This window comes from Mustela lutreola, chromosome 8 (assembly GCF_030435805.1).
Source record: "Mustela lutreola isolate mMusLut2 chromosome 8, mMusLut2.pri, whole genome shotgun sequence".
NCBI classification, from domain to species: Eukaryota; Metazoa; Chordata; class Mammalia; order Carnivora; family Mustelidae; genus Mustela; species Mustela lutreola.
The window spans coordinates 93,250,117-93,522,296 of record NC_081297.1 but is presented as its reverse complement, the minus strand read 5'-3'; the positions used below and the strand labels follow the sequence as shown (position 1 = coordinate 93,522,296).

At 39.5% G+C, this 272,180-nt stretch overlaps 7 protein-coding genes and 1 non-coding gene across 14 annotated transcripts; 2 read left to right on the top strand and 6 right to left on the bottom strand.

Moving 5' to 3' along the window:
* Positions 1 to 42,739: 42,739 nt before the first annotated feature.
* GUCY2C (guanylate cyclase 2C) lies at positions 42,740 to 173,448 on the bottom strand. 4 transcript variants are annotated; one of them, XM_059185991.1, is made up of 29 exons: positions 173,324 to 173,448; positions 166,787 to 166,872; positions 123,376 to 123,519; positions 106,207 to 106,319; positions 104,338 to 104,402; positions 101,210 to 101,425; positions 100,013 to 100,134; positions 97,854 to 97,950; positions 95,325 to 95,442; positions 93,559 to 93,694; positions 89,908 to 89,993; positions 87,477 to 87,588; positions 77,575 to 77,656; positions 74,607 to 74,712; positions 71,562 to 71,624; positions 70,941 to 71,012; positions 70,362 to 70,466; positions 65,590 to 65,676; positions 64,357 to 64,489; positions 61,821 to 61,958; positions 60,967 to 61,055; positions 59,286 to 59,377; positions 56,148 to 56,306; positions 52,930 to 53,122; positions 51,284 to 51,458; positions 48,514 to 48,612; positions 46,559 to 46,653; positions 44,606 to 44,682; positions 42,740 to 43,346 (listed from the first exon to the last, which is right to left on the bottom strand). In XM_059185991.1, the coding sequence occupies exons 3-29, from the start codon at positions 123,407 to 123,409 to the stop codon at positions 43,169 to 43,171; spliced, it is 3,042 nt and encodes a 1,013-aa protein (XP_059041974.1). In that variant the 5' UTR covers positions 123,410 to 123,519; positions 166,787 to 166,872; positions 173,324 to 173,448; the 3' UTR covers positions 42,740 to 43,168. The 4 variants fall into 4 exon arrangements, with proteins under 4 accessions (XP_059041974.1, XP_059041975.1, XP_059041976.1 ...); XM_059185992.1 differs by having other exon boundaries at positions 166,787 to 166,928; positions 173,324 to 173,395; XM_059185993.1 differs by lacking the exon at positions 166,787 to 166,872 and having other exon boundaries at positions 173,324 to 173,444.
* A 271-nt stretch (positions 173,449 to 173,719) lies between these two features.
* LOC131839011 (histone H4) lies at positions 173,720 to 174,137 on the bottom strand. Its single transcript, XM_059185996.1, has one exon. The coding sequence runs from the start codon at positions 174,079 to 174,081 to the stop codon at positions 173,770 to 173,772; it is 312 nt and encodes a 103-aa protein (XP_059041979.1). The 5' UTR covers positions 174,082 to 174,137; the 3' UTR covers positions 173,720 to 173,769.
* Positions 174,138 to 177,330: 3,193 nt separating this feature from the next.
* Positions 177,331 to 177,998, top strand: LOC131839010 (histone H2A.J). The gene has a single exon (XM_059185994.1). The coding sequence runs from the start codon at positions 177,437 to 177,439 to the stop codon at positions 177,824 to 177,826; it is 390 nt and encodes a 129-aa protein (XP_059041977.1). The 5' UTR covers positions 177,331 to 177,436; the 3' UTR covers positions 177,827 to 177,998.
* Positions 177,999 to 191,239: 13,241 nt separating this feature from the next.
* WBP11 (WW domain binding protein 11) lies at positions 191,240 to 207,308 on the bottom strand. The gene is made up of 12 exons (XM_059185983.1): positions 207,154 to 207,308; positions 205,493 to 205,608; positions 204,785 to 204,816; positions 203,850 to 203,943; positions 201,230 to 201,426; positions 199,716 to 199,849; positions 199,301 to 199,500; positions 198,699 to 198,890; positions 195,881 to 195,982; positions 195,164 to 195,457; positions 194,010 to 194,192; positions 191,240 to 192,678 (listed from the first exon to the last, which is right to left on the bottom strand). The coding sequence occupies exons 2-12, from the start codon at positions 205,554 to 205,556 to the stop codon at positions 192,245 to 192,247; spliced, it is 1,926 nt and encodes a 641-aa protein (XP_059041966.1). The 5' UTR covers positions 205,557 to 205,608; positions 207,154 to 207,308; the 3' UTR covers positions 191,240 to 192,244.
* Positions 207,309 to 208,026: 718 nt separating this feature from the next.
* On the top strand, positions 208,027 to 222,629 carry C8H12orf60 (chromosome 8 C12orf60 homolog). 4 transcript variants are annotated; one of them, XM_059185984.1, is made up of 4 exons: positions 208,027 to 208,120; positions 212,338 to 212,424; positions 220,732 to 220,823; positions 221,347 to 222,629. In XM_059185984.1, the coding sequence occupies exon 4, from the start codon at positions 221,371 to 221,373 to the stop codon at positions 222,085 to 222,087; it is 717 nt and encodes a 238-aa protein (XP_059041967.1). In that variant the 5' UTR covers positions 208,027 to 208,120; positions 212,338 to 212,424; positions 220,732 to 220,823; positions 221,347 to 221,370; the 3' UTR covers positions 222,088 to 222,629. The 4 variants fall into 4 exon arrangements, with proteins under 4 accessions (XP_059041967.1, XP_059041969.1, XP_059041970.1 ...); XM_059185986.1 differs by lacking the exon at positions 220,732 to 220,823; XM_059185987.1 differs by lacking the exon at positions 212,338 to 212,424 and having other exon boundaries at positions 208,036 to 208,120.
* On the bottom strand, positions 209,472 to 218,662 carry SMCO3 (single-pass membrane protein with coiled-coil domains 3). The gene is made up of 2 exons (XM_059185989.1): positions 218,310 to 218,662; positions 209,472 to 210,662 (listed from the first exon to the last, which is right to left on the bottom strand). Exon 2 carries the CDS (start codon positions 210,644 to 210,646, stop codon positions 209,969 to 209,971), a length of 678 nt encoding a protein of 225 aa, XP_059041972.1. The 5' UTR covers positions 210,647 to 210,662; positions 218,310 to 218,662; the 3' UTR covers positions 209,472 to 209,968.
* A 12,369-nt stretch (positions 222,630 to 234,998) lies between the features above and the next one.
* On the bottom strand, positions 234,999 to 247,617 carry ART4 (ADP-ribosyltransferase 4 (inactive) (Dombrock blood group); the record flags this gene model as incomplete). Its single annotated transcript, XM_059185982.1, has 3 exons — positions 234,999 to 235,716; positions 243,700 to 244,408; positions 247,378 to 247,617. Coding segments are annotated over 3 exons (1,041 nt in total), but the record flags the coding sequence as incomplete, so codon positions are not given.
* A 10,143-nt stretch (positions 247,618 to 257,760) lies between these two features.
* Positions 257,761 to 257,863, bottom strand: LOC131840047 (U6 spliceosomal RNA). The gene has a single exon (XR_009357162.1). It is a non-coding gene; the product is annotated as a U6 spliceosomal RNA (small nuclear RNA).
* Positions 257,864 to 272,180: the final 14,317 nt, after the last annotated feature.

The window sequence follows — 272,180 nt, the reverse complement described above, 5'->3', positions numbered from 1 at the left end:
AAGCTTAACTGAGGTGTCGAGGGAAGATGGGAAGGGAGGCAGAGAAACACTTTTCCTAGAGGGGAAATAGACTTATAACTGTTAGAAATAAATCTAGAACAATTATATCAAATCTCTGTGCAAATTATTGAACACAAGTCCCAAGTCATCATCTTGTTTGGTGACAGCACCTAGTACAGTGTCCAGATGATAATATCACTTAATGAATGAAGAAATTGAGGACACTGTAAAGACTGCACATTTTCCCTCGTTAGAAAATTAAAGCGAAGGAAAATTATGAGCATTCTCGTTGTGCCATGCTGGGAAGAGAGCTACCTTAGGATATTCAAAGAAGTTGTACCACCCCAGATGTTTAAGTCATGCTACCTTCTACCACTACTAACCCTTCCAACTCAAGGAGCCAAGTTTTTGGATATGAGCATGTATCTAAAAATACCTGATGTGAGCTATGAGGCACCTACTCATCTCTTATGTGGTCATCAAATGTTTGTTCACTTCCACATTCCAGACATAGAGTAATAAACAAGACAGACAGAGCCCCTGCTCTCACAAAGCTTGCATTCTAGAGGGGGAAGCAAATTATACAAATAAACTAATTCGATCAGGGTTTCTCACTCTCAGCATTGTAACATTTTGGATCATACAATTTTTTGTTGTTGGTTGGGGGGGGGGGGTTTCTGGGTATCCCCTGCCCAGTAGCCACTAAATGTCAGTTATCACTCCTCCCTCCAAGTTGTAACTATTTCAAATGACTTCAGACACTACCAAATGTTTCCTTAAGGGACAAAATTGTCCTCAGTTGAGAATCACCATATTGGATGATGATAAATCTCACCTTCTTTAAATTGGTGGGGTTTACATATCTGGGAGGGAAATGAACAGCAAAACTCACATCAAAGCTTAGGGGAGGAGGACCCCAGAAGATGTGGACTGTGGAATGGTTTTATCACTTTTCCAGCAGACGTGTGCTTTGGGGCTACTTACCATCCATTCATTACCTTAATCCTGGTACTACTTTTTCATGGATCTGGACTCCAGTGGTTTAGAAGTTTCCGTGAGCAAGGGAAGAGGCATGTTTCCGTCAAGAGACCTAATGATAGTTTCACTGAACTGGCATTTGAAGTTGCTGCCTGGTCTGCACTGGACTTCTTTGGGGAAATAAAAGGGCGGGGAGCAGAATGAATGGGATTATAGTGCTGGTTAGAGGGATTGAGCCTGACAATGAAATGGAAATGCAGCTACCCAGTAATAGGGGGGAGGGGAAGAAGGAGCCCAGGGGATTTCCTGGTCTCTCACCAAGTCCTACTGAAATGATTAATGAATTTGCTGTCCCCTCACCTAGGCAGCACTGCCAGGGACTAAGGCTCTTCACCCCAAAAGAAACACAACCCCTACCAGCTGAGATGTTGACCCCAGGCGATAGCTGAGCGACCAGTTATAGAAACAGAGACAGTAGCGTCTGTATTTCTTTCCTTGCTGTAACATATATATGACGGATTCAAAATGTTACAGTTTCAGAATGAAATGTATTTACTGGGTTGCCTGGGTGGCTCAATGGGTTGGGCCTCTGCCTTCAGCTCAGGTCGTGATCCCAGGGGCCTGGGATCGAGTCCCACATTGGGCTCTCTGCTCAGGAGGGAGCCTGCTTCTCCTCATCTCTCTGTCTGTCTCTCTACCTATTTGTGATCTCTCTCTCTGTCAAATAAATAAATAAAATATTAAAAAAAAAAAAAAGAAATGTATTTACTATAAATTTATTTCTTTTTCAAAAGGTATACTTAGCATTCACTTATCCACTAATGGTAGAGATTTTAGGATGTCAAATTTTAGGTTCCTCAGCCTCATTTGGGCTAAGTCCTTAGTATCCTTCCTCCATTTTCTTGACATGGATTTTGGTTTCAGGGGGTTTATGTATTGACCTGGTACTGGATGAGAGGCATCTACTATGTGAGTCATCCTCTTGGCCTGGTGGCTTCCCTTGAGATTTATCTCTTCTGGTCCTTTATCTGTGTTTTTTGGCCTTGGGTCTAGATTCTTAAATACTTCATGAATTAGTTAGGGTAATACTAGCTACTATTACAAATAAACCCCAAAAGTTCAATGGGTTAATGCAACAGAAGTTTATGTCTGGCTCACATCCCTGTTCAGTGTGGGAGTTCTTAATATGTTTGTGGCTTTCTTTCATTTAGAGATTTAGAAACCCTGCTTCCTTTTATCTTGTGGTTCCATGATTCCCTCAGGTAGAGGTTCCCAAACTTTCTTGGTTCACAGTGTCCTCGGAGTCTCAGTAATACATTCTTGGAGCTGCAGACCAAAAGAAATATCTAATGGTTCCTTTTATTTAATAGTTAGGGCCAAACAATGTAATAATAGTAGTTTGCCCAATGTACTGGGACAACACTATGTTTTCTTCAAAAATCTATGATATCCCAAATACACCCTTCAAAGTTCATTATGATGTGTTCTACTGATATTACTATTTCCTGTGAACATTTAATATAGTCTAGGTATGCCTTGTGATTTCATTATGGTTGGCAAACTGGATGCAGAAACCAGGACCTTAGGACCTTGGAGACTTGTCTTCTAGCCAAAAGAAGGGGGAAATTGTATGAGGAACGTACTCCGGCCTTTTAATCACTTTTGCTCATTATCCATCGGCAATATCTAGACATACTGCCATACCTAAATGCCAGAGACGCTGGGAAATGAGGCCATCACCGCTCCATAGTGAAGCAAGAATTTTAGTAGGTAGCTAGCTGTTTCTGATACCATTGGCAACCTCCCCATCCAGACTTGGATTCCATTGGGTCTTCTGGTTCATTCTCAGGTCTCTCCGATCCCTGGGGTGTGGCAGTAGGGACTCACAGATACGCTAGTCTAGTGTGTCAATCCGTGAGCCTATCGGTGGTTGACCTCCCCCATTCGCTGCCAGTACTACTCAGGTCTGAGTGGGAGACACATAACTCCATTACAAAGTTTGCAAGATCAGGAGCTACATTCTGGAAAACTTAAACATCATCTCCTCTGCTCTGGTAATTCTAGACCTGACTTAAGTTTCTATTACCAAGTATTTCCACACCCCACCCTACCCATCAACTAGGCGACTCACGCCCTGGGGGAGCGGAGGTGTTGGCCCTTGCATTCAGCGACTAGGCATTTCTCTTATCAGCTCTTCAGACTTTTTACTTCTTCCGTAGGAGCTAATTCAACATTATTACAATTCTTATTCCAATTTGTTGTTCTTGAATAAGCCATTTTATTTCAGTCTGTGTCTTTCAATTTTCCAAGCCAAGTTTTTGAATATTTTAAAGTATTTTCCTCTCCCAGACGCATAGAGCTTATAATCTTATGGCTTTGAAGATTATGGCCTATGTCTGCTCCAGACCTCAAAAGTCACACATTTTACTCTTTGATATTTCAATATTTTCATTTTCCCTCCCTTGAGCTATACACTGTAGATTCTTGGAATGAATAGAGTGATGGAAGATTTACTATATTAAACAGTTCTCAGAAGAAATATGTGTAAGGTAATGTTTTAGATTGCTATCCAACTATTCCATACACTTATGTCTGTAGCTGAATTTTCTTTGCTTTGGTATTCTTTCCCTCCATCATTGTGTGTAGTTTGTGTTGGTAGTTAAACTTACCATTTGATCTATAGGTGTTGGAATAGAGAGTTTAAATCGCTATAGAACCAAAGGAAAGGTGGATATTCTCTCAGAAATCCTGGGCTTGGGCTTGATGTCTGTAGCGTTCATTTTCATTGCTTAGAACACAGTTCTGTACCGTTCACCCATCCTTCCTTCTGCTTATTTGCCTGCCCTTTATATAAGTTGCCACCCATTGTCATTTCCAGACTGCAAATGTCTTGTAAATTGGATACACAAAAGAAGGGCTATCCCCAGACAGTGACTGTAAGCTCATGCACATGTCTTAGCTCCAGAGTCACGGCATGAGGATGAGATGGACATCTGGAGATGAGAGATAAGAGAGAAGTTTCTGGACAAGTTGAATACTGATTCAGTGGTTTTTTTTTTTTTTTTTTTCCACAGATGACAAACATGAACTTTTTGTCCAGCTGATAGACATTTTATCCCTATTTTTCCCTCCAAAGAGGCCGAAAAAGTCACTCCCCAATACTTTCAGGGGGCAGAGCATTTCCTGCATTGTTTAAGGATGTAATTTGGTGCCTGAAAGCTCTTTTTTTCAAAGTGTTTCTAAACCTCTTTTTCTGTCTCTTTCCTAAATTCAGTGGCTATATACCAGAGTAGCTACCACTGGCTTCTTCTATTTATTTTTTTTCTCTACTCTTAATATTTTACCATCATCTTCATTCTGAAGATAGAAGTACAAATGCCAAATAAAAGCAATTGCAGACAGAACCATTACTTGGTGGCACCTAACCTTGACTGTAGATGGGAACTATTCCTATGATAATTGTCCCTGCTTTTCTGTCAGGTTATAAGAAAGAATTGAAACCTGATGGGTAGGTAACAATGAGTAGATGAAAAATGCTTGATAACTGTTTGATAAATCTGGCTACTACTGATATTTTTAAACAAAGACAATAAGAAGAAAATTTTATGTAGCTAAAGCAGCTAGGAATTAATATTATTAACCCGGGTCAAAACTCCAGAAAAATGTTAGCAGGGAAAGATCCTATTTCAGTTTAGTTGAGTAAACTAGATGAGCATCTCCTGGACATAGGAAATTGAATTATAAGTTGTACATATTAATTTTCCCGACAATCGTAGGCTGAGAAGGGAATTTTGAAGGAGTGGTGCCAAGAGAGATTTGAACACTCTCTCTGTAGAGAAACACATACTGTCTGTTGTTTGTCGGCTTCTTTTAAATAATTCAACTAAGTAAATTTAAAGATAAAACTGGCTTTATTCAACAATTCATGAATCGAGCAGCATTCCCTCTAGCAAACAGAAAAGAGATCCACTGAGCTGTAGAAAAGGAAAGGTTTTTAAAGGCAGAAAGGGGTTGGGGAAAAAAAGTTATTCCTGTATAGAATGCATTGTTTCAGGAAAGGTTGTCCTCCGGAGGGGAGGAGAAGTGGGGAATGCCTAACCAGTACTGACTTGGTAATTCCAGGTTGACTGGTTAAAAATCACTGGAGAAACCACAGTTACGTTAGATATTAAGCTGTGGTTTACTGATGTGGGGCTTAGCACAAGTGACTCCATTGTGAGCCTGTTGTCTGTCTTTCTCTCTTTTTGAAACACTTTTTAGCTGGTTTACATCTTTGGAGTCTTCTTTTCCATGCTGCCTCCAATACCTAAACTCTTCGTCCCCCCTTCCCTGCCCTCTCTTAGCAGCCAGCAGATTCCTTCTCTTAAAACAGATTCTCTCAAGCCTCAATCCATCAGTCTACTGCCCTTGAGGCTAGACCACATTTCAGGCTTATCAGAGTTCTCTCTTAAAAAGAGTGATTCTCCCCTGGGGGTAACTGGATACCACCTACTAAGAAAATAGTAGGTTCTGAATTGGTACAGAAACAAAAACAAAACCAAAAACTGAACAGTGGACATTCTGTGGGGGTGGGGGGAGGGGGTGTTTCCTACAGAGCATTAAAAATCAGGTTAACTTTGCCACTGGAGAATCATCTACATGCTTTTGAAAAGAGAAAAAGGTTGTGACCATAAAATTTTACACTGTGTTAATGTTAGTTCACGTATTAAGGTAATGCATTTTCAAGGACTCAGAAAATAGAACTTTAGAAAAATAACCCATTTATTTATTTATTTATTTGTTTGTCAGAAAGAGAGAGTGCACACAGGCAGGGGGAGCAGCAGGCAGAGGGAGAAGCAGGACCCTGCTGAGCAAGGAGCCTGATGTGGGACTCGATCCCAGGATCCTGGGATCATGGCTTGAGCCGAAAGCAGACCCTTAACCAACTGAGCCACCCAGGTGTCCCAGAAAATAGAACTATCATCAATCATTTTTGAAAAAAAAATGACTTTGATAGACTTCAACTGACTGACAAGTTAAGATGAAGACCTGAAGAATGGGGGAAGACATAAACATGGAGAGGGACTTCTTTCACCCAGTTTCGTAATCCAAGACCCCAAATTCAGGATTCAAACTGCCTGTGTTCTCAGTTGGATTCAGCAACAAAGGGACAGTTTGGCCTCAGTACTTCCGACAGGCAGGCCTGTATCTTCTCAGGTGGGGAACAAAGGCAAAAGAGATGTAGAAAAACTATTAAAGCTCCTTTGCAGCCCATGGACAAGTGCTTAAGACAGGCAGGGTAATCTTCCTCCAGGAACGCAACTGCCTCGATTGTTAATACTTCTCTAAGGGCAAAAGGCAACCTTAACTTGACATTAGTCCAAGCTCCAGGATCCTGTACATCTTCTTTAACATATAAAAATCCCCCTTAAAAAAAAGAGATTTTATTTATTTATTTGACAGAGAGAGACACAGCAAGAGAGGGAATATAAGCAGGGGGAGTGGGAGAGGGAGAAGCAGACCTTCTGCTGAGCAGGGAGCCTGATGCGGGGCTCCATCCCAGGACCCTGGAATCATGACCTGAGCCAAAGACAGATCCTTAATGACTGAGCCACCCAGGCGCCCCTAAAAATTCCTTTTTCTTTCTTTCTTTCTTTTTTTTTTTTTTAAACACAGAAGATACGTGTTAGCCTTCATCCTCCAAGCATATGGCCCACTGATACATATCTAAAGGGTCTCATGACTCATGGCTTACTAGATGGTAGTTAGTGATCTTGTCCAAACAACAGCTAACCCCTCAAGGTACTGGAAACCTTGCTTCTAAATTCTCGAGAGACTAACGCTATCCATCACCTCCTCCTAACTTGAAAGTCTAGAATCAGTCACTCTTCACAAATCCAGAGTGGTTCTTTCTGCCCACTGGTCCTCCCCCCGTGCTTTAATAAAACCACCTTTTTTTGCACTGAATATGTCTCAAGAATTCTTGCTTGACCATTTGCTCCCGAGCCCCAACATTTCACACTATTTTCTTTCTGCTTCCTCTTCTTGCCCCATGACATGGCTGCATTTCTCAAGCTACATGCTTCATAGCACGGGGCAGATTGACTCCTTGCTGTGGCTGATAACCATTTAAAGCACTTGTAGCTGCTTTTCTGCTCAGTACTCACTACCCAGCAACTTGGTTGGAACACTATGTCAACAAGAATTACATAGCAGAAGCAAAGTTGCATAAAAACCATAATGGCCATCTGCATTGCCAAATAAATTGAGCAATGATTTTCTACATCCTGATAATTCCTCTTGGATAATGAGTCATGCTTTTAAAAATTGGCTATGAAAAACAAGTGACTCAGGGGCAATCTATTAACAGTCCCAGAACCCATCCTCTTATTGTTTCTCTCCTAGGGAATGATCTTCCTAACTATGCTTAGGTAGTGTGAGATGTTTGGCTGAGCTAAACCAGAATTCGTGTTTGGATGTGTCTGATGCATGCATGGGCCTGCATGTTGCCATCTACCTGAGTTGGTTTGTACTGAGGAAGGAAGCTGGAGAAGTAGGTTTGAGTGTGGGCACTGGGGGGAAAGCAGTGTGGGTGGGGAGAAGGAAGAAGGGAGAGGGAGAGAAGCATGGTAACTCTGTCACAACTTGCCTGCTTTGTTAACTTGAACTGAGCTCTTGGAAGAGAAGGGGCTTTAGACAGAGGCAGGATTTCAAGGAGTTTGTGAGACTTGGGGTCCTTAGATCATTGTTTTGATGCCCCGATAACAGCAGGAGCCACGGAGACAGGAAGAGAACGATGTCCTTGTCAGCATGGCCTCCACTCATTACTAAGCAAAAATGACATAGAGGGCCAAACCGCGTTGACGCTGTGAAGATAAAATCTCCTATGGTAAAAATGGTAAAAATTCTTGGGTGGTAAAACCCCACGACCAGGGTGCTATGAACAGAGTCCAAAAATGAAATAGTTTAATACAAGGACATGCTTTTGCGAGTTTAATGAAACGGACGTGTGGTTGGGAGAAGGATGAGCCTCAGTTGCCAGTTGTGTCGAAACTGAATTTGTTTCACTGCATGTGTATTTGTATGTAAGTTGTTATAAGTCCTTATGGATACAACTTGTAAAGGTGGTGGGGAAGGGGAAGCCCGCTGAATGAAGGAAACAAGTATGCTGAGTGTATTAGAATGGATGTTTCTGTATTGTAGGATTTAGGTTGATTTTTTTCCCCATGTTGGTATTTTCAAAAATTTTTATCACCAAAATACAGTCGTTTTCTTGGCTAAAAATTTTATTTTTATTTTAAAATATACATATGAAATCCATTTTATATAAAAAAACGAAAATATTTGAAGGTGTCCTCACTGAACAAATCCTTTATTTTTTAAAAAATTTTATTTATTTATTGACTTATTTATTTATTTGCCAGAGAGAGAGAGAGAGAGCACACAAGCAGGTAGAGGGACAGGGAGAGGTGGAGAGAGAAGCAGGATTCAATGCCAGGACCCTGGGATCATGAACTGAGCTACCCAGGCATTCCTGAGCAAAGCCTTTAAAGAGACTATAACTAGAATCCAGAGTTTTAAATCAGCTATTGTATACTTGGAAGCATAAAGTATATTTTAGATCAGGCTTTCTCCCTTTAAATGAACATATTAACAGTTCCATTCATGTTATTTTTGGACCCACTGTTGCTCTTTTTACCAAAGACTCTTCAGTGCCAAAAGCAACAGTTGGGTGTATAAATCATCCAGGAAGCATTTTCAAAATGCCCATTGTTGTTTCACGGCCCCCTCCCCCCACATCAATCTGACTGTCTCTGGACTGGGATTTTGAAAATTTCCCAGAAGATTCAAGTTCCCCTACCCTGTGCTGTTGAAAGCCAGCAGTCTATGTTAGAAAGTTACAGTTTCATAGATTGATCTTCACAGTATGACTCCATGCCCTTCTGTCTCATTTCATCCCTCCTGGGTGAACCCTCTTCTGGTCTACAATGGGTCTGAAATATCTCACCCTTTCTCTCTGTTTTCGATAAGCTTGTTCTCCTAACTTATTCCTTTCTCCCCTTCCTGTCCAAACAAATCTGTCATTTAAGGCTCAACCCTATACCCAAATCGGCTATGTTTAACAAACACTTTGGAGAGCTTAGCAAAAAAATAAGTCACCGTGCTAGATACTGTCAAAACCTCAATTAGAAGGCTTGTAGCTATGGCCCCCAGAAGAGAGCTCACTATCAGGTAGTGGGATTTGGGTAAGTACACAAATCACTGCAATGGGCAAGCCAGATTACTACTAAGAGCCACACAGGCAAAAGTTGTATGAGGTTCAAAGAGGGAAGAATGAGCTCTATCCCAGAGCTGCTTTGAGCCATGTTGACCTTTCCTTGGGAAATTGTTCTTTGTAGCACTAATTTTGTCCCTTATTTTCTATTTTATGAGTATTTTATGTGTGTGTAGTCTCCTTAAATAACCTTGAAATCAAAAGCAAGTATGCTTTTTTTTTTTTTTTTAAGATTTTATTTACTTATTTGACAGAGAGAGAGAGATCACAAGTAGGTGGAGAGGCAGGCAGAGAGAGAAGAGGAAGCAGGCTCCTTGCTGAGCAGAGAGCCTGATCTGGGGCTCGATCCCATGACCCTGAGATCATGACCTGAGTTGAAGGCAAAGGCTTAACCCATTGAGCCACCCAGGTGCCCCCAAAGCAAGTCTTGAACGAATTTTGTTTTCCCTCAGAGTAGCCCCAAATAGTGGGTTGCATGGAATTGAATTCCAGGGTGGGCGGATTCCCTGACAGTGCGTGTAAGGGCCTGCTTAGCCAGAGGAAGCCATTTTGTTGTTTATGCAGTAAACTTAGATTGACCCTGCCGGCCCATCTCCCACCCGAGGAACTTACTTAGAAACAAGTCTGGGAAACCAGAAAAATATGACTGACCAGCCCCTGATAACAGAGCCCATATACCAGGATGTGTCAGGTCAGGGGAGGTAACAGAGCCCAGAATACAAGGATGAGTCAAGCCAGGTGGAGACATCCAATCAGGAAAGCACCTCCCTAACCACCCAAGAATGTGGGTCCTGCCTATTAGGCGCCAATTCTGACCAGAGTGATAGGCTAGTTCAAATAACTACTATAGGGTGAATTGTAATTCAATTGGCCACCTGTGTGTGGCCAGGCTCAACCATATGGACTTTACTCTATAAAAGTTAGTCTGTGAGGCTGGGAGGGGTCGCTTCTTTGCAAGAGATGGCCCTGGCTGGGTCAGTTTGATTCTCGATGCTTGGTGCAAAATAAATCTTTGCTTGCCCTTCACTTTCTATCAGTCTTGCTCCTTTGACCATGGACCCAGCATGCGCATGATGGAGGTTTGATGGCTCCAGCAGGAGAGTGCTAAAAAAGAGACTTCAGGAAACCTTGCCAAGTAAACAGCTAAGTAAAAGCAGAAAGATGGCTCTTTAATCTCCAAAACTGGTCCCCGGGTCTTCCTTTCAACCAGATTGCTTCCTTAGTTTCACATGGAGAATATCTGATGCTCTTAAGAGAACCAGTTAGCCTTTCTCTCTGTCATGCCTTCCACACAGCATTGCTTATTAACCCGGGAATGGATGGCCTTGGACTTCACTTGTGTTCACTTCCCATCTTACCTCCCTTGTCCTGGTCAGTGAAACATAGTGATCAAGGTATGTGGCTTCTAGAAGCAAATCATATGGCTTCAAATCTTCACTTTGCCACTACCTACCTACCTTCACTTTGCAAGTACGTTCATCTCTGGGCCCGTGTTTCCTCATTTGTATTATGGGAATAAAAATGCTACTACCTACCTCCTAGGTGTTCTATGAGTTCAAAGGGCTAAAGTAATCTGACGATATCCGTGTAATATTTCACGATTCTATTGATCCAGTTTTGAAACCAGAGCTAAAAAGTCTTCATTCCTCTTGCCAGTAGATTGCTAAGCCCCCACCCCGATTACTTTCCCTGTCAGGCTCTAGCACCCCTGGTTTCCAGTATCCAGGACCCAAATCCTAGAGGCCCCCAGATACCTAATGCCCAGGAACAGTCCGTTCTTCTTTGGGTCCTTGGAATTAGTCAAAATACCCAACCCCTAGGAAGTCACAAAACCCAGCTGATACCAGCCTACCCACCATAAAATCGCCCTCCCAGCTCCGCTTGCTGACCTTGTCCTCGGCACAACCAGCTGTGTGGCCTTGTGTGGCCGCCTTCTCTAGTCGGGAGTTCTGCCTATTGTCCGAGTGTCACCATGATCATCACTCCTCGTGTCACATGATTAGGGAATAAACTGGTACAGGTGAAACACTGAGTAAGTGTTACCTTTATATATATATATATATATATATATATATATATATATATATATATATATAGGAAGGGCTTTTCTATTCCCAATTCCTGTAAAATTCTGTGTACACAAATGTTGCAAGACATTTTTTTAAAGAATTCAAACTATTTAACCTTTAGATGGGAGCTAATCTCAGTAGTAAAATACATTTTTGGTTTTGATTTAGTTCTCTTCCTTTATTGTATTCCAATTTACAGACCGAAATATATTGAAGGAAGCCAGAATGTTACCCCAAAATAGGCTTCTTTGAGATAAAAATTGTTTTGAGCTGAAGGCAATTAGGAAGCCATAAACAAAGAAAAAAAGGGCCTTTTTTTCTGCGTGAAGGCAGGAAAGAAATCTTTTTTACTGGCGACAGACTTTTATTGGCCCAGAGAACACCAGAAGAATCTGCAAAAAAAGCCTTGTTAAACTAACTCTTGCGTAGGGAAGATAAGGACACCCACTCCCAGCCTCGAACTCCTTCCTCTTGTCAACGCTTTACAGCTTCATTGTTCTTTACCAATAGGTATAAAAGCTTCCTATTCTGATCCCTTCTTTGGGTTTTCATTCTCTTGTGAAGGCTTACCTGGACATATCCAACACAATTGGTGTGCTTTTCTCCTGTTCATCGGTCTTTCTCAGTTAAATTTTCAGACCCAGGCAGGGACCTCAGAAGGTCAAGGAAAAGTTTTTCCTCCTCTACAATATCATCATGGAAAATACAATTTCTACATCTAAAATGAAGCTTGGGGGGCGCCTGGGTGGTTCGGTCAGGTTAGCGAATGGCTCTTGGTTTTAGCTCAAGTCAGGATCTCTGGGTCCTGAGATTAAGCATTGTGTGAGGCTTCACGCTCAGCCTGGAGTCTGCTTGGGATTCTCTCTCTACTCTCCCTCTGTTCCAACCCCTGTTCATGCTCTCCCTCTCTTAAATAAATAAAATCTAAAAAAAAAAAAAAAAAAAAAAAAAAGTGGCAAGAGAGGGCATCCTTGTGTTGTTCCTGACCTTAGAGGAAGAGTTTGTTTTTCATTGTTGAGTATGATATTAGCTATGAGTTTTTGTATAGAGCCTTTGCTATGTAATTTCCTTCTATTTCTGCTTTGTTGCAAGTTTTTAATCGTGCGAGCATGTTGAATTTGGTCAAATGACTTTTCTGCACCTATTGCGACGACCGGGTATTTTTTTCCCTTTACCCTGTTAATGTGATGTTATCACACTGATTCTTACATTCAACTGAACTTGCATCCTAGGAAAAATTCCCACTTGGTCATGGATATGATCCTTTTAATACGCTATTGAATTTAGTTTGCTCATATTTTGTTCCGAATCTTTTCCATCCCTTCCTTTCAGCCTCTATGTGTCCTTAAATCTAAAGTGAGTTTCTTATAGATAGCATATAGTTGGGTCTTAAAAACATTTTTTTTTTTTTTTTGGTCCTTTCAACTGCTCTATGTATTTTGATGGGGGAGTTTAATGTAGTTACATTTAAGGTAATTATTGATAGAGAAGGTCTTCCCATTGTCATTTTATTGTTTGATATCTGTCTGGTAGCTCTCTGTCTCTTCCTTTCTCTCTTGCTGTCTTCCTTTGTGCTTCATTGATTTTTATTATTATTATTATTATTATTATTATTTTAGTAGCATGGTTTCATTGCTTTCTCATTTTCTCACTTTCTATTGTGTCTTTCTTTTTAGAGAGAGAAAGTGTGTGTAAGGAGGGGGAGAGGCAGAGGCTGAAGAAGAGAGAGAACCCTAAGCAGGATCCACATCCGATTTGGAGCCTGACCCAAGGCTTGATCCTACTACCTGAGCTGAAAGAATCAGATGCTCCATTGACTGAGCCATCCAGGCAACCCTCTTTGGTGTATTTTCTGTATTTTCTTTGTAATTACCATGGGGCTTACATAAAACATCTTACACCTTTAACAATTTTTTTTCTTTTTAAAGATTTTATTTATTAACTTGACAGAGAGAGACACAGCGAGAGAGGAAACACAAGCAAGGGGAGAGGGAGAGGCAAGCTTCCTGCTGAGCGGGGAGCCTGATGCTGGACTTGATCCCAGGACCCTGGGATCATGACCTGAGCTGAAGGCAGAGGCTTAACGACTGAGCCACCCAGGCACCACTTTAATGCTGTTTTAAGTTAAAAACTTAACTTCAGTCACAAGACTCTTTACTTTTATGTCTCTCCCCCAAACACTTTTATGTTATTGATGTCAGATTTTACACCTCTTTTTAGGGTGTATTCATTTCATGTGTTTTTATATTTTTTATAATTATATATTTTTATACTTTTGTATTTTAACTTCTACACTTGAATTAAAAGTGATTTATATGCCACCATTACAGTCTCATAGCATTCTGCATTTCTCTCCATATTTACCTTTACCAGCAAGTTTTATGGTTCATATGCTTTTGTGTTGCTGTTTAGAATCCCTTGGTTTCAAGTTGAAGAACTCCTTTTAGCATTTCTTTTAAGTCTGCTGTAGAAATTTTCTCTTTGTCTTTAGCTTTTGACAGTTTGATTATAATGTGTGTCAGTGTGGACTTCTTTAAATTCATCCTTTTGGGGGAGATTTTGGGCTTCTTGAAACTGGATGTCCATTTCCTTCCCTAAATGAAAGTTTTTGAACATTAGTTTTTTGTTTTTTTAAGATTTTATTCATGTACACAGAGCGCTCACGTGCGTGCACAAGAGGGGAAGGTGTGGGGGTGGAGCAGAGGCAGAGGGAGAAGCAGGCTCCTCCCTGAGCAGGGAGCTCCATGAAGGACTTGATCCCAGGACCCTGGGATCACGACCTGAACCGAAGGCAGATGCGTGACCGACTGAGCCAGCCAGGCCGTCCCCACTACAGTTTCCAATGTATGCGCATTTCGATTGTTCCCAATATTTTGCACTTACAAACAACTCTGCAATGTGCATAGATATTTTCATATTGTTGGGGGTGTATCTTCAAGGTAAATTCCTAGAAGTGGGATTGCTGGGTCAAAACGTCTTTACATTCACACTTTTGTTACACTAACTTGTTTGCTAAATCCTCCTCCAAAAGGGTGTACCAGTTTGTGTTTCCACCACCAAATAAGAGAATGCCTGCTTCCACAATATCTTACCAACAAAACAGGGGTCAATTGGATAGCATTTTTTTTGGCCGTACACGATTTTTTTATCTTCGCATCGTCACATTTATAAATAGTTCCTTTATTGTCTCTGGATTTTGATAATTTAATAATTTTTATAATTTCAAATCTTATCCCTATGCTAATGTTAAAGAAGAGTTCACTTGTGTTTTATTCTAGTCTTTGTATAGTTTCTTTTTTTACTTTTACTTTCCTGATGCATTTGAAGTTTACTCTGATATACAACATTAGTCATGGTATAATTTTATATTTTTCTCAAATGGCCAAGCAGTTGTCCCAGCATCATTGATTACAAAAGTCCATCTTCCTTCCAAATTATTGGAGATGCCATCTTCATCATATACTAATTTCCATGTCTGCTTGGGTTTGTTCTATTCCATTTGCCCATCTATCTATTTATGTTCTAGTCACCACACTGTTTTTGTTTTTGTTTTTAGATTATTTATTTATTTTACAGAGAGCTACACAACGAGAAAGGGATCACAAGCAGGGCGACGAGGGGAGGAAGAAGCGGGCTTCCCGCAGAGCAGGGAGTCCCATGCGGGCCTCAAACCGGGGACCACGATCCAAGCCGAAGGCAGACACTTAAACAATGAGCCACCCAGGTGCTCCGTAAAGTATTATTCTTATCACACCATGTCAACTGTACCCCATGTAAGATATACAGGTTTCCCCCACTATCCAAAAGTAGAACATCCCTATGAAGCCTTTGGTAAGCTGAAATGGCAGAAAGCTTAGAAGCAATTGCCATTTATTAGATGGAAAAATTTTGAGCATTCCCAGATCCAAAAATACCACCTCTCTTAGGCTTTTCTGGTACCTTAGTAGGCGTCTTGCTAATGTATGGACAAAATAAACCAAGATGAAGCACACACGGTTGGAAGCCCTGGTGGCTGGAGGCTGAGATGCTGAGGGTAGTTTCAGGACAGGGGACACGAGGTGCCTCTCTCGCTGGTCTCCAGTTACCACACTGTTTTAATGAGAGAGGCTTTACAATATATTTTAGTATTTGGTTGAGCTAGTCCCCTTTGTTTTTCTTTCTTTTTGTGTTTTCCTATTTCTTGCATGTTTATTTTTTTATAGGAACTTTAGTAAAAACTTGCCTAACTCCATACAGCTTTTGTTGCTCTTTTGTTGAAATTGTGTTAATTTCATGTTAGTTTGGGGAGAACTACTATCCTTGTGATGTTGAGTCTCTTATCCAAGACCATGGTTTCCAAGAATACTTTTTACCATCTCAGTAGCAAGCCATATTGAAACTATCATTTGCTCAACACTTTCTGTACATTTAACACATGTAAGGTACTGTGCTGGGCATTGGAGATGTGGACAGCAAAATAGTTTTAGATTTCACATAAATGCATAAATGAAAGTGCACATGTGTCTCCATTAGAGTTACACTATATGTGTCAAAGTAGCTAAGTCTTTAGATCTATGATGTTAAATCTGATGAGGATTTGCTATGGTTCTATTTTATTTCCCACTTTTGTAAACTAACCTCTTTGCTGTGTAAGGGTGTGCTTTGAAAAGGACCAAAGTGACATCATTGGGTAACTGAAGTTTCAACAGGACCACCTTGCCTCACAGTGGACCTTCTTAGGCATCCTCCCCGCCCCCCCTGCCCCATTTATGATTTGAGAGAGAGTGATAGTGACAGACATAGGGAGAGAGAGCATGAGCAGGGAGCCAGATGCGGGGCTCGATCCTAGGAGCCTAGGATCATGACCTGAGCTGAAGGCAGACGCTCAACCACTGAGCCACCCAGGCGCCCCCTACTTGGGCATTCTTAACAGCATCGCAGTTACCAGTTCAACCCAGTTGACTAAATGCCAGCACGAATCCATCTGTCTATTTGGTCTGTGCCTCCACTCCACCAGCTGGGCTCTGAAGGAGAAAACCCATCAGGAGAAAAGTTTGGTGCCATTAGGCATTCATAAATCTCAACCTGGAATGGCCCCTCAACCTGCCTAGGCATGTTATTGTCTCTTTGGTCATTTTGCTTTCTCCCTTCCACAAAGACTACTTCAAACTGTCTTCACTCTCTTCACATTTCTTGTATAATTTTCCTTGTTCTGAGCAGGTGACCCCCCTCCTACTGAGAGAGAGAGTAAAAGTCATAAAGTGGGAACTCTCTTGTCTTACCTCTGGATTTCCCATCTCCTTTCCAGCCTGTTCTGGTAAGGGAAGAGCACTTCCTCTCATTATCTAAGGTCAATCTCTCCAACATGTCTGATCCTCCTGTCGTCTTTCCCCCTTTCACTCCTATTTTGCTATCAACTCTTTATTCTCTCTTCTCTCTCTTTAGTCTTTCATTTTTGCAAAACATGTAAACCTGCTGAAATCTATCATTAAAAACAAACCCAACAAAACCCGTCATCCTTTTTTTCCCTTCTAGCAATGGCCATATGTCTCCCCACTCCTTCATAACCTAATTTCTTAAGTCATTTGATTTTGTAAGGCTAACTAGAGACACTCCTCATGGACACAGATGTGTCCAGTCACTGAGAAGTGGAAGAGCTTGGAGAAAATATGGAGATGACTAGATCACCATAGCGTGTGTGGGTTTTGTGGGTTTGTGGTTTTGTGGATTAGCTTTTAATCCAAGGGGCAGGGGCCATAGGTGACACCTGAGATTGGCTGGCCTGTGGTGAACAGGGAAATATGAGCAATACGGCATAAGTGTGGGTCTGGAATCAGTTTCTTTATTTGAGAATTTTTTTTATTATTATTTTTAAAGATTTTATTTATTTATTTGACTGAAAGTGAGATCACAAGTAGACAGAGAGACAGGCAGAGAGAGAAGAGGAAGCAGGCTCCCTGCCGAGCAGAAAGCCTGATGCAGGGCTCGATTCCAGGACCCTGAGATCACGACTCCAGTTGAAGGCAGAGGTTTTAACCCACTGAGCCACCCAGGCACCCCTATTTGAGAATTTTAAATGACAACGCTTACTGTGCAACATTGTTCTGGGGATTAAATGACCTAATGGGTGTAAAGCTGCTTGTCACGGTACATGACCAATAAATTTTACCTATTATTATTTTTGCAATTGTAATTATGTTGTCAGATGGGCAGATCTGCTCAATCAAATACGAAAGCATACATATTCAACACAGAAACAAATATAAAGTAATACAATAGTCTTTGAACTACATGTTGGCTGGTGCTTTAGAAATTCATTCATTCATCATTCATTTGTCATGAAATGTGTATCAGAAACTTTGCTAGGGATTAGGGATTACAAAGAAGAGTAAGACAAAATCTGCTGTCAATGACCTCTCAGTTTAGGGCAGTCAAGGCATAAGCACGTAATTATAATCTAGCATGCTGAGTGCAGTGTTTGATCAACCCAATGTATTTTAGGAGTTCAAAGAAGGAAGTGCACAGCTTGGGCTCAAGTACATCCTAGAGCTGATTCTTAAAGTGAGTCGACAGATGTTAGCAGAAGAAAGAGAGGAGACAGGCAGGGAAAAGATTTTAAAGTTCCTTTATCCATGCAGTTCAACTCAAAGACTCTGAAATCTCATGCTTTGTTTAATTTTTTAAAATGGTACTAGTAAAAAAGTTATTTGAAACTCATTGGCCTATTTGAATGATACCCAAAGAACAGAGCATTGCATGATAATAGAAGGGTGAGTCAAGACTTTGTTGCATTGGGCGTGGAGCATACCAGGAAAGGCTGTAGGCAGAGTGACACAATGTATTTGAAGGAACCCTCTGGCTGGGAGCCCAGAGAAGCTACTACAACTGATGAAACCACCTGGGTGATGTCACCATGGTTCTCAGCATTAATGGTGCGGGACGTCGACCATCAGTGACCAATCCCTTGAGGACTGGTTCAGTGGAAAAATTAGAGATACATTTACAAGCTACCAGGCATTCACTAATAATCAGAACTGTGAAATTTGTACAAATTCAGGCACTCACCCTGGCATGATTGGTACATTTGCTCCAAACCGGGCATGCTAAATACTAAATACTTGTCTCTTGAGATGCTGAAATCAGAACAAAAGAAGTTCGCCAGAGAGGGCAGCTCCCTCTGGTTCACGCAAGGGGCTGAACAACATGGTCTCAGTTTCCTGTTCTGATTCTTCAAAAACTTCGTAATGTTTGATTTCACAGATTCACACATTCTTATTGCTGAGGTTATTTGGAAGATAAGATCTGGAGACGGGGCAGGCCTTGGACTGATAAGTATCAATGGCTCCTGCTGAGCCAGCATCCTGAGCTGAAGTCCCTGTAAGACTTCAGGGGAAAGAAATTTGCATGGGAGCATATACCTGCCAAATGATTAGGGCCGTATTGGCTGTGAGAGTGGAGTATCTCTGAATCTATGAGAGTGAGGTAAATTATATTCCCGTAAACTCAGTTCTTATTTGTATTATCCATTTATGTAAAATAATTATTTGTCGATGCATAGGAAAAAGGTAGGGAAGTACATAAAAAACATAATGAGGGGTTTTCCTATATAAAAAAATATGGAAACATGAGTATTCTTTATTTTCTTTTTGCTTTATCTGTGATTTCAAAATTTTCTAAAGATGGGCTATTTATGCAAAAAAGAATCATAAGTTAGAAAAAATTATCATAAGAGAAAAAAGACCGAGTGTCTTCCACACTCTCTGGAACAACTATTATTAACGTAGCATGGAGACACCAACAAGTGAAGACCACGAGAAACACTGTGGAGGAGAAGAGAACTATAGGAGGGGTAAGGGGCGACAGAGAAAGGGATTTCTTTTCAGCTGGGTAAAAAACTGGAAGAGACTATTTGTAATAGAGGAATTTGAAATGCTTCCCCCATTGGCACAGCCAGCACCAAAAATGTTTCTCTTGCACAGTGTAATAATAATGAGGGCATGCACGATCAGAGCAGCAAGTGCCGGTATCATCCATTTGCCTAACTCTCACAGGTCGGGAGCTCCAGTGGATGGTCCTAGACTCCTTTGGCAGTTGCTGTGGGTAGAACACAGGAACCGCCTTAACCAACTCGCTGAATGTCAAGGGCACTCCAGCCGCCGTGGCAATATGGCATCCCACCCAGGTGCAATGGGGGCCACTCCTTGTGCGCACCTGGTAGGCTGTATCTACTGAAGGCTCCGCAGCTAGGGCTCTCTGGGCATAAATCGGGTTTCTGTGACCTTCCAGAGCTAGGACCAAACCTCAAGGAGCACCTTTTCCCGTTGTCCCTGTCACAGTGTCTGACCCATCCCTTCTGGAGTCACAAACACACCTAACTCAAATGCTAGCCCTACTTGGGAAATGCCCAGAGCTTTTATCTACTTCATTAGTACTTTCCCTCACCCCTGATGCGTCCTTTCTTTACTCAGCAGGATAAGGGATGGAGAGACTATGCCAGGTGGGAAATAAAAGTCCTCCAAATCGCCAAATTCCTACAAAGGCTTGCCCCTCTTTCACATTCCTAGGGGTTGAAAAGGTTTGCAATGTATCAATCTCAGGTTCTCGGACAACTTGTTTCTTACCTGGCAGGATGATTTCCAATACCTTATGGTGGTGCTGGGCCTTGGATTTTCTGTGGTCTCACTGCCCATGTTCTCCCTCACAAGTGTCCCAGCAAAGCCTGCAAGGTGTCCTGCCACAGAGGCAAATCTTCACATGTCAGCAGCATATCGTCAATGTAATGGGCCCATTGTACTGATACGGGGAAAGACAACAGGAACAGATCTTGGGCTGCCATCCCATGACGTATGGTGGGGCTGTGCAGATTGCCCTGGGGAAGCCCTTGAAATGTCCATTGTTGTCCATTGTTTCCATGTGAAAGCAAATTGATCTTATGACTCGGGTGTCAAGGCTTTTCTGATAAAGGCCTTTGCTAAGTCCACACTCCTAGGACTCTGGCCAAGGGATCCAAGATGGCAGCAATGTTGGGCATAGCTGCATGGGTGGAGGATACTACCTTGTTCAGTTCTCAGCTGTGCACTGTCATCTGCCACAAGGCTTAATTCCAGGCCATAGTGGGATATGGAAAACACTCTGAGCAGAGAGTACAATACCCACTCAGGAGAGTTCTTGCATAGTTTGTCCTACCTCCTTCTGTCCCCTGGAATTTATCATTGTTTGACAGTTACACCTCTCGTGGGAGCGGCAGGCTTACTGGCTGGTGTTTCCTCTCAGCACTGGTTTGATTACTCTAACCTAGAGGTACAATTCACCAGTACAGGTTTGCAGAGTTTGACTTTGGAGGATATCAATGCCTAATATGTTCTCTGGTATTGGAGAGATGAGAGTCTCATGTTCTTGGGCAGGACTGGGGAACGCCGAATTTGCAGAGTTTCTGACCATAACTATTTATTTGCCCTCCATAATCATTGATGATGCTGAGGAGGGCCAGGAAGCTTCTGAGAGCTACCATGTAGCAGAGTACCTTGGGCTCCAGCATCTACCAGAGCCGTCATCCTTTGCTTATTTCTGGAGAACGAATGAAGAGTAACTCTGCATGAGGCTTTGGTCACCTTCAGTGGCCCTCACTGGGAGCTAATTGTGGCTTGCATCCTATCCCTGGGGCATGGGAGACACTCACCCTAAATGAGACTGTATCCTTGAGGTCTGTGCTGGAGTACGTGGGGCATCATGATGGTAGAAGAAAATGGGGCTGGTCTGAACTGCTGTCTGGGCTTTAAGCTTTTCTACAGGACAGCCAACACAGCGTTGGGTTGTTGGTCTGAATGTTCAGATGGGATCTGCCCACCAATGATGTCAAACCATCTTATTTCAAGGTTACTTTCATTGGATCTTTTGGGGCCTTTTGGCTTTTCCAGATCCCTCTTTGTCTTGGGTCTTTTATAAAGCCCATATTCATTCTTGGGATCAGTCAGTCTCCCCCAGATCAGCAGGGGATCCACCAACAGCATCAATGTCTGTCTCCAGACTGGGCTTCACAGGGATATTAGCGTCCACCACCAGATTCTGGGGTGGGGAATCTCAATTTTCATTCCTACAGTGAATGTGGCCCGATCTGGGCCTTCAGAGAGTGGGGCGTGGATGGTCTGTGTCACTTCCAACTCCCTAAGAGTTTCCTTGTCCTTTTCTTTTCGTTTTTTGATAGATCCTGCTTCGGGTTTATCGGTACAAATAACCCAGGAGGACAGCGGCCCCCTGCAGATAGAAGCCCAGGCGTCCAGTCCTTCTGTCCTCACAGCAGCAGATAGAAGCCTCTACAGTGAGCCTTCTCTGGGGCCAGGGCACCTTTGGGATCCAGAGCCACAACAGCAGCCTGGGCCTTGGTTTGAGCCTTGGCCTTGGGATTTTGCCACCAGAGCCTCTGACCCTTGGCGTTATGGGCACAAGCCCATTTCCAGAGCAGAGGGTAAGCGATGTAAGCAAGTTGGCTGAGCTCACGGCCGGTGCCCTTTGGGATCACGGCTTTATCAGGACCTTAGCAGCCTTGGCACATTCACTTGTGGCCTTGGCGTTGTTGGCCTCCATCTACTTTAGGCCCTTCTTGGTGTGCTTTTTGGCAAAATGCAGGTTCCTCGGGAACCTGCGATTCATATTTTTGTGAAGTGGTTTCTTGATGTCATTTCTGTGCCATCTTCGGGACTAGTTGTGGGTGCTGTGGTTCTTGAATTGGGCAGTGTCAGCACTGAAGCCCTGGGCTCCCAGAGTGCCTGGGGCCGGAAAAGAAAGACAAAGCTCTGAGAACTTCTTGTGCCTCCTCTCAAGATGTCCAGGCTCCCGGTGTCCAAAGAGGTCCTTCTTATTGGGCTAAGGCTAGAATTCTGCAGGCTAGAATAGTCTGATCGGTAAGGGAGTGAGGCCCTCAAACCTCCAGGTGCCAGGCAGGCGCTGCCTGGGGGCAGTGTGTATGGCTGATTTGTTCATTTTCCCTGCCTCCTGCTTGCTCAGAGAGACACCGTGGCCCCTGCCTCTCCCAGCTATGCCAACCACACCTGGACAGTTTTCTGGGCCTTTGGTGGGAACTTGGCAGCTGTATTGATAAGCTCCGTTCCCTGAATTGGGGCCTCCCCACTGTTGCTGGGCTTGGGCTTCCCTCTGTGTTTCAGTTGGGAGGGCAGGGGTGTCCCACCGGTGGCACACTCTCTCGTCACTCTGCTTACCTTCACGCTTACCTAGCAGGCTGGGTGCAGGTTCTCCAACAGGTGTGGTAAAGCAGCCAGCGTTTTCGGGTTGTCCCCATACTCACAGAGGCCTCTAGCCTATGGGACCCCCCTCCCTGCAAGGAAGGGATTCCCCCTCCCCCATGCAGATGCCTCTTTTCCAAGGCCCATTTCTTCAGTCTCCTGCCTGGCCCAACCATTGTTGGTTTATAAGCCCCTCGGGAGCATCCCAGGTGAAATCTGAAAGTGGCCTGGCCAGCACAAAGCAAGGAGAGCTGGAAGAAAGAGGCAGGCCGCTGCAGGCTGGTAGGCACAGACTTAATAAATGGAGGGAACTTAAAAATGAAGCTTGTCGTGAGGGACAAGTGATCCCTGCCCTGGCCCGCCAAATCTTGGGTTTATATGGAGGCACCACACAGCAGAGGTGCCATGATCACCCCAGACCTGAAGGAGTGAGAGGAGAAAGCTGTGTGGAGAGGAGACAGGAGCCGCAGTCTTGGCACTCCAAACTCCTCTAGGCTTGCCTACATATTTTCGGGACTTGATACAAAGTGAAAATTCAGGGCTACTAAACCCACAATGGGATTGTATTTAGAAACAGAGCTTTTAAAGAGGAAATTAAGGTTAAATGAGGTCATAAGCTTTTAAAGTTTAGAGATCAAACTGATGGTTTCCAGAGGGAAGGTGGGTGGGAGGGATGGTTAAACAGGTGATGGTGATTAAGGAGGGCACTTGTTTCGATGAGCATGGGGTGTTGTCTGTAAGTGTCAAATCACTAAATTCCACACCTGAAACTAATATTACGCTGTATGTTAACTAGCTGGAATTCAAATAAAAACTTGAAAAGAAAAGAAAAGAAAATTCAGGGCTCCTTTTTCAAAAATTATTAAAGATTTTAAGCCAGTGATAGTAGAACATTAAGCCAAGCATGAGACTCTGGTAACAGGGGACCCTGTGTGATAACACAGATTACATGGCCATGAAGTTGCCTCTACTCCTCTCCCTCCTTCCAATTTCCCATTGGCCAAATCCAACTCCAAATCCAGAATGCAAAGAAGCGTATTTGCTGAATGCCGGATTCCTGGGGACACAGAGCTGAGTAAAGAAGGGTGAAATTTGGATCTGGGAAGCAGGAAAAAGATATCTAGCCCAGATAAGTATAGAAAATATGTACCTCTATAACCTTCTATGTCTGAGTGACAGAGGCTGAAGAAGGTAAAAGACACTTTGGGATTAGTCAAGGATGATTACATATAGGCACATTTCCAGTATGACTAAGGAATAAATACAAATACCAAATAAATACAAATACCAAATAAATATAAATACCAAATAAGGAAAGTACGTAATAACCCCAAGGTTTCAATTGCATCATTGGCTTTGGGGTCTGGACAACCTCTGTCCCAATACTGGCCTTGACTTTTAGTAATTATATAATCATAAGAAAAGTCTCTCATTTTTATTGCTCCAGGGTCTGTAAGTCAGAGCTGACTATTACTTCAGAATTTATTATGGACTAAATTAAAGGAGATCCCCAGCATCCAGTAGGTGTTCAGTAAATGTCAGAGAATAGAAGAAAGCTGGGGTCACAGACAGAAATGGATGAGTTGGGAAAAGGTCTTTCTAGTTCTGTGGATTTCTGCAAAAAGGGAAAAGTTTGAGAACTCTGGGTTAGGAGGTTTCCTGTAAAGACATCATAGATGGCCACTTTTGCCGAGTATAGCCATTTTTCAGAGAATGCAGTTTGATTTCCCTGCTGGGCTTGACCAAAAGGATAGAGACTTTGCAGGCAGGCAGATGTGATTTCAAATCCTGTCTCCACCAATGAGCAGTGCCAAGTTGTGTTAAGTCCTCTGAGCGAGAGGTTTCTGTTACAAAATGAAGTATCACTATAAAGATTTATGAGATGATGTTGATAGCGTGCCAAATAAATGCTCAAATTTCTATCTGGTCTGCCACTCTTTTTTAGTTGAACTGGACTTAGGAATCAATTTCTTTTGCCTTTTTCCTCTAGAGCTTAAGCAGTCCCCATCTCCAGGAGCCAGCTCTGTGGTCTTTTCTGTGGGCTTCACCCTTGTTCGCTGGGCCTTCCTGGTCACAGAAGTCTCAGCGGGAGAGTGGAGAGAGGAAGAAAAGAACAAGAATCTGCATTCACTTCTGTAGGAAAACTCTAGTTCCTCATTGGTTTTCACTCAGACTTGTGTTGAAACTTCTCTGCCCTGGGAATGAAGAGAGCAAAAGAGGAAGCTTTGTGCCTCCCTTCAGAGACTGTAAGAACTGAGCGGAAGATGTCTGCAGTAGGTTGAACACTGCCCTCCCCCACTGTCCTCCCTGCAAGATATCCCCATGGCCTGCCATTGTGACCTTATTTGGCAAATGAACCTTTTCAGATATAATTAAATTAAAGATCTCTAGGTGAGATCATTCTAGATACTTTGGGTGATCCCTAAATCCAATAGCAAGTGTCTTTATAAGAGACACAGAAGGGACAGACATACAGAGAGGAGAAGGCCATGGACATATGGAGGCAGGGATTGAAGGCATGGAGTCCATCCACGGCTAGAAGAGATAGGAAGGATTTGAAGGAGGCATGACCAGACACCACCTTGATTTCATACTTCTGGATTCCAGAACTCCAAGAGAACAGATTTCTATTGTGTTAAGCCATTGAGTTTGTGGAGATTTGTTACAAGCAGCTCTAGGAATCAATACCGTATCCAATCAACACCAATCATAATGAGTACACATACTGCTAACAATAGCTGCTCTGTATTGAGCATGAATGGAAGTTTCTGGAAGCTGCAAGTGAGAAGCTGGCTTCTCATGCTATTCCTAGCCTGTCCACCTTCAGCAAGCCTGACTGTGGTATGATTTAAAAATCTATTTTGTGGGGCACCTGGGTGGCTCAGTGGGTTAAAGCCTCTGCCTTCAGCTCAGGTCATGATCCCAGGGTCCTGGGATCGAGCCCCACATTGGGCTCTCTGCTCTTCGGGGAGCCTGCTTTCTCCTCTCTCTCTGCCTGCCTCTCTGCCTACTTGTGATATCTGTCTGTCAAATAAAAAAATAAAATCTTTAAAAAAAAAAATCTATTTTGTCTTTGGCCCTGTTCCTGGCTGAGACTTTCCTGAGGAAACCCTGAGAATTTCCTGAGTGGTAAGAGTGGTGTTTTTTTGTATGCACATGAGTTGGCCTCTGACTAGTGTTCAGATGAGAGCCAGATCTTACTGCTGAGAGATTAGTCTAATGGCTAAGGATTTGGTCAACCATGTCTACATAATGGAACCTCCACAAAAATCCCTAAACAAGGTGGGGGGCGGTTTGAGAGTTTCTGAGTGAAACTGAACCCATCAAAGTGCTGTGAGGTGGCCCATCTGGAGAGCTGGGGAAGCTCTGCACCCACCCCCCACCTTGCTTTATGCCTCTCTTCATGGACCGTTCTTGAGTTGTTGCCTGTATAGTAAACTGGTAATCATTCAGTAAAACATCTTCCTGAGTTCTGTGAGTTATTCTAGCAAATTATGGAAACTAAGGAAGGGGCTGTTGGGAGCCCTGATTTATGGTGTGTCTGTCAGAAGGATGAGTGGTCCTCTGGGACATGTGACTGGTGCCCAGAGTGGGGACAATCCTGTGTGGACTGAGCTTTTACCCCATCAGGTCCGTGCTGACCTTGGGTAGGTAGAGTCAGAAGGGAATTGAGTTGTTGGTCACCTAGTTGGTGTCAGAGGATTGGTTGTTGGGGTTAGAGAAAACATCATATATCTGGTGTGGGGAAGACAAAACTCCCATGTTGACTTTTGTTTTATTTTTCTTTTTTGCTTTTAACAAAAGTGCTATGACAATTTTTCCAGGGTATGGATAACTAATAGGTCATAGTTTTATTGGTCTTCTTTGATTTACTAGAAAACTGGGCATTCCTGCTTCACTTGAGCTGATCCCCAGGTTAGGATCCTTCTCTTAGGAACTTGTCACGGGAGGCATGTCAGCTCTCTGTGCCTCCCTTGGAAAACCCAGCATCGATGCCCCTTCTAGTTCATTGTTTCTGCGTTTGGCTTTTAATATTGTGGAGGTCGGCTCCTGGTGAATCCTCTGTGTGTGCTTTTCTTCAGGTCTGCCCAGAGGCCATTACAAAGGCTCAGGGGAATGCTGCCCTCTCTACGCCAACCTGGGTGCCCGACCCGTGCACTGCATCTCTGGAGGGAGGTGGAGGCAAGGACCGGGTTGTCCTGTTCTTTGCCTACTATCATTCCTAGCCTTGACTTCATTTCCAGGTGTCTTGATCTGAGGCCTTGGCCAGAAGTCCTTCTCCAATGCCTCTGGGGAGGCCTCCTTACCTGCAGGAGGAGGAGAAAGAAGTCCTTAAGGTACTTTCCTCCACTCTAATTCAGTCCCCAGTACTTTTCCACTCCTGGCCCTTCTCCCTCACCTCTGCTTGACCTTAAGTCTGTAGAAATGGCCAGAGCCTTTTTTCCTGGGGCTCCTCAGCAGTGAGAAATCCCACATCTGTGGGGATCCACTGACCCTCAACTGGTAGGCTGTTCCATGGGTGAAAATGGACAGGTGGGGAGGCAGAGTTTTCTCTGGTTTAGGACTCATGCTCATACCATCACTGGAAGTGGTCAGAGCTTTAATTCCTTCACTTTGGGCTTGTTGCTCTAATCCATCACCCTGGAAACAGGCAACTCAGCTGTCTTTTTCAGCCCAGCCCAATTCCGGAGAAACCTCAAGTCACTGTAAGCCAAATGATAGTTAAAAATTAAATCTACTGGGGCACCTGGGTGGCTCAGTGGGTTGAGCCGCTGCCTTCGGCTCAGGTCATGATCTCAGGGTCCTGGGATCGAGTCCCGCATTTGTTCTTCTGCTCAGCGGGGAGCCTGCTTCCCTCTCCCACTCTCTGCCTGCCTCTCTGCCTACTTGAGATCTCTCTCTGTCAAATAAATAAATAAAATCTTTAAAAAAAAAATCTACTAAACCACGGTTTCCTTTCCTCAAACATATGTGAAGTGCCTACTGTTTTCCAGGCACTGTGCTAGGCTCTGTGATGCAGCGATGACTGGACCATAGTCCCTGCCTTTGAGGAGGATTTCATGGTCCAAAGGGGCCTAGAAGATAAACAGTTCATCTCAATAGTGTGCTAAGTGCTTTAGGGAAACAGAGCATGGCAGGCCGATGTCGGCAGCGGGGACAATTTCCACCTATCCCTAGTAATTAAAAGGACACAAATCAGGTGAATAGGAGAAAAAAACAAGTTTCATTTAATTTTGTATGTATGGGGCCTCAAAGATATGATATTCAAGGTGTTTATATGCCTTTTAGACAGAGAAACACTAAATTTGTTAAGTTGGTCAGACAAAGATCAACATCATACGATTTCACTCATATGTAGAATTTAAGAAACAAAACAGATGAACATGGGGAAGGGAGGGAAAAATAAAAAAAGATGAGATCAGAGAGGGAGACAAACCATAAGAGACTCTCAAGCATAGGAAACAAACTGGGGGCTGCTGGAGGGGAGAGGGTTGGGGATAGGGTCACTGGGGGATGGGCATTAAGGAGGGCACGTGATGTGATGAGCCCTGGGGGTTATATGCAACTGATGAATCACTAAATTCTACACCTGAAACTAATAATACGCTGTATGTTAGCTAACTTGAATTTAAGTTAAAGAGGAAAAAAGAAAAAGAAAAAATTACCAGTAGATTTGTGGAGAACTATAAGACAAAAACCTCGGCTTGGGCAATAATGAAGAAACTAAGCAGATACTGTTTACACACCCTTTTCCGCTCCAAATTCCCTATCTCTGGTGATAAAATGTTTCTCTCTACCTCCCAGGGTAGCGAGGCTACCTTTCTCAGGACACACTTATTTCCTGCTTTAAGGGGGACAGCGGGGGAGTCAGAGTGTCCTTGCACTGGCTGTTTCTCTATAATTTTCATTCGAAAGAACCAATTTGCCCAACTGGCATATTCGGGGGTGGCCCGCCCTGAACCCCAAAACACGGAAGGGAACGGGAGGTGTCATAGAGCCCTGTTAGAGGAGGTCGTACATGAGGTGAATCTCAAAGGATAAGTGAAGAATGTGAGAGAGATGTGAAAACAGAAGACCCCGCTAATTAGACAACAATGGCTAACAGACCAGAGGGGTGCCCTCCTGTCAAGAAAGAAAAAGCAAAATTTTAATCGGGCTGAATGATTGTGGGGACCGAAACCAGTTCGCACAGCTTGAGATGACAAATGTCGCAAAATTCCTGGAAGGACCCCCTACAACACACATCTTATCATGCTCCCTGTGGCTACCACATCTGAGATCGCCCCCAGAAATAGCAGGCTGCGTCCTCCTTGTCACTGTGCTGCTCAAGTCTGGCATGTGAGTCTGACCAACGTCATTAAATGGCACAAGACTTTGTTGGTTTTGCTGTTTAATTCTGAGCCCAAACCTTCCCCTGTGGAGAGTACCTTTTTTTTTTTTTAAGATTTTATTTATTTATTTGACAGAGAGAGAGAGACAAGGAGAGAGGGAACACAAGCAGGGGGAATGGGACAGGGAGAAGCAGGTTTCCCTCAGAGCTAGGAGCTGGATGTAGGGCTCAATCCCAGGACCGTAGGATCATAACCCCAGCTGAAAGCAGACTCTTAGGACTGAGCCACGCACGTGCCCCCTGTATACCTTTCGGTTTGCAGCTGAGGGCTGTGTCTTTCCACATTTGCAAACTCTATGGCAATAAAACTTGCCCTCGCTTCTGACCAAATCTGCATTTCAGGGAGTTTTGTTGGCAGATCCCTGGGCGGTGGAATCAGCATAAGCAAAATCATTATCAGCAATGAAATCACCAACCTGTGTTACTGATTGCCTCCTATGAATCATTCATGGATGGGTTTTCTCTCTGGGTTTAGTTTTTCGTTTTTCTTGGAACACCATAGCTTCCTCCTCACTGGGACGCTCACAGCCCAGTGAGTGGTAATGTAGGGCACACACACAGGAAAATGAAACGGATAATCTTGGAGAACTTGGAGCAGTGTGAAGAGGCAGCCATGTTTAGGGAGATCATCCTTCTGAGGTGCCCACGACAGAGGCCTCTGGTCTGTCAGGGTGACTGGAATAGGGCTACTGGCAAACACTCCTTAATGGCATAGGCCCAGCAACCTGGCACTGTGGTGTTTTGCTGAAACAGGACTCTGTTGTGATAGTCCGGGTATCATTCTGCAGTCTCCTAGTTTGTGGCCTGGAAGCCCACTTCCTGTGCTCTTCCAGAGATGGGAGAAGTCCATCACGTGAGGAACCCTGCTCTCTATCCCTTTTGTTCCCAAGCTGAGTGGGTGACGGGAGTCTAGGATCTCTCTAGAAGCTGCAAAAGGTTTTCATGCAATCCTACTCTTACAAAACATCCCTTTTTCCACAAACCACAAGATCTGATTTATTCGTTTTCAAAGAAATACAGAACTCACAGTGATAACTCATGTTTTTGGTAATAAATGTAAATTGTGAAGTCATGCATTGGCCCAACAAGAGGCCGTGAGCTCTAGCTACCTTGGCGTTGGGTTAATCCACCAAACAATACGATATTGGAATAATCTCCATAAGGTTAATTTGCAAATATTTATAGGAACAGGATAAAATGTATTTTCACTGGGATAGGATTGTATGGTATAAGTGTAAGCACGTGTATAAAGCCTTATATTCTATAGAAATACAGAAAAAAGGTCATGGCATCCTTAGCAAACGTGAAAACAACATGCCATGTAGATACAAAGTCATTCTCCATGAATTCTAGACTGGAAATTCTTATCTTTCTGGAATGGTTAACTTATCACCACGTAATGGAACAAGGTCATTTTTAGACCACATCATCCAATAACCGACTTATCTGCTGGCTGAATAAAAATGCATAGGATTCAACAAAAAGGCTCAATTTCCCACATTAGTTTTGTAATTGTTTTTCTTTTCAGTTAACCCAAACAAAAGCTCTATGGTCATTAAGAAATGCTCTCAGACAGGAATGTATTAGTACAATAACAGCTTTTTTCATAAAAGTGAAAATCCTTTTTGAATGTCCTTTGGTTGGCAAAAACAGGTGCAGATATAGGAAGTCTTTAGTGAAAGCAAATGGCATTAGCTTGAACTTTCAGAAAGCTGAGGATCCCTATACTCTTGTTTCTTGTTTTCAACTCAGACATTATCTGACTTCCTACTAAGAGATGGAAAGCTAGTTCGCCTACAAAACTGTCTTGTTCTCTTGCCTCCTTCTGTTATCAATGGGATCGGGGCCTTGGTCACCACTGTAACTTCCAATATATATCATTTCTGAGTCCTCCAACCTAAGAAAATTTCTTATAAGCTAATTTTCTTAGGGTTTCCCTCTTCCCTCTGACTTTTTTCCTAGAATTGATGAAATATTTTGTAGAATGTCCCCCCATTTGATTTTCTCTAATGTTTTCTCATTATTAGCTTGAGTTTATATTTTAGGGAAGGATATCACAAGCGTGATGGGACCCTCTCAATGTATCATAGCAGGGACATATGATGTTAATGTGTCTTAGTGCTGGTGAAGTTAGTCGTAATCATCTGGTTGAGGTGGTATCTGAGGCTTTTCTGCTTTAGATCCTAGTTTTTCCTTTGTACTAAATATTTGAGGGGAGATACCTTGCAACTATGCAAATATTGTTTTTCTTTAAATTTGCACCCATCAATTTTAGCAGTAATTGGTAGCTGTTGCCTGAAACAATTATTACTCTGGTGTTCTAGTCATTCTCCTTTTTCTTTGTTTCTTCTACATTTATTAATTGGATTCTCCTCTAAGGAAAGATTGTCTCTTCTGCATAGTTTATTTAAACACCTATTTATAGCAGTATGGAAACATGGATATTTACCTTATTCTTTAAGTTATAATCAAAACTTCTAATTTTTTAATTGTTAAATTTCTTCCAAGTTCGGCTATTGTGAGTTCCTTCAGGTTGGTTGCTGTTTCGTTTTGAGATGCCCACAACTACTTCTCCTCCCTCTTCTCCTCCTCCTCCTTCTTTTTTGTCCTCCAAGCCCTTCATTACTTTCTGGCAACACAAAATCCTCCAGGCTTATTTTGTAGTTTTCCTGCCCTTGCCGTGAAATCAATCACTTCTCCTAGGATCCCTGACCGCTTTTTCGAATGGGGTATACAATCTGTAATCTGGACATTAGTTATGTTCATTTCTGTCGGGACATCACCACTTCTAGGTCCCAGCAGTGGATCAGTATACAGACACACATCTATATCTATCGTGGTCTCTCTGTCTTAAAAATCAACATGATTATTCATAGTGATACCTCTGATCTAATATAACTCCTTAAGGTTACCTCTTTATTTGTAACTTCTTTATCTGAATGTGGAACCTGTTGTTCTTGTGTAAAATATATTTCCTTATTTATCCAACTTTAATATCTGTTCAAAGGAGCTTCAAAATTTCTAACCCATGCTTTTCTAAGAAACAAACTGATCAACTAGACCACAATGTTTTGTACAGTTGTTTTGTTTTTAGTCTTACAACATCCATTTGCAATGCTGTTTTCCAAATTTACTTCTGTCAGCATCTTTCTTTACCACCTTCTTTAGTGAGATTTTGCCATTCTTTAGAACACATTTGTTTGTCACTGTCTGCATTCCATCTTGGGTTCAATCTGCATCTGGTTGCATTTTTTAAAAAATTGCTCACAATGAAAGTCTTTCCTTTGTACAATATAGTCCTAGCATTTTGATAAATGCACAGAATCAGGTATTTACAACAGGACAGTTATATCACTCCCTCCAAACCCCCCGGCACACCCCAGTTCATTTGTTCTATCCTTTTGTAGTCACATCTCCCCTCCACACAGTTGATAATCATTTTCTCTTTACCAGAATAGCATATGAATAAAATCTTATAATATAGAGTCTTTGGGGTCTGGCTTCTTTCACTAGGGAAGTTGCATTTAAGATTCATCCATGTTGTCATGTGAAATAGTAGTTCATTATTTTTTTATTGCTGGGTAGTATTTCACTGAGTAGCTTTCTTGATCTGTCCACCTATTGAAAAAATCTCAGTTGTTTCCAGTTTTGGTGCTTATGAATAAAGTTAATATAAACATTCAGAAACATGTATTTATGTGAATGTAGTTTTCATTTCATTTGTATAATTACAAATCAGGAGTGGGATTGTTGGACCCTATGGTAAATGTTTAACTTTATAAAACCCACCAAACTATTTTCAAATGTTTCTGTACCATTTTATGTTGTTGCCAACAATGTGTTCTGCATCCTTGTCAGCACTTGATATTGTCAGATTTTTAATTTTAGCTATTTAAATAGTGTGTTGTATTATCTCATTGTGACTTTAATTATCTTTTACTAATGACTAATGATGTTTTACATCTTTTCATATACTTTTTGCATTTATATATCTCCTTTGGTGCAAAGTCAAAAAGCAAATCAAAATAAAGCTATAATTTTTCTAAATCTACACTGTACAACAGGAAACTGAAAACATGAAGGTAAACACAAAAATGGTTTTAAGACTATTAAAAATAGGAAAAAAAAATTGACTTTTTTATATTGCATTTCCAGTATTCTTCATTTCTTTTTAAAAGTCCAAATTTCTATCTGATACCATATGCATTTAACATGCATTGTAGAGTAGGTCTACTGGCGAATAAATTCTCATGTTCTTTTTCTGAGAGAGTCTCTATTTTTTATTCAGGTTTTTTTGTTTTTTTGGCTGGGTATAAAATTCTATTTTTCTTTCTTCAGCCCTTTAAATATGTCATTTTGTTATCTTTTAGTTTGCATAGTTTTAGAAGAGAAGTTGGCTATAATTTTTAACTTTGTTATTTTGTGTGTAATGTGTGTCTCCCTCCTCACCCCCTCATGCCCTCACCAATCCCAGACTAACTTTACAATTTTTTCTTCATTCTTAGCAGTTTGAATATACAGATAGATTAGGGCATTTATTCTATTTGGTGTTCTTTGTGATTTTTGGATCTGTTATTTGGTGTCTTGCCATTACATTTGGTCCATTTTCAATCATTATTTTTTCAAATGTTTCTTCTGTATTATTCTATATTTAGGATTCCATTTACATACCTGAGGCCATTTAATATTATCTCACAGTTCTTAGTAGTTCTGTTGTGTTTATTTTTTCTCTTTGGCTAGTTTGCAGAATTTCTTTAGTGCTACCTTCAAGTACAACTATTCTTTCCTCAGCAAGTCTAGTAGCGTCATTAAAGACATTCTTTCTCTTTGTCACTATGCTTATTTGTAGTATTTCCATTTGATTCTTTCCTATTGCTTCCAACTGTGTGCTGAATTGCCCATCTGAACTTACATGTTGCCCATGTTTTCAGAGTTTTTAACGTACTAATTATAGCTGTCTAAAATTCCCCATTAGATAGTTTCGACTCCAATGTCATGTGTATTTCTGGGTGTCTCTTGAGAGAGTGAATGGACTCTCTTGCTCTCTCACTTAATCTATAATTTCTTTTCCCTGAAAAACAATGTCCCCCAGGTTTTGGCATTCTAAAGTGATGCTATCGAATTAGTAATGACCAGTGATTCGTGACTCTTAAGCACTCTAAAAGTCACTAGTGTGAATTGAGATTTTCTGTAACAGTAAAATATACGCAAAGGCTTACCACAAAAAATGAAAAATATTTAATAATTTTATATTGATTTCATGCAGAAATGGTAACACTTTAAATATACTGGTTTAATTAAATATATTATTAACATAGGTTACGTGTTTCTTTTTAAAAATGTGGCCATTAGAACATTTAAATTGCATATGTAAAAGGAGATATAAATAAATGGCAGGACATACCATATTCATAAATTGGAAGACTCAACATAGCCAAGACGTCAGTTCTCCCCAAACTGACATACTGGTTTGATACAAATGATATCAAAACCCTAGCAAGTTTTATTAGAGCTGTATATAAGCTTATTCTAAAACTTACATGGAAAGGCAAAAAAAAAAAATAAATAAACTATAATAGCTGGAACAATTTTGCAAAAGAAGGATAAAGTGGGATGAAGCACTTCACCTGATTTTAAGATTCAGCTATAATATCAAGACTATGTGGCATGGAAGGAGGGATAAATGTGTAGGTTCATGGCATAACATAGAAAACCCAGAAACAGAATCACCCAAGTATATACAGCTGATTTTAATAAAGTTGTAAAGCAGTTTTCTTTTTTTTATGTTTTTTTTTTTTTGTTTTGTTTTTTTTAAAGATTTTATTTATTTATTTATTTTTTTTTTAATTTTTTATTTTTTATAAACATATATTTTTTATATACATATATTTTTATCCCCAGGTCTGTGAATCACCAGGTTTACACACTTCACAGCACTCACCAAATCACATACCCTCCCCAATGTCCATAATCCCACCCCCTTCTCCCCAACCCTCTCCCCCCGGCAACCCTCAGTTTGTTTTGTGAGATTAAGAGTCACTTATGGTTTGTCTCCCTCCCAATCCCATCTTGTTTCATTTATTCTTCTTCTACCCACTTAAGCCTCCATGTTGTATCACCACTTCCTCATATCAGGGAGATCATATGATAGTTGTCTTTCTCTGCTTGACTTATTTCGCTAAGCATGATACGCTCTAGTTCCATCCATGTTGTTGCAAATGGCAAGATTTCATTTCTTTTGATGGCTGCATAGTATTCCATTGTGTATATATACCACATCTTCTTGATCCATTCATCTGTTGATGGACATCTAGGTTCTTTCCATAGTTTGGCTATTGTGGACATTGCTGCTATAAACATTCGGGTGCATGTGTCCCTTTGGATCACTACATTTGTATCTTTAGGGTAAATACCCAATAGTGCAATTGCTGGGTCATAGGGCAGTTCTATTTTCAACATTTTGAGGAACCTCCATGCTGTTTTCCAGAGTGGCTGCACCAGCTTGCATTCCCACCAACAGTGGAGGAGGGTTCCCCTTTCTCCGCATCCTCGCCAGCATCTGTCATTTCCTGACTTGTTGATTTTAGCCATTCTGACTGGTGTGAGGTGATATCTCATTGTGGTTTTGATTTGTATTTCCCTGATGCCGAGTGATATGGAGCACTTTTTCATGTGTCTGTTCGCCATCTGGATGTCTTCTTTGCAGAAATGTCTGTTCATGTCTTCTGCCCATTTCTTGATTGGATTATTTGTTCTTTGGGTGTTGAGTTTGCTAAGTTCTTTATAGATTCTGGACACTAGTCCTTTATCTGATATGTCGTTCGCAAATATCTTCTCCCATTCTGTCAGTTGTCTTTTGATTTTGTTAACTGTTTCCTTTGCTGTGCAAAAGCTTTTGATCTTGATGAAATCCCAGTAGTTCATTTTTTCCCTTGCTTCCCTTGCCTTTTGCGTTGTTCCTAGGAAGATGTTGCTGCGGCAGAGGTCGAAGAGGTTGCTGCCCGTGTTCTCCTCAAGGATTTTGATGGATTCCTTTCGTACATTGAGGTCCTTCATCCATTTTGAGTCTATTTTTGTGTGTGGTGTAAGGAAATGGTCCAATTTCATTTTTCTGCATGTGGCTGTCCAATTTTCCCAGCACCATTTATTGAAAAGGCTGTCTTTTTTCCATTGGACATTCTTTCCTGCTTTGTCGAAGATTAGTTGACCATAGAGTTGAGGGTCTATTTCTGGGCTCTCTATTCTGTTCCATTGATCTATGTGTCTGTTTTTGTGCCAGTACCATGCTGTCTTGATGATGACAGCTTTGTAATAGAGCTTGAAGTCCGGAATTGTGATGCCACCAACGTTGGCTTTCTTTTTCAATATCCCTTTGGCTATTCGAGGTCTTTTCTGGTTCCATATAAATTTTAGAATTATTTGTTCCATTTCTTTGAAAAAGATGGATGGTACTTTGATAGGAATTGCATTAAATGTGTAGATTGCTTTAGGTAGCATAGACATTTTCACAATATTTATTCTTCCAATCCAGGAGCATGGAACATTTTTCCATTTCTTTGTGTCTTCCTCAATTTCTTTCATGAGTACTTTATAGTTTTCTGAGTATAGATTCTGTGTCTCTTTGGTTAGGTTTATTCCTAGGTATCTTATGGTTTTGGATGCAATTGTAAATGGGATTGACTCCTTAATATCTCTTTCTTCTGTCTTGCTGTTGGTGTAGAGAAATGCAACTGATTTCTGTGCATTGATTTTATATCCTGACACTTTACTGAATTCCTGTATAAGTTCTAGCAGTTTTGGAGTGGAGTCTTTTGGGTTTTCCACATATAGTATCATATCATCTGCGAAGAGTGATAATTTGACTTCTTCTTTGCCGATTTGGATGCCTTTAATTTCCTTTTGTTGTCTGATTGCTGAGGCTAGGACCTCTAGTACGATGTTGAATAGCAGTGGTGATAATGGACATCCCTGCCGTGTTCCTGACCTTAGCGGAAAAGCTTTCAGTTTTTCTCCATTGAGAATGATATTTGCGGTGGGTTTTTCATAGATGGCTTTGATGATATTGAGGTATGTGCCCTCTATCCCTACACTTTGAAGAGTTTTGATCAGGAAGGGATGTTGTACTTTGTCAAATGCTTTTTCAGCATCTATTGAGAGTATCATATGGTTCTTGTTCTTACTTTTATTGATGTGTTGTATCACATTGACTGATTTGCGGATGTTGAACCAACCTTGCAGCCCTGGAATAAATCCCACTTGGTCGTGGTGAATAATCTTTTTAATGTACTGTTGAATCCGATTGGCTAGTATTTTGTTGAGTATTTTCGCATCTGTGTTCATCAAGGATATCGGTCTATAGCTCTCTTTTTTGGTGGGATCCTTGTCTGGTTTTGGGATCAAGGTGATGCTGGCCTCATAAAATGAGTTTGGAAGTTTTCCTTCCATTTCTATTTTTTGGAACAGTTTCAGGAGAATAGGAATTAGTTCTTCTTTAAATGTTTGGTAGAATTCCCCCGGGAAGCCGTCTGGCCCTGGGCTTTTGTTTGTTTGGAGATTTTTAATGACTGTTTCAATCTCCTTACTGCTTATGGGTCTGTTCAGGCTTTCTATTTCTTCATGGTTCAGTTGTGGTAGTTTATATGTTTCTAGGAATGCATCCATTTCTTCCAGATTGTCAAATTTGTTGGAGTAGAGTTGCTCATAGTATGTTCTTATAATAGTTTGTATTTCCTTGGTGTTAGTTGTGATCTCTCCTCTTTCATTCATGATTTTATTTATTTGGGTCCTTTCTCTTTTCTTTTTGATAAGTCGGGCCAGGGGTTTATCAATTTTATTAATTCTTTCAAAGAACCAGCTCCTAGTTTCGTTGATTTGTTCTATTGTTTTTTTGGTTTCTATTTCATTGATTTCTGCTCTGATCTTTATGATTTCTCTTCTCCTGCTGGGCTTAGGGTTTCTTTCTTGTTCTTTCTCCAGCTCCTTTAGGTGTAGGGTTAGGTTGTGTACCTGAGACCTTTCTTGTTTCTTGAGAAAGGCTTGTACCGCTATATATTTTCCTCTCAGGACTGCCTTTGTTGTGTCCCACAGATTTTGAACCGTTGTATTTTCATTATCATTTGTTTCCATGATATTTTTCAATTCTTCTTTAATTTCCCGGTTGACCCATTCATTCTTTAGAAGGATACTGTTTAGTCTCCATGTATTTGGGTTCTTTCCAAACTTCCTTTTGTGGTTGAGTTCTAGCTTTAGAGCATTGTGGTCTGAAAATATGCAGGGAATGATCCCAATCTTTTGATACCGGTTGAGTCCTGATTTAGGACCGAGGATGTGATCTATTCTGGAGAATGTTCCATGTGCACTAGAGAAGAATGTGTATTCTGTTGCTTTGGGATGAAATATTCTGAATATATCTGTGATGTCCATCTGGTCCAGTGTGTCATTTAAGGCCTTTATTTCCTTGCTGATCTTTTGCTTGGATGACCTGTCCATTTCAGTGAGGGGAATGTTAAAGTCCCCTACTATTATTGTATTGTTGTTTATGTGTTTCTTTGATTTTGTTATTAATTGGTTTATATAGTTGGCTGCTCCCACGTTGGGGGCATAGATATTTAAAATTGTTAAATCTTCTTGTTGGACAGACCCTTTGAGTATGATATAGTGTCCTTCCTCATCTCTTATTACAGTCTTTGGCTTAAAATCTAATTGATCTGATATAAGGATTGCCACTCCTGCTTTCTTCTGATGTCCATTAGCATGGTAAATTCTTTTCCACCCCCTCACTTTAAATCTGGAGGTGTCTTCGGGCTTAAAATGTGTTTCTTGGAGGCAACATATAGATGGGTTTTGTTTTTTTATCCATTCTGATACCCTGTGTCTTTTGACAGGGGCATTTAGCCCATTCACATTCAGGGTAACTATTGAGAAATATGAATTTAGTGCCATTGTATTGCCTGTAAGGTGACTGTTACTGTATATGGTCTCTGTTCCTTTCTGATCTACCACTTGTAGGCTCTCTCTTTGCTTAGAGGACCCCTTTCAATATTTCCTGTAGAGCTGGTTTGGTATTTGCAAATTCTTTCAGTTGTTGTTTGTCCTGGAAGCTTTTAATCTCTCCTTCTATTTTCAATGATAGCCTAGCTGGATATAGTATTCTTGGCTGCATGTTTTTCTCGTTTAGTGCTCTGAAAATATCATGCCAGCTCTTTCTGGCCTGCCAGGTCTCTGTGGATAAGTCAGCTGCCAATCTAATATTTTTACCATTGTATGTTACAGACTTCTTTTCCCGGGCTGCTTTCAGGATTTTCTCTTTGTCATTGAGACTTGTAAATTTTACTATTATGTGACGGGGTGTGGGCCTATTCTTATTTATTTTGAGGGGCATTCTCTGAACCTCCTGAATTTTGATGCTTGTTCCCTTTGCCATATTGGGGAAATTCTCCCCAATAATTCTCTCCAGTATACCTTCTGCTCCCCTCTCACTTTCTTCTTCTTCTGGAATCCCAATTATTCTAATGTTGTTTCGTCTTATGGTGTCACTTATTTCTCGAATTCTCCCCTCGTGGTCCAGTAGCTGTTTGTCCCTCTTTTGATCAGCTTCTTTATTCTCTGTCATTTGGTCTTCTATATCACTAATTCTTTCTTCTGCCTCATTTATCCTAGCAGTGAGAGCCTCCATTTTTGATTGCACCTCATTAATAGCTTTTTTGATTTCAACTTGGTTAGATTTTAGTTCTTTTATTTCTCCAGAAAGGGCTTTTATATCTCTCGAGAGGGTTTCTCTAATATCTTCCATGCCTTTTTCGAGCCCGGCTAGAACCTTGAGAATTGTCATTCTGAACTCTAGATCTGACATATTACCGATGTCTGTATTGATTAGGTCCCTAGCCTTCGGTACTGCCTCTTGTTCTTTTTTTTGTGGTGAATTTTTACGTCTTGTCATTTTGTCCAGAGAAGAGTAAATGAAGGGGCAAGTAAAATACTAAAAGGGTGGCAACAACCCCAGGAAAATATGCTTTAGCCAAATTAGAAGAGATCCAAAATCGTGAGTGGGGAGAAAGGGGATAAAAAGAGGTTCAAAAAGGAAGAAAGAAAAAAGAAAAAAAAAAAAAAAAAAAGAAAAGAATTTTTTTTAAAAAAGAAAACACCTTTCAGAAAGTGGTTGTTTTTCTGTTTCCAGAATTGCTGTTCTTCTTCTCTTCGATCTGCCGATGGATTTTCAGGTGTTTGCAATCTTTAGATAAGCTATCTAGCTGATCTCCGGCTAGCTGAAGCAGTCTCAGCTTGCTACTTCTCCGCCATCTTGACTCCTCCGTAAAGCAGTTTTCTTGACTGGTTAAAAGTTGAAAAATGGGGGCGCCTGGGTGGCTCAGTTGGTTGGACGACTGCCTTCGGCTCAGGTCATGATCCTGGAGTCTCGGGATCGAGTCCCACATCGGGCTCCCAGCTCCATGGGGAGTCTGCTTCTCCCTCTGACCTTCTCCTCGCTCATGTTCTCTCTCACTGTCTCTCAAATAAATAAATAAAATCTTTAAAAAAAAAAAGTTGAAAAATGCTGGGTCTGACTTGCCTTCTTTTGTAGAGTGGAGGGGAGTAAGAGACTATGTTGCAATGTTGTTCTGTAGGCCTTGGGGTCCCTAACAAGTCTGTTTTCCTCTTCCCATGCTCTTTTGTTCTCCTTTGCTTGTGTTTGGCATTGTATCACGGACTTACAGTTGTACCGAGAGGGGCAGATCAGGGAGAAATGAGTCTATGCCATCTTGTCTGGACCAGAGGCCCTCCTGTACTATTCTTGTAACTTCCTATGACTTTATTATTTTTTCAAAATAAAAAGCTAATAAATGTCCATATGAGGCTGACATAGTTCTGTTGGGCTGCACTGAGTGGGTTCCATTGAATGATTAATGTAGCTCCCAGCTGAGTCCTTTAAAACTGCTATGGAAATTATTGTCTTCTCTCCCTCCTTTCTCTGCTCTACTTCTGGCATCTTCTTCCAGTGGGATATTATGTTAAAGACCTTATGTCGACATAGTTTCTATTTTCTATTTCTATTTTCTCTGCCACTCTGAGGATTTCAAAATATTTACAAAGTCATTTCTTGCTTGATCATGGCCTAGATCTATCTGGTCACCTAACCTATAGATCAGCAGATTTATAGATCAGCCTTTTATGATGTGAGATTAACTTTGAGGGAGATCTCTTTCCTGCTTGAGGTCTGAGGAAGTAAGAACTGTTCAAGTTTTTTCCTTTATTTTTATCCCAGATATCAGTTTTTGAACAGTTATGCATATATATATATATGTATATATATATTTAAAAGATTTATTTGACAGAGATCAAATAAGGCAGAGAGGCAGGCAGAGGCATGGGGGTGGGGGGTAGCAGGCTCCCTGATGAGCAGAGAGCCCCATGCGGGGCTCGACCCCAGGATCCTGAGATCATGACCTGAGCCAAAGGCAGAGGCTTAACCCACTGAGCCACCCAGGCACCCTGCATCTATATTTTATATATTTAAAAATCACTCATCTTTAATTTAAATTGAAGTTTAAAATCTTGAGTATTTGCTTCTTTAGTTGTCTCCTCTATAATTTGTTATGTTCACTGTTTTCTAGGGGATTATAAAAAAGGAAAATAAGGTAAAATTGCCTTTTTCATTTAAATCATAATTCCTTTCTTGATACTGGATATTTGGCACTAAACAGAAAAAACACACAGCTATTAATTTAGTTTATTATTACTTCAATATATTTTTTTAAATTTTATTTATTTATTTGACAGAGGTCACAAGTAGGCAGAGAGGCAGGCAGAGAGAGAGGGAAGCAGGCTTCCCACTGATCAGAGATCTCGATGTGGGGCTCCATCCCAAGACCCTGGGATCAAGACCCGAGCTGAAAGCAGAGGCTTTAACCCACTGAGCCACCCAGGTACCCCTACTTCAATATTTTTAAGTCAGATCTTGCATGTCTCAAGAGGAGTATATATCAAAGGTATAAAAAATTGATTCTAGGATTTCCTGTATTCCTCTTGAATTTAGTTCTTGTTTCTACCCAGTACTTCCCCTTGTACTTTTTTCACATGGAATTTTTGGGTCACAAACTTTCTGAGCTATCTTGCATGTATGCAAACAATTCTTGCTTTATAAGCCTATTTCTTTGGAATTGTGAAGCCATTGCAGAGACGCCAAGGCAGAAATTATAAACTTCCAGTTTCCAGGTAAGGACTCTTGCCACATATGAAGGGCTAACCCTATACCTCAGGAGATAATTTATTATTTTTGATTTTACCCTTTTCCAGGTGAAGGAGAAAATATTGCGTGTTTCCTGATCTCTGGTGTGGTTTTTGTGGTAGAGGCGGGGCAAGAGTTATGTGATCAAAACAGTTTCCTTCAGATGAGCAACAGAAGTGTTACATTCTTGCCTTTCTGATTCTAATCTACTTCACACCAGCTGCCCTTTGCCATTCTTCCTGAGATTTCAAGCAAATGAGTCAGGCCGGGATGCCAGAAGAAGGGGGCGCAGAAGATGGCCTCTGGATGGCAGGAAGGGGATATTTGCAGAGTTTCAAGTATTTGTCTTTTCTAGTAAATAAGATTTGACCTTTATCTCAGATTGGAGACAGATGTAGGCCCTGCCTCCCATGGTAGAAGGCTAGACATAAAATCCTCTTGTGTGTAGCGGGCAATACTGAACATCCAGGTTCTTAGCACTGAACGACACTGCTAGCTTTGCCTCGCCTCTGCGCTGGGGGCTGTCATCCGTTGTCCAGTGAGCACAAGTGGTGGCCGGCGAAGATGGAAAATGGCTGGGGTTGCTGGAAACACACACAGACTCGGTACCTTTTTAACTTTTATTCTTGCCTACCATAGAGCATATTTTCTGCAAAAATTATGAGTTAAATATAATTTAATGGAGATAGGGTACTTAAAATATAATCGTGACAATTTAAAAACGCTCATGAATACAGAAGGAAAAAGAGCCAGCCAGTAAACCAAACCCAAACAAATGGAATAAGAATACAATCTCTTCAGCTTCCAGACAGTCCATCTATTCTTCTTCTTTCCCAGGGGGCAGCTCCGTGGAGCCACTGTTGAGATCAGACTCCAGAGTAAAAGGTAATTTTTGCACAGCGTGTGCACATCTGATTCACAGAAGCCAGTCTGTGTTCCCGCCCTGGCAGCCACGGCCAAGCAGAGCGCATCAAAGTCTGCCGCTGCTTGGAGGTCTCTGGGACACTTGAGGCCGCTGCCTTAGTGCAGCTGTGCTTAATTCGCTTGGCTGCTCTCCTTGTCGGTCGTGTTCAGCTGCAAGTACTCCAGAGTGCCCCGTTTGTAGCTGGCCACCCGTGTGGGTTTTCGGCTTCTTATCCCCGCCGCCTGCCTTTTCTGTAAAGAGTTCGCGATCATGTCAGAAAATTCGGCTTGCAAGCGCTGCTGATTCTCCCTGGGAAGAGAGGGGGGAGGGAAAACGGAACTTCTCAGCAATTCGTACAGACTATTTCGTAGCTCCAGAACAATCAGTTCCGTTTACCAAATACTTATTTGAGTGCTTAGTCCGTGCTAACCACGGGAAGCCCAGAGAATAGAGAAAGAGCCTTGCTTTTGATGGGCTTATAAGAGCTATCATCCCTGCTCTGTGCATTTGTGGAAAAAGCAGGATACATTTCAAACAGAAGATTCTATTTCACCTTAGGTGAGCCTGGTGATGGGTACTAAGGAGAGCACGTACTGCATGGAGCACTGGGTGTGGTGCGTAAACAGTGAATCTTAGAACATTGAAAAAAATTAAATTATTTAATTTAATTAATTAGTCTATTTCAATTTCAAAGTGGAATGACAGGTGCTCGGCTTTGGAAGAGTGGTTACGTTTCCATATGCCACTGCAGGGAGGGCAAACAACGCCAGGACAGTAGCGGTGGGGCCCTGCACCAACCCTGAGGACTTGCTCCCACACCTTCTGGGGTGTGGATCTTGTCTGGAGAGGCCTCTGAAGCGATGGAGGGTTTTAGGAGTTTGGAGTGGACCTGGGGGCTCCAATAAGGGGCCAGCTCTGCTGTGGCCCCGGGGAAGATCTGGCTTGTTTCGGCTTTCCTAGAGGCTTGCCACATCTGGGTCCAGCATCTGAGAATCTGCAAGCCAGGGTCTCTTGACCATATCAAAAGCCACCCCAACAGCCATGTGACTGACTGCAGCAACCAAATGTGCAATGGGGTGACCCTCTTGGTCACCATGAAGAGAACTGAAACCTGTTCGTTAGACCTGAAACTTGGTCTTCCACACTTGGTCTTCCTCATCTGTGGGAGAACATAGCTTCTATGTGATAACCCAGAACCACAGGCCTGGGGGGAGAGGCGGGGGAGGGGAGGTCCTGTTTCCATCAGGCAGCCTAGCAGAAAGCTGCCTGCTGGGGTCCAGTTGCAGAGTGCCTCTTGGCCGCCAGAACGCCCTCCTCTGGTCTGAACCAGATCTGCGGGAGGTGAGCTCTCCGCTCTCCTCCATTCTGAGCGTGCCTGGAACACCCAACTTCTGGCAGCCAGAGAAGGGAGGTTTCTAGACTTCTCATGTAGGTAGTCCCTGGCCGTGTATTCAATGTATCATTGCCACAGGCAGAGCACTTGCCAACAGTTATGGCTGTACACAGCAGGAATGATAAAGCCAAGACTTCCGCAGCCCTGTCCCGCCCCACCACACCCAGCAGCTTACACAGTAGGAGGGGTCGGCAGGTTGTACTCCTGGCCCTTCACCCCTGTTAGCCAGTAGGTCGTCTCAGTTCCTCTTCCCTGGGGAGACAAGAAAGGTGGGCACCATGGAGGTCAGTGAGACAGGTCTGTTCTAGCCCACCGCGCTGACAAACATCCATTTCCAAGAGACCCCTCACTTCCATGTTTCTCATGAGTGTCCACACTTTAGCGGAACCCAGGTTCTGATGGAATTTGCATTCCCTCCAGACACATCTTTCTTTCCAAGTGTCTTTTTAAAAATACATCTCTCGTTCCCCAGATGTATTTTTTTTTCAAAGTACAGTTCTCTTTTTTCCCCCAAAGATATTTCAAAGTGTTGTTATAGCAACATCAAAAGAACTCTCAATGAAAAAAGAAGAAAATTTGTGTCCAATCCTGCTTCACTAAGACATCCAACTGGTTTTCGTCACCCACTTTTTCTTCGAGCCCTTTTTGCCACAAGATTTCATCACAAACCTGCCAGTTTCCCCACCTGAAGCATGTAAATTACAAACACGTGTTCATCCTAAGACATGCTTATTGAGTGACATTTGCTGGACCCATCTGGAGACTATAAAATGAATGGAAATGTATTGGAAATCCTGTTTTCGCTAAAGCTTATATTTGAAAAGGAGATGGGAAGGCTATATATTTAAAAAATTACTCTTCTTTAAAGGTTTATTTATTTGAGAGAGAACGAGAGTGCATGCACGGTAGGGAGAGAGAGAGAAAGAATCCCAAGCAGACTTCAGTGTGGAGTCTGATGCGGAAATTGATCTCATGACTCTGAGATCATGACCTATGCCTAAATCAAGAGTCAGACACTCAACTGATTGAGCCACTCTGGTGCCCCTAAAAATCATTCATCTTTAAAACCGGTAGTTGGCTGGCTGGGTTTGCACTCCAGTCATGCACACACCACTCTTATGTTGGGGGGAATGCTCTGTGCAGAATTGTACGGATAGTGAGTGTGATATTAGGGCATGTCTACACGAAAAGAGGCTTTTCCAAGTTGTAGTCACATTGTAAAGGCCAGAAGCACTGTGGCTTCTGGAGACAGATCATCGTAACGATCAGTAGTTGTCTTCAGACCATTTGTGAAAGGACTCGAACGACATTGGAAAAGCAGTCCAAGAGCCAACTAGAGACACTTGGAGAGCAACAGCCTGGGGAAGAGAGACTGGTGATTCTCCATCCTTGGCATGCTTCCTGATCACCTTGAATACTCACTAAAAATCCAGATTCCTGATCTACACCCACAGAGGGTCTTTCTCAGCAAGCCTGGAGCCGCAGGTGGCAATCACAGGTCCAGAGCTCCCGAATGGTAAAGCAACCCCGGGAGAGGTGGTTTTTGAGAGAAGCAGCAGTGAGAGTAAGGGAGGGAGGCATGGGGGCTTTGGCTTAAGTTAAATAAATCCCAGGGCACCTAAGCGGCGCAGTGGGTTGAGCGTCCGACTCTTGGTTTCACCTCAGGTCATGATCTCAGGTTGTGGGATCGAGCCCTGTGTTGGGCTCTGTGCTCAATATGGAGTCTACTCGAGTTTCTCTCTCCCCCTCCTTCTGCTCCTCACCCACCTCCCCAGGCTCGCTCTCTCCCAAATAAATAAATAAATAAATAAATAAGTGCCATCCCAGACCTTAGCTCTCGGCTTTGTGGGAAGATGTGGAAGCAAAACCTGGAGGTATGTGGAAGAAATGGTGGTAGCATTTTATAACATATCAGTCTTAGTTCAAAATATGAAAAAAGCTCTGAGTTTGCATTCCTCTGGCAGTGGCTTCTTCTACAGGGGGTAATGGGCGATCACCGTGGAGAGTACAGAAAAGGATTCTTCATCTCTTTGCTCCTTGACATTATTGACCATGGGATGTCCCGTCTCCAAGGAGATGACCCACAAGTGAGTGCTTTTTCTGGGTCCCCTCCCTGTGGACCCCTTACCTTTAAGTATGTTTCCCCTCTCACTTCGTACAGGAACTGGCATTCGGTTCTCTTCAGGATGGCTATTGTGGATCCGCTCACATGAATTCTCAAGGCTGGAAATGCAAAACAGTCAATGAAAATCTCCATTTTGAAGTCTATTCTAGGAACACGTTTGTTTCCACTTGATTCAGGACACTTGTTACAGGAGTTCTTGACAACTGAGATATTTTGGTGAAAGGGCCCTTAAAAATATGACCTGTGAGGGGTGCCTGGCTGGCTCAGTGGGTTAGGCCGCTGCCTTCGGCTTGGGTCATGATCTCAGGGTCCTGGGATCAAGTCCTGCATCGGGCTCTCTGCTAAGCAGGGAGCCTGCTTCCCTCTCTCTCTCTCTCTGCCTGCCTCTCCATCTACTTGTGATTCCTCTCTGTCAAATAAATAAATAAAATCTTAAAAAAAAAATACGACCTGTGAGACAAATACTATCACACATGGAATGAAAGAGGACCTGGCATTGCTTTTTGGCACTCCTTCTGAGTGAAGGGGCTCCCTAGGTGTGCTCAAAAGATTCTCCCTCCTGCTCAGAGAGGTGCCTCCTGTATCTTGGTTTGGATTTAGTTTGTGGTGCTGAGCTTGACAGCTGCAATTTGGTTTTGGGTCCCTGTTGTGAAAGTTCTAATTAGCAGCTTAAGTGTTGGCAGCAAGGTGGCGATTCAGGAGAGAGTGATAGGGTCATGACTTTCTTAGGTGTTACTCTTTTGGGGTACTGTCATCCTCCTGACAAGCAGTTGGTGAAGTCACTGACATTCATGGTCCACCATTGGTATACCACTGTTCCCACCATGGGGGCCACAGACAATGACAATAGTAAGGATAATGGCAGTCCTATATTATACACCTGCCATGTATCCGAGGATTACTAAATGTTTAACATACATCATGTCAACTCCTTCTGGAGACCCTTCCAGCAAGACTGGTATCCCATCCTCTATTTATTCCTTCTACCTTCTGATGCCTAGAAAGATGAGGTAACTGCCCCCCACCCCCGGCTTATACAGAGAGTGATCTGTACAGTTACAATGGTAACCCAAATCTGTCCTTTCCTTTATACCATGACTTTCCTGTACAAACCAGTAAGTTTGTCAGTAGACTGCCAAGATACCACTCTGCACCTGTGTTTTTGTCAGCCCCACCTACCAAAGCTTGCTTTCTCTCTTATCTAGATTTCTGTTTCATGGTCCCCAATATTTATTGAGCATTGGGGCACGTGGGTGGCTCAGTGGGTTAAGCCTCTGTCTTCTGCTCAGGTCATGATCCCAGAGTCCTGGGATTGAGCTCCACATTGGGCTCCTTTCCCCTTTTCCCCTCTCTCTCTGCCTGCCTCTCTGCTCGCCTGTGATCTCTGTTAAATAAATATATAAATAAATAAAATCTTTAAAAAAAAATTTATTGAGCATCTACTACACGGAGCTCATGGTGCCTCCACCCTTTCAGGTGAATGCAATATAGGCTTCCGCATATAATAAATACTTATATTTTCCTTTACTAAAGCCAATTTTCAGGAAAACAAAAGAGGAATAGGAAAGCGAGCCAGTGTATGTTCCATATCTAACCCACTGAATTTTTTTTTTAACTTACATGGATTTATGCTAAATTTTATGACTATTCCAAATAGAGCATGCCTGAATGCATTGCAAATGAACCAAAACGAACAGAAATAGTCTACTAATGAGCTAAAAAGGAAGAACACAGAAATTCTCAGGCAGTGGCAACAATGAAAGCAAATGCTGCAAGAACTGGACTGACTGCGGCCCATGTCCAGTTCATGTGGAAGGTGACTCTTCATCTCACTAGTTCTTTGTAGCTCCTTATTGTGCATTTTATGTTACAGTTCCCCTCTCCTACAGTACACAATCGTTACAGTTCCCCTCTCCTGCAGTACACAATCCTCTATGAAAAGCGATCTCCTTTCTTACGGAGGCCGGTGGATTCCATCCTCGAGGCTGTGTTGACGGTGTCTCCAAATAGGCAATAACGAGGCATCTTGATCCCCACGACTCCAGCAGCGCAGGGACCTGAAATGCACAGAAGCAGGAAGTGGCAGCAGAAGCAATCACGGTGTGGAGTTAAGGTGGGGAAGCCTTTTCTCAGCGTCACAGTGCTGAATCCTTCATTCTATGGAGCTGTGAGAAGTGAGCTGTGACTTTTTTTAAATGGATATAATCAATGAGGAAAGCACTGTTACAGCCAGACAAGCTTCTAGAAGATATTTTGCTACAGATAGCACAGAAAAGTACATTTGCACAAAATAGGAAGGCATCCAGAGCTCCAGGCTGCTAAGGTGGGAAGTCCTTCTTAATATGTTTAATAGGAGGTTATTGGGGAGGATGAAAACTCTCCCGCGACTGGCCTACTGTGCCAGGCCACACAGCTCTGAGCTCTTAAAGGCTGGAGGCCATGCTTCACTCAAAGGCTCAGGGGCCACATTTTGTTTAATTTACTCAGACTAGCATTCTCAGACTGGCGACACAATGATGGGAGACCCAGAAGACAAGGACTTGCATGATTGTCCCCGGGCACTTCCTGTGCCGCTGCGTGAATGCAGACGGACTGCGGAGCCTGCGGCACAAGGGCATTCTTACAAGAACCCAGAAACCAAGGAGAGACCAGGCCCAGCAGCATACTGGGGAAGGAAGGAGGGTGGTTACCCAAGTATTTGTGTGGAGTGACCTAATGTGAGGAGTGACGGATTTTAGACGTTAAAGAGTAACTCAGAAATTGCAAAACCGGTTTTGGATAAAGGGAACTTGATTTTCTAGTTGGCTTATTGGGTTTTGACCTACATAAGTTTCTTTGTAGGTTTATCCTATAGATTCTCTGTGATTATGAACACTGAAAAAAAAAAAATCAAAATACCGGATCTTCCTTCGAGTGCCGAGCCCTTTGTTAGGTTCAGTGTAAAACATAAAACAACCAAACAACAGCAACAAGAAACAAAAGCAGCAGAAGCCTACGGAAGGGCAGGAGCAGGAGAGGCAGCTACTGATTCAGATCTCTGATCTGTGCCCGAGGTCCGCTAGGTCCAATTACGTTGCCTCTTTAACACGGGAGTGAAGCTGGGAAGGGCCAAGTGGCAGAAGATCCCTGCAGAAGTCTTGCCTTCAACTATCAATAATTTAACTGCCACTTCTTAATTTCTGAGGGCTAGCCCCCTCCAGGTATGTGTGCCTAATATCTCTGCTCACTCCAGCCCAGTGTGGTGAACTCGGGGCACTGGTGGTCGCCTCAGGTTTGCGTTGGTCACAGTGGGAAAGAGATGGGGCTGGAACCCAGAGCTCCGTCCTCCCTGACTCGGCTCAGTCACTGTGCTGCTGGCCCTCCGTCCAGGCCTGGCAATCTGTGATAAGTCAGAAAAGGGATAGCCTGCTGCTGCTGGCTGGGAAACGACCCAGAAGTCCCCTCATGTATATATGGAAACATCTCGGATAGAGAGCTGTGGACATGATTGTGGCAGAAATTTTTTTTTTTTTTTTTTTTTTTTTAAAGATTTATTTATTTATTTGACAGAGATTACAAGTAGGCAGAGAGGCAGGCAGAGAGAGAGAGAGGAGGAAGCAGGCTCCCTGCTGAGCAGAGAGCCCGATGCGGGACTCGATCCCAGGACCCTGAGATCATGACCCGAGCCGAAGGCAGCGGCTTAACCCACTGAGCCACCCAGGCGCCCCTGTGGCAGAAATTTTTAACTTCTATTTACTTTTACTTTGAAAATCTCCTGGATCATTATCAAATCAGTAAGTGTTTACTGCCAGGCTCTCTGCCAGGCATTGTGGACAGAGAATGACTTTTGCAATGCAGTTGTCTGGTCCTCACCACACAGCCTGGAGTGATCTTGGGCTTTCTGTATTTTGAGTCTTCTGTGAGCCAGGGAAGACAGAAAAAAGTAATGACAGAAAGTGTAGGGAGATGTGATTTAATTTAAGACAAGGAAAGGCTGTCTAATAATTATCACTAGTAATGGAGTGAGTTGACTTTGGAAACAGTGAGTTTTCAGGGAATCCTGGGATTATTCCAAAGGTAGCTATAGTATTACTTGTCTTGGAACCTCTAAAAATAAGTTGTGCCCCATAAAGGATTATTCTAGATGACTCCTGAGTTCCTTTCCAACTTCATTTTTCTATAACGTTTGTAGCTCATTTTCTCAAATCTCTACATTCTAGGGTGAGTATCTTTCTTGGTCTTTGAAGTGATCCATTTATTTTCTATACCATAGACGGGGAAGGGGAAGACATAAATGCCCTTGCATTGTAGGATTTTACCAGCTTTTTCCTCCCTGTACATAATCCAATCCGTGAAAGATATTATATTAGTGTAATGGGGAAAACAAAATAAAACAACAATAACAGATGTTGGGGGCAGGGGAGAGGGAAGGAATGGGGAGGAAATAAATGAAATAGTAAATATAGGGACTCAAATAGGAGGAAGTCTGGAGGCTGTCATTTTAGTCTGTGGTTGGTGTTTATCATTCCAGGAGCGAAAGGTTGCTACAGAAGGTGTTGTTCCCTAGAACTCAGGAAGGAGGTTCGACTTATGTCAGGCTGTGTAATGGGATGTCATATTTGGCAGGCAGATTCAAGAGGAAACTTCATGGGAAAATCGATCCCATCTGGAGACCCTTTATCCTTTCTGATTTAGTTGGTGCACAGAGATTCATACAGTTCCCATTTGGTACCCTGCTTAACTCCGTACCAGAGTGAACTCCAATGCGAATCCATATGGGGAGGCCGGGAAGATGCTCCAGCTCGAAGGTCCCCATGAAGCTGAGGATGTCCAAGGCCATCTTGGCAATGTCGATTGCATGCCTGTTGCCATTCCTTTTGGGTAAACCACTGGCCACCATGTAGGCATCACCAATGGTTTCCACCTGTGGAAATAGCTGCTTGTTAGTGGTCCTACCCCTTCAAAAGGCAGAAGAAATAAAAAACAAGCAGTTGATGGCATATCAAAACAAAAGCTTTTGAGAACTCAGTGTGAACATAGCCCCATACTACTTTTCCTGAGACTAGCTCAAGAGCAGGTCTCTGCTAATTTCTTTATGGTTTTATAGTCTATTTAAATGAATGGTAAAGCAGCTATAAAATATTTTGACCTATAAAAGTACTTCATAATAATATAAACCACCTAGATGTGGTGACACTTTTATAATGTTTACATAGTCTGAATGGTTGTATATAATTTCAGGAACATTTGTAATTACCAGAAAAGTCACCTTTAACACTGAACATTTTTTCTCATGTCCTATTTGACAAAAAATAATTGTAGGCTCCTTCAAGATGTAATGTACATTATTATAGTATAGCAATTTCAAACCCTTTTCACAGTAAGTAAAATTGTATCAACAGTATCCTATAAACATAATTCTTTGATAAATGACCTCTCTTAATTTTATTTTCATAACCATATAGTTCATGTTTGTTGGCTGTCAACTTCTCTTTGCCAACCATCTCTAAAATACATAACCATTTCCTATCCAACAAGAACTATATGCCTTTCTGACCTACCACATAGGGTGAAGACAGTGCTAAGACAAACCCTAAAAGGGACATCTCCTCTGTGGGTAACAGGCATTATGACAGACTATTACACGAGTGACATCTAAGTTTTGCTTGAGCAGATAGTATTTCAGGCATATTGTTTATCTCAGTAGCTTTCACAGTAACCTGCTGAGTTCGGTGTTATGATCATCCCATTCTACAGATAGGGAAACTTTAACTTGCCAAAGTTAAATGTACTTTATAAGGTCACACAGGTAGGGCCAGTTGGGATTTGAACAAATAGCTCTAAGTTATGTGCTCCATAAGCTCTGCTGCTTTCCCAACATGAAAATGTGGGAATTCAATCAATTCTCCTTTACTCTTCTCAGACATTATGAGCCCAAAATGTGTCTGCACTCCAGTCAGAGTACTGAACTTACAGAATGTTCTCCCTGTTCTTTAGTCTTCTATGAATGCTGCTTGCTATTTCAACAACAGATTCCTATTCTTCTTTATAGCTCCAGTGTCTTCTCTGCTTCCTTGGCAATCAGTCTACACACTGCCCATTTTTTTAAAAAAGATGATTTGAGAGAATGCCATCTTCTCTCAGTTTAGTACCCAAAGTTCATTCCTGATGAACTTTATGTTGTTTCTTTCAAACTGCTTCTTAAAATTACAAGGGCATTCCGACTTCTGACCCTTGTTACTCTTTTACTTCCCTGCATCTTTAGCTTCAGATTCAACCATGAATTCATGAAATCTTAAATTAGGACAAGATCTGAATAATAATAGGAACCAACCAACTTTGGCTGCTGGCCAGGGGTAGTACAACCATTTCAGCCTGTTAGGTGAAGTGGTTACCTTGTACACATCATGGTGATCAAGAATGTGGTCAAAACTCTTGTAGATGTCATTGAGCATGTCCACCACTTCCATGGGGGTGCTGTATTTGCAGATGGTGGTGAAACCTACAATGTCACTGAAGTAGATTGTCACTTCCTCATACAATTCAGGCTCCACAATTCCCTTTTCCTTCAGAGACTTTACCACTAGCCTAGATGAGAAAGGGGAAAAAATGACTTCAACTTCAGTAATTTTTTTTAATCTTGCATAAATTTTTGAGACAGTAGTAACAACACACAAGGAATTCTAGAATTTGGGTGGGGGTGACCAGGAAGCAAAGACTGGTTGCACATACTGACTGTTGCAATATATTACTTACACACACATTTGAACTCAGAGGAATATACACAGGTTTAGCATCAACTTGATACTTGATTATTAACTCTAATAAGCATGTTAATATAACTCTAGCACAAATATAACCCTCATATGTATACACACTTGCCCACTTTTTGCCACTCTATTGACATTCATCTTTTTCTAGATGCTGACTGTCAGAAGCTGAGGACAGTGTATCATTAATGTAAGAGTTTGAATCACTGCAGCTGTCAGACCTGACTTTTTTTTTTTTTAATTTTTAAAAAGATTTTATTTATTTGAGAGAGTGAGTGAGACAGAGCATTAATGGGTTGAAGTTCAGAGGGAGAAGCAGACTCCCCATGGGGCTGGGAGCACGATGCAGGACTTGATCCCGAGACTCTGGGATCATGACCTGAGCCAAAGGCAGTCGCTCAACCAACTGAGCCACCTCGGCGCCCCAGACCTGACTTTTTTCATTAGAGCCAAGTTTTGCCTCCCAGGCATATTTTACACGGTACTGTTTAATATCACCATAAAAGAATAATGCATTTAAAAATTAAGTTTGATATATTCTGAGCAAGAACTTATTTGATATATTTTTTGAGGTAGATTTGGTCCTTTAAAAAGCAAAGTCAGTCACTATGTAAACAAGTTAAAATTATGGTAAAACGGCAGAGGTCAGATAAAAACAACTTAGAATATCTTTGTTGCAGAAATCAAAGGAGTAGTATATCAGACTCAGAATTCAGAGAGAACCACAAAGAAGGAACTCCACACCATACTTTCTTGACATGCCAAGTTGTCCTTTCATTGAAAAATGGGTGGGGCCAACATGAGACTTGCTGCTCCCTGTCTGCCCTTAGGATCTCTCTGTAAAGGATCCAAGTATGGAACCACTAGAATCAGAACATGGCTGCTGGGAAGTGCCATGGAGGTCACTGAGATCACTGAGGCTTAAAAATAAAGTATGATGCTCACAAGGCCCCACAGCCACTAAGGGCAGATCCAGTACTCAGTAACATCTGCCTTTCGGTTTTTTACTGCAGGGCATCTCCTCCACAACCCAGACCTTGGGTATTCATGGAGACAAGGAAGATCTGGAGGTAAGCTGATTGTATCGCAGGAGGTATGTCTGCCATTCTCTCAGAAAACAGTTCATTAACTACAAGGACATGCAACACTCGTGGTGAGAACCTCCAAAGCATCGAGGGAAGGCTTTTCAATTGGTGCAATGATAAAGCCTGGGACTTTTGAGAAACATCCCGGTGATGTGGTTGGTTCGATTCTCAGGGCTCTTCTGGGGTGGTTGTTCTTGACCTGCTCAGTATAAGGGTGCAAATTTTTTGAAGGCTACAAAAATGTAATGATAAAATTGGACATTTCACCATCTTTACCCTTCCTATTACTGCTTATATCTGAAAAGTCATATGGCTTGGAAACTAGTACATTACCCAGAGAGAGAAACTAATGTTGTAGGATAAATGAAGAGCGGTGACTCAACCTGGCGAGCTTTGGTACAGGCTGTTGCTGACGCAAACAGATTAACGAACACAGTGGATGTCTTGGAGAGGCCCCCCGACAAGAAAAAAAAAAACTTCTATTTTACTGTCTCAAAAGTCAAGGGGCTCTGTTTAAATAAGTTAAATAAGTGTTTAAATAGTATCTGGTTCCTACATCCTGTCTTTGTTTATTTGCAATTTTGCCAATAAATATTTCTTTTTGATTCTTGTAGTTACTGTTGGTGTATGTTTTAGTTTTCTTGTACAAATATACATGCTTTTTTACATGTACATTTTTTAAAAGTGACGTGCACTGGAGGCACAGCGTGTTGCAGGTGTTGATGAGAACCGTGTTATGTCAACTTTGACAATCCAATGAAAACATCTACCCACGGAGATGAAAAGTAGAACACAGGGAATACAGTCAGTACTGTGGTAATACTGTTACATGATGACAGATGGTAATTAAACTTACTGCAGTGAGCACTGAGAAATGTATAGAATCATCAAATTACTATGTTGTACATCTGAAACTAATAAAACACTGTCAACTGTACTCAATAATTAAAACAAATAAAACATCTACTGTCTAGTAGTCAAAGGGGCACATTACACCAGGAGTAAGATTAAAAGTCTGAGGTGGCGAGCCAGCTATTACGAATCCTCTGAGTATCCTTTTGGTTAAGACTACTGAGGAGGACACCCTGGGAAGGCAGCCAGATGATCTGGATGTTGTTTTTTGTCACCACTCAGCATGAAGGGCCAGGCAAGGAATTCTGCATCATACAACTAGCATTTATGAAGCTCTGATAGAAACGGCCATCTCTGATGGGAATATTAAGGGCTCCAGCCTATGCTCGGGGTAGCACTCCCAGCCTGCTCCTTGGCACTCTGGGGACACAAGGATTCTGCAGTAGGCTCCCTTAGGGCACGCGTGACTGAACAAAGCATGTGTGTGTCTCCTACTTCTTCACTCAGGTTTGCCAAAAAGAAACTGTCTCTTTATTTAAAAGACAGTTCCCATGGACTCAAAATCATTCCTTTCATAACGCAGAGTTGATATTCCAAATGAAGCATGGGTTCAGAATAAAATAATAATTAACACAAGTTAAATATAAAAGTCAGACATCTCACCAACTGAGCCACCCAGGTATCCCTCTTCTAGATATTTAGAGTACAAACCAGACCAAGTTTTAACAAAGTATTTTTTTTAAACTCAGTAATTTGCTGAAAAATGTGTAAAAGGGAATGATCCTATATACATATAAAGGAAAAAACAATATTAGACAAAGATGCTGATGCTTTCTTTCTGCTTGAGGGAATAAGGCAGACCTGTGGAATCCTGTGAAACTTACCAGGCAGGAGGACTTGCCTTACCTTGGGAGCAACATAAAATTAAGTCTGTCGGCTCTGTCCCTCTCTGCCTTGTACAGCTGGGTCCTTTCCTCCACCAAGTGTTCCAGATTCCGAGAATAGAGCTGCAGACGTCGGATTAAAGTGTCCATATAACTTTCACTTTTCTGGTCGTGAAATAGGCTGTATGTGGTAATAGATAAAGAGCATAAACATCCAGTAACACAGTGGGAAAATATGATACGACAGTTAATGGAAGAAAAAAAATAAAAATGGCCAACACACATTTAACAAAATCAACCTCTGGAAAAATCAAATAGAAATAGATGTAAGGTTTTTCTTTTTTTCTTTTCTTTTTTCTTTTTTTTTTTTTTTTTAAAGAAAACCAAATGTTAGAACAATGGTAATCAATGGAGGTAAGGAGGTAAAACATACACTATGACCTTTCTGGAGGGACGGACTGGCAAAATGTGTCATGAACTTAAAATGGACACACACTGATCAGTCCACCAGTGCTACTTCTAGGAACTATCCAAAGGAAGCAACAGGAATGTGCTGAGAATTAACTACATGAGAAGCCGCAGCATTCTTTACAATAACAAACATATTAAGGAAAAATGGCAAAATGGCAAAAATGATTGTTTTTAACTTCTGAAAACCAGTGGTCATCTACTGACAAATGGGTAATGTTTCTTCTTTCTTGTTTGCTTAAACCTGTTTTCTGAAATTTTAATAATTTACAGTACAGGGAGAACTTTTTTTTTTTTTTTTGAAGATTCTAGCAGTGGTAAATGCAACGATAAGAGAAGGATCAAGAAAAGCAAAGCCGAGGGGTGCCTGTGTGGCTCAGTCAGTTAAGCATCTGCCTTCAGCTCGGGTTGTGATACTGGGGTCCTTGCATCGAGCCCTGCATTGGGCTCCCTGCCTCACTGGAAGCCTTCTCTCTCTCTCTCTCCTTCTGCTGTTCTTCCTGCTTATGCGCTCTCTCCCTCTCTTTCTCTCTCCTTCTGTCAAGTAAGTAGATAAAATATTTAGAAACAACAACAACTCTGAGCCTTCTATTACCTCCTTAGAACAGAGAGCTGGGCTCCCATAGCAAAAAACCCAACTTGAATGATTTGTTAGGCCAAGGAGACTTAGACCAGATGCTAGCTTTTGGCAACGCCAGGCAGGTCTTGGCGCAGGGCTTGTCGGGATGTACACTGAGTGCCCGCAGGGTTGTTCAGGATCGAGATAATGTTTATAACATAAATGGTGCCATTGAATGGGCGGAATAAACCCTACCACTTACTATTACAGCAACAATTCTAAGTTACTACTTCTAAGCTCAAGGAGAAGATGGCCTCCGTCATAATCCCCTGGGTGGGGAGGGGTGTTTGTTAAAAATTCGATAGGTTTCTGAGCCCTACCACAGACCTAAATGACTGGAAACCACTAAGCTTGGGATTGTGAAATGGTGTTTTTTAACAAGTTCCCCAGGGGTCCTTCCTTGAGGCTGGTATAGCATCTAGTCTGGTAAGGGAGCAGGTGTAAAGGATGAAGATAGATTACCATCCTTCGTGATGAATTGATTCAATTAAAACAGTTTTCTCAACCTTGACTGCATATTTTAATCACTGGAGAAGCTATTAATCCTCCCGATGCCAGCCTGCTCCCTAGAGCAATGACATCAGACTCTCTGGGGCAGGACTCTGGCACTGGTTTTTTTAACCCCCACCCCACCCCACCCCAGGCCATCTCGGTGTGCAGCCAACTTTGAGAACCACCCTATTCAAGGCCAAGTACTGGGGGCCCAGTTTATCTTCGTGAGTTTACATTTCATCTGTCACACATACAGTCTCATTTGATCTCAGTAAAAGGTCTGCGAAAGAATGAAAAATGGGCAAGAATTACATCGTTTATTACTTTCTGCTCCTTTCACACAAATGAAAGATTAGATGTACCAATCAATGACCACCCTTCCATGATTTCACTCGACCTCATCTCAGATCTGGGCTTTTCGGCTCATTAAGTATCTGAATCTTTGACTTAATGACAACTATGGAGAATTAGAGCTGGAAGGAATTGCCAAAATCGTCCTATTCAAATACGGTTTTACTAATAAGAAAACTGACATCCAGTTAGGGTAAGCATTTTGCTCAATGTCCCACAGTAAGCTACTATTAGATCCTAGTCTAGAAATCAGAACTAATGTTACTTCACGGTTATTTTTCTCACTCTGCACTGTATATAACTGAAACATGGAAAATCTAGAATTGAACTTTACTGGGTAATTGTGTGCTTTTTTGTTTTTGTTTTTGTTTTGGATCCTGAATTATAATCTGATTCAGGGCATAAGTCTTAAGTATCAAAGGTCAAAGTTGCTGATTTTAACATCTTAAGAAACTTCTTGAGCTTAAGAATTATTCAATGGCTTTGCAGATTCATAGGACTCATGCCGGTCTTCTAAATACCAATTACCTGAAGAAGGGTCAGGGAACTTATTTACATTTAAAGATTTTACTTATTTATGAGAGAGAGCATGAGCACACGAGTAGGGGGGAGGCAAAGGGAGAAGCAGACACATTTCTGAGCACAGAGCCAGACAGGTTGCGGGGAGGGGAGGGCTTTATCCCAGGACCCTGGGATAAAGACCTGAGCCAAAGGCAGATGCCTAACCAACTGAGCCACCCAGGTGCCCCAGGGAACTATATTTTTAACAGATATATTTATGATCAGTCAGAATTTATTTTTTAATCAGGCAAGAGCTGCTCTCGAGTATTTAACTTTTCAAGTGATTATTCCATGAGAAAATGGTTTGTCCCCATCTCCTTGTATTTTTTTTTTTTTTTTAAAGATTTTGTTATTTATTTCACAGAGAGAGAGAGACAGCAAAAGAGGGAACACAAGCAGGGGGAGTGAGATAGGGGGAAGCAGGCTCCCTGCAGAGCAGGGAGCACAATGTGGGACTCAATCCCAGGACTCTGGGATCATGACCTGAGCCGAAGGCAGACACTTAATGACTGAGCCACTCAGGTGCCATCCTTGTAATTTTTTTGAGACCGGTGTTGTGGCCTGAGACTTTTCATTAAAACAGGCATTCCAATCTAAGGTGCCACTGAATGCCAACTCTTATTAGAAAAATCTGAAATTAGTAAGGAAATTTGAAAGTTTCGATAATACCCAAATATCTTGGCCAGTGTAGACTCAATTTTCTTGAAATCTGGTCTCTTCTCTGGATCTTCCTCCCAGCAGTTTTTTACGAGTAGATAGACCTGAAAGAAAGAAGGGGTGGTCTGGCTTAGGGGGCAGCATCCAATCCTACTGCCTTCCCTCCATGGGAGTAGTTGACGCAGGGAATATTTGCAAAATAATTCAGCTCTGACAATGAGGATGAGATTTCTGAGTTCCCCTGAGTCTGTCTCAGTTCCCCTGAGTCTGTCCACCTTGCCTCACTGTTCTAATAGAACGAATGGAAGGAGGCATTTCCCCCCTGAAAGGACATGTGACAAAAACTACAGATCTCTCAGTAAGAACTACAAAATGGCTGTTTTCCCACTAGAGTGGTCTAGTTCAGGTGTTAAACATACACACATCCTAAATTAATGAAAAATGTGATTTGGACCAGGCTAGATTATTGGGAGAGACAAAATGCTTTACATTTGCAAGGTTTCTGTTGCCAAGGACAATAAATTGTTGGGGTTAGTGGGTACGTGGCAGTGATTCTTATAGGAGGCTCTTCCACAAGGGTTTATATGGGGAATCATGTAGGAAGGTTTCCAGTTTCTTATGCCCAGACCCTGCCTCAGAAGATTCTGATTTCCAGTAGTTCTTCTGTGTCTGAGTCAACCACGGTCCGGAATCAGATGACCCTCTTTCTGACCTACCAGCAGGGTCAATAGTAACCTAATAATACCTCACTATGTCTGTGTCATTCACTTCACTCTGTCTCATCATGTGTCACTTTATCATCTCACGTCAACACAAGAAGGATGAGTACGGTATAAAAGAATATTTTTGAGAGAGAGAGACCATAGTCACATACCTTCTGTTTCACTATATTGTTACAATTGTTCTATCATTACTGTTGTTGATCTCTTACTCTGCTTGATTTATAAACTAAACTTTACCATAGGTATGTATTTGTAGGGGAAAAAAAGAACAGTATTTATAGGACTCAGTGTTATCCGTGGCTTCAGGCATCCACTGGGGGTCTTGGAATGTATCCTGTTTCTAGATGCTAACATATCCATTTGTAAATCAGTAGGTAGGATTTACAAGCCTAATAAGGGTGTCACACGGATATCTTGATCTTTTAGGTCCTAAAAATTGAGAATGTGATACAGGTTTCAGGAGCCAGCTCTTTCTTGAGTTGGGAGAGGTGAGAAAGGACGGGGAGTGTGGCAGGCTGATAATGGTACCCAAAGGGAATGTCCCAGATCTGGCCTCTGGAGCCTGTGAATATCACCTTATTTGGAACAAGGATTTTTGAAGATGTGATGAAGTAATGGGCCTTGAGATGGGAACCTTACTGTGGAGTATCTTGGGAGGTACCTGCAATCCCATGAATCCTTGTCCACGGGGGAAGTGGAGGGAGATGAGACCAAAGAAGAGATAAGATTGTAACCATGGAGGCAGAGATTGGAGTGTTGGGGCCACAGACCAAGGAATGTCAGTAGCCCCCAGAAGCTCCTGAAAGAAGAAAGGAATGGAATCTCCTCCAGAGCTTCTGGAGGAAGTATGACCCATTTCAGACCTCCGGCCTCCAGAACTATTAGGCAATAAATCTCAGTTGTTTTAACCCACCGAGTTGCTGGCAATTTGTTAGAGCAGCCCAGAAACTCGTGTAGGGGGAGGCACTCACTTCGAGTTCTTTTTCCTCTGCCGTTTCTAGGAACAGATCTGGGCGGAAGGGCTTTACTCCGTAGGCATTCTCCACTCTGAAAATCTTCTCTGATGGGATGAGAATAATTGAAATTACAAGAAAGAATGCAGCGTGAAACACAGTAGCAGCAGCCAGACTGAGTTGGTCCCCGCCCCGCCCCACAGCCATGGGTGCCCAGGGTGAAGGTCACAGAGCCAAGGCCAGCATTCCAAAGGATGACTGCGCCACCAGGTAAAGGGGTCCGATGCCCACTTATACCTGGGAGGTTAGCTTAAGTTAAGGTTACTAAGCCTTTAAAATGTAACTCAGATACCACCTTTAGCAGTTTCCCCTGAGACCCTAGCCCTACCTCTCTCCATCCCTTAGACACCCACCCTCCAGAGAGTCAAGACCCGGGACGTAAGTGCTCAGTGAGTAAGCAAGGACTAGATGAAAGCGAGGAAGCATTTGCCCCCGCGCTGAAAGGACATGTACAAAAACTATAGATCTCCTCTCAGTAGGAACTGCAACACTTATGTCCCACTAGAGTGATCTAGTTCAGGTGTTAAACAGACACATGTCTTTTGTTAGACTCAGAAGGGAAGGGGGCGGGGACTATAAAGAGCGTCTTTAACTGACAATAATAATACTGCCAGTGACAACACCTGGCATGTTACACTCTTCCGAGCGCTCTAACATTCACACTGTTGACCCCTCCGAGGCCCTGTGCTACATGCAGGGCAGATATGCCGTCAATTCTGCAGATGAGGGGACTGAGCTGTGGTCACAAAGAGGTGAGGTCAGCCTGGAATGCAGGCTCCCTGAGAGCGCAGATGAATGAGTTCGACTCCTACCGTTCTGGTCCCGGCAGCTCAACGTGTAGAAGGTTTCTCTACGCAGGATGATCTCCTGGGCAATGATCCCGTAGCTGTACACGTCTCCTTTTTGGGAGATGTTGGCTTGGCGGAGGTGCTCCGGGGCTGTCCACAGGTCTGTGCATTCAGCATTGAGATTGCAAAGTCAAGGGAGATGAGTGGCCCATGGGTCTCCAACCCACTTTTGTTCTTTACGTCTCTGTAACATGTACCCTGAATCCGAGTGGCCTTGAATTTATATGTCCCAAACTTTGGGGGAGTTTATGCTAATGCTGGTGACAGTGGTGGGGCGGGGGGACACACACCCTTGCCTTTTAAGTGGACTATGAAATGTCAGGATTTGGGTGAGGTCACCTAGCAATGTCTTCCACAAAACTTCTGGGATCAAAGTGCCGAAAACCCTCCAGCCTACCTAGAGCAGCTCCTGGGGTACAGGAAGTGCTCGGGAAATATAGGTAGAACGAGAGTGGTAGAATATGAGCAGCTGAGGATTTAATAGCTTTTGGGGCATACATCTATGAAAACCTTCATAAATAAAAAATATATAAATTTATATGTTTTTATTGTAAAATATAAAATGCATTTATATATTTTGTGTCGTAAAAATATTATATTTAATATATATGAATGCATGTTTAAACACATTTAAATATAGAGCCTATCACTGATCTTTTGCAGATGGGACCTATTGGCAGCCTCTAAATCCACCATTGCTCACAGATGTGTTTTCCTGGATTCCCAAGGTATCCTTTAAAAAATAATTCATGCAATTTGGATGCCTGGGTGGCTCAGTTGGTTAAGTGTTTGCCTTTGGCTCAGGTTATGATCCCAGCGTTTGGGGATCGAGACCCGAGTCAGGCTCCCCGTTCTGCCAAGAGTCTGCTTCTCCCTCTGACCCCCACCCCACTCGTGCTCTCTCTTTTTCTCATAAAAAAAAAATAATAATGCAAACGATTTTCTCACATTTTGTGCCTGCTACTTCTGAACACTTCCCATGTAGTTCACTTTACACCAGTGAAGCGCTTCTGTGTTCCATGCTTGGTTCCTACAGACACTTGGGTTTTGAACCCTATTACATAGCTTATTTAGTAACAATAAGGGCATACCATTAACTTTCCTCCATCCCATGTAAATTTTCTAGGATCACCTAGCTAGCTCCTTCTAAACTTCTTGCGATTCCTGTCTTCAGCGGTTTCAATGAAAAGAACCTATGGACCCATGTTGTGAGGTGCAGCGGCACGCCTGAGCTGAAGCAGGTTTTCCTCATTTGGTTTGCCATCTAAATGTTCACTACCTTTTTGAATTTATGTCTCCTTAATTTAGGTGACTTGTGATTCCTATACGATTGATCCTAATGGTTTCGGGTCATAGGAAAGGCAAGTAGATCTACATGTTAACATTTCAGGTAACCAACAGCACAGACAGGTAGGTATAACTGGCTGGTGTTCAAGAGAAGAGCATCTGACCAGCAATCCATCTGATTTTGTGTTGTGGTGAGTCCCTAATGAAGGAGATTTGTTCCTCCACATGTAGATACTTATGAAGGATTTACTGGAGTGAGTCCAATGTCATGCTCGATGTGACTGAAGAACTAAGAGAATTGTAATTTTTCTTTCACTTATTTGTTTTTAAAAATTAATTTATTTTCATTTATTTATTTTAAGTGGGCTCCATGCCCAATGTGGGGCCCAGTGTGGGGCTTGAACTCCTGACCCTGAGATAAAGAACCGAGCTGAGTTCAAGAGTTGTACGCTTAACCAACTGAGCCGCCCAGGTGCCCCATGATTTTTCTTTTATGAAGGGAAAACTGAAGGATTGCCAAAGAAAATTAGAAACAGAATTTAAGTTTTGGATCTAGGTGGTATTTTAAGGCATTATATATGAGTGCTAGATTTCTGAGGCTGTTTGACCCTGAGTTATAGTAAAAACTGGATAAATATTCAACATGAAAGACCCTATAAACACTGCAAATCACTTTGCTTTGTGTTACTTTTTTTGATGCTTATTACAACCCAGAAAGGGATAGGTAAGAATAATTTTACTAGTAAGAGGGTTTTTCCCCCTTATCATTATAATTTCTTATCATTATCACAGATAAATGAATGAGAGTTTGGAAATAGGTCTTCAGCCTTGAATTCTATCTTCCTGGGCAAATATCTTGGGCTCTTGGAGCTTCAATTCTGTCTCCTACAAAGGAAGAGGTTGATTTCTATGTCTCTTAAGACTCTAACCTTGTCTATTTTTTCACCCAGTTCTGCTTCCACAGCCAGTAATTTCTTGGTGATTTCCTCCCTGATAATCAAGAACCACACAGATGAAGGAAACCCACAGAGAGGGTTTGCTCCACTCAAGAAGGACTTGTTGGAAACAGACAAGGGTGAAGTGTTGGAGGACCAGCCAGCTCTTTCCTCCTGTGGCTCCAGGTCTTTATTTTCTGACCAGCATCAACACCCCTTACATGGACTTGTGAGAATTTTTTTCAGGGAAACTAGTAAAAATGTCATTCATTACAGACCTTTTTTGGGAGGCAAAATGGAATTGCAGCCAAAATCAGTGATCTTCACCACCATTCTACTGTCTACCACACAGTTGGTGGACTTCAGGCGGCCATGGACTTCGGTCTTACTAGAGTGCAGGTATGACATACCCTGTAATTTTTCGGATAACAGGGAGACAGATAGGACACTCTTCAGCTTCTTGATTATTTAAAGAAAGAAGTGACATTCTGAAACCATTTCAGCATGCCGATAGAATCACATGACCAGATTTTAAATTTAGTTCCATTAATTTTACTTTAAAAATACTAATGCCTTCCTATTTGCCTCAGCATTGCATCTTAAGAGGCCATTGTCTAAAGACTGTGGTTAAATGGTTACATCTAATATGAAACAAAGTGTTGATCCTAATTTTTTTTTTAAGCATTTCTGCTGACCACTTATTCCATCTGTGATCTTGGGTGTATCTCTGGTCTTCTACTTCAGTTAAAAAAATATGAATAATACATCCTTGCCTTTCTGAAAGGATGAGCTAGGCTTGTTATGTTTTAAAATATATTTGGTCTCTTTCTATTTTGAGAGAGTCTGTTTCTTTCAGTTATGAAAGGGGAAGTCCTCCCCTTCACCCCACCCTAGGTTTTCCGGCTGCGGTGTTTCCCTCTGGTGGCCAGATGTGTCCTTGCAGAAATTGGTTTTCAGCCTGGATCTCAGGAATGAAAAGTGGCAAAGAGGGTGGGGATTCTATAATGTTTTAAAAAATGGATTCTGATCCTAGATGACTTTAAGGCGATTTAAGACTGTATCGAACAGCTCAATCTTGGGACGGATTTTTCTTCATTCTTGAATGAGGTCCTGGTCACTGCTATCCACTTCCTTTTTCATATCTTATCTGGGAATATTCACGTTCAAAGTCATTATTGCCTTGTGCAAGAGGGTTGCCTGCCCTTAACAGAGTCTTGTAAAAAGTTGAATATTGATTTTGCTTTCTAGGAAGTCTAAGAAAATGAGTGCCCCAAACTCAGAGAAGAAAAAATATGAACATAAAAAGTAGAGCTTGTGTATAGAACATTTACTTGTACTAAGCATCATACGAAGCACATGCATTATTTACAAAATCCTCACAACAACCCTCTGACATAGGTTCTATTTTTATTATCATTTTACAGGTTAAGAAACCAATGCTCAGGTTGAAAGCCTGCTAGATCTGTTTTCCTTTTTCATTTTCATAAACTTCATGTTTGCAGGTCTCTTACCTTAGCAATATCATACAAGACCGAGATCTTAAACTCCCAATCCATGAATGTACCATCGGGGTAGGAGATGGTGTCATTTAAAACTTCCTGAATGACAGAAAAAGAAAAGAAGTTGTCGCAAGGAGGGATACTGTGGAGAGACGGTTAGAGGTTAATAATGATCTAATCACGGGGACCTGGGGCTCAGAAACAAACTGAAAAAACTCTGTCACCCTGGGTTTCTTAAAATGTATTTCTTTTCTTCCCTATGAAACATCGGGCGGCTCTCACAGCAATGAAATGAGCAGGAGATACCCCGAGTACCCCAAATCCTGGTTCTTCTACCTGCCAGGGATAAAGGAATGAGCAGACACGGCCTGGAACGTGGGTTGTTGGTCCAATTCGCAGGTGGCTGGGCTGCAGGGTCTTGCTCACTGAAATCCCACTAGGGTGTTTTAACCAGGAATTGGTATTCAGGAATCCCTTCCTTAGGCTTATGTTCTATGACCAGTTGCATCCATTAGCTTACAGCCCTAAGTTTTCTTTACGTTTACCAGGTCTCCTGTCAATAAGAGTGAGATCTTGTATTTCGCATGCATTGTTTCACCTAGAATTTTGCACTCACCATTTTAATACAACGATGGTTCTATCAAGATACAGGGTTTTAGCAAAGATAGTAATTATTCTTCACAGTAAAACTCGAACAGCCAAACAATAGCTCCATCTGACCTTTAGTTTTAACTCAGACACTGCACCAATAATTTCCAAAGAAGGGGCCAAAGTCATTAATCATTTCAGATAAGGCTGCCTTGGCTGTGGGTTCCAGGCCAGGCTAAGGGAGGGAAATTAGGAGAAGACAGACTCTAAAGTAATTCTTTCCCTTAGCACCTGACATATTTTGTATTTTTATTTATGATCTTTTCTTCCTATGAAAATGTAAACTCTGTGATAATCTTTGCTCTGTATCTGCAATATCTAGACCAACGTCTGGCATGAATAGATGGCTCATAACTATGTGTTGCCTAGATGAATCAATTGTTCCTAATAAGGTTAGCCAACGCGTTGTTGTATATTTATGAGACGGGAAGCATATTGTCTTTATCTAGGGAGAGACTGGTCCATTTGTTTTCTCATAAAAGTAGTTTCGGATGGGATTTGCCATGGATGGAAGCCTAAAGGGATTATGTTAGGGAAGGAACTATAAAATTTGCATCGGCACAGCCTTTGCTATGAGATTCAAGACACAAAGGAGTGACTTCCTGGAGAAGGGTCTGCTGTCTGCTCCCAACATGAGTTAGCAATGCCACAAGGGGGCCTAGGACCGCTCAGGTAATAGTCTCTTCCTACTTTAGGGTAGAGCGCCGAAAAAGGCTACCTAAATATTGACTGGGCATTTTAGGGATTAAAAGGCCAAATGAAACCCTTGACTAAGCCCTGTGAATTGGTATTCTAAAATTTCATCTCACAGAAATCAAATGAATCAGTTTTGTTCTAGCCCTCCTATGAATAACATTTCTATAGATGGTCCCTGACTTACAATGGTTCAACTTACAATTCTTCTACTTCGTAACAGTGGTGTAAAAGTGGTATGTATCCAGTAGAGACCATACTCCAGATTTCGAATCTGGATCATTTCCCCTGGGCTGGCAATTCATGATGCTGGGCAGTGCGCCAGCCACTTGATCATGGGGTAAATAACTAATACACTTGCAACCGTTCTCTGCTCATAAAGCCCTCCCGTTTCTCATTTTCAGTACAGTGTTCAGTACATTACATGAGATATTCAACTCTATCATGAACAGGCTTTGTATTCGAAGACTTTGCCCAGCTATAGGCTAATAATGTAAGCATTCTGAACACATTTAAGGTTGGCCAGGCTAAGCTACACTGTTTGGTTGTTCAGATGTATTAAGTGCATTTTTGACTTGAGATATTTTCAACTTAAGATGGTTTTATGGGATGTAACCCATTGTAAATCAAGGAAGCTCTATAATTTTGAAAGACCTGAAGCTGTTATTATTAGGAATGTATATTTATTTTATATCAGCATCAGTTTAAATAATAATTTTCAGCACTGATTAAAATGATCATATGAGTTTTCCATGACCTTTTGATAATGATGTATTATATTAATATTTTTTCTTTCATAGAATTAACCATATCTGACAATATTATGCTTTTTATACACAACTGGCTTAGAGTTACTAGTATTTTATTTATAACTTTTCCACCTAATTTCATAAATGTGGTTAGTCTTTAATCATATTTTACCATCAAGTTTATGTTAGCCTTGTTGAATATTAAATGAATTTAGAAGATGTTCATTTTTCATTTAACATTAGAATAGTATTTATGTGGACAACAAGAATTATTTTTTGAAGTTTTAAAGAATTAAGTTGAATCTGGTATTATCTATAATGGAAATTATAATTTCTTATATCTTTTTTTTTTTTTTGGTTAAAGAAAGGTAGACTGTCATGTGCAGCGCCTCATTTGTTGGGCGGTTCTACCCGGGGAGTGCAGCTATTTGTAAACCCTTGACTGAAGGATGGTCCTCTCCTTTATCAGGGAAGGTTGTTGTCCTCTCTGATGGAGCGTGCAGCTTTGGGAGGGATGCACATGGAATGGTAAGGAAGGAAGGGGACACCTGTCTAGCCAGCCAGATCAGCTGAATCAACCCTGGTGATCAATGGGGTGACAGATGTCACAACCAGATGGCCCTCACATCCTCTTGTAATATTATTGTCCTAAAGTTTTTAGTTTTTGAGTCAAATTTCCATGATTATTTATATTGCTTCTGAAATTTTTCTTTTTTTTTAAGATTTCATAATTTAGATAGTCATGAAGTAATCTTTCACAACTGAAAATACCTTCTTTTCATAGTTTTATTTTTTATTCCCATTTTCACGTATTTTTGTTTAAAAATTTTAATTAGAAGTGGGAGAGGCTTTTATGGGCTTTTTTTCAGTCAAAGTTCTTATTTAAATTCTAATTAGTTAACAAACAGTGTAATATTAGTTTCAGGTATAGAATTTAGTGATTCAACATTTACATATAACACCCAGTGCTCATCAAAACTCCTTAATCCACATCACCCATTTAACCCATCCCCACCCACCTCCCATCTGGTAACCATCAGTTGATTCTCTACAAAGTCTTATTTTAAAAATCCTCTATTTTAAAACTGGATTATTAGGTTTTTGGGTGTTGAGTTTTAGAAGTTCTTTATAGATTTTGGATACTAGCCCTTTATCAGAGATGTCATTTGTAAATATCTTCTCCCATTCCATAGGTTGCCTTTAATTTTGCTGCTTGTTTCCTTCACTGTGCAGAAGCTTTTTATTTTGATGAAGTCCCAATAGTTTATTTTTGCTTTTGATTCCCTTGCCTCAGGAGACGTGTCTATTAAGAAGTTGTTGGGGCCAATGTCAAAGCTTTTATGTTTTATATTTAAAAAACCTCATGAAAGTAATTTAAAATTCTTTTTAATAATAATTAAACTTTGTAAGTTGCCTTTCCTTAGGCCATAGTTATTCTTCTAAATTTTGCATTGAATAGATTATTTTTTAAAGAGAAAATAGCACTTAGGGCTATTATTTTTTTCCTTTAGGGTAGTTTTGAGTTTATGCCACACATTTTGAAAGCTACTCTACTTTTTTTGTAAATTGAATCAAAGCTTATTTAAAAAAATTCTAAGTAATTAATTTTAAAAATTTATTATTTAAAAATTATATTGTATTGTGACTATTTGGACCTCTTTGAAGTTGCTGCTGCCCCGATTCTTAGTATTATGGCTTTGTTATAGGGCAGACAATGAAGTTATTTTTAAGACAATTAAGAAATGTCTGAATGTAGCCCAAAGGCAGTGACCACACATCCTTGCTTGCTTGGATCCCGTTACAGTTTTTATCTGCTGTTCCAACATAATTGCTATAGTATCCCTTTCCTTCTCAAAGCATTCTGATAAACTATATGGTCACTCTACTCAAAGGTATTTAGAAGACTGAAAGCTCTTGTAACATACGCCTAGAAGGTGCTCAAGGTGACGTGCAAATATTTCCATGCTCTTTGATCCAATTATCCTGGATTCCTTCCTGCTCCTGCCCATTTCCCCATTCCAGTCCTGTTTCTCCTTGAAACCTGACTTCGTTTCTTGTATGTAAATGGTTCTCATGTATGCTTTCTTGTATGTAAATGGTTCTCATGTATGCCTGCCCTTCCGAACTACCCAGCGATTTGATATTCCTAGCTTGAAGCTTTGTTCTTCCCAAGAACTTGGTTCAGCCCTGTCTTACTTGTTCTTTCTGCTTTGGACTTGCTCAACCAGAACACCTGACCACATCTGCCAACTGCTGGGCCACCCTTAATCCCTCCCAAAGGAGAGAAAGGTGGGAATTTAGCCTGTAGCAGAACCAGGACTTATGGACAAGTCTCCGGTGCTTATCTGATGCTATCATAATGACTATCCATTTTTCTCTTAATACAAAAGCAAGTTTGTAAGTATAATAAAATGAATTTAGAGGTACTCACTCACTTTCCCACATCTGTTCTCTGGCTTTTCAATCTACACTCCTATTTTTGGCTTGGTTTTTGTGTTTTGTATTTTGGTAAAGATGTAATAAGACTGGTTGAGAGAGTCTAAGTGATCTAATTGGAAAGCATATGGACCTACCAATTTTCCTAATAATTCTCTGATATTCTTTCACTGGGTAAACAATTTAACATTTCTACTCAATACTGTTTTTCCCATATGGCTGGCCAGTTAGGAAACTGGAAATGATCACGGTTCTTACCCGGAGGGATCCTCTCTCGCAGTATTCGATCACCCCGTAGATCATGGTATCAAGCTTCACTGTGCCGTAGAACTTGGTGAGGTTGTAATAGTCAATCTGAAGCAACTAAGATAATGTGTTTAATTATAAAGCAAGTCAGTCAGAGACCAGGGCCACTGTAAGAATTAATACGCTAATAAGACATGCCCGCCGTCTTGGGAAGACGTACTGTTCCTGGTATATTGGAATGTCAGCACATTCCTCATGGACACTACGTCTTCCTCAACAGTTTTTCTTTTATCAGCAAGGAGACTGGAAGATGAACCTTTGACAATGCTCTAATAATATCAGGGCCATTTTCAAGGACATGCTAGTAGATTTCTAATATGTTTTACACCAGTAAACACCACTCTTCAACTTCTGTTGGCAGAATTTTCGACAAGGAGAAGTAGAGTCTCTCCCATTTCTTGGTCTGAGGGTTTTTTTTTTTTTTTTTCCTCCATCCCCCATAAGCATCTGTATTCACCGGGGACTTGAGTGCTCGGGAAAGATGGAGTGAAGCTATTTCTCACTTAAGAATTTCAAGTAAGGGACACATACCTTGTTCAATTCTATCTTCTGTTTCTCGGTGAAATTGCCATCGTTGTGCTTGAAATCCTTTAGAATGACACGCTGCAAAGATCATTTGAATTAAGGAGATAATGTTGTAGCATGACCACTATGTGCATATTATAATAATTTGCTGTGTGTCTATCTTCCCCGCATACTTCAAGCTCTGGAGAGCAGTGACGCGATTTTATTGATATTCACATCCTGGGTGCCTAGCCCCTGGCATAGGCTCAGGTCTGCATGTTTCTTTAAGAACGGTTAAATGAAGAGGGAGGGTCCAGGGAGGAAGGAAGATACAAAACCCCCTTACAGGATTATATCCCCACTGTAGCGGAGCCACGGTGTCATCCTAGGGTGGTTTGGGCAGCTCTCTTTTTCCTTCCTACTCTCTACCCCCCTTAAAAATTTTATTTGTCCTTCAGTTTGTTCAGGACTGTGAGTTTTCTAACTGTGAAGCAGAGCCCTGCCCATCCCTGTGAAAAGCTCCAGAAACAACCCGGTGGGTCAACCCGCACCATTACACGGTCAACGTCAGGGACCAGGGCAACAATGAGCAGAAGGCCTGGAACACAGCCTGACTGAGAGTTCAGAGAAGCAGAGGAGACTAGTCACCTTTTTGTCGTATTTGCACTGTCGGAGTCTCTGAATTGTATCTCGTCTCTTGTCATCATCAATCTGGCACAAGAAAAGACTGATTATTATAGAAACTTTCTATCTTGTCCCATCTACTGCAAAGGCAGAGAAAGACGCTCTGTTTGGTGGGTTGTTGGTTCACAGTATGCTTGGCAGGCTCCCAGCAACACTGTGACAATTGCCTTGTTTCCCTGTCACTACGCACCTTCCCTCCCCACCAGGGTCTTCCCTCCAGATATCTACCTCTCCTGGCCCGTTCTGCTGGGAATCATAGTCTGTGGCTACAGACAGGTGCTCCCAGAGGAGCCTGTTGAGCCCTTGAGTTTCAAACTCACACCTCAGGGCCCAATTAGCAATGCAAGTGAGGACACTGGGTGGGGTGCCTCAGGGGGCAGCCATCAGCTCTGGGTTTAGCCTCGAGTTGCCAGATCACCTGATTTGTCAAAAGAAGCTGGTAATATGGATTTTCCTATGCCATTTCCCAAATTTTTATATTTGGCAATTAATTTTAAAAGATGTTAAATAGTGAATGAAACAAGATACAGACACACACACACACACACACACACACATACCACTGCAGGCTAGATATGGCTCTTGGTCTGCCAGACTTCTGGTGTCAAGGCAGAAAAAAAGATTGAGAACTACAGCATCTTTTAATTTGGTTCTCATAGAAACCTGTGATGTATAATGATACTGGTTCAAACTTACCCCACAGGACCTTTTGAAATGGGAGCAAGATAAACTCTATCAAATTCCAAGCATGATGCCTGGCACAGTGCCGATTCATAAATGTCAGATGTCTTCTCTTCCTCTTCTCATTTTACTAGTGCGCCATATGCGGGTTAAATGACACTAAGTGTCACATACGGGCACGTTAAAATCCGAGCTCGCTGCCTTGTCTCATATTCTTTTTTCTGGGCCCTCGATTAGGTTATTTAAACCATTTGAACCTCAGTACTTTCTCTGAAAGAAATTCTAACTGACACAGGTATTGGGCATCAAACATAACAACGTTTGTGAATTTTTTTTTTTTTTTTTGCAAATTTAGGTATTTTATCCTCAAATGAGTTATTTTCATCATTGATTTCATCTGTCACTCTTCCCTTTGACCTTTCTCACTTCTCTCCGTGTCTGGCTGCTATGGTTTTCTGTCCCTTTCTGAACTCGTACAGGGATGTAGTCTTTCTCATCCCATTCCTTGGTCTTGTTTCCTTCTCTCTGCCTTCAGCGTGCACCGGGCACTTGAACCACTTCCTGTCTGGTGGTGTGGCATTTCCCCTCTAGCTGACCTTCTTGGGCTTTCTCCCTGTTCCACCTGACTCACAGCACTGGAAAACCTCTCCTGACAGCTCGTCCTAGTCCACATGCTTCCCAGCTTGCCTGAAACAGCGTGACCTGACTCCCCATGCCCCGAATCACCTCTCAGGTCCTAAGCTTATTGTCCCAAAGACTCTCTTAGGCAGGTGACTGGCTAATCTGATGAATTAGTGCATAAAAGTTCTGTAATGTCTGATGAGGGATGGATGGGTTCTATGTCTAGGAATATCTATATTTGAAGAAAACAGACACACAGTATTTTAGGCTTCACTGAAAAGAACAATTATGAAATGTGGGCTTTGAGGCAGCAGGGGAGGCTCATGAGGAGGGGAGGCACAGCTGGATGTATGCGGAGGTGGGCCACCTGGTGGGAGCCCATCCTGGTCCCATACCAGAGATGGAGGAGCACGCACTTCTTCTAGAGGTCTCCTTCCTGCTTCCGGGGGTACTGCCAGTTCATCACTTAGGTCTAGAAATTCTCCCTCGGGGAGTCCAATAATGTTACGGTCATTTGCACCTTTCTATGAATTACTGCAGGATGGATTTTATCCTGATGCTTGCCTGAGGTAAAGTGGTCTTTGCAAATAGGAGTTTTATGTGTGAGGTTCCCAGCGCCACAGAGGGTCATTCAGAACAGAGCATTATTGGCGACAAGGGAGACCTAGTCCTGGTACAGCATGAGGGGCTCCTAGTTCTTAGAGGATGACCTGTAGGGGACGGATGGAGTGCCAGGAGCTATGCACACACCCTACCCAGGCTGCAGTTTTTCTTTTGCTGATTTTAGGCAGGGAGGCAACTCAAGTCACACTCTCCTGTTGACTTGGCCCTGGGCTGGGGAACCCCGCTATGCCCTTCATGTGGAGGTGCTGGGTCTCCTTCTTCTCTTAGTGTGCTTTGGTATAAAAACTCTGTAAGAATATGGTGAATGGTAGGTTTTAGGATCTTAGACTTCACAGTGAGACACACTAGGTTCAAACTATGACCACGTTCTCCAGGTTCTAACCCTGTTACCTCACAGGGCTTGGGGGAAGACAAAACGGGTCTAAGAAGGGTTCAGTAAGTGTCCACTCTTATTATTTGCAGTAATCCTGTTCATCCTGCACTGCTTTCTAACCCCACATCCTTTGGTTTCCTCATCAGCAAAGTCGTGATAAAATGTAATTCGTGAATTCCTTGTGGTAAGCACCACAGATGGGACCACTGGGCTCCAGCACTGGCTGCCCTGAAGGCAAGTGATTACTCCTGGCTGCTGTTGCATGTCCTGGCCGAGGGAGATGCAGGCAAATGTCAGCAGAGGCCTTTTTCTTCCACGGCCAGCAAGATAAGCCATACATCCTTAGCATGGGCAGAGTCGCAGCCAAGGCTTAGGGGAGCACAAAAGCTCTGTCCGTTTCTACATTGCTTCCATGACAAATGCACACCATATGCATTTCCCTTCTGCATCAGAGGCAAAGAGGAAGTAACACACCAAATCTCGGCTTCCATGAAGGGTTCATTGGATCCACCAGCTGACATTTAGGGCACTGGAGGATCAAAGGGAAGACGGGAAGCTAAGAATCAGAAAATGTCTAAGTCTTAGATTCCTAAGCAATTCCAAGCAAATGATCCCTGCTTGGCCCATTTCTTACTGTGCTACCAGTCTTGTCAAATACCTGGCAAGTTGCACCAGCCCTAGGATTCCTCAACAGGTGAGGTTTGCCTTACCTTCAGGCTAATTTGGTTGGTCTCATTGGTCTCCAGAGGAAAGATGTTTTCAGGAGGAATGTGGGACCATTTTTTCTGACGAAGTTCATATTCTTTTTTATATTTTCTGTGAGAGGAACAGAACCAGTCAATAGGTATTTATTAACATTCATGTCATTTAGCTTCTGGACACTAAGAGAAATTTACAACCCTGATTTTCTCAGGTAGATATGTGGTGAGAGTTGTTAGCCCAATGGTATGACTCCGTGTTCTCCAAACTGGTGAATGCTGACCATTAGGTCAGCTGTAAGGATTTCTGATGATGGTTTATTTTTTTCTTCCTTCCTTCCTTTCTTTTATTTCTTTTCTTTCCATTTCATTTCATTGTCTCCGTCCTTCACTAAGGCAGCCCTTCACTATTACAAAGAATCAGAACAGATGATATGGAAAAAGTAAGGACAAAACAGACACAATTCAAGACTGGTAAGCTTGAAAAGCAAATATGTTAATTTTTAAGCCACCAGAGAATACACTAAATTCCTAAACAATCCTGTTCTTTTTATGCATTTATGCCTTTAAGAAACAAGTATATAAAGAAAATAGAAAAGCACAGAGAAAATGTAACATGTATTTAAGCATTCAAAATGTCACTATTTTACGTGTTTCCCCAGATGGTACAGATAAAGCAGAATTCTTGGGTTATAAGAAACACTTACAACTTTGCAGATATGGTCAAACTGTTTCCCAAAGTGGTTATACCACTTCCAGCCTTCCAACATGAGAATTCCCATTTCTTCCAGATTCTTAACATTTGGTATTATCAAACTACTTTTTTTTTTTTTTTACCATTATGATGTATGTGAGATGGTGTTTATTGTTTTGTGTTTCATTTTTTTTTTATTATAGAGAGATTCAATATATTTTCAAATACTTTTAAGCTATTTTATAGAATAGTTATATAAATTCATTCAAAATTTTGCCCATATGTCATAATTTCATGAGTTCCCTATATATTCTACAAAACAGATCTTTAGTCCTTTAGAGTTGCAAGTATTTTCTTCTTGTTTATTGCTCATTTTAACTTTATTGTATAGAACATTTAGTTTTTATTGTGGCTACATTTATTTTGTTTCTTTTATGACTTTTCTTTTTTATCTTAACTGAGAAATATTTTCCCACTTGAGATCATAAAGTCTTTTTCTATTAATGTCCTCTTAGTTTTGAAGTTTGAATTTCACCTTTAAGTCTTTATTCCATTTATAATCCATATGGAGTGAATTCTATATTTGTGTGTGGTTTCAGGTAGGATTTTAATTTCATTTTTTCCATGTTGCAAGCTTACTATACCAACATCATTTCCCAATTGACTTGTAATGTCACCCCTAGCATATTCCAAATTCTCTTGCTTGCTATGTCTGCTTCTGGAATCTGAATTGGCCTCTTTGTCTTTGAGTTTATCTTTGCTTGTTTGCTTATCGTTATTTCACAAACTTCTACCTACGCACCTTCTTAGGTCATTCATGATGCCCTTCTTAATGGATTCTAAGCAGAAATGACTATTTTCTTCCTATGCTTCCATCTAACTCTGAGTATTCCTCTATTAATCACATATAAAGCAGCATATCATTGATCAATGATTATGATCCTGGAGCCAAGAAAGCTTTTGGCCTTAAAGGCTCTCATCTCTTCATTCCAAGAGAATCTACATTCCAAGAGCCATGTGTCATTCATTTGAAACAGAGGTTGCCATAAATCATTCACTACTTTCCATATATAAGCAGTTGTCATGGAAAACTCTAAGGATAACATGTATCTACCAGATCTCCTTGTGGACACACCATTGGGAAGACCTGTCTCTGCCTGTTTCCATCTGTTACTGTCTCTCACCTTTGATTTCCCCTCTACCTTAACCTGACACTCATTTGGACTTGGTTTCTGAAGGAACAGCTGCCTCTCTGACTTTGCTCTTGACTGGCTTTATTCTCCTCAAATTTTGGTTTCTGGTTATCTTCAACTAAATGGTCATCATACACAGTATATGTGTATTTACAGCTCAAATTTGGGGTAAGCAGTTACAGCAGTCAAGTTCTGCCTTCAGACTGAACAGAACAATTGACTTCCTTTCTTGGAGAAACCATTACCTGACATATAATAGACTGGACTCTCTCGTGAGACAGTACAGTGCTATACAGATCAAAGTGTGTGACACGAAGAGAAAAATTATTGTCCGGTTCAGTTAGGAAATGGAGGTGATCCTGACAATATAATGGTATGGAAAGTTTTATGTATTTAACATACACAGATTAGTGTAGTGTGGCATTCACCCATTCATTTATATGTTCAACAAATATTTCTGAGTATACACTGTGCCTCTAATACTGTGCCGGGCATTTCCTCTGTCCAAATTGAGTAGAACAACCATGAAATTGAGGGTCAGAAGGCTTGAGTGCTAGTTTCGGTCCTACAGCTACCTGGTGATGTGACACCAGACAAGCCATTGGGTTTTCTGGGTCTCTTTCCCCATGCTACAATGGGAGGTTTGAGGCAGGTGATTTCTGGACTTTTCCAGCCTGAACACTATATAATATAGAGATTTAAATTTCCCACAAAATACCAATAAGACAGCAAAAGAGCTATTTTCACATATAGGATGCCTATTGTATGGTGGTCACTATCCACAGCTTATTTCAAGTTCTCACAACAGTTCGGATGAGGATAGTAACGTGTAATAATACACTAAAACCCCACAACTAGTAAGTCACAGAACTGAGACAGATATGAGTTCAGGAGTCTCAAACTGATCCATTCAATACTATTCTGCCCTTGGTGTAGTCTTTGATGCAGAATGCCTTCATGATCTTAGATCTGTCTAGACACCTTCTTATGAATATACATTATCCTTGAATGACATCAGAATTACCCATCTCCCCGCCCTCCCCCACCCCAACCCACTCTGTGGACACAGCAAGACAAAGCAGGTGGTGGGTACCTCAGCACCAGAAGAGCAATGAGCAGGAGCAGAACCACAGCTCCTGTGAGAGTGAAGACTGCAATCAACAGGACTTGAGGGCCTGTGGCAGAAAAGACAGTGAAAAATGCATTAGTAAGGAAACACATTGAAAGGAATAAGGAAACACATAAGGAAACACTTGAAAAACATTTCAAAGATTCTAGATGTATAATCTAATTTGAAGAAGGGAGAAGGAAAGAACTTTGAAAAAAAAAACCCTCATCTTTTATGAATCTCTTAATTGGTAATATAGGTCCTGTATCTGTGGTCTCTGAGGAAAACTACCTGGATTATGCTAGGGGAAGTGGTTTAATGTCGGCGGTCCTTAGAGTCTGTACCCTGTGTCTCTTATGGGAATCCCCAAAGGTTACAAGAACATGATATAGTTTCCAGTATGTAAATAGTTTTGGTGGAAACCCACCTGATGTCCTTGAAACCAATATACCTAAGAAGAATTCACAGAGGAAGAAAGAGTCAACTATTTTTTTTAAAAGATTTTATATATTTATTTGAGAGAGAGGGAGAGAGAGAGAAAGAAAGAGGAAGAGAGAGACTCCGCAAGCGGTGGGAGGGAGAAAGACAAGCAGACTCCACTTGCTGAGCGTGGAGACTGATGCAGGGCTTGATCTCACAATCCTGAATCATGACCTGAGCCGAAATCAAGAGTCGGACACTTAACTGACTGAGTCACCCGAGGCCCCAGAGTCAACTATTTTTTTTAATACCAAGCACAATCAGAGGAAAAGACAATCATTGTGGAGTATTAAAAGTCAGTGTTGCCTGCTGGTTCTTCCCAAGGGCTCCTGGGTCATTGACAGAAGTCAATGAAGGATGTAAGTGATTTAATTTATTGGAGCACACGTATGCAGGTGGAGTTGTAAAGATGAAGGAATTTAAGAGACTGACAGAAAGGCAAGTGGAATTCAGGAAAATGGGGATCCAACCCAAGGAAGCATTGAAGCAGAAACTGAAAACGCAGATGAACAGGCCTAAACTGAGAAGGACAACAAGAATAAAACTGTACAAGAAAGTCATGGTTCATATATGCTACAATGGACTCTGGTTAGAATAGGAAGTTAGTGAGTCCAAGAAGGAAAAATGGAATGGACTCTAAGCAATAGAGGCTTATTTCGCTTTATATAAATAATAATGATGAAAATGTTACTAATTTTCAACTTACAGAATCAACTTATAGGTAAATGACAGAGAGTTTATATGGCTACCAAATAGATATTATCAGCTATGACAAATTAAAAATACAGGAGAATCTGGGAGGTAGGAAGGAGGTAGTAGGAAGGATAGAGATAGTAATATCTTCCTCTTACCAAGCTGGGAAGCAAGAAGCTTTTATTTTATTTTATTTTTTTAAGATTTTGTTTATTTATGCGAGGGAGAACAAGTGGAGGGAGAAGGAGAGGGAGAGGAACAAGCAGATTCCCCATTGAGCAGGGAGCCCAACATGGGGCTTGGTCCCAGGGCCCTGGGATCATAACCTGAGCTGAAGGCAGATGCTTAACTGACTGAGCCACCCAGGAGCTCCATGAAGTTTTTTATATAGTTTGGTAGAACAATACTAGAAGCTTATGCATATTAACTAAAATTACAAAGGTACCCAATAAATGTACTGACAAATATAACTATATTGAGAAAAGGTTAGAAAAGAAGTAGGGCTGGTGAAGATGAACTAAATCTTTCATCAATACAAGAAATAAACAGATAAGATCCAAAGCTTATGAATAATGAATATATGCATATTATTTAGAAATATGCAATTATGAATATATGCATACTATTATACATATAAATTGTGAATATTTGCATATTATTTGGAAATATGCAATAAACTAAAGGCAGAAGTGACTCAGAGACCAGATCTGACAAAGGAGGGACCAGGCACACTCACATTCCATTATGAACATTTTTACTATTGAATTTTAACAGCATGTGCATGAATTTTTTTCACTAAAAATGTCTCCATGCTTTCTATAACGGGTGACTTGGAAGGATTTATGCTTTGCTAACTAACATACCCCTTGGCCTCTGCTTCTTATCTTGTTTTCTGCTAAAAGGAATTTTTTTTATTATTATGTTATGTTGGTCACTATACCAGTACATCATTAGTTTTTTTATTTTTTAAAGATTTTATTTATTTATTTGACAGACAGAGATCACAAGTAGGCAGAGAGGCAGGCAGAGAGAGAGAGAGAAAGAGAGGAAGGGAAGCAGGCTCCCTGCTGAGCAGAGAGCCCTATGCGGGGCTCAATCCCAGGACCTGGAGACCATGACCTGAGCCGAAAGCAGAGGCTTTAACCCACTGAGCCACCCCGACGCCCCACATTGTTAGTTTTTGATGTAGTATTCCAAGATTCATTGTTTACATATAACAACCAGGGCTCCATTCAATATGTGTCCTCCTTAATACCCCAAACCAGGGTCACCCATCTCCTCACCTACCTCCCCTGTAAAACCCTCAGTTTGTTTCTTGGAGTCCACAGTCTCTCATGGTTTATCTCCCCCTCCGATCCCCCCTCCTCCACTTTTCCCTTCCTTCTCCTAATGTCTTTCATGCTATTTCTTATGTTCCACATTTAAGTGGAACCATATGATAATTGACTTTCTCTGCTTGACTTATTTCACTCAGCATAATCTCCTCTAGTCCCGTCCATGTTGATACAGAAGTTGGGTATTCTTCCTTTCTGATGGAGGCATAATATTCCACGGTATATATGGATCATATCTTCTTTATCCATTCACCTGTTAAAGAGCATCTTAGCTCTTCCCACAGTTTGGCTATTGTGGACATTGCTGCTATGAACATTGGGGTGCATGTAGCCCTTCTTTTTACTACATCTGTATCTTTGGGGTAAATGCCCAATAGTGCAATTCCCAGGTCATAGAGTAGATCTATTTTTAATTTTTTGAGGAATCTCCACACTGTTTTCTGAAGTGGCTATACTAACTTGCACTCCCACCAACGGTGTAAGAGGGTTAAGGGGGAAATTTTTAACAGTGAAGATGTGAGCTCTGGATTTATCTCTCATCATGGCAGAAACAGATTAGTATTTTGGATTTGGATGAGCATATCTGATGGTGCGAATTCTGATTATCACTGTAATCATCACTCCTATCACTCCCCGCCACCAATGCTATTACCACCACTCTCAAAGTTGGTGCGAGAAATAAATTTCTAGGTATCAGCGATTCTACTCATCAGTCTACTGAAATGACACATCCCCTAGACTACAGCGTGAATTGGTGGAACTGGAGGACTTCTGTCTGCTGGGTCCTCCTGCATCTCAATTCCTATCTACCCCTGACAGCACACACATCTTGTCAAACTAAAAATACTTATGATATTTAAATATACTGTATACTATTTAAATATAATAGTTGTTAATTCAACATATTTTTCAGTTTTGCTTGAATTAGTCAAGTCACAGTGGGACATTAGTTCAAAAATTAAGCTCTAGCTGCCTTCTGGTGGCTGCTATGGTTATTACAGTCTATTTAATTAGATTGACAGTGATGGTAAAATGAGTTTATAAAACCAAGTCATACAATCTGATAGTTGGAAAGAATCTTGGAATCAGTTAACAAATCTCCTGATCTGAAGAAGGAAGAAACTCACACTTAGTAAATTGACTAAAATTAATACAGTGTGGCTATGTGTTGAGTAGAAACTCAGGTTTATAGTTATTGTCCTTCCTTCCTTTGTTCCTTTGAAGGCACTTTGTTGGGCAGATGTGAATAAAGAATAGACCCAAAACCACAATGAGATACCACTTCACACCAGTTAGAATGGCTAAAATTAACCAGTCAGGAACAACAAATATTGGTGAGGATGTGCAGACAGGGGAAACCTCCTACACTGTTGGTGGCAAGCAAACAGTATGGAAGTTCCCCAAGAAGTTAAAAATAGAGCTACCCTACGACCCAGCAATTGTACTACTAGGCATTTATCCCAAAGATACAAATGTAGTGATCTGAAGGGGTACCTACACCACAATGTTTATAGAAGAAATTTCCACAATAGCTAAACTATGGGAAGAGCCGAGATGCTCATCAACAGGTGAATGGATAAAGAAGATGTGGTATATATACACAATGGAATATTACTCAGCCATCAAAAAAGAATGAACTCTTACCATTTACATTGACATGGATGGGATTGGACGGTATTATGCTGAGTAAAATAAGTCAATCATAGGAAGAGAATTATATCATTTCACTCATATGCAGAATTTAAAAAAATTCATAGGGGAAGAGAGGAAAAACAGAATGGGAAGAAATCAGAGAGAGAGACAAACCATGAGAGACTCTTAATCATAGGAAACAAACTGAGGGTTGTTGTAGGGGAGGTGGGTGAGCGTATGGGGTAACTGGGTAATGGGCATTAAGGAGGGCACGTGATGTGAAGAGCACTGGGTGTTACATGCAACTGATGAATCACTAAACTCTACAACTGAAACTAATGATGTTCTATATGTAGGCTAAGTGAATTTAAATTAAAAAAAAATTAGTCCCTAAATTTAAACAGTGTATGGTTTAAAAAATGTGTAAACAAGTAAGTATGATATAAATCCTATGTTAGAAGTCTGGTGGGATGTAAGCAAGATCAATAGCCTCCTGGGATGCTAAGAAGCTTACACAAATGAAATTTAAGTTAAATGTTGAAGATGAGAAGCTTCTCATCTTTAGGGGGAGTGATACATTTTAATCAGAGAGATTAGTATCACTAAGGACACGGGCATAAAGTTGCAAGACTCGTCACCCTCCCTTTTTTTTTCTCTCCCTCTTTTTTTTTTTAAAGATTTTATTTATTTATTTGTCAGAGAGAATAAGAGAGAGAGAGAAAGCGAGAGTGCACAAGCAAGCAGAGGCAGAGGCAGAGAGAGAAGCAGGCTCCCCGCCGAGCAAGGAGCCCAATGAGGGACTCGATCCCAGGATCTTGGGATCATGACCTGAGCCGATCATGACCAGCAGCTTAACCGACTGAGCCACCCAGGTGTCCCTCACCCTTCCTTTTTTTAAAGAAGTAGGTAAAAATTGAAGGAATGGGAAAGGGATTTCAGGTAAGAAGAAAGATAAAGTTGGAGAAGAGGGAAAATTAATGGACATTTTGTGCTCTAATAAGTCACTTGGACTTTATGGTGAAAGGGGAGCTGCCAATTGAGTGTTAGCAAAATATAACGATATGATTGGATCCACGCTTTCATTCTGGTGGCAATGTTGTTTGGATGGAAGGTAGACTGGAAGCTGAACTGAAGCAGGAAGTCAGGTGGATGTTATTGTAACCCAGGAGGCAGATGATGATGGTGTGGATGAGGAACAGAAACAAATGCGCCTTGTCCATTGCTGTGTCCCAGGTGCTTCGAACACTGCCTGGCACTAGTAAATCTTTGTAGAATGAATGAAATGACAGTGATGGTGTTATCTCAGATGAAACATTTGGTTACTTAGGGGGCTGTTGTGTACCCAGATAAAAGACCAGAGGAATATCTTATTGGTATACTATTTGAAAGATTGAGTTACTTTATTTTTAAAGTTTAAAATTAAATGTAGGAACAGCTGAGTAATGAAAAGCTCCGGCTAACTGAATTTTCTGGTTAAATGAGGATGAAGTGAAGTTGCTCAGACTGATACAATGTCCCTGTAATAAGAATAATATAACATGAATATTTAATGTGATCTCTTTGGGGTAAATAAGGAGAGCTCTCTCAAAAACTGCTTTTTGAGGGGTGTCTGGGTGGCTCAGTTGGTTAAGTGTCTACCTTTGGCTCAGGTCATGATCCCGGGGTCGTGGGATGGAGCCTCACCTCGGGCTCCCTGCTCAGTGGGGAGTTTGCTTCTTCCTCTCCACAGCTACCCACTCATGTTCTCTCTTGCTCAAATAAATACATAAAATATTTTTTAAAATTTCTTTTTGAGAAGTAGAGCATTTTACAAAAACAGATCATTCTACTGAGTAAAAAATACCTAAAAACTCTTTTTTTTTTTTAAGATTTTTATTTATTTATTTGACAGACAGAGATCACAGGTAAGCAGAGAGGCAGGCAGAGAGAGGAAGAAGCAGGCTCCCTGCTGAGCAGAGAGCCCAATGTGGGGCTGGATCCCAAGACCCTGAGGATCATGACCTGAGCCGAAGGCAGAGGCTTTAACCCACTGAGCCACCCAGGTGCCCCAAAACTCTTAAAGAAATACATTAAAAATATAAACTAATATTGTCACTATAATTAAGGGAACATAAAAAATAAAAAAATAAAAATAAAAATATATAAAATAGCAAAAAAAAAAAAGAAAGAAAAAGTCCCAACCAACCAACCAATGAACCAAACAAGAAATACAAGAAAATAAGAAATATAAATAAGAAAAAATAATTGTAATTCAAAAAGCTACAAAAGAAAAAAGCAGAGAGTTGCAGAAACCCATGTAAGTTTGGTTTAAACCTACAAATCTTGAAGTTGGTTCTAGAGATAATTAAGAAAAAAAGCTTGTTAATGAAAAAAAATCAACTTTAAAAGGCAATGTTAGTTTTGCTTTTCTTTTTCAAGATTGCTTTGGATATTGGGAGTCTTTTGTGGGCCCATACAAATTTTAAGATTGGTCTAGCTCTGGAAAAATGCTGTTTGTATTTTGATAGGGATTGACTTAAATGTGTAGATTGCTTCGGGTAGTATGGACACTTTAACAATATTTGTTCTTCCAATACATAACCATGGGATGTCTTTTCATTTCTTTGTGTCATCTTCAATTTCATCAGTGTTTTACAGTTTTCAGAGTACAGGTCTTTCACCTCTTTGGTTAGGTTTATTCCTAGGTATCTTATTATTTGGAATAGGATTAAAGACCTAAAGATGAGACCTGAAACCACAAAAGTCCCAGAAGAGAGCAGAGATGGTTACTTCTTTGATATCAGTCATAGCAATTTCTTTCTAGGTATGTCTCCTCAGGCAAGGGAAACAAAAGCAAAAGCAAACTCTTGGGACTACATAAAAATAAAAGTCTCTGCAGAGCGAAGCAAACAATCAACAAAACTAAAGGCAATCTACAGAATGGGAGAAGATATTTGCCAATGACATATCCAATAAAATGTTAGGATCCAAAATACATTGAGACCTTATAAAACACTGAAACGACAATCCAATTAAAAATGGGCAGAAGTGGCACCTGGGCAGCTCAGTGGGTTAAGCCTCTGCCTTCAGCTCAGGTTGTGGTCTTAGGGTCCTGGGATGGAGCCCTGCATCAGGCTCTCTGCTCAGCGGGGAGCCTGCTTCCCCGTCTCTCTCTGCCTGCCTCTCTGCCTATTTGTGATGTCTCTCTCTGTGAAATAAATAAATAAAATTATTTAAAAAATATTTTAAAATGGGCAGAAGACATGAACAGACATATATTATTGTAATTATTATATGTAATATATATTTTATATAGAAATTTATATATGTATATTATATATTATGTGTATATATGTATATGTATAGATATATATAAATTATATAATATTTAAAAATTCATATATAAATATATAACAGTATAGTATATGGTTAACATAATTATAAAATATAATTAATAAATATATATTTATATGTCACATCTTTATATGAAATGGAATATCAGTCAACCATAAAAAAGAATGAAATCTTGCCATTGGCAATGACATGGATGGAGTTAGAGTAGAGAGAGTTAGAGTTAGAGAGGATAATGCTAAGCGAAAGAAGAGAAAAAGAAATACTATATTATTTCACTCATATGTGGAATTTAAGAAACAAAGTCAACAAGCCAAGGGGACAGAGAGAAAGAGAGAGACAGAAAGCAAGAAAGAAACTCTTAATTATAGAGAACAATCTTATGGTTACCAGAGGAGAGGGAGGTGCGGGCATGGGTGAAATAGGTGATGGGGATGAAGGAGGACAGTTGCTGTGATGAGCACAGGGGGATGTATGGAAGTACTGAATCACTATTCTGGACACCTCCAACTAAATAACACTGTATGTTAGCTAACCGGGCGCCTGGGTGGCTCAGTGGGTTAAGCCTCTGCCTCCGGCTCAGGTCATGATCCCAGAGTCCTGGGATCAAGCCCTGCATCCTGCTCTCTGCTCCGCAGGGAGCCTGCTTCCCTCTCTCTCTCTCTGCCTGCCTCTCTATCTACTTGTAATCTCTCTCTGTCAAATAAATAAGCAAAACAAAACAAAAAACTTGAAAAATGGTAACAGTAAACCTGAAATCAGCTCAGGATTGCTTATTGTTTAGAAGAGTGGGAACCTCACTTTCCGCCTCTCTCCTTGCTTCTTTGCTTTAGCCAACTGCTCATGGCTACTGAATAAAAATAAAAGAATCATTTTTAACCATATTTGACTCATGGGATGCAAGAGGACTGAAAACATACGAAGTGTGTCAAACACATTAACACAATCAAGTGCATCAAACCAGAACTTTTCTCTTTATATCGTATCAGCTTCAGTTTCTGGCTACAGACCAGGACTGGGAGAGAAATAGTTCTAGTTTTTTTTTTAATATTTAAAAATGGTAAATTAATATACTCATTATGGAAAAATTTGGAAAATTAAGAAAAACATAAAATAGCAAAAAAAGAAAAGAAAAGAAAAAGTCCCAAACTACCAACCAACCAATGAACCAAACAAACCAACAAATACTTAATATTCCTAAGATCCTATTACTCAGAAGCCACCACTGTTAACATTTTAGCATATTTCTTTACAGGCTATTTCTAACATTGTTTTACAAAGTTAGAATTTCATTAAATAAAAAAGTTGTTTATTTTCCTGTTAATTTACCTTATAAGTTTTCCTATGTCATTTAAAATTCTTTGTAAATAATTATTTTAATTGGCTTGTGATATTCTATTTGGGATATATCATCATTTGCTAAATCATTTTGTTAATGTTTCTTCCTTTTTTTTTTTTTTTTGCATCTTTGGGCATAAATATTTGTCCAAATTTAAACATTTTTTTTCTCAAGAAATAGATTAGTAACATGAAATTACTTAATATTCATTGTAAGAAGCCTTGGCTAAGCCAGATTTTCCTGAGACATTGTTGTCCAGGACATACCTGGCTGGTCCTGTCCAGTGATGGCAAATGTTAGGTGGTTGCCTCGGTAGTCACATGGGTGAAGTCCTGCTCATGGTAGGGCTTTCCATGACATGATAGGAACTCATTTTAAGTAGGTGGGTAGCCATCATGATAACCCAAGTATGTATCTGATGAGGAAATGGGGGAGACTTTTGAAGCCATGCTCACTGATGACCAATGGCTGAAGGCATCTTGTGTTCCTTGCTGAAATATGTATACTTTGAGTTTATTGCGATAAAATGGAATAATTGGCATTAAGAATACATGTCTTGGCATGCCTAGGTGGCTCAGTGGGTTAAGCCTCTGCCTTTGGCTCAGGTCATGATCTCAGGGTCCTGGGATAAAGCTCCGCATCGGGCTCTCTGCTCAGCAGGGAGCCTGCTTTCCCCTCTCTCTCTGCCTGCCTCTCTGCCTACTTGTGATCTCTCTGTCAAATAAATAAATAAAATATTTACAAAAAAAAAAAGAAAGAATACATGTCTTTGTGTTCATTTTGCCAACTGTCAAGTTTAATTTTCTATAGGATAAATTTTGTTGGTAGGTAGGACATATATTAAAGAGAGGTATAGCTAAATTAGATTAGGGATATTTTTAGTATTTAATCAGAAAGGTAATATTCATTAGGCAGGGAAGTAAAGTCCACATTTTACAAACTTGGCAAATCTAATTTAGACAACAAACAAAACAAATGAAAACACAAAAGCACGTGCTAATTGCATAAACCATTGAAAGTACTTACCTTACCCTGAAAAGCAACTTCATGGAAACAAAATTCACTAAAGGATATCTTACCCTGGCCTGGGAGATCATTAGGAAGTTTGTGGTTCATCCAGATGAACACGGGGTTGTTAGCCACTGGGGTAGTCTTATTTATATGGGTGTCATAGCTCAAGAGAACCCTGTACTGTGTCAGGGCATGAAAAAGAAGAAGGATGAGCAGAAAAAGACATTTTAGAACGACTTCTGATGAGACGGTCTTGCCCAATGACACTTGAATTTCATAGTAACAATTTTCAGTGAAACAAAGTCATGTTTAGCAGCCAGGAGCTAGCTAGTTAGCAACCATTTATTAGTTCACAGCATGAAAGTAGAGTTAAGCTTCAGGTGGCTCAATTATTTTTGTTTCTTTATAATCATATGCTACTTTATGCTCAGACCAGTAACTCCTACTCAACATGGATTCCTTGGGTCTTTAGAGAACTAGTTCAAGTCTCTCATATTACAAAAAAGTTTAAATAGAGGCCAAAAGAAATTAAATAGTTAGCTCCAAGTCACAAGATAAGTGAAGTACCAATGTTTTTCACAATATTAAGTTGCTACTGAAAATAGTATCTTGAGAAAATGCACTACAGCTAAAATCCATTCATTATCCATTTTGGCAAATCAAGAGGCTCTGAAATAATTCACATTTAAATTAGTCAATTACATAATTTTCAAATATCTTCTATCCTTTTGCTCTAATGTGCTATCTTATATGTGATACTAATTAGGTTTCTGAGATAAAAGTTTTCTTTTTCAGCAATCTGCTGATGGGATGTATTAGCACATCCTTTTATTGCTGCTGCATATAATGACCATTGTTCTAAATTCAACACCATTCCCTCAAAACTTCCTGGATAGAAGTTTTCCATCTTTAGAAATACACTTTTAACTTGTGAGCATGATCTGTAATTGCATATAATAAGTGTAGTAAATATCCTAATATTAGAGGGCAGTACATTGATCTCTATTGAGACTTCCTCTGGATACAGAATAACTTATTTATATCCCTGTGTTTTGAGAATGAATACCTGGTTTCCCTATATATACATATAATACAGCAGTTGATGGCATTAAATTATCAAAAACTTCAACTACATTTGCCTTCATTGAAAAATTCAGCTAGATTTTCCTTCAGACAGAATGAGTGCACAGAACATTTTTCATACTGAAGAGCAGTTATGAGGCTGATGTGGGATCTTTCTACATGCATTTGCTTCTCTCCAAGAGCATCATCCCAGACATAAATAACTCAAAGAAGAGCATAGTTCTCTTTATAGTTACTATAATAACAGGAGCATTGATGAGACTTTATTTTAAGGTATTCCCATGAAGTATATGTGAAATAGAGCATTAAATTCAAGGTTTTTATAGTAACTGAAAACTACAGAGTACTTTTCTGAAATGTTGCCCCCAAATTTCTGGTTTAACTTTCTCAATCTAGACATCTTCCCTCTAGCTTTCCATTACAGATATTTTTTAAGAAAGTGGGCCAGGGCGCCTGGGTGGCGCAGTGGGTTAAGCCACTGCCTTTGGCTCAGGTCATGATCTCAGGGTCCTGGGATCGAGCCCTACATCAGGCTCTCTGCTCAGCAAGGAGCCTGCTTCCCCTCTCTCTCTGCCTGCCTCTCTGCCTACTGTATCTCTGTCTGTCAAATAAATAAAATCTTAAAAAAAAAATAAAGTGGGTCAATATATGCACTAAATATATGACTTAAAGATGTGATAATGATGACATCAGAAAATCACATGAAAAAATGAATAATTTTTTTCTCTTAGATTCCTAGTTATGTCAGGACATGATGTCTTAAAAAAAACTTTCTACTGACCATTTGGTTGGCAGAACAGGGGCTTTCATACTTTGTGATGGGCACAACTTTGGGTGACATAAAGACAGGTGTTTTATTTTTAAATTAAAAGCTGATTAGTCATCAACTATATGGCATATAAGAAGCCAAGCACTGGAGGCATACAGAAGTAAGACCCATTCCCTTTCTTTAAAGAACCTATATGTAGGTGAGGAGAAAAGAGATAATGTGAATAAGAGCATGACATCATAGGACTGTTTATATGTGTCAGAAAAATGCAGAATTAATGATTTTCATGAGTTCAGATGGAGAGAATAGAGAATGTTTCTTTGAAATTTTTATCTGTGGAAATGAATAAACAATTCTTAGGAGAGCACAGTCATCCTCTCTTTGTATTCCATCAATAGTTTGGTCTTTATACCAATGTATTCTGGGTGGGTATTTTATATAGCCAATAGAGTGTAGACATTCTAAATAAGGTATGGGTCAAAATGTTTAAAGGATACAGTCCTAAGTAGGTCATAATTGTGACTGAAATAAATAACTTGCAGATTTTAAACACAACTTCTCTGATTCCTTTGCTATAACTCGCCTTGTAGTTATCCTTCTTCATCTAGTCCCTTCACCCTAATTTCCTGAAAAGAAATTAGACATACTTTGTTGGTTTCCACAGAAGTATACAGAAGCACCATAGTGTTGTCAATATCCCCACAGTCGTCCAAAGTCACAGGACCTGCATGCCCTAGGGCAAAGTCAGAAAAAGCTGGAGTTATTCTTTGACTTTTTGACTGAAAAATGAGTTAGATCCTTACACAGTGTATAAAATAGGTTCAGACTACTCTATTTTACTGAAAAACTATGTTAGTGAGCTAATCAGAAGGAACATTCATTGGCTCTTGGTCCTGAGATCTCTGATGATATTTTTAAGAGACATGCTATTTAGTATTTAGTTAGAAGAGAACATTTTTGCATTGCAGTTAGGATGAAAATATAATCAGCCAAGTAAATCTACTTATTAGTGAAAAGTTTTTGCTAAGAATATTTACTGAACCAGTAAAAATTCTCCATTTACCATGTGATTTCTAGGATTATTAGAATCAAATTATTAGAATTCAAATATCTAGATTTCAACAAAAGTATCACAAGGCAGACAAAGAAACACGAAAGTGTTGCCCAATCAAAAGAAAAAGGAACAAACTATCCCTGAAAAAGACCTGACGGTGGATCTAATGGACAAAGGTTTTAAAACTGTCTTAAAGATGCTCAAAGAACTAAAAGAGGATGTACATAAAGTCAGGAAAATGATGTATGAACAAAAGGGAAATATTAATAAAGAGAAGGAAAACCTAAAAAGGAAACCCAGAGGAAATTCTAGAACTGAAAAAATACAATAGCTGAAATGAAAAACTCACTAGGGAGATTCAAAGGCAGATCTGAGCATGTAGAAGAAAGACTCAGTGAACTTAAAGATAGGACAATGGAAATTATCAAATCTGAGGAAGAGAATAAAAAGTGAACACACCATATGCACTGTGGAAGTCGAAGAAGAAGAAGAAAAAGAAAAAGAAAGAAGAAGAAAGAAGAAAGAAGAAAGAAGAAGAAGAAGGAGAAGAAGAAAGGGAGAAAGGAGTAAATAGAATATCTCAAGAAATAGTGGCCAAAAATTCTCAAATTTGATAAAACAAACACTTTCATCCAAGCATTCTTTATCAAATGAATCTGTCAAAAATGAGGGGGAAAGTAAGACATTCTGAGATAAGCAAAAGCTGAGTTTGTAACCACCAGAACCTGCCCTGGGAGAAATGTTAAAGGTTGTCCTATAGGTTGAAGTGAAAGAACACTGGACAATAACTTGAAGCCAAACAAAGAAATAAAGATCTCAGTAAAGGCAGATACAGGGGCTGTTATAACATCTAGCATTAATACAACAATAGTCTTTAATTCCACTTTTTGCTTTCTATATGATTTAAGAGATGAATATGGTTTTAAAAACTACCACTATTGTAACTTTGGTTTATAACTCTACTTTTTTGATATAATTTAAGAGACTAGTGTTTAAAACATCATGAGTTTATATTTTTGGACACACACATATAAAGATGTAATTTTGCATCAATTTGCGTCAACATCAGAAGGAGGTGGGTATGGAAGTATTAAAGGAGTAGAGGTTTTGGATATTATTGAAGTTAAACTGGTATAAAGTCAAATTACAATGTAATAACCTTAGGGTGTTAACTATAATACCCACAGGAATACAAAGAAAATGGTTGAAGAGTATAAACAACACAGTAAGACAGGAATTCAAACATTCCACTACAAAATAAATCAACTATATACAAATGAAGACAATAATGCAGAAAATCAGAGACAAAAAGCTCTAAGACAACAGACAACAAAGAGCAAAATGATAAAAGTAAATCTCCACTATCAGTAATTACTTTAAATATAAAATAGATTAAATTCTCCAATCAAGGATAGAGACTAGGCAATATCTTAAAAAAATAATTCTATATAATATCTATAAGAAATGCATTTTAGATTCAAAATCACAAATAGGATGAAAGAGAAAGGATGGAAAAGGATATTCTATGCAAATAGTAACAAAGAGAGTGACAGAAACAGTAATATATTCATATGCTAATATCAAACAAACTAGACTTTGTACAAAAAAAAAAAAACCTACAAAGTATTTCTGCAGACAATTGGAGAAGATAAAAATAAATGGAAACCTCCATGTTTCCATTTTGCTCCATATTGTTGGAAGACAATATCATTAAGAAATCTGTATTATCCAAAGTAGTCTACAGATTTAATACAATCCCTGTCAAATAATGATTTTTTTCTTTTCTTTACGAAAAGCCATCTTAAAATTCATATGGAATCTCAAAAGACCCTAAACAGTCAAGACAATCTTGAAAAAGAAGAACAAAGCTGAAGGACTCACTTCTTAATTTCAGGACTTGCTACAAAACTACAGTAATCAAAACAGTATGGTACTAGCATAAAGTCAGATGTGTATACAAATGTAATAGAATACGATGTCCAGAAATCAACCCTTATATATATGGTCAGGTGATTTTCGCTAAGAGTGACAAGACCATTCACTGGGAGAAAAGAGAATCTTTAACAAATGGTGCTGGAAAAATTGGATATCCATATAGCTCAAAATGCATCCATGACATAATTGTAAACCTACAAGTATAAAACTCTTAGAAGAAAACACAGAACAAAAGCTTTTTGACACTGGATTTGGCACTGATTTCTTGAATATGATACTAAAGGCACAAGCAACCAATGAAAAAATAGCCAAATTGGACTTTGTGAAGATGTAAAAACTTTGTGCATGAAGACATTATCAACAGGGTAAAAAGGCAACTCACAAAATAGAAGAAAATATTTGCAAATCATATATCTGATTAGCTATTCATACCCAGACAAAAGCCAAACAAGTCAACAAGTCAAAAGGAGGCAAAGTCTTGAAGAGAGATTTTCTAAAGAACATACACAAATGGCCTATAAGCACATGAACAGGTGCTTGATATCACTATTCAATAGTAATTAGGGAAAGGCAAATTAAAATTACAGGTTGAGTGTTTTTTTTTCCCAAGATTTTATTTATTTATTTGACAGACAGAGATCACAAGTAGGCAGAGAGGCAAGCAGAGAGAGAGGGAGAGAGGAAGGGAAGTAGGCTCCCTGCTTAGCAGAGAGCCCGATGTGGGGCTCGATCCCAGGACCCTGAGACCATGACCTGAGCTGAAGGCAGCGGCTTAACCCACTGAGCTACCCAGGTGCCCCTAAAATTACAGTAAGCAAACTTCAAACTCAGGAACACGTGTTGGGAACTTTGGGGTAATATTGTTATGAGAGGTTTTGGTAGTTTGAGGGTAATACAGGGTCCCAGATCCCTAAAGGATAGAAAAGAGATATGGAAGGACCAAAATCAAACTGCAGAGATTTCTCTTCTTGCTAGTCTCCAAGCACAGTCAGGACATCACTGTCCAAGATGACTTGTGAGGAGTTTGTTCATAAGTACAAAGTCTAGGCCATATGCTCTTTCTTTAGTACTGAAAGGTTCTGAGATCCTGAAGCATAAACTGGGGTCCAGATATCAATAACAGCAACCCCCAAATGTTTGCAATGGTGTTTGTATCCGAGTAAACTCAAAGATTTAGCTGTCAATCTATCTATGACCAACCCTCCTCTTTGCTTCCCAAAGTCCATCCATAAAGCCTGAATTTCTTCAGCTTTCTGCAGAAAGTGTTAAGTTTTGTTGCTGTTGTTGTCTGCTCTTAGGAAACCAGTACCTTCAAAAGTGAGGTTCCTGAAAGCCTGAGCAAATTTGGGGGTGGTAATAGCTTCTCCATTTTCAAGATATGTCTTCAGCACGTGTCCAAATAGCAAGATTCCATTCAAGTAGGCAAGAGCAAAGTTATTTTCTGCCTGAATGGGAAAGAAAAATCTTAAAATGAGTTCCCCAAAAGAGATTCTGGTCTTGAGCCTGGAGTAAAACATTCTTGGGGTCAGTAGAGTAACTGGAAAGGTAAAGAGATATTAGGAGAATGGTAGGGATGACATTAAAGAAGTCTTTTGGAAACTATGTCCTTGAGCCAGGGCTCTTTTATTAGCCCTGTGTCAAAATTCTGCCTTTCCTTGGCAATCAATAAAACTGGAACACTGTCTTTAGGGAAGTAACTAAAAGAAATGGTATTTTCTTCCCATGATCCTGAAATCTTTCATTTTAATGAGGAAGAACAGCATGAAGCACTGTCATAATTCTTGTGAGATTTTATATAGAAGAAATATTTGCTCGTAGTGTAATAATGTTCTCACAAAAAGTAAAAGAGAACAACAGTAAAAACAACTTTTGCCCTTCAGCACCCTGAATGGGGCAGGAAGGGAGTTGACTGGATAATATCATTGAATTTGCTTTGAAGACAGTTCTCAACAGTTGCATGGTGGTTATCATAGAGTTGGGCTGGAGATTAAAAGTCTTATGCCCCTGAGACCAAGTGAATTCTGTCAGCTTGGGCATTTTAGACTGCTCACCTGTGAAGAATCACACTTTTGCCAGAGCCTAGCAGCTGGGCAAGTGATATTGGACTATTACACTCAGAAGTATATTTGTTAGAAATATAAAAAGAAAAAAAAGAAAACGTCTCTCATTGGTTTCAATGTCTTTTGCTGAAATCATCTTTTCATGAAACCAAAAGAATCCAGTTAAGATCTAACCCCAGAGGTGGTTTCAGCTCCTAATTTTGGCAGGGCTGTAAAACAGAGGGTTTAGAACTGCTAGTCCAGGAAAAAACTGTGAGACTCCCCATGGTACCCAACTTCCCCTATAGCTCTTTGGGCCTGGCCTGTGGCTTGCCATCTCAAGGTTGTTGATGGTCCTCAGTATCTTTTTCTCTTCCTTTCTCTTCCCAGTCCAAACCTGCTCTCAACTGACACTGAGGGCAGAATATATCTGATGAAGGTGCAGTGACTGACAAGGCCCAAGTCGGTATTAGGGTCAGGGGCTCCTGCATTATAATAAGGTGGCCAGGATTTAAAGTCCAGTTAGAGGTTCTTTTTTCTAGGATAAATGCTACACCAGATGAAATGCTAGACTCTGCTGGACAAATTCACACAATGGTCAGCTTAATTATAATAGGGGACAATGTCTCAACCTAGGAGTACCTACCTCTAAAGGTATAACTTTGACATTCCTGACAGCAGAAAGTTGCTTTAGGGTGTAAAGAACGTCATTTTTTTTTTTTTTTTTTTTAAAAAACACTGTTTAGTTTCTACCCTCCTTCAATTAGCAGGATTTCTTCCTGTCTTCCCACAGTGTCACTTCCATTCTGATGTAACAATTGTTATAATTGTTGTGTTGGTCCAGAGCCCAGCACAGTGACCTAAGGTAAAAGCTTTAATATCAGTAATCTTGCACATAGTTGATCTCTCAGTTAAAATTTGTTGAGTGAATGGGAGTAAAAAAAAAAAAAAAATTGCTACTTTAGAATTTGGGTCTTACATAGGAGAATAATATCTTACCCTTGACAAAGAAAAGAATAGTACTCATGAAACCTACCTGTGATAAACCCCTGGAGAAAGAGCTAATGGAGGTGAAATTCCCAGGAGGCAATGTCAGGACAAGGACATTCTTCATATAGTCAGGGGCTGTGACATTTTCCGTGAAGTAATGGTTACTATAATAAAAAACAAGTTCCTCATGAAAACTAGGTTCCTCCAAAAATCATACAGAGCTTCTACAACTCCCACAAACTATAGCATCAGCCTTGAAATAGTTGAAAACATTTTTTTTTTTTCTGGTATCCTGGACAACTGTCTACCTTCCCAGATAGGGTTACTGATGTATGATGTGCTAGGCTGGGTCAGAAGGCTGTGCTTGCTTCACACCCACAAGTGGGAAGGAAGATCTGAACACAGAGACTTCTTTGAGAGAGGTTTTTTGGGCTCTGGACATGTAAGCTAGTGCTTGCTTTCAAGGCTTACTGACTTTTAGTTTATATGTGGAAAGTTTCTTCTATGTGCTCATAATACTTTAGATATACTGGGACAGGATACAGAGAAATTTTATGAATTAAATTTATGGTGAAACATGAGCATGAAAAGACTAAACATTTTCTCTAATGCTGTAAGCTCTTTGACGTTAGAGTATTGGTTGTGTATCCCCAATCCCAGGCAATAGTTGGCCCACCATGGACTGTCAATACGGTCTAAGATTGTGCTGTAATTCTAAACTTCCAAATCATTTGAGTGTTTTAATATGCAAGAATCTGACATGTTTGAACTTCTGTAATAGGATAACCATCATTTACTATGCAAACAATAGGTGAACACAACACATCTATGCTCTGGGGACGAGGTTGAGTATTTTGCTCATATTATCACATCTAATCCTAAAAGCCCTCCTATGAAGTGGGCCTCTTTATTCTCATTTTACAAGAGAAGTTTTAATCTCAAGATTCTAAATAATACCCAAGAGTCAAATGAACTCCAGATAGACAGTTTTAAAAAAAAATTGTTTAACTGAGGTGTGATTTTGGGAAACCCAAGAAATAAATTAATCAACTGTCCAGAAAAAAAAAAAAAAAAGAGTCAAATGAACTGAAGTGTGAGAATTAGAATTTGAAACCCAGTTAATGTCAACTTTCAAATGAATCTTCCCCAAACATAGCCAGGTGTCCTTCGAGAACAGTGACAAACGGATGCCAACACTTTGTCAGCTGGTTGAGGATTTGCTAAAGGTAAGATTACACCAACCTGGCTACACCAAGGACTCCTTCCAGAGGGCAAAGCAACTACTGAAAGAAGCTGTCAATGTGACTGTAGGAATGAAATATCAATAACTTTGCCCTCTTTCCTGTATTTTGCAGCTACAGTTGATTGATTAGATTATCTTCATGAAAACTAGTAATCAAATAGACCTGCAGTTCCTATGCTTCATTCCTCTGTATGTACTGAGACAAGTACATACAGTGTGCGGGAGATGACTAGGCAAATATGGGAGATATCAGTGCAGTAACAGTGTCCAGTCTGAGTACAGACAGGTAATGATTAATGATGTGGTCAGATAAGTGAGGTCATACGATCTAATTAATGGGGCAAGGGGCACAGGTGCACCAGAGACACCTTCTATAAACTTACTCTGACTCAGACACTAACTATCTTGGCATGGTTTGTGGGCTTTCCAACCATATTAGAAGATGAGTGGTAAAATATAACACTGTTAATTATTCTCAAATTTAAAAAATAAAAATTGAAATATAAGGAAAGGAAGAATGAAAGAAAGAGAAAAAATGAAGGAAGGAATGAACAAACGAAAAAAGGAAGGGGTTTGTATTCTCCAGAACTTTCTCTCCTTAGTTCCAGAGAATTACAGAGGATAAAATCCCACTGTGGCTGTACCACAGAGGGCGAAAAAGCAAATTCATTTTTTTTTTTGAAGATTTTATTTCTTTATTTGACAGAGAGATAGAGAGAGAGTATACAAGTAGACAAAGTGGCAGGCAGAGGGAGAAGAAGAAGCAGGCTCCAGACTGAGCAGGGAGACTGATGTGGGGCTCGATCCCAGAACCCCAGGATCATGACCTGAACCAAAGGCAGACGCTTAACCAATTGAGCCACCCAGGTGCCCCAACAGCAAACTCATTTAACTAGAACTTTCTTCTTACCAAAGGTGGCAAAAAAAAAATCATCTAGGATCAAAGGTCATTAGCAATAGAAGGCAGAGATATGGTCCACATTCTCAAAAATAATGCTACTGGGTTATTAGTTGATTTATCACTGCCTGGAAAAATACCTTACAATCAGGCTGGAGACCAGGGTCTGTGTAGATGAATGGACATGTGGGTTTAATGGGTCATTACATTTCTGTTTTAGACATGATAGTGATGTCAAAGGTATAGATGCCTGCTAAGGCTACAGTTAATTAAATCAAAATGACGGCGTGTTGAAAGAATAAAACACTGATTAAAATATTATCATACTGAACCCCATGCGAGTCTGTGAGAAACAAGAGAAAAGAGAATGCATCTTCTGGAAATCCTGGGAGTCTTTCTGAAAAGAGAAGAGTTCTTTCCCATATTGTACCTACTTGAATAGATCCACTAGAATAATGACAATGTCTTCAGCCACTGCCCGGTCCCCCTTGAGGTTGCCAATGATGTCTGGTGAACCACACATAACAATCACTGGAGGAGAGAGAAAAAGACGGAGGGAAATACACAACGGTCTATATACAAACAGGTGGGAACCAGTTACCTGAATCTGAACCCAGTATGTCCATGCTACATTTATGTTTTAAGATTAATATCAATTCTTCAATTACTGTCTTCCGATTTTTGTTTTGTTTTGTTTACAGGTGTAGAGTCAGAGTAGAGCTGTAAAGGATCTTAAAGAGAATCCTCTGGTCCATTCCCTTAATTTTATTGATTTAAGGAGACTGGAAGCCAAGATGTCAGAGGGTTAAAAATGAGTCGATGGCAGAGCTCTAATTGTCAAGTTTATGAATCTGGTTCAGTGTTTATTCCATTTTACCAGGTTGGACTAGTTATAAAAACTATTTCATTGATAAGTGAAGTGCACCTCAGCAACTGTGAAAAAGATAAAGTTGAGTGAATGAGAGAATTTACGTAGGGCTCCTAAGCAACTTTCTTTGGGCTTTGTTTATAGCTGTTGCTGCTGCTGCTACTGCTTCTTTTTCTTCTTTTTTAAAGATTTTATTTATTTATTTATTTGACAGAGAGAGAGAGACAGTGAGAGAGGGGACACAAGCAGGGGGAGATGGAGAGGGAGAAGCAGGCTTCCAACTGAGCAGGAAGCCCGACATGGGGTTCAATCCCAGCACTCTGGGATCATGACCTGAGCCCAAGGCAGATGCTTAATTGACTGAGCCACCCAGGCACCCCTGTTTATAGCTTCTTAACTCAGAACTCAGTCTTAGGGATTCAGTGTTAGAGTCCAATCTGATTCTGTGAGCTTTACCACTCTTTGCCACCGGATTTCCTGAATGTGTGAAAGAGGAGCTGGGGGACACTTCACTGGAACTTTTTATTTTATTTATTTATTTTTAAGATTTTATTTATTTATTTATCTGAGAGAGAGAGTGACTTTTACCACTCTTTGCCACAGATTTCCCCAATGTGTGACTATGAGAAAGAGGAATTGGGGGACACTTAACTGGATCTTTTTATTTTTTTTTAATTTTAAAAAGATTTTATTTATTTATTTGAGAGAGAGAGAGAGTGAGAAAGAGCATGAGAGGGGAGAAGGTCAGAGGGAGAAGCAGACTCCCCACAGAGCTGGGAGCTGGATGAGGGAGTTGATCCTGGGACTCTGGGATCATGACCTGAGCTGAAGGCTGTGGTTTAACCAACTGAGCCACCCATGTGCCCACTGGATCTTTTTATATACTATATTGTCTAGTTGAATTGTAAACACCTTAGGGACATGAATACTTCTTTTAAGGGGCATTTATGCTTCTTTTCCCCCCACATCTTGGCAATGTTTTGTACATGGAATTTTCTTTTTTGTTGTTGCTACTGTTGTTGTACATGGAAGATTCTCAATATGGCAAAAGCTTAATAATGACAGCAGATGATGATTGGAGTCATACTAGGAATTCCCAGTGCTTGCCAAGCAAGCACCTTCCCTTGTAGGAAAGGTCCGCAATTGATTCCTTTGCTCCTGATATATTCTTATTTGTAAAGATAATTCTTGGAAAGTGAAACAAAGTAAGGATGATTTTATCCCACATTTGACCTGTAACTGGGAGATCCCTGGGCCCATAAGTACAGGGACAGAGGAAAGGGAGATGATCTGCTAACCTTGTAATTTTAATTGAGGCCAGATATCAATAAACATCTCCTCTTGGTCATCATGGGACCAGGGTTCAGAATATGTGAGGATTAGTCACAAATCCAATAACAGATGGCACTGAGGTCAACGTAAAAAGCAGTTTATCGATGGTGGGTCACGATGTCATTTTGACTTATAAAGGCTAGGCTTTCATTATTACTTTCACATTATATTTAATTACTTTCCTCCTTTCTCTCATAGGATAAGGTTTTAATCAACAGGAGGAACAGTATGGTGGAGTTGCAGGCAACTCGAGATCTCCTCAAGTGAACAAAATATATGGAGGTAATGACGGCAGCATTATTATCTACAGTGGTAAATCTGTCAAAACCACTCAAAAAACTTCAGTAGTTGTGAGGAAGAAGTTGGCAAAAAATTATTTCCATGTCTCCTTACCATTGCTTTTCCGGTTCTGGTTCGTTAAGATATCCTGAAACTGGTCATTTCCCCTCAGAATTTCCTTGAAGCTGAGTTCCTGAGAAAAATAGGACACTCCAGCCTCCAGAGCATTGAGGTACCTACGCAGATAATAGACAAACTCTAAGAAACCAGCTTAGTTTCTTCATGGCCTCAAATGTTGTTTGCTCATGGCTTACAGATCTCTCCTGGAACTTGTTCATCTAAAATTCATTCACTATCAACACAACAGATGATATATAATATGGTATCAATGGTCTGGATTGCGGACATGTAGTTTAGTAAAAGTATAGGAGAAGTTTTAGGGAATCTTCATGTATCTATACAAATGGTAGATATTTGGCAGGTCCCTTATAATGGTTTCCTGCTATGTGCAGGAGGAAGGCCGCTCTGCTCTATAAACCCCATTATCACAGACAAGTTGAAACCCATTGAGTCTATAGTATGAAAATTCAGAGTTGATAGAAATCTTTTATCCTCCCAGGGAAATGGACTTTCCTGGGTTCTAAGTTCACCCCAAAGTTTCTAGGACAAGGCCTTAGGGTTGGTTCTTGCCATTCCCTAGATGTATGTTCCCAGTGGTACCCTTAGTCTTTTGCATTCTTGGGTGGAGAGAGTGCGGAGCTAAGCAGCAGCCTGGTGGTGCTATGGTAATCCAACCAGAAGATTCTTTCTGCCACCTCTGCTAGAGCTGTGTGAATCTAGTAATTTTATTTTAGCCATGGTGCCCAATGTCCCGTTCTCCTTCTGCCCCACTCGGTCCTCTGAGAAACTATGCGAAAACTATTTCTAACCAGTGGTAAGTATTGGCAGATGCATATTCTCTGGTATTGTATCTTGGACTATAATGTGAAAGCAGTAGCCACTGGTTTTCATGGTCCTTATGTGCAAAATGGAGGTCATAATACTTATTCTCTTTTCTCTAGAGGATTTACTGTAGGGAGTCCACAAACGTAATGTGAACATACTTAGAAAAGCAGTGTTGCAAATATCATAAATGCTAGTTACATTTATAGTTTCCTTTGACCCCTTTGCTTTCATGTGTGTAAGAAAGTGGGCTAGTGTCCATTCCCTGTGCTTTTATAGATGGAAGGAGCATATCTGATAATAACCAGCCAGGATTCTGTGGCTTCTCTCCACAGCAAGGGCCAGAAGCATATTAAAGGTCTTGCTTACCAGAAGCAGTCCTCGGTCTCGGTGCCATTCTTGAAAACATATGCAGTGTTCCAGGAAAAATCTTTGAATGGCAAATGATTGGCCTTCCAAAAGTTAACCAAGAAGTACAACAGCTTCCTAGCTGGAGACATCAGCCTGGTTAAAGTCTCTTTATAGTCACATGACAAGCCAAAACTCCCAGCTGAAATCATGGGATAGGTCAAATCTGTGTCAAGGCTATGCCAAGAGGTAAAAAAAAATGTCAGGATTAACATAAGCAGCACAAATACGGTTCTTCTTTAACCTGTTTCAGCCTGTGATTGGTAATAAATGGTAAGAATAAAATAGGGTCTTCAAGCAGCTTTCTCCCTTAATAAAGAGGTGTCCCTCCCACACAGGTAGATTTTAAAACAATATTTATCAAGCAATGTATTATGTTTTAAGAAACTCTGGGTATTTTCATGTATACAGGGTGGCGTGGTTACTTCAATTTATTCTGAAACGAGTTGTCATAACATCTAGGCTGGGACATATGCCTTTGAAGAGTAGGGCTAAGGAACCAGAGCATGGCCATCACAACCACCACAGATATTCTAAAACCCCAAAATTGTCCTCCATATTTCTCCCTCTATGCATTGCCTCACATCTGGCTCTTCTTCGGACTACTTTGAGAAACACATCACCTGATGATTCACAATTTCCCTTCCCTGTTTAATACATGGATCTTCTTGTGGTCCTTACTCACCCATTGGGTTCTGGATTAAATATCTCTTTACCCATGAGAACGTTTCACTGATACCTGAAGTGGGTATGTGTTTAATATCTATCTCTTCCACTAGACTGTAAGCTCCATGAAGGCGGAGATCATGGCTAGCTTGTTCACTTCCATATCTCCAGTCCTTTGGGGTCATATGTAGGCCCTCAATGCACACTTGATAAAGGAAGCAAAGCAATATCCCCTTTTCCATCTTGGGCCTTGCACTGAAGGGTTTCACTAGGTGTCCTGCTTGCATCTCAGACTCCCCATGTTCACAGTCAAAAAGACCTTTTATTTTTATTTCTCAAAACTGCTTTTTATCTTTATTTCCCTATATCTTTTAGTGTTTTTGGCTGCCTTCCATCCCTCATTCCAATATCCAGTTGTCAAATGCTATTGATTCTACCCTTAAATATCTTTAAAGACCATCCTTTTCTTTCCATGTCAACTGCTTTCATGCTAGTTCTGCCCTCTTCCTCCCCTCATGACTTTCCCATCTGTGTCTCCTGAGGGCTCTGGTCTTTCCTGTGCACTGTGGGCCCCTATTCATCCCAAAGTTGAGCTGCCACTTATGGCACTTCCCTGCACAATCTTAATTGTTTCTGATGCAAATCTAATTAAATATACCCCCCTCACCTGGAACTCATGACCTCCCAAATACAGCCCTACTTCATGTTTCCGGTTTTCTCTACTTCATGTTTCTTATTATTCCTCTGCTCATCTCTTGCACTCCAGTTAATACAGACTTTCACGAAATTTCTATACTTCTCTTGCTTCTTTGCTCTTATACCTACTTCTCCCTCTGCCTGCATGGGATGCTTAACCGTTCATTTCTACCCATTAATATTTCACCTGTTCTTCAACACTCAACTCCTACACCATCCCCTGCATGAAGTCCTTTTTTCTCTCTTGAGCTTCATTCTTCCAACCAGCGGAGGCTCTTTCCTTCTTTCCACCCCAGAGCAGCCTGTGTTTCTTTGGTGGAGTGTGCTGTACTCTGCCTTGTACTGGTTCCCTGGGCTCTTGTCCCCTTCTCTATTTCACTGGGCAGGGGCTGTGTTTTACTTAATGCTCTCTACTCCGGCAAAACCGAAATGCTTCTTTGTATAAGGGAGGCCCTCACAAATAGTGAATCAATTTTCCTGCTCCTCCTTTCCTTCCGAGCGCATTCACGGCATATCCGTAAGTGGTTGGATAAGACAACAATTGGGAATGAATGCAAGGAAGACTAAGAGCCTGAATTTGCCTGTATTTCGGTTTAGAAGATGAGCTGAGACGGGACACCTGGGTGGCTCAGTTGGTTAGGCAGCTGCCTTCAGCTCAGGTCGTGATCCCAACGTCCTGAGATCGAGTCCTGCATTGGGCTCCTTGCTCGGGAGGGAGCCTGCTTCTCCCTCTGCCTCTGCCTGCCATTCTGTCTGCCTGTGCTTGCTCTCTCGCCCTCTTTCTCTGATAAATAAATAAAATCTTAAAAAAAAAAAAAAAAAAGAAGATGAGCTGAGAAAGGGCTTCTGTGGTGTTTCTGTGGCACGTGGTGGGTCTGAACACCCGAGTGTGTTTGTCCAGCTGAGAGGACGTGTCAGAAGCAGACTTCATGACAGAAATTTCAGAAACTCAATTTTACTTTTTCCGGAATCTATTGCAAGGGAAGCGTAATTTTCTCCGTGTAGACAAAGGAGATCCTTGATTCAGGGGAAGACTGAACAGATAAAAGAAAGGCATGGGAGAGGGATTTTGATTTGGGGAAGAACAAAATGTTCTGTGCTGATGAGAATTACACTGAGTGAAATGAAAGGAAAGGATGAGGGCGGTTTTCCCAAAGGCAGAGAAATATTTTCATCGTGGTATTAATATATTGGCAGCTTCTTCCCCCTAAGCTGATAAGGGCACTGGGCAAGGTGCCTTCATATATTAAGTATATAATCCTCTGTGCTGTGAAGTCAGTACCTTGCTCCTTCACTTATTCCTCTGGCCTAAGGAGGAGAACAGACCCCCTGCTAATGCTCCGGGTACAGCACTTTTCCTGTGTGTTTCCATACACTGTGCTCACACCTTAGCAAAGATGCCTCTTTATTAAACTCCTCAGATTATCCAAGTTCATTGTCTTCTCTGTCTCCTGAGGACTCTAATATTTTACCTGTCCGCTGTTGCCTCTCAGGCTCAGATGTTAGTAACTGGACCTGAACAGCTATGGTCATTCACCCCACGGTAAGCAAAGGTCAAGTTACCTGGATAAGTATTTTGCTACAGAGAAGTAGCAAAATGCGAGGGCCCCAATACCCCTCATGGCACTGCCTTGACCAGCTGCTATTTGATAAATCACTTAAATTGGTATCATGGCCTGACTTCGACTCACAGTGGCATTAAAGCAACAACCAACCAAATTACTTACTACATCTGGAAGGTAGAGTATGTACATGAGGGCCCCATGAGGACACAGCCCATTCGTTTGTTTTTCTGTAGGGAAAAAAAAAAAAAAAGAAAGAAAAAAGAAAAATGAATCTCTAAAATGAAAACAATGGGGGCGCCTGGGTGGCTCAGTTGGTTAAGCGCCTGTCTTCAGCTCAGGTCATGATCCTGGGGGTTCTGGGATCAAGTCCAGCATCGGGCTCCCTGCTCAGTGGGGAGTCTGCTTCTCCCTCCCCTGCTCCCTGCTACCTTCTCTCGCTCTCCCTCTCTCTCTCTCAAAAAAATAAATAGAAGCTTTTAAAAAATTAAAAATAAAATGAAAAAAATGAATAAATGGGTAGGAAAGAAATGGTAAGGGAAAAAGGCCCCAGAAAATTTTAAAGTGAGCCTGTCAAGAAAGGAGCAACGCACGGTGCCTTGAGGTGGGCAAGGGGCGCTAAGGGGTAGAGAAGTCTGAGGAAGCGACGATGCTGTGGGCGGAAGGAAGGAGATTCTGTTGGAGGTGAACTTGGATTCTTCGTCAAAAGGAGAACGCAGAGTGGGGGAGAAGGACTGACTATAACTTGAGCAGTGTCTGTGGGCCGGATTGTGGGCAGACTAGACTTGCAGGTGCTTTGGGGGAAGAGGGCAGGTTGCAGTTTTAAGGAGAGCTACAAAACAGGGCTAAAGAGAACGAAGTGCAATGTGACCAGCCGGGTGATTACAGACGGCGTCTCGAACTATTTCTCAAAAGGACCATGATTAGGAACATGCCATCTCTGGCCTTAGGAAACCAGGATACACCTCTGTCCATAGAGATAGAGGGATGGAGGACACAACTCGTGCATCATAACGTGGAGTCTGTAAACTCCCCCTCCTCATTCCCAGCCCTCTCAAGACTGGGAAAGACTGCTGTCGTCAGTGTCTCTTCCTGACAGGAGCCGACCTGTCTGGTCAGGGTCATGCTACTGATTAAACTTCTGTGTGGTTCTATGCCTAGAATTCTGCTTCTAGGAGAGCCTTGTCTTGGGTTTCTGTGGTAAAAAGGCTGCTTGCATACCTAATTGCCTTTCAAGAGCTTGGAGTATTCTTTCATTCCAGAAAGCCCTGGCTGGGATTGGGAGCTGGGAGGAGGAATTAGGCAAGAAGCCCTCCCTTTCTTTCTTTCATTTTTTTTTTTTTTAAGATTTTATTTATTTATTTATTCATTCATTTGACAGAGAAAGATCACAAGTAAGCAGAGAGGCAGGCAGAGAGAGGGAAGCAGGCTTCCTGCCGAGCAGAGAGCTGGATGCGCAGAGAGCTGGATGCGGGGCTCGATCCCAGGACTCTGAGATCGTGACCCAAGCCGAAGGCAGAGGCTTAACCCACTGAGTCACCCAGGCGCCCCTCCCTTTCTATTTCTACCCTTTAACATTACTGTTACTACTTTAAAATTCAGGTTTCAGATTCAGCCCTGAAGCCATTAACCTGTGGCCCCATGTAGGGTGACAACTTGAAACAGAGATCTCTGGTGTAAGACTTTGAAATACCTCAGGCACTTCCTGAGGGATACACAAGAAAACCAGTTAATGTCAACATTTAAAATTTTTAAATGTTTTGAAGACAACTTAAAACAAAAGAATTCCCCTCCTTAATACTGGAAGTGCACAAATAGAACATAGAAAGTTCTCCCCACTTTCCTGGACTCCCAGAAGGCCCCTCATCACTTGGGAAACATATGGGGCTGAAGTCAAATTACCCTCTCGCCAAAACACTCAGCTATGCGACTAGAGGTGACATACAAAAGGCTCATGGACAAGTGCTCATGGACACTGTGACTTTTGTGTGCCGAGAGGCATGAGCTCTACCTACGACTAAAGTGTTTACTTACAGAAATTTCCCTGAGTAGGTCAAGGCCTTCACAGGTGCTACTCCGGCAGTCATTTGACTTATAAATCACACTATCCGAATAGATGAATGTAGCATTCACAGTCACATTTATGCCTGTTTCCAGAAATGAGGGAAAAGAAAAAATGTGTTATTTTCCCATAGTTTGTAGCCATGAAGTTTACTTTTTTACCAGTTGATCCTGGGAAAAAATGGATATTCCTCTTCAGGCCCAAGAATATTATATATAAGAATATATTTTATATTACTTCCTGTCACTTCTTTCCTCTGTCTCATTTCTGTCTCTCTCAACAGCCCTATTGAGGTATAATTTACCCTCCATAAAAATCACCCATTTAAAGTGTACAGTTCGATAATTTTTATTAAGTGTGTATATTTGTGCAATCATCCCACAATCTGGTTTTATGACATTTTCATTCTGTTCATGGCTCTCTTCTTTTCATGCTTGTAGTCCCAGCAAGTTTCTTCTACACATCTGCAGAGTTTTAGGACAGCAAAGATACAGACAGTCTGATACTTGTTCTTTCATGTTCCCAAAGTGCTGATTCTGTTTGCTGCCAATGTGCACACTGGTGCCTCTGTGGTCAGCCCCCAAAGCTAAAGTGAAATGTGTCCATCAGGGTCTAGGGTCTTCAGATAATGGGTCATCTTCAGGTAAGGGCAAGAGCACTGATGGTGATATCCCTCATTGTTAGATTGCTAGAAATTCTGTCTTGGAAGGGAATAAAAAGACAACACAACCATATGATCAAGGTCTGTCTCTTCCATTTCATTTCCTCCCAATAAAAAAAATATTCAGGACAGATGTGTGATTCCTAAGCAGTGGCATCCTTCATGTGGCCAAGCATTTGCACAGGAAGTCTGGAAATCTCAGTTGCTCGTCACACTGCTGGTTGAAGGATGCGTGACTTTCTGTGTGTTCTTGCATAAGCCATCTGAACTTCTCTAACTGGGTGCCTTCCATACATAAAATGGGATTAAAACCATAACTGTCAAACATAATAATTTTGATACCTCTACAAGAGTAAAACACATCAACAACAGAAAAGGCTGTTGTTCTTCTGAACGTCCAAATAACAGTGTTTTTCAAGACTGAGAATGAAATAGTCTTCACACTCTTTAGCTGCCTCAGAGATGTGTCTGTCAACTAGGGAGCATTTTACCTCTTGCCTTTTTGGGGTAAGGAGGGTTGATTCAAGAACACGTGTCCTGATACTTTGTTCAGTAAGAGATCTAAATAAGAGTTGGCAGTAGGTCTAGTCAAATAGAAGAGGTCCATGCAAGAAGACCAGTCAGAGAGAATAAAAAGAAGAGGTGGGGCTAGCGATGGATAGAAGAGCGATTAACACCTGAATGTGGCCCTGTGCCAGCCATAAGACAGAACACTTTATACCCTTTTTGTTCTTGAATTCTCACGGCAATAGGGAGACTATAGAGTATATGAAGCTGGGGGGGATAGTACAAGTTAGACTGTGGGGGGCCCAGGAGAAAAAGAGAGTACATGTTGGGACCAGTGGAAAATAGTACTGGAGATGGGCTTATTAGAAAGCAGTGGGAGGAGTCAGGGGGTGGAGTGGAGGCCAGCACAGAGTCACACAACATAAACAGGGCTTGGGAAGATGGCCACACCCACAGCTGTTAATGTCTAAGCTAGCTCTTCCTCCTCTTCCCCCATGAGGGCTCTGTTCTCTCCTGCCACCAGGAGGGGCACTGAAGATGACCCACTTCAAAATCCAGTGGTCCAGGCAGCCCGTGGCAGACAAATATAAATCCTGCACAGGATCTAGAAGAAGGGGTGCCATCATCTATTGAGTGTGACCTCAGGCAAGTGATCCCCAGTTCCTTATCCATTTATAGATAGAACAGAATGGGGCGATCTCTGTTACTATATGCCTAGCATTGGGCTCTGGATTTTTGCATGCATTATTTCAATCCTTAAGCCTCCCTTAAATCCTAGGAGGTTAGTTAAAATCCCTAATTTAAAAATGAGAAAATGAAGGTCTAGAGAGGTAGACTGACTTGCTTAGGGTTACACAGCTGGGGTTTTGAACCTAGGACTGTCTGATTCTAGAATTAGACATATTGTAGACTGGTAGTTCACAATGTGTGGGCCACAGAACCCAGAGGTACCTTGAGACTCTTTCAGGAGGGCTAGAAGGTCAAAGCTAGCCTAAGTAAATTAAGACATCTTTGTTTTTTCCACTCTTCTCTCATGAGCATATAGTAGAGTTTTGAAAGCCTACATTAACTGTATTATCACAACAGATTAAATGCAGAAGCAGATATGAGAACTCAGCCATTTTCTATGAAGCCTGACATTAAAGATGTACACAAATGTAAATTGATACCATTTTTCCTACCTATTTTTATTTTTTGGCTTGAGAAATAGAGGTTTTCTTTAGTAAATTTTAATGTGAGCAGTTAAGGTGTTTGTAATTATTTTAAATTAATTAATAAGCAAATATTTAAACCATTTCTCAGTCTTAATTTCCAATATAGTAAATGTCAGTAAATGTAACTATATATACAGAACTCTACAGAGCCTGCAATTATTTTGAAGAGTATAAAGAGGTCTTGAGACCAAAAAATTTGAGAGCCATTTCTGTAGAACATATGTTGCATGCTACTGTCTCTCAAAAATTTTCTGGTTATGTGAACTGTTTCTGCTTTTGTTTTTTAATTGGGTAGGGGAAGATGAAGATCCCTTCTCTTTTATCTTCCCAAATCCCAACTGATTTCTCAAGAAAACACTGAAAAATTTTCAGACAATGTAATGACTTCAAATCAAAGCTTAACTTAAAATAAACAGTTCCCCCAACTGCTGTTCCTCATCTTTATCCTGCCTGCACCTCCACCCCACCAGAATACCTCCATCCTGGGAAGATGAGTGGAATGCTATAGAATACAGAGAACCCTGTCTCCTTATCTAGGGCTTTGAGGATGGGATTGGACCATAGTGAAACTGAATATAGGTGCTGGAGTCTAGGAAAGGGACCCCTCAGTGCATGAGACCATTTGGCAGGTATGAACAAGGTGTGCTTAGTCATGGAACACACATCCTTGAGGAGCTGATGTCCTTAAGTTGAAGGAACCTCTTTTTTCCATATTTTCCACCAAATCCTATCTATTCTTCAAAACCTACAGGAGTTTCCTAAGTACTAGGAAAAAAATATTTTTTTCTTCTATTTGGACATCACCCACATTTGGATTCTTAATTTTCTGCAATTTAGCTCTTTAAGTGTAGTGACTTAGAATTTCCCCCAGATAGTAATGCTCAGTGTGTTTAGAACATGAATCTATCTTTCCATCACAACCTGCACTTCTGGAGTTTCCTATGCATGAACACCCATCTAACAAAAGGCATCACCATGTGCAAAAATCTGGGCATCATTGTTTATCCCCCCCCCAAATTCTCCACTTGTTTAATTTATTCAACCACCTCACCATGCCTAATTCTATTTGGTAAAGGAGATGAGTGGAACTTAGAATAAACAACCCAATAAAGCATTTATAATTACTAGTGATAGATAGATCAGGAATTCAAATTCAGGTTATATGAGTCCAGACAAGTTATGAGTCCAGAGATCAGATCTTAACACTACACTACACTGTATATTTTATACCCTGGTAACTTGTTCAAGTAACAGCAGCAACAACACAACAGCAATAACATAACATTAATGTCCTCGACCAAAACAACAGTGACAACGATGAAACAACTGCTACTCTCTGAGTTCTTAGTATGTTTCAGTCTGTTTATTAGGTACTTTATACGAATTTCCTCATTTAATTCATACCATAGCCAACTACCGTTTATTGTGATTTCAAACAATAAGGGGATTGAGGTTCAGAAAACTTAATTTGCTCCAGGTCACTGGTGATAAACAGTTGGTTAAAAAGCTGGAATATGAATCAAAATCCGATTCCAAATCTCTGCTTCTAACCACAGTGTTCCACTGCCTTATTTTAATGGAAAGTTAGTTCATGATGGCTAACGATCTTAGGGTGGCAATACGATATGTTCTTTGGAACCAGACAGATACGGGTTGGAATCTCATTTCCAATAGGCAACCTGTATGACTTCAGCAAAGTTAGTAAGCCTCCACTGTGAAACTGTGCCAATAATGCCAATCTTACAGAACTGTGATGACTAAAAAGATTATATATCTTACCTAAAACATGACAGGTACTCAATAAAGAAGGAAACCAAGGCTCAGAGAGACTAAGGGAAATTGCTTGTCCAGGGTCACAAAGCAAGAAAACTCTAGGACAGTGACTCCAATCCATGTTCTCAGATTTCAGATCAAATACTCCTTCCATGATGCCAGTCTTGGTAAATAAGGGGCTTTAATTAAATGACCTTATAGTTTCATTACAGCTCTAGATCGGATCCATCTATCTACACCAGAATTGGTCTCAGGCAAGTCAAAGAAATGTATATTGCACAGCAAAAAGTTATCACACATATGTGATGTATGATACCTCTTGCTTTTATTACCATAGCATTTTATTGCATTTTTAGTGGTTATTCAAATCTTACTTATGATAACTTCTCAGAACACACACGTCCAGTCTAGGAACAGCGATGTATAGCACGAGGGCTTAAATACCTTCCAGACACTATGTAAAGTCATTGGCAGAGGTACCAAATAACATATAACATATACATTGTGCTAGCCACATGGCATTACCACAAGGTAATGAAACCATGCAGCTTGGGCACTAAAAAAGAGCTGATTACCACAGAATTTTAAATGGAGGAAATGAAGACATACCCTCTTTAGAACTACAAATAAACATTAAGATGTATGCTCTAGTCATTGACTCAGTAATTATACTTTTGGCAATCAAGTCTCAAGAATAGAAAAAAAGTATACATAGATCTATGTGTGTGTGTGTGTGTTTATTATAGTATTTTAAAATAATCATGAAAATTTAAAAACAAAAGGAAATCATACAATAGGGAATAATTAGAAGGTTTGACTCCAAGGAATATTCTATATCCACTCACATGATGTGATGAAGATTCACATGAAGATTACACAGTTTTAGGAAAGTCACTTGCGGAATAATGTGACATAAAATCAGAAGGATAGAAGGTTTTTTCTATACCATAGTGATCCCAACCATGTTCTTAAAAACAAGAAACTAAGAGGCATATATTAACAGACACTGGAAATGAAATATCCAGGTGGCTGAAAATTATCAGGCATGATTTTTTCCCTTTATGTATTTTATCTGATGTTATAAAGTTTATTTTAATAACTACTAGATACAATAAAGAACCGCAACACTGAATTTGGTTACAAATTTGATTGTGTCTTATAATAACAGCCAACAGAGATGTAAGAGTGAACAGATGGATTAAAAACCCCAGAAAAAGAGTCCACGTCTGTACGAATTTAACTCTCTTAATTCATCTTCTTGACTGTAAGCCTGTAAAGTCTCAGGTCCAGACCAAATACCGCCTCTGAGCAGCTTCAGAAAGGAACACAATGCCCTCCTGAAACTGAGCCATCAATCGAGTTTTGTCTGGGGCAGTTCACTGCTGTGAACATATGCAATTCCCTGGGTTGGGGCCATTCCAAGAGCAGGGTGGATTATGATGGAGCACAATGCGGTAGGACCTAAATCCTTCTCTCTGAGAGCCTACTGCCTTGAAACAGAAAGGGGTTGTGGGGCCAGCCTTAGAGGAGAGTGGGTGATCAGGCAAATGGAAGGTCTTGGCTAAGCAACCATTTGACCCCAGAGGTGGTAACAGGAAGGAGATGGACTCTTTGACGATGTTCTTACCAGCAGTAAGCAGACGCTGTTTCACTATTTCCACTCCCTCATCCACCGCTTGTCTCAAGTTATCCAAGGACTCTGGGAAGGCTGAGTTGTTCATCATCAGGACGCTGATCTCGTAGCTGCCATTGTTGCAGTTCTGACTGATCTGGGAGGCCCAGTATGTCAGTCCTGGACGGAGGAGCAGTGACCACAAAGCTAAGCCCAACAGTGTCATCTTCGTGCCCTTGCTTACCTCAGAACCATACCCCTTGTGCTCACTTGTTTTACTCTGTGCCTTTAGGGAGGCAGGGACTCCAGCTGGGCAGCCTCTAGCTGGGTCCTTTGGTCCACTCTTCCCCACGCTCCTTTCTGGTCATGCCCCACTGGTCACGTGGGCTATGGAATACAGCCTCCCTGCCAGCAATTAGGAGCTACATTATGATAGGAGATAAACCAAAGTTCACTTTGTGTGTTTGCTCACAGAAAGGCCAGAGTTATAAACAGGGAGATTGCCTGGGCCTCACCCAATAAAAATACATCAATTTGTGACACATCGCTGGGAAGAGGAAAAAGGGGAAGCGAGAAGTCTAGTATGTACATAAAAAGATGTGTAAAATGAAAAATAAGGGTCAAAGGGCTTAAATGAAAGCACAAATATCATGGACTATTGGTGTTTAGGTTATATCTGCACACCGGAACTGAATCCTTAACTAGGAAGAACTGCGTTTCAATCACTGGTCAGCAACTGTTTACTGAGACTTGACTGGGTGCTGGGCGTTAGCAAGGCACTAGGTATACAGCTACAGGTGGTGTGGGTACTTTAATGTCTTCATGGAACATGCATTCTGGTGGTGAAGACACACATTAAATAATTGTGAATAAACAACTGAAAAAAAGGGCAGAGTGCTCTGGGACACAGGGCAGATTAACAGCGTATTCTAGAAAGTCAAGGAAGTTTTCCTGAGAAAGTGCCCTTTAAGTTAAACCCTGAGGGATGAACAGGAATTAGCTCAATGGAAAGAGGAGGAGCATATGGAGGGCAGGGGGACAGCATGTGCAAAGGCCAGAAGATGGAAGTAACATGGATGTCTGAGGAACTGAAAGAAATACAAGCATGGTTGGAGTAGAGAGAGCTAGGAGTCTAGAGGCGATAAAGTTTCTCAGTGGAGGGGCACCTGGGTGGCTCAGTGGGTTAAAGCCTCTGCCTTCAGCTCGGGTCATGATCCCAGGGTCCTGGGATAGAGCCCCGCATCGGGCTCTCTGCTCAGCAGGGAGCCTGCTTTCTCCTCTCTCTCTCCGCCTGCCCCTCTGCCTACTTGTGATCTCTGGTTGTCAAATAAATAAATAAAATGTTTAAGAAAAAAAAAAGGTTCTCAGTAGAGTAGAGTAGACAAGGGTAGGCCATAGGGTTTCCTATAAACCATTAAGGATCTGGAACTTCACCCTAAAGGTCAAGAAAGGAACATGATCTGATGAATTTTGTAAAGACCTCTTAGGCTGCCATAACAAGGATGACCTAGAGAGAGTGGGGACATGGAGTAAATTAGGGTAGTGTTTCTGTGGTCCAAATGCAAAGTAAAGGAGACCTGGATGAGGCCAATGGCAGTGGAGATGGGTTCAAGAGATATCTAAAAGATGCAGACAAACCATAAGAATCTCAGGAAGCAAACTGAGGGTTGCTGGAGTGGAGGGAGTGGGGGATGGGGTGGGTGCATGATGGACAATGGGGAGGGTATGTGTTATGGTGAGCCCTGTGTATAGTGTAAGACTGATGAATCACAGACCTGTACCCCTGAAACAGATAATACATTATATGTTAATAATATAAAGATACCATAAATTAAAAAAAAAACTAATTAAATTTAAACTAACACAAGCTGAGAAAAAAAATAAGTAACTAAAATGTATATGAAATAGTTTTAAGGATGCTCTTAATATGTATTTTCACTGTTTCAAAAAATAAAATGTTTTAAATATAAAAACTAAAGGCAATTTCTTTAGTGTGAATAAAAAGATTTCCTACAAAAGAAAAAAAAGAGAGATATCTAAGAAGTAAAATAGATGAGACTTGGTATTTATTGGATGTGGGAGCATTAGAAAGAGGAAGGAGTCAAGAGTGGCCCCTGATAAGCTCAGCTGGGTAGGTGGGAAAGCTGTTAAGCAAGCTCTAGGATTCTGGAAGAGGAGCAGGTTTAAGGAAGAAGATCATGACATCTGTTTTTGGACATGCTGATTTTAGGGAACCTGTGCAGATGCGGAGTAGCCTAGAGTTTTGGGAAGAGGATCTGAATCTAAATGGAGGTTTGGAAATATAGTCAGAGATGTAGTACAATTGACAAAATAATGTCATTATTTACACCACTGACTTGATGACCACTCAAGCCAAGTTTATGTTTCAAACTTAAAGCAAGTAACATCAACAAGATGGAGGGCTAGGAAGCCCCAGCTTTCATCCCTCCACGAAAAAAAATTAACAACTGCCCACAGATAAAAATAGCTCTGGGAAGGCTTTGGGAGTGCAATGAAGAAGCTGCAGCAACCCAGTGGATCAAAAAAATCAAGATGGCCTCATAGGAAAACACAAGCATTTTATGTGTGTCATTCCATCCTCCAGTGTGGCCCTGCTCCACACCAAGAGGGATCCCCTTGGCCATGACATTTTACTGCAGGGAAAGGAGAGCAAGAGGACCCCAGCAGCCTTTGCCACTGGTAGAAAACCTGCAGTTTTCATCATCAAGGTCCTCTGTGGTGTTTGCTGACACTAACTCCAGCTGACAGAGATGCCTAAAGTACACACTGCTGTACTGAGAAGTACAGAGAAGGGCCTGTTGGTGCACCCTCACTGTGACCGGAGCCACTGCACCACCCTCCCCAGTGCCTTGGTGCCTGCACTGCAGACCCCAGGACCTTTTTTTTTTTTTTTCAGGCCACAGTATCTGCCACTGAAGACCGATTTTAATTTATTTTGACAAATGGAAAAGCAGCACACCGCATTTACTTGCACTTCTGCAGTGTATCTCAAAGCAGCTCAGTTCAGGAGGAACAAGGGTCTTGTCAGAAGACAAAAGAATTCTCTTCCTTGTTGGAATTTTTGTAGCTTCCAAGCACATCTGCAGGTGATTCTGTAAAAAGCTAGCAGCATTCTCGAAAGCATTCCATGAGGCCGCTTCTCTCTACATTGATTGTGATGGCTGGTGAGGTCAGCTTGAACACGGACCTCATTGGCCAGGACCTCCCCTGTCGGGTAGGAGAGCAAAAGAAGGCTAACGGAACTTGCTGCGGTAGTTTTGGTATCAAGGATACTTGCAGTCTTCACCAGTGCTGACCTCAGCTGACAGAACTGCCTGTTTTTAATGAGTACATGCTATAAAAAGAAGCACTCATGATAAGAACACAAAATGTAGGGATAGGAGAGTAAAAGTATAAAATTTTGCATGCAATTAAAGTCAATAAATACAAAAAAAGAAAGAAAAAATAAGAGCAAATCACTACAAAAAAAATAATCACATAGCAAAGAAGAAAAGAGTGGAAGAGAGGTACAAAACAGGAGCAAAAAAACAGAAAACAAAGAAGGAAATGGCAATAATAAATACTCTCATATCAGTAATTACTTTTTTTTTGTTTCTAAATTACTTTTTTTTTTAAATTCTACTTAGTTTAACATATAGTATAATATTAGTTGAAGGAGTAGAATTTAGTGATTAGCTTAAATATAACACCCAGTGCTCATCACAACAGGTGTCCTCCTTAACCCCTCCTTAACCTCCTCACCCATTTAGCCCATCCCCCACCCATCCAGCCACCCTCAGTTTGTTCTTAATAGTTAAGAATCTCTTAGGCCTGCCTCCCTCTCTTAAGAATTACTTTAAATGTAAATATGCTAAGCTCACTAAACAAAAGGTACAAGTGCCTGATTGAACAGATCAAAAAACCCCACCAATACTCATCACCATGCAATGTACAAGAGATTCACTTTAAAGACACAGATAGGCTGAAAGTGAAGAACAGGAAAAGATATTCCATGCAAATGGTAACCAAGAAAAAGAAGGGGGCTATACTTACATCAAACAAATTATACAAAGAAGGACATTATACAATGATAAAAGGGTTAATTCAATAGGAAAGTATATTATAAACACATGCACTCAACACAAGAGCACTTACATATATACAGAAAATACCAACACACCTGAAAGAAAAACTCAACAACTGACAAATTGACAACAATCTAATAGCAGCAAGGGACCTCAATATTCCACTTACAATAATGTATAGAATACCAAGACAAAAAAATCAATGAAAAAACAGCTGATTTGACCAATACTACAGACCAAATGGACATACACCAACTTTCCGTCCAATAGCAAAGAATTCATGTTTCTTAAGTGTACAAAGCTCATTTTCTAGGATATATCAATGTTACATCGAAAAAACAAGTCTTAACAATTTCAAGAAGATTAAAACCATTCTAAGAATTTTTTTCTGACCACAGTGGAATAAAACTAGATGTCAATAACAGCAAAAAATAAAATAAAATAAAATAATATTTTAAAAAGAGAATAAGTAAATAATGGAAAATTCATGAATGTGTGAAAATGAAACAACACACTCTAAAACAACCCTTGGGTAAAAGTGGTAAGCAAAAGAACTTAGAGTATCTTGAGACAAATAAAAAAGAAAACCAAACCCATACCAAAACTTATGGGATAGAGCAGAAGCAGTATTAAGGGGGATTTATACCAATAAACATTTACATTAAGAAAGATCTCAAATAAACAATCTAATTTTATACATCGAGAAACTAGAAGAACAAACTAAACCCAAATTTAGCAGACAGAAGGAAGTGATAATGATGAGGGAGCACAGGGCTGGCTGAAGACAAAGCAAAAGCTGGCGCGTTGCACCCCCCTCTCCATCCGCTCCCCCTCAGTCCTAAGTGTAGCATCCCTCAGGCAGCCCTGACTGCCATGAACAATAAGCAAATAGTTAACTTGCAGAGCTCACAATCCTGCTAGACAGGAGTCTCCCTTGGCTTGCAAATGTCCTAAATCTCACTAACAAAGACAATGGATAGTAGGATTGTGACATCCCACCAAAAAGTCTCCCAACTATCTTAATGTTAATGGCTGGCCTAAAGACAATATTGATCAAGCCACAAGGGCAAGGTCTGCAAGGGCAAGGCCTCTGGTAGGCCTCCGATATCCTGGCACCTTGTAGGCCCTCTTTAGCATATGAAAACTCCCGTTGAAACCTCCCTTCTCCTCACCTTCCCCCAACTGCAAGGTATATAACATGCCTACCCTCACAACCTGGGGCAGCAGCTCTTCCTGCCCACGGGTCCTGTCCCCGTGTTTTAATAAACCACCATTTTGCACCAAAGATGTCTCAAGAATTCTTTCTTGGTCATCGGCTCTGGACCTCAGCCCACCTAACCTCACCTAGGTTCTAGAACTTCATCAATAAAAATTAGAGGAGAAATAAGTCAAAAAGGGAATAGAAAAATATCGACAAAACTAATAATTGGTTTTTTGAAAAGATAAAACTGACAAACCCTTAACTAAGGAACAAAGAGAAAATGCATATAAATAAAGTAAGAAGTGAAAGAGTGGACATTACAATGGATGTCTCAGAAATAAAAAGAATCAGAAGGGACAATTATAAGCAGTTATACACACTAGTAAACTGGGTAACCTAGAAGAGTTGCATAAATTTCTAGACACATACAACCTACCAAAACCGAATGAAGAAAAAATGAAAAGCGTGAAACAAATAACAAATAAGGAGATTGAATCAGTAATTGAAAACCTCAACAGAGAAGTCCAGGACCAGGTGTCTTCATGCATAAATTCCACCAAGTATTCAAAGAAGAATATCAATCCTTCTTAAACTCTTTCAAATACAGAAAAAGAGAGAACACCTCCAAACTCATTTTATGAAGTTAGCATCATGTTAATACCAAAACCAGATAAACAGATCAGAAAAGAAAATTACAGACAGCATTCCTGATGAACAGACATGAAAAATCCTCAATAAAATATTAGCAAACTGAATTCAATAGCACATTGAAAGGACCATACACCATGATCAAGTGAAATTTATCTCTCTTATGGAGGGATAGTTCAATATATTCAAATCAATGTGATTTACCACATTACCAAATAAAAGGGAAAAAAAAAACCATGATCATCTCCCTAGATTAAGAAAGAGCACATGACAAAGTCCACTGATTCATGATTACAATTCTTGGGGCTTCTGGGGGGCTCAGTTAGTAGGACATGTGACTCTTGATCTCAGAGATGTGAATTCAAGCTTCATCACTCCATAGTCCCACACTGGGTATAGTTTACTTAAAAAAAGTACATGATTAAAATTCTCAATAGACAAGTGTAACACAATAAAGGCTATCTATGAAAATCTCACAGCTAAAATAATTAACAGGGAAAACGTGAAATCTTTCCCTTGAAGGTCTGGTACAAGGCAAGGATGCCCACTCTTGCCACTTCTTTTCAAAATAGCACTGGAAGTCCTAGCCAGAGCAATCAGGCAAGTAAAAGAAAAGACATCCATAAAAGAAAAATTCCCTTCTATTTCTCCTTTACTCTCACACTACACCCATATTCTGACCTCAGGTATGTGGTCTTTCCCCACACCAAGTAATCTTCCCGCATTGCAGGGCCTACAGGGAGAATGGACTTCCTTAGGTCATGAGAGAGATCCTGAGAGTGATGATAAGAAGTCAGTCTTCAGGCCTTTGGGGTAGGACAGTGATTGCCTGATGTAACACTCTGATTTCCCTGATTTAGCCTACCTGGTTCTACTGTACATCCCAGGTAGATTAAGAAATGCATTCTGGGTACTCAATTAACCAAACCTTAGTAGAAGGGATTAGTAAAACTGAATGGTACTAGTTGTGATTCTCATCATTTTATAGTAGATAGGAACCTGAAGGAAGGGCTGGTTCTGGAAATGTATTCAATTATTGAAAACAAGCACAACTTAAACTTCTCTTACCAGAAGCAGAGGGGAGAAAAAGATGGGTAACCAGAAAAAGGTAGGGTTATGGGAGGATCTATTCATGTAACAATAAATGAGTGAGAACAACCAGTATTTTAGCACTCAACAGGGGTTGACCAAAAGGGATGGAGAGTACCATAGCTGGCTGGTGTTTGCCTCAAAGAAACAGAGGTTGGTTTTTTAAAAAAATTGTTAAATTATGAAGTAGATAATTCATATTAAGGCATAGTCTACAATGAATATATACAAATTAAAAAATTAAAAAGTGAACACTCATGTACCTACATTATAGTTTAAGATACACCATGTCACCAGGGCCTTTGCACCTGTGTGTACCCCATCCCTAAGGTGGCACCTCTCCTGATCCCAGCATAGCCAGGAGGCTGAGGGAAGAGCCCATAAGGAGATCAAGATATTGAGGCATTTGTTGATCATGGCATATTAGTATGGGGATGAAACGTGCTGGAGAAGTTGGGACACAAAAGGCCCATGTTGGTGGGATGGTTGATGTGGAATAGGGCAGCTTTAGTCATGGTGTCTCCTGAAGTCTCTGACTTCACCGAACTTAGCTTTGATTTAGATTGAAGGTGCTGGGATTATTTTATATGTGGGGCAGGTGGTGGTGGGTGACTGGTAGAGGTCAGAAGGTCAGGTCAGGAATGGGTGTTCCCTGGAGGCTTAGTGGACGTCAGGAAGACTGGAACACCAGGCTGCAGAGAGGCACATGGCCATACCAATGTAGATTAACCTCTGCTACAGGCAACGGTTTTATATGTTGTGCATCTGGCGGCCAAGCTGGAACCCAGCAGTGGCTTTCTATCTTGTTGCTCTTGCCACTTCCCAATGGTAGGAGGAAGAGCAGACCTTTTGCTTTTGTTCATTTGATCTAGAAATGAATGCAAGCCATGTCTAGGGTGGAGAAAATGAGGTAGATAACTGTCCAGTGCTTTTTAATTCAGATATGAAAACAGGAGCATGTGGTTCTGGGAATCCTGTGATTACGGCATGTAACCAGGAAAAGATTTCCAAATGGCAAGACCAAGATAACAGCCCTTCCCGGATCCTAAAACCACTAGCGCGTAGATCATAATTAAAGGGAGGCAGGTTTGCTGGGAGCGTTTCAAGGGTCAAAAGCAAATAATAAAACACTGGGGCTGGCAGAGTTAAAGATACACTCCAACGGGAAACAAAACCTCTCAAAGACAGGAGAAAAGAAGGGAAACAACTCCATAGGGGAAGGGAAAACTGAATAAGCTGCTTGCCCGTGGCACTCTCTGTTTCTAGCAACACTCTGGGTCTCTCTTACAGGCTTCCTGCTAAGCCCACCTTCTCACCTTCGGGGCTGGAGTAGCCCAGCACCACCGCACTCCACAGCAGCCCGAGGCTTCCTCCGTCTTGTTAGCTCAGCAGAGAGGCAAAAATGAGTTTTTCTAAAGGAATTTTACCAACTAAGGGAACTAAAACATGACCATTTTCCTAGTAAGTACAACATTAGAAGTTCTGATCTGAATTTATTGAGAAGAAATGGCAACAGTGACATATTTCTTTTCTTTTTTCTTTCTTTTTTAAAGTTTTAGTTATTGATTTGACAGAGAGAGAGAGCGAGCGAGAGAAAGCACAAGCAGGCAGAGGGGCAGGCAAAGGGAGAAGCAGGCTCCCTGCTGAGCAGAGAGCCCAATGTGGGGCTGGTGATCTAGGATCATGAGCTGAGCCCAAGGCAGACACTTAACTGACTGAGCTACCCAGGCGCTCCAGCGACGTGTTTCTCACCTGACAACGAAATAGACTCACGAGATTAACTGAAACACACACCGGATGCCGGGAGCCAGAAGTCACAAATGATTCTGCTCCCTTTAGTGAAGTTGTTTGTTTAGTAAGGGTCCCTTGCATTTGGGTCTAAATTTGCCAAGTTTACTTATGAAGTTATATCCTCAATTAAATGCTATATAATCTGATACAAATAGCTATGAAAAATGTTGGAAATCTTAAAAGCAATTTACTAAAAAAATTGTGGCGAGATTGCTATAAAACACTGGGGAATAACATAAAAAAAAAAAAAAAAAAACACTAAAAATAATCTGCCCTTACAGAAGTCATCAACTGTCTTCAAACAGCAAACACTAAAATCTGCAGCAAATACCCTAGGGGTTTGGTTTACTTAAGAAAGCTGATTCAGAGCTCCAATCAGGGGGACTCCTGCTCCAAGAGAAGTCCTTGGCCTAATGTTAACCAACTGGCGAATAAGTGAACATGAATATGCTTTGACATAAAATTAAAAATTTAAAAATTTAAGGTGTAAATATATACTTTTAAATGATTCCTGCCTTCACTGATTTTTTTTTTTTTTTCTCTGCAAAGCAAATACTTCCTGGTCTTGTTCACACAGGATAACATAATGCCAAGATGTATTAGGTAGCAAAAAGGCTAAGAGGTTTTGCTGAGTACTGAAGTGGTTTTGGATATGTAAACCATGGGAATTAGAGGGGAATACAAATTGCTTTCTTTTCTTTTTTTTTTTTAAAGATTTTATTTATTTATTTGACAGCCAGAGATCACAAGTAGGCAGAGAGGCAGGCAGAGAGAGAGGAGGAAGCAGGCTCCCTGCTGAGCAGAGAGCCTGAAACGGGGCTTGATCCCAGGACCCTGAGATTATGACCTGAGTCGAAGGCAGAGGCTTTAAACCACTGAACCACCCAGGCACCCCACAAATTGCTTTCTATAATAAGATGCAGAAAGTTTGAATTTCCCAGCGCCAATCCAGGAAAAAGGGAGTGAGGAGGAGAGATGGGAAGAGGAACAGGAAGAATGGCTCGCAGCTGGAAGTGATATAGAAAAAAGTGGCCAGTGAGAAAGGCCTAGTGGGATGAGGCTAAAGACTTGTAAGAACAAAGATGTATAACATAAATAGAAGTTGCTTGTGTTTTCCTTGAAGACAAGATGCCTCACTTTATCCATGCAGCTGACTCTCTCTGAGCGTTCTCTTGTTGTTTTCAACATTATAGTACGCAAGACCAAATGTCTGCCTTTGGGATCACTGTATGCTAGTGGGAATCTAAAACTGAAAACCCAAAACTTCAGTCAATTCTGTGCCATCCACCGCTTGTCTGCTTTGTGGGAATTACGGAAAGGTGCTTGGATCTGCATCCAGACTGACAGGGTAAGGACAGAAACAGGATGTCTGGGTGATCTGCCGATGCAGGAGTCTGAAGTCAGAGATGATCACGGTAACTCAAGACTTCAGGATTTACCACAACACTGGGGAGGATTTTTAGACTTTCTACCAGAATGGAATGAGATTCAGAGGAACCTTATCTAGGTCACAAGGTAGGGTGATCCCTGAATCACTATCACAGACCAGGGCTGCATCTCCCAAGTTAGCACCAGAGCTTGAGATGGGTCAGGCTGACAAGTTCATTTCTTTTTCTTATCAGAGTCCTTTCCTGCGGTATTCCCCCTACCCCATCCTAAGAGAAACTCTATTTAATCCTTGAGCAATGTTTCCTCTGCCACCTTCCTGAGCCCATGTTGTACAGTATTCCTTGGCGCTCAGGAAGGGCTGGCGTAGGTGATGGTTACACACTTGCCAGGAGTAGTTAGGAATCTGTTCAATTTCCTTGTGACTCTTGGGTTAGCTCCTCCCTCCAGGTGGCTGTATCTGTATACTATGAACGGGAGGTAAATGTTGGAGTCAGTAGTAGTCGTGTTTCTCGGCTGTAATCACGTTGTCTACCTTCCAGAAATGGCTTGATTTGTCTTCTCTTACCTCAAACACAACAGACAAAAAAGGGCACAGTCCATTTCCTAGGCTGCCAAAGAGGGGTTGGCTGGGCTGATGTGTCAGTCCTGAAAAAGGAACGCTGTATTTTCCTATAGAGAAGTCAGGTATTACTCTTGTTTTTTCTCCCTGGGGTGGCTGAGGGAGTACTTTCTCATTGTTATATGGGTTAAAATAATAGCTTGGGAAAGAAGGAAAGAAGACAGTGATCAGTTCCCTGAAGTGTAAACTCCTCATAAACAGAGATGGTTTTATTTATTGGTGCTCCCTTAGCAGGTGGTTGGAAAGGCAGGAAAAGCATTTAAAGAACAGAATGGTATATCTGAGATAAAGAAGAGCTTGAGTTCCAGGAAGTAATTTGATATTCTAAACCCACAAAACTTGGGGCTGGATTTTGAATCTTGTTTTGGTTATTTCCTAAGCCTATGAGCTCAGGCAGATAATCTACATTTGCTGATCCTTGTTTTTCTCATTTCTAAAATAAATTAAATTTCTCTTCCAGCCAATAAGCCTAGCGGGGACCCTTGCTGGAATCTGGACATGGATCACTGTGCCAGATGATTGATGGGATCTGCCCAAACAATATCCACTTACCTGGTATTGAAGAGCCACGTTGGGGGTAATTCATTCTCAGGGACACTGCCCATCACTGAATCATAGAGCTTAGTGGCCATATTATTCAAATCTGATTCTGCACAGGCCCATAAATACATGTTTTAGTTCAGGAGAGAAAAAGGCCTGGAATGAAAAAGTGAAAGAGCAATGTGACAGTTAGCAGAATATTCAGCTTGAGTTATCATTTCCTAGCGGCCCCGTAATAGACTCCGTCACATACTGGAAAGGGATGCTATTCCACACTTGGTCAAGATGGACACACCGCTCAAGGACTCTGGGGATCCTGGATGGTTGTGTCAGGGCCTGCTGGAGCTGTGGCAGCACCTGGGTGGGGACTTCTGTGTGTTAGCAAATTGCACCTGCCAGAGGCCAGGACCCACTAGGGACCCTCATACATTGTGCACCTGTAGCAATACGCAACATAAGTAGGCTTACTGGACAATATGCAAGGCATGCCCAGCAATTTTCAGAAACATGGGAGCAACAATAAGTAAAAATTAACTTACTACTGTTGCTGTGAACTTTGCAGATTCCAGTGTGGAGAAGTTTAGGTTAAATAAATTAGAAAATGGTATTATAAAGTGCTTATCACACCCTAGGTCCTCAACAGCTGTTGGTTATTGTTATTCCAAATGCCCTTCTCTAAACACAGAACTGATTAATCTTCCCTTTGCGTCACTTCTGTGCACAGCAGGTATTGCTTCTCTCACTTCAATTAAAATCGTGTTTAACTGAACTTAACTGAAATAGTTAAGCATATGCCAGCTTCACTATATTAGAAAAAAAATATGATAGTGAAAAGAAACTTCAATTGTGTCCAAGAAATGATGATATGCCCAGATGTGGTTTAGAAATGATCCCTAAAGCAAATATTTGGAAATCGACTACGTTTATGTAGATAGACTTCTTTATTGCCTGAAATATATTTACAGTGAACCAGGATATATCTGAAAGAAAGAAACAAGTTCTGAAATGTAGAGTGGTAGATATTTCTTTTCATGTTATATAGGAGGAAAAATTAATTTGTTAAATGTTTAAAATTGGGCAAAATTTGAAGGATTTGTTCATCAACAAATGCCTGATGAAATAGGACTGGATTCAAAGTGGTAAGAAGATCAGAGGGGAAAAATTCTTCTTAATGCTTTAAGATTGCAAAAATCAGTTGCCCCTGGGGCGCCTGGGTGGCTCAGTGAGTTAAAGCCTCTGCCTTCGGCTTGGTTCATGATCTCAGGGTCCTGGGATTGAGCCCCGCATCGGGCTCTCTGCTCGGCGAGAAGCCTGCTTCCTCCTCCCTCCCTCTCTCTCTCTGCCTGCCTCTCTGCCGCCTACTTGTGATCTCTGTCAAATAAATTAAAAAAAAAAAAAAATCAATTGCCCAAAGACACAACATATCAAGTGTACTAAATGGAAGCACATCGCACACATACGATTTTTCTTTTGAAACTTGAAAGAACTTTTATAGTTTTGCTACTGGAATAAAATATAAAATATCAGTTTTGACTTTACAGTTATTTTATTTTTGTATTTCAGAGCCAAGATTCTTTTCTCTCTGGTCTCAAACATCTTTATAGGCTTTTAAATTCTCAGAGATCTAGACAGTGATTAAATGACCCTGATAAGTAAGGGTATAAAATAGACATGAGAAAAAAGCCAAGCCCATTTACAGCCATCACCCACAACATCCCAGTGAAATAAGCAAGAGTGTGTGAGGTTTTTCCCAGAGAAGCAGAAGCTGAGTCAACAAAACAAAGTACAAAGCTGTAGATTTGTCTGGAAAGAAAATACAATCACACTCATGATGGGAATGTGGGACTGTGAGAATTCTTGGGAAAATTTTAGAGCGAGAGCTTTAAGGGGTAGATGGAAACATAAACATGAAATTAGCAGGAATGGTAACGATGAGGCAAGAGGTTTGGATTTTATTATGAGGAAATGGAAGTCAGTCGAGTTTCTGGTGTCAGTCTTCTTGGTGTTATTTATTGTCATATAATGCGTGTGGTGCTGCTGATGGAAACTTGAGTTTAACTTTAAAAAGGGAGTCAGAGATGACAGCAGTTGAGATACAAGTTTCAAATTCTCCCTGTTCAAATTGAGGGATTCCTAAAATGGTATATGCAGATGAAGAACAAGAAATGCCCCAGTGGAATATGTGAAAAGCATAGTGAAGGATGGGGAGGATTGAGGACCTAGGATAGAAGCTCAGGAAAGATGAACAGAAGAAAAGCATGAAAATAGGGGGCAGGGGACAGAACTGGACTTCATCAAACCAAGCTTTGCCTCATTTCCTGATAAGTGTTCACTTAAAAGATTTCTCTATGTGAGGCAGACAACAAATAGCATATCTATATTTAACATAGATATTATTGGGCTTGAATAAAAAAGCCTGAAAAATCATGGGAGGGTCACTGAAATATAAGAGGGAGGAAGCTTAAGTGGCATAAGAATTAACAACTTCCTTTCACTGAGCACCTACTGGGCACTTGCTACTCCAAGTGTCCTGTTTATAGTCATTATTTAATTGACACACCAACCATTATTTTGGAGATTTTATTATCTTTATTTTGTGGAAGAAGGAAGCTCTTTGGGTCCAAGATTACACATGTGCTAAGTGATAGAGCCAGAATTTGGATGGATTTTGCCACACTCCACAGGCAAAAGTCTTTCTCCTCTGAGCCTATTAATGGAGACTGGAAGTTGGGAGCTGACTGCGGGGCAAGAAATTACACCAACTCAAATAACAAAGAAAGAATTTAGAATTTAGTCAAATTGTGGAAGCAACCAAAGTATCCATCAACAGATAAATAGGTACATAAATATACATTATATATATATGGTATAGCTATAAAATACAGTTTTATATAGGAAAAATAGAATATTATTCAGTCATAAAGAAGAATGAAATCTTGCCATTTGCAGAAGACCTAGAGAGTAAATTGCTAAGTGAAATAAGTCAGAGAAAGACAAATGCCATATGATTTCACTCATATATGGAACCTTAAAAAAAAATTATTTATTTATTTTGGAGAGAATTTGGGGAAGGGAGAGAGAGAATCTCAAGCAGTCAGCACTGAGCATGAAGCCTGACTTGGGGCTCTGTCTCACGACCCTGAGATCATGACCTGAGCAGAAACCAAGAGTCGGATACTTATCTGATTGAGCCACCACATATGTGGCATTTAAGAAACAAAACAAACAATAAAGAAACACTAAAAAACAGACTCCTAAATATAAGAATCTCTTTTTTTTTTTAAAGATTTTATTTATTTGACACAATGAGAGAGAGACAGAGAGAGCACATGCAGGGGGAGTAGCAGGCAGAGGGAGAGGGAGAAGCAGGCTTGCCACTGGGCAGGGAGCCCAATGCAGGGCTCTATCCCGAGACCCTGAGATCACGACCGGAGCCAAAGGCAGATACTTAACCAACTGAACCACCCAGGTACCCCCAGACTCTTAAATATAAATAACAAACTGGTGGTTACGAAGGGGAGGTAGGTGGGAGGATGGATGAAAAGAGGCAAGGGGATTAAGAGTACACTTATCTTGATGAACACTTAGAAATGCACAGAATTGCTGAATCACTGTATTGTATACCTGAAACTAATACAACTCTGTTTGTTAATTATATTAGAAAATAAAATTAAAAAAGAAAACCTAAATAAGTTTGTTAATTATAAATAATAACTTTAAACCCATTCTTTTTCTTTTTTTAAAAAAGATTTTATTTATTTATGTGAGAGAGAGAGCATGAGAGGCGAGAAGGTCAGAGGGAGAAGCAGACTCCCTGTGATGCTCGGAGCCCGATGTGGGACTCCGGGATCATGATGGTAGCTGAAGGCAGTGGCCCAACCAACTGAGTCACCCAGGCCCTCAACCCATTACATTTAAGCATTAATATATTTTAATGGAAAAAACTGTATTTTCTAAAACCAAAAAAAGTTGATGGGAATTATGGCATTGTTTTATATTTTTGTAAATCTTTTAACAGAAGACAGCTGTATTCATTTTTTCTTTTTTATAAGCAACAGAAATTTATTTCTTGGAGTGCCTGGGTGGTTCAGTAAGTTAAGCATTCAACTCTATTTATTTATTTAAATTCAATTAATTAACATATAGTGTATTACTAGTTTCAGAGGTAGAGCTGGACACTCGACTGACCCACACAGGCATCCCTGACAAGTAACAGTTTCTTAAATGTTCGTTGCAGTTTGAAATCTTGAACCATATCAAGGTACATTCATATTCTTATATATTAAAATCTATTGGGCTATCATATATATCATGTATCAGTTAATTTGGAAAATATTGTTTATACTCATGCAGATCTTTCAAATGTTAACACATTTCATTATCACATTTCAATATCAAAATATCACATTTGGTGTCACCTGGGTGCCTCAGTGGGTTAGGCTTCTGCCTTCGGCTCATGTCATCATCTCAGGGTTCTGGGATGGAGCCCCGCATCGGGCTCTCTGCTCAGCAGGGAGCCTACTTCCCCTTCTCTCTCTGCCTGCCTCTCTGCCTACTTGTGATCTCTCTCTCTCTCTCTCTCTCTGTGTCAAATAAATAAATAAATAAAATCTTTAAAAAATATATCACATTTGTTATATCATCCTTGATCTCATTAGAAAAGTCAGAATCAGGAAGATGTCAAGCTCATAGTAGCTGATCCAAGTTTTCCAAAATTTTAATTTTCACTTGTGTGCTCAAATTTCATCAGTGGTAACAAATACTGTCAGTGTGTTCTTAAGGTGACAAGCTCATTGGATTTACTTTTTTGAGAAAACGTCTGCTAAACCCCAAGTCTGAATAATCATAATTTTTCTTTCAAATACAAATGGTTTCCACAAAAAGGTGAGAAGTTCAGCTTGCAACTCGGTCACACAAATGATATGGGATGAGTGAAGAATGCAATGACCACTAGTATCATTTGGGGATTTGTGTTGAGGTACAGTAGTCTTACCTACTGTTGTTTCTGAGCTATTAACACTAATATCAACAGAAGAGAAAAAGACAAAAAGGCAAATGTCATCTTAGTATTTTTTTTTTTTTTAAAGATTTTTTATTTCTTCATGTAACAGAGAGAGATCACAAGTAGGCAGAGAAAGAGGGGGAAGCAGACTCCCCACTGTGCAGAGAGCCCGATGTGGGGCTCGATCCCAGGATCCTGAGATCATGGCCTGAGCCGAAGGCAGAGGCTTAACCTACACTGAGCCACCCAGCCGCCCTGTCATCTTAGTATTCTTATGAAAATAGTTTTCCCTTTGCTGACCCCTTAAAGTATCGTGTGGACCCCTACCCAAATGCACCAGACTTTGAGAACCACTACTCTATGTGATAATCCTCTTGCCACGTTGCGGGTCTCATCTCCTATCACTTCACCCACTTGAGGGCCTTGGCATCAGCTGTTCCCTCTGCAGGCAGCTCTTCACAAGATGGTGTCCCTACTGTTAACAGATTACAGCTCAAATGGCACCTCCTAGAGGCATTTCTTTTGATTACTCCATTTAAAAGATATCTCTTTCCCTTAGTTATTCTCCATTATATCACCTTGCTTTATTTTCTTTATGAGTTATAACCATTTAATTATTTAATACTATCTTGTTAATGAATTAATTTGCTTCCCCCACTAGAATTTAAGCTCTGTTAATTCAAGGAATTAATCTCTTACTCATTTCTCTATTTCCATCTCCTCAAACAATGTAGTCATACTTTGGTAAACATTTATTTAAAAAACAGATCTTTTAAAGGACTCTGAGGAATTAAAAGGGTGGATTTGGCGGTAATTTGAAAAGTACAAAGTCATATAAAGTTAGTTTATTATAGTTTTCAATATTAATTTCTTGATGACTATAATCTCCTATTTCCCATTTTTAAATGATTACAATCAGACTTTCATATTGCCTTCAAATAAATATAGAACTTATATTCTTTTATTTTCCCCTTCTCATGGTTACACTTGGGTGAAGTGCAAAATATTTTAGGATATAGATGATGATAGAAAGACACTTAATATACACCTCTTGTTAAAAAAAAATTTCTTCTGTAAAGGTTAAAAACTATGAACATAATCAAACAGGAATATCTGAAATCTTTACTATAAAGAGACTTCTTATTCAAGAACATGGTTAGTCTGTCCTTTTATTTCTATCTTTATGGATGTATCTAAGTGAAGTTTTATAATTATATACACAAGAATATCATACATTATAATTATTCATAACTTCTATATATTTGTTAATTGTAAGTAAATAGCAAATCATATTTAAATCTGTAATTGTTTGTGGTTAGAAATTAAAAGGTTTTGGAGCCCCTGGGTGGCTCAGTGGGTTAAAGCCTCTTGCCTTCAGCTCAGGTCATGATCCCAGGGTCCTGGGATCCAGCCCCGTGTCAGGCTCTCTGCTCGGTGGGGAGTCTGCTTCCCCATTCTCTCTGTCTCTGCCTGCCTCTCTGCCTACTTGTGTTCTGTCTGTCAAATAAATAAATAAGATCTTTAAAAAAAAAAATTAAAAGGTTTTTATATTGATCTTATATCTGACAACCTTGCTAAACTCTTATTACATACTAATTAATGTAGTTGATAAAATAAATTTTCTGTATGTGAAAACATTGTTAACTAAATAATATTTTTCTCTTTTTTCTTTTCTTATTATGTTGTTTTAAACTGGAGGGGGGAGATAGATTGTGCATTTTAGTTTGCCTATGTGGGAAGGTAAGGCAATTTTTATATGATTTCCCCTCCTTTCTTATTTCCTGTTTTTACCTGACAGTATACATATTGCATTGTTTTTTATTTTAAAGATAATGCTTTTTAACATTTCATCACTAAGTGTGATGTTTATTCAGAGGATTTAGTTTTGATTTATTTTATTTAAATTCTTTTATCATGTTAGTGATATTTTCTTATATTACAAGTTTTCCAAGTTTTTAATCATAAAGCAATGCTTTAATTGTATTATGTTTCTGCATCTATTGAGATGATCAAGTACTTTTTCTACTTTTATTTTTTAATGAGAAAATTATATCAGCATAGTTTATCATGTTCAATTTTCCTGCAATATTTGCATTCCTGGAATATATCCCCCTAGGTCATAATATATTTATTTTCTTCTTTACAGATTGTGAGATTTGGTTTGCTGATATTGTACTTGGATTTTTGCAGCCATGTCTTGAGTGATACTGGTCTGTAATTAACCTTCATATGAGAAAGGACTATTTTTATCTGGTTTGGGGTGTCAACATTGTTAAGAATCTCTTGAGTTGAGACATTATTTCTCTTTTTATTCTTTGAGTTTGTATAAGATGGGAATGATCTGTTTTTAAATGTTTATGGAAGGTATGTTTTGTAAAACAAACTCAAAAATGTAAAAATAACAAAGGGATAGCTAGATTTCCCCTTCTGCAATAGAATTAAGAACTTCTACTCATCAAGTACACTCTAATGGGAGTGAAAATACAACTCAGAGAACTAACTGTACTATGTATAATTGCCAAAATATTAATATGTGCAGATTACCTTAAAACATCTACAAACACAGGTGCCTGGGCAGCTCAGTTGGTTAAGCATCTGCCTTCAGCTTAGGTCATGATCCCAAGGTCCTGGGATGAAACCCAACGTCAAGCCCTGCTCAGCAAGGAGATTACATCACCCTCTCTTAAAAAAACCCCAAACATCTACAAATCAATATGAAACAAGCAATAAAATATTAAAATGATCTATATAACTTGATTCTAATCATTGTCTCTCTCTATTCTGTTCCATTCATCTTTCATAGGTAACAATTTTTGTTAGTTTTACTTTAATTATCTCAGGTTTTTAAATGCATATGTATATGTATTATATTATGAATATATATACTGAATATAAATATATATATATTCTTATTTAACCTACTTTCTTATCTACTGACATCACTTAATTGTAAAAATCCTAGAAGTATTTCCACATCTGCACATAGACAGCTTCTTCATTCTTATTTTTAAAACAGCTGCACAGTATTTCATCCTGTAGATTTTTCATTTATATTGTAAGAGCCAGTCTCCTATATTATGAACATGGATTTCCCATCTCTATTAGAAATATCACTACAGAGTGACGTGCATGTGTTATTGCACAGTTGTATAAGTGCTTATGAGAAAAAGATTCCCAGAAGGAATCAAGAGTCAAAGAGTAAATGGAAGCTATAGTTCTAGTAGATGTTGCTGGATTACCTATCTTGGCCTTAGGTCATGTGAGGCAATAACCCCTGGAATATGCGAGAGTACCTGGTTCTTCATAGCCCCCATACAGAATCTGTTGTTCAACTTTTAGACTTTGGGTTACTTAGTAGGTGAGAAATTATATTTCAGTAGAGTTCTAATCACATTGCTCTTATTAAGAGATATGTTAAGAGGTACCTGGGTGGCTCAGTCGGTTAAGCAACCCGGGTCCTTGGGATCCAGTCTCACATTGGGCTCCCTGCTCAGTGGGGACTCTGCTTCTCCCTCATCCTCTGCCTCCCCCCTGCTCATGTTCTCTCTCTTGCCCTCTCTCAAATAAATGAATAAAATCTTTTTTAAAAAGTTATATTAAGAATCTTTTTAGATGTTTAAAAAAATTCACAAGCTATACGATTTTAGGGTGACAGGACTCTGAAGTCTCCTGTCTGACTTCCATTGATCTTGTCAAGAATTCATCTAATCATGATTCTTTTTTTTTTTTTTTAGACTTTATTTATTTATTTGAGAGAGAGAGAGAGAGAGAGAGAGCAAAAGCAGAGGGAGAAGCAGTGGTAGGGGGAGAGGAAAAGGGAAAAAATCTCCAGCAGACTTTATGTTGATCCCCTTGTGGGGCTCAATCCCAAATCCCACCACCCTGAGATCATGATCTGAGCCTAAACCAAGAGTTGGATGTCCAACCAACTGAGTCATCCAAGCATCCCAATCATGATTCTTTTTTAAATTTTCTTTCTAAAGGTTTTTAAAAACCATCTTTTTGTCTTTTGGGTTCTACAGTTCTACCACAAAGTTTCAGTTTTTGTTTTTCTATTTGGGATTCATTGATAATTCTGATTAGGAGCATTGGTTTCTTTGATCATTCCTGGATTGTCCTAAGCAGTAGCTCTTCAAATATTCTCATTCTCTCTATTCTTCCTTTTTTTAAAAGTTCTATTAGAGGTATACCTTCTTATTTTAGTTTCTATAGTTCTTTTTTTTTTTTTTTAAAGATTTTATTTATTTTTTTGACAGAGTGAGATCACAAGTAGAGAGGCAGGAAGAGAGAGAAGAGGAAGCAGGCTCCCTGATGAGCAGAGAGCACGATGTGGGGCTCGATCCCAGGACCCTGAGATCATGACCTGAGTTGAAGGCAGAGGCTTAACCCACTGAGCCACCCAGGTGCCCCTAGTTTCTATAGTTCTTAATACCACTCTCATATTGTTTTATTTTTCCATATCTGTACTGCATTCTGGGTAATTTCTTCAAATTCATCTTATAGCTCTCCAAATCTTTTTTCAGCTATGCCAAAGACTGCTTAATCTGTACATTAAGAGTTTAACTTTAGGAGCTGTATTTTAATTTCTCTAAGGTTTAGCTTTCCCCCCCTAATTTACTAAATAAGTTTTAGCAGTTTATCATGTTTTTAAACCCCTCTTTTATTTTTTTTTCTTTTTAAAGATTTTATGTATTTATTTGACAAAGAGAGCACAAGTAGGGGAAGCAGCAGGCAGAGAGGGAGAAGCAGGCTCCCTGCTGAGCAGGGAGCTCACTCAGCACAGGGCTTGATCCCAGGACCCTGAGTCAAAAATGGCCACTTAACAACTAAGCCACCCAGGCACCCCTCAAACCCCTTTTATTAGAAAAATAAAACTTACTACTCTTGTAGTGTGTGTGCAGAATCTGGAGTGCTATCCCCTATTTCATTTTTGATACTAGTAATTTGTATTTTCTCCTTTTTTTATGAGTCTTGCTAGAGTTTTATCAATTTTATTGATCTTTTCAATAATTGTTACCTTGATTTCTGTACTATTCTGTTTTTAATTTCATTCATTTATTGCCCTTATTCTTGTTTTTTTTTTTTTTTTTAATCCACCTGCTTTGAATTTACTTTGCTCTTCTTTTTCCATGTGAAAGCTTTTTCACTGGAGACTTCCCCTCTTTTCTAATGTATTCATTTAATCTTATAGGTTTCCCTTTTAGTAATGCTTTAGTATATCCCATAAATTGATATATTTTCATTTTTTAACAATTCAATGCATTTTTAAATTTCCTTGAGGTTTCCATTTTGAGATACAACTATGTAGAAGTGTTTTCAAGTGTTTAGAGATTTTCTTGTTTTCTTTCTGCTATTGATTTTTAGTTTGATTCCATAATGGTCAGAAAAAATACTCTGTATGATTTAAATTTTAAAAAATATTTTGAAGTTTGTCTAATGGCCCATGAACACTTGAAAGTAATGTTTGTTGTTGTTGTTGGGTGGTATGTTCTATAAATGTTGATAAGATCTTGTTGTGTTGTGTGATGGTGCTATTGACTTGCATATCTTCGCTAATTTTCTGTCTAGTTGTTCTAACAATTATTGAAGGACGGATGTTGAAATTTCTAGTTATTGTTTTCCCTTTCCTTTCCATTTGTTTTTGCTGCACATATTTTTTAGCTCTATTATGTGGTGCAAACACATTTAGCATTAATATGTCTTCTTGGTGGATTAGCACTTTTATCACCATACTATGTTCCTCTAGCACTGGTAGGGTTTTGGGGGGTTTTTTTGGCTCTGAAGTTTACTTTATCTGATATTAATATAATCCTTTATGGTTTCTTTTAATTAATGTTTGTGTGATAGAAATGTTTGCATCCTTTTACTTTCAACCTAACTACACCTTTACTAAAAGAAACTTAAAATGAGTTTCTTTTAGATATCAAAGTCCTATTTTCAGGTCTACTCTGCACAGATTACTTTTAATTTGTTTATTTGGACCATTTACTTTTGATGTAATTACTGGTATGTTGGGGCTCATGTCTGACATTTTTTTGTTTGTTTTCTACTTATTCTGTTTTCATTTTTTGTGTTTTATTTCTCTTGTATTTCTGTGGGTTTCTTGAAAGTTTTGTGGAAGTCTATTTTGGTTTATCTATAGTTTTTATCTCTATGTATAACTTTTTTTCAGGTTGCTCTAGGTATTACCTACAAATAACTTATCATAGTTTACTAATGTAACTGTTTGATCAGTTCAAGTGAGTAACAAAAACTCACTCCCATTTACAATTCTTTTAGCCTCCCCCATTCATAATATAATTATCTTAAATATTTACTTTGCATATATATTTGGAACCAAATTACATAGTGTTATAATTTTTGTTTCAACCATCAAACATAGTTTAGGAAACCTAAAAGAAAAAACTCTATTGTAATTATTCATATTTTTGCTTACCATATTCTCTCTTCCCATGTGATATTTCATGATTCCTTTAATTGTTTTAAGTTTAAAGAACTTCTTGAGTCATTATTTTAGAATGGGTCTGCTGGTGACAAATTCTACTAGTATTCCTCAATTTGAGAATGTCTTGAGTTCCCCTTCATTCCTAAGTGTATTTTCGCTACAATTCTGCGTCGTCCGTTCTTTTTTTTCAGCACTTGAAAGTTGTGCCACTTTCTTCTGGCTTTCATAATTCCTGATGTGAAATTGTGCTGTCTTCGGAATTTTCTCCTGAATACAAGGTGTCATTTCTCTCTCACTGTTTTTTTTCTTTTTTTAAGATTTTATTTATTTTATTTGACAGACAGAGATCACAAGTAGGCAGAGAGGCAGGCAGAGAGAGAGAGAGAGGAGGAAGCAGGCTCCCTGCTGAGCAGAGAGGCCGATGCGGGACTCAATCCCAGGACCCTGAGATCATGACCTGAGCCGAAGGCAGCGGCCCAACCCACTGAGCCACCCAGGCACCCCTCTCTCTCACTGTTTTAAAGAATTTTTGTCTTTCAGTGTTCAGGAGTTTGACTCCAATGTGCCTGGATAGAATTCTTTTTTGGTTAACCTCTTTAAAGTTCATTCAGCTTATTAAATTTTGGTTTACATCTTTTGCCAAATTTGAGAAGTTTCATATATTATTTCTTTGAATACTTTTTCAGCTCTCCTTTTTCTTTTCCTTTTGGGATTCTAATGACAAAAATGTTGGATTTTTGCTATATTCCTATAAGTTCCTGAGGTTCTGTTTGTTTTTCTTGTCTATTGTCTTTCTGTTATTCAAACTGGGTGTTTCTATTGAAGTGTCTTCAAGATCATTGATCCTTTCCTTTGTCCTCTATGTTTTGCTTTTCTGCCTACCCACCGAATATTTTATTTGTTAATGTATTTTTTGTTCTAGATTTTACATTTGGTTCTTTCAGCAGGCCTTATTTTTTAAGAGCAATTTTAGGTTCATAGAAAAATTGAGCAGAAAATACAACAATTTCCCATCTGTCCACAGCCCCTCCACCTCACCACATGCATAGCCTTCTCCATTATCAACATCACACCAGAGTGGTACATTTGTTATGAGTGATGAACCTAACTTACACATTATTATTACTCAAAATCTATTGTTTAAGTTAGGGTTCACTCTTGATGATATACATTCTATAGGTTTGGACAAATGTACAGTGACAAGTATCTACTAACATAGTAGTCTACAGAATAATTTCACTGTCCTCAAAAAATCATCTGTGCAGTTCTTTCTTATACCTTCTGTTTCTTTGATGAAGTTTTATTTTTAAATTTGTTTCAAGTTTGTTCATAATTTTACATGAAGTATTATGGTGGCTGCTTTAAAATACTGGACAGATGATTCTAACATCTCTATCCTTTCATTGTTGGCATCTATTGATTATCTTTTTCATTCAGTTTGAGATCATTCTGGTTCTTGGTATGATGTGATTTTTCTCTTGAAATTTGAACATCTGGGTATTATATTATGAGACACTGGATTTTATTGAGACTTCTGTTTTATCTGGCTTCCTTAAACATCACTCTGGCAGGGAAAGGGAGAAACACAGCCTTATTACTCCTCAGTGGTGGTAGAAGTCTAGGTGTTCACTCATGCCTCCTGACAGCCTGACAATGGTGGAAATCTAGATTCTCTACTCGATTTTGGGGGGTTTTTTGGTGGCAGGAGTGAGGTGAGGTTATAGTTTTTCTATGATATTTTGGCTGGAATAGAGCACTTACCATCTAAAAATGTTCTGTCTTGCTAGGCTGCCCTTTCCTGGTCCTCCAGCTATAGAGAGCACTTTTTTTGGCACTTGTTTTGTTTGTACTGTTAGGGTTTCCAAATTGCCAGCTTCTTAAGTTCCATGTCTGGATATATAAGCCAAAAATAAACCAAAAACCAAATAACATAAAAGGGAAATGTTCTATACTTCTGGGTAATTACATCACTCACTCAAATTATGAATTGCTATGTTTCTCCAAATGGATCTTTTCTAAAAATCAATAAAGTAATATGAGTATATGGTATTAAATCAAACAGGAAAAAAAATCTTATGATGTCCCTACATTTCAGTCCCACTTGACATAGGAAATTTTAAGTTTCAACTCACGATGTTGTAAATTGAAAATATTATTGCCTCTTTCATTGCCTCTATGGTTCCTGCATATCTTTCACTCCAACAGTGTGAAAGTGATATTGTCGAGATTGCTAACATGTATCATATGCCCTGCAAAAACAAAGAAAAAGAACTCGCCGTGTGACTAGCATAGCAATCTAGATTTTACTATCAATTTTATATGAAGCCACCTGCCTTGGACACAAATAAGAATATCTATATTCCTCACATTGTTCGAATTTAAGACACGTGAAAAGGTAAAATTTATGGCTGAACAGAGTTGACATACCTCGCTTACATCTAGAGCTGGTAGAAGAGTCAATCACTAAAGGAGAGGTTTAGATCTTGTTAGCAAAATGAAGTGTGGTCTTCTATGCAGAAGGACTAAAATGAGTTAATTTTAAGTTCTTTCTTGATTTTAGTAATTTTAAATTAAAAGTCAATGTATAAATTCAAGACTGTTTAGAGCAGCATCTATGGATGAAAAAGTAAAAATAACTTTTACCCCTTCCCTAATATCACCACTCTTCTCAAAGTAGCAATGACTACCAGTAAAACGTTTTCTGATCTTTTAATATTTACATTTAGGTACTTTTCTGTTTACCTTATTTTCCCTTTCTACCCTTAATTCCCTTTCTACTTATGTCAAAAAACTTTTTTTCCCAGAAGGAACAATACCATATCCAAAACTTGGCAGAATTTTTTTTTAAAGATTTTTCTTTATTCGACAGACAGAGATCACAAGTAGGCAGAGACAGGCAGAGAGAAGGGGTAAGCAGGCTCCCCATTGTGCAGAGAGCCCGATGTGGGGCTCGATCCCAGGACCCTGAGATCATGACCTGAGTTGAAGGCAGAGGCTTAACCCACTGAGCCACCCAGGTGCCCCTGACAGAATATTTATACAGCAAGCAGATGTACTAGATGAATGCTACCTTTGCATGTATCAATATTCAAGTTACAACAAATTATTTTTATTCAGTGGTATCTTAAATCATTTTGATGTGTATTAGAAAATGAACTGACCTTCCAAAATAATGGATCAGTCTTTTTTTAAAAAGTTCATAGTTAAAAAAGGAAAATAAAAATGACTGAAAGAAATGTTCTAAGTAAAGCCAAATAATCAAGTGGACAATAAGCAGCATATCTTTTTGCTATTTGTGATTTAGTTTTAGCAAAACATCATTATCAGTTCCCCTAAATTTTGTAAAAATATGATTTATAGTTCTTTTGGTAATTAATTTATCAATTCTGTTCAGTTTTATAGTTTTTAAGTAAGAAATGTGAGCATAGAAAGTAAATCTATCTCATTGTTGGCATTTATTTGAGTAACAAGAACATAAAAAACAAACTAATGCAGGGAATCTGTGAAGAATTTTTTCCCTTCACTCAAATTTAAGAGTCCTAGGTTGATGTAATCTTTTATAGACACAAAAAGACAAATGGAAGAGGGGCCCCTGGGTGGCTCAGTTGGTTGAGTGTGACAATTCATTTCAGCTTAGGTCATGATCTCAGGGTCATGGGATCTCAGAATCATGGGATCAGGCCTTGTGACGGCCTCAATGCTGGAGTCCACTTGAGATTCTCTCTCTCCCTTTCCCCCTGCTCTTCCATCTGCTCAAGTGCATGTGTGTGTAGGTACACTCTTTCTCTCTCAATAAAAATCTAAATAAAAGTCTAAAAAAAAAAAAAAAGAAAGACAGGTGGAAAATACAAAAAAAAAGAAAGAAAATACTGTATGAATGAGATAGCTGAGGAAATGGACAGTGAAGAGAAATGAAAAAATACTCTTAGGCCCTCTTACACTGTTGGTGGGAATGCAAGTTGGTACAGCCACTTTGGAGAACAGTGTGGAGATTCCTTAAGAAATTAATAATAGAGCTTCCCTATGACCATGCATTGCAGTACTGGGTATTTACCCCAAAGATACAGATGTAGTGAAAAGAAGAGCCATCTGTACCCCAATGTTCATAGCAGCAATGGCCACGGTTGCCAAACTGTGGAAAGAACCAAGATGCCCTTCAACGGACGAATGGATAAGGAAGATGTGGTCCATATACACTATGGAGTATTATGCCTCCATCAGAAAGGATGAATACCCAACTTCTGTATCAACATGGATAGGACTGGAAGAGATTATGCTGAGTGAAATAAGTCAAGCAGAGAGAGTCAATTATCATATGGTTTCACTTAGTAGTGGAGCATAACAAATATCATGGAGGACATGGGGAGATGGAAGGGAAGGGAGTTGAGGGAAATTGGAAGGGGAGATGAACCATGAGAGACTATAGACTATAGACTCTGATAAACAATCTGAGGGTTTTGAAGGGGTGGGGGGGTAGGAGGTTGGGGGAGCCAGGTGGTGGGTATTATGGAGGGCACGTATTGCATGGAGCACTGGGTGTGGTGCATAAACAATGAATTCTGTTACGCTGAAAAGAAATAAATTAAAAAAAAATATTCTGCTAAGTGAAACAAGTCAGATACAAAAGAAAAAAAAATGTCCAGCAGTTAATGTAATCACTATCCATCCTATATTGCTTCTTCATATATGTGAAATAGAAATTGGTAGGATCACTTCTAAAAAAAAGAAATACTCTTAGGAAGATTATGAGGTCAGGGTAACAGCATCATTAAACATTTCAATTTCCATTTTATTTAATATGAAGAACATTGTCCTCCCTCTTATATTTCATGATGTAATGGAATAACTGAATAAATTAATAAAATGCCCTATTAGGAAAATGTACGTAACACCCACGGGTGTTATATTTTCCATATAGCTATATTTAGCTATATTTTCCATATAGCTTTTGATATAGACAAAACTGGGGATGGGCCAAAGACTTGCATTTCACACAATTGAGGATATGTTTCTTACCTGGAATGCTGACAATCACATATCTTCCTCTGATTCTCCCACATCTAAGAGATTCTAATACCCTACAGAGTGAATGATGCCAAATCTGAAGAGAAAAAAAAATTTAATTTCAGGCTTGATATTGTCAGTATGATCAAAAAAATCACATAACTTAAATTAGAAATAAATGAAGGTTCAAAGAAATATCTTGAAATCAGATGTTCTGTTCTTTCTTTATCCGGTAGTTGGAAAGCAATGACTTAATTCATAAAAAATTATTAATTATGGTAATCTTATAGTCATTATCAGTTCTGGCATCAATATCTTCACTTTCCTCCAGCTATATTGTATAAGTGAGGCCCATCATTTCTTTTGTAAGTTATTTTACTAAGGAAAAAAATCATTATTCTTCAACATCTTTCTATGCATATATAAATTATTTCTATGAAATTGTCAGGTGTTATTTTGTAGCATGAATTTTCACATAATACAGTTAATAATGAACATATAGTTGATCCCATACCCCAAATAAACATCCTTTTGGAATTGGGTGATTATATTAAGTATATAGAATAATCTATAAAAATTTATATGCTTATAGTATCTATATTAAAGTACAGCACAGATGTTAACAAGATCAAGGTATGTCATTTAACATATTCAAGTCATTGAAATATTTGAGAAGTCCTAGATTGGCAGCATTTTTAGTTACGTTCCTCCCTAAATTTAATTTAAAAAAAATACATGTTTAATATATTGTGTATGAATTTTCTCCCTAGCATTAAAACCTTTTTGTTGCTTTTGAAAATGGGATTTTTTTATTATACTATTATTATATGTTCCAACTGATTATTGCTTATATACAGAAATATATTACTTTTTGTATTTTAAATTTTTAAAAAATTTTATTTATTAATTTATTTGACAGAGAGAGACAAAGTGAAAGCGAGAGCAGCAGGCTTCCTGCTGAGCAGAGAGTCTGATGGGAGGCTTGATCCCAGGACCCTGGGATCATGACTTGAGCCAAATGCAGATGCTTAATGACTGAGCCAACCAGGTACCCTTGTATTTTAATTTTTAACAAGTCACAATATTGAATTATCTTACTGTTTCTAGTCGTTTTTAACTTGAGTCCTTTGGTTTTGTAGATTTACAATGACATAATCTGGAAAAATACTTTTCCCTCTTCCTTGAAGAATTTTATGTCTCTAATTTATTTTACTTGGCTAACTGCACAGGCTAGTAATTTCAGACACCAATCATCACCACTGCTGATTTAAGTTAATATGTATTTTGTTTTGATTTTCTTCCTACTATTTAAACTTTAGACAAAGAAAAATTTAAAAGCAGCATGAAAAAAAAAAAAAATTCCTCACATACAACGGAATGCCCATAAGGCTTTCAGTGGATTTCTCAACAGAAACCTTTCAGGCCAGGAAAGATTGGGATGATACATTCAAAGTGCTGAAAGAAAAAAAAAAAAACCTGCCAAAACAGAATAGCTTACATAGCAAAGTGGTCCTTCAGAAATGAAGGAGAGAGAAAGATATTCAGAAACAAGCAAAAAAAAAAAGGAGTTTATGACCCTTAGACCAGTCTTTTTTTTTTTTTTTTTTTTAAGATTTTATTTATTTATTTGTCATAGAGAGAGAAGCGAGAGAGAGCGCACAGGCAGGGGCAGAGGGAGAAGCAGGCTCCCTGCCAAGCAAGCAAGGAGCCCGATGTGGGACTTGATCCCAGGATGCTGGGATCATGACCTAAGCCGAAGGCAGTCGCTTAACCAACTGAGCCACCCAGGTGTCCCCCCTTAGACCAGTCTTATAAGAAATGCCAAAAGGAGCCTTGAAAGCTGAAATATGAAACACACTGTTAAAGTAAGAATAATGTCAAAATTTAGAATACTCTAATCCTGAATATGATGGTGTGTTAATCACTTAACTCTAGTATAAAAGTCAAAAACAAAAGTATTAAAAATAACTGACTATAATAATTTGTTAATGGTTATACAGTATAAAAAGATGCAAATTGTGACAAAAATGTAAAATATGAAGGGGGAGTAAAAAGGCAGAATTTTTGTAAGTAATCAAAGTTATTATTAGCTTAAAATAGGCTCTTATATCTATGTTATATTATGATGTTAAAATGTTACGTAAACCTCATAATAACCACAAAGCAAAAACATACAGTAGATACTCAAAAGATAAAGAGAAGGTAGTCAAAACATACTACTACATAAAATCGTCATTGTAACCGTCCTTCAGAACAACGCATTTCTTAAAATATAACCCATAAGAAATTATACTAGTTACCAAGCATGCTTAAAGAGAGCCTTAAAAAAAACATGTACTAGCTATAGGCCTCTGGGGGAGAGGATGATATACGTCCTTGAAGCCAAGCAGCTGGGAACACTTGGTTCACTCAGGGTGGAATGCCGCATGCTTCATTTTTCTGATATCTCCCCTTCTCCAGAGAGCACCTGCAGTTAGTCAGACAATCCCTTTTGTTTGGGCTTGCTCAACTACAGGTCATATACTATGTGACCAGACATATTTTGCCTGTCTTCTTACTTATCTATAAGACTTGTGGTCAATGTGTAACCTACTTCGGCTTCTTTGCTTGTTGTACCTACTTTCCAATAAATATATGAGACTGAGGGTTGTTCGGGGGACAGTCTCTTCTACTGTCACCCCCCCCCCCTCACCCTTTCTTTTGCAGCTGATTTGTTTGTGCCTCATTCTCCCATGTGCTGTCAGGAAACCCCACATCGAATCACAAAGAATGATAGGAAGAGAAGAAAAAAGAAACAAGGGAACTGGAAAACAGCCAGAAACCAACTAATAAGATGACATTAGTAAGTCCTTACTTATCAATAATTACTTTAAATGTAAATGGGTTGGTTTCTCTAATCAAAAGGCACAGCATGACTAAAAAAATTGTAACAACAAAGAAAAGCCAACTATATTCTGCCTATAAGAGACTCATTTCAGCTTTAAAAACACACAGACTCAAAGTGAAGGGATGGAAAAAGATATTCCATATAAATAGAAACCAAACCAGAACAGAGGCAGTTATATTTCTATCAGACAAGATAAACTTCAGGTCACTCTGCCAAGAGATAAAGGAGTCACTGTATAATGATAAAGGGGTCAATTCATCAAGAGGACTTAACAACTACAAACATATATGCACACAACATTGGAACACCTAAATATATTAAGCAAATGCCAACAGATTTGAAGGGAGAAATAGCCAATAATAATAATAGTAGGGGACTTCAGTACCCCACTTTAAGAATGGATGGATCAGAAAATCAATAAGGAAACTTTGGACTTGAACTATACTTTAGATCAAAGGGACCTACAAGACAAATATAGAAGATTCCATCCAGCATTCCCTAGGATAGATCATATTAGGTCACAAAACACATCTTAGCAAATTTAAAAAGATTCAGATCATACCAAGTGTCTTCTCCAACCACAACAGTATGAAACCAGAAATAGAGAACATAAAGAAAACTGGAAAATTCATAAATATGTATAATTTAAACAACACACTCCTGAGCAACCAATGGGACAAAGAAGAAATCAAAATTAAATCATGAATATCTTGAATCAAATGAAGATGGAAGCACTACATATCAAAACTTACAGATGCAGCAAAAGCTGATCTAAAAGTGAAGTTTATAGTAATAGATGCCTATATTAAAAAAAAGAGAGCTCTCAAATCAACAACCTAACTTTACACTTCAGGAAACTAGAAAAAAAGGAACTAAGTCCAAAGTTAGCAGAAGGAAGGAAATAACAAAGATTAAAAAAAAAAAAATAGAAAAGATCAATGAAAGTAAGAGGTGGGTTTTTTTTTTTTTAAGATAAAATCAACAATTTTGGCTACACTGAATAAGGAAAGACTGAAATGATTTTAGAAAGAGGAGGTGTTACAACTGATACTGCAGAAATAAAAAGGATTTTTAAGAGACTACTATGAGGCACCTGGGTGGCTCAGTTGGTTAAGTGACTGCCTTTGGCTCAGGTCATGATCCCGGAGTTCCGGGATCGAGTCCTGCATGGGGCTCCCTGCTCAGCAAGGAGTCCGCTTCTCCCTCTGACCTTCTCCCCTCTCATGCTTTCTCTCTCTCTCAAATAAATAAAATCTTAAAAAAAAAAAAAAAAGAGACAGAGAGTGAGAGAGAGAGGGAGACTACTATGAATATTACATACCAACAAATTGGATAACCTAAAAGGATAAATTACTGGAAACTTACACCCTAATAAGACCAAATCAGAAGAAATAGAAAATCTGAATAGACTACTAACAAGTAAGGAGATTAAACCAGTAACCAAAAACCTCCCAAGAAAGAAATGTCCAGAATCAGGTGATTTTTACTGGTGAATTCTACCAAACACTTAAAAATGAATACTAGGGCGCCTGGGTGGCTCAGTGGGTTAAGCCGCTGCCTTCGGCTCAGGTCAGGATCTCAGGGTCCTGGGATCGAGGCCCGCATCCAGCTCTCTGCTCAGCAGGGAGCCTGCTTCCTCCTCTCTCTCTGCCTGACTCTCTGCCTGCTTGTGATCTCTCTCTGTCAAATAAATAAATAAAATCCTTAAAAAAAAAAAATAAATAAATCTTAAAAAAAAAATAAATAAAAATGAATACCAACCCTCAAACTCTTCCAAAAAATTGAAGAGGAGGGAACACACTCAAACTTATATTACAAAGCCAGCATTACCCTGATACCAAAGCCAGATAAGGATACTACAAGAAAAGCAAACTATAGGCTAATATCCCTGGTGAATACAGAGGCAAAATTTTTCAACAAAATACTAACAAAACAACAGTATATTAAAAGGATCACATACCCCATGATCAAGTGAGATTTATCCCTGACATGCAAAGATAGTTCAACACATCAAATCAATAAATATTATACTAATACAATGAAAGATAAAAAATCATCTTATGTTCATCTCAGCAGTTGCAGAAAAAGCATTTGACAAAATTCAACATCTTTTCAGGATTAAAACTGTCAACAGATTTAGTTCACAAAGAACATATCTCAATGTAATAAAGGCCATATATGACAAGCTTATAGTAACATCATATTCAGTGGTGAAAGCTGAAAGATCTTCTAACATCAGGAACAAGACAAATGTGTCCACTTTCACCACTCTTATGCAACATAGTATTGGGATTCCTAGCCAGAGCAATTAGGTAAGAAACAGAATTAAAAGGCATCCAAGCTTTAAATTTTATTTTGTTTCAACACCAATTACATATTTGTATGCCTCCTATACTCCTAGTTTCAGAAAAAGTAGCTAGCTACTTTCTTCCTTGTATACTTTGGACTTACTACCATTGTAGTTCCCTCATATTGTGTGTGTGTGTGTGTGTGTGTGAGAGATCTTCTTCAGGGGCTTCCTGGCATCCTCAGAACTGAGTTCCAAAGGGCTTCCAGCACATTCTGCTGACCTATGACCAATCCTTCACAAAACACCAGAAGCTTTCTTCTCCTGATAATGATCATAGTCACTTATCTTCCCTTCATTCCTCCACAGCTGAAAGTCTTTGTATCCCCAGGACCCAGAAAGAAATGGTTGGAAGGTAAAACTGCACTGTCACCATGGATAACCCTTAAATGATTATTCTGGCCTGGATTATTTGTTTATGCTGTTTGATGATATTAATTGGTAATTGTTTTTCCTTTGCCATTTCCAGTATGATTCTTTTATTTCGTCTCAATTTACTCATTAGGCACAGCGATATATACCCATGTCCTCTGTCAAAAATATAGTTCAATGCAGAGTACTCTCCTAAAATACAGTTATTGGTTGTGTTTTTCCAGCAAGTTCATTGGCCATAATATATTTTGAAGAAAATTCTACTCATCTGTAATCCTTTTCTCCCTTACTTACAGATTTATAAAGACTTCACTGCAAAGTAACTGATAGTCAAATAATTACTTAGCAAATTTCTGCACTTTTAATCTTATTTATTGAATTTCCAGAATGCGTATCCATTACTCATTTAGTCCTTGAAAGTTTAACCCATTTTCAAAGTCAATTTTTAAACTTCCCTGAAAAAGTCAGTAACTGATATTATCAGGCACAATTGTTGCCAAATCTTTCTACTATATACCACTATGACAGTTCTTACACTTTTATATCTTTGATTTTTTACACATTAACTTTTTGCCATTAATGAAAGCTAGACAAAAAAGAATGCTTTACTCAGCTTTATAGCCTCTGTTACTAGGGCAGTCTCTTATTTTTTAAGATTTATTTATTTGAGAAAAAGAGTAAGAGAGAGACAGAGAGAGAGAGATAGAGAGAGAGACAGGGGGAGGATCAGAGAGAGGGGGAGAAACAGGCTCCCTGCTGAGCAGGAAGCCCAATGCAGAACTTAGTCCCAGGATTCTAGGATCATGACCTGCGCTGAAGGCAGACGCTTAACTGACTGAGCCACCCAGGCTCCCCCCAAAACTTACTTTTTAAATCATGAGATCTAGTACATTAAGACATATAATGCCTAAAACCTTGCAAATTTACCTTCTCCATAAATAATATGATATCATGATCTGAGCCAAAGACAGATGCTTCCGACTGAGCTACCCAAGCACCCTGTGTGGGAAGTTTTCTACCTGTATTTTGGATCCTTTCCCTATAGCAGATCCCTGAATGCAGAATAGTTAAGCCTTACCATGCTTATTTCAAATGTTAGTTGTGACTCAGCTAAATAGATTTCATGTCATATGATTGATATTTAAATGGTTTCTAATTAGAACCTAAAAATACAGCTAATAGTTTTAATTGTTATTTCAGCTTTGATATGTGAATTTTGTCCTCTTTCTACTTAAGAATTCAGCTTCTCAGTTTGGAAGTAGATACATTCACAAATCTAGTCAAACTTAATACCTGTTTTTAAATTATGTAGGAGAATCAGATTTTATATTTCTACAAGTTTCTATTAATTTTTCGAAGGCCTTAAAAAGAAGCCTAACTCATGCCAGGATGTGAAGAAAAAAGCTGAAATGGAGGATTTCGGTTCCCATATGTTTTCACTTGAATTATTTGGATAGATTACAGTATTGATAGGGGAGTCAATAACTATAAAGATTATGGGGAAGATAAACAACATTATCCTTACCTTTATATTCACAATCAACAATGCATTTCTTTTTTTCTTTTTTCTTTTTCTTTTCTTTTTTTTTTTTTTTAATTTAAAGAGTGAGCATGGGAGCAGAGGGGGGGGGGGGCCCGGGGGGCGGGTGGGCAAGGGAGGGAAGCAAACTCCCTGCTGAGCACAGAACCCCATGGGGATGGGTAGGAGTGAGGGGTTCCATTCTACCACCCTGAGATCATGACCTGAAAAAGCAAGAGCATCAAGGATGCTTAACTGACTCAGCCACCCAGGCACCCTCAAAGGATTTCTTAAAACTGTGCTCTCTTAACTACAGTAACCAGCTTGGGCTTTGATTATATGAATGATTATATGAATGATTATATGAATGACTGCGTCCACTTTGGCCCTAAAGTGGGATTTATGCAAGACTTCATATTCAACAAAAATGGGAAATGGTAAGAGTAATAAATTTGGACCATAAAAATGTTCCAATCTGGCTTCTGTTAATCGGTGCGAAACCAGAGAATTCACAGATGAGATGGTGACAGCTGTTCCCACCTATTGGCTAAGCAGCCAATAAAAGTTCCAGAAATGTGTTTCATTCTCATCTCAGAGTCCCCCTTTGAAAGAAGAGTAAGAACTGATGTGGAATCTACTGGTGAGGTAACTACTTAACAACTTTCATCAGTTTCTATTTAAATTAGCAAAAGTGTGGCTCTGTCTCTAACTTGGTCAAACCTACAAGCTGTTTGGAACAGAAATCAAAATTTCTGACAAGAAGTTTTAAAAAAGGTAAAGAGCAAACCATGTTCCTTAAGAATTCAAGAAACTGAGGAAGGAATTGAAATATTTATGAAACATGATTCACTTGAAAAATGAGGAATACAGGTATTGTTTATGGGTACAACCTTGGAGTGGGTAAGTTTATAAGCCCCAGAGAAGGCTCCATATGATGAATATGGACAACAATGCTGTATTATAATCATCAAACTTGCTAAGAGATTGGCACTTAAGTATTCCAACCGCTAAAGAAAAGGATAATTATGAAACATGACTGAGGTGCTAATTATCACCATAGTGGCAATCATGTTAAAATATATAAAAGAATTAACATGTTGTGTGACTTAAATTTACACAAAGTTACACATCCAAATATATTTGTATCAAATGGCATTTTTGAAAAAAAGAAAAGAAAATGGAGAAGAATAATTCCATTAGTAGAGGAAGAAAGCAAGTGACAGAGGGTAAAGAATGAAGAAGTGGTAGAAGGCAGATTCTTTGCCAGCCCCTAACCAAGAGGGTAAGATTCAAATTCCATCCATTGGAAGTGAGCTTTTGTCACTGACTTCAAAGTGTTCCTTAATGAATTCCTAAAACTGCAAGTCAAAACAACACTTACATGGGAAACATACTGTGGTAAAGTCATTTTGACAACAACAAACATTTGAGTCAAAAGTAATGTCAAGCTGCTCTATAAACTTCACATGCTGTCGAAGGTAAACACAAGAAGATTGCCGTTCCTACATAAATTCGCAACATACATTTGTCTGAGCTCAAATTACAGTCCTAGATAGCATTTTTTTCTGATCTTGATGTGGGTGCAAAAGCTATTTCCATACTTCAAATTCCATTTAATTATGCAGTTGAGGAATGTCCACCTATACTTCAATTGGAAGTAGTAATTAAACTGCAATGTAGTGACGGGGCTGCAAGGTCAAAAATGCCACCTGACTGACGAGTATGCTCAACTGAAATCAGATGGTTGTGAGTTAATGCCCATACTTGGCAGTGCCTATGTGGAAAGTAAATTTTCAGAATTAAAATACATAAAATCTTAAAACACATTAACAGATGAACATTTGTAATTTATTTTGATGAGAATATCAACTTTAGAATCCCAAATAAGCAGAAGGTCATCTTCCTGGCTTCAGAATTCCATTTTTCTCCTAGTAGAGCTATACTACCAAAATATTTTAGTCAATTACTAGCTTTTGAAATTCATTAATCAAGATTGTGGAAATTTATTTTCTCTCTTTTTATGTAAATATTTACATAATATCCTTGGCTTTGACTCTTATCCAGCTATTACAGCCTGAAGTATGTACTATCTGGGCCTTCATAGAAATTTCTTCTTAGAAGTTTGTCAATCCCTGACATAAAATATTATCAATATATGTAGTTCTCTTATTAAGTATGTGCTTTGGGGTACCTGATTGACTCAGTCAGTAGAGCATGTGACTTTTGGTCTCATGGTCATGAGTTCAAGCCCCACGTTGGGTGTGGAGACTACTTAAAAAAAAAAAAAAAAAGTATGTGCCCTGATTGTAGTATTAAACATGAACATATTTCCAAACAAGTCATTGTAAAGAGACTGATAAGTTCTAGTGATGATTTTTCTATGCTCCTTGTATTTCTATGAATATTTTATGCAGAAAGCAGGAGTTACATTTATAGCTATTTAAATTTTATTTAATAAACATTTACTATTCTAAATGATAAAATTATCTTTTCTATTAAGAATGAAGTATATAAAAATTTTTACATTAAAAATGAAGGCATAATATTGATACAGGATAGGATAGAGATAAAGAAGCTTAAACAACTAGAACAGTAGAGAATAAAAGACACTTGAAAATATTGCATATTTTATGATAAATGGAAATTATATTTTGCTGTGATAGAGCAAAACCAAAAATCTATCTTTTGTGTTAAGAAAAATAAAGTTGAAGGGTACGTGGGTGGTTCAGTTGGTTAAGTGTCTGTCTTTGGCTCAAGTCATGATCTCCAGGTCCTGGAATCCAGCCCTGGATCAGGTTCCCCACTCAGCAAGCGGGGAGTCTGATTCTCTCTCTCCCTCTACCCCTCCCTCTATCTCTTTCTCTCTCTCTCAAATATTAAATAAAATCTTCAAAAAAAAGTTTATAATATTATGAGACATTTTCAGCAAATACATAGTGATTCTGATAAGTTATTTCCATCAAAAGTTAAAAAAGAATTGATAAAATTCATTAGCTAGGACTAGAATTAAAAATAATTTTAATAATAATTTTTAAGACCTCGAATAGCCAAAGGGATATTGAAAAAGAAAGCCAAAGTTGGTGGCATCACAATTCCGGACTTCAAGCTCTATTACAAAGCTGTCATCATCAAGACAGCATGGTACTGGCACAAAAACAGACACATAGATCAATGGAACAGAATAGAGAGCCCAGAAATAGACCCTCAACTCTATGGTCAACTAATCTTCGACAAAGCAGGAAAGAATGTCCAATGGAAAAAAGACAGCCTCTTCAATAAATGGTGCTGGGAAAATTGGACAGCCACATGCAGAAAAATGAAATTGGACCATTTCCTTACACCACACACAAAAATAGACTCAAAATGGATGAAGGACCTCCAGGTGAGAAAGGAATCCATCAAAATCCTTGAGGAGAACACAGGCAGCAACCTCTTCGACCTCAACCGCAGCAACATCTTCCTAGGAACAACGCCAAAGGCAAGGGAAGCAAGGGCAAAAATGAACTATTGGGATTTCATCAAGATCAAAAGCTTTTGCACAGCAAAGGAAACAGTTAACAAAATCAAAAGACAACTGACAGAATGGGAGAAGATATTTGCAAACGACATATCAGATAAAGGACTAGTGTCCAAAATCTATAAAGAACTTAGCAAACTCAACACCCAAAGAACAAATAACCCAATCAAGAAATGGGCAGAGGACATGAACAGACATTTCTGCAAAGAAGACATCCAGATGGCCAACAGACACATGAAAAAGTGCTCCATATCACTTGGCATCAGGGAAATACAAATCAAAACCACAATGAGATATCACCTCACACCGGTCAGAATGGCTAAAATCCACAAGTCAGGAAATGACAGATGCTGGTGAGGATGCGGAGAAAGGGGAACCCTCCTACACTGTTGGTGGGAATGCAAGCTGGTGCAGCCACTCTGGAAAACAGCATGGAGGTTCCTCAAAATGTTGAAAATAGAACTGCCCTATGACCCAGCAATTGCACTACTGGGTATTTACCCTAAAGATACAAACGTAGTGATCCAAAGGGGCACGTGCACCCGAATGTTTATAGCAGCAATGTCCACAATATCCAAACTATGGAAAGAACCTAGATGTCCATCAACAGATGAATGGATCAAGAAGATGTTGTATATATACACAATGGAATACTATGCAGCCATCAAAAGAAATGAAATCTTGCCATTTGCGACAACATGGATGGAACTAGAGCGTATCATGCTTAGCGAAATAAGTCAAGCAGAGAAAGACAACTATCATATGATCTCCCTGATATGAGGAAGTGGTGATGCAACATGAGGGCTTAAGTGGGTAGGAGAAGAATCAATGAAACAAAATGGGATTGGGAGGGAGACAAACCATAAGTGACTCTTAATCTTACAAAACAAACTGAGGGTTGCTGGGGGGAGGGGGGTTGGGAGAAGGGGGGTGGGGTTATGGACATTGGGGAGGGTATGTGCTTTGGTGAGTGCTGATTCACAGACCTGTACCCCTGGGGATAAAAATACATGTTTATAAAAAATAAAAAATTAAAAAAAAAAAAAAAGATTTCTGGCACAACACTGGCTTAGAGAAAGCAACTGAGAGAGGAACTTCTTTCTCCAGTCTTCCTTTCAGACATTCCTAACTGGGACCTACACCAGTCTAATGACCTTTTTCCTAACTCCATAAGTAAAGGATTTGACCCCGCAATCACTGTGCTGGAGTTTGTTGTACCTGTGCATATGAATAGTTAAATAAAAACCCATTGTATGAGAAAATAATAATAATAATAATAATTTTTTAAAAATTTATTTTAAGATTAATTTTAAAATTAATAATAATTGAAAAAATAATTTTAAAAATAATTTAAAAATAATCTGAGCCTTTAACCATTAAATTAAGCTTAGTTGTTACACAAAAAAATAATTTTTAGGTGGAGAAATGGGAAGATACATTATTATTTCAATTATGAAAATTTGGTAGAAAATTATGAGAAAAAGACTTTAAAAAGGTATTTCACAAAAAGTGATTGATTTCAATTAAGCTACCAAACAACTGCCCGTGGAATGCAAAACCTTTCTATAACATAGAGGATCAATGGATTCAAACTTGGGAAAACTGCAAGAACTTGTCCTTAGCCTCTTGCCTGTAGATGAGGCATGGAATGTAGAATCACCGCCAAGTAACACTGGATACGCACTTCTCAAGGACAGCCATATTTGCGTAGAAACGTTGTTAATTCATGGCCTACCAAATAGAACGAGGAGCATAGCTATTTTTGAATTTCATATGTCAGCCAAAGAATTTTAGATATGGAATATTATTTTCTATCACAACAGAGAGTCTCCAACTCTCTTAAGCCAAAAGTACTGGTTTAATGAAATTTAAAAAAGAAAACATGTTTCCCTTCCTGCTTTGTTTCCATCTGTGATGCAGACTGAAAATGCATACGCCCTGGTATTCTGAAGAAAACTATGAACACTGCCATAGCATTTACTGCATTTAAAGTCATTCAGGGAATATGTACAAATGCTATGAGCCATCAGAATTTTTTGGAATTATTGAAAGAAACAGAAGACAATGAATTTAATCATCTTGTGTTCTTTGCCACTCTTGGTTGAACTGTGGAAGAGTTGCACAAAGATTAGCTGCATTGTTAATTCCAATTCAATATTTTCTTAAAAGAAAAAGGACTGCTTGGCAAATACTCACAATTAATCACAATTTCCCCCACAATTTTCTAAATAATATATTTCTAGGTGGAGAGATGTACATTAAAGATTTGTTTCTGAATATTCTATTAGTTCTGTCTTTAAATATTCCAAAAAGATTAAATACTTAGATGTGTTGGGAATGGCAGGGATGAATTCCCTAGTGGAATATAAATTTGGTACATTATAGAGTGGTCATATAACTTTTATCATCATGCCTTCAGGTTTCCTTTTTTCCCCCAGAGACAGAGAGAGAGAGAGAGTGAGCCTGAGAGCACACAGGGGTAGGAGTAGGAGGGGCAGAGGGAAAGGGAGAGAGAGAATATTAAGGTCTGTGCTGGGCATAGAGCCAGACACAGGACAATCCTGAGATCATGATCTGAGCCAAAACCAAGAGTCAGATGCTTAACCAAATGAACTACCCAGGTGCCTCTGCTTTTTGACTTTTTAGTAAACCTCTCTTTTCTTTCTTTTTTAAAATTTCATGGGAAGAAAACAACCCAACTGTACTGTATCAAGCACCCTCATCTTAGACCTGCACAGATTTCATGGCCCTACTTCTAATCACCCCAACAACTGCATGGTCATAGTACCTCCACCAACTCCACTAATAAGCAACAAGTCATCTTTTAATATTTCTTGAAACCTAGTTGTTTTATAGGAAATTTCTTGGATCAATATGTATCAGTAGTATTCTTCATTATTTAGCAATGCCCCATTAAGTTCTGTTTCACTTAGGTGAGAAGATAGGTCAGTGTTAAAGAAGACTTTCATTTAGCTTCACCTGAGTAAAAGCGAAGTGTACTCACATACACACCTAAATCAAATCAGGAAAGAATGCTCTCTTCTGGGCGCCTGGGTGGCTCAGTGGGTTAAGCCGCTGCCTTCAGCTCAGGTCATGATCTCAGGGTCCTGGGATCGAGTCCCGCATTGGGCTCTCTGCTCAGCAGGGAGCCTGCTTCCTCGTCTCTCTCTCTGCCTGCCTCTCTGCCTACTTGTGATCTCTCTCTGTCAAATAAATAAAATCTTTAAAAAAAAAAAAAAAAAAGAATGCTCTCTTCTGACCATGCATACCTGTCCTCATTGGACTACCATAATAGCAAGACATTCTTTTGTATTGCATTAAGCCTCTGAATGTCTGGGATTTGTTCAGTATCAACATTTGTAACAGAAAATATTGTTCACAGTTATGATTGATCATAAGGGTCAGTTTGGAGGAAGAAGATATCTGCTAACTTAGAAAGTGTATTTGTGAAAAATATTACCCAGGTAAACCAGATAAAAGAAGACAAAGAGAAGATGGATAGAATGCTGAAAAACACTTGCATTTAAAAGGATAAGCAAAGAAATAGAGATAGAAAAGGAGATTGCCCAAAAGTAAAGGTTACAAACATGGTTGTGAAAGACAAAAGATTAAAGTTCCCAGAAAAAGACAGCTGTTAACTGTGCAAAATGCTATAGAGAGAGCAAACCAAAATATTCTGTTCCTCTGCCTCTCAGGCACACATATTCTTCCTTTCTCCATATCACACAGCCAAATAGAAAGATAAGATTTTTGATGTGACCCCCTGAAATGGCCTACCTTTCCCTTTCTATTTTTAAAGATTAAATGTTTACTATGAAACTTGAAGTCAACCACAAGAAAAAATATGGAAAGTCCACAAATTCAAAGAAGTTAAAAAACATCCTACTAAGGAATGGAATGGGTTAACCAGTAAATTAAAGAAGAAGCTAAAAAAAGATACGGAAGCAAATGAAAATGAAAACACAACAGTACAAAATCTTTGGGGTTCAGCAAAGGTGGTCCTAAGAGAGGAGTATATTGCAGTACAGGCCTACCTCAAGACGCAGGAAAAGTCTCAAATATACAACCTAACCCTACATTTAAAGGAGATAGAGAAAAAAAACTTCAAATAAAGCCTAAACCCAGTAGGAGAAGGGAAATAAAGATTAGAGAAGCAATAAATTATAAAGAAACTTAAAAAAAACAAACAAACAAACAGTAGAGCAGATGAGTTAAACTAGGAACTGGTTCTTTGAAAGAATTAACAAAATTGATAAATCCCTGGCCAGACTTATAAAAAAGAAAAGAGAAAGGACCCAAATAAATAAAATCATGAACGAAAACAAAGAGAACATAACCAACACCACAGAAATGCAGTCAACTATAAGAGAATATTGTTAGCAATTATATGCCAACAGATTAGGCAATTTGGAAGAAATGGATAAATTCCTAGAAACACATAAATTACCAAAACTGAATCTGAAAGAAATTAAAAATCTGAATAGACCTATAATCAGCAAAGAAATTTAATCAGCACTCAAAAATCTCCCAACAAACAAGACTCCAGGGCCAGATGGCTTCCCAGGGGAATTCTACCAAAAATTTAAAGAAAAATTAATACTTACTCTTCTGAAACTCTCACAAAACATAAATGGAAGTAAAACTTCCAAACCCATTCCATGAGGCCAGCATGATTACCTTAATTCCAAAACCAGACAAAGATCCCACTAAAAAGGAGAATTATCATATGGTTTCACTTATTTATGGATCATAATGAATAACATGGAGGATACTGGGAGTAGGAAAGGAGAAGTGAGTTGGGGGAAATCGGAGGGGGAGATGAATCATGAGAGACTGTGGACTCTGAGAAACAAACTAAGGGTTTTGGAGGGGAGGAGGATGGGGGGATGGGTGAGCCTGGTGGTGGGTATTAAGGAGGGCACATATTACATGGAGCACTGGGTGTGGTGCATAAACAATGAATCTTGGAACACTGAAAAAAAAATTAAATTAAATTAAAAAAATAAAATAAAAAGTTCGTTTGAATTAAAAAAAAAAAAAAGACTTACAGACCATTATCCCTGATAAACATGGATACAAAAATTCTCAACAAGATACTAATCAAATCCAACAGTACATTAAAAGAATCATTCACCAAAATCAAGTGGGATTTATTCCGTGCTGTAGGGGTGGTTCAACAGTCACAAATCAGTCAATCAACGTGATACAACGTGATACAGCACATTAATAAAAGAAAGCTAAGAACAATATGAACCTCTCAATAGATGCAGAAAAAACATTTGACAAAATACAGCATCCATTCTTGACAAAAACCCTCAAGAGGGATGCCTGGTGGCACAGTTGATTAAGTATCTGACTCTTGGTTTTGGCTCAGGTTGTGATCTCAGGGTCTTGAGATTGCACTCTCAGGGTCGGGTTCTGCACTCAGTGTGGAGTCTGATTGGAGTTTCTCTCTCCCTCTCCCTCTGTCCCTCCCTTCATTCAAATAAATAAATAAATAAATAAATAAAACAACTATAAAAAGCCTCAAGAAAGTAGGGGTATTAGGAAAATATCTCAATATCATAAAGGTCATGTACAAAGACCTAAAACTAGTATCATCCTCAATGGGGAAAAACCTGACAGCGTTTCCCCTAAGGTCAGGAACAAAACAGCGATATCCACTCTCACCACTATGGTTAAACATGATACTGGAAGTCCTAGCCTCAGCAATCTGACAACAAAAAGAAACAAAAGGTATCCCAATCAGCAATAAGAAGTTAAGTATTCATTCTTTGCAGGTCACATGATACTCTATGTAGAAAATCTGAAAGACTACACCAAAAAACTGATGGAACTGATACAGGAATTCAGGAAAGGTGCAGGACATAAAGTCAATGCACAGAAGTCTGTTGCATTTCTATACAACAGTAATGAAGCAGCAGAAAGAGAATTCAAGTAATCAATCCCACTTATAATTGCACCAAACCCCATAAGATATCTAGGAATAAACCTAACCAAAGACGTAAAAGACCTGAACTCTGAAATCAACAGAAAAATTATTTAAGAAATTGAGGAAGACACAAAGAAATGGAAAACCATTTCATGCTTATGGACTAGAAAAACAAATATTGTTAAAACATCTATAGTATCCATCTATAGTATCCAAAGCAGTCTACACAGTCAATGCAATCCCTATCAAAATAACACCAGCACTTTTCACAGAGCTAGAACAAATAATTCTAAAATGTGTATGGAACCAGAAAAGACCCAAAATAGCCAAGTCATGTTGAAAAAGAAAATCAAAGCTGGAGGCATCATCATTCTGGACTTCAAGCTGTATTACAAAGCTATAGTCATTAAGACAGTATGGTACTGGTACAAAATAGAGAACCCAGGAATGGACCCACAACTGTATGGTTGATTAATCTTCAACAAAGCAGGAAAGAATATCCAACCCATCTGTTCAACAAATGGTGTTGGGAAAATTGGCCAGCCACATGCAGAAGAATGAAACTGAACCACTTTCTTACTCTATACACAAAAATAAATTCAAAATGGATGAAAGACCTAAATGGGAGATAGGAATCCATCAAAATCCTAGAGGCAAACAAGGCAACAACCTCTTTGACCTTGGCCCCAGCAACTTCTTACTAGACATGTCTCTAGAGGCAAGGGAAACAAAAACAAAAATGAACTACTGGAACTCCATTAGGATAAAAAGCTTCTGCACAGCAATGGAAACAATCAACAAAACCAAAAGGCAACCACTGGAAAGGGACAAGATATTTGCAAATGACATATTGGATAAAGGGCTAGTATCAATAAAGGATTTATTAAGTCAATCAGAGAAAGGCAATTATCATATGACCTCCCTGATATGAGTAAGTTCAGAGGTAATGTGGGGGCTTTGGTGTAGGAAAAGAATAAATGAAACAAGATGGGATCGGGAGGGAGACAAACCATAATAGACTCTTAATCTCATAAAACAAACTGAGGGTTGCCAGGGCGGGTAGGAGGGGTAGGGAGAGGGAGACAGGGTTATGGACACTGGGGAAGGTATGTGCTATGGTGAGTACTGTGAAGTGCGTAAACCTGGTGAGTCATAGACCTGTACTCCTGGGGCTAATGATACATTATATGTTAATAAACAAAATAAAACAAAACAAAACAAAATAAAAAGCTTATCAAACACCCCAAAATTTAAAAATCTAGTTAAGAAATGGGCAGAACACATGAACAGGCATTTCTCCAAAGACATACAAATGGCTAACAGACATATGAAAAAATTCTCAACATCACTCATCATCAATGAAATACAAATCAAAAACACAATGAGATACCACCTCACATCAGTCAGAATGGCTAAAATTAACAAGTCAGGAAACAATAGATGTTAGTGAGAATGTGAAGAAAGGGGAGCCCTCTTACACTCTTGGTGGAATGCAACCTGGTGCAGCCACTCTGGAAATCAGTATGAGGTTCCTCAAAAAGTTAAAAATAGAACTACCCTATGACTCAGCAATTGCACTACTAGGTATTTATCCAAAGGATACAAACATAGTAATTAGGAGAGGCAGATGCACCCCAATGTTTATAGCAACAATGTCCACAATAGCCAAACTATGGAAAAAGCTCAAACGTCCATTGAATGATGAATGAATAAAAAAGATGTGGTACACATATATAATGGAATATTACTCAACCATCAAAAAGAATGAAATCTTGCCATTTGTAAGGATGTGGATAGAACTAGTATATATTATGCTAAGTGAAATAAATCAAAGAAAGACAAATGCCGTATCATTTCATTCATATGTGGAATTTAAGAAACAAAACAGATGAACATAGGGGAAAGAAATGAGAAATAAAATAAGATAGAAACAGAGAGGGAGGCAAAGCATAAAAGACTGTTAACTAAGGGGAACAAATGGTTGCTGGAAGGAAGGTGGGTTTGAGGTTGGGGTAACTGGGTGATGGGCATAAAGGAGGGTACTTGTAATGAGCACTGGTTGTTATATGCAAACGATGAATCACTAAATTCCACCCCTGAAACTAACACTATACTATATATATATATATATACATATTAACTAACTTGAATTTAAGTAAAATCTTGAAAGAAAAATAAATAAAGATAAATGTTCAAAGATCCCACACCTACACAAATCAAACAAACACATAATTTGCTATTTGGAGGGGCAAATATTATTATTGAATTCTGAGTTTAAAACATTAATGAATATTTATTTTATAATGTTCACATAACTCAATATCATGTCTCAGGCTTTTAGTTAAAACCTGTGTAATTTTTAAATGTTTCTTTCATTAATCAAGAAAACTTCTAAATCATTCAAAAAGTCTGTTCAACTTTTGGTTTTATTGAAAACTAAAATAAAAAGGAAAAGGAGAATTGGGAAAATAAAGCTGAAAATATTGACATACCAGTGATCATATTTCTAATATATGGAATGATTCTTTAAAGCAATTTCAGGGCACCTGGATGGCTCAGTCGCTTGGGTGGCTGCCTTGGGCTCAGGTTATGATCCCAGGACCCCAGCATCAAGTCCTGCTTTGGGCTCCCAGCTGAGCAGGGAGCCTGCTTCTCCCTGGCCTGCTTGCTCCTACTCTCTCACACTATCTCTGTCTGCCTCTCTCTCAAATAAATAATACACAAAATCTTAAATAAAAAAAATTCAAAAACACTAACATTCCTATTGGAAATAAAAGATAGCAAAACCAAAAATTCACAAAAAAAGAAAATTCAAATGACCAATCAATATATGAAAGAGTAATCAATCTTTTTAAAATAATTCCTTTCAAAATATTTCCAGTTTCAAAATAATTAATCCAACAAACACTTATTGAGACATATTTTGCAGCTTTTTCAGATGAAAAAGCAAAATATCACTTTCAGGTAAAAAAAAAATGGTAGTTTTAAAAATATGACTATTCAGGGTTGATAAGAGTGTGGAGAAATGAACACTCCACTATCTAAATGGGGGAATTTCCGAAAGGTATAATATTTCTCCATGGCAGGTTAGCCGCATATTTCAAAAGTTGGGCATTTTTCTTCACCTAGAAATTCTACCTCTAGGAATATATATTCAAGTAAATAATCCGAGATGTTCACTGGATTTATGTGCAATAATATTTATTGTGGCATTATTTATAGCAGCTCCCAAGGAAATAAGCAAAATGTCAAGCAATGAGAAATTGGTTAAATAAATCATCGTATGTTTATAAGACAACTAATAAAAGTCACGTTGTGGGAAAATAGTTAATGACACGGAAAATATTTTTGGCATGCTGACATGTTTAAAAAGCAAATATTAAAATAATACATATACTCTCAACCTGATTTTCTGACTGCTTATAAATGTTTGAATGTTCTCCTAAATATAAACAAATATGGTTACATGTGAATATAATCTTTATGTATAATACTATAATATAAACTAAAATGTTGACAGTGATGACCACTGAGGGCAGGGCTTAGGAGAGTCTTTAAAAATTTGTTTCCTTATGCTTTTTCTATACATTCTGTTGTTTCCCTATGAAATATGCACTGCTTTTATAATAAGAAAAAAGTTACAAAACTGGATTTTTAAAATTAGGGCCTTGATAACCTGAGAGTCATTTCAGTATGGTATGAGGGTGGAAGATTTTTAAATTTGGGTAAGTAGTGAGTGTGAGTTGAAGAAGTGAAGGCAGTGCACCTCGGAACAGCTGACATTCAAGTGCAAGAGGGATCCAAGGATAGATTTAGGGGGAGGTCAAGATGAGGTCAAAGAAAATATTCTAGTTATATATACACACACACACACACACGTATATATAAAATATAGTATTATTAAATAGTATTATTAGTATTATTAGTATTAGTATTATTAGTATTAATAGTATTATTGGTATAGTATTATTAAATAGTAATTATACACATACACACACACACATACACACATATATGTTACTAGGATAAAGAGAAAAAGACTGTGGAGATAAATGTTTGTACACTGATTATGGACCTCTAGAGATGTACTGTCTCCTTATCCATGTAACTTTACCTATAGGTAGAACAGAAAAGAAAAGGAAAAATGCAAAATAGTGTGCTAACATATAGTAAAACATGTGTAAACATGATGACATGTTAGGCTGTACTAGCCAAGAGTCTCAGAGAGACAGAACTGTAGAATGTATATGTACACACACACACACACACACACACGAAGAAAAATTTATTTTAAGAAACTGGCTTTCATGATTATGCAGGCTGACAAGTTCAAAATCTTCAGGGTGGGCCAGCAAACTGGAGACCGAGAAGAGCTGATGGTTTCAGTTCAAGTTCAAAGACCAGTCTGCAGGCAGAATTCATTCTTGCTCTGGGAAGGGCAGCCTTTGTTACCATTAAGGACCTTCAAATGATTGCCCACATTATGCGCAAAGTCCACTGATTTAAATGCTAATCTCATCAACAAAAAATCACCCTCACAGAAACATCCAAAGTACCATTTGGCCAAATTTCCTGACCCCATCAAGGTGACACATAAAGTTCATCATCACAGAAATACTATGAAAAATGACAATAGTTCTGCAGGGTAGCAAGACCGTGAGTTTCTCTTAATACTGTCTTTAATTTTGTTACCTTAAAGGTTAACTATAATTTTTTCCACAATTAATTCATACACACTATTAAAATTCAGAAGGACTTCAACTTGTATAATGCCTTGTCTTCAACCACGTAAGAGGTAATTATACTATCTATATGTTATCACTGACTCCTAAAATTTTTATCAAACATCAGTATGTAATAACATTCCTGACCTAATTTGAATATGTCCCATCAACATTTCATGGAGTGGTCATATTTAGTTATACATAAATAAGCATATGCAACACTGGTATAAATATGTGCCATTTATATCTTTTGGGAAGCAGAAGTCAAGCAGCATGCTGCAGCCAGAATGTGACTTACCAATCGGCTGTGGCAACTTGAACAATTATTCAAGGGACAGGAGTCTGACAAACTACAAGAAACAAGAGGGACACTTGCACACAAGCCTTAATGAGGTGTTTTAAGGAACAGATGGAATAACAGATTTTGTTTTGAAAATATAAAGAGGTCCAAAAAGAAATAAGTATTTCTCCAGGGGCTTAGGGATAAAGAGGAATCAAAAAGATGTTAAAGAGGAACTTAAGTGTAATCTCTCTGTGCTTGAGTCACTCATAAGCTAGTCAGAACACCCAAACCAGAGTCAGACAATGTCATCCCTTATAACTGTCATTAAATCCTGAGAGGTATTTTTTTTTAAATATGTGGGTTGGTTTTTTTTTTTTTTTAAGATTTTTTCATTTATTTATTTGACAGAGAGAGAGAGATCACAAGTAGGCAGAGAGGCAGGCAGAGAGAGAGGGGGAAGCAGGCTCCCCGCCGAGCAGAGAGCCCGATGCGGGGCTTGATCCCAGGACTCTGAGACCATGACCTGAGCCGAAGGCAGAGGTTTAACCCGCTGAGCCACCCAGGTGCCCTTAAATATGTGGGTTTTTAAAAAAATATTTTGTTTATTTGTCAGAGAGAGAGAAAGCACAGGCACAAGTAGGGAAAGTGGCAGGCAGAGGGAGAAGCAGGCTCCTTGAGCAGGGAGCCTGATGCAGGGCTTGATCCAGAACACTGGGATATGATTTGAGCTGGAAGCTGATGCTTAACTGTCTGAGCTACTCAGGCGTCCCAATCCTGAGAGATATTACTGCCATGTTATATAGATGTAGAAAATGACACTCAAGATTTGTTAAGGAACTTACCCAAAGCAAATACATGTGGCATGATGCTTACTGGAACTTTCCTGTGCCCCACAATTGGTGTAAAGGACCCCCAATGCATTCCAGGTTTCTAATACTGGGAAGAAAAGTGGAAGCACAAGCCATCCCCTCCCACTCCAAATCTATTGAGCCTTCTCGTAGCCAGTCATGGAGGAAGGGAAAGTTGTTTATTATTCTTTTTAAAAGATGACTTATTTCAGAGAGAGAGAGAGAGAACACACTAGCAGGAAGGGCAGAGGGAGAGAATCTCAAGCAGACTCCACATTGAGCACAGAGCCTGGCACAGGGCTGGATCTCACCACCATGAGACCATGACCTGAGCCCAAACCAAGAGTCAGCTGCTTAACTAACATGCCCCCAGGTGCCCCAGTAAGTAAAGTTTTTTATACTGAGTAAGAGATTGAAGCTTTAAATAGATTTGACTTTTAATAACTGGGAGTGACAAAGAAGTAATGGAATCTTTTCAAAATATCATGAAATGAAAAGACAGAGAATGGATGAAGTTTTCACATTTATCCCCTGAGTTGAGAATATTCAACAAACCGGTTACATTTGGGGGTGGGAAATGGAGCAGTTATCCAGGATCTTTCAAGAATCTCCACATGGACATAAATATGTATCCTGGGTTCATCAAAAAATTCTAGACACAAAATTGGAATGGGAGCTATGCCACCATACAGAGATAAGAAGGGCCAATGGAAAATATTTAAAGCTGTATGTATTATGAACAGAAATTACCTGTGGATTATAGTATTTATGAGGACGTCAGAAGATGTTGGGTGAATCTTCTTTTGTTGTCCCAGAATTGATAACTAGGGCCCCAGCCATGGCTAAAGAGGCATCATGTACCTCAAATTCCAGAGCCATCACTGCGATCAGACGTTGCCATTCTGGGCTTACTAAAAAGGAGGCTGCCTCAGCTGCAGCACCACAAGCCACTGGTTCAGTGGGGAGAGAGGGATAATCACTGTTATGCATTGTCAGTCTGGAGAGGCGTTTTACAGCTCTTTCCTCCTCCTTCCTTAGGGGAGCCTGCAAGAAGGGAATTAATCTCCTGTTCTGGACAGACATCTGCACAGGCAATCAACTTACTGTTTTGCCGGCAGCTACCAAAGCAGGAGAAAAGAGAATGGACACAGATGGTAAGGTTGACAGAAGGGAGGGCCACAACCTGAAACTTGACCTGATTATCTTCTTTCTTTAACAAGTGAATTTAGAAACCACTGCAAAAATTCTACTTCATTATATATTTAAGCAAGATCATTCTCCTGCAGAATTTAAATGTGAATGATTACATTTAGAATCCTTATCTCCCTTCAGAGTCTCCCCCTATAATTCAGGGAATCTCTCTTTTTTTTTTTTTTTTAAAGATTTAATTTATTTATTTGACAGAGAGAGACAGCGAGAGGGAACACAAACAGGGGGAGTGGGAGAGGGAGAAGCAGGTTTCCTGCTAAGCAGGAGTCCAGCATGGGACTTGATTCCAGGACCCTGTGATCATGACCTGAGTAGAAGGCAGATGCTTAAGGACTAAGCCACCAGGTGCCCCCAGGGACCTTTTTTTTCAAAGGGACGGCTGACATATCTACTTGAGGAAATTAAGTCTGTTCATATTCTTACCCCTTACATGTGAAATGTAAGCTAGGCAAGAGATACAGACAAAGCTATTTTGGTAAGGTATATATAACCTATAGATAGTATCATATATAATAGAGTCCAGTAATGTGAAGGATATATTCTTCCCACTTGTAATATACACATACATATGTATGGAAATAGGTACTACAGGACCTTTCCATTAATCCTCTAGTCACGGCATGCCTGGGTGGCTCAGCTGGTTGAGCAACTCTCTTGATTTTGGCCCAGGTGTGATCTCAGGGTCATGGAACGAGCCCTGCGTCAGGCTCCCTGCCCAGTAGGGAGGGAGTCTATCCCCCCTCACTCATATTCTCTCTCAAATAAATAAATTCGTTTAAAAAAAAATCTTCTGGTCATATTATGTTTGTGAAATTCATTTCAAACTGAAAATTTTTTAAAATACTGATTTAATTATGAAAATTTCTTGTAGAAAACATAACAATATTTAAAGATGAAAATTTTAAAAATCATAAACCTCAGGGACTCCTGGGTGGCTCAGTTGGTTAAGCGTCTGCTTTCAGCTCAGGTCAGGATCCCACGGTCCTGGGATCAAGTACCACATTAGTCTCCCTGCTCAGTGGGGACCTTGCTTCTTCCTCTGCCTCTGCCGATCCCCCTGCTTATAAACTCTGTCTGTCTCTCTCTCCCTCTGACAAATAAATAAAATCTTGAAAAAAACCCATAAACCTCTACCCATTAAAAACTCCTTAGCATGTTGGTAAAGGGAAAGACTGACTGTACTATTTTACTATATCAATATTATGCAGTTTTATATCCTACTTTGAAATTCTTATATACATATTTGTGCTTATGAATAAAAGACCTGAAAATAAATGTTTATGAATGCAGAATACTATCTATAGCAATAATAGCTCTGGGGTGGTAACATAAGATGCATGAAAAATAATAGGTTTCCAGGTTAAAAAAGAGACCTTAGAAATCAAGTGATATTTAAAATATTTAACAAATGGCTATGAGAAAATCATTGACCAATCAGAACTGACATCAGACACAAACAACTGGTTTGTCTCCACACTCATGTGTCTGTGTTACTCATGCAGAAGAGAAGACAAAAGCCTCGAGAAGCCAAATAATCAAAGGTCACACTGATATTTGGCAACAGAACTATGATTACCATCTAAGACTAATTTCCCAACCAGGATTTTTCCTTCTGCATCAAGTTGGTTCCCTATATGAAAGCTCTTTTAAATATATAAGGTGTTATTTAAGTACATTCTAATTAATATTATGAACACGGTCAAACAAATACATGGAAATTAGTATCCAGGCTCCAAGGTGCTATTAGGCAAAGCAGTGTACATGTTTTTAAGAAAGTGTTTTTCATAAAGAAATCTGAAAATCCATATGGCTTTTATTATAGGTATGTTATATACACCTAATATATAGTATATATTATTATACACCTATAATTTATTTATTCTATATTCTATAATTATTTATAATAAATTTATAATCATTTATAATTACATATGTTATATACATATATAAATTATATTAGAATTATATATAAATAATATATAATTATTTATAATTATATTCTATAATTATTTATTCTATATTCTATAATTTATTCTATATAGATTCTTGTTGAAGGCAATACTCTTCAACTTTTTGTACACATTTAGTATTACATAGTAATGTTATATAAAATTTCAATTATAACTGATCATGTCATGAATAAAATACATTTTTCCAAGTTCTCTGTAAATTCATCTTGATTTAATATTTAAGTCAATTATTTAAAGATTTAAATATTAAATATTTTTTTAAATATTTAAAGATTTAAATATTAAATCTTTAAATATTTAAAAAATATTTAGCAAACTGTTTCTTTCCTTTCTAATAAAATACAAGCTAATTCATTCTTATACGTACCTGTGAATTTTTCCACTTACAAGTATAGTGCAGGGGTTTATTTACTGTATTGCCAGAATACCTAACCTGATCGGAGCAAACCTCATGCATTTTCAGGGAACAGTTCAAAGACTGTATTCACTGGACAAAGTTGATTGAACACCTGCTTTGTACAGAGCATTCTGCTAGGTGCTCAGTATAAAGAGGAAACAAAGTTAGGTCATCCTTGTCCTACTGGAGCTTAAGGTCTAGGACATTAAAAAACAAACTATCTAGCTGACAGCAAAACTCTGAAATACTATGCACATTGCCTAAAGTATCAGAGCTTTGGAGAACTTTCATCACAAACATTCTCCAGTCAACATCATTCTAGAAGGACACATGTTTCAGTCATTCGATATTATCTTCCCATGCATAATAATTGTCCCTCTGCGAAACTATTAAAAAACACTGTAAAGGAAGTAGGAGGTGCTATCTGGGGGAGTTGAGTTGTAAATACTTCCTGTATTTGTTGATGAATTTATCAAATGGAAGTAGATGTTTGAAACCATAAGGGGGATACTGTTGGGAGAGCTCTATGAGAGTTGTCACGGACTCTTCTCTTTTGAAATTGAGTCAATTTCACCATCATTTAATGGTATTGTAAAGAGTAGTCTATTTTCTATTAACCAGGGTAACCAGGGAGAGCATTGATAGCCTTAGTTAGGTGGCCTTTCTTAGTTAGTGTCATGGACCCATGACACTGTTTCTCCTCTTCATACTATTTGACACACTGCATTATATTTTCTCACTTCCTTGTTTGTATCTCCCACTACTAGACTTATATTCTGTGAAGGCAGCCACCTTGTTTTGCTCACCATTGTGTATCATTATTTCTTCAACGCCTAATGTGGTCTGGCACAGATTAAGGGCTTGGTATGTATTGACTCAATGAATGGATGGATGGACAGTATTGCGTGGACTCTGAATCCCAAGAGAATGGGGAACATACATGTATCCCCAGCATCTAGCATGTTACCTGGAACTTCATAGGTATTCCACAAAAGTTCCAACTTGAAATGATAGAGTTGTTCAAGCTCCTTCAGATCAAAGATTTCGAGGTTGCTGGAACATAACAGTACATGTTATCAGTTTCCAGGTAGTTGAGCAAGTACATTGTCCTACAAAAGATAAAAGTCAGAGCAAACTTAAGGTCCGTGATAACAGTTCTTTGAAACTGTGAGATAAAGCTATATCTGGCGTTAAAAACAAAAGTTTAAATCTGCCTCAGTTCTCTTCATTTCATGAAATCTGGATGGGGAAAAATTACTCCCAAAGATTTATGGTTTTCCATCTAAAAGATCTTTTTGCAATTTCATTCTCCTGCATATAAATATTCTGTATATTAAATGAACAATAAAAGGCTAACATAATTTTCAGCTGAAGGTCACATTGTAGGGTTGTTAAAGGAAAACACAAACTTTAACAGTTATACCGGGAAGAATTTCATATAGAATAGCTCAAGACAAACATGTACATTTAAGAAGCTTGTGTTTTCTTATTTTAAAGAATGAAATCCGTATAAATTATATCTAAATTAACTAGTGTCTCTGTGAGGCCACTTACTCTTTGTGCTGCTTAAATTATTGCATACATATGTTCTGCACTCCCCTCCCCTTTATTTTACTGAAAAGGTAATGAATACTGTAAATTCAAAGCACATGGCCCATGCCCACAATTTTCTCCCCTCCTTCCTCCCTTTTTTCACTTCCTTCCACCCTCTTTCTTTCGATTTAGAGAGTGTGTGTGCACAAGTGCATGTGATCAGGAGTTGGGGGAGGAGCAGAGGGAGAGGGAGAGAATCTTAACCAGGCTCCATGCCCAGTACAGAGCCTGAGGTGGGACTCGATCTCACGACCCTGAGATCATGACCCAAACTGAAATCAAGAGCCGGATGCTCAAGTGACTAAGCCACCCAGGCGCCCCTCAATACACTTCTTATTAACAGAATCTTATTTTTTGTTCAAGTATCAAGTGTCCCTGAGCAAGACAAGAGGTAGGATGCCTTATAGCTCCAGATGTAAATCTTAATTAGGATAAGAAAAACCACTCAATTCCCTTTATCTATGATTGACTTAATCTTTGACAATAAATGAAGATATTCCTCCCTTACCCCCATTTCACATATTCATTACTTCAAGGATTACTTATCAAGCGCTTACTATGTACCAGATGAAATCAGTGAAACTCTGGTTGCAGATTTTATAGCTGTCCCATCCCAAGTGTTTGATATAACCAAAATTCTAATGTTAACTAGGGACTCCATGAAGTAATGAAATACTTAGCTGAATGATTTTTTTTAAGATTTTATTTTATTTGTCAGACAGAGAGAGAGAGAGAGCATAAGTAGAAGGATCAGCTGGCAGAGGGGAAAGCAAGCTCCTGATACAGGACTCGATCCCAGGACCCCTGGATCATGACCTCAACCAAAGGCAGATGCTTAACTAATTATTTTTTTTTTTTAAGCAGGTCCCACTCCCAGCACGCAGCCCAATACAAGACTTGAACTCACAACCCTGAGATTAAGACCTGAGCTGATCAAGAGTCAGACACCTAACTGACTAAGCCACACAGGTGTCCCCTGAATGATTCTTTGTAGAATGATCTTGAAAAAGTTACTCATTTTGGGTAGGAGAAATAAAGCCATACAATACCTAACAAAACTCTGTATCAAATAATTTAAGTTTTTCTAATGTTGTAAGCCAAACTGTTCTTATAATGTTACTGAATTATAGGTGTAGATATTTTATGCATTACCTAAATAATCAAAATAGTTGAAATGGGGAGTCATTTTAATTAGTGTATTAAGAATTAGAAATTTTTTAATTTTTTAATTTTAATTTTTAAGAATTAGAAATATTTTAATTAGTGTATTAAGGGTTGCAGATGCCAAACAGGACTTGAGTTGAGTTCATAAAAATTTTATGTTCATAAAAATTTAACTAATTGAAATTCAACTTAGTTGATACATAGGGACCAAAAAAAGGGGGGGGGGTGGTCAAAATAGTTATTCATATTGATTAAAGGTATAGCCCATAGAGAAGGTATGACGGTCATACCAAAAATACCAAATCATACATGACCAAATTATATGAAATAAATATTATTTAAAATGAGGATAAATTGACAGAAACAAAAATATAGCAGGAGGCAACACAATAATATCATCAGGCACAATATACACTGAGTATGCAAAAACAGAGATCCAGGTTGTATTTTTGGAATATAATTAATAATTAACAATGTTGAACAGGGGCTCCTGGGTGGCTCTGTCAGTTAAGCCTCTGCCTTTGACTCAGGTCATGATCCCAGAGTCCTCGGATGGGGTGGAGTTTTTTTTTTTTAAGATTTTCTTTATTTATTTGACAGAGATCACAAGTAGGCAGAGAGACAGGTAGAGACGGGTAAGAGTGGGGGGAACAGGCTCCCTGCTGAGTAGAAAGCCCAATGCACAGCTCGATCCCAGGACCCTGAGATTATGACCTAAGCCAAAGGCAGAGGCTTAACCCACTGAGCCACCTAAGCACCGCCCAAAATTTCAAGTTTTTAAACGGATAAATTGACTAATTTTTTTCTTTGAAGAAGCTAATATATGCCAGACTTCTGAAAAATATAACCAGAAGACAACACAAAATTCAAAATAAGAAAGATAGACAAGGTTTTTAATATTAGAATGTGATATGTGTATAATTTTCTATTTTTTAATAAAATATATAGCTTTATAGGAAAACAAATTACCAAAACTAACTCAAGAAAAAGTAGAAAGTCTAAATAGACAAAAGTAAAAATGTGAAAGAATCTGAAAATGCAACTAAAACAAAACTTTCAGGGCAGGACTTTAAGGCAAATAGTTTACTAATTCAAGGATCAGCTGTCATGGTATATAATCTTTTCAGAACATAGAAATGTTTGGAAAACAACTCAATTTACTTTGTTACCATATTATCAAATATACAAATAGACAATCTTCCCAAAACATTAATAAGTGCCTGTGTCAATTAAAATTCTAGATCAGAGAGCTATTTGAGGAGTACAGATCTGAGTGATTCCTGCTCTCAAGGAGTTCAGAGACTGGTGAGGGAAGACATATAAAATCAAATGTTATCGTTAGCAAAATCCACTGCAAGTAGTTTGGCAAACTACACAGTCTGAATGAACTTTCTAGCACAAATGTTGCATTACAGTGGTCCCAGGAAATAAGGAAAATCTTCAAAGGGCAAAAAATTAAAAAATAGGGAAATTACAACTGAAAACAAGGGATAAGCAAGCATAAAATTTAGGACGGTAAATAAGAAGTCTTGGGGCTCCTATAAGGATGTGAAGTGGAATCTGAGACTCTCCCATCAAGCCGAGATACTCAAAGAGGGGACTCGAGGGGTCAGAAGTTGATAGAAGCATCTGGCCCAAAGGCGAAGCAAATGTCAATTTTCTTCAGAGGGCAACATGCTCCATTAGTTCCTCAGGGCTCCCACAGATGGTAATCAAGCGTGTATTAGTTCAAAATAAAAATTCACCAAATGAAGGCTTAAGTTTTCATGTGTATCAGCAGAAGAACCAAACACTGGATGTAGACCACCCTAAGTTTATATTGTGTTTATCAGTTCATTCTGATTGCCAAATCCGATTTCACCATCATTTAATTCATCCACTCTCTCGTCAACATGCATTTGGTTTCTTTGTTTTTGCTACTTTGAACAGTTTTTTTTTTTTTTTAAAGACTTCATTTATTCATTGTGAGAGAGAGACAGACAGAGAGAATGAGTGGGGTGTGTGGCCTAGAGTGGAGAGGGAGAAGCAGATTCCCCGCTGAGCTGGGAGCCTGATGTGGGTTCAATCCCAGGTCCTGGAGATCATGACCTGAGCTGAAGGCAGATGCTTAACCATCTGAGCCACCCAAGTGCCCAGCTACTCTAAACAGTTCTAAGGTAAACTTTAGCCAACATGGGTCCTCATATATGTGGGCAATAATCTCCCTTAGATAAACACCCAGAAGTGGAACTGCTGGGTCAGCATCTATGTGCATCTATCTTTATTTAAGTTTACAAGATAATGACAACCTTTTTGTTTCAAAAATAGTTGAATGTGTATTCTTACTAGCAATTTAAGAGATTTCGTGCAGCACTTGCTATTGTCACTTTGTTTTTATTGATCTAGAGAGTGCACAGTTACATTTCATTGTGTTCTTGGTTTGCAATTCCCTGATTGACCGACTAATCAAGCTGAACATCTCTTTTTGTACTTATTGGCCATGTTGCTCCCCTGTCTCTTGTCCACTTTTGTACTGGTTTGTTTGGACTTGGTTTCAGTTTTTATCCAATTGTTGACCCAGTCCATTGCACTATTCTTGGACCACAGGACAAATTAAACATCCAACATTAGGAGGTCCCCAGTATAGCATGCCTGGAAACTACTGTGGCATTTGTTCACGGTCCCCTTCTCCAATGGACCTTCAGCTCAGAACAACTACCATCTGATCTTTGAAGATAGCCCAAATCTGACAAAATCTGTTCTGTACACCAATAGCACTTAAATCATAGGCCTCCATTAGAATAAACCACATGTGTACAACAACCCAGATGATGTTCTCCTCCCTCTCTACTTGGAAAACAGAAGCTTCTCAATAGCAGGGACTATGCTTATTTATCTCAGAATCTTCAAGAGTTAATGTAGTTGGAACAAATGAGGCATTAAATGTTCAAAAATCAGAAGAGATGACTTTGCTAATTTCAAAAGCGTCCCATTCACACTGTTAAAAGAGACCCATTACAAAGATTTAAATTCTTTCTTTAACAAACATTTGTAGTAAGGCATTTTATTAGTCAATCAATCTCAGTTTCAATTTCAGATACATTATTGTGTTCTCAATCATGTGACCCAGTTTAGGTTTGGAAAACATGATTACTTTAGGACTGGATACTACTACCATGGGACTTACACAGACAAATATAAAGATTTCCTGTGCTCAAATAATTTGTTTACAATTTATAAGCAGCATAAAACACGAACAAAAATAGCTATGTTATAAGGGCGGGTATAAATTGTATTTTGCAGCTAGGAAGAATTGAGGCCATCACCAAAAATACAAGCTAAATAAATAAATAAAACAACCAATTCCTTGTAAGATAAATACTTAAGGAATAGATACATTGAACTGCCATATAAATACTTATTTCCATGCTCCACTGGGGTCCTAATCTTCATCCTTAAATTTTTTAAAAGGATTTTATTTATTTATTTGAGAGAGAAAGAAAGCACAAGAGGGGAGGAGGGGCAGAGAGGGAGAAGACTCCCAGCTGAGCAGGGAGCTAGATGAGGTGCTCAGTCCCAAGACCCCCCAGATCATGACCTGAGCTAAAGTCAGACACTTAACCCACTGAGCCACCCAGAAATCCCCTCAATAATTTGATTCATATTAGATTGGAGATTTGATAGGTACATTATCTATCTATTCAAATTCAGTCATTCACACTCAAAAAATAGAGAGGCACAAAGGTGTGCCAGATTCTGCTCTCTTTTAAGTAACTTTTTGCACTTCGATTAAAGAGAGCAGAGCTTCTGGGACTCAGTGCCCTAAAAATTTAATTAATACCTGAATCACGAACACACTTCAGTCTTTATGGACTAGAGAGAAGTACTTACAACTAAAATATCAGAAAGTAGGGCCAAGAGGCCTCTATGGCAGAAGCAGAGTCATAAACGGGTTAAGGTCAAAGGGTGCGGGATCCAACAGGGTTGGGATCAAATCCTGCCTCCAGTCCGTACACCCCCGCCCCCCACCCATTATCAGTTTCCTCACCTGTAAAACAGTAATAACAATACTTAATAAATTTGCCGGAGAATCAAACCCAGTAACGAACACAAAATGCTAAAGCGCCTGACCCCCGATAAACCGTAGAATGCCAGCCTCCGCTAAGGAACAGTAGAAATGTTTCAAACTCGGTCTCAAGCTCGGTTCCCGCGGCGCCCCACAGGCGGCCCCTGCAGGCCCGCCCCGCGCCGGGTCCCCCTGTGTCCCGCCGCCTGGGCAAAGAGCCTCAAACTTGGCCGTGCCTGGCTCCGGGTGCCAGGCCGCCGCGCTGAATCACGGAACAGGAAGACCCGCGACCACACAGCTTTCTGGCCCACGCCATTTGCGCGGAATTTATTAGAACGCGGCCCTCCACTCATCTCCCTCCTCCAGCCGCACCGGCAGCTCAGAAAAGGGCCATTACTCCTAAGCCAGGGCTTATCTCCCGGCTGCGGCCGGGTCACACGACACTGACTCCCGAGCAGCAGCAGGATGCTGCCCCGCGCGCCTGGCCGCACTGCAGGCACCTCCGTGGTCAGCGAAAGTTCGAGCACCCCTGCCAGGTACTCGGGCCGGGACGCCCACCCGCCCGGAGCAGCGCAAACCCCGTGGAGCCGCGGCCCGGAGCTAGGCCCCTCCTTCGAAATCGCCCGCGCTCTGCCGCCTTCAATAGGCGTCCGGACTTGGTCCCCTCCTACTCAGACGTCAGCAAAGAAATAAAATACTCACACTGTGCGGCACTCCGGGGAGCCACTAGGACAGCACCAGGCACTTTCGCGCCATCCCACTCCCGCGTTCTCCGGGGGCGGGTCTACCGTGGGGAGCCGCCCCCTCTGACGCGCGGCCCTCCGAGCCAATCGGAACCAATACCAGCCAGCCCTATTTTGCATAGAAGCTTCTTTATATAGGCTCGGGGACAGAGGACGGGGTTACTTAGCCGTTCGCTTACACCTCTCTTACTCCACCTGAAACCCGAAATCAAGACGAAAGCCCAGTCTCTATGCCCCAAGCCCGCCACCCACAGACCAGAGCCACCCACCAGGACAGAGCTTCCTCGGACCCTTTTATCTGCACCTAGGTCCCATTCACACAGTAAACAAAGTGTTGGCTCTTTTCCTGACGTTCTGGGGGCCCTTAAAAGGGCCTTTATGAATTCGAAAAGCCGCAGAGACTGCTCAGCCGCCGAAGCCGTACAAGGTGCGGCCCTGGCGTTTCAGCGCGTACACCACGTCCATAGCGGTGACCGTCTTGCGCTTGGCGTGCTCGGTATAAGTCACCGCGTCGCGAATCACGTTCTCCAGGAAGACCTTCAGGACTCCCCGGGTCTCCTCGTAGATGAGCCCAGAAATGCGCTTGACACCACCTCGGCGGGCGAGCCGGCGGATGGCGGGCTTCGTGATGCCCTGGATGTTATCCCGGAGGACTTTCCGGTGCCGCTTGGCGCCTCCCTTCCCCAGCCCTTTGCCACCTTTCCCGCGACCAGACATCTTCTCAGACAACGACGAACTCCAAACCTCAGAACAAGCGGCTAGTAACGGGCGGCGTGGAGTCCAGGACTTATATGTCCTGGTAGCGGACCTGTTTGAAAACCTCAAGAAAATGGGCGGAGCTCTAGGCCCCAGGAGGCTTTTGTCTTTCCACCAATGGTGAGTGAAGGAGCCTTAATCAGAACAAGACTGATTTTTGTTTGCTTTCTTGGAAATACTTTTTATTTTCGCCATAAAATTGAGGAAAGAGTCAATGGGATTTATACTGCGTTTTCTCAGTGCTTCAGTACAAATCCCCTCCCTCCTTCCCATCTCCCCTCACCCCGATATCGCGCGCGCGAATTTTAATTGCTTATTTTTCAAAAGGAATGCTTCCTTTAACAATACCATTCCTAGACTAATAGGAAAATAAATAGTAACCAGAAATGCGTTACATCTTGTTAGATTTCAAAGCAATTGTTTTATACCTTTTCTTCTTCAGTCACTAGTGGGGGGAGAGGACATTTTAAATAATAGCTCTTTTTTCTCTTTCGTGATGCCCCGCAAAGAAAGAATTAAAGTTCTTGCAAAAAGTCTAACCTTCCCCCTTCCTCCCGTCTCCCAGACTTTTCCCTTTCAGAGGCCCTTGCCCCATGTAGATTATCTGGCCTCCTCTGCGCACTCCCAAGCCGGCGCATCTTTGCTTTTCAACCAAATACTTATTTCTTTGTTTTTTTAGTTGAAATCTCGTAAATTTCTTCTTATTGCATTCAAACCTGAGGTTCTCACATCTCCCAGTTACAAATTTAAAGTTCTTAAAATATGAGATGCCACGACGGTAGCTTTAAAAGGTGATTTGTACTGCAAATCGCCCATCAGGAGGCTCTCAATCCTTTCTTGAGAATCCCTGAACAAAAATGAAACTTTCAGTAATGTCACTGCTCTAGAATGCAGGACTCTCTCTTCCCAAACAGTTTATTGCAATAAAAGGTAACAGTATTTAGAGGATGATTCATAATTCTTATTTTAGTTAATTGTGCTCCCTGTCCCGAATCTTCAAAGATAAGCCTTTCCAGGAAAAGCTTTATAATAAATATTTGTCTGTCTAAATGCTTATAATTTACCCATTCTTAACCATTTGCATAACACAGAAAGTACTTTTTATTGTTAAAGATAAATTAAAAGTGCTCTCAGAGGAGTGCCTGGGTCTCTCAGTCAGTTAAGCCTCCCACTCTTGTTTTCAACTAGGTCATGATCTCAGGGTCCTGAGATTGAGACCCAGCATGCCCCCCACTCCCAATCTGCTTGTCCCTCTCCACTCTCCATCTCCTCCACTCGCACACCCACGTGCATTCTCTTTCTCTATAAAAAGTAACTCTTAAAAAAAAGAAAAAAAGAGCCCTTAGAATACTGTTTGTATGGCTGCAAAAATCCTGAATAGTCATATTGTACTGCATGATTTTAATTTTTGACTCACAGGGAAGAAGAGAAGTCTATCAGATCTGGAAGAGGTCGGGATTCTTACAAGGGTAAATTAGTTGATTATATATATTAAGACTAAAAAAGGTTAAAACAAAATTTTCAAGTTAGAAAACCTTTTTGCTTACAAGAATGAAAGGAAAAAGTGTCCAAAATAATAACAATAATTGTTAAAAATTTCCTTTGAAATGAGCAAAAATTTAAGCAAAATTTACAAAACTTATTTCAGGAACATGTTAATAACTGCATCAGAGACTTGTATGTCCATTTATCTAGTTCATCTAGCAGTTATTGGATGCTTACTAACGTATTTAATCTTCAAAATAACACTTTGGGGTAGGCACCGAGCTTATCCAGGGTCAGCTGGTAAATGGTAGAGCCAGGATTTGGACCATGGCAGTCCGGCTCCAGGACAACTGACTTAATCATGACAATATGCTGCTTCTCAACTCTAAAGACATATATTGAATTCGTACTGTATATAGATTAATCAGTGTTCTAGGCAATAAGAACATGTACGGATGTCTCTGAAAATGTGATTTCACTCAAATCAAATCTTTATTAGGATGGTGGGAGGGTAAATTTTACTTTTAAACGGATACTATAATCCACATAAAATGACACTTATTTTCATGTGCTTACGATACATAGCAGTGTAATTGTATAATTATGGGAAGTGTTGAGGTAAGTGAAATTACATCAATGAATTAGTAAAAAATAATTTCTAATTTAAAAAGGAATTTATTTTGTTCCAAATGCTATGGCTCTGCAATTGTTAAGGACGGTCACTACCGTTCTTCCTCTAGTATTTTCATGACCTCTGAGCGTCGCATGGGCAGTAGAGGGCTGGAAAAAGGGACAGCTAAGTGCCACCACAATGTCACAATGTCTTACGCGACCTTGTATACCTCTGGGCTCCCAAGTCTCAGTGGAGAACATGATCAGCAGCGCGGTGATCAATAAGGAGGAAGCCAAGGCCAAAACTTTGTGCCTTATTGCAACCTCTCCCTGGAATCCAGAGACTCTTTTCAGGCTCATAATCTCAAGGGACAGTAGATGTTAAGTTTTGGCCAAGCGACTTTGTTCCGCAGTCTTGAAGACAGCATTCACGTCTGGTGTTGCACTCTGGTTTCACAGCCTCTGGAAGCGAAGATTGGTAGCCGTGAGCGGCAGAACTGCGTCAGGGGTCCCGTGTCTTCTGGGCTGGTTAAGAAAGTTCAGACGGCCAGTTCAGGCCGAGGCATCTTTTGGAGCCAGCTCCCCGCGCTGCTGAGTAAGAGCAGACGCACCTGGGCTTGCAGGAGACAAGACGCTCGTTTAAAGAAACGGCAGGCAGAGGGGTATTGTGTGTCTGCAGTCAGACAAGCTGGCTAGGATGCTATATAATGTGAGAAAACCCACCTGGGGGACATAGCACCATAGGGATCATCTTGGACCTCAAGTGCTTGAGGCATTTCTTGCTTGAGTGCTTTGTACTTGTACCGGGTAGCTCTCCCGGAATTTTCTGTTTCTAACCGTGGTTCCTTAATTCTTAAGACGGTCTTTTCCTAGGAGCGAACTTGAAGGTTGAAATATCAGGAGCCAATCAATTCAACGGAAGCCCCAAATGCGGAGCGGTCGGTCCTGGCTATTCATATGAGAGGCTATGTAAATAAGGGCTAGGAGTTTGCTCTTTTGACTGGACAGAGCTGGAGAAGGCGGGCCCTCTGCCGGAGCGCTGGTTGGAAGCGGAGCCTGCCTGTCATTGGTCACGGATGTGTCGCTGCGCCCAATGGGAAGGCGCTGCCTAGTGTCAGCAAAGTGACAGAGGCAGTTCCGGTGTTGGCACATTACATTCAGTTACCCGGACCCGTTGCTGTGTTACTCCTCTCGCAGGAGTTTTAGGGGAGAGGTAACCATGTCTGGTCGCGGAAAGCAGGGCGGCAAAGTGCGGGCCAAGGCCAAGTCTCGGTCCTCCCGCGCGGGCCTGCAGTTCCCGGTGGGCCGAGTTCACAGACTGCTGCGCAAAGGTAACTACGCGGAGCGAGTGGGCGCTGGGGCGCCCGTATACCTGGCGGCGGTGTTGGAGTACCTGACCGCCGAGATCCTGGAGTTGGCTGGCAATGCCGCTCGTGACAACAAGAAGACCAGGATAATCCCGCGCCACCTGCAACTCGCCATCCGCAACGACGAGGAGCTCAACAAGCTGCTGGGGAAAGTCACCATTGCTCAGGGCGGTGTGCTGCCCAACATCCAGGCCGTGCTGTTGCCCAAGAAGACGGAGAGTCAGAAGGCGAAGAGCAAGTGACCCTGACGCCACCGCCACCGGGGAGCTGGCTTCCCCAGCAAAGGCTCTTTCCACAGCCACCCCGCAGTATTTTTCAATATACTCGATGTCATGGGAGTCTGCGGCGATCTCTTGGGGAGGTGGGTGGCGAGGGGCCCGCCGAGTCCCGGGCCAATAAAGTCGGTGAAAATCATGTGGTCGAGAGAGCTATGTAGTCTCGGGGACCTTCCGGATGACTCGGGGGGCAGCCAGGAGAGCTCTGGAGCAGGTACTGGGGGATTGGTTTCTGCTGCTTTGTGGACTACTTTGGTCAGCACCCTCGAGGTGTTTTGTGGGTGGGGCGAGGGAGACCACGAGGAACCCACTGGCTGGAGGTGGCAGAGTTGGGATCTCTCCCTGCTTGCCTTAATGCAAAAGAGAGGCAGAATAGGGTGCAGGGGCGTCAGGGGGGTTATTTTTATGTCATTCCCGGGGCCTTCACTCTCCTGTCTTGTCTGGGCAGTTCAGGAGGACCCAGTTGTGCAGAAGCGGTGGGGGCCAGCTGGTGTCGCGCAGGAAGTTGGCTCTCTGGCTGTACTTTTCAAAGGTGGAGTAACTTTCCGTCTTGGAAGAGTGCTTCTGATGACACAGGGCCAACATATTTTTCTTAGCCCAATAGCCGTTGTGTTTTCAGGTTTTGGATATCAGATATTTTTGTATACACACTTATGTTCACATTTCTTTAAAATGAAGGAAACACCCAGTAGTAATATGTGTAATACAGAAGCATGAGTCAGGAGTAAATTTGTTCCCTGACACTCATGTTGCGTAACAGTGCAGTGTCTTAAGTCATGAGTTACATGCTTAGGAGCCGTTCAGACAATTTTCTCAAGATGGTTCTGTCTCCATCATATGGTACTCCTTTGTAATTGTAATCAGTTTGATTTTGCTTCCTAACAACAAGTAACCTGCTTGAAGTCTCTTCATGTTCCTTCCCCCACTAAAGTCCAGTAGGGGTCACATTGCTTGATTGTACAGCAGCGCTTTAATAAACATAAAATGTGAGAATATGTAAGGATTAATGACCTAAGTGCCAGAAGTAACACATTTCAGACCCGGAATCCACATTTAAAAGTTAAACAGTAGTCATCCTAGTCTGTCCTTAATTGACCCTTCCATTTCACCCTTTTCCACAAGCTTCATCCTGGCCCACAGGGCCCACAGCACAGATCCCAGTTCAGATTTCACATCTTCGGAGTCATCTTTCGTATGAGTCAGAGTTGAAGTCTTCCTGAAAAAAACATTATGGTATTTCTTCATCCTTAGCAGTGGGTGGCCCATTTTCCCTCATAGACCTTCTTTATTTCTTCCTCAGTATTGAGCTTTTCAGTGTGCCATGCTCGTTACCAGATTCTGGGAATACAGCTGTGTATAAGGCCAACTAGATTTCCACTCTTGTGGAATGCACTTCTTTTTCTTGGTACTTGATGACAGAACAATGAACAAATAAGTTAATATCGGAGAAAGGATTCACCTTCAGCTTCCTTTAATAGTTGTGTCTCTCTGCTGATTGTGCAATGAATGTTGGGATCACTTCTCCCATGTGGTCATCTTTTTGAGGTGAAAAAGATCAGGCTGCAAATACCTCTGTTAGGGGGGTATATTATTGCCTCAGATTCCTGAGGAGAATAGATTCTGAGGCTGCCATGGGCAGCAGGTGCCAAGATGACCACAACTATTTAGTCCACTCCCAGCTTCCATATGGAAGGCTTCTTCATATGTAAAACAGTCCTAATGCCAATTTTGAGGACTGAGATTGTTCATTTATACACATATAAGGCATATAATAGGTGCTGAATAAATTTAAAGAGGCTCCATTTCCTACAAGGTATGGGCTTACCCTTACAGATTAAAGTATAGGTAACTGTAATTAACAGGTTTTTGTTTTGTTTTGTTTTTAATGCTCAATCATTAAGATCTCAGTATTACCACTTTGGGGACATGGTGGGCAGTGGAGGAAAAAAAAAGTCATATATATATATATATATGTATAAAATGTAGATGTCCAATGCTGGTTTTGAACTTTACGTGTTCATTTTCTTAAAGATTTCAGGCACCTGAAAGATTATTACTAAAAGCATGACATTTATAAGAAAAAAGCAATTATACCTTTCTTTCTGAAGATTCAGAGGAGTCTGTCTGTCTAACCCTGTTACCTGAAGAGCAAGACAGACATGATAGAAAGTACAAAGACCACCCCCTTCACCACATCACCTCCGCTGGCCCAGGGATTCTGTTTCCTCTCAAATCCTTTCCCTGCCGCAGATTTCTGTCAGTCTCTCACCATTTCTGTTTCACCATTTCTGTTTTTGAGGGGTTTCTAAAACCTGAATAATTTATTGGCAGTTAAAAATGCATACCTCCTGCAAAATCAATTCAGCTTGTGATCCTTGATGAACAAATAGTTCTTGCCAACAGATGATTGTTAATTTAAAAGGACAGTATTTCTTCAAGCACAAGACGATATAGAAGACGACTTAGGACAGAACTGGGTGGGACCTGGATTTTGATTCATAATCTATAGTTGTATTTATAGACACACATATTCTTTCCTGCCAAGATTAAGCCATTTGGGTGGCAGCCTGTGAATTGGGCAGGTTTCCTGTTTTGTTTTTCCTGTAGGGCCAGTCTCGTCTTTGTGTCTCTGAGAACTGGTCTGTTCAGTTTTGTTTGCCTGGAACCAAAAGGTTTAGTCTGGCCCCATAATTGGAGATCCCTGGCCTACTGTATGCAAACTTTTCACAAATGGAATGTGAATGACATATGCCATGGTGTCTAAGGACTCCAGCTCTCTGGAACAACACTCAAGTTCAAAGCCATTCTGTTCCCTTACTAGTTAGATGATTTTGGAAATATCGCTCAATTTCCTCAAACCTCCGTTTTATTTATAAAGGGGTCATAATAGTAGAGTTTACATCAGTGGATTTTGCAGAGGATTCCTTGAGTAAATGTGAATGCGAACACTAGAGTTTCCCATGTAGAAACATGCTCGGCGAAACATGCTCGGCGAATAGTAACTATTCTTATTTTTATGTGCAAATGGATTTAGAGTGGGTTGCAACAATTCTGGGACCTACTGAAATAGAAAAACATGGCATTCTAGCAATCCTGTGACTTTTCTGGTAGCAAACCATAAAAACAAGTTTAGTGGTTGTTCTACTAATTACAAGATATCCACCACTAATCTGTAACAATCAAGAGAGTAATAAATGGTTTGAGCTTGTTAACCATTCAGGTTAAAACCTTAATTTGCATTTCCTCCCTCCCTAAAGATGACCTAGTTTGGAATTAATGGCTTACCTACACCCAAGCAAATTAAAAATGGAAACTTTTGGTTCAACAACGTATTGAGTATATATTATGTGTGAAATCTGTGATTGATAACCAGCTATTTAGAAAAGTGATTATAATAAAAAGGTGATTACAATAGAGCAGGCTACATGTAAAGAAAGGGAGATGCCCAGGGTGTTAACAGTGACAGGGAGTGGAGGCACCTGTATCACTCGGCCTGGTGGGGAACGGCACCTGAAATAGGTCTAGGTGTGCGAGTTAGCCGAACATGCTAGAGTTTTCTGGGCAGAGAGGCAAGGTGCACCAAGGCCCAGAAATCAAAGGACAATAGGGGCAGTTGGATGCCAGAGAATCTAGGGGATGAGGTCATTTGGGAGTCCTAACTAAAAATAGGCATCCAGAGGGAACATACATAGAGAATATACGTACAGATATGTAAGCGGAGGTGTAGGAAACAGCCCCGCTGCACAGGGGCTGTGAGGATCTCCTGCGACCTCATGGACTGGCAGAGGAAGAGGAGCCACTGAGGGCATGGAGGGAGGACACGGCCCAAGGAGAGGGTCTGCCAAAGGATGGAGATTTCTCACAGTTTGGATCCCTGCTCTCCCGGACACCCCCTAATTTGCTTGTATTGCCGTATAATTAGAAAATGTTCTTTGAAAGTTATTATGTTCTCCTATCCAAGAAACGCTGACTGGCTGGCTCAGCTTACTAACGGTGTTGGAATGGATATGCATTTTTTTACCCTTTGCATTTTCACTTTGCACATGGAGAAACTCTGGGGAGATATGGTGACAAGATCATTTTTTAAAAAAGCTGAGAACAATGTTGGTAAAGAAACCCTTTAAAAATATGTCTTTTATTATCATTCCATTCAGTTGAATAGTTCTTTTTTTACATGTTTTAATTTTAATTGAAGTTTTAATTTTAAAGAATTATAGAAACAGTAACTTATTAATTCATAAAACCAATGTAGTTATTTAATTAATTTATTTGCCCTCTCAAGGAAAAATACATTGCTTGTAAGTATCATTTGTAAAAAGTTACAGTGAATTTTATTGAGGTGTAATTGACATAACATTTTCAGGTATATAATATAATGATTCAAGATTTGTGTATATTTTAAACTGACCATCACAATAAGTCTAGTTAACATCTGTCACCATTCATAGTTACAGTTTTTTTTCTTGTGATGAGAACTTTTGAGATTTACTCTCTTAGCAACTTTCAAATATGCAATACAGTATTATTAACTATAGTTATAATGTTATAGAGTATAACATGTTATATAGTATAATGTTATAGAGTATAACATGTTATACTCTATATCCCCACGACTTGATTATTTTATAACTGGAAGTTTGGACATTTGACTCTCTTTACCCATTTTGCCCAACTCTCCCAAGGTACCCCCCGCTCTGGCAAACCACCAATCTGTGGTCTGTATCTATGAACTTCTTCTTCTTCTTTTTTTTTTTTTTTAATTTCATACATACATGAGATCATACTGTATTTGTCTTTCTCTGTCTGACATATTTCACTTATTGTAATACCCTGTAGGTCCATCCAGGTTGTCAGAAATGGCTAGATTTCATTCTTTTTATGACTGAATAATATTCGTGTGTGTGTGTGTACCACATTTTCTTTATTCACTCATCTATTGATGGATGCTTAATTTGTTTTTAACATCTCAGCTATTGAAAATAATACTGCAATGAATATAGGGGAGCATATATCTTTTTGAGTTAATATAATGTAGGTATTTTCAAATTTTAAAACAAGAGAAATTTGACTTGAATAAATTAATTTTTTAAATTAGCTAATATTTAGTTTTCCAAGGGGGGTAACTGGAGGTAAGAGGAGCAGAAAATAACAAACACAAAACCAAAAAAAAAAGAGGGAAAAGAAAGGAAGCCAGTTGGCTTCAGTCAGATATGAAATTACCACTGTAAAGCTTTATTTTGTCTTCTCTATAAGGAGAGGAAAGAAAGTTAAGGTGTTGAAAACAGATTTTTAACATACACGTACAGAAAAGAGAATGGCTGCACTCTTGAATAGTAATTCAGGTCCTTGATAATATTATCAAGCCATGCAGTTTAAAAGCCAGTATTGCTTAACTCTAATTTATGGAAGCAAAGGAGGGATAAGCCCTATATTCAGTTATCTATTTTTTTAAAGACAAATCAGACCAACCAGTCTGCTCACGAGGGTTTATTTGCTTTCTGTTTTAAAGTACTTCTCAGTGAACCATCTTGTTCATGTCAAAAGCCCATGTAGCAACTGCAACTCTGAAATATCCCTGGTGAGATTGTGTTTATTAGGGAGAGAGGTGTACTAATTCCTATGAAAATATGAACACATGAAGGAAATAAGCGGCCTACAAAAGGTGCAGTTTTAGATTGTGATGGCTAGGAAAAATATTCTGTTTTATAAAAATGGATAATTTCTGATCCCCAAAGTTTGGCCAGGGACCAGTCATCCCTGTTCATAGGTCCAGAAAGACACAACTAAATGGACCAGTCTTCAAGGACACAAAGACAAGAGGGAGGCAGAACTCTTGCTCTGATTTAGAAATGGTGACCCAAAGCCAAGTTTGCCCTAGGGTCGCTGGTCTGAAGAGCCCTAAGTGTTTCAGCTCTTGGGCAGGGGTGAGTGGGGGTGTTAGCTTGAAAACAGACTTGTCAGACTTCTGTCTGCTCTCTCCCTATGGATCGTGTCTCTTTGGACAACACGGAATATCTAACAAGCTAACAAGCAACAAAAGCAAAGGATAGAAGACTAAAGAAAAGCTTATCAAAGAACACTAATGTGATCAGACAATTAAAAAAAAAAAATTCCAAGAGCTCTTCTTCCAGGGAAAACAAAATTAACACTGAGGCTTAAACAAAATATAGGAACTCAGTTCAGCATGAACTCACCTCCCAGCCCTGAGCAGGTGGCACTTTACCCAGATGGAATCACGGGAAGTCTCCGATGGGCGCCATCTTAACTGAGTTAAGTGTCTTGGTCCAAGCAATGGGAGCTTTAGTGGAATCTATACTGCACTTTGGAATCGGTCTGCACTTTGGTCTGTGCCCTCCAGCAGACACCACGAGGAACACACCTGTAGTTGAACAAATTGGGGTTTTGCTCTTTGCAGCTTGGAAGACACACACTGCGGGAAAAATGTGGGGTCTCTGACTAAGAGGATGTCAAAAAGGCTTTATTACAGGTTTTCAGTTTGTGGTCACTGGTTTGCGGGCATTGGCTAGGACTGTGTGCTGCTGCGGGTAGGGATTAGTCTATGATTTGGTAGCTTCGTGCACTTAATAAGCTGTGAAGAATGAGGTGAGGCCATAGCTGTGACCGGGTACTCTGACTAAGGCACATCAGGCTGTTTGGGTATTGCTGTGGTTTGGATAACATTTGTGCTTCTGGGTTCAGAACATTCCAGGGTAGTCTTAGTTTTGTTTTGAATTTTCAGGGTCACAGAATGGCCTTGTCTGGTGTTATTTGTAGCTGTCAGGCCAGCTCCCAGAAGCACCAAGGCCTGGCTAATAGTCCAAGCCGGTAACAAGCTGTCATGGGCTGCTCTCCCCTCTCTCAACAGCCAAAGAAAATAATGGGACACCCAGAAGAGGGCTTGCTGAGCTGTGGAAGTAGACAAGGACGCCTCAAGACAAATGTTTACAGAGTCCAAGCACCGTGCAAAAGAGGGAGCTACTGCCTATTGGTATTTCATTTACATACTTCCAAAATCCAAATCCTTTAATGACATCCCCTTGTTTTCATGTTCATCAAGGAACTTTTTGTCTTGAATTTCTCTTTTTGTGTGTCTCTTTATATAGGGTGAGACTGTTCTGGTTTCTTTAACATGATAATCCATGTATTGCTAATCATAATTAATGTTTTAAATGTAAATTTATGTTATATTTATATATACTTATATATAATTTTTATGTATTTAAATGTATATATTAAGTAAACACCATGATCTTACTTTCCTCCTGTCTTCCAATATGCTCCTGCCCATTGCCCAGCCCAAATACAAATCAGTAAGTTATTCTGATTTGAATTCATGTCAGGGAAAAAAAAAAATTCAACCCAATAAAAATCTAGACATTTATTTGTAAACTTGCTAAGCCTCGGTTTTCTCATGTATAAAAATAGGATGATCGGGGGCACCTGGGTGGCTCAGTGGGTTAAAGCCTCTGCCTTTGGCTCAGGTCATGATCCCAGGGTCCTGGGATCGAGCCCCGCATCAGGCGCTCTGCTCATCGGGGAGCCTGCTTCTCCCTCTCTCTCTGCCTGCCTCTCTGCCTCCTTGTGATCTCTGTCTGTCAAATAAACAAATAAAATCTTTAAAAAAAAATAGGATGATCAGATCTATGCCTATCATGAAGCAGTCGGTGATGAGTGTATGGTAAGGGCTCAGTAAATTCTGTGATTGTTATGATCATTACCCTACATTTTTCATGTGGCTTTTCTCTTTCCCTTTTGTGGTGCCATGTCTCTGGGTCAGTGTTGATGATTTAGACCCCCTACCTGCCCGCCGTGCTTCATACTTCCTCTGGTTTCCATGAGGTCTTTCTCCCAGGGACCTCAGCCTGAGCCTGTTTCAAAATAGCCCAGTTCCCTTTGTGGTATTCCCCCTTCCCTTCGTGCTACTCCCCCTCCCTCGGTCTGAATTTCTGCTCCATTCACTGTGTACTCTGGACAAGTGACTTAATCCTCCCGTGCCTCAATTGACACATCCGTAAAGGAAAGGAAATGACAGTAGCTGCCTCACCAGGTTGCTGTAATGACTGAACACATTAACGCACTTGAGGCAGAAGGCATTCGAAGGATGCCTGCCACAACGTGTTATCATGTTTCCTAATAACCCAGCACCACACCCTTTGTAAGTCCCCGGAATAAGGTCCCTGCTGCACAATCAGAGCTGTCAGCTAGGGACTGTGTTCTCATTTCTCGTGCTGCCTAATCCCCTGTACCACACGGATTTTCCAGGGTTGTGCTGTCTCTGAACTAGATCTTCAGCATCTCTCCTCCACTCTCCTGTGCTAGTCCAGGGGGTCTCCTCACGGGTCTCCCAGCTCTGGTCTTTCACCCTGAGGCCAGCCTGTCCCCTGCATCACAGCCCTGGTCTCATTCTGAAACCAAGTGTTATTCTGGAAGCGCGTTCTATTTACCATGTGCCAGATGCTGCTCTGAGAGTTTTATGGTGTTACCTCGTTTGTTATCTGTGTTCAGGGACTTTTCCCTTGTTCATATAGTATTTATTTATTCCATAAGTCTTGCATCTATTCAATACATCAGGAGCTCAATCAGTCAGGATCCTACCAGGAAACAGATGGCATGGCCAAATGCGGTGATTTGAGAAAAGTGTAATAATGGGCTTATTTATGGTGATGTGCATAGTGTGCAGGGAAACCACGCGGAAGGAGGTTAGGGACAGCTGGGCTCCATGACCACGCCTAGGTGTAATGGAGTGAAAGGAGGGAGTGCTCACCAGACCTGGTAGGGGAAGGTTGTGTGGAGGGGGTCTGCTTGACTAGAAGAATCAAGGTAGTCTAATCTAAGAGAGCCAGCTTCCCACGACCTCGTTTTCCTCCCTTCCTCCAGTATCTTGCTTCTCACTGGCCAGCTCAAGGGAGAGCCAAAAGACAGAAAAGGCCTCCTGATGCAATCTCGACAATTCAGTCTTTTAGGGCCTTCGAACAGAGCAGATACATGTAAAGAGGGGCTCTGGAGGCCCAGAGCTCTTAGTCATCCAAACACTAGGTGAGCAGGTGCCCAATGCCATAAGGGAAGAAAGTAACTGGGCTTTGCTTGGCGTGACAAAGTTTATCTCCCCACCTTCCAACGAAACCTTTGACTTATAGAGAGTGCTAGCAAGAGCAAACAGAGCAGATGAGATCCGCATGTTTCTGAACCTCTCACAAGAGTAGACCTTAAATGAAATCTATAAAACCTAGAGATTCCAGACTGTTCTGCCATTTTTTCATATACATACCACTCACCAGCCATACCAAGCTACCTTCTGTCCCTTCCAGCAGCAGACGCAGGAGCATAGGGAACTGTTGCCCACTCTTCTTTGCTTCAGCCCCTTGAGTAGAGCCAGCCCCCTGTTTCATCTGACTGCAGAGAAGGCTGGAAATTGTAGAAGAATCGTTGGAAGATTTTAGTGAGTACCACTGTCTGTCAGTTTCTCAGAGCAGCTTTTGCTTACCTCCTAGTTCTTAGCTTTGTTCTAGTTGACGGACTCCGGGGCTCTCTTGCAATGTTTTAAGAACAAAAATGACCAACCAAGAAAGCCTTTTATTGTTAGCTGGTACACATAAGCTAACAGTGCCTAACCGATTACCTGGCAGAAGGTGCTTGAGAAATACTCCATTTGTTTTTGTCAAAGGAATTGGTACTAATAATTTCGTAAGTAGGTTGTGACAGGAGACTGGATTCTCTTTGCACTCACGTGTGCCAGTTATAAATTTCTTGCCTCTGAGGCCCACTTTCAAACTTCAGTACCTGCTCTGAGAAGAGAGGCAGAATTCCTTTGATCATTTTCCCATTTTGGTAAGCGTGTTAGTCTCTTAGTAGAAGGCACTAGAAGGACTTTGCATGAGAAGAGGACAGCTCTTGCTGGCTCAGGCTGCCAGTGGTAGTGGTGGGAAAGAGGTGAGGTGTGAGGTCATCAGATGGCAGTCTGCCCCAGCCATGTGTCCAGAATGCAGTCTCTCTGTGACCTGGCAGCCCCCACTCACTCTGGGGACTACCTTCCTGCAGCCTCCTACCAGGGAAATCACACTCCAGGCCTCTGGGCTTCAGCAGTGCGCAGACCCCCTTACACACCCACCTTCCGGAGCTGATCTCCTGTAGTCCTTTCTTCGAGGTCAGGGAGTGTGACAGGCCGCCTGCCTGCAGTGCAGAGTTCACACTATGAAAACAGTATTGAATCGTGACAGAGATTGTAGGGCTCACAAAGCCCCAAATACTTCCCATCTTGGCTCTTCACACAAAGTTTGCTGATCCCTGTTCTAGTCTAATAGTGGAAACAAATAAAATACAAAATAAAAAGCCAAGTGAACACAAAGCATCTTTTTAAATCACTGAATTGTCCTACTAATTTTTCTTCAGAAATATGGTATTAAGTTTTTTCATGAACATGTATTTTATGATTAAACTCTCAGGGTACAAATACAGATTTTACAATCGCTCCTCCTGTGATGTGGGTTACTCAGCAATAGGAATGGTCATAGGAGATGCTGGATTTGTCCTCTGCCTGCATTTTGATTCTCTCAGCACTCTAAAAAACCGCAATTATTATTTGAAGTATGAAGTTTTTTGTTTTGGTTTTTGTTTTGCAGTAAGTCCCTAAATATGGCAACTTTTATTAACTCCCAGAAAAGAAGTCCCAACTTTCATAATAGCATGGCCTTTTCATTTGTGAGTAGTACATTTTATAAAATCAGGTAAGATTTCAGAGCTACCTATATTCATGTTTTCCCCTTCCCTGCCTGAACTTTGGCTGTTACCATCTTTCTCTACCTCATTCCCCATTTTATTGGAGCCAAGTTTGCTGGGTGCAGTAGTAAGGGTGGAGTTGTCTGTTTTTCCTCAGACTCTAATTTTTCTTGAGATTCTATGGATACAAACACTATTGGATTCTCATTTTCCTCTGCTATACAAATCCTTAAAACACTTTTTTTTGTTTTTTTTTTTGCATCTCACAGCATTCTTAAAGTGTTAATTCTCCTATTTCTCAGTTATTTATCTCCTGTAAATGCAATTCTTAACTAAATTCTTACTAAATAAGGATTCATTAGGGTAAAGTGCAATAGTAGACAGCTTATTTTTAGGATTCAGATGCCTAATGAGGGGAGATAACATTTGAATAGGATAACAGGTCAAGGAAAAACAATGTCTTGGGGGAATCCATGGTCCTTTCTTTGCAAACTTATTATTTTTTAATGTTTTCTCTTTGGTTGCAGCACCATTAAGGTCATTGGTTGATATTTCAGAGAAAACATTTCTGTTTTTTAAGAACTTTTAAAGGCTTTTAAAATGTAAAAAGACTATAAAGTTCTGATGAATTATGTCTTCACTGGCGGATAGCATATAATGGCCATCCGATTATTATTTTTCCAAATTGTTCACTAGCACAGGTTAAATGAATTAAATTCTTTTAAAAAATTAGCATTGATAAATACTGTATTCAAGGTATGAGACAAGTGATATAGACATTGATGCTTCTGTCTTGAAATTTACATAAGCACCCTGAGGGTAGGGACCTCATCTGATTCCCTTGCCACTGTTTTCCCAGCACCTAGCCCACAGCAGGTGCTCAGTGACTATCTGCACAATAGTTGATGACTCATATGGCTCCCCAAGCCCTCAGGTAGCTCATTCCATCAATCACTCTTTTCATTCTCCAACCTGTCCCTCTCTCCTGGCTAGTAACCCTCAGCAAACTTGAGCATGCTGACCAACCAAAACCTCTGCTCACTTAGTCCTTAGCCACCTGCCCTCTGTCCTATCTACTTTCCTTGACAGCCAAACTCAAAGCCATCCTTAGAAAGAGAACTGTGGTAGGGAGAGTAATTTTGGTCTCACGGAAGTCCTAGCTCCAACCTTTGCTAAAAGCCCTTAATTCCAGGAAAATAAAGAACAGGAAAATTTCCCCACAGCTCGTTTATAACCTCCTGAACCCAGGACTGAGTGTGCAGACATTTTATCTACACCTCTGCTCAGTGACAGCTTTGAGTTCTGGAGTTCTGTAAGAAGGCCTGTCCTCCGAACTAGTTCTGGCTGAGGAACATTTTCATGTATTAGACCTGCTGCAGTTGGACTAGAAGACATGTGTGCAGTTCTGTATGGGGTGGTGATTGTGGCATCTTGTGGCCTGAAGCAAAAAAAGTTTAGTATTAAAAAATGTCTCCCAACTACATTTAAATAAAACAAGTTTATGAAGAGCACAAACTAGAATATGCAAATGAGAATTGAATCTAAACAGAACTTTGGAGGTCATCTAGGCCTTTATGCTGACTCCACACCATGAAGAGTATTTTTGTGGATCCGTAATTCATGTTTTATACCTTAAAGCCCAGGAAAAAGAGTAAAAGGAATTTCAAAATGACTTTAAGGGGCAATTAATGCATAATAAAGTGACACCTTGAGAAGCAAACAGTATTGATCCATATTATCTGATTAAGGATCTGTATCAAGCTTAGCAGTGGTCCATTTTTTGGAAATCATAAGGTCAATTACGATCATGACAACAAATGCCTACTCAGAATCTACCCAAATTATGAACTGCTGATTCCCCTTTGCTGTGAATACAGCTAGCATAGGAAAGTGTCAGATTTTACAATTTTACAATACTAGGAAATGACTCTATGATAAACTGAACAGCTTTCTTAATGTGAAACAGAAATCTCAGAAAAAATGTAAATTTCAAGCAAGAACATTAAAAATATTGCAGAACAAATACCAAAGAATGATTGTTTACATTTAAATTATATTATTGACTTGATGATGAGCTAATTGGGTTCCATCCCTGCATCTAAATGGTAAAAAATTCAATTCACTTACTGGCCTGTAATGATTATACTTAAAAAAAAAAAAAAAAAAAAAAAACCAGGAAAAAAAGAAAAAAATCCAAAATGATCTATAGACTGCTTTGACAGGACTTGCTTTAATCTCAGAGTAACTTCCAAGAACAGTCTCATACACAAAGGATCTTAGCACAGAAATCTAAATATCCATCAAGGATAAATAAAAGCAAGAAAGTAAAAGCCTTATTGTGTTATGTATTATCTTTTTAGGATACCACCAATTTTTGATGACATGGGATTCACATGACAGATGTTTAAGATACAATGGAAAGTAAGACTAGGTATGCCTAGTCTATAGCCAATGCACACATTTACTCGTGCATGTGTGTATGTCTTTGTTCATAAAAAATATTCACTTTGGGCCACTGGATAATCCACACACCATTAGCTTCAATAGTCTCATCTGTAAAATGGGGGAAATATCTGTGAAAATCATTTTCCAGGATTACTGCCTAAATGAATTCGTTATTAAAGCACTTTTTAAAGAAAATGGTATCAATGAAAATTAACAGTATTGAGCATTCTTCATTTCAGGTCTTTTAATAATAAAAGCTTATACAACTGACAAAGTCAATAAAGTAAAAGTAACCTTTTCTGGCTATCCAATAATTTACACATGGTTTAAAACAAGCTTTCCCTGTTAATTAGTGTCAGTTCATAGAGCTCTGGAAAAATACACAATCTTTAAGAAAAAGATTCATGTTCTATGCAATTAATAACCTCTCAATCTCTCCAAAGCCAGTATGATAATCTTGAAGGAAAATAATTCTCTTTATCTCTTAAAATTTAAAACTTAGTTTTAACCATATTCAGTAAGATTCTCATTGTGTACCAGCAATGGTAGTTCCTTAAAACACAATTTTTAAACACTTGCTTCTTTTCTACCCATAACACAGATACTGTATTTACATATTATCAGTAACACAGAGGATATCTTGGTGCAGAACATTTATTTATTTATTTCACGAAACACTCAAAGTTTAGGTCAGTGGGAAATAATTTTAATCAAAGAATTGTACATTTTCTTCCCACGTATCTTGCTTTGTATTAGGAAATGACACTGCGATCCATTTCACTAAAATATTACAAAATATTTACAAGAAAATATTAAAATAACTCAAACACAAAAGGCAAGATGAGATAAAATAAACTGTTTTTTTTTTCAGAAATCTCTACTCCAGTGCCCACTGCACACAAGAAGAGAATCAAAACAAGTAACAAAGATCCCCTGATCACAAGTTTCCAAAGAATTGGAGAAGGGGAACAAATGGGATGAACACGGTGGTATGAAAGGGAATGGATATTAGCAGCACTGCTTCAATAACCAATCTATTCTGAATGAAATAATCCTCTCTTATATGCAATAAATTCTGAACAAGGCTAAACTTTAGGATATTCCTTGAACTCAAATTTAAAAATACCCTGACAGTGAAAGTCGCTCTTTCACAAAGTTTAGAAAGAGCCTCTTTCCCCATGAACCACTGATATGAACAGAAACCTGCTCTGGCATTAAAAGCTGTTACAGGAGCCCTTCCATCTCTTTCATGAAAGCTTCATAAACATCATCCTTAGTCTGCACTGAGACAGGAACAGATGGACCAGACTTGGGAGCTGCTTTGGCAAGAGGCACAGCAGAATCATCCTCTGACTTTCTTTGGGGAGCAGCAGTGGCCCCTTTATTCTCCCGACGTACCCTCAATGCAGTGGGCACGAATCGAGTGATCTCTGCCTTGGGATTAGTGATCTGTGGCTTGGCACTGATGGTTGCTGTTGCTTTCTTCTCAATGGTGGCTGCACTTGTATCATCCGCCTTGGGTCGCTGAATCAAGTTGGGTGGAGCACTTAAAACCCCTGGGTTCGGCAACGGAGCTGGTGGGAAAAGCCCAGGTGGGGCAGGTCCAAGTGGAGGCACCAAAGGTGGGCGCATCATGCCGGGACGAGGTGGAGGGATACCTAAATGAAGGAGAACACGGGCAGATGAAGACTACGAGGATAAATTGTAACTATTATAAAGGATGTGAAAAACAGGTTGACAATTTTTTAAAAATTGGCAATTGACAGAAAATAAGCTAAAACCATGCTGCTTATTACTATCTGAAACTCAGGAATATGTTTTGATACTAAGGAGTATTTTATTATGAATTAATATTCACTTTCAATCTGTACCCCTGTACTTAGGTTTTCTTCCTGAGTAATGTACTAAATAAATAGAAAGTTAAACAGGGGCGCCTGGGTGACTCAGTGGGTTAATCCTCTGCCTTCGGCTCAGATCATGATCTCAGGGTCCTGGGATTGAGCCATGCATCAGGCTCTCTGCTCAACAGGGAGCCTGCTTCCCCCCCCTTCTCTGCCTGCCTCTCTCACTACTTGTGATCTCTGTCAAATAAATAAAATGTTTAAAAAAAAAAAAAGTTAAATACAAAGCTGACAATACCAACTGTTTTCAAGTATGATTTCAAATGTGTCCAAATTCAGATCTGACAGCCCAAGACTTTAGTCTAGCTGTATAGTGCAGATACCATCAAGGTCAAGGTGGGGGGTTTGATCCTCCTGCATTATTTACTGATTTCTACACCATTCCTCCCCTGAAAAAGGTAACCCAACAGGCAGGAAATGGAATTTTAACCATTAGGGGACATGAATATAACTAATCATAGTATGTTACCACTACTGGAAAAGAATTCATAACCTTTGATGATTCAGACATACCATTGTCATTTACCCAAAACTGCAGATTTAATTTTCTTCAAATGCCACTTTTTAAGTCCAAATATAAAATACTAAATTTCACTGAACTTAAGATACTACTGCTTATACAGACTCATAATTATTCCAGATACCATTAAAAGTCCAAGCTGGGCAGTTTAGGAGGAGGTTTTCACATTAAACTGGGACAGTGTAATGAACTGGAAATACACCTACCACATGTAATAAGAGCACAAGGTAATCTGCCTTTTATTTTCAAACTTTAACTCTGTACTCATGCAAATATATGGAAATATGTGGAATAACTTCACAATTGCTTTCCCCCTCCCCAAACACTCTATTCAAATGGCAAATTTTATCCAAGGTGGTCTCTGCCTGGGAAAAGTCCCTCACAGGACAGGCAGAATCCAGTGCATATACCCTGTGGAAGAACTCAACTTCAACCTAGGCCAAAAGCAATTAAAAAACATCATTTTAGGATACCCCTTGATTTTAGGAAACTAAAATGTGAAAATATGTCTTAGAGCAGATGAAATATATAGTGGTCAAGTTTTTGTACTAAAAATCAAAAGGTTCACCTGGAGGAGCAGGGGGAGGTAGCCTTGGTGGCGGTCCCCGAGGAGGAGGGCCAGGAGGCAGACCTGGAGGTGGCCCTGGGGGAGGGCCGGGGGGTCGGCCTGGTGGTGGGCCTGGAGGCAAAAGTCGGGGTAAAGGCCCTCGGAGTCCTGGCATTCCAGGTGGTCTCAGGAATGGAGGAGCTCCTGAAAAGAATAAAATGACAAATTAAGAGACATACATAGGAAGTCATAACTTGATATAAAGGTAATTCAAGTGTGGCCTGACTTGGCAACTTGAAATCAGGTAACATCAAAAACTGATCAAAACGTAGGTGGAAAAAGAATTCATTCAACAAATATCTGAGCACCAGAGACCTGGAACTGGATTTGTTACAGATCATTTCTCTTTATTTGCCAGTACTGACAAAAAGCATAGCTGCTGCTGCTGCTTTTTTTTTTAATAGCTCAGCTCAGCTGGGCTAGGAACTGTATAAAGAAAATAATTCTTAAACGGGCTCTTAAAAGCTGAAAATGGAATATAAAGCAGGGTGCTTTAAGGATTCCCCCTGAAACACCGGAAGACATAGCAAGGATGACTGAAGATGACTTAAGAATGGTAATGTGCTTCTGCAAGACCAATCAGAAAATGATGAACTCAAGTGAGGAAAATCTAACTTGACAACTATAGGATGAAAGACTATAAAAGTTCAAATTTCAAGTAACCTTTTCATTCTTACATGCCAAAGATTATATTAATACTGATTCCTTTTGTTTCTAAAGACCGACATCCAACAATTCCCAACTGAAGAAGGATGCCTGTTAGTATTTACTGTGCCCTAGTCCCATTAGCCATCAATTTAGAATTGGGTCATCTTGTCATATTAAAAAACAGTACTAAAGAAAACACCAGTTTCATATCCAGTTTCTGCCCGTTAACCTCAACTACATGACCCTGAAATGAGAAGAGCTTTGGAGAAAAAGATGGCTGTCAGAAGTACTATGAACTGTGAACAGTGCTGTAGGAAAAAATGAACTTATTTCCTTTATCTCTTCGTGACTTGTACTAGGATTAGAAAAAACATCGATACCAATGATGTATATTTTTGGAATGAATTCATCACTCTGATCACAGGTAGACTTGGTTATTTCCTCACAATGTAGCAGTGCTGACTTACCGGGAGGTGGTCCAGGAGGAAGGCCAGTGGGAGGTCCAGGAGGCCGTAAGGGTGGAGCCGGGGGTGGTCCAAGAGGAGGTGGTCCCGGCATGGGAGGTGCTTGAATCTGAGAAGGAGGAACAGACTGTGGGGGGGCTTGCTGCTGTGAAGAAGCAGTAGATGTGCCATCAGAAAGAGCTTCCTCTTTATGCTGTTTTTGTGATTGCTTTTCTGCTTCAGAATCATCAGAATCATCTTCGTCGTCATCCTCTGAAAATTCTTCTACTTCTCGTCCCTCCTCGGGGATTTCCTGACCTAAGAGAAATATTAAACCAGGTAAATGGAGTTGATTCATTTTTTACAGCCCACAAAATAGTGATGCCTGAAGACATGTGCTCAATTAAGTGCTTCCTTAAAATGAACAACTGAAGAGCCTTCTTCAATAAACTACTTGGATGTGGAGCAATCAAACAATATTCTACTCATCTGTGCTAGTGGAGCACAGTGAAACAAGCTCAGGCTTTAGAACAAGGACCAGGATTTAAATGCCAGTTTAACCACTTATTAGCTGGGTAACTTTGGCAGCTTAGTCTCCAAATGTCTCCAAACCATAATTTCTGTAAAATAAGGATTTATTACTCACTTCAGGGTTGCTGATATACTAAATGGGAAAATGTACACAAAGGAACTGGCAGGAAGAAATACTTGAAAGGTGATTCGATTACTCTTCTGTCTCACCTGCCATTCGAAGCATCATGGCTTGAAGAGGAGTCAGCTCCTTCATGTTCTTCTTTTTCTTCCTTGATTTTCCAGGCATATCTGCAAACCTTACACTCAGACCTAAAGGGTGGAAGGAGAGAATGGGGTGGATTAGGAACAAGAAAATTCAGCAAATGCACACTATATAATACTAGAAAGCAACAGATAGGACTGCTGCCCACTATTTGGCAGAAATTAAGTGTTGGAAAGAGTCAGCCATATAAAAGATAGTCTAAGAAGTGCCAACTGGTTGGTAAACTGCTATTGTGATTTAAGATCTGTAAAATTTAAAGAATACTATTAATAATTTTATGCCAGTTAAACTGGAACACCCAGATAAAATAATAAAACATTTAGAGAAATATAAACCACAAAAATTAGCCATAGAAGTGATAAAACCAGAACATATAGAATTGAAATGGTAGTTAGAAATCTATTTTTATCCTGGCCCAAATAATTTTATAAGGAAATTCAGCCAAACATTAAATAGAAATTTCCTGTAAAAAGGCACAGAAAAGATGGAATGCAATCTAGAACTAATGAAGCCAGCACAGCCTTGATTCTAAAACTAACCTACTGTAAAATACAGTTGACTGTTGAACATGGGTTTGAACTGAGGGGGGACCACTTACACATGGGTTTTTGTGATAAATATAGTATAGTACCGTGACTGTATTTCCTTATAAATTTTCAACATCATTTTCTTTTCCCTAGCGAAGTTCACTGCAAGAATGCAGTATATAATACATGCAACATACAAAACGTGTGTTAATCGACAGTTCATCTTAACAGTAAAACTTCTGGTCAACAATAGGCTATTAGTAGTTAAGTTCTGGGGAATTTGAAAGTTATGCATGGATTTTTGATTGTGTAGAAGGTTGGTGCTCCTAACCCCTGTGTTGTTCAAGGGCCAATTTTATAACCATATTGAATCCAACAGTGTTTTAAAAGAAAAACACATCATAAACATTTAGGGTTGGTCCCAGAAATGTAAGATAAGGTTGAACAATAGAAAAGCCATGAATACAGCTCACTATAATAAAGAACTTAAAGAAAAACCGTAACAGCTCTGAACAGACACTTAAACATATTTACAACAAAAAAAACTTAGCAAACTAAGACTGGAAGGGACCTTTTTTTTAACCCGATAAATGAAGCTATCCGCTTTTAAACATTATACTAAATGGTGCAGTATCAGGAGCAGTCTTAGTTGGTAAACATTTACAAAGTTCCACGTGGGCAGGGCTTTAGTTTTCTTTACTTTGTACCCTTTGTCTAGGAAAATTCCTTGCACATAGTAAAAACTCAGTGTAAATATTAGATAAATTGTCAAATCCTAGTAGGAGAGCCACATTAAGCACATGTACATTGGTGAGTACACGTAAGTAAAACAAGGTGGCAGAAAAAGAGAAAAATGAGGCAAAGGATCACACAATGCCAGAGAAAAATGAAGCTGCTGTGGCTTTAAGGACTTTCTTTTTTTAGTACTGGCTTCTACGTAAGTCCTAGATAATTCTTTATTACTAGCTCTATGCACCCTGTTAAGATAGCTTTTGGTTTGCAACCATGACTCTTTTTTTAAGATTTTATTTTTTTATTTGAGAGAGAGACAGACCAAAAGCAGGAAGGAGGAGAAGCAGCTCCCCCCAGAGCAGGGAGCCCAAAATGGAGCTTCATCCCAGGACCCTGGGATCATGACCTGAGCCAAGGCAGACACTTAACCAACTGACCCACTGAGGTGCCCCTGAAACCATGGCTCTTAAGAAATATCAGGACAGGGGCACCTGGGTGGCTCAGTGGGTTAAAGCCTCTGCCTTCGGCTCGGGTCGTGATCCCGGGGTCCTGGGATCAAGCCCCGCATCGGGCTCTCTGCTCAGCGGGGAGCCTGCTTCCTCCTCTCTCTCTCTCTGCCTGCCTCTCTGCCTCCTTGTGATCTCTGTCAAATAAATAAATAAATCTTAAAAAAAAAAAAAAAAGTATCAGGACAAAGATTTGTCATCATTACAAATATGAACCACCACATAAATATAGTGGTGCACACTACAAAACCAATTTATTTCTTTTTTTTTAAAAAAATCTTATTTATTTTAGAGACAGAGAAAGCACAAACATACATGCACAAGCAGGGAGGACAGAGGAAGAGGAACACTGCATTGAGGGCAGAGCCCAATGCAGGGCTTGACCCCACAACCTTGAGATCATGACCTGAGCTGAAATCAAGAGTTGAGACACTCAACCCACTGAGACACCCAGGCACCCTTACAAGAACAATCTTAAAAGAAACTCAAGACTTAAAAGACTACCAAGGTGTGACACATCATGTATTTTGTACTGTTCAGTATCTATCACGACTCTTAAAAATTTTCTTGATGAATGTCATAATGACTTTTTAAAAGTACAAGTAACTCAGTCTGATCTTATAATAATCAAATGGACATACATCATACATTATGGATGCTTCCACTCACAGGTGTAGCTAAATTATAATTATGGTCTGGGCTGATGTGAGACACAATGAACGCAGAAAATTTAAATGGCTTCAAATGTAAATAAGCAGACTTATCAAAAAACAATAATGTGACGATGGCTTTCTCAATATGGTTATGTGGTTATTCTCCTTTTTTCTTATCCAAACCCACAAATGTCCACCAAGTATTACATGTCCGGAACTTTTAAAGACTTTTGATGTAAGAATGAATAGAGCTCAAAATTACTTTCAAAGATGCATTAATAAATCAGGACCCTCAACTTGTGTGCTACTTATGGATCAAGCCATGGTACTTTCATTTGCACATACCTGACTTTTTTTCTTCATTGTTGTCTCTCTCGTTATCATCACGGTGCACAAATTCATCCCCTTCACTTTCTCCATCTGATCGGTCAGTGTCGCTGTCATCAGTACTGTCATCATGCTTATCTTGATCCATGTCCTCAGGATACCCGTCATCTTCACTGGTGCTGGAAACATCATCATCATGGCCCCGTTGAGCTGAGAAGGAGAAGGGATCAGGAAACAAAGATGATTGGACCCTGCTCTATATGGTATACCAAAGCAGAGAGAACTGTGCTATTTAACTTCATTATGTAAAATGATTCTGTATATGACAGTTCTTCACACAGTCTGACAATAGTATTTCCATTTGGTAACAATTTTTTAAAAATCTGCTCTAAAAAAAAAAAAAAAGCCTAATTTAAAACACAATAAACACTTCTGTACTTCCTCATGTATGCTGCTTTTACTTGGGTGAATTCTATGATTTATCCATCTTGTTAGTATGTACATGTAAGCCTCATTTATTTCCCAAGTTCTGAGGACAGTGAACCAGATGTTAAACAGGGCAAACAAAAAAAAAGGACACTGGAAAGGTCACAAGAGCAAAAGGAACAGTCACTCCTTACCAAGTTCCGGACTATATAACATGTCTTCATCCCGCCTACGAGGGGGAAGATCTAGGGCAAAGCCCACTTTACGGCCATACATTTGCAAGACTTGAGGAGGTGGTGGACCCGGGGGAGGACCAGGAGGTTTTCTGCCAGGGGGCAAACGTGGCACACCATGTCCAAGAAGAGGAAGTATAGAAACTGCCCGTGTTGGAGGTCTGAAAGAAAATTCCACAATAATCACATTTACAGTAATGAGGTATTTATTTCCTCTTCTAAAATATTTTCAAGGGATTTCTTACTCTACATTTACTCAAGTAAGGCACTGCTTATGTTCACACTGCCTTTTAATTCCCACTGCAATAATTTTGGCACTGGACAGTTAAAAGGTACTTTTAAGAAGTGCTATTTAATTATGCTACCGCTTCCTTACCCATAGGCTGAAGTCTTTTTAAGGATGGAGGGTGGCTGGGCACCAGGAAGTGGAATGTCCTGGATCAAGATGTTGGAAGGAGCATGTGGCATATCTGGCAAGGGAATGCTCTCCACTTCCACATGCTGAGCATTCTGAAACAGAGAAAAAAGTTCAATAGTATCAGTGCATCAAAAGTATCAGTGCAATCCACAAACTCAACACTAAAAATTCAGTATCTGCTGCTTTATAACCTGGATTTGCTTCCCACCTAACACTAGTATCAGGGAAAAACAATCCAAAGTCGGTCAATGAATGGAAAAAATTCCTATCACCTTTAAAAGAAACAAAACTCCGCTGTTTTTCTCCCATCATTAACTTTTCCTTTTGGGTTATGGTTTGAAATAGCTGTTTATAGAAATCCCAACTGTTAAAAGTGTCTAGGACCAACGCCACTCTATTAAATATCCTGGATGATAAACAGCATTTATCAACTGACTTAGAAATAGTATATATTCAGTAGTAGAGCTTGGGTTTCTAAGATTAGTCTGCTGAATTTCTGCCACATACTAGCTGTATGACTAAGCAAGTTCCTTAGTTTCCTTATCTGTAAAATGGGACCTATACTACTTACCTTGCAAAAAATGATACAACTAGGTTGAGATCACAAACAGGCAGAGGCAGGCAGAGAGAGAGGGGGAAGTAGGCTCCCCGCTGGGCAGAAAGCCTGATGCGGGGCTCCATCCTAGGACCCTGAGATCATGACCTGAGCCGAAGGTAGAGGCTTAACCCACTGAGCCATCCAGGTGCCCCTAAATTCTGTTTTGACAAATGCATACAGTTTACACTTCTCAATCAATCCCCAAAACAATCCCAAAGCAAATACTTTTACAAACAGTTTCATCTGGGGTGCTTGGGTGGCTCAGTGGGTTGAGCCTCTGCCTTTGGCTTGGGCCATGGTCTCAGGGTCCTGGGATTGGGCCCCTCATCAGGGTCTTTGCTCAGCCGGGAACCTGCTTCCCCCTCTCCCTCTGCCTTCCTGCTTGTGAACTCTCTATCAAATAAATAAAAATCTTTTAAAAACAACAAACCAAATGCTTTCATCTATAGTTCTGCCTGTTCTAGAATTTCATACAAATGGAATCCTAACTATGAAAGAAGTTCAACATGCTTTGAGATTTATGTTAAAATTTTTTTTTCTTAATCCCATGCTGTTTTGAGTATTAGTAGAGCATTCCTTTTCATTGTTGAGTACATATAATTTTACAAATATACTAGTTTGTCTATTCATTATCCTACTAATGGACATCTAGGCTATTTCCAGTTTTTGGCTATTACTGTGTTGGCAGATGGATTAATTGCTCTTGTAAGTATGTAACATTAAATTTGCTGGTTCATGGGATAGGTTTAGTTTGACAAGAAACTGCCAAGAGGAAGAAGTTTATCATGACCAGTTCTCCCATTAACAATTTTAAAAGCAAATCTAAATGTAACATTTTAGTTTATCTCTCCAGTTAATCAAGAAACTTGATTACCTTGACAGCATCAAAATATTGGCTAAGTTGTGCCCTTTTCTGTTCATATTCTACTTCTAGCTTTCTCAGTTCTTTGTAAATATCTGGATTCTCTTTTTCATAGAGTCGTAGGATACGTTCAAAGGTTTCACGCAGCTTTTTACGCTTGTCTTTTAGCACCTTCTCGTTTAACTGTGGTTGCTGCACCGGGTTAAACTCTGTGAGAAAAGAGCAGATATTGAAATCCAACACAAAAAGTCACTTCATTTAGGTTATCAGCTCTATCATTTTATAAAATCTCCTTATACACTAAAACTTCTAAAAAGGCTTTAGACTAGGTATACACTTTTAAAGTTGTATTAAAAAGAAGTGCAATGGATATTTATTGATACTCCACCCTTTTAAAAATAAGACATTAATTTTACTTTCTTTTCTAAAAAAAGTCTAACATTACCTAATTCATTTTTATCATCACTGTAATAAAAATCAATCTTCATTCCTTTACGCTAACAACTTGGTATTGTGAGGCTTCAGTCAGACCTGTCATTTAATTCTGAGATCTTACGCATTTGAATTCTGTAATCTTTAGCTTCTTCATCTGGGAACTGAAGACTGAACGTGACCACAAAATATCCAGTGGTGTCTAGCTCACCACTTTTAATTATTTTTTATAACAAACTGCTGTTCTCTAACTACCATACAATCTTTTCTTTTTCCATGTGTTCAACATGGGGCTTAATTTCAGGTCTTTTGCCCCAAAAGGGATTGCTAGCACAACACTCCCACAAGCTCGCCTGGTCAATTATACCTTCTTCCCTACATTTCCCTCCCCAGTGACAGACTCAGAGATCAACTGGCGCATGATCCAAATTGAAACTAGATCCTTTCCTGAGACTTTAAATGTGGATATAAGAATGAAGCTTATAGGAGGAAGAAAATATACCTCAAGCTTGACCTTGTTTCGCACTAATTCTTTACCCATTTTCCACTTCCAATACCAAGAAGTTCATTAGTAATATGCTGAATGAAGCTAATAAGAGTTCAGACCAGACAGATGAACAGTCTTAATAATGATACTCATGCTTGCTAGGAGAGTTTTCCTCTGGGATTTGCCAATTATGGGAGTCAATGTATGTTTGTTTGTTTTTTTTTTTTTTTGCCTTAACTAGTTTGTTTCATAAATTGTATAAAGTTTATACATTATACATTATAATTAGAGCCCTGATGAACAGTGTTCCATTCTCCCTTTTCCTTTTTTTTTTCTTTTAACAGAAAACAAGTTTAATTATCTTCTTCCCTACCTCCTTCTACTTTGATTTATTCCAAAGGTAGTCTTACATGACATACTATTCTTAGTGTGATTAATAAAAATGTTGAATGCCTGAGTTTTAATCCCAGCTTGCCAATTCCTAATAGCATGACCATGAGGAAAGTTTCGCTCTGTGCCTGAGTTTTCTCGCCCATACCCCATGTAGGGGTAATACACCCACCTAAAAATTGTTAAAACATCTGGAAAAAAAATGGTGCTTAGCAAGATAAGAGCTCAATAAATCCCTGTTACTCCTATTATCTTCTTATAAAACCACATGAATCAATCTGAACTCATTTACTAGGTCATTTAATGTCTTGACATCCCAGGGATAACAACTGCCCATAGTAGTATTTAAACCAGAGGCAACAAATGGGATCAGTTACAGCAGAATTGGGAACGATTTGGGATCATGCAATCTGACCCAGAACTCTTGCTAGGCTAAATGCATGACTTGTGCTACATTATTTAAGAGAGCTCACTATATACTATACACTATAACCCCACACAGCTGAATTTTTTTTTTCAACCCATTTAATATATTACTGAAATCCACTGTACCTCTTTCACTTACTGATTTTTGGCAAGCCACTTAAACTGAGTAACTTCTGAAAACAAAACCTGCCAAAATCATTTCATTATGCAAAAAAAAAAAAAAAAGGGCAGAAAAATTAAAAATTCTAGTATTAAAAAATGGGTATTTATGGGTTGCGGTAAAATTTCCAGCGGCAGCATCACACAGACAATTCTCAAGCAACTCAGATGCCAGGAAAGATAACATGCAGTTATCTTGTGATTCCAGTTATGACAAAAGCAGTGATACCGAAAATGTGTATGAAGAAACTGAGTAAAATTATTCAAAGAAATGTGAAAAAAGAGAAATCCCAATATGATACATAAGATATTCTATAAAATTAGATTTTAAGTATTTCATGATTTCTTCTACCACCTTAGTGGGTCAATTGTCTTTGTCTTCGTGCTGGAAAAAGTGGGGAATTGATAAATTCATGGTAGTCTAATATTTAGATTTACATGGTAGCTGCCAACATTAAAAAAATAAAACAAAAACTCCCAGGTTTCAGTCTCCCCTCAATAACTAATTCAGGCTAAATAACGGCATTCATCTAACTCTAGAAGAGATCCCCAGAGTGCAAATGCTCCCCATCACTCAATTTTGTCTGACACTAAAACTAAATCCAAGTGTCAAATGTTTTCATGCTTTTTTCTGTTTTTCTCATGCCTATGCTGCTTTGTCATTACCTGCTTGCCTGCCTTTGTGTATCAGACTGTTAGTCCTGCTCTAAAATCTAGCCTTTTAAAATAAATTTTTACCCATTTCATCCAATTTCTCCATGTCCCGTATAATCTGCTTGGGATCCTTCATCTTCAAAACTGCAGCTCGTACCATCATGCGCTGTTTTTTGTTCTTAGGAAAAAAAAAAAGCACTATGTCAAGAAACTGGACATTTCTGAGTTTTTATTTCAATTTAAATCAAGAATCTACTGAAACTAAAGTTGAACTTATCCTTGGTTTCTGATCACTTGTTTCAATTACATAACCAAGGCTAATAATTTTTGGCTCTCAAAAAATGTTTTAAGTTTACACAAAAAGATAAACACTATTTATTATATGAACTTTCTCAGGCAGGTATTTCTTTAAATTTTGTGATATCTTAAGTAATTACTTAAAAAAAATTAAGATTTTTTTAGGGCTAAATTCTAAAATTATAAACTAAAGAAAAGTTTTGTAGGATTTGATGCTAAAAAATGAACCAGGAAAACCCAGTTAAAAACTATTAAAAATCTGCAATATTTCAGTGTGTTAAAGAATGATACTAAAAAGTAAATACTGTCTTATTCTGGGAGAACACTTTGCCACAAACTCAACGGCTACATAATGAGGAAAATGAACCCACAGAGTCATTTAGAATCACATTTTTTTCCATTCACTAATTCGCTTGCTTTTAACAAAGCAATATGCTTTAACAGAAAAAAAAATTCCTTTCGAAGATATTTATTTAACTCAGTGGGAAAGATAATCAAATATATAATGTTATGATAACCATCATGAACTTATCTGCAAAGTTATTTCGGTTAAGTTTCCAAGTATAGCATTTTGGCTTAATAAATTTTATTGTTTGTTGTGAAGAGCATGAAGTATCTTTTCTGACAAATAACTGTAAATATTGTTTGGAAATCTGCTAATCCCAAATAATAAGATGTGCCAAACATCACTTAAGACTAAGAAGATGCTTCTGAAATCTTACCTTCTTTAATTCTCTCTTCCGGGCTTCTTTTCCTTTAAGAGAGAGAGAAAATACAAAACTTTTCAAATCTTGAACACTAGCATTTTGTCCAACCTAATACAGATAACAATAATGTGGGAGGCTATCCTGTGCATTGCAGAATATTTAGCAGCATCTATGGCCTCTACCCACCAGATGCCAACAGCAACCCTTAATTATGCCAACCAAAATCTTGAGATATTTTTGTTGTAAGCTCTCAAAACTAATCTGTCCAAAATTTCAAATACAAAAAGAAAGTTTCAAGCCAATTCCACTTTGCAAGTCAATCAAATTAAAAAATGGGTCTTAGGGGCTCCTTGGTGGCTCAGTGGGTTAAAGCCTCTGCCTTCGGCTGAGGTCACAATCCCAGGGTCCTGGGATCGAGCCCCGCATCGGGCTCTCTGCTCAGCAGGGAGCCTGCTTCCTCTTCTCTTTCTGTCTGCCTCTCTGCCTACTTGTGATCTCTGTCTGTCAAATAAATAAATAAAATCTTAAAAAAAAAAAAAAAAGGGTCTTAATTTTTTTGCTTGCTTCAAGTTTTCATCATGTGCCCACAACAACACTGGATAACTTTATACAATTGACACCTAGCAATGAATGCTGACTTTATAATTAAGACGTAACAGATTCTCTAGTGTTTGCAAATTTATCACTCCTCTTGTTTATCATTCCACACTAATGGACACTTACGGGCTTGGTCTGTGGGGTTCATAAATTTTCCACTCTTGGTGGATGATGTCGATCTCCGTCCCATGTTGACAATTTGTATGGTTTACTTGTTCATTAAAACAGAAAAACAAAAAAACCTGCAAAAACAAAGAAATAGCTTCTAATATTTACAGAATTTCTTTTTTTATTTTATGAAATTTCTTTCTACCAATCTCTTGAAAAGTAACATTCCTTTGATTATTAACTTTTTTTTAAACAGATCACGACTGACTCTGAAACTAAAAAAAAAAAAAAAAAAAGTCAGAAAGTGCTTCAACAACATGGATAAACCATGAATATGAAAAGCCATTAGTCCTTTCCCTACACCCTTCCTTTCTTTACATGTAGAGTGAAAGAGGAATAAAAAGGAAATGGAAGTAGTAATGTGGGTTGAACAATAAATGTCACCCTTGTCCCTCTCTATGGTTTTTCTTCACATGTATTCACATCTGTAAGATAGTAAAAACTCATTAATTTAAGCCTACTTAATGCAAGTTTAGTTCTAATTCACATATAATTCTTGATTCTCAAGAGCTTAAAACATAACTAAAAGTGCAAATATTAAAAAAAATCAAAGTATTACATGAAGGAGTGTCCAAAAACGTCCAGATACATATTTTTCTACTAATACCTACTTGGCTCCCGATTTCTATTTTTTAATGGTATCTGAAAGGGATGACTGAGAAAAAATGCTTTGCAAGTCTAAATCTTTATTACCCGAAGATACTACTATATCACTCCTTTCTCTTATTTCAATTGTGTAACTTTTAAATACTTATTCTTCCCAACAGTAAAGTCGACAAATTTACTTCCTTTTGAAAGGAGACTTTTAAAGGGTGTGAAAGGGAAGATCATGAGGTGTAGCCCATACAATTAATTATACCTTTCCTTAACGATTTTTGTCAGAAAAGTCATTAGTTGATGCCTCTTTCAGCAAGCCTTCAAATGCCTTGATTTCTGCTAAATGCTTCGGAGTTGTTCCAGGGGCAACTAATTTATCCTGTCCAGGGTTTCCTTCTCAGAAAACCCGGGGAGTGGGGGAGAAGGGAGGCCGAAACACGACTGGTATAAACACAGGCTCTCCGGTCTTTGATGGCCCGTTACCATTTTTGCCGTCCTCTCTCAAGGACCCTCGGGCTCCTGTTTTGACCCTCTTCTCCCACAAGGGAAACAAAGGACAGAGACGGGCATTCGAGTTTCTACAGAAGACCACGGAGCCCAAGTCTGCACAAACTACTTTTTGCCCGAAAGCAAGTAACGGCAGGGAAATCGGGCGACAGAACCGAAGAGGCTGCAGCGGGTCGGGGCCCAGATCCACCAAGAGAAGCAACAAGCAGCAACTGCCGAAACCATAGCGACGGTTGACCCGGACTCGAGGTACAAGACGTCAAATCTAAAGCAACCGGTCAACGAGCACAGGTAGGAGGCGGCGCTAACCGACTCGGGAGAACAGCAGCCTAACTGCTGGAAGCCGCGCGGCCCCTGGCTCCAAGATCCCCCCCCGGTCCGTGACCGGGGAGACCCAAGCCGCGAAGAGGAGGAACCGGGCAGAGAGGGGCCTGGCGTCCCCGAGGCAACTGCGCGGGCCCGGAGCAGGGCGGGAAAAGACGAAGAAACGGAGTGAAACAGTCCTGCACACTCACACTTCTGCTGGACTCCTGGCACTGCGAGAAGCGGGGAGGGGACGATTCTCGGCCTCTTTTACGTCGTAGGGGCCTTCACCTCTGCGTGCCGGTCAGCCACCCAGCCACCGCCATCTTGAAAGCTCGCGCCCCTCCGCCATCCTTACGTCACTTCCTCTGCCTAAGAGCTCAGATCTTAAGTGTTTCTCCGCCCTGGCACCATAGAGAGTAACCAAGAACTCTCCGACCAGAGTCTCTTCCGCTGCAAATCAGTACCAATTAGTTGACTCTCCGCTAAGATCCCGCCCCCAGGGAGCGGAACCAGATTGATTGACACTTCTTTAGATCAATAGAAAGAAGAAAAACGAAGCGGGTCGGATAGGTGATTGGCTGGTGGGAAGACGGCCCGAGACAGTTTGACCCAATTTCCGGAAGTTCAATTTATAAGGCTGAATGAGAGTGACCGATCGCAGTGCGGGAGCGGTTTTGCAGTCTCTGTAGGCTAGAGTTGTATTAGTTTTTGAGTTTTTTTCTTCTTGATGTAAACGAGCGCGATCTCTATCAAACAGATAGTGTCTGCTTGAAAGTGGATCCCTGCATAACATTTGCTACTGCACTTGTTGCGCTTTCCCAGCGTCAAGCCCGTCTGGAAGTTTCCAGGCGCACAGAACATAGGTAGACCTGAGCGAAGAGATCAGGTCCCGTGTTGGAGTCCCAGATTGTTCATCTACGAGAAATTATAGTAATTTCAATGAGTTTTTTGGAGGAGGAGATGTGGGGATACACGTGCAGTCAGTTTTAAATTTACGAGTGGCGAGGTTGCTTTATATTGGCTGCTTTTCCCTTTTGGTCTTTTCATCAGCTAGAAGTCCTTTATGATGTCACTATACGTACATACAGATTATCACTTAGTTTCTAGTCTTAGTCCTTCCCTTCTCTTCTGTCCACTTTTTGTCTAAGCCTCTTATCCTGTCTTTTCCCCTTAAGGGTAAGTTTAATATTTAAACATTATACTTTTAAGAGATACCCTTGGTTATTTCTGATCTTAATATCCCTTCTAGGAAACTATGTTAGGTATTGGTCAGTTCTTACTGTCAATTATAAGTGCTCCAAAATACTGAAGGAGATACACATTAATTTTTAACAGAATATTTTAAATGTGCACTTAAACATTTAAGGTGAGTTTCTTACCTAAACCACCCTTTGTCCTAGAAAATTCATGATTTGGTTTTAGACTGAATTTTGAGTCCCAGAAAGAGCAATAACAAGGTCTTGTAGTTTAGAACTTGTAAGTTAGGTAATAAAATTTGATTTTGGAGATGAACTAATTTAGTTTTGCAACTAATTTTAAGAAGCAGTGACGGAAGAGAAAAATGAAGAGTACATTTGAAAAATTAGTCTTTGATCTAGCTTAATTTTTGAGATATGCTGAGCTTTTAAAATTTCAACACATTTCTTGTACTAAGATGCAAGAATCAATTATAACAAACACATTCTTACATCAGCAATTTAATGATTATGTAAGTAGAACCCAAGAGTCACAATGGGGAGTCATTAGTTGGTGAAAGATTTAGAAAACACTGTGTCTGCAGAAATTAACTGAACCGTTAGGCCTCCCTAGCCTCTGGATTTTTCTGAAATCAGGTATTTAATGAAATGAGGCACCTAAAGTTCTATGTAGCAAGGACAGTTTCATTATGCTAGTGTGGAAAAGGAAGTTTCACTTTTTGGAAAAATTATAATAAATTATGACTCTCTTTTAAATGACAAATTCTTAAAAGAGTAACACCTTCCTCCCCTGCATCCCAAATGTATTTTATACATGTGTAGCTGGGATTTGCATGTTTGTTTGTTTTTTTTTTTTCAAATGTTCCAGAGTGTTCAAGCATGTTTGTTTTTTAAAAAATGTTCCAGAGTGTTCAAACATTACCGTGAGGAATATTTAAGCATCACACCACAGTTGGTCAGGGTTGATTGCAATTATAGAAACAAAACCTTTATCTGTTCAGTTTTAACTTTTATCTTTTTTTTTTTTTTAAAGATTTTATTTATTTATCTGACAGAGATCACAAGTAGGCAGAGAGGCAGGCAGCAAGAGAGAGAGGGAAGCAGGTTCTCTGTCGAGCAGAGAGCCCGATGTGGGGCTCCTATCGGGCTCAATTCCAGGACCCTGGGACCATGACCCGAGCTGAAGACAGAGGCTTTAACCCACTGAGCCACCAAGGTCCCACTGAACTTTTATCTTTTAAAAATCCATTTGCATTTATAGGATGTACTTAGTGGAAGTTACAGAACCCTTGCATCCTTTGATCATTAAAGTAAACTGTTACAACCCATACTTCAGTCTCTTCTAGTTTATTGAAAATTGAGCTTAAGCTCAAGGTCAAAATTAGAATTTCCATTTAATTCAAAGGCCCACAGTTTGTGTCTAGGCAGAAGTTACCAAGTGCATCCCCTTAGAACTAAATGATGTGTGAAGCTAGTGGTAGGAATGAAAGTTATTCTTTACTCAGAGTAAATTTTAACAATTTTGGGGAAAAGAAAAGGAAGAAGTAACACCTAGACTTGCTCTTCTCCAATTGCATTTAATGTAATGTTGATCTGGTAGAGCAGAGTAAGAAGGTATCCTGGGGATATATCTTTTGCCTCACAGGGTCTAGACCCAGCTGATAGAAAACTCTGGAGTCTTCTAGTTTTAGCATCTCTTAAACCACCTTGCCAACTTATTAACTATATTTCTGTCCATGTTGGAAACTTAACGGAAAATGAACTTAATCCAAGAAGCAAAACACTATTATTGACACACAGAAAAATATTCCAGTGGCACCGTGGCTGTTCATTTCATTTGGTGTTTCACTGTGTTGGTGACCTCAGTAATGGCATGATGATACTTTTCTGAAGCTGACTTGAATTCCACAAGATGCTTCTCATAACTTTTAATGGCTGCTTCAAGCTGCGTTTTCTCCACTGCTCCCAGGATGGCACGGAAGATCATATCTATGCCAAGGCCAAGAACGGCAACCCCTATACTACCAAGGAGAGAAGCACCAATTTGAGCTAACACAGTGACCAGCTTGTTAATGATACCAGTTGTGACGTTTGAGCCCACAAGTTTAACAGCTACTGCACTGGCTGCGGAAGTAGCTTCTCCCAGGATGACTGAAATGACCTTTTGTACTATTGCAATTTTGTCTGTTTCCCTTTCTTTAATATCCTGAAGTTTTCTGTAGAGGGTTGGCTCTAGCTTATCTTTTAGTGCTTCATCAACCTTTTGCAGGTAAGTTTGGATTTTCATCATGGCTTGGATGATGATATCACAGTTTTCTTTGATGGTCCCATCTCTTTTCATCTCGATGGAAGCCAAGTTGCACCCCAAGTGCATGTTTAAGACCTCAATCAGCTTATTAGTAGCATGGAAGCTATCAGATAAACAATCAAGAAGCTGCTGGTGAAGACGGTTTACTTCCTGCCTTCTCCGTGGATTCTCTGGGTAGAGGAAGTCACTCTGAGACATGTTTCAAATATAATTTCTGAAAAATAAAGTAGTAAATCTTCACTAAAAATTTTGAAAAATACCTACTATCTGTGTGCATTTGACCAAGAAATCTTTTACTTTATGAGTAGAAAAATAGCACTGTGCTATCTAAGGAATTCCTTAGAAAATTCAACAGGTTCTTTAAAGCAATTATTTTTATGAAACTTAGAGTCAGTGTATGGGAATGGGGGTGACAATGCCACCTACCGATGCAATAAACGAGGCATTAGCTTTTTTTGTGGTAGAGAGAAATCCTAGATAAGGAGATCTGTGTTTATCAAGCATCTGGTTATTAGTAAATAAATGTGATTATTTTTAAGTTGTATTTCATAAGGTTTGACATAGACTGCAGTTTGATATGGTTGATTCTTGATGACCGGCACTCCTTAATTTTTCCAGACCCTACTTAGCACACTGAATACACCTACCAGATTGATTTCTCTAATATTGGAAGATAAATTAGTAGAGCCAGAAGAATATTAAAAATCTCTGAATTTACAGGGTTATTAATGTCTAATTTTGTTTAGAGACTAACTTAATTTCTAATATTAAAGTCACTCTGTCTTTACAAACAAATTATTTGTTCTCTAAGCCTAGGGGTCATCAAAGGCAACACACAGAATCTTTACAAAAACTTTTCATGTTAAGGGTATATATGAAACATTCTTTAGATTAAAATCTCACTGGGGGAGAGAGTGTGCATGGTGCAGGGACAGCGCCATTATGACTACCTCTGTGGTCTCATTTGCAAAGCTTAGAAGTTAAATTATTTAGAATGGTTTATAATGCACTTGGGCACAGTGAAGATTAGCTAGAATTGGCCTTAGAAAGGAAATAATGCCATTTCATGAAAGTATTAAAGAGTAAGTGGCAAGAGGATGCAGTAGAATGAATACAATGAATCAGGCCGGAGCCTTCTTGTGTTTGTTCTTCTCGCTTAGAGTATTATGCAGAGAAAATAGGAACAAGCATGTTCAGAGTTTATTTGGTTAAAAAATTTGAGGCCTGTGAGAACAATCTTACAATATGCATACGTCGCATAGTCTTCCTATGTGCTTGGCACTTTAATTTTTAGTTGAAACTCTTAGAAGAAAAGAGAGAATGAAATATCTGTGGTGTCTGGCACATTCTCTCTTGAGTAAACAACATCCTAATGAACTTGGGCCCTATCCACTCTGAGACCATGGCTTTTAGCCTAGATATGGGGAATCTCACAAGCATAGAATGAAAGAATGATATTTTTCTCTCAAGAAAGTAAACATGAAAAGAGCCTGTCCCTCCAAGCCATAAAGATATAATTTAGAAATAGGAAGGGGATTTTAAGTGGATTGAGAACATAATCATTTACGCTGTTCAGTTTAGAAAAATGCCTTGGTATCCCTAATAGAATAAACTTATCACAGTCAGAAATTCATTTGCATCTTTGTTTCAAATCCAGCACACAAACACACACACACACACACTCAAACCCATGTGTTACACAAATTTCCACAGCAATACTTAGAAAATATCTCAATTTCATTTAAAGAAATTGTTGAGGATTTATTAAATATTCCCCAGCTCACCGTTGGGTGACAAAACTGTACTTTGATAACCATGAATGTGGACTTTGTTTCTCCTTTTTTCTTCCAGAAATTTTCCATTCAACCTTTTCCTTTTTTGGTTTCTAGTTTTCAGATATTATCATGAAGTGAAAACTCCAGTTTCTTACTTTGAATTCAGAAGATCATCAACTACATTCCTTTTCAGATATTTAGGTGAGAGGAGTCTTTCTTAGCTTGCGAAAGTGTAAAATATCTCTAGCAGTTATCATTTGCCTTTATCTGAAGGCATAGCTTCCAGAAAAAGGTATGTTGTTCTATTTACCTAAAGATGAACAAATGGAGAGATGAGACTTCCTCCAGGATAGGAGGCTGAATACTTCCAAGTGGTCAGTTTAACTTACTGTTTTAACACACCTTGACAAATTAATCGTAAAATAAAAAGTCAGGGTGTTATTTACTTGAGGAGAAATGTACCCAGGTCCCACACAGATGTAGAGGACTCCATTTTCTTTTTCTTTTCTTCCAAGAGTTGAAACAAAATCAAACAAAACTAATAGATGAGATTTTTTTTTCAGGAAAAAGTAATGATGGGACTTTATCCTCCCCAAATATTAAAGCATCATAAAAATAATATTAGTATTGTACAGGTTGCAGGAGTAGATGGAATCATGGAACAAAATAGTTCTGGAAACAGACTCTTCTATACATTTAATATTAATAATATTACATTATTAATAATAATATTTAATATATGATAAATATAGACTTTCAAATCAATAATAATTGAAAATGTTCCTGGCACAATGAGCTAGTTTTGGGGTTAGAAATTAATTTTATTTTATTAAAAATTTTTTAAAAAAGAGTTTATTTATTTATTTGACAGAAATCACAAGTAGGCAGAGAGGCAGAGAGGCAGGCAGAGAGAGAGGAGGAAGCAAGGTCTCCGCTGAGCAGAGAGCCTGAAGCAGGGCTCCATCCCAGGGTCCTGAGATCATGACCTGAGCTGAAGGCAGAGGTTTTAACCCACTGAGCCACCCAGGTGCCCCTATTTTTAAAAATTTTAAAAGGTTATTTATTTATTTGACAGAGAGAGAGAGAGTAAGAGAAGGAATACAGTCAGGGGGACTGGGAGAGGGAGAAGCAGGCTTCCCACTGAGTAGGGAACCCAAGGTGGGTCTCGATCCTAGGACCACAGGATCATGACCTGAGCCGAATGACTGAACCCAACGATTGAGCCACCCTGGCGTCCCTAGAAATTAATTTTTTTTTAAAAGATTGTATTTATTTATTTGACAGACAGAGATCACAAGTAGGCAGAAAGGCAGGCAGAGAGAGAAGAGGAAGCAGGCTCCCTGCTGAGAAGAGAGCCCGATGTGGGGGCTTGATCCCAGGACCGTGGGATCATGACCTGAGCCCAACGCAGAGGGTTTAACCCACTGAGCCACCCAGGCGCCTTTAGAAATTAATTTTAAAAAGTTAGTGTAATATTTGTAAAAAAAAAATGATAAAATAGAAGAAAATTGATCATTTTCAAATGTCTGTATGGAGGAAGGCTTTATAAGCTTAAAATCAAAGGAAAAAAGTCACACAAAAATTTGACGAACAAGGATGGCTATGTAAAAAGAATTAAAAAGAAACTGGGAAAAATGCAAGAAAAACGAAGTATGAATTTCTAATGACAGTTGCTATCAATAAGAAAAACAGTAGTTATCTAACAGCTAAATGAGCAAGCAACTCGGTACAGTAAAAGCATGGTAGCAGATTGATAAAAAGACTTAATCTTACCAGAAATCAAAGACCCAAGTACTCTTTGAATTGTATTTTCTTTCTTTTACATCCCCAAGGCCTGACACGTGCACTTTTATACCTTCCTCCCAGTTTCCAGATAGCAGTCTATAATTCTGTGTCAGTAACAAGTTTGAGTAAGATGTCGTAATGTGCTTAGAATTATTTTTCAAATCTAACATAAAAGGACTTGTATTTTTCTGAGTTGGGCTTACCTTCCTAGCTCCTTTTGTGTTGGGGAAGGACTTTGGAAGGATTCCTTATGCCTTGCAGATCTTCAGCAGACCTGCCCTCATACCTTCCCAGGACTGAACACAGTTCAAAATTATTTTCATCCCAACAGTGAGATAAACAATAGAGAATTAGGTGAGGAAGAGGTAGGGTTTGAAGGTGAAACTAATGAATTATTTTTGGACAGGTGAAATTTGAAGAGCCTGGTGAAGGAAGCAGTTTAATAATTCAGTAACAAATTATCTAATGGACTAGTACCTTACTATGGATAAGGTAACATGCCGAACTTTATAGAGCACACAAAATGAAAAGGACATGGGTCCTGCTTTTATGGCATTTTTAATCTAGTTAAATAGTTAAGCCAGACTTCAAACCACTTGTTGAGCTGAAAGTATTATGTCATTTGAAATTATAAGGCTCGTGCTTCATTTGTGCAAATTCAAATTTTCAACAATCTGCAGGTTAATATGTATTAACATTAGGGCTATATGGGAACATTTAGTAATTTAGGGAAGGTTAATAATTTGTTCCCTTTCAAACTGTTATTCTTAGATATATACTTGATACTTAGAGGAGAGGTTATACACCACGCGGAAAAAGAGTTAGCAAAGTGCACATTTCCAGTATTGCCTCTGACAATTAAACTAAGCTCTGACTTGCAAAGTGTTTACTTCACTCAGCAAAACAAAAGCCTTGCAATCAGTTGGAGCCGCCTTCCTTGAAGATCCTAGTTGTTACTTCCGCGCGCCTTAAGGGATGTCTTACCAATAATATATAATAATTACCTAAAAGATGTCTGGGCCATACGTACTTTTCCCTATCTTACTACATTTTCAGGCATGACCTTTTAAATATTGACTTTAAAATTCAGTCTTTTAAAAATCATTTCTTGGGGCACCTGGGTGGCTCAGTCATTAAGGGTCAGATCCCAGGGTCCTGAGCCCGGAGTAGGGCTCCCTGTTTGGCAGGAAGACTGCTTCTCCCTCTCCCACTCCCCCTGCTTCTGTTCCTTCTCTCACAGTGTCTCTCTCTGTGTCAAATAAATAAATAAAATCTTAAAAAAACCAAACAAACATTTCTTTTGGGGTGCCTGGGTAGCTCAGTTGGTTGTGTCTGGCTCTCAGTTTTGGCTCAGGTCAGGATCTCGGGTTCTTGAAATCGAGCCTTGCATTGCGCTCTGCACAAAGCTCGAGATCCTCTTGTCCCTCTCCCTCTGCTCCCTGCCCCTGGAATGAATAAGTAAAATCTCTAAAAATAAAATAAGTATCTTTTTTCTTTTTAGTTAGGCTCTGTGCCCAACACAGGGATGAACTCATAACCCTGAGATCAAGAGTCACATGCTCTACTGACTGAGCCTGCCAGGCACCCCTTATAAGTCATTTCAAAGTCACTTTATAAATGAATTTTAAAGATTGGTGCTTATAAGTAGCTAAATGTTATTCTTAATCCAGTTCTTAATACTTGCACCGTTGGTGTGAAAAATGTGATTTTTACATTGTTTATTATCAGATGATAGTGCTCATTGTCTGTGAAAAGTTCACTCTGCACAGTTAGCATCCACTGCTGAACTGCTGTGTTTCTACCATTATTTGAGTATTTTGTTGTCGGGGTTCATATGAGGTAGGTCCTAAGAGCGGTAAGGCAGCCTGATGAAGAATTGATGGCCAGCAGGTGGCGCTCTTGCTCCCCAGCATGCTTTTTTCACCCTAGCCTTTGCTGAAGCCCCAGAGCTTGCTTGTTGCTGTATTTGGACCGTGGGTGCTTAAAATTTAATTTAATGAGAGTTCTGTTGCTTTGTTTCCAAAGGAGGTTCGGAAATCACATGCACTGTTATTGTATATGTAATATTACTTGTTATTTCAGACAATAAAAGAAACTTGGAAAGGCTGATTCCAGTGGTCAGCATATCTTCCGAAACTGGAATGGAAACAAAGACTAACCTGAAATGGATTCTCACTGAAACTAACCTTGTCAATTTTTTTGAAATGAGAAGATCAACATTCAAGATCAAAGAGTGTATAAGAAATAGCAGAGATGTATTGATGTATTGTCTGTAAAAGTTAAGATTTATTTAGAGATACTGTAGAGTTGTTTTAATTTTGGGGGGAAAGGAATCACTTTCCAAAGTGAAAATGTATTGATTATCACATATTCAAATAAAAAATTCTCAGGATAATTTTGTGAATAACAGTAGCTAAATGTCAAGTGTTATAGAAATTTAAAGAAGGAAATTACATTGAGGTGATTAGAGGAAGCTTTGTGGAGAAAGTGACATGTGATACATGTTTTGATAGATGGTAGAATTATAACATGAAGAAATTATACGTAAAAGATTTGATAAAAAAGTACTTTAAAGTATAAAGTCAATTCAACTAATATATAAACGCTTTAAAAATAAAGAAAGAAAAACCCATAAACCTACCATCTTAAATTTTTTTCGTTGTTCCTTCCTAAAGTTTGTTTAAATGTGTAAATATTTTTACCAAGTTGAAATACATTAATTTATCTTACATTAATTTTCATCTGACATTAATTTACTTAAACACCTGCCTAAATTCTTAGTTTTCTAATAATTTTATTATATGAAATATTCCATATGATATCAACCATAATTTAATAAGTACCCAGTTATTTCCCTATCACAGTATTGTAGTGGGCATTTTAATACAGAGTTTTTTCCCCATTTCCAATTATCTCAATTATTTCCTCAGGATAAATTTCCAGAAGAATTGTATAATCCATGAGAAATAAAGTTTTTATTATGGTTATCTTTTAATATGTATTGCAAATTGCATTCCAAAAACTTTTATACCACCATCAAAAGTAAATTTTTATAGCAAGGCACTGTGTATGTTTCAAAGCCAAAGATAGTTCTGTTAAATATATATTGTTAATGTGGGAAGCACAGAGTTAAATTTCAAAAAGAAGAGTTTTTGCTTTTGCAGAAATACATGGTGGTGTGTGAATGATGATATGATACACATGATTTATGAGACTGGCTTCCAAAGAATCTGGAAGGGAGTGCGGAATAGAGTTACAGAGGAAATAAGATCAAGTTTGTTTTGAAAATTTTTGACACTAGGTTATGGGTATATGACATTTGATTATTTTATCATCTCCACTTCTGTGTATGTTTGAACTATTCCCATAGCAACAATTAAGGAAAAAGAGACAAAGAAAACATATCTCAGCCTCCAGTGTTGAGTCATTCATACTCTTTGAGTTTTTCCATTTCTCCCTGCTGTCACTTTCCTCACTGTCCTATTATTGGGTCCAGCTATCCTGGGAAGTTCACTTATTTGGGAGTTTGGGAGTAGGGGATAGGTGAAACCACTAGCTTTTCAAGAGAAAATAGCAGTTACTGACTAGTTCTGAGACTCCTCCTTTAATTTAAATCAAAACCCTGGCCTTTAATTAAAACAAAACAAAACCAAGAAATTGTTGATGGTGGGATGACACTCTTTCTGATGTAAGTTCTAAAGAACGTTTCTGACCAGAAAGCAGAATATCAGTGACATTCATCAGCCTTTGTTAAATGCTCAGGGGAGAATCCTCTACTACTATGCCTTAAGACATTAGGAAAAAAAAAAAAAGGGTAGACAATGTTCTGTGCCCTCAAGAAGATAACAGTCTGTTTGGAGACAGACAGCATTTAAATGTAATATAGTTTATGAGAAAGCAGAAACTCTATAAATTAACTAGTATTAGATTGTACATTCCTTCTTTCACAGATCCTGAGTACTTATATTGATGTTAGAGACATAAAAAGAAATGCTACAATCCATGTAAACAATACACAGGTGTTGTCTTGTCCTCAGTGCTTTCTAAAACTGCTATCTTTACTGCTTTCTCTTCCCCTCGGACTTAATCAGTTACATAAATTGTTCATTTTCTTCTTTATCTGGTGTCTTCAGAGAAATAAATACTCAGAAGGAAGCGGCCATCGGATCCTCTTAAAGTTGTTTTGTGACTTTATTATATTCATGGCTAGGATTCAAGACTGACATGTTATTTCAAATACCCTTTAATCCAGAGAAACAGAATATCATACCAATATTAGTAGAAATAGCCATATCGCTTACCTTGCTGTGTTTCTGAGTTCAGTAGTCCCAGTGGTTGTTTAGGAATATTGTCAAAGGGCTTTTTCATCTGGATGTTTCCATGGAATGTGATGACTTACAGCCTTTGCTGGTCTCTGCTGGGTCCCTCTGCCTGTCCGCTTTATCTACTATTTCTGCAATCCTCATTCTCTGAATTCTTCTATTTCCTATATTAATATAAAATTAGTATGTATTAAGTCATCTAATTTGAAAGGCAAATAAAGAGGCGAGACATGTAACTGTCTATTCCTTAATGGACTTTATGGTTGAAAAGTGCTGTACGACCGAGCTAATCCAGCTCAGCAGAGACGTTGGCTCAGCGTGGCTCCCAGGTTCTGTGATTCTGTCTTGCCATCTATTCCACAAATAAGTTTCCTTTACCTTCTGTTGCATTCAGACCTCCATCTGTTGCTGATGCCTTTGTTTCTGTTCTCAAGAGGTAAAAACCCAGATATTTGCAACCAAATGTGGTTTTTGTGCGTGCACTCTTCTTTCCTGCTCTTTATCACCATCTCTCACTGTGTCGGTGAATGCCTTGACCATAGGAACGCCTTAAAGACTAACTTGACTCCTTTCTCTTAAAGCTTAGAACAGTCTTTCGTGCTTTTCCCTCTACATTCTGTCCTCACCTCCATGGATTCCTCTACAGCAGGGACACCTCAGAAGCAAACAATCACCCCAGCCCCCATAACTTAGTGGAAAAAAAAAAAACAAAAAAACCATGGGCTTTAGAATTGGACGGTCCTGATTTTGTGTATCCAAATATCTCTTACTAGCCATGTAGCCCTGGAAAAGTCACTTAATTTATTTATTTTCTTTCTTTTTTTTAAATATTTTATTGACTTATTTATTTGTTAGAGAGAGAGAGAGCGAGAGCGAGCACAGGCAGACAGAGTGGCAGGCAGAGGCAAAAGGAGAAGCAGGCTCCCCGCCAAGCAAGGAGCCCGATGTGGGACTCGATCCCAGGACGCTAGGATCATGACCTGAGCTGAAGGCAGCCGCTTAACCGACTGAGAAACCCAGGTTTTCATTGTGTGATGTATTAGTTTGTAAGTGATGGGTTGTCATATGGATTAAATGAGATAACGCATGTAAAGAATTTGGCAGAGTGCTTGATATATGGCAAAACCTTCCTAAATGGTAGCCATTTGTCTTAACGTTAACAACACTCATTTCTGTTGTTATGGGGTGGGTAGAGGATACAGCACTGAGAGTCCAGCTAGGAGATACATAAAATCTAAAGGCGCTGTTCTATAGTTTTAAAGGAGAACTAAGTGGAGTACTATTTTACTTCTGTCCCAGTGGATCATTTTGCACTTGACATATCCTGGGGCTTACGAGGTACGGGGATAAAAGGGAAATAGGATGTGTGTAGATAGTGTATCTGAAGTAACGATGGATGGACAAGTAGGATTTCAATAGATGTGTGGGGTGGGGTCGGGAGGAGAGAATGCAGGTGGAGGGAATACTATGAACAAAGGGGCTAGCAAAATGTTGGGAGCATTTTCAGGGCATAAACTTAGTCCATTACACTGGTGACCCAGGATATACGCGAGAGCAGTGAGGGAAGGGAGTAGTGGAAAATTGAGAGCCGTCTAGATGATCTTAAACGCCATGCCAGCAAGTTGTGTCTTATTCACTAGGCAATAGTGAATCATTGAAGCTTTTTTTTTTTTTAAGATTTTATTTATTTATTTGACAGAGAGAGATCACAAGTAGGCAGAGAGGCAGGCGGCAGAGAGAGAGAGGGAAGCAGGCTCTCTGCTCAGCAGGGAGCAGGACTTGATCCCAGGCAATAGTGAATCATTGAAGCTTTTTTTTTTTTTTTTAAGATTTTATTTATTTATTTGACAGAGAGAGATCACAAGTAGGCAGAGAGGCAGGCAGAGAGAGAGAGGGAAGCAGGCTCTCTGCTCAGCAGGGAGCAGGACTTGATCCCAGGACCCTGAGATCAGGACCTGAGCTGAAGGCAGTGGCTTAACCCACTGAGCCAGCCAGGCACCCTTCATTGAAGTTTTTTATTGTGAGGTAATATGAGGAGGATTTCAGGAAGCTTCCTTCATATAAACTATACTAGTGGGTAGGACGAGATGCACGTACTTGAAACACTTAGTGTCAGACCATGGGGTGTAGATGGTAAAAGCCAACTTTGAAGAGGGCAGCCATAGATCTAGTCACTTTTCCTAACTCATAATGTGGGCTTTGTGCTGCCAATTAATCTCATTTTTTTTCAATAAGCAATAGCAATCCAGATTTCTATCTTTCAGTTTTTAAATTTAGAAGTTGATACAAGCAATTGTTGGGTCAAACAAAGCACATCTGCGGGTTGGACTTTGCCTGTGGATTTCTGGTTTGGGACCCCTGGGGCCACGTTCACAGTCCTATCTTTTTATGTCTCCTCCAGAACTCTCCTCATGAACATTGGTTAGAGACATCAACACTCCTCTCTATGGCAGAAGAGGATGAGTTGTACTGAAAGTACAGAAACATTCTCAGGCAAGACAGACATCTTGGGAGTTGGCGTCAGATGGCCTTGATCATCTTTGAAGTGCAGTACACTACCTCTTTGGTCTGCTGTTACTCACCTTTCAGAGTTATCTGATGGTTACTTAATTTTTCTGTCCAGGATTTTTAGTTCTACTCCGTAGGAAAGATTGTACCGCATCTGCTTGCTCTATCTTAACTGGAACCAGAGCTCTTCTATGTAATTTTTAAGCTCTGTACAATCTTCTCCACTAGATCGGATAGTTATTGAGGATAATGCCTGAGAACTGGTTACTCTGTATATCAGCATATCCAATGGAGGGTCCAGTGCACGATATTCAATCTTGGCTGAAAATCTTTTAATTATTATCTTTTTGTTATTTTTATTAAAGCACAGGATCAATTCCTGCTCCATAGCTGGTGTAGCTTTCCTACCCTTGACAGCGGTTATTTTCCACATTTAGATTTTAAGATCAGTCTCTTTGCGGTTGACAAATAAATAAGTTTTTATCTGGATTACTACTTTGTTTTGCAGTGCTGAAACTTTTGTGCTGGAGAAATGTCTTCAGAGTCAGAAAAGGATAAAGAGAGGCTGGTGCAAGCTGCCAAAACATTTTTCTTTCACATGCAAGATCTTGTTGCCTTCACTAACACACTTATAGAATCGTTTAACAGCACTATGAATGCCCAGATCCACTCCCTGGCTGTGAAGGAAGATGCTAACGTTAAGGATGTCTTTGAACAACTATTCACAATCTTTAAGGAGTTACAGTGTGTCCTGGAGGCAAAGTACGACCAGATGCAAAAGGAACCTTTAAGTTCCAAGATTGCGACAGCGATTTGCTCTATGGTTGAGAAGAGTACCAATGTCAAGGAGCTGCAGCAGTCAGCTAGAGAAATGTTCAAGAATGTTCACACACCAGTCATCGTTGCTGCACTGAATAGCAGTAACATTCTTGGCACTTTGGAATCTTCTCTTTCACTCTTGATGACATGTCCTATCATGAAACTTCAGTTAAGTGACTTCTATCAAAAAGACACTGAAGACCAATCAGGGGCCAACACCTCAGAGAAAAACCAAAGTCCGGGTCCATCCAAAATCGGTACAGCAGACATCTTGAAAAAATTGCAGGATGTGTTAAAAGCTGAACATTTCAAGAATACCATGGAGTCAGTTGTAAATCAGTTGGAGCAAATTGTCAGAACTCTGGCACCAATCTTAGAGATCCTCCAAAAAGCCATAAATATTATGGAATCCAAGATTCCCGTGCCCTAGAAAACCAATGACCAGTAGGAATGCAACAGAGGGGCTCATTTCTGTAAGAACATCAGTTCATGTCCTGAGAATTTTGAGAGTATGTTCTAACACCTTTGCTGTCAGAAAGGTGTTATATTAGGATGTAAGTGCAAAAAGTAGTCACCTGGAAGACCATTTACCTCAAGTTTTGCTTTATTCAAATAAAACTAACCAAAGAAAGCCTGCTTGTCATGGCAGTTACTAAAAATAACATGTTGTTCAGAAAATCAAGGTAGTGTATTACATTTGGGGATGTCTCTAAACATTACATATCATCTTAATGCATAATTAAAATAACCTTAAACTAATTTCCACTCTTGGTAATTCTATTTCTGGATACTACAGTGTGAAGTCCAGGTAAATGTAAACATTATTGTTAAATAATCTGGCAGAAAGTACTGTTCAGGTGCAGGAAACATGTAAAATATCCTTCTGCATTTTAAAAAAGATTTTATTTACTTAAGAGAGGGCTAGAGAGAAAGCGAGCGAGAGAGAGAGAGAGAGAGAACGAGCAGGTGTAGCAGCAGAGGCAGAGGAGAAGCAGACTCCCTGCTGAGCATGGAACCCGATGTGGGGCTTGATCCCAGCATCCCTTGGATCATGATTTGAGTCAAAGGCAGATGATTAACAGACTGAGCCACCCAGGCACCCCTACCTTCTGCATTTTTGTCAATCCTATACCAATCTCTGTATCATCAGTGCCTTACCTATCATAAGCCATCACTGAATACTTTTGGTATGATTTATCCAGAAGTTAGTAAGAACAATGAATGAAGAGTAATAGTTTTCTTGTTTACTTGAATAAGAACAGAGCAGGTGATTTATTCTTGTCTGCCTCCTACTGAGGTCTTATGATTCGGAGCTATTGGAGGTTCAAAAACGGAGGTGTTCTAACCTTTCGCAAATAAAAAACTGCAACATTTGTAGAGTAGGATTTCTGAGATGTGCTTGTATTGACAAAGAGAGGTTAGATAAATCCCTTTGCCTAGCAGAACGTCTTTGGCTCTCATGCAGCAGGAAAGAGTGTGTGTGTTCACGGTTGCCCTATTCTACATGATAAATAGGAACATTGTTGAGAATAAGACAAGCCATTAATAATTCCAGTTCTTGAGTGGAGTTTTTCTTCTGAGAATACCTAAGTTTTGTCCTCCTTGAAACATTTTCTCCTCTAAGTTTTAAATGCCATTTTCTCCTTTAAAAACAAGGAGATGCTTATTTCCCTACACTTAAAAATAAGGCTACAGCATGAGGGGCACCTGGGTGGCTCAGGGGATTAAGCCTCTGCCTTCGGCTCAGGTCATCATCCCAGGGTCCTGGGATCGACCCCCTCCTCGGGCTCTCTGCTCAGCAGGGAGCCTGCTTCCTCCTCTCTCTCTGCCTGCCTCTCTGCCTACTTGTGATCTCTGTCAAATAAATAATAAATAAAATCTTAAAAAAAAAGAAGAAGAATCCCTTCCTTGCTCCCTAACAGTTAAGACCTTGAGAGGGTCCTGTGGTAAGGGCCAAGGGGATTTGGGCCACTTCCAGGGCTTAGAGGGCTTGGAAAAAAGATGAGTTTCAATACATGAATTCTGTATTTTCTCTCAGCTCCAAACAACTGCTTATTTTCAGGATGTTCTTGAGTGTATCCATTTGCTACCCTGTCCTCAAAAACACCTTGTAGAAATGGGAGGTGGAAAGTGCTGCTCTCACTTTTTCTGAACCTATGTGTGTTTCAGGTTCTCACCTGCCTTCTCTTGGTTTTAAGATTGTGTCCCAGCAGGGGCACCTGGGTGGCTTAGTTGGTTAAGTGTCTGCCTTCAGCTCATGTTGTGATCCCATGGTCTTGGGTTAGAGCTCCACTTCGGGCTCCTTGGTCAGTGGGGAGCCTGCTTCTCCCTCTCCCTTTGCCCCCTCTCTGCTTGTGATCTCTCTTTCAAATAAATAAAATCTTACAACAAACAAACAAAAAAGATTGTGTCCCAGGATATTGCGACAGCTAGGAGAGTCACGGGGAAATGAATGGAACAAGGGCAAAGAAAAGTCCTAATCATGGGATGCCTGGTGGCTCAGTTGGTTAAGCATCTGCCTTCGGCTCAGGTAATTATTCCAGGGTCCTGGGATCAAATCTGGCATTGGGCTCCTTGCTAAGTGGGGAGCCTGCTTCTCCCCTTGCTTGTGCTCTCTCTCTCTCTCTGACAAATAAATAGAATATGAAAAAAAAAAAAAAAGACTGGAGGCATGACTGGGGGCATTTTGAGGGAGGTCCTTACCACACATCAATGGGAATGGCAGCTAGGATGAGCCAAGTTTCTTCAGTAACGGTGGGTGGTTTTCAGATGCTCGTGGCTCCTCTGAGGCCGATCATCACTGACAGTGCCTCTCACAGACATCTTACCACCGAGCACCACTGGTCTGTCCACTCCAATGACTTCTGCCCACCCTGTGGACGTATGGACATATTTGGGGGTGGGGGAGCTACACTCTTCTCAAACCCATTACTCTTATTTAGTGTTTCCCTCAAATTCTTTGTTTTGGGTTCCTCTCATTTTCTCTTCCTTCCTTCTGGTTTTGAAAAGCAGAACTCACTAGTTTCTACCTTATATCTAGTTCCATTCCTCCTCCAGAGGCCATGAGCACAGTGTGACCTAACGGAATGAAGCAATAGTGGGGAGTAGAAAGTGAACTGTCAAGAAGCACAACAAAATAAAATGCAAGGGTACTTACTATATGAAGATAAGGAAGGGGGGGGGGAGGAGGGCAGCGTAGGGGGGAGGGAGGAGGGAGTCCTGTAATACTGCAATACCTCTTTTTTTTTTTTTTTTCACATCTTATCACTTGCCAATGTTTGGCATGTGTTAGCGTCTCTGAAAGCATCCAATTCAATAAAGGTTTATTGAATTTTGCCAAGTCAAGATCTGGGTTCATAAAGTGTAAGTCAGTTTGATTCAGATCATTAGACACCTCAGGCCAAGAATCCTGTCTCTCTCAATAAATCAAGCTCCACAGAAAATTTCTTTCACTGGTTTATTATTTTTAAAGTCAGAGCAAATAGGCATATTAGAACACTGAATCATAAAGATGCAAATAAAACAATAAGAGAAGCTAGAGTATTTTTTACATACACAAAAAGGAGAGAAGCATTAATAAAAATTACCACAGGAGATAAATACTCTGCAACTTTATAGGGCTAGCTCTTTTAACCACCCAGGTGAATTTATCCATTTTACCTTCAAAGATCTCCCAGAAGGAAAAAGCAGAAATTACAATGAAGTTTTTGAAACTGGTCTCCTCTAATGTTTCATGAACTTTGAATCATGTCAATTCTCTACCAAATAATTTAGGAAATCTCTGTAACCACAATAAAAATTTCATTTGATTTTTTAAGTTACTTATCTAGATCAACTCTGAAAAAAGAAAAGTTCAAAAACTAAATCAACTCTGAAAAAGAAGAAGAAAGAAAAAGATTGAGAATTTACCAAAGTTATAATTACACAATACAGATTCATGTTAGAGGGAAAAGTAGACAAATAAAAATGGAGCATGTAAAAAAAAAAAAAGTAGCAGCAGGAGGAAGAATTATCTTTTTAAAAACCTGGTAATTCCTTTATGGATCATAATCCCATCAGTCAAAAGCCTGGAAGGCTTCTTAACACAAGTTCTAGGTTTCTGATTTTATAGATGTGGGATCAGGCCCTAGGGTTCATCCTCCTAACAAGTTCATAAGGGACTCTGGTGTTGCAGGTGCTGGGTGCATGTGTTAAGATCACCCAGCTAGCTTCTTACTCAGAAGAATGATCTCTCATGGAGATCCAATGCGTTTGGCTGGCCTTTTAGCTTGATCAGGTAGCTCTTTCCTCCCCTGCCCACATTACAGTTTCACTCTGCCAGATCTATTTCCTGACCCTTGTGTACACCCATCATTCCTATATCCCCTGTTTCTCTTCTACTCAGCTCTCCTTTTCTATTTGAAGCCCTCTGTTGAGCTTTATTTCCAATAGAAAGCTGTATCCAACCGTAGGACAGAGGGATCTCACTTTTCTCGAAACTCAGCACTTTTTTTGCATCCTTTTTGGCACTAAACGCTTGACACATACCCACACTGACTGTCTTCTTCCTCTCACTCCTTGCTCCCACCCCAAGGTTCCAAGACCTCACCCAAATGCTGCCTCCTCCCTGAAGTCTTCCTGGCTTCTTCTTTTGCCTCAGAAGCCCTTTTGAGCTCTCGTGAACAGAAGACTTGATATTCCCCTTTCTTTTGGTATTTCCTCTATCACTTGTTGGTGTTCTGTTCTTCATTTCCCCCAAGAGATCGTAAACTCATGGATGATCTGGCTTACACTACTCAACTTTTTAAAATTTATTTTTATTTATTTATTTATTTATTTATTTAAAGATTTTATTTATTTATTTGATAAATAAATTTGATAAAGATTACAAGTAGTAAGAGAGGCAGACAGAGAGAGAGGAGGAAGCAGGCTCCCTGCTGAGCAGAGAGCCCGATGTGGGGCTCGATCCCAGGACCCTGGGATCATGACCTGAGCTGAAGGCAGAGGCTTTAACCCGCTGAGCCACCCAGGTGCCCCCATTATTCAACTTTTAATCCCCAAAGTGTTTTGTACACAGTATAGCTCAAAAAGTGCATTTATAAAGCACAAGAAAAAAAAATTTGCAACATGTTCGGAGGCTTTTCTGTTGACTTGCAAAAACTCACAGCAAATCTTTTTCCCAGAGCCATGCCCATGGGACTCTCTGTTCAGTAACCACTAACCTACCAAGGTCCCTGGGCAATAAATCATGAAAATTGGGTCTATGGAAATTTTATGCTTGCCTTATTAGGAATAGAGGTCAATGTAAGCTAGGTGTCTGAGGTGCATGTGGCCCTGTTCTCAAAAGTCTGTGGAAAGAATGATATACTAGATACTCGAATTCTCAACTGGGTGATTATATGCAGCAAATTCCCCACTGAGTCTCTTCTCTCATGGCACCGTCCCTTTAGAAAGTCCTGCTGGGGTCAAATGAGCAGACTTCACTTTCGTTGTTTCTTTCCCAACTCTCAGAGGGGCATGTATTATGGACTTCCATAATTTAAAGTATAGAGCTAGTCCTCCCCTCGACCCCCTGTAGCCCAGTATCAGGGTCTTTGGAAATCAGGTAAAACAACTCCCATTGCCTCATTTATATTGTAGGCAACTGAGGGGAGTTGGAGAACATTCCCAGCTGTGAAGTTTGGTGATTTATACTTCTTTTTATTTAATTACTGTCACATAGTGGGGACTCAATTTATCTTTGATATTTACTTGGTTATCAGATTCCCCCTCCCATTTTTTCCTTTATATCCACATATATCCACATGCTTTCCTAATAAATGTACCTAAATTTCTGATGACAACTTAAAACCCAATTTTCTATAAAGTCCTTCTATAAATTAACATATGGATTTAAATTCTAACTTTTGTAATATTTTAGAAACATATGTAGCACTCCCTTATAGCCAGTGAATGAGATTTCACTATCTTTTATTAACTTACCCTTTTATTTCTCAAGTTTTCATATTTTCTCTTATCTGAGTCTACACTGCTTTGGTCTTGAATGCTGATAAAAATCTTGGAAGAAAATCTACACTTTAATTATTTCTCCGGGGTTCAAAGCTTTTCCATTTGATGAAGAATTTGTTCTGTGCTTTCAAACTCAAGCTTCTCTGTTTGTTCCTATTTAGGCTTGTTAAATAAAAAAAATAAGTATTCATAAACTCTTTGCTTGAGATGGGAAATCTGATTCAAATTATTTATGCAAACATATAATTTATTGATTTATGTAATTTTTAAAAAACTCAGGATTCCAGTTTCAGGCATAGTTGGATCCAGGGGCTCATATTCTTTCATCAGAACTGTTTCTTTTATTTTCCTCTTATTTTTTAAAAGATTTTATTTAGGGGAGGAGTCAAGATGGCAGAGAAGTGGCAGGCTGAGACTACTTCAGGTAGCAGGATATCAGCTAGATAGCTTATCAAACCAGTGCAAACACCTACAAATCCAACAAGAGATCAAAGAGAAGAAAAGCAGCAATTCTAGAAACAGAACACTTGCTGAAAGGTAGGACTGGCAGAGAAGTGAATCCAAAGCCACGGAAGATAGACCGTGGGGGGAGGGGCTGGCTCCAGTAAGCCGCAGAACAATGGAGCACTAAATCAGGGCTTTTAAAAGTCTGTGAGGGACATCGCTCCAGAGGTTAAACTGGGGTGAGGCCCATGCGGGATCAGCACGGCCCCAGGTCCCGCAGGGTCACAGAAGGATCAGGGGTGTCTGAGTGTCCCAGAGCTCACAGGTATTAGAGCGGGGAAGCCGGCTACAGAGACAGAGCGAGGAGTGAGCTCTCAGCTCGGGGTTACCTTGAACCAGTCACAGGCTGGGTGAGCTTGGAGCGCAGCTGAAGGCCAGGGAGACAGGAGTGACTGAGTGCTTTTCTCTGAGGGCACACTGAGGAGTAGGACCTCGAGCTCTTGGCTCCTCCGGGCCAGAGACTGGGAGGCCGCCATTTTCATTCCCGTCTTCTGGAACTCTACGGAAAGTGTTCAGGGAAAAAAGCTCCAGAAAGCGAACCCAAGCAGATTACTTAGCCTGGCCCCTGGTAAGGGCAGTGCAATTCCACCTCGGGCAAAGACACTTGAGAATCACTACAGCAGGCTCCTCCCCCAGAAGATCAACAAGAAATCCAGCCAAGACCAAGTTCACTTACCAAGGAAAACAGGAATTCCAGAGGAGAAACCAAAGCATGGAACTCATGGCTTTCTCTTTATGATTCTTTAGTCTTGCAGTTAATTTAAATTTTTTTAATTTCATTTTTTTTCTTCTCTAAATTTTGTTTAACTTTTACCCTTTCCTTTTTAAATGTTTTTAAACTAGTTCATCTTAACAATACCTTTCATTAAAAAAAATAATAATCTTTTTTGAACCTTCATTATTATAGTCATATTTTGTCCTTCATTGTATCTAACTTTATTTTTTGTATACACATAGGGTTTTTTCTTCTAAAATTTTTGGGGTACAACTTTTTCTAACAGATCAAAATAAATCTAAATCTAAATAAATAAATAAATAAATAAATCTAAATCTAGCTCTGGGCTTGTTCCAGTCTCCAACCTGAGCAAATTCTCTACACTTTCTTTTTCTTTATTCTCCCAACCAACCTACTTTATCAACTCATTTTTTAGAAATTGAAAAAGTTTTTTTTTCATCTTTATAGGCATATTCCATCCCTTCATCTTGTTTACTCTTATATATGTTTTTCATTCTTAAAAATTTTAGGAGGTAGTTTTTTCTAAGAGACCAAAATACTCCCAAAAGTAAGTGGGTGGCCCGGTTCTAGTCACCAATCTAATATATATATATATATATATATATATATATATATATATTTTTTTTTTTTTCTTTTTAAAATTTTTTTTCCCTGAACTTATTTTTATCCCCTTTATCCACCCCACAATTTGGGGTCTCTTCTGATTTGGTTAAAGCGCATTTTCCTGGGGTCTTTGCCACACTTTCAGTATTTTATTTGCTCCTTCATATATTCTTATCTGGACAAAATGACAAGGTGGAAAAACTCACCACAAAAAACAAAACAAAACAAAACAAGAGGAAGTACCGAAGTCTAGGTACTTAATCAATATGGACATTGGGAATATGTTAGATCTAGAGTTCAGAATGATGATTCTCAAGGTTCTAGCCAGGCTCGAAAAAGGCATGGAAGATATTAGAGAAAACCTCTCTGGAGACATAAAAGCTCTTTCTGGATAAATAAAAGAACTAAAATCTAACCAAGTTGAAATAAAAAAAGCTATTAATGAGGTGCAATAAAAAATGGAAGCACTTACTGCTAGGATAAATGAGGCAGAAGAAAGAATTAGTGATATAGAAGACCAAATGACAGAGAATAAAGAAGCTGAGCAAAAGAGAGACAAACAGCTATTGGACTACGAGGAGAGAGTTCAAGAGATAAGTGACACCATAAGATGAAACAGCATTAGAATAATTGGGATTCCAGAAGAAGAAGAAAGAGAGAGGGAAGCAGAAGGTATATTGGAGAGAATTATTGTAGAGAATTTCCGTAATATGGCAAAGGGAACAAGGATCAAAATCTAGGCGGTGCAGGGAATACCCCTCAAAATCAACAGGAATAGGTCCACACCCCATCACCTAACAGTAAAATTTACAAGCCTTAGTGACAAAGAGAAAATCCTGAAAGCAGCCTGGGAAAAGAAGTCTGTAACATACAATGGTAAAAATATTAGATTGGCAGTGGACTTGTCCACAGAGACCTGACAGGTCAGAAAGAACTGGCATGATATATTCAGAGCACTAAACGAGAAAAACAGGCAGGCAAGAATACTGCATCCAGCTAGGCTATCATTGAAAATAGGAGGAGAGATAAAAAGCTTCCAGGACAAACAAAAACTGAAAGAATTTGCAAACACCAAACCAGCTTTACAGGAAACATTGAATGGGGTCCTCTGAGCAAAGAGAGACCCTAAAAGTAGTAGATAAGAAAGGAACAGAGACAATATACAGTAATAGTCAACTTATAGGCAATACAATGGCACTAAATTCATATCTCTCAATGGTTACCCTGAGTGTTAATGGGCTAAATGCCCCAATCAAAAGACACAGGGTATCGGAATGGATAAAAAAACCAAAACCCAGGGGCGCCTGGGTGGCTCAGTGGGCTAAAGCCTCTGCCTTAGTTCAGGTCATGATCCCAGGGTCCTGGGATCCAGCCCTGCGTTCGACTCTCTGCTCGGCAGGGAGCCTGCTTCTCCCTTTCTCTCTGCCTGCCTCTCTGCCTACTTGTGATCTCTGTCTGTTGAATAAATAAATAAAATCTTAAAAAAACAAAACCCATCAATGTTCTGCCTATAAGAAACTCATTTTAGACCTGAAGACACCTCCAGATTTAAAGTGAGGGGGTGGAAAACAACATACCATGCTAATGGACGTCAGAAGAAAGCTGGGATGGCAATCCTTAGATCAATTAGATTTTAAGCTAAAGGCTATAATAAGAGATGAAGAAGGACACTACATCATACTCAAAGGGTCTGTCCAACAAGAATATCTAACAATTTTAAATATCTATGCCCATAACATGGAAGCAGCTAACTATATAAATCAATTAATAACAAAATCAAAGAAACACATCGAAAATAATACAATAATAGTAGGGGACTTTTTCCTTCACTGAAATGGACAGATCATCCAAGCAAAAGATCAACAAGGAAATAAAGGCCTTAAATGACACACTGGACCAGATGGACATCACAGATATATTCAGAACATTTCATCCCAAAGCAACAGATTACACATTCTTCTCTAGTGCACATGGAACATTCTCCAGAATAGATCACATCCTGGGTCATAAGTCAGGTCTCAACTGGTATCAAAAGATTGGGATCATTCCCTGCATATTTTCAGACCACAATACTCTGAAGCTAGAACTCAATCACAAGAGGAAATTGGGAAAGAACCCAAATACATGGAGACTAAACAGCATCCTTCTAAAAAAGGAATGGGTCAACCAGGAAATTAAAAAAGAACTGAAAAAATTCATGGAAACAAATGATAATGAAAACACAACAGTTCAAAATCTGTGGGACACAGCAAAGGCAGTCCTGAGAGGAAAATATATAGTGGTATAAGCCTTTCTCAAGAAGCAAGAAAGGTCTCAAATACACAACCTAACCCTACACCTAAAGGAGCTGGAGAAAGAACAGCAAAGAAAGCCTAAACCCCGCAGGAGAAGAGAAATCATAAAGATCAGAGCAGAAATCAATGAAATAGAAACAACAACAACAACAAAAAAAACCCAATAGAACAAATCAACGAAACTAGGAGCTGGTTCTTTGAAAAAATCAATAAGATTGATAAACCCCTGCCCAGAATTATCAAAAAGAAAAGAAAAATGACCCAAATAAATAAAATCATGAATGAAAGAGGAGAGATCACAACCAACACCAAAGAAATACAAACAATTATAAGAACATACAATGAGCAACTCTATGCCAACATATTTGACAATCTGAAAGAAATGGATGCATTCCTAGAGACACATAAACTACCACAACTGAACCAGTAAGAAATAGAAAACCTGAACAGACCCATAACCAGTAAGGAGATTGAAACAGTCATCAAAAATATCCAAACAAACAAAAGCCCAGGGCCAGATGGCTTCCTGGGGGAATTCTACCAAACATTTAAAGAAGAACTAATTCCTATTCTCCTGAAACTGTTCCAAAAAATAGAAATGGAAGGAAAACTTCCAAACTCATTTTATGAGGCCAGCATCACCTTGATCCCAAAACCAGACAAGGATCCCATCAAAAAAGAGAATTTACAGACCAATATCCTTGATGAACACAGATGCAAAAATTCTCATCAAAATACTAGCCAATAGGATCCAACAGTACATTAAAAGGATTATTCACCATGACCAAGTGGGATTTATTCCAGGGCTGCAAGGTTGGTTCAACATCTACAAATCAATAAATGTGATACAATACATTAATAAAAGAAAGAACAAGAACCATATGATACTCTCAATAGATCTAAAAAAGCATTTGACAAAGTACAGCATCCCTTCCTGATCAAAACTCTTCAAAGCATCCCTTCCTGATCAAAACTCTTCAAAGCATCCCTTCCTGATCAAAACTCTTCAAAGTGTAGGGATAGAGGGCACATACCTCAATATTATCAAAGCCATCTATGAAAAACCCACCACAAATATTATTCTTAATGGAGAAAAACTGAAATCTTTTCTGCTAAGGTCAGGAACACGGCAGAGAAGTCCATTATTACCACTGCTATTCAACATAGTACTAGAAGTCCTAGCCTCAGCAATCAGACAACAAAAAGAAATTAAATACATCCAAATTGGCAAAGAAGAAGTCAAACTATCACTATTTGCAGATGATATATGTGGAAAACCCCAAAGACTCCACTCCAAAACTGCTAGAACTTGTACAGGAATTTAAAAAGAGTCAGTATATAAAATCAATGCACAGAAATCAGTTGCATTTCTCTACAACAACAAGAAGACAGAAGAAAGAGAAATAAAGGAGTCAATTCCATTTACAATTGCACCCAAAACCATAAGATACCTAGGAATAAACCTAACCAAAGAGTCAAAGAATCTATACTCATAAAACTATAAAGTACTCATGAAAGAAATTGAAGAGGACACAAAGAAATGGAAAAATGTTCCATGCTCCTAGATTGGAAGAACAAATATTGTGAAAATGTCTATGCTACCTAAAGCAATCTACACATTTAATGCAATCCCTAACAAAATACCATCCAGTTTTTTCAAAGAAATGGAACAAGTAATCCTAAAATTTATATGGAACCAGAAAAGACCTCGAATAGCCAAAGGAATATTGAAAAAGAAAGCCAAAGTTGATGGCATCACAATTCTGGACTTCAAGCTCTATTACAAAGCTGTCATCATCAAGACAGTATGGTACTGGCACAAAAACAGACACATAAATCAATGGAACAGAATAGAGAGCCCAGAAATAGACCCTCAACTCTATGGTCAACTAATCTTCGACAAAGCAGGAAAGAATGTCCAATGGAAAAAAGACAGCCTTTTCTACAAATGGTGTTGGGAAAATTGGACAGCCACATTGAGGAAAATGAAATTGGACCATTTCCTTACACCACACATAAAAATAGACTCAAAATGGATGAAGGACCTCAATGCGAGAAAGGAATCCATCAAAATCCTTGAGGAGAACACAGGCAGCAACCTCTTTGACCTCAGCCGCAGCAACTTCTTCCTAGGAACATCACCAAAGGCAAGGAAAGCAAGGGGAAAAAAGAACTATTGGGACTTCATAAAGATCAAAAGCTTTTGCACAGCAAAGCAAACAGTTAACAAAACCAAAAGACAACTGACAGAATGGGAGAAGATATTTGTAAACGACATATCAGATAAAGGGCTAGTGTCCAAAATCTATAAAGAACTTAGCAAACTCAACACCCAAAGAACAAATAATCCAATCAAGAAATGGGCAGAGGATATGAATAGACATTTCTGCAAAGAAGACATCCAGATGGCCAACAGACACATGAAAAAGTGCTCTATATCACTCGGCATCAGGGAAATGCAAATCAAAACCACAATGAGATACCACCTCACACCAGTCAGAATGGCTAAAATTAACAAGTCAGGAAATGACAGATGCTGGTGAGGATGCAGAGAAAGGGGAACCCTCCTACACTGTTGGTGGGAATGCAAGCTGGTGCAACTACTTTGGAAAACAGCATGGAGGTTCCTCAAAAAGTTGAAAATAGAGCTACCCTATGACCCAGCAATTGCACTACTGGGTATTTACCCTAAAGATACAAACGTAGTGATCCGAAGGGGCACGTGCACCCGAATGTTTATAGCAGCCATGTCCACAATAGCCAATCTATGGAAAGAACCTAGATGTCCATCAACAGATGAATGGATAAAGAAGAGGTGGTATATATATACAATGGAATACTATGCAGCCATATAAAGAAATGAAATCTTGCCATTTGCGACGACGTGGATGGAACTAGAGCATATCATGCTTAGTGAAATAAGTCAATCAGAGAAAGACCACTATCATATGATATCCCTGATATAAGGAAGTGGAGATGCAACATGGGAGTTTGAGGGGCAGGAAAAGAATAAATGAAACAAGATGGGATCAGGAGGGAGACAAACCATAAGTGACTCTTAATCTTACAAAACAAACTGAGGGTTGCTGGGGGGAGGGGATTTGGGAGAGGGGGGGTGGGGTTATGGACATTGGGGAGGGTATGTGCTATGGTGAGTGCTGTGAAGTGTGTAAACCTGGCGATTCACAGACCTGTATCCCTGGGGATAAAAATACATTATATGTTTATTAAAAAAAAGATTTTATTTATTTATTTGGCAGAGAGAGACACATTGAGAGAGGTAACAGAAGCAAAGTGAGAGGGAGAAGCAGACTTCCTGCTGAGCAGGGATCCCCATGTGGGGTTTGATTCCAGGACCCTGGGATCATGACCTTAGCTGAAGGCAGATGCTTAAAGATTGAGCCACCGAGGTGCCCCAGAACTCTTTTTTTTTTTTTCCTTCCATTTTTCAGTTCTTCCTTCATTGTGTTTGCTCCATTCTCAAGGAGATAGAGTCTCCCCTCCTGGTGGCAAGAGAGTGGCTAGCAGCTGTGGGCTCATACTCATTCTGCTTTCATCCATCTCCACTCAGTTAAAAGGCTCCCATCCCACTCCCAAACCCAATTCCAAAAAATTACCATGACCGTATCTCACTAGTTCTGACTGGGTCCTTTTCTATTCCTGATGAATCTCTCTATCCATGGAGAAGAAATACACTGAGTTCCAGGTCTGCTCTCAGGCAGTGAGCTGAGCGAGTGTTACATCAGTTGATAACTGGGCAGAGTGATTCCCCGAGGGTATTCAGGATGCCCTGACTGGCATCAAGCAGAAAGGCACAGAGAAAGCAAAACCCCAAGTTTCCTTTACACTCCACTTTTGGAAGAGGTGACGACACTGGTCAAAAAGGAGAGAGAAGCAATAACCACAGGAGCGGGGTTGTACTTTTTGCTGGAACCTGTAAAAATGAACACAAAGAGAACTTTTAAGGAGTAGAGTTTATTTTTTTAAAAAGCAACCTCATTTCTCCTTTGATTCACTTTTTTTTAAACTTAGAAAATTCCTAATAAAAATATTTGAAGTTCGCTACTTTATAAAAGTATCCTCTTAAAATTTTTTCTTTTTTCTTTTTTTTTTTTTTTAAAGATTTTTATTTATTTATTTGACAGAGATCACAAGTAGGCAGAGAGGCAGGCAAGGAGAGAGGAGGAAGCAGGTTCCCTGCTGAGCAGAGAACCTGATGTGGGACTCGATCCCAGGACCCTGAGATCATGCATGACCTGAGCTGAAGGCAGCGGCTTAACCCACTGAGCCACCCAGGCGTCCTTAAAATTTTTTCTAACCAGCAGAATTCAGCTTGCTCATTTTGCAGATGGAACAGCACCAAGGAGTTCAGAGATTTACTCCAGGTTCCCGGCTAGTTGGTGTGTGAGAGCTCATGATTTTCCATCTTTATTGTCCCCAGTGGCACCATCACCATTTTAATTATCATCACCTTCATCACCGTTATGAAAGCTGACATTGATTAGCAACTTACTCTGTGCTGTGGTCTGTTTTAAGCACTTCTTATCAATTAGCTCATTTAATCTTCACAGGAAATGTACGAGGTATTTATTCTCATTATTCTCATTGTCAGTGTCATCAAACAGTGACACAGACATGTGGAGAAACTTACCACTAAGCGCACATCTAGTGTGCACTGAAGGCAGCATTCCAGCTCAGGCAGTCTGGCTTAACTCTATCTTTTTAGCTACAGTATCATTTCTCCATATACCACAAAATGTTCTAAAGAGAGGGATTTCCTTTTCAACTAGTCTTCACTGACTGTTTAAGGTAGAAAAGATACTTGGGTTCAGGAAGACTTTTAACTCTGTGATTGCCTCAATATTTGAACATATTGCTTGATAGAGTGACCACATGATGGAGAAATATTTTCCCATTACTTTCACATAATAATGCATAAAATCCTTAGAGTTTCCTGGAATTTCTTGGAATTCTGTAAATACAATTTTAAAAATCCATTTTTACCATTAACAGTAGACAAGGAAAAGTAATAATGCATAATGTTTCTAAACTTCTGTTAAAGTTCCTGTTAAAATTTATTATTTTAAATTTTAGTCTAGTTTATTATCTGAATTCTCACAGGGACCTTGAGACCATTAATATGACTTGAGCAGCTCATTCACTACAGTAATTCCCAAAGTTTTTGTTTTGTTTTCTCTTCACTGAGGCTGAGATCACAAGGACCTCTGACTCTGTTCTTTCTCACTTTTTAATGGAATATGATTTTACTGAAGAGTTATCAGAGAATATTGACTGACAGTGAAACAATGTAGTGGGTAGAAATTATGGTTACTGGAAGTGATTAGCTGGAAGTGTTGAAGCTTTGTCCCTAGATGACCTTTATGTTAGGTACTTTCACTGGACCTGAGCTTTCTCATCTGTAAAACGAGAGCATCTCATCTCAAGACTGTTGCAAATTCTAGGGTCACTACCATTCTCCTTTACTTTGCTTCATGGCTACTATAATGACTGATGCTCAAATAAGGACAAACATACAGATATTACTATTTTGTAGTCATATTCGTTCTTCAAAACCACCTCTTCAGCCCCCTTTCTCATAACTAGGATATTAAAAAAGCTTACTTTAATTTTATTTTCTCAGGTTAATGTAACTTTTCTTTCCTCTCTTGTTACTTTTTCTCTTTCTTACAGTCATTAACATTTCTACCTCACACTATTATTATCATTATTTTTACACAGACAATATCTTTCTTTAGGGGAATAAATGAAAAACATTTGTGAATTAAATGTCTATGAAATCTTTTATTTAAGGATAACTCACATTAAATTTACTTTTGCATTTGTTTTTGCTTTTCTTCTAGACTATCTATTCAATGCTTTTTTCCCCCTCTGTATCTAGTAGAGTATTTTTCAAATTGGAGGTTGTGATGCATTAATGTTTTATTATGACCTTCATTCCAATAATGTGATAAAAAGCGTTAGAATAAAAAACCCTAGAGTTAAATGACATGTGTACTGTGAATGATTGTCTTGTTATACATATGTGTGTACTTGTATGTTTATGTGTGTATGAAGTGAGTTATAATGCAGTTACAGTCACAGAGGACTGAGACGAATAGTAGGTTCCTAACAATATTTTTGAACGGACAAATAAATCTCCTGAAAGCAGTCTATAGAGAACATTGTCCTGGGCTTTTTGTCATAAAACATGGGAAAAGGTCTTACTTTTGTCATTTATAAACTGAATAATCTCATACAAACCACGTAACCTCTCTCAACCTCAGTATTCCCACCAGTATAGTTGGGTCAGTAACCAATGCACAGCATGGATATAAGAATTAAACAGATAGTGTGTGTGAAAACCTTCTGTGAATGAGATTTGTTATGTAAGTATAATATTTTTGTGGATTATAATTTAATCTGATCAATCTGGCCTTATGGTATATAGTTTAGGGAGAAATACATAATATAGATTGTATTTCCTGAACTCTGAATCTGTGAAATATCAGATTGTTCAGAAAGAAACACTCAATCCCTTGAAAAAAGCAGAAAAAAACTAAAACTGACATACAGTATACCTATTTAATCTGATATTTGGAGGCAAATGTTATCTACAGCCTTTTTCTGTCAAAATGTGGAGATTAATGAGTATTACTTTTAGAGAGTTATCTAGGAAATAGTTGGCACTCAGACACTGATAAACATTGTTTCTTCTGTCTCTTCCTTTGTTTTTTTCTTCACTGTCAATATCACTGAAACACACATTTGTGCCACTGAACTCTTATCCCACTTCCATGTGCTAAGTACTTTCCTAGAGTTTTTCAATTGTGTTTGAGAGGGTGGATGCCAAGTACTGCCACAATGCTCCCCTTTGCCCCATTTTATAAATGAAGAAACAGGCTCATAGGTTGTTATTCACACAAGGCCACATAGCTACTAACATATGTGTCCAGTGCTTCCTGACTCCAAAGTTTATTCTCTTTTTTCTACCATGCTGTGTGGTTCCTAGATTCATTCAATTATTCATTCTTTCCTTTTCTCTTTAAGATTTTATTTGTTTGAGAAAGAGAGAGACAGAGACAGTGACAGAGATAGCGAGAGAGAGCTTGAGCAGGGAGAAGAGGGAGAAGCAGCCTCCTTGCTGAGCAGGGAGCCCAGTGCGGGACTCAATCCCAGGACCCTGGGATCATGACCTGAGCAGAAAGCAGACGCTTAACAGCCTGAGCTACCTCTCAATTACTCATTCTTTCATCCATTCAGCAGAGACAGACACTCTACTTCAAGGTTAATGTGCTGCTACAACTAGGGAACACTAAGTTGAGATAAAGCCTAGGGCAAGAGAAAACAGGAAACAGGAAGTAAATAAAATAAATAATATGTAACAGTAATAGTAGCAGCAAGTTTTGAGTACTTACTAATGTCAGAATCTGATCTAAGAGCTTTTACATGCTTAAGTCACTTCGCACTTGCCAGAATCCTATAGGGAAGGTTTCATTACATTTCCCCCTATATTACCTATAAAGAAATGGAGACACACAGGGACCAAGCCTTTGTCCACATTCTCACTGCCAGTAACTGGCAAAGTTAGCATATAAAACCAGGCTTACTACAAAAACTGACTGTATTTTTTCTAGAAAAATTCTTAAGAATTTTGATTATGTGAAACATTTCCATAAATAAATCCTTCTTTGTGAATCCAATGATACAGAACAGAGTATGTATTTGTGTGTTTACAGATTTTTGGCACGGATTATTTTCCTGAACAAAGCAACATTTACGGACAAATAACTAACATATTTTGAGTCTTTCAATGGGCATGAAAATATCTGTTTCTATGGTAACCAGTATAGGTCACAAGAGGGGTGAGAGAAGAATTAGAAGGGAGGGCTGTTAGTGTAGAATGTCTTAAACAATTTTTCCTTTGCAAATGCCCTTGCTTAAATATATTATGCTACCAATTTGACCTATTTACTCTGAAGGCAACAGATTTATGAATACTCTTTAAAATTGAGAACTGTAGGTTCAAGTTAACAGAACCAATTTCGAAATAAATCTAAGGTCTGGGGAAGCTATACTCTCTATTGTCTTTTTTTTTTTTTATTCTATTGTCTTTTCATTGGGAGAGTTCTGGTGTCTTGGCTGACCAATTTTAAAAGTGTTAGTATTGTCTTTCAAATATGATATCTGTCAGATTAAGAGGGAACAAGAGAGGAAACAAGTCATTGGCTCAGAGGGACTTTTTATATGTAGAATAGCTTGGGGCTTCTGCTTGGGAAAAAAACTGAAGGCATAAGAAAGAGTCTCTTGAGAGGATACCAGTTTCATGAGGAATTGGATATCAGTCCTCCAGAATACCTTCTGGGAATCCCGACTGGGAGGTTGATGGCAGACAATAGCAGTTAGCTAGAAAAGCAGGTCTGGGGAGGGTCCACTGATCTTCCTCCCTCCCAGCGAAGGACTCCCAGAAAAGAAAAGTACAGCACTTCCCTCCTCCCATTGTTCATATATGAATCAACCCAATACTGCTCCACGATGTTGGGATAAGTAAAGTTGTTATTTGTCAGTTAACAGAAATGTCTTAAGGAAAGTTTCAGAAACTGCTTACTTTTTGAGAAAACAGACACCATTGCAGCAAATAGCTGAAAGCATCATGAGGTTAATCAAACTTTTTTTTTTTTGGTAATCCATAGAGATAGGTGGATCTATATCTCGAGATAATATAGTCTTTTTATCCTCAACTAAAGTGTCTGTGCTAACAACCAGCCAATGGCAGCCTTGAGGCTTCCCTAGTGGGCTTCCATGTGAGGTTTAGGGAAGGCAGAACCGGAGAATGGAGCAGCCTTCTCTGCAACTTTCAGCCAGAGCCAATGAAGTCAAAGGAAGAGCAGCATCCCGACACCTCGAGCTGCTTCCTCTCCCTCTTTCAATCTCCCAAATAGTTTTGTGGTTGTGCCGGCTGGGAAGACACTCCAGCTCCAGCTCTTGGCCTACCACGTGATGTCTCTGACCAAAATATCACCTTCTACGACCAGGGGTCATTTTCTTCTGCCATTTACAATCTCTTCCCAAGACTGCACAGTGGTGAATTTCCAGGAAGAATTTAGATGTAGTAACTCACATTGCAAATGACCACATTCCAGATCAGTTACATCATGGCTATAGTTCTCTATATTTGACTAAGGGTTGAGCTTTCTAGAATACTTTCTCTTTCTAGCAAATATTGAAATTGTCTTTAGTCAATTGAGTTATCTGGTCATCTGACCCAAAGACAAGACCACTTAGAAGCATTGAAAGAGAATGCTTTATCTTTTGCTGTTCAACAAATACAGATTTTTTTTTTTTCAACAAATGTAGATTGAACATTTCTATGTGCCAGGAGACTGATGTTGATAGTGGTTAACACTTATTTACCCTTTATTACATGCTAGATCATGTAGAAATATTTTTGTATTTTGTTTTATTTTCACAAAAACCCTGTGGGGCTCTATTATGATGCTCCTTACATAGTAGAAGAACATAGGAAGTTTAAACAACTGGACTGAGGACACAGCTGAAAAATGGTACAAGTTGGATAGGAATCGAGACAGAGTAGATCTGGAGTCAAACTGCCTGGATTAATGCCAGACTCTTAAATACTATGTTGTCACAGGACTGCCCATAAAGAACTTACAGAGCAATATGAGTTTACTGACTCCCTTAAGTATGATTTGTGATTTCAAATACCCAGTCAAGACCAGCCAAGCTTCCAGAGTCTAGCAGTGTGCATGGCTACTCGAGTTAAGCCTCAACTCCCAGTTGTGTTTGAGTAGCTTTCTGACAGGCAAGCAAAGATCGTTAATTTGGTGGGAAGAACCTTGAAATAGTTTCCTTTGAGACTTACAGAGTTGGGAGTATGGGTAATAGTTTCTATTTTATATTCCTTTTTCTCAGTTTCCTACCCTTTGATGTAAATGTACTACAACTTTTTACTTAATATTACTTAATACTGTGCTTATCAACCTAGTACAAAAATTTTTCTGTCTCAGCTTCATTCTATGAGGATGAAGCAACAGTATAGTTCTAAAGGACCCTGGAAACTGATTACGCATGTTCTTGTTTGGTATCAAAATCTCACTGCTTCATACTCTAGTTTTTCTTTCTCTTCTGCAAATACTAATCTCTTGGTTCTGTGGAACAGATATTCATTCCACCCTTATTGTTGCCTGCCACACTTCTAAGGATAGGCAAGAGATAAAAGTATTGATAAGTCACCTCTCTCCTGGTCTGGGTTTGCAGATAGGCCTGAGTAAGCAGGCCCAAGACCTCAGCATGGAAGCCAATTTCAGGATCACTGTAACACTGCAGCCCCAAAATGCTGAGCAATGCTGATAGCCTGAATTACTAACAATAGCAATAATGACAGACTCGAGAAAGAGTCAGGGATATTCTGAAGGTAGACACTGCAGTCAAGTGTGAGTGTGAAGAAATGTACGTGTGGATAAGGACGATCTTCTTTCTGAATCAAACAGGGCATAGCACTTGCCACAGAACTACCATTTTGTGCAGAGACTGTGGCTGGTAACATACAGGGACAGAGTGGAGTTGGCTACCTATTTTTCTACAAAAGATCTTAGCAATATATTTTTGTTGTTGTTGTTCTGTGGTATCTTCAGTTTCTCCTGTTTCAGTTCATTTTCCACCATATCATTAGAGCCCTTGCTAAAATACTGATCTAACTGCTGTTCCACTCCTTAAAATTTTCCAGTGGCTTCTCATTACCTATAGCATGAAGTTTGAAAGTCCTTAGCATAGAATACAAGAGTTTTAACCATCTGGCCCATCAGAAGTCTCTCCACCCCAACCCATCCCGTATTCCTTTTTGACTCCCATGCTCCTCCCGTGTCCTGTACCTCCTACATTCTAGCCATCCAGAATTGTGGAGATTCCCTAAAGACACTGGCTGATTGAAAGCTCTGTCATTCAGCATATGCTCTTTTCTGCTTGAAATGACTTTTCCTCTCTTCTTTCACTGAAAACCCCCATTCCTACTTCAAGTCCCATGGGGTCCTTGATGGTGAAGACTTTCTCACAGAAAGAATGAGTAGCTTCCTACACTGAGAAGCCACATCCATTCCTTGAACGTCTGGTGTATTGCTTAGTGCTTTCAAGTGTGGACATTTGCTCATATTTCCATTTCTTATTAGACTAAAACTCCTCCTGGGATAGTGATTTTGCTTTATTCATCTCATATCACATGATGCCTCCCATCCCAGTTCCTGGAACATAGAAGATGGGTAAGAGATAAGAGTAAGTGACTAAGTCATACCCCCTGCTTTACTCACAGCACTCCCTTTTCCTGTAATGACCATGACAAAAACAAAACAAAGCAAAAAGCAAAAGAGAGTTTGAGGGTGAAGGTAAAAATGCTATATTTTATGTGCTATCTTTTCCAGTAGAGGTTTACTCTCTGTGTCTAGAATGCCCCACATATTAGCACTGAAGAAACACATTTTTTCCAGAAGTAGTTGAGGAGAAAGAAGGGGAGGGAAACCAGGAATAAGGCAAGTCTTCTCTAATCTGTCAGTTCCACCATTCCTGAAGGCCAATTTCCATATTTTTGGCCTGGTCCCCAATAAGCCCTACTCAGAAAAATAACTTTTTAAAAAGAATAGTTGTCTGTGATCCTGATAAGAATAGATTCCATTTATGGGGCACCTGGGTGGCTCAGTGGGTTAAGCCACTGCCTTCGGCTCAGGTCATGACCTCAGGGTCCTGGGATCAAGTCCCGCATCGGGCTCTCTGCTCAGCAGGGAGCCTGCTTCCCTCTCTCTCTCTCTCTGCCTACTTGTGATTTCTCTCTGTCAAATAAATAAAAATAAAATCTTAAAGTTAAAAAAAAAAAAAAGAATAGATTCCGTTTAGATGGATAATATAATACCTTTTAGCAGCTGACAGTTGTATGTGCTCATGTTCCCAGCGGATCGTAACTGCAACCAATTTCCCCTTGGATGATGGCTCATATTTACAACTTTGAACAACTCATAGGGAGGGACCAGGACCTCCTTCTTGCGAGAGTCTTCTGGTATAGGTGCACCCAGGCAGGTAAATATGGTAAATAGAGTTTGGTTCCCAAACTTCTGTGCCTCTTCTTTTAGGAGAGAGGTGGAGAGGAATTGGCCAAATCGGATGGTGGCACCACTGTAGGCTTCCAAATTAATACCCTTCATCTTATGATACACCTCAAAACACAGAGAGTCATTCTTCATGACCATTTCTTTCCTTAGCAGCTGGATCGCTGAGGTCAGGTAGTAGTGTAGGTACTTGAAATGGAATGAATGTTCATAATGCTGTGGAGACCTCCCAGCATTGGCCATGGCTCTGGTGAAGCTTGTGTGGACACTGTTGTTTGATGTATAAACCAAGATGGCCAGAACATGTGTAATATTCATGTTCTTGGGGATATCTTTGGCTCTGTTCAACCAGGTTAAGTGGGCTTTCTTCCAGACCCCGTGGTAATCTCTATGTGCTTCTATTTCTTTTGTGAAATAATCCCCTTGGCGTAGCTTCTCCATGACCTGTGGGCTACAGCCTTGGTACTGATCATCAAAGGAATCTGGTGCCAAGTCAAAGTCGATGTTAACTGCAACCTATAAAAAAAGAAAAATCTCGAGTTTAACTTTTCAAATCAGGTGGTGGATGTTCTGGTTGACTTGCTATCCTCCATAAAGCCACGTCTTCTCAAAATGTATTTGCTAGAATAAGTTTCACTCATAATCATTACCCTGCCCTAGTATATCCTGCATCAGTGATCTGTGCCAGAGATTGAATTTGGTTTGATAAATATTACTAGAAGTTCAAAAGACTCACCTCCCCAGGGAGGAAGTGACCCTTCTTGTATAACCAAAACCAGTATTTTTGCATAGTACTTTGAAGAAAAAAAATTATAATCTTAAAGTTTATGTATACTTTCTGTTTCTCCTGTTAAAGCCCTTCACTTTCTGTCATAGGTGTTAATAAATATCTCTTTTATGAATACCTAAAACCCGTATTAAGTCTTTGAACTTCACCTAAGAAAAAACTTCAGTGATGAGTAATGTTGGGTTCTCCCAAAGGGTCCCCAGTAAATAACAGCCTTCTCTTTTGACCAGGATCTGATTTAAAAATTGAGGAAAACAGAGCATGTATGAAGGTTAAAATATCACCTTCATTGCTGAATTGTTGGGGCACACATCTTTAGGTTTGATGGCAAGTAGACTTGTTAAGACTATACCACAGAACAAGGCGACTTGCCCACTGAGCTGCAGACAGTGTTGGATTGTGGCCAGCACAAAGATAAGACTCTTGTCATAGAGAAACACAGAGCTCATGCCCTTTTCTGTAAGGCTAACTCCCAGGGGGAGGAAGAGCAGAGTCAAACTCAGAATGCCTAGTTATTATTCCTGATGTTACCAATCAACTAAAATTGCCCACCACCAGGGGAGTGGTACAGTGCTCAGGACTGTGCCTAGGACAGTCCCTCCTCCTAGAAACCAGGAATGAGAAAGAGACAATTTCCCATGGGTAGTCAATTGAATGTTATTTATTAATATCTAGTCCATATTTTTAAAATTTTAATTTATTTTTAAAATTTCTTTCAGTTTTCCAGAATTCATTGTTTATGCACCACACCCAGTGCTCACGCAATACGTGCCCTCCACAATACCCACCACCAGGCTCATCCATCCTCCCACCCTCCTCCCTCCCAAAACCCTCAGTTAGTTCCTCAGATTCCACAGTCTCTCATGGTTCGTCCCCCCTTCCAATTTCCCCCAACTCCCTTCTCTTCTCTAACTCCCCTTGTACTCCATGCTATTTGTTATGCTTCACAAATAAGTGAAACCATATGATAATTGACTCTCTCTGCTTGACTTATTTCACTCAGCATACTCTCTTCCACTTCCGTCCATGCTGATACAAAAGTTGGGTATTCATCCTTTCTGATGGGGGCATAATACTGCATAGTATATATGGACCACGGAATGGGAGAAGATATTCACAAATGACAATACAGACAAAGAGCTGATATTCAAGATCTATAAATAACTCCTCAAACTCAACATACACAAAACAGATAATCATGTCAAAAAGTGGGCAGAAGACATGAACAGACACTTCTCAAAGAAGGCATAGAAATGGCTAATAGACACATGAAAAAATGTTCATCATCACTAGCCATCAGGGAGATTCAAATCAAAACCACATTGAGATATCACCTTACACCAGTTAGAATGGCCAAAATTAACAAGACAGTAAACAACATGTGTTGGAGAGGATGTGGAGAAAGGGGATCCTCTTATACTGTTAGTGGTAATGGTTACAATGTTGGAACACAGCCACTTTGAAAAACAGTGTGGAGATTCCTTAAGAAATTAAAAATAGAGCTTCCCTATGACCCTGCAATTGCACTACTGGGTATTTACCCTAAAGATACAGACATAGTGAAAAGAAGGGCCTTCTGTGTCCCAATGTTCATAGTAGCAATGGCTACAGTTGCCAAACTATGGAAGGAACCAAGATGCCCTTCAATGGACGAATATCTAGTCCATATTAAACTGAGGTTAGAGATTTAAATACAAGTTCATTAAGTATCATCAGTCTATTTTTTAAGAGCCATATTTTCAACTATCCAAATTCCAAGATGTTTTCTTCTTAGCAAAGAAACAATGCATTTGTAATAAATAGCACTCCTTATATTAAGAAATAAGATCCCATCTAGTCAACATCAAAGATGTTGCAGCTGAAGCTCAAAACCACACCATTTGGTGTTTTACTATTACTTATGATGAGAAGACATCTAGGTGTGTGTAAAATGGAGCAGATTTTTAAGACCGCTTACATGATTTTTACCAATAACTCTTTACAGAAGGTTTACAAATAGGCCTACAGAATCTATTTAAGCCAAAACAAAACAAAGTCAACCATATCATGTTCTGTTACATCCTGTGAGCTCTAAACATTTTAATATATCACTACATCTCAAATATGTACTCTGTTATCTCTTAACATTAGGTTACTTTTTATTATATAGAACTTTAAATTATAATACTTCTTTTGAGTTGATCCCTATGAAACAGTCGAAAGCCAAATAGACTTTATTTTATATCATTTGTCCTACAGAAGCAATGTTTTACTTAAATTTTATGGAGAATCAAGAAAATCACATTATGCCTCTAGCTTCCATTAATGCCAAATTTATAAACTCTAAAGCATTCCACAATCTTTAAGAATTGCTTTCAACACCTTCAGTAGCATTATTGGTTAAAAAGTCTGAATGAGGGGTGCCTCCGTTGTTCAGCTGGTTAAGTGTCTACTTCCTGCTCAGGTCATGATCCCAGGGTCCTGGGATCCAGTCCTGCATTGGGCTCCCTGCTCAGTGGAGAGCCTGCTTCTCCCTCTCCCACTCCCCCTGCTTATGTCCCCCCCAACTCTGTCCCATAAATAAAATAAAAAATCTTTTTAAAAATGTCTGAATGAAATTAGATCCCAAGTGACCAAAGGTCACTTAAAGATTGTCACCAGGAACGCGCCCCAGTGAAGCTCGGACCATAAAGAAATCACCTCCTCAATTGCGCCCTACCTCAGAACTCCAGGTGGGGGTCTGCAGGCCAGAGAACAGCAGTAGGAGATGAAGGAGCCAGAGTCTCATTGTGGGGTCTGCGGTAGTAGTTGGGAGAATCCTTCTGCCTCTGTTGGTCAATGGTCGATATTCATTTGTGTTACAAATCCTTCCCGCTCTTGCTGCTTCATTGTGAAATAAGGGCTCAGCATTCTCCTCCGGGATTTCCTTTGGGTGAGTCTCAGCAAGACCTTTCCTTGTTCATGTCTTGTGGAGATTTCTGTTGACTACCTCTAACCAGCAGCTTCTCCGAGGGAAGCTATGGTCTCCAGTTTATTTGCAGAGCTGAAATCTCTGTGAAATAGCCAGATCGCTGCACCAAATAAGGGATTGTAAGAGCGAACTTGTTAGTTTCCTATTAAAAAAAAAAAAAAAATCCCTTATCTGGTCTGTGTAGGGGGGAATTCCAAAGGCCTGTTAAGGGTCAGGCTCAGCAGTTCAACCCTAACTTTCTCAGGAAGACAGGAAAGGCACATGCTGTACAGTGTTTGGGGCCAAGTGACATTATCTGCAGCTGCAGGTTTCCATTGCGAGTGATTTGATTGGCTCACGCAGGTTGCTTGGGAGATGCCACCTCAAAGTGGGCCTATGTCATGCTCATTTGGTGCTGCTGATAGGCCCTGCCCAGAAGGGGCTGATAGGAAGCAGCACACCTTTGAGGATTACTGTCAGAAAGAAGGCTCTTGTTGCTGCTTTCCACTGTTACTTTGAAAGTCTCCATCCCAGAAATTATAACTGTTGGGGTCACAGCTCTTCCCTATTTTCTCTTTGGAAGGCATCAGAGCCCTGTCCACACTAGTTCAGTCTATAGTGAATCCTAATGACTACTGTCAGAAGACAGCCTTGGAACAGCTGACACCGATCAAAAGTAGGGTCCTGCATGCCAAGTTAATGCCTCACATGTGCTCTTTAAACACCCTCTCTCGGGGCACCTGGGTGGCTCAGTGGGTTAAAGCCTCTGCCTTCGGCTCAGGTCATGATTCCAGGGTCCTGGGATCGAGCCCCACATCAGGCTCTCTGCTCAGCCGGGAGCCTGCTTCCCTCTCTCTCTCTGTCTGCTTGTGATCTCCATCTGTCAAATAAAAAAATAATAAAAAATTTAAACACCCTCTCTCAGGCAATTCCCTTTCATTTGAACATCCTGCCTCTATCTCCAGTCGCTGGGGTAATTGTTTTTCTTGCAAATCTTTCCCAGCTATACTTCCCGATTCAGTATTTAACTGTGAAGAGAAACAAAATCCCGTTCTTAGAAATTCTGGCATTTTTAGCACTCTAAAGATAGTTTTTCATCTAACAATTGTGGCAGTTCTGTCTCATTACAAAAGTTCAGAATATTCAGGGGTACCTGGGTGGCTCAGTGGGTTAAGCCTCTGCCTTCGGCTCAGGTCATGATCCCAGGGGTCCTGGGATGGAGCCCCGCATCAGCTCTGCTCCGCGGGGAGCCTGTTTCCTCCTCTCTCTCTCCGCCTGGCTCTCTGCCTACTTGAGATCTCTGTCAAATAAATAAATAAAAATCTTAAAAAAAAAGTTCAGTATATTCAGACAAGTATTAAAGAGGACACAAAATTATCCATAACCTATCCGCTGGAAAAAGATACTATTTAGATTTAGATTTTGGTGCTACACACACACACACATGCACCTACATGCACACACCTGCATACACACACACATTTAGGACTGAAATAGTATGCAATTTTTCATACTGTTTTTTCTCTTAACGTTTTTAATGTAAACACATCTCCATATAATTTAATAATTACCGAAAACATGATTTTTTTTTTCACTGTTGAATAATGGTCCACCTGAGGGGCTACCGTGCAGTGAAATGTGGAGTGGTTCCATGGAGCTCTCTCAGAAGCAGATGATCAGTGAATAGAACATAATAGCATCTACCTCATTGGATGCTTTGATCTGTTCCTCATTCTTAAAACAGCATCTTGTACCAAGAAGTAAATGAAATAAATAAATAAGAACAATTATCATTATTTGTACAAAGGTGTGTCGAATAAATATACTTAGCTTGATTTCAACTTTGTACTGTTGTAATGATTCGTGGACAAAAATCTTAAAAAAAAAAGATTTTATTTATTTATTTGAGAGAGAGAGAGTACAAGCAGGGGGAAGGGCAGAGGGAGAGGAAGAAGCAGGCTCCCTGATGAGCAGGGAGGCGGATGCCGGACTCGGTACTTGATCCCAGGACCCTGGGATCATGACCTGAGCCGAAGGCAGATGCCTAACTGCCTGAGCCACCCAGGCGCCCCTGAACTTAGTATCTTTGTGCACTTCTCTTCCTGCAACTTTAAGACCTAATTCTGGAGATAGGACCAGAGATCATTGAAATGCATATTTTTAAATTTAATGGAAAACACAGGTGGTGTATGAAATATCCTTTTAATACTTTTAAAATTCTCAAGATTCCTCATTATCAGCTATCCATTTGGGAGATCGAGGTGTGAGGAAGAGCTCTAGCGTCTGAAAACTTGAATTATGGGCTTAGTCCTACAGCTCGCTGGCTGAGTTAATTAAAGAAAATAAGTAAACAGTGCTGAGTCTCCATTTTCTACCTTACAGATCTGTCAAAAGTAAATAATAGTTCCCTCTTATTGGGAGTGTACTGTGCTTCAAGACCCTTTAGTATAGGTCTTATCTCAACCCACAAGACAACTGTGAGAAGGGGATAATCTAACTTCCCTGTCACAAGAGCATTTCCTGAGGCCGTGTGAGGTTAACTAGACTGTCCGTGATCATAGATTCTTTCCTCTCACCCTGTTGGCCCCCTGCCTCCAAAAACTCTAAAGTGTCATTTTACTCCTACTGTTTGCAGAGTTTTGCTAATTTTCCTTATGCGACTGCCACTTCTAGACACTTAACACTAGGGGGAAGCAGGAACCTTTGTAACCTTTTTATATAACCAGAATTTTATATAACCAGAATTTCAAGGAGGAGGAAGAGAGAAAGGGAAAGAAGGGAGGGACAGAGAGATGGGGACAGAACCAGTGAGAGGGAGGGGAGGGAGGGATGGAGGACAGGAAGAGAAAAGACTGAAAATAAAGTGGAAGAGTGAAAGACAAGAGGTCCGACATGTGAGTGTGTGTACATTTTTGGATTAAAATGAAAACACTCTTTCCCGACAATGTTTAAAGTCAGTTAAAAAAAAAATCATCTTTTACCTTGGGAGCTGTTTTAGGAAAGTTCCCATGTGATAATTTAATATTAGTTATTTTAAAGCTTGGAGTTCCCTCAGGTATCATTTTCTTGATGATACCCAATTCTTCAAAATGCCATCTATTTCTGCTATCTTGATGGGTACAAGGGATAAGGGTTTTTAAATTGCACGTAACTGTGTTGAAGTTTTGCCTTCATCTGTTCCTAGTTTTTGTGAATTTGAACAAATTATGTTAGTTCTCAGTCTCATCTCCTTCATAGGTAAAAAAGGAGATGACATCACTCTTACAGGGCTTGGACAACAGTGAAACTGAGATACTCCCTAAAATATGGAATGGATTCATGAACCATACTGCTTTAGAAGCAGATTGATTAATGACTATAGAGCACACGCTCTTGAGAGAGACACCTAGTACTACTCGGTCGTTAATGTTTGACCTTGGGCAAGGTATTTTACCTCTCTATTCCTCGGTTTTCTGTTTCCAAGTGCCTCTGATGGCAACTTCTCAAGGCATGTTGGCTCTTATGCTCTACTGACATTTGCAAAGACTAATTCATAGGGTATCCAACAAAGTGAAAGATAATTTTTATTAATGTTTTAAATAAGCAGCTTTTTAAGGAAACATTTTTTTTCCATTTTCTGGCATAAATTCTAAACATTCTGGACTAATTTTCTACAGCTACTTTTGGAGCATAGGTTGAAGTCATTGCTAGAGGTTATTGTCCAGGGGGAAATCATATATTTTGTCACCAGCCTAAAGGTTTTGAAATGGCACTTAGTATTTCCTATTTCGCTCTCATTTAACAGCTTGGGACCAGTGTCAACTTAATGGGGGTATTTGACTTCAGAAGTTCTTGTTATCCAAAGGAGTATTGTTTGATAAAGACCCCCAAATTTGGCAATTCAAAATGGTTTTAACATGTTAACTTGTCAGTTTTCTTTTACCCTCAATACCCTTACAAAAGTGAACAAAACTCAATTGTTTCATATTTTTGACAACTTTTATTTAGATAAAATTTTAAACTTACAGAAATGTTGCAAGTTTGTACAAGGAACATGCATGCGTCCAAGGAACTCTCATATCCTGTATCCACATTAAATAGCACATAGGTTTAGATTTCGAGATTTTGCCCTGCTTGATCGATTATTCTCTCATATTTCTCTAAACCACTCGAGAACGAATTGCAAACATTTTCTCCTGATGAAAAAATAAACTGAGGCATATTAAAATTTCCAAGAGTTTATTTGAGCAAAAATAAATTCAAATCAGGCAGCAGCAGCCTGGAAGTGATTGGAAGAGCTTGTGCCACTGACAGGAACCAAGGGGAAGATTTTTGTAGAGGAAAAAGTGGAAGCAAAGCAAGACATTATTTAATTGGCTGTAGCTCAAACATTTGTCTCATTTAGGGAAGGCTAATTGGCTGCTTGTGATTGGTTGTCTTTAGGTTTTGATTTCTTAACATTGAGGTCTTTAAATGCTTAGGTTTTGGCTTGCTTATGTAGGCTGGTAAGGTACTAGAACCATCTCAGTCAAATGGCCTCCTTGTTTAATTAACACACTTTACTGTTAAATACTTAAGAATTTATGTCTTAAAGACAAGGACATTCTTTTATAGAACCACAATACAATTACTGATATCAAGAAATCTAACATTTATAGAATACTATTATCTTACGCATAGTCCATTAACAAATTTCATCAGCCTTTCCTATAATTTCCTTTCTGGCTATTTTCCAGCATCACCATTTGCATTTAGTCATCAAGTTTCTTTTAGTCTCTTTAAATTGGAACATCTTAGTGTCCATATTGCTTTTTGACCTTGACGTTTCTGAAAATCATAGGCCAGTTATTTTGTAGATATCTCTCAGTTGGGGGCTTATCTGTTATTTCTTGATTAGATTCAGGTCATACAGTGCTGGCAGGGAAATCACCGAAGAGATGGGCTATCTCAGGGGGCACATGTACCCTTACTTCTATATATTTGTAACAAAAGTTGTTAGATCAATCGCTTCATCCTGAAACATGTTATCCAAACTTTCACATTTCTCCTCCTCCTCCTCCTCTTTCTTCTTTTTTAAGTATAGGACCTTAGTGTTGGGGGAGACTTTATTTTCATCATCTTCTACCCACTGTGAATTTCCTCCTCAATATTCTGGACAAAACAACTTCTGTTGTGTGTGTTCCTGTGATGTTGACATGTATAATAAATATATATTTGCTCTTGTCTGTGGTTTGTGCCACACACCTCCTAAAATCTTTGTAATTTCTTAAATGCTAAGAGCTTTAGGGACATCTTTTCCAATTCCTGAAATAGCTCCAGAGCCAAAAAGAGGAAATGTGTGTCTTTTGTTATTCCAAATCAGCCCCTTTCAACCATACCTTGGTTAAGTTAATGAGGTGGTGCCTTCCAGTCCCTTAGGAAGTTCTGGTTCCAGATGTCTATGTGGGAAGACTCTGAACTCACCTCCCTCAGGGCACACACCAAACTACACCTATTAATAGGACAGTTACTCCTGAAGAAGTAAGGACTGACTCAAGAGATCTGGGGCAACCAAAGGTAAGAGAATGGCAAGTGGAACAGCAAGAGAGATGGAGACCCAGCCACAAAGGGAACTCCCACCCCTGGGGCTGCAAATGCAGTGGGGGAGAAACAGTACTGAGGACTTGGGAATAGACCCCTCTGTCCTTGGGCACAGGACGAAAAGGCCTGGTTTAAAAGAGCAACTGGCATATAAAAGCAACTAGCATATAAAAGCACTAGAACTCTGCTGTGGGAAAGCTTTCTAGGTCAGAGGGATATGGTTTATATGCTCACCCCACGTAGATAGGAGCAGGGTCTGGACACCGGAAGGGGCAGGTCTGCCTGTATCAGGGAACTTGGGACTTCAGTGAGCCCAGGGTCCACAAGCCCACATCAGCACTAACTGCGCTGGGGCATAGAAAAGAACCTGGGATTTAAAAGGTCCAAGGAACTGTGTCCAAGGAGCTCTTCCCAGGCCACTTTATAAGCCTAGAATGGAGCAGGGTCTGAACATCATAAGGCATTGGCTGGGATGCCATAATTAGTGGGTCCTGATGCCATAACTGGTGGGTCAGATTGGCAAAGAAATTTTGCGACTTTGGCAAGCCCGGGGTCCATAAGCCCACAACAGCTCTAGCTGTGCTGGGACCCAGAAAAAAGAGCCATGGTTTAGAATCCCCCAGGAACTGCAAGAACATTTTCTCCCATCCATCTTAAAAGCAAAGACCGGAGCAGGGTCTGGACACCATAAGGTGCAGGTCTGGTTGCCATAAAAGGCAGATTCAGACTCTGTAATTGGAGGGTCCTGAGGAACTAACGGGCCGGTCAGGACACCATAACTGGTGGGTCCATTCATTACAGAGAGCTTGTAACCTCAGCAACCCTAGGGTCCTTAAGTCCACACCAGCACCAGTTGTAATGAGGCACAGAAAGAAAGCTGAGGCTTAAAAGGGCTGAAGAACTGTGAGAATGCTCTTTCCTCATCCACCTAAAAAGTGCAGACCAAAGTGAGGTCCAGCTTTCAGAGCACTTGTAACCTCAGCAATACCAGGGTCCACAAGCTCACCTCAGCCACCTTGTGGTGTACAAAAAACAGGCTGTGGTTTTGTGGCCTTTTAAAATTTTTTTAAATTTTATTTTTATTCAACTTGCTAACTTTTTTACTTTAAAAATTTGTCTTTTTTGTTTTGTTTTGTTATTTTTGTTCTTATTCTCTTTTTCTTCTTTCTTTTCTTTAAAAAATTTTTTTTCTTCTTTTTTTTTTATCAACATCATCATTACTTATTTTTCTTTATTCTTTCTGTAAAAAAACATGGTTTAAAAGAATAATTAACATATATAGCTACAAGTCCAGGCAGCCAGCAAAAGTCATCAAGCATACACAGGCTGCACAGGGAACACGATACACAAGGTCACTCCTTCAAATTTAGGAGAAGTAGCCTTTTCACCTAATCTGTAGAAACAAAGAGAGTCAAGTAAAATGGGAAACAGAAGAACATGTTCCTAAAGAAAGAATAAGGAAAAACTGCAGAAAAAGAACTAAGTGGAACAGAGATAAGTAATATGGCTAATAAATAATTTAAAGTAATGATCATAAAGATACTCACTCACTGGGCTGGGAAAAAAGTGGAAGGACTCAGTGAGACCTTCAATAAAGAGAAAATATTTAAAAAAATCCAAAAATGATCAGAGTTGAAGAATATAATAGCTGAAATGAAAAACACACTAGAGGGAATCAGGAGTAGATTACAGGATGCAGAAGAATGGATCAACAATCTGGAAGACAGGGTAATGGATAACACACAAGTTAGATGGCAAAAAGAGAAAAGAATTTTAAAAATTAGGCCAGACATTATTTGGACAACATCAAGTGAACAAACTTTCACATTATAAGGGTCCCAGAAGAGAGAGAGAAAGTTGTGGAAAGCTCATTTGAAGCGTCCCCTCCTGACCTAGGGAGGGAAACAGACATTCAAGTCCAAGAATAACAGAGAATTCCAAACAAGATGAACGCAAGGAGGTCCAAACCCTGGCAAGCAATAATTAAAATGTCAATAGTTCAAGATAAAGAACAAATCATAAAAACAGCAAGGGAGAAACAAAAAGTTGCCTACAAGGGGAAAACAATAAGGCTGTCAGCTGATTTTTCAGCAAAATTTTGTAAGCCAGAAGGGAGTTGAACAATATATTCAAAGTGCTGAAAGGAAAAAAAAACCTACAACCAAGAATACTCTATCCAGCAAGGTTATCATTCAGCTACGAAGGAGAGCTAAAGAACTTGCTAGACAGACAAAAGATAAAGGAGTCTATCACCACCAAGCTAGCTGTACAAGAAATGTTAAAGGGACTTCTTTAAATGGAAAAGAAATGGCCATATTCAGACATAAGAAAAATATGAATAAAAAGATGTAAAATATGACAATGTACTTAAAATGTGGAGAAGGGAAGAGAGGAGGAGAAATAAAAAGAAAGATTTTTTTTCTTTTTTCTGTTTTTTTTTTTAAATTTTTGTTTTCTTATTTTAGAATGTGATTGTACTTAAATGATCATCAAAGTAATATAATATGTTATTTACTTAAGATGTTATATTTGAACATCATGGTCACCACAACTCCAAAACCTATGACAAATACACAAAAAATAATGAGAAAGAGCCTAACAGAACACTATAGATACTTGATGACCACAAAGAAATAGAGTAAGGGAAGAAAAAAGGGAACAAAGAAGAACTATAAAAACAAGAAGATACATTTTAAAAATGGCAATAAGTACATACTTATCAGTAATTAATTGAAATGTAAATGGCCTAAATGCTCCAATCAAAAGACATGGCGTGGTGGAATGGATATTAAAAAAAAAAAAAAAAAGAAAAAAAGAGAAAACCACAACTTATCTATCTGTTGTAAAAAGACACTAATTTCAGACCCAAAGATGCATACAGACTGAAAGTGAAGGGATAGAAAAACATTTGCCTTGCGAATCGAAGCCGGAGAAAGCTGGGGTGGCAATACATTCATCAGACAAAATAGACTTGAAAATAAAGACTGTAACAAGGGACAAAGAAGGGTATGACATACTGATAAAAGGTTCAGTCAATTAAGAGGATAAAGTGATTGCAAACATCTTTGTACCCAAATACATGAAGCAAATATTAATAGACATAAAGAGAAAAATTGATGGTAATACAACAATAGTAGGGGAATTTAACACTCCACTTACAACAATAGTAGATCATCCAGACAGAAAATTAATAAGGAAACAATGTCTTTGAAGGACACATAGGAGCAGGCCAGCATAACAGAAATATACAGAATACTCCATTAAAAACAAAAAAAACAGAATACACATTCTTTTCAAGTAAACATGGGACATTCTCCAGAATAGATCACATATTAGGCCATAAAACAAGTCTCAAAAATTTAAGAAGACTGAAATTAAACCGTGCATCTTTCTTTAACCACAACGGTATGAAACTAGAAATAAATTGTAAGAAAAAACTGGAAAAAACCACAAACACATGGAGACTAAACAACATGATATTAAACAACCATGGGCCAATGAAGCAATGAAAAAAGAAAGCAAAAAAATACATGGAGACAAATGAAAATAAACTCCCCCCAACCAAAAAATAAATAAATAAATAAATAAAAAACAGTCCAAAATCTCTGGGACACAGCAAAAGCAGTTCTAAGAGGGAAGTATATAGCAACACAGGCCTACCTCAAGAAATAAGAAAAAACTCAAATAAAAACCCTAACATTACACTGAAAGGTACTGAAAAAAGATGAAAAAATAAAACCCAGGATGAGTAGAAGAAAGGAAATAATGAAGACCAGGGCAATAAAGAAATGATGTTAAAAAATAGAAAAAAATCAATAAAAGCCAGAACTGGTTCTTTGAAAAGATAAACAGAATAGACAAACCTTTAATTAGATTTATCGAGAATAAAAGGAGAGAGGACCAAAATAAAATCAGAATGAAAAGAAGTAACAAAAGACATCCCAGAAATATAAGAGATTTTAAGAGAATGTCATTAAAAAACTATATGCCAACAATGTGCACAACAATGTTTATAGCAGCAATGTCACAATAGCCAAAATATGGAAAGAACCTAGATGTCCATCAACAGATGAATAGATAAAGAAGATAAAGAAGATGTGAGATATATATAGATATATATATATATATATATATATATATATACTATGCAGCCATCAAAAGAAATGAAAGCTTGCCATTTGCAACAACGTGGATGGAACTAGAGGGTATTATGCCAAGCAAAGTCAATCAAAGAAAGACAATTATCATATGATCTCCCTGGTATAAGGAATTTGAGAGGCAGAGTGGGGGGTTTGGGGATAGGGAAGGAAAAAATGAAACAAGATGGGATTGGGAGGGAAACAAACCATAAGAGACTCTTAATCTCACAAAACAAACAGGGTTGCTGGGGGGAGGAGGTGTGTGGAGATAGTGGTTGGGTTTTGTACATTGGGGAGGGTATGTGATATGGTGAGCGCTGTAAAATGTGTAAGCCTCACGATTCACAGACCTATAACCCTGGGGCAAATAATACATTATATGTTAATTAAAATAATTAATAAAAAATTTATATGCCAACAAACTGGACAACCTAGAAGAAATGGGTAAATTCTTAGAAAAATACAGTCTTTTGTGGATTTGTTTGTTATCTCTGTGCAGGGACCATGCTAATCTTCTCTTGGTCATTCTAATTTTAGTAGTGAGCATGAAACATGCAAACATCCTTTTTTTTCCCCCTAAGATTTCATTTATGTATTTGAGAGAGAGAGAGAAAGAAAGCACGCTGGGGTTAGGGAGAGGGAGAAACATGTTCCTGCTGAGCAGAGAGCCTGATGTGGGGCTCAATCCCAAGACCCCAGGATCATGACCATAGCTGAAGGCAATGCTTACCTCACTGAGACACCCAGATGCCCCTAAAATCTTTCAAAACTGAATAAAAAAGAAATAGAAAATCTGAACAGATGGATTACAAGTAACAAAATTGAATAGGTAATAATAAAAATAAAAACTATAAAAAAATATGTCCAGGATCAGAGGGATTCACAACTGAATTCTACCAGACATTTAAAGAAGAGTTAATACCTATTCTTTTCAAACTATTCCAAAAAATAGAAGAGAAAGGAAGGTCTCCAAATTCATTCTATGAAGCCAGCATTATCCTGATACCAAAACCAAAGACACTACAAAAAAAGAAAACTACAGGCCAATATCCCTGATGAACATAGAAGCAAAAATCCTCAACAAAATATTAGTAAAATGCATAAAACAATATATTAAAAATGATTTATCATGATCAGGTGAGATTTATTCCTGGGATGCAAGGATGATTCAATATTTGCAAATCAATCAACATCATACACCACATGAACAAAATGAAGGATAAAATATGATCATTTCAATAGATGCAGAAGAAGTGTTTGGCATGATTCAACATCCATTCATGATAAAAACTCTCAACAAAACAGGGTTAGTGGGAACATATGTTAACATAATAAAGGTCATATATGAAAAACCCATAGCCAACATCGTTCTCAATGGTGGAAAACTGAGAGTTTTTTCTGTAGGGTCAGAAACAAAACAAGGAAGTTCACACTCATCACTTTTATTCACATAGCACTAGAAGTCCTAGCCATAGTCAATCAGACAAGAAAAAGGAAAAGAGGCATCTGTATTGATAGACGTTAAACTGTCACTATTTGCAGATAACATGGAAAAGAGAAAATTCTAAAGTTTCCACCAAAAAACTAGTAGAAGTAATAAACAAATTTATTAAGCGGCAGGACAAAAAATTAGTACCCAGAAATTGGTAATGTTTGTATATACTAACAATAAAGTTGCCAGAAGAGAAATTGAAAAAGCAATCCCATTTACAATTACAGCAGAAAGAATGAAATACTTGGAAATAAACTTAACCAAGGAGGTGAGAGACCTGTACTTTGAAAACCATAAAATATTGATGAAAGAAACTGAAGACGATACAAATAAATAGATATTCTATGCTTATGAATTGGAAGAATTAATGTCAAAATGTCCATATTACTTAGAACAATATGCAGATTCAATGCAATCCCTATCAAAATATCAACAGCATTTTTTCACAAAACTAGAACAAATAATACTGAATTTGTTTGGAATCACAGGAACCCAAATAGCCAAAGCAATCCTGAGAAAGAACAAAGTTGGAGATATCACAATTACAGATTTCAAGATATACAACAAAGCTGTAGTTATCAAAACAATATGGTCCAGGCACAAAAACAGACACACAGATCAGAAGAACAGAATAGACATAGACATTTATGTCTGGGAAGACATAAATCCACATTTATATGGCCAATTAATCTATGAAAAAGGAGGCAAGAACATAAAATGGGGAAAAGACAGTCTTTTCAATAAATGGTGCTGTTGGAAAAACTAGACAAGTACATGAGAAAGAATAAAACTAAACTACTTTCTAAAACCGTACACAAAAATAAACTCAAAATGGATTAAAGATCTAAATGTGATGCCTGAAACCATAGAAATCCTAGAAGAAAACGCAGGTAGCAATTTCTCTGGCATCAGCCATAGCAGCTTTTTCTAGATATATCTCCTAAGGCAAGGGAAACAAAAACAAAAATAAACCATTGGAACTACATCAAAATAACAAGCTTTTGCATAGCAAAGGAAACCATCAACAAAACAGAAGTATAACCTATTGAATGACAGAAGATATTTGAAAATGATATATCTGATAAGGGATTGATATCCAAAATATTTAAAGAATTTACACAGCTGAACACCCCCCCCCCCATAATCTGAAAAAAATGGCCAGAGGACCTGAATAGACATTTTTCTAAAGAAGATATCCAGATGTCCAACAGACAATGTGAAAAAATGCTCAACCTCACCAATCATCTGGGAAATAGAAATCAAAACCACAATGGCATATCACCCTATACCTGTTAGAGTGCCTAAAGTCAAGAAGACAAGAAAGAGGGGCGCCTGGGTGGTTCAGTGGATTAAGCCGCTGCTTTCAGCTCAGGTCATGATCCCAGGGTCCTGGAATCAAGTCCCGCATCAGGCTCTCTGCTCTGCAGGAAGCTTGCTTTCTCCTCTCTCTCTGCCTGCCTCTTGCAACTTGTGATCTCTGTCTGTCAAATAAATAAATAAAATAAATCTTAAAAAAAAAAAAAGAAGACAAGAAAGAAGTGTTGGCAAGGATGTGGAGAAAAAGGACCCTAGGGCACTGCTGGTAGGAATGTAATTGTGACAGCCACTGTAGAAAACAGTATGGAAGTTCCTCCAAAAATTAAAAATAGAAATTCCATATGACCCAATAATTCCATTACTTGGTATTTACCCAGGGAAAATGAAAACACTAACTGGAAAAGATATATGCACCCCTCTGTTTATCGCAGCATTGTTTACAAAAGCCAAGACATGGAAGAGACCTAAATGTCCATTAGTAGACAACGGACAAGGAAAATGCTATATATACCTATATATGTATATATACATATATATAAAACATATAAAATATATAATGGAATATTACACAGCCATTAAAAGGATGAAACTGAGCCATTTGTGACAACAAGAATGGACCTAGAGGGTTTCATGCTAAGTGAAATATCACATGATTCCACTCATAAATGGAATCTTTAAAAAGAAGAATAAATAAAAAGCAGAAACAGAACTTTAGAGAACAAACGTTGTTGCCAGAGAGAAAGGGATGCATGGGGAGTGAGCGAAATGGGTGAGAGAAGAGAAGGAGATATAGGCTTCCAGTTATGGAATGAGTAAGTCACAGGAATAAAAAGCAGAGCATTGGGAATACAGTTAATGATATTGTAATAGTGATATAATAGGACAGATGGTAGCTACATTTGTGCTATAATGTATAAAATTATAAAATCACTTAGTTGTAAATCTGAAACTAATGTAACATTATGTGTTAACTATTCTCAAATAAAAAATACAATACTATCAATAACTACAATAAAGTAAAAAAAAAAAAAAAAAAGAAAAAGCCTTCTGGGTCCAAGTATCTCTTTTATGCAATTGACATTTGGGGAAATTAATATGTCAAGGATTCTTAAACATCGACTCACAGCAACTGTGTTAAATGATGTTGCATGTTCTTTTTATAACCACACAAATTAAAGATAATAATTCCAAAATATGTCATTTTTAAATAAAATTATTTGTATTGCATTAAAAATAAGCTCCTGATGATGGTTTCCAGGGGGAAACAACCAATGTTAGAGGGTTGGAACTTTCAGTCCCACTATCTCCAGGAGTAGAAGGTGGCTGAAAATTAATCACCCAAGGCCAGTGATTTACCGAATCATGCCTGTGTATTGCAGCCTCCGTAAAAATCCACGAGGATGAATTTTGGAGAGCTTCCAGGTTGGTGCACACATCCCCATGCCCAGACGGTGGTGCACCCCGCTTCCATGGGGACAGAAGACAGCTCCGAGGCAGACATAGCTTCAAGGACTATAGTCAGGTCTGTCTGGGTGCACAATGGGCAGTAGAAGATCCATCGTAACTCCGAGACCATCCCAACACTGGGTGGAACAGAGTGAGGATACCAGGCAAGGAAGTAATCACCATTCATGCACTTGTTTATAACATATTAATTGAGCTCTGTCTAAGGCTCTGGTGTTTTAGCAAAAACCAACCAGATACAGTCCTAGCTCTCAAGAAACTTAGATTTATGTAGTTTGGAAGGTCGCTCATAGGTAACAGGAGCTTAACACTTAGGAGAAATTTCAGGCAAAACGCTCCATCTTTCAAAAGGGATATATATATAATACTCATCAGATTGTTTAGCTAGAACATGGGTATTAGAACTGAGGCACACTCCCCAAACTATCAATTTTTAGTAGGGAATGGGAGCTATAATATTTTGAAGACATCATCAGGATTGAAGGTACTGGAAGTTAATTCTCCCTAATTCTAGGAAGAGATTCGTAAATCCCAGATAAATCCTTAAAGCAAGTTTCTGGATGGGAGACTCTGTATCCGACACCAGGACCCAGACCCTAGGTCCCCCTGTGGTCCTCTTGTAAGGCTGGCTAAATGGCAGTCCTGAAATGAGCAGGACTGAGATTTTCGGAGGTGGAATGAGCGGGATCATCTGTGGGAAACAGGCTGGCAGAAGTGGGAAAGGAAGCAAGGAAAGAGAAGCATGATGACAAGAGCAGCCCTGTAGTGTCATTCTAGTGAGATCACTGGCATTTCTATTTGAGGGTTTTAAAAAGTGTGTGTGTGTGTGTGTGTGTGTGTGTATGATAACATAATATTTTGGAGGCAAGTGTTGTTTTTTTTTTTTTTTTAAGATTTTATTTATTTGAGAAAGAGAGAAAACACAAGGAACAGAGAGAGGGAAGGGCGGACTCCCTACTGAACAGGGAGCGCACATGGGGCTCTATCCCAGGACCCTGGGATCGTGACCTGAGCCAAGCAAAAATGCTTAACCAACTGAGCCACGCAGGCCCCTCAGAGGCAAGTATTCTTCGTGATACGCAGTTTTCTATTGACCTAGATGCCTTCATTTTCTCCCCTTTCCCCACTTGGGCACATGGTTTGATTGAAGTCCTTGTTGTTTCCCAGGCATGTGCAGCTTGCTAAGTATTGACCAAGGCTTCCTACCAATAGCAGCGACTCCATGTTCCATGCATCAGTCGTTGTAAATTCAGTTCCACATATACTTCCCAGACTCCCGGGAAATTAAGGTACTTCTGTTTTGGTTGAATAGTTCTACATCCAAAAATATTTTCTTCATACATTTCCATTTTGTTCATTTAAGGTCCAAGGAACTGGGTTTTGTTTGTTTGTTTGTTTGTTTGTTTGTTTTACCAGGTTTACATCGGCAGCTTGTGTGGCCAGTCCCTTCCTTGTATGTCCTACATGATGTGTCTCTATGGCTGAGAGCAAAAAAGTCTCATTCGGGGAGGATGAATCTTACTTTCCTCCTGATGCTCACAGTAAGTGAATGCTGCTTATGGTTCAGAAGTCAGCCTCTGAAGTATTCTTTTAACCCATCGCTCCACCAAGGATAGGGCTTTTGTTCTGTCTCCTGCTTCTCTGGGTTCACAAACCACTCCCTAGAAACAGAATTAACTTCTACTACCTTGAGTCCTGACTCTGTCTTGAAAAATGTGTGGCTTCTGTTTTCTAGTAAAAATTGATGGTCTTTCTCTTCCATCCAGGCATTATCTATCTGAGAAGAGAGGTGAATTCTGGGTTCACCGTTCATTGATGTCCCTCGAGAGGTGGGCAGAGTGAGCTATCTTCTCCTGGATGGTGGCGAGGAGAGTGAATTATCCATGCTGCAGCCATTTTTTCCCTAGGTTCTACGAATATCTGAAATCAAACCCATTTTCAGAATTTAAAGATCAATTTTTTTGAAAAACACCTATCTTCTACCTGACAAATTAATGTTTGAGTCATAATATAATACTGGTCTTATTTTATAAAATGCATTATTCTGGTTTTATGCTAACAGAACTCTTGCTCTCTTCTTTCTCTGAGACATGTTGCAAATCTTATATGAACTAATAATAAATGGTACAAATAAACCACATTTCTCTAATTATTAGCTTTTATTTCCCCCACTGACCAAAGGAGAAAACATTTCAATCTACTTTACCCCAAATGTAATAACATATTAAATTACACATATTATTACATCAGTTTCATCCATCATTTTGAGTGATCTCTGATAGTGATGGCCAAATTCCTCTTCCCCCCTTCTTTCCTAAGTTCGAAGATCTTAGCATTTTCTTTTAACATAATCTTTTCTTTTTCCAGATTCAACATTCTGACTCAGCTGTTCCTCAAACTCTCTATCATCCTGTCCATCTTGTTTCAATTCCAGTAACTCAATGACCCCAGTGAAACGTGGCAATGGGACACCACATATGTGTCTAATCAGTGGCACTAAGGCTTCTTTTGTTCTGAACACGCTCCTTCACTGTTGCAACCTAATGCAAAGCAGATTTTGGGGGCAATTACATCATTTTTTTGAATTCACAGCTATTAGAAATTATAAGCCATTTGCATATGAATTTCTACTGTTAAGTCGGATATCACTAATGCTATGTACCTGTAAGTCTGAAGTAGATTTAACAAGCTCACTTTTAGGACCTTACATTTATGTACACTTAACCACTGTATTTTAACCTCTCAGTGACTTTGTGAATCCTGATTCTGAATTGAAGTGTTATTACAAGAACTCTTTGTTTAATTTCATGCAAAAGTTACTACTCTTTTTATATCTTCATCAAAACATTAATTAAACTATTAAAAACAGCACAGAACTAAGTAAAGATTCCTGGGTATGCTAATTGGTGTTTCCTTTTAGGTTGAAATTATGCATTTTGAAGTTCTAAAGTTCTATTTAGTTAGGCATCGACCAGTTGCTTAACCAGGTTTGAACACATCTAATTCTACTAACATCTTAGCCAGGGACCACAACTTATCAGGTGAAATAAAAAGATATTTTGCATGCATAATATTAATTTTAGCAGATTAAGTATTTAGCACACTAAATATTAATATATTTATATTAATATATAATAATTAACATGCATAATATTAAACATTTTTAAAATGGCATTAAGTGGGTTTGTATTCTCCATTTAGCCATAATTCCCACCTTTTACTCTTAGACTAGTTTAACGACATATATTATGTACCTACCTGGACTCTTTGGACATTTGCATTGGCCAGCCCTATCTGAGTCATTCCAATTAAGATTTAGAAACCTTAAGAGAATATCACTCCCACCCTAAAAATGAAGAAAAAAGCTAGATAATCTACAAAATCATAAATCTCCTGGAATCTGTGGAAGAGCCAAGGTCACATGACAAGCAGGTCAACTGAATTTCAAAGGGTAACAGACCCTCTGAAGAAAGATGGGACATATAAGTTGCCTCATTTTTGTCAGAATAGAGGAGAAAGTGGCAGTTGCCATAAAAGTGGGTAAAAAGCAGGCAGCCAAACTTTAACAAATCCTTAAATGTCAAGTGTGGGATATCAAAACAATTTTTTTTTTTTTAATTTGACAGAGAGTGAGAGAGCACAAGTAGGCAGAGCAGCAGAGGGAGAAGGAGAAGCAGGCTCTCCACTGACCAGGGAGCCAGATGTGGGGCTCAATCCCAGGACCTTGGGATCATGACCCAAGCTGAAAGCAGTTAGTTGCTTAACCAACTGAGCCACCCAGGTGCCCCAGCAAAACAATTTAGAATCTGCTAGAGCCCCAGTGTCAAAGAGCAAAATCTCAAGGTCTTTTCTAAACCTCCACTGGGTATTCACAAGAAAAAATGGGGCCAGGACAGGATCGGAGAGATTCCTCCTCCATGGTAATGAAAACAGGTTCACAACTTCTCTCATTTAAAGCAAAAACAATCCTGTGTTCTCTGCATTTGAGGGACAGGCAGGGAAAACCATCTGGCTCAGGCACCTACAGTGACAGAAAGCAGAGGTCTACCTCCATTGGGAAGGGGCAGGACAGTGTCCATGCAAGACCCTTCATAGATACAAGGCAGAGTTTGACTGCCATGACAGGGGACAGAGAGGGAGGTTAGAGGACATTGACAGGGTGCTGAGATAGACCCATCCCAGAAGCCAAGCTAAGAGTCCTTCCTAAGTTTGAGGCTGGACCAGGAATACAGGGAACCCTCTCCTGCCCCACAAGGGCTTCATTGTCTTAATTCTCTCAACAATTTTATGAGGAGGTATTATAATCCCTTTTTCAGAGATCATCATATCGGGATGCTAGCCCAACATCGCTAACTTAGAGTAGGGCAAACAAAAGATTTCAACCAGGTCTCCCGACTCCAAGTTAATGAGTGTTTGCACTAAACTGCACTGTATTAAAAAATTGAAGGCAAGCATCTAAACCAACAAGATCACCACTAACATTTATTCAATACTCTCTGTAACTAGAGTAATGTTCAGTCTTCTTCCATAGTTTCTTTTACCTCTTGTTCTCTAGAGCCATTTTTGGGGTAGGGGGAGTTGGGCCGTGTTTGGTTCTTTTGTCCTCACTCTTTTTTTTTTTTTTTTAATTTAAATTTAAATTTTTTTTCAGTGTAACAGTATTCATTATTTTTGCACCACACCCAGTGCTCCATGCAATCCACGCCCTCTCCAATACCCACCACCTGGTTCCCCCAACCTCCCACCCCCCACCCCTTCAAAACCCTCAGATTGTTTTTCAGAGTCCATAGTCTCTCATGGTTCACTGTCCTCACTCTTTTGACTTGAGTTGTTGACCTCTTGTACTCTGAATCTTGCTCTCCTGGAGTGGTGGTACAAGTCTGTTTTTCTCTGTTTGATTCTCATCCATATGAAACTGTAGTACCTAGTATCTCCCTTCTGACTCAGCATATTTCTCTGAACTTGACAGAGTATGTCAGTTCACAAACCATGATGGACATGGTTGTGATTCTCTAATCCAGTCTTGATGAATTATAGCCACAGTTTTAATGCCTCTTGGCCAGACTTAGAGTCTTGATGTCTAAATTTGCACTGGCATTATCTCTTTTCAAGTTCCTATAGGATCAAAGGACACAGTGCTTAAGAAACAGGCAAATGTAGGCTTCCCTCCTGATTCTGCTTTTCCTAGTCTGATGACACTGAGCAAATTGCTTACCCTCTCTGTGTCTCAGTTTACACTTTTGGCAAATGGTGATAATACTACCCACCCTATATGGTCATTATTAGGACTGAATGGACAAAGTTTATGAAATATCTAGGACAGTGTTATACAGGGAATTCTCAAGGAATTACAGTTACTACTGTAGTTTTTATTACTATGATTATTATGGTTTACAAGGAGTTTGCCTAGACCTAAATTGATATCTTTATTTTTCTTAGCACTATAGGTTAATCACCAGGTCAAACCAGTCAAAATCCTCTATCTGTGCAATAGTTTCCTGACAAATGGACCTCACTTTTCACATATATCCATGTTTTCATTTGTATTAGCAAAAATCCTGGGGAGAGGGGGTAGAGGGAAGATAGATTAATTACCAGATAAGGGACCATTTGGGTTCTTATAAACTTTAAATCATATAATTCCTTTAAGTTGCTCAGCATTTTATTACATTCACTCTTTTTTTTTTTTTTTTGTAGGCTCCATGTCTAATATGGGGCTTGAACTCAAGGACCTAATATCAAGGGTCACATACTCTACTCACTGAGCCAGCCAGAAACCCCCTCACTCTTTCTTATTTACTTTTTTCTTTTTTATTCTGTTTTTAAAGAACTTTATTTATTTATTTGTTATTTGAGAGAGAGAGAGAGAGAGAGAGAGAGAGAATGCAGGGGAAGGTTAAGAGGAGGAGAGAGAGGGACAATTAGACTCTGTGCTGAGCCCAGAGCCCAATGCTGGGCCCATCCCAGTACCCTGAGACCATGACTGGAGCTGAAATCAAGAGATGGATGCTCAACCAACAGAGCCACCCGGGGTCCCCAACACTCTTCCTTTTTAAAATAAATTATGAATGTTATGAAGATTATTATTCTTTTCTATTTTTTTAAAAGATTTTATTTATTTATTTGACAGGCGGAGATCACAAGTAGGCAGAGAGGCAGGCAGAGAGGAGGAAGCAGGCTCCCTGCTGAGCAGAGAGTCCGATGCAGGGCTTGATCCCAGGACCCTGAGATCATGACCTGAGCCAAAGGCAGAGGCTTTAACCCACTGAGCCACCCAGGCGCTCCTATTATTTTCTTATAAAAGTAAAATATGTGTACATAGTGCAAATAGATGCTTTGTAATTTCAATGTATATTTAATTATAAGAATGTTAATTGATAGATACCATGTTATTCAAATGGAGAGACTAGTGAGAATATTTCAACTGAGATATAACATAGGTTTTCTGGGCCTGGCGTCCCATTTCATTGCTTAATTAATAGTATTATTTTTCTCTTACTTTAAAAAATATGCCTTCAATTTTTGTTTCAGGCTTGGAGACCTTTGGGTAAAACCTTAATTGCTGTCAAGGAAAACACAATTTTCCGGCCAACTTAATATAACCACACAGTTCTACATTCATGTAGGTTGTGTACAAAACAGAACTGTCTTGTAATACTGAGAAGGAAAGTTTTGGTCAAGCTGGTTCTTCTGGGTTTTGACTGTAGGTGCATAAACATTGACATTTGTGACTAATGACCAGGAAAACAGCTACTCACACCAAAAGTTCAGGATTAGTGTTGTTCACTTACTGGCCTAGAAGAAAGACTTACTATAATTCTCTCAGTGATTTGAATTGGGAGGTCCCAGAGCCAGCTGGGCAGAAAGGGCCAGCAACTAAACACATGAGCTCTCCTTGCTCGCTCACTTGTGCCTGATCTTCCTTAAATTAATCAGGGGGTAGGTTGCAGACTATAGCTAGGGATTAATCTGAAAAGGTAATTATCTATGAAAAGGGTGATGCATTGATTCTCATGTAGCAAGGCACATATGACTGACTGCAGGTTATTTTCCAAGGGGAGATTTTGGATTGGAGTATGGATTAAAGAGGTTGGTGCAACGTTACCCTTTACCTAGAAGTAAGGTGTAGTAGTAGAAGGAAGGACAAACAAAAGAGAGATGAGAGACGGTGAAGAAAAGCAAACCTATTTTAGGATTTTACCTTGAGTAGGTCCTTTTTTTTTCTTTTAAAAAAACCTTACTTGAGATATAATTTGAATACCATAAAAGTTACTCATTTTAAGTGCACAGTTCAATGGGTTTTAGTACATGTATACATTCAAACCATCCCCACAAGCCAGTTTTTTTTCTTAAAGATTTTATTTATTTACTTATTTGACAGACAGAGATCACAAGTATGCAGAGAGGCAGGCAGAGAGAGAGGAGGAAGCAGGCTTGCTGCTAAGCAGAGAGCCTGATGTGGGGCTTGATCCCAGGACTCTGGGCTCATGATCTGTGCTGAAGGCAGAGGCTTTAATCCACTGAGCCACCCAGGCACCCCCACAAGCCAGTTTTAAAGCAAGAAAAACTTATATATATGCAAAAATATACAAAAATAAAGGTAAGGAGAGTGAAGGGATGGAATATGTCTATAAAAATAAAAATTACAAAAGACTCTAAAAAAGAAATTGATAAGATAAGAACTTGATTGAAAGAAAGAAAGGAAAAAAAGAGGAGAGAATGTGATCAGTCTGGAGACTAGCCATATGTTAGATTTAGGGTATATTTTGATCTTTAAGGAGAAACTGTTTCCCAAATTTTAAAGAAAGGAAAACTTATATGTATAAAAAAATAACATTAAATACAACAAAGGGATAGAATATAATTATAAAAATGAAAATTAACAAAGATTTTTAAAAAGGTATTGATAAGGGGCCCCTGGGTGGCTCAGTGGGTTACAGCCTCTGCCTTCAGCTCAGGTCATGATATTGGGGTCCTGGGATCAAGCCCCGCATCAGGCTCTTTGTTCAGCAGGGAGCCTGCTTCCTCCCCTCTCTCTCTCTCTGCCTGCTTCTCTGCCTAGTTGTGATCTCTGTCTGTCAAATAAATAAATAAAAATCTTTAAGAAAAAGGTATTGATAAGATAAAATTGTTAAAATAGTTTAAAATAGGAAAGAGAAGACATTCAAAAAATAGAAAAAGAAAAAATAATGAAGATTCAAAGCATTTAACTTAACTAAAGAATCATGGGAAAGAAGCCATGAAGTCTACGTGCTGTATCCCCTAGCTCTGGAGTTCTACAGTTCTCATTGATTGGTGAACTTGATCTTGGTTGGATGTTCTTGCTGATCTGGGGGAGGGACCTGATGTGGTGATTCTCAAATGTCTTTGCCTGAGGTGGAATTGCAATTGCACCGCCCTTGCCAGGGGCCAGGCTAAGTAATCTGCTTGGGTTCGCCCTCGGGAGCTTTTGTTTCCTGAACACTTTCCATAGAGCTTGGAGGATGGGAATGAATATGGCGGCCTCCCAATCTCCAGCATGGAGGAGTGGAGAGCTCAGAGCCCCACTCCTCAGTGCACCCTAAGAGAAAAGCAGTCAATCCCTCCCATCTCTTTAGGTCTCTGACCGTGCTCCGAGCTCACCCGTCTTGTGACCGAACGTTTCTGTCTCTGGCTCATGGTCCCATTTGGAGTCTCCAAACCCTCCTCCCAGAGGAGGAAGGTGAGTCTCCCTGGATCTGCCACTTATGGGGTCGTTGCTCAAAGAATAGTGTCCTGAATGTGCCTCGGATTATGGTTTAAGGTGACCCTGAGCTGAGAGCCCACTGTTCAGCTCCGTCTCTGTAACCAGGTTCCCTGCTCCGATTTCTGGGAGCTCTGCTGCACTCAGGTACCCCTGGTCTTTCTGTGACCCCCACAGGTCCTGAGACCACACTGTTCCTGCGAGGACTCCACCCCCTGCTTAACCTCTGGAGCAATGTCCCTCAGTGGAGCAGACTTCTAAAAGTTCTGATTTTGTGCTCCACTGTTCTACTGCTTGCTGGGAGTGGACCCCTCCCCTCGTGGTCTATCTTCCTGTATATTGCCTGAGATCCATTCCCCGCCAGTCCTACCTTCCAGAAAGTGGTTGCTTTTCTGCTCCTAGAATTGCTGCTCTTCATCTCTTTGATCTTCTGTTGAGTTTATAGGTGCTCAGAATGGCTTGCCAACTATTCAGCTGAATTCCTGGGATCCAATGAAATTTAGGTCTCCTACTTCTCCAACATCTTGCTCCTCTTTCCTGGATCCCACTCCTCCCTCTTTAAAAAAAAATAGATTTTATTTATTCATTTGAGAGAGAAAGAGAGAGAGAGGGAGAAATAGACTCCCTGCTGAGCCAGAAGCCTGATGCAGGGTTCCATGTGGGGCTCCATGTGGGTCTCGATCCCAGGGCCTGGAGATCATGACCTGAGCCACCCAGGTGTCCCTTGAGTTGGTCCTTTGTAGATGAAAAAAACCTTCCATTATCAGATTTAGGTTAGAAGTATTGAGTTACCAGAAAATGCAGAGATAAATAAATTAGTATTTTTTCACATTTTTTCTGTTTATAACATATAAGAAACTTCTATTTTAAAGATTGGTGTTAGAAATTTTTTAAAAAAGAAAATGAGTTATGGTCTGCTAAAAAGTATGACTTTTATATTGACTAATATATATTTTTATAAGTTCTGTATCTAGGAATATGTAATAGTGTATATAAAAATATCTGAGTTAAAAATTCTTTTTAGGCATGTTTCCCTCCTCATATACCAAATATACACTTAGCAGCTTAGAAATTTTCATTATCTGATTTAGTTGTATTAAGTGATAATGTAGATAGAATATACAAACATTATTAGCCTTATTTTACACAGTGAGAAAACTGGGTCAAATAGGTGAAATGCTTCTGTTAAGTAACATATATTTAGCAGGTATTAGAATTAGGCATAAGACCTTCATCTGTTGTCTATTGCCTTTTTTTTTCATTTACATTCAAGTTAGTTAACAAATAGTGTATTATTAGTTTATTATATTATATACATAATATATATATTAGATTATTATCATCAGTTGCTTATAACACTCAGTACTTATTATACCAAGTGCCCTCAGTTAATGGCTGTCACCCGGTTACCCCATCCTACCCCCCACCTCCCCTCCATCAACCCTCAGTTTATTCCTTATACTTAAGAGTCTCTTATGGTTTTCCTCCCTCTCTGTTTTTATCTTATTTTATTTTTCCTTCCCTTCTATGTTCATCTTTTTGTTTCCTAAATTCCACATGAGTGAAATTATATGGTATTTGTCTTTCTCTGAATCATCTACTTCTTAAGATTAGATTAAACCCGGATACGTTTCTACTATATCACCTGGACCATAGCAAAGTAAAATGTGTAATATATGTTTATATTAGTTTAATTACATTTAAGATTATGAGGCACAGGGACGCCTGGGTGCTCAGTGGGGTAAAGCCTCTGCCATGCTCAAGTCATGGTCTCAGGGTCCTGGGATCAGAGCCCCACATACGGCTTTCTGCTCAGTGGGGAGCCTGTTTCCTCCCCTCTCTCTATCTGCCTCTCCACCTGCTTGTGATCTCTGTCTGT

Bases quoted from the DNA above. Each gene is read 5' to 3' on its own strand.
- SMCO3 (XM_059185989.1), bottom strand. From the start codon at position 210,646: ATGTCTCAGAGTGACTTCCTCTACCCAGAGAATCCACGGAGAAGGCAG.
- C8H12orf60 (XM_059185986.1), top strand. From the start codon at position 221,371: ATGTCTTCAGAGTCAGAAAAGGATAAAGAGAGGCTGGTGCAAGCTGCC.
- GUCY2C (XM_059185990.1), bottom strand. From the start codon at position 112,227: ATGACACTGTTGGGCTTAGCTTTGTGGTCACTGCTCCTCCGTCCAGGA. The intron at 93,695-95,324 runs GTAGGTTTCATG...TTTCCCATTCAG, and splicing joins TCTCCAGGGGTTTATCACAG to GCAGAAAATAACTTTGCTCT. The intron at 61,959-64,356 runs GTCTGTAATGAA...CTGAATGCACAG, and splicing joins CATTTTGCCTCCCAAAAAAG to ACCTGTGGACAGCCCCGGAG.
- WBP11 (XM_059185983.1), bottom strand. From the start codon at position 205,556: ATGGGACGGAGATCGACATCATCCACCAAGAGTGGAAAATTTATGAAC. The intron at 203,944-204,784 runs GTAAGATTTCAG...TTTTTTCCTAAG, and splicing joins GGAAGAGAGAATTAAAGAAG to AACAAAAAACAGCGCATGAT. The intron at 199,501-199,715 runs GTAAGGAAGCGG...ATTTTCTTTCAG, and splicing joins AAAAAGACTTCAGCCTATGG to ACCTCCAACACGGGCAGTTT.
- LOC131839011 (XM_059185996.1), bottom strand. From the start codon at position 174,081: ATGTCTGGTCGCGGGAAAGGTGGCAAAGGGCTGGGGAAGGGAGGCGCC.
- LOC131839010 (XM_059185994.1), top strand. From the start codon at position 177,437: ATGTCTGGTCGCGGAAAGCAGGGCGGCAAAGTGCGGGCCAAGGCCAAG.